The sequence below is a fragment of the Lonchura striata genome, unplaced genomic scaffold, assembly GCF_046129695.1.
Source record: "Lonchura striata isolate bLonStr1 unplaced genomic scaffold, bLonStr1.mat Scaffold_187, whole genome shotgun sequence".
In the NCBI taxonomy this organism is placed as follows: Eukaryota; Metazoa; Chordata; class Aves; order Passeriformes; family Estrildidae; genus Lonchura; species Lonchura striata.
The window spans coordinates 1-222,360 of record NW_027461120.1 but is presented as its reverse complement, the minus strand read 5'-3'; the positions used below and the strand labels follow the sequence as shown (position 1 = coordinate 222,360).

Here is a 222,360-nt window from a genome sequence, read left to right as displayed (position 1 = left end):
CCCTGGGGACACCGGCGGGTCCCTTTGCCTTTCTCCTGCCCCTTTCCAGCCCGAGGCTCCTCTGCCCTCGTCCCACACACAGCACAGGGGCACCGAAGGGGAAAGGCTCCAGAAAACATTTCTGCGATTCCTCAGCAATTCTTTCAATTCCCCGGGGAGAGGAGCGTGAACTCACAGCCACCGAGGCCTGACGGGTTCCTGCAGCGAGAGCTCGGCGCGTGTCCGCAGAGGTGAGTGCGGCACCCGAAAGGAAAAAGCGCGGGAGACAAACGTGATTTCTTTTGCTTCAAAGTTATTGCAAGTTCTTAAAGCCCGACCAACTTTTGCTCTTGCTTTTGGTCGGGTGGAGCAGGAGCAGTGGGCAGAGGTGGTGCCATTGATGCGGACGTGCCCGATGCTTTCTGGGGCAGAAAAGGGAGATTAAGCTCGCCTTACGTCAAGCAGCTATTTAAAAAGATTTATAGCTCTTTAAACGTAGCGCCCTTTAATTACCATAATGTTTCTTCCACGATTTTAACTAATTCTCGGTGTATTTTATAAAACTTAAAATAACACCTCCTCCCCATAAAACAGACTCATCAAGCATTAGACAAAAATTCCTTGTGCCAGTCTCAGGCTTCCACATCTAACAGGAGACCCTCCCCGTAAGCAAACAAAAAAATCAAAATAACGTACCAAAACTAGTCCTTGCTAACATTAAAAATACAGCTCGACCGTATCCAAAAAACCCCCGATTTTATTTCTTCCAAATGCCAAATACTCTTCAAATTCTAAATCAAAAACTCTTAAAAAACAAAAACCATTTGTCCAAGCCCACAAAAAATATAAAACAATCCAATCAATATCCTACATTTAACAAAACCCACTACACAAATTAGTACCATTTGAAATGTAACATAAATAAAAATCTATGACTAAGAAACATATCTCCCAATAAATAAAACCACTCTGTAAAGATATAAGTAATAATCTCAACTCAACAAGCTAAAATTTCTCCAAAACCAAAAGACTTAAAAAACCTTCAATACTTATAAATAACAACATTCAATATGTTAAGTGTTAGTAAAATCAAACAAACTTAAATGTCAATGCATTTAAATAAATACATTAAGTTTCTTTTTATCTATTAAAATTAAGTTTATTATTCCTTACTATCAAAATTCATTCAGTCTAAATTTAAATGTTATGTAATATAACTTACCCTAAATTTTATTAAAAATCACTTCTCTAAACTATACAGTATATGGTTAATTTTATTTAAAAAAAATGAAACTACTCAAATTACAACAACTAAAAGAAAACACTAACAAACACCTATTCAGAAGTTAAAAAAATATAGTGTATTATGTCATCAATTTCATCAAAAATTCTGTTCTTCATTACAATCTCTACTCTTTTTATCTTTCATAAGTAACACCAAAAAATAGCAATTACTATTCATATCATGCTATTTAAGAATTTTACTCTATTTCCTTAATATATATTTTTAAAGTTATCCTAACTTCTTCAAACACTTACTACTAATATACTAATTATATAATAATTTTTATAATAAGCAATATTTATTAAATATTATTATAATATTTACAACCAACTTTCATGTACTTTGTTATCTCTTTATATAATGATCTAAAAAACACATAAAATTTCTAATTCCTACTTTTTTTATTCTCTACTTATACAGCTCTTAAAACAAGTTAACCCTCTAACTAATCTCTACACTAACTCTATAATTTAACCTAATGTTATCTCACAGTTTTAAATATTTTTCAAGACTAAAAAAAAATATATTTTATTAAAAACCTCCTCCAGACTGTTAATCTTATCACTTTCCTCAGTTATTATTACAAAATCACTTCAATGTAAAACCCGACTACAACATTAATTTCTATTTCTAAGTTTCACACTAAGTAATCGCTCTCTCATACATTTTCTCCACCTTCACACTCTCAATATCCAAATCCAAACTCACAATCCTGTCCATAACCACTTTCAAATCTTTAAACAAAAGTTTACTATACTCAAATCTATTCTAAAAACACTTCTAAAAAATCCAATTATTAAATAATGTAATTCATCTTTAATCCTAACATTTTTACTCTTAACTACTATTTTTAGAAACATTATATAAGAATACATTAAGTAACATTCACCAATTAAAATTTAAACTAGAACCTAACCCTAACTCTACCTAAATAAAATAATTAACAAGAAACCCAAATATTTTCTACGTCAAAAATAAAATTCAAATAATTTTAACTTAACAATTTAACTTTATCGATATAACAAATAAACTTATTTTTATTTTAAACTTAAAAAATCATTATCCACACATAATTATTTAACTTGCTACTAATTTAACATTTATCAACTGTTAAAAACTCTAAAATAACGTACCATCTTTTAATACTTACTAATGATATAATTTCACCTATGTTACTAATTATAGATGTTATCTAAGTAATTCCTAATTATTGTCAATTTCTTCTTTACTACGTACATTATTTTATTCTTATATTTCTTCATGCTTATAACTGAAAAATTATAACAACTTATACCATTATCTTGCAAGTCTCTATACAATTTTATAAAACAAAACTTAACAAGACTTATTTCTCATGTCAAAACATAAAGTTTACTTATATCTCAACAAGTACAAAAACCCAAGTCAATTTCAATAAGGACCATAAAACCAGATCACACAAAAAACACACTCGCCACTCCACAAATAAAACACCAATGTAAATACAAAGATACACTACACTATGTAAATACAAATGGTAGATTACGCGAGAATTGCAACATACGCCTGACGTCTTGTACTGCACCCACCAAAATATAGAAACTTTAGGTTTTTTTATAAATATAAAAATCAATATTATAAACATCTTATTTAATAACTTACAAAGTATAAAATTCTATCAAATATTATACTTCTACTCTCTTTACTTTATTTACTTTTAATTATATCACTTTACCAATTAACCAACCTAAAACAAACATTTCAGTAACTTTAACTAAAGTTTCAAGTTTAAATACTTTGTATTTATCTAGCGCTTCTCAAAAAAAATCCATTCTTTACCTACTTACTTAATATACCAATAAAAAACATTACAAGTAATCCATATAATTAAAAAGCCCTTACATTATTAGCTCTTAATATAAAAATAGTTACCAATTTAAAACAAAAAAGTAATTTATCCATCAATAGTAATCAAAATATAAAAGTAATTTTAAGCCTTGAAACTTAAAAATGGTAGGATCACATTTTATACCACCTATTACTTCAACAACACTAAAATAATTAAATCAATTGAAATATTATCTAAATAAACGATCTAATTCTACATCCCTTACACTAAATACCTTTCTAACAAATATAAAATATTAAATACGCAGTTTTACAAAAAATCAACAATAAATTTTCTTTTATTAACACACAAACATAAATATAAAAATTGAATAAAAGTTATAAATGCATCTAATCACATAAAATCTACTTATAAAAGTGTACAACTTTAAGAAATATCAAAAATAAGAATAACTAATATAACAATAAATAAAATTTAACACCATAATTTTAAAATCTTATAACAAAATTATACATTTAAATTATATTATTATAATAATAATAACGATAACACCTTCTTTATGTTAATATATGCAACAAATGCTTAACAAAATCCATTAATAATTTTATTTTTTTTTAATACAGAGGGAGAGGGGAGACGTGGGAACGGGAAAACCAGAAACTCCCACGGACACTGAAAGATTTGATCTGCAGCCTCGGGAGAAGCTGGGATTGATGTGCAAGTACAAGACGCGGGCATTAAGCAGGAAAAGAATGAAATAAAAGGCAATCCCTTCTGTTTCTGTGGCTGTCAGTGAGAGCCTGCCCCGGCTGAGCGAGAGAGAAACCGCGTGGGCACGATGGGGAAGGGCTCGCAGGGCAGGGCTGGGGCTGTGTGGGCTGAACGGAGAGTTTGCACCTTCTGACAGGAGGCGCTGAGCAAAAGTCCCCTCGGTGCAGCGGAGCCGAGCGAAGGCGCTGGGCTGGAAAAGCCAAATAAAGGCCGGGGTCAGAAATTCCGGCTGCCTCGGAACAAAGAGCCGTGAGCGCTCCTGAGCCCCGGCAGCTGCTCGCTCTGTGAACCCCCACGCGCCGGGGCTGGGTTTGCCTGAGCCCCGAGTGCCCCCGGCCCAAGAGCAGCCCCGGCCCTTCCCTGCTGAGCGCGCAGCGATCGCAAAGGAAAAAAGGAAACTCTGGCCGGCAGGGCTCTCTCTGCGTGGGTTAGGGCAGGGCCCTGCGGGGAGCAGGGCGCTCCAGCACGGACAGCCCGGATCCAGAGCAGCTCCAGGGCTGAGCAGCGGGCTGGGGACAGCTGGGGACAGCCGTGAGCAGAGCCCGTCAGCCTCCCTCCGGGGCTGGGACTGCCTCGAGCACACAGCTCCTGCCAGGTGTGGCACCTTCAGACTCCTCGCCACAAACGAGTTCTGATCTCGCTCTCGGGGTGACCTGCACCTCCTCCCCAGAAACCGCAGGAATTAGAATTTCGGGCCGCTTTTACAAACTTTACGTCAGCTTTGCAAATGCAAATCCCAGCGGGTCCCTGCTTCCCAGAGCGCCGGTCCTCAGCCATCTCCACTTCCCTGGAAAACTGCTCCAGCTCCAGGCTGTACCAAGGTGAGCACAAGTCTGGAGAGGTCAGAACCCTCACCTGGACCGCTGCACTCGGAGCGAGATCCAGCTACAAATGGAATTCCAGAAACGGCCTCCAAAATGTTCCATAATCACACCTTTAAAATGGCTCCACAGGGCAACGGCTCCCGTGCCAGAGCGGCACCTGCACGAGTCCTTGTGCCAGCCCTGGCGCCCTGAAAAACACAAGAAACCAACATCACACAGGCCTTGTTTGCAGAATTCCTGATCCAAGCCCTCACCTGTCCTGCCCAGCACCGAGGGAAATCTGACACGGTATTCATAGGTAACCTTTGCTGAGAGCGGCCATCACCCCGGTCCTCCAGCCTGGGCAAGGTTTTGCAGCGAATGGACCCAACTTCTAACCCTGGACCTAAATTTCTGTCAGCTTTTGTTAGAAAGATACTGGAGAGTAAATCCTACAACAGATTTAAAACGTTGCGCAAGGAATAACCGGCCCAGACAAAACCAAACCACCCCCATCTCTGCTCCACCCCATTTCTCCCAATTTTGGGAGAAATACTGATAGAGTTTGTAAAGACTCCCCTTCCCTGCTGCACCGTCCTTCACTGCACGTCCCTGTTGAGAGAGAAATGGAACTGGAAACAAGTTTTAAAGGATGAGTTTGTAAATAAGACTAGATACTTTAGAGAAATAGAACTATGAAAGATGCACTCTAATAAGATTCATGAGGGGTAATTTCAGATGATTGGTTTTAAGGCATAGTGTAGCAAAAGCTAATAGGCCAAGAAACGCTTATAATGTATTGTAATTAGGAAATAGTTGGCTTCTGATTGCGGTGGCATGAATTATAACATCTGTATTGTCTCACCCTTCACGTGAGACTGAAAATGAAATAAAAGTTTTTAAAAACACTTCTCAGTTGCCTTATTTCTGGGTCAGAAAAGGGCATAATCTGATAAACTGGTGCGTTGTGTGAGGAAGATTTATCTCTCTCAATGTCCTATTCCATGGCATTTCTAAGTCAGCGTTTCTTATCTCAAATTTTCCATTCAGATACATACTATGTAAACCTCCTGTCAAACTCTGACAATTTTCTGCAAGTCCATTTCCCACAGCAGAACTGCTCCCTGCCCAGCACAGGAGCTGCGAGTGCTGTTGCAGGGCACAATGCCTGAAGGAACACCGGAGCTGTGACATTAAAACCAGCAAAAGCAATTACTAAGTAAAAGAGATCCTCACCTGCTCCAAGAACTGAACCTCTGTGGCTCATCCTCACGGGGTGAACCTGCTCCAGGGAGGACTCTCCACGCAGCCCCCGAGACCTGGGGTCAGACGCTGCCCTACCAGCAGAAGAACAAGGGGTTAGTGAAGCTTTTTGGACACATTCTGGCCTCAGAGTGGTCTGACAAAACATCCGTCAACGTGGATCTTTAATAAAGGCAGCTGGTACCTATGCTTGCAACAGACTTTCGTGTGTTATTTCCTCGGTCTCTGTTCTAATACATTTTGATATTAAAAGTGTTTAAACAAGATTTAACCTGAGCTCTGCACCCTGCCGTGCTCCAAGCCCTGAGGAAGAGCTGGACATCCTCACACTCGCCCAAGCTGAGGCAGCTCTCACGTAGGGACAGAGCTGCTGCAGCATTTAACAACACTTAGAAATCACCCCTGCCTTGAGGGCGTCCAGAGCTGGGAGAAAGCCCTTCCCACCACCCTCTTGGATTTCCCTCCCTGCCCCTGGCTTTGCTTCCAGCTTGGGAAGGTTTGTCCTGGGGCCATTTCAGCAGCACGAAGGGCTTTTCCAACCTCAGGGGTTCCACGGGAGCCCAGTGACTGACCCAGCTGCGCACCCAGGCACACGGATCGATTATCCTGCCGTGAGCCAGAGCACTCCAGGGCATCCTTGGAACAGCTGCGGAGAGCGGGAAAAAGACACAGCTGCAGCACCGATCCCGCTCCCTGCTTTCCCAGAGGGGCAGGAACACCATTTCCTCCCGAGCCTGAGAGCTCCCAGGGAAATCCCTGTTAGGGTGGCACTGAAGGTGCCACATTTCTGGCACCCTTGCCCTAGAACCACGGCCCAGCAGATTTCTGTGGGAGCGGGGATTGTTGCTGCAGCTCAGAAGCTGCACATCCCTAAAGCATTTCCTTAGGGACACGAAGCTCCCCGCGCGCATGTTGTAGTCCAGTTTGTAATTTCAGCGTCTTTCAAGAGAGTTTAAATCGCAATGAGGCGACTCGGTGCCAGCACAGCATTAGCTACGGGACATCGGGAGACTCACCAGACGACATTCTCGGCAGAGCCTCCATTCTCAGCGCTCCAGCTGCAGCGTTCGCATCTCTCACGGACTCCGAGCTCCGTTTCCAGGGCTCCCATCGGGAAACCGGCGGCCGCTCCCAGATGCAAATGCCCAGGGCACCGCCGATCCCAGCCCCTGCTCCCTCTCCCCCCCGGACCCCCCTTCCTCCAGCCTTTACCCCTTTTAGAGCCACGGCCCCGCCCAGGACACAAACGGAGGCTCCCAGGTGCCTCCTGAGACCCAAATCATTCCAGGGGCATCAGGAAATCAAGAGAAATAAACTTTGTAGCCATGATTTCATGTGTTTTGACTCTTCACATGGATAGTCTTAAGCCGTACTTTGTCATCATTTGGTCAGCTCATGAGGTTTTTTAGTTTTTAAAATTGTGTTTTCTCGAGGCAGAGAAACTGCAACTATCTATCTTTGAGTAGAGGAGCACATACAAAATGTCAGGGTGAAAGATTACTCATACCAGTGTGAAAAAAAACGCTAATCGCTTGGTTTTTAAAATTTTAAAAGTTTAATAATAATAAAATGGCTATAAAAATAATAATATCATTAGAGTACTAAAGCTTAGAGTTAGGACAATTACAAGACAATAAAAAAAGTAAAGAATTACGGACGTCCGGATGTTCTCGGACATTAAGCTACAAAAAGCATGACTTGTGAATAAAGGAATCACCCTTAAACTAATATACTTGTTGCATATTTATATATCCTTTATGGTTATGAATGCATTCTATTTTAAACAAGAAACTCTGTTTGTTGTATGTTAATTGTTTCCTTTAATCCCTTGGTGTCTTCGAGTAAGGCCTGAAGAAATTAGCTTCTTCTGATAAGAAGCCATAAATTCCTCTCCTTTGGAAGATTTAGGTGTTCTTTGAAGTAAGTATCTCATTCCTAAAAAAAAAACTTCCCCACCTACATAGTCTCTATTTTAACATTATGTTAGAACCTAAAACTGTATTTAACACACTACTTAAGCAAATGAACACAGCATAACTTTCTAACATTACACTTATAATATTCATTATAGCCTTTGAGAAAAGCCAATCATAAAATATGCATTTTTCACACCAGCAAGGACAAGGAGGTATTGAAGGAGACTGTTGAAGGAGAGGTAAAGTCTTAAATGCTAAAACTGAAGACAGAGCATCACTAAGTCAAATAAAAGATTTGTCTATTTGCTTTTAAACTGATACAAAGCAAGACAAAGTAAATTATTATAACTACTTCAAATCTAGTTGAAAATGTGCTGAGGTGTGCATTAAGACAAAGGTGGAAGTTTACAAGTTACAAATGCTTAAGACACTTCTTGCTAGGGATAGATAGCATTGCATCCATTCCTGAAAGATTTGCATCTCAAAAAGATATGGCATATGAATTCTTAAATTAGACCAACAATGACATGCACCCAAAAAAGAAAAACATTCTCTCTTCTCCCTTTCTTTTCTGCTTTCTTGTCATAGAGTGTGACTAAGGAGAAACGAAAAGAATCCATGAGTGACAGAGCTGATTCCAATCAATCCTCCCCGATGGAGTGATCAAAGGCCAACTGTAGTGGACCAAACAGGGCTTTCCCCTTGGAAGTGTATTCCATCCCGTCGAGATCAGCACAAACACAAGGGATGAAACCGACTTCCCACGGCTGCCATCCAAGCTATGACACTGTAACTCAGTACCACCTGCACATTTTTTTGCTTGAATCCTTAAAGTAATGATTCTCTCCATCTCCATCCCTTAAAATCCAATTCTGTCAGCTTTTCAGTGTTCAAAAATGAACTAGTTAAGATAGCACTGAGGAAAGAAAGAACACAATAAGCATATTTTATTGTGTAAGTAAGTAGATTTGAGATGGAATTACTAAAAGGTAAGCATACATGGACCCCCCCCCCACACACACAGTTGTCTTTTTGCAGTTGCACTTAAGGATTGTACTTCAAATATGGTTACACAGATATCTTCCCCCCCTCCACATTGACTGCCTCTTAATATTAGAACCGAATCTGCCACAAAATTACATGAAATAAAACAGTGAGAAACATACTTGAGAATGACTGTTGTTTACAAAACAGGTAATTTATAGTATACAATTACTGATAAGGTAGAACAAGAGTTCAAAAACTGGACTGCTTTACAAAGCACTTCTTCAAACATCAATTTTGGATTATTGCTGGAAGGTACTAAATGGTCTGTTATAGACTAATTTACAGACATTCATAGAATAGTGAAAAACGCATGCTTTAGAAACCTGGGACATTTCATGCCTTTGTGCTAGCAGAACATGAAGTGATTGGCATTTTTCAATGTAGGTTAGCAGCATTTAGAGTTTTTATTCTGGTGTACTAACTGATTCTACGTATTTTTTCTCTTTTTTTTCAGGTGATTTTTCATCTTCAGGTTTAGTCCATGGAGGGCTGTGAAACTTCTGTAAAGGTAAAAACATGGTGTATAGAATACATATATACATAAACAGAAATAAAAAAGTCTGTTAAAATTCCATGGCAATGGAATTGTCCCTAGAAAAGGGTCCTGATCTCTAAGAAAGCATCATTAACAACCTTCACAGTGCAAAACCATACAAGTCTGATGCTACATACAGCTTCATATCACTGCATATTTTATGTATATATGTATGAAAACAACCACATAGGTATTTAATATTTAATTATTTTGGATAACTCTCCTTACTCCTGCTTCCAGGGCTATACACATCACACTGTCAAATTAAGTAATTTGACTACTAATTCATTTGACTACCAGCTTTCCAAATATTTCATAGTTTGCAAGTTGTTACCAGCCAGAAATCATTTTGAACAGGTCAATTGCAATCAGACACAGACAAAGTCTGAATTAAGTAGTCTTCTCTTTTGAGACAGAACTTGGTGAAGAATGTGTAAGTATACTTTAAGTAACTGAATCTCATGAGACTTTTTAGTAAAACCCCACAAATTACTCTGGAAGAGAATACCTGAAAGCTTGTCTCTGTTTCTGCTGCTTCCAAACGAGATGTTGAATCATTACGATTCCCCAGACATGTCTTGGCAACCTGTCAATAGAAATGTCAGAGATAACTACTTCATATTTTTTCCAAAAATATTCCGTTAAAAAAAAAAAAAAAAAAAAAACCCAAAAAAAAAACCACCAAAAAAAAACCAAAATACCAAAAAAACCCCAACAACAACAGCAAAAAACCAACCCAATTTGGGTCTTCTTTTAAGCCTACTTAATGAAATGGAACTAAGTTTTCATAGCTAAACTTATCCCAGACTCCCATCATCCCTGTAACAGTCTTCAACAATACAGTCTTGTGACAGCGAGTTTAACAACTTCATACTTACCCAGCTTTTTTTCTTCGTGTTTAAATCTCATCACCAATAGTGAAGTTTACTTCTACAGGTGGTCCTAGGGAACAGAAAATTAATTACAAGTGCCTTTTATGGGTGAGGAAATAGTAACAAACAGTAGAAAATCAGCATTAGTTAGAACTTCTCTATTACTATTCTCTTGGCTATACTCTGGATCTCTTAGGTATAATAATCCCTGAATAGGAATATAAAGTCACTGAATGGAGAAGTCAGGTGACTCTCAAGGCAGAAAATCTTGCTGCATTACTTCCTGTCATTTTATTCAAGAAATAATGTCATATTCTTTGCCAATATGTTTTTTAATATCTGGGAAAGCAGAGTTGCACAGCATAAATAAAATTAATTACAAAGTGGATTTTTGAACTAAGGAGATCTTCAGGTATGAAACCAGAGATTTGCTCAACACTGGAAATTCTACTGTATTTAAATCCAAGTCCCTTCAGGAGTAGGATTAAGGATGCAATAAGAAAAGGAACTGAAAGATTAAATGCAGTCAAATATTCATAATACTTGGTCATTGCTCTAAAATGAGTTCACATTGGAATTTCTCTACTTGTTTTGCTATTAAAAGTGACACATTTAAATGGAGTGAAAACTACAAGGTTTTTTTAAAGTTTTGAGTCAGCAAGACTCTTTCCAGTGTAACAGTGGGAGGGGTTTAGTCATGTTTAAGCTACTGAAGGCAGCCTCTGAGATGATGCAGATGGATTTGATGTGGGGAACTCTTTCTCATATTTTCCCACTCTAGACAGTAGAAATAAAAATTGGATTCATGTAGGGAATAATCAAGGCAGTATTGATTAAAATAAAGTCTATTGATAAAGCACCTACTCCTTTTATGACAAAAAATCAAACATCAAACAAACACGTGGTTTATGTCTTAGATAAAGACTAAAAAGTCAGATGACAGGGTAGCAATTTTTCGTAGTCTTGAAATACTTCAAAACCTTATACGTGTGGTCCTGTCAAAACTTCCATTTAAATTATTTACTCTTAATTTAGATTTAAAAAAAAATATTCCAAGCTGAATTATCCTCAGAAAAAATGAAGATTTAGGTGACTTCTAGGTGTGTGGCTTGAGGACAAAAGATACTCTAGGTCCAACAATCAATAGTATTGCAAAATGTGTAATAAAGAGGATAGAAATAATGCTAATTAAATATGATAATTTACATAGCCAGAATTTTCTCTGACTGTACCTACTAGAACATGAAATCAGGTGACCTATTTCACCAACATCATTTATAGGAGATAGGAAGCAAAAACTATTAATTGCATTAGTAAAGCTAAAGGTCAACTTCTTAAGACATATGCAAAGGAAAAAGAAAAAAACAACCCCGGTCTGCTTTAGAGAAAAGAAAAGTGAACAATAAAACAATGCTGTATGAGTGAGTAGTCTTGCAGTGTCTTCATAGGCCAGACAACAAAGGCTATCTTGATAGGAAAAGAGCAATAAAGATTAAGTCTGTACTATTTCACATTTGTTCACTCAGAGATCTTCTCCTTTTAGTAGCACACCATATGGATCACTGTTGGAGAAAGACAGGGACTTTTTCCTAAGGATGTCTTTATGATGTTAAAGCATAACATATTCATTATTGACTCCTTATCACTGTGAAACATTGTATATCATTACCAAATAAATTACAGCTTGAAAACAACAACAGTTCAATAGCCAGGACTGTAACCAGCTCCTGTGGACGAGGTGCAAACACACACACACACAGAGGGCTGGGTTTAACAGAACATAAACTGAATCCCACACACATATGACCTCAGGCATATATATATATAAATACATACATATACATACACCCCCACCTGTGTGTATTTATGTGTTTTTATATGTCTATATCTACATGCATATATAAACACATAAATATGCAAACACGCATAACACATATATCTTTGTGTCCCTCAGCTAAAGATCAGTGACAGAATATAAACTCAATGAACTAGAATACCTTCCACACCCTTAGGTGACAAAGGAAGCAAAATATTAAACTTCGGCTATTGTTGTTAGTTCCCTCTATGCCAAATAGTGGATTGTTTTGTATGTTTGTCCGTCAGATTTCCTCCCATGAGAGGTACAATCATTACCAATGGACAGAATGAGAGCTCGACATGGCAGAAACTATCAAAAAGCAAAAACTATTTGCTGTGTTGCTTTCCTCAGCTTAGCATGCAGCCCAATTAACAAATTATCTGTGTGTGAAATTATGGCTATAAAATCTGCATATTGATTGGTCACGTACACCAAATTTGGGAAGTTATGGTATTCAATTGTCCTAGTAAACAGCACTGCAAAGCTGGAGAGCTTCACAGCTGGATGTATAAATGACAAAGGTGGATAAACAAAGGGTGCATCTTTATTACTGTGAGAACCCCGGCCTTGCTCTGGGGTCTCATGTGGTGGTGAAATTCCTCCTCCCACCCGTGCTTCCAAAGAAAAACTCCGCAGGCTTTAGCTGTTCGGTCTCAAGGCAGTTTATCGCTAGTTATCTAACAGATTATGTTCTTGGACTGCGGCTGTTTGATCAGCGGCCTGGGTAGAGGCACACACACCCCCTGACATCCTCTCGATCTGCTGCCTTCTTCGTCTCCCTCTCCGCCCAGGGCTGCTGCTATCTTTTATAAGATATATTACGTATAACACGTTTATAATTATTCCCCAATACCTACTACCTACGTTGCCAAGTGTTTTTCTACTCTAAACCAATCTGTGAGTGCCAACATCACCAAGAACATGGAGGTAAGGAAAAAGAAGGAGGAAGAACAGGATCAGCCCACTTTCCTCCATCTTAGAACTTCTGACCCCCATGTACATGCGTTAAAACCCCCCTGTACAATACTAAAAAAATTTCCCCTCTACTTTGTAACTACTTTTACTATACTATCTAACCTTTTGTGATTGCTTGTTCCACCTCCAAAGTTGGCAATTCATTCCATGGCTCAAACTCAAAATCACAGCTGTTTTTCAGCTGTCTGCCAGGGTCTAGAATGCCTCTGACCAAGGCCTGGAACCTCTAAAAATGTCTGAGAGACATTTTGAGTTCCCACATATTAGAAAAATTTTAACACGCCAGTCAGAACTCAGCATGTCCAGTGGCTATTGAATCATGCAACTTTACCTGCGAACAGCTGAACCATGTAAATATAAGTATTTTCTACGGCATCAACTCAGCAAATCAGAACTGGCTTTATGGTCAAAAAAACCATAACAATTTAAGGTCAAATAATCAATTCACAAGTGAACAGGAAATCAAGTTTAAATAAGTGGTATTATAACAGTTTTTGCAGTTAGAAAATCATTCTGCTGCTCCTAAAGAGCATCATCCAGATTTAGTTGACCAGACATTGGAGTTTCAGTGTTCCTGTGCATCACTGCTCCTCTTGGCTTCATAGGGCACAAAAAGCAGATAGGGAGGTTGTTTGTAAAGCACGATGGGGGAGAAAGTACTGGGTTAATTCTGAAGAAAAGAAACCAGATACAGGAGAAAAGAATGGTGCGGTTAGATCAACTGACAAACTAGTTATCTTAGTTGTCAGGTTAGGTTCACAGTTTACTCAAAGACACGTCTTATCAGATTTGCTCATGAATTTGTTACAGATCTGTACTGGGAGCTGCTTTAATCACTGTTTAGAAGAAAGATACAGAACAAGAAGTATGTGAAATGTGCATATACCTTCTCAGAAGACACCTCTGCAGTTTTTCATACGCTTTTCCTGTTTTAGATCAGTGTGCTAAGGGGATGGTTAAACTCAGATGATGTAACTTCTTATGACCTTCCTCTTCCTAGTCCTCATTTACAGAATCAAATTTCCTTTAAGGATTTTATTGGCTTGAAATTTCATTATAAAAATGGTTATTTTTTTCTCTTATTACACCCTTTGGAAAACAATTGGAGAGTGCAATTTGATCAAAGCTCTGAAACAGATTTAAGAAAATAAAGCAAAATGCTGTAGTTGCTTAGAAACGTATACAATTTTGGCTCCAATACAGAATACCCTTTGTCGTTGAATGATTAATGAACATAGAGTGTTTTTTTATTGCAGGAAATTAAGGCAGTAAATAAAAAGCACTACCACTTCTATTTATCAGAGAAGATTCTGTAAGGACAAAGCAAAAAATCTAATAAGAGAACAAAGAATAATTTTATAAGTTCTTTGATGTTGTAGCAATACCAAGCAGGTAGTTAAAAATGAGATGTTATATGCATAAGAATTCTCTGACACGAAAAGGCAATTAAGTAAATTATGGTGTAAAAGCCATAATCCCAAAAGCTTTTGGGAAGACAGAAAAGGGAAGGAATACAGGGGGAAAAGCTCTGCAGAACTCTGGTTCTGCACAGAGACTTTCAGGAGTCAGACATAAGAAAGCATCTCCGGATAAGGCTAAGAAAAAGTAGTACTGACAAGATGCCTCTAATAAAGTACAAATAATAAAAAGAATGGAAACTTTTACAATACCAAAGGTAATTTGGAGGGGGGGTTTTGATGAATTTCAGATGCTGTATCACAGGATATTCTACCTACTTCTGGCTATTGCTGGTCCTATGCCAAATTTCATTACAGATAAATATCAGCAGCGTCTAATTTCCAGATTTGCTACTCTGTATCCCATTTGCCAATAACTTTTCATTTTTTGTATTTCAGTATTTGTTCTAATGTAAATGACACTAATTACTCTGAACAGGCATAAGCCCCATAAATACAAAATTGCAGAAAGATCACAAATTTAAGATAGAGATGCTTAGCCATACAGACTTAAAAATACCAGTTGGAACCAGCAACTAACCATTTTGCTTTATTTTTTGCCTCAGTATCTATAAGGTTGCATGTTCTTCTCTAGTTAGTCTTCACTACCTTAATTCTTTCTAAATAGAAATCACATTTTATTTATCAGAGACACAATAAGAGGACCTTTGTGAAGTTCTGAGAAAGGATTACTGAAATAATAGGTTTCTAAGCAATGCAGTTTCTAGTACATCTTCACAAATATTACTTTGAAATGCTGCATTACAACCTTAACCATCCAGCCTTAATCTTCCTTCATTTGAATGCAAGAAGCTGTAAAAACTTCAGAAAAAATGACACAGTCAAGTAATGAAAAAAACAATTAAAACTCTTCCTAAGTGTTGCATTTTCTCCAAGTGATAGTGTTCACAGGTACAAATGGCAGCTTTGACTTACCAAAGAATTAGGATCCTTTGGGTATAAATTCCTTCCGGTACTTTCAGAACTTAAAGTGGTATTTCTAATGCCACTATATGTAGGCTAATTGTAGAAAGAAGATTTTTATTTCAGTTCTCAAAGCTAATAATTTGAATTCCTTGTGCCTTTCGTCTCTCTAGGTTAATGTGAGATGATGATGATGATGATGAAGAAAAGGTTGCTAACCAATGTCATCACCTGCACTATTTTTATGGCCTGTTAAGATGGACAGGGTGTCTGTCTGCTGATGGACTAAACAGTTAAAAATACAAGCTGTTAGAAGGACAAAAAACAACCACCTAAATAAGTAAACCACCATCTCAATAACTAAAACCTTGATTTTATGGAAAGGTGAATCTTTTAGGTGTCTTTGATTGCAATACTTGATGCAGAAATTAAATACTGGTTTGACTTTTGAAATATATTACCAGTTATTTTCTTTCCCTTTCTCTTTTAATGTATTCACTTCTGTATAAAAGAGCTGTTTAAAATGTTTGATACAAGTATTTAGCCTAAGAGGAAGAAAAAGAGGAGAGAGTGAGGAGGAGAGCGTAAGAGGAAGAAAAAGAGGAGAGAGTGAGGAGGAGAGCGTAAGAGGAAGAGTAAGAGGAGAGAGGGAGGAGGAGAGCGTAAGAGGAAGAAAAAGAGGAGAGAGTGAGAAGAAAGAGGAGAGAGTGAGAAGAAAGAGGAGAGAGTGAGAAGAAAAACTGAGAAGAAAAGGAAGAGGAGAGAGTGAGAAGAAGAAAGACTGAGAAGAAAAGGAAGAGGAGAGAGTGAGAAGAAGAAAGACTGAGAAGAAAAGGAAGAGGAGAGAGTGAGAAGAAGAAAGACTGAGAAGAAAAGGAAGAGGAGAGAGTAAGAAGAAAACAAAGCAAGAAAAAGAAGAGTCAGAGATAAAAAGAAAAACCAAAAAAGTCAGATTAGAAAGAGAAAGGCAGAGAAAGAGGAAAGAAAGGTGGGGTAAAGAGAAAAAGAGTGAAAGACAATCAGAAAAGGAAGCACTTGAAATGAAAGAGAAAAGCAAATAGAGAGACAAGAAAAAGAAGAAATAGAGCTGAAAACCTACAGGAAAACAAATGGAGAGACTGAACACAAGGTAGGGTTCAAGAGAGAAAGAAATAGAGAGTTAGACAAAAAAGTTAAAGTTGGACAGAAAAGGAAAAAGGGTCAGAGACAAAGACAATGATAGCAAGTGTTAGAAAGACAAAGGCTGACAAAGAGAAAAAAAAGAAGAAAACATAGTGAAACCTAGATTGAAAGAGACAAAGAGACATGGGGAAATACATGTAGAGGAATGGAAGAAAATAGACAGGGTGAGAAGGAAATAGGGTTAGAGAAACATAGAGATGTCTTAGAAATGGAAACAAAGGAAAACACAGCCAGAGACAAAGAGTTACACATGGAAGGATAAAGTGAGGAATAGACTAAAGAGGAAAGTAAGAGGCAAAGGGAGAAAAAGGGTGAGAATGATACGACTCAACCACACCAAAGAAAGACAGGAGATGAATGGTGGGCAGGACAGAGGGTAAGAGGCATCATTATTAGGGCTGATTAATCTTTATTCCCTTAATTTAAACTTCAGCAATACACAGGGAAACAATGCATACAAATGCAAGTACAGAGACAAATACAACAAAGAATACATCATACCTAGGCACACAAGTACAAGTCCAATTTACATACAGCAAAATACATCAAAATACAGGAACAACTGCAAAGACAGAACAATATAATGTATTACAAGGAAAATACATATTGACACAATATAACCGTGTCTCCATTTCAGAAAAGTCCACAACACTTTTATTGTTATGACGCACCCGGAACAAAAACGGCGCAAAACGCTCCGCCGACGTGCACGCCCCCTTCGCGTTACGCACAAACTCACATTCACGGCAACTCGCTCCAGAGACTCCCAAAAAATCCTCCTGCCTGATGAAAACCCCCCCTGAAAGGCAAAGGCCATACACACAAGGTTGGAACTGCTCCACACACACACACACACACACACAGCTGCAGACACAAGCACACACAAACTCTCACAGACAGACACAGACAGTCACACTCTCACACATTCTTCTGCTGACACGCTGGCTGCCACCCTTACGTGAAACGCTGCACTGAAGAATATGCTTAAACGCTTCTTCTGACCGCAGGACCTCCATGTCAAATGGTAGATTCCAGGAAATTCTGTAGGGACCCGGGGACCTACGAGACAAGGGGAGGCGGTCAGTGACTGACTATCTGAGAGCTAGGAGCTATACCAACTCTGGGCCCATCAGTGTTGTACCCCAAACCCCGTAGAGAACAGATGAACGGCAAAGCTTTATAACTGCTCTACCTGAGCGTGACTACGTGCCCGGGCAAGGCAGCTCCGATCACAATTGCCACAACAGAGGTGCATACAACATAAGCCATCGTAGGTACATACAGTATAAGCACAAACAACATAAGGCAACGTAGGTACATACAGTATAAGCACAAACAATATAAGACAACATAGGTAGGCGCAACATACGCACATACAATAGAAGCCGACACAGGTAGGTGCAACATAAGTGCATACAATGTAAGCCGACAGAGATACAAGATACAAGAAAACCCGCCCCCAGGACTGGGACTCTCTGCCACTGATTGGAGTTGTCAGCATCTGAAAGGAAGTTAGGACTAGTGTCAAACGGCTGCAGGACAACTTAGCATCACCAAACATGTTATGTCAATCTCCCCATACAATCTAGAGCCCAACTACACCCTGCAAATGACAAATTTCAAGTCCCCAGGACTTGTGCTATTACAGGCTATGCAGCAGGGCAGAGCAGTTGTGGGACAAATACGTGCAGACACCCGTGACACAGGACAGGGAGAGAGAGCTTTTGAGGAGAAGAAAGGACCGAGAGACCCAAAGAACAGAGTGCACCAGAGACAAGTGACAGGACACACACCAGAACTGCTCTGCCCTGAGCACCTCAGCACTGTGATCAAAACAGACACTTTCCCTTTAGCTGATCTAAGGGGACACTTCTTGCACATCCCTGCCCCCAAACCTGATCCTAAAGGCCCTCCCAGCACCCCGCTTTCACCCCCTCTGCGGGCCTTAGCCCTCCACTTATCTCTCTGGCATCTGGGGATGAGAATCCACGTCGCCTGGCAATGGAGGCTGCCTCGCCTGCGGGGAATGTCCTATGGTCACCGGGCTGTGGTCCCGTGCTCAGCTACAATCGAGAACACCAAACATCACTGCATGATCTTAGCTGCACAATGGACAAAACCCAGCAATCCTGCTACTCACCATTCTCCTGAGAACGCTCGGGCCGCACACTTTGGCCAGGCTCAGAGGCTGCCACCGTCATCGCAGGGTCTGCCTGGGTTAAGAAGAGACAAAGAGACTCGGCATTGCTGAAACACGAGTGGACCTTGGCTCCCCCTCCCTACCTCGGCGACTCACCGCAACTCCTCAGCCATTGCCAAAGGCAACTCTGATGCAATCTTGAAATACAAAATTTCAAGGCTTCATCACAGAGTCCTGCAATACTTCCTGAGAGCTCACAAGCACAGGAAATCCAGGCCATCAGCTGTTGGTGACAGGGGCTTGGCATACTCTGAGTGGATTCCCTAAAGCACACAAACAACAATGGATGCTTACAATTACACCAAAACCTGAAACCTGAGCAAGAACAACTGCTTCTGTCCACTGCTCACCTGGCACACAGGGCCTTGACTGCTGCTACCTGCCTGGACCTCCTAAAAATAAAGGCAAAGAACACTGCTGTAACACAGTCACCCTTTAGGCTTCCCCTGCAAATGCAAACAATGACTGACCTGATCATGGCAACACCCTCACCCCAGGACTGGGGCTCTCTGCCACTGACCTGAACTGTCTGTATCTGAAAGGAAGTTAGGACTAGTGTCAAACTGCTGCAGGACAACTTAACAGCACCAAACATGTTATGTCAATCTCCCCATACAATCTAGAGCCCAACTACACCCTGGAAATGACAAATTTCAAGTCCCCAGGACTTGTGCTATTACAGGCTATGCAGCAGGGCAGAGCAGTTGTGGGACAAATACGTGCAGACACCCGTGACACAGGACAGGCAGAGAGAGCTTTTGAGGAGAAGAAAGGACCGAGAGACCCAAAGAACACAGAGTGCACCAGAGACAAGTGACAGGACACACACCAGAACTGCTCTGCCCTGAGCACCTCAGCACTGTGATCAAAACAGACACTTTCCCTTTAGCTGGCCTTAGGAGACACTTCTTGGACATCCCCATCTCCAAAACTGACTCAAATACCCCTCCTGGGGAGTCCCAACCTGGCACCTCTCTTCCATCCCCTCTGTGGGTTGTAGGTCTCCACTTATCTTGCACATATCTGGGGATGCAAATCCCCATCAGGGGCAGAACGAGGCCTCGTGCCTGTCTGGGAAGTTCCAGTTGTCACCAGGCTGTTATTTCTTGCTCTGCCAAGAGAAAGAAAACCAAACGTCAGTGCACCACCTTAACAGCACATGGGCCAGAACCTGACAATTCTGCTACTCACCGTCTCCCAAGAAGTCTTGGGCCACACACCTCAGGCGCGCTTGGATTCTGACACCGTCATCTCAAGGCACACCTAGGTTAAGGGCAGACAAGGTGACATGGCATTGCTGCAACTTGAGGGTACCCTCGCTCCTCTTCCCTGCCTCACCACAACTCCTTGCCCATTCCTGTGGGTTACCAGGAGGGGACCTTGAAATGCAAAATTGGAAGGCTCTGTCACAGGGTCCTGTAATGCTTCTGGCAAGACCACACGTGCATGAAACCTGGTCCATCAGCCAGTTGGAGACAGAGGTATGAGTACACTGAGTGGATTCCCTAAAGCACACAAACAACAGTGGATGCTTACAGTTCCACCAAAAGCTGAGCAAAAACAACTGCTTTGGTCCACTGCTCACCTGGCACACTTGGCCTTGACTGCTGCTATCTGCCTGGACCACCTAAAAATAAAGGCAAAGAACACTGCTGTAACACGGTTACCATTTAGGCTGCTCCTGCAAGTGCAAACAATGACTGACCTGATCATGGGAAAACCCTCCTCCAGAACTGGGGCTCTCTGCCACAGATTCGAACTGTCTTCATGTGAAAGGAAGTTAGGACTAGTGTCAAATGGCTGCAGGACAACTTAGCATCACCAAACATGTTATGTCAATCTCCCCATACAATCTAGAGCCCAACTACACCCTGCAAATGACAAATTTCAAGTCCCCAGGACTTGTGTTATTACAGGCTATGCAGCAGGGCAGAGCAGCTGTGGGACAAATACGTGCAGACACCTGTGACACAGGACAGGATGTGACAAACCAGGGGACAGGACAGGGAGAGAGAGCTCTTGATGAGAAGAATATCTGCAAGGACCGAGAGACCCAAACAACACAGAGTGCACCAGAGACATGTGACAGGACACTCATCGGAACTGCTCTGCCCTGCATGCCTCAGCACTAAGGTCAAAACAGACACTTTTCGCCTTTAGATGGTCTAAGGAGACACTTCTTGGACGTCCCCAATTCCAAACTGACTGAAAAACCCCTCCTGGGGAGTCCCAACCTGGCACCTCGCTTATCACGCCCCTCGGTGGGTCATAACCCTCCACTTATCTTGCACATATCTGGGGATGCAAATCCCTGTTGGGTGCAGAAGAACGCCATCTCCCTGTCTGGTAAGTTCCAGCTGTCACCTCTTGGTCTGCCAAGGGAAAGAAAACTAAACATCAGTGCACAATCTGAACAGCACATCGGCCAAAACCTGGTAAATCTGCTACTCACCATCCTCCTCAGAATGCCCGGGTTCTTGGCCCTCACACTTTGGGCGTGCTTGGATTCTGACACCGTCATCGCAGGGGACACCTAGGTTAAGTGGAGACAAGGCAACATGGCATTGCTGAAACACGAGTGGAATCTCATTCCCCCCCGACTCACCGCAACACTTTGGCCATTCCCTCAGGGCTACCAGGATGGGACCTTGACATGCAGGATTGGAAGGCTCCATCAGAGGGTCCTGTAATGCTTCCAGCGAGATCACAAGGGCATGAAACCTGGTCCATCAGCCAGTTGGTAACGGAGGTATGCGCACTCAGAGTTGATTCCCTAAAGCACAAAATCAAGAATAAATGCTTAGAATTGCACCAAAAATTGAGACCTGAGCAAAACCAACTGTTCCTGTCCACTGCTCACCTTGGACACTCGGCCTTGACTGCTGCTATCTGTCTGGACCACCTAAAAATAAAGGCAAAGAACACTGCTGTAACACGGTCACCCTTTAGGCTGCCCCTGCAAATGCAAACAATGACTGACCTGATCATGGGAAAATCCTCACCCAGGACTGGGACTCTCTGCCACTGATTGGAGTTGTCAGCATCTTGAAAGGAAGTTAGGACTAGTGTCAAATGGCTGCAGGACAACTTAGCATCACCAAACATATTAAGGCAATCCCCTAATACAATCTAGAGCCCAACTACACCCTGCAAATGACAAATTTCAAGTCCCCAGGACTTGTGCTATTACAGGCTATGCAGCAGGGCAGAGCAGTTGTGGGACAAATACGTGCAGACACCCGTGACACAGGACAGGCAGAGAGAGCTTTTGAGGAGAAGAAAGGACCGAGAGACCCAAAGAACACAGAGTGCACCAGAGACAAGTGACAGGACACACACCAGAACTGCTCTGCCCTGAGCACCTCAGCACTGTGATCAAAACAGACACTTTCCCTTTAGCTGGCCTTAGGAGACACTTCTTGGACATCCCCATCTCCAAAATTGACTCAAAAACCCCTCCTGGGGAGTCCCAACCTGGCACCCCTCTTCCATCCCCTCTGTGGGTTGTAGGTCTCCACTTATCTTGCACATATCTGGGGATGCAAATCCCCATCAGGTGCAGAACGAGGCCTCGTGCCTGTCTGGGAAGTTCCAGTTGTCACCAGGCTGTTATCTCTTGCTCTGCCAAGAGAAAGAAAACCAAACGTCAGTGCACTACCTTAACAGCACATGGGCCAGAACCTGACAATTCTGCTACTCACCGTCTCCCAAGAAGTCTTGGGCCACACACCTCAGGCGCGCTTGGATTCTGACACCGTCATCTCAAGGCACACCTAGGTTAAGGGCAGACAAGGTGACATGGCATTGCTGCAACTTGAGGGTACCCTCGCTCCTCTTCCCTGCCTCACCACAACTCCTTGCCCATTCCTGTGGGTTACCAGGAGGGGACCTTGAAATGCAAAATTGGAAGGCTCTGTCACAGGGTCCTGTAATGCTTCTGGCAAGACCACACGTGCATGAAACCCGGTCCATCAGCCAGTTGGAGACAGAGGTATGAGTACACTGAGTGGATTCCCTAAAGCACACAAACAACAGTGGATGCTTACAGTTCCACCAAAAGCTGAGCAAAAACAACTGCTTTGGTCCACTGCTCACCTGGCACACTTGGCCTTGACTGCTGCTATCTGCCTGGACCACCTAAAAATAAAGGCAAAGAACACTGCTGTAACACGGTCACCCTTTAGGCTGCCCCTGCAAATGCAAACAATGACTGACCTGATCATGGCAACACCCTCACTCAGGACTGGGGGCTCTCTGCCACTGATTGGAGTTGTCTTCATGTGAAAGGAAGTTAGGACTAGTGTCAAATGGCTGCAGGACAACTTAGCATCACCAAACATGTTATGTCAATCTCCCCATACAATCTAGAGCCCAACTACACCCTGCAAATGACAAATTTCAAGTCCCCAGGACTTGTGCTATTACAGGCTATGCAGCAGGGCAGAGCAGTTGTGGGACAAATACGTGCAGACACCCGTGACACAGGACAGGCAGAGAGAGCTTTTGAGGAGAAGAAAGGACCGAGAGACCCAAAGAACACAGAGTGCACCAGAGACAAGTGACAGGACACACACCAGAACTGCTCTGCCCTGAGCACCTCAGCACTGTGATCAAAACAGACACTTTCCCTTTAGCTGATCTAAGGGGACACTTCTTGCACATCCCCATCCCCAAAGCTCATTGAAAATGCCCTCCCAGCACCCCGCTTTCACCCCCTCTGCGGGCCTTAGCCCTCCACTTATCTCTCTGGCATCTGGGGATGAGAATCCACGTCGCCTGGCAATGGAGGCTGCCTCGCCTGCGGGGAATGTCCTATGGTCACTGGGCTGTGGTCCCGTGCTCAGCTACAATCGAGAACACCAAACATCACTGCACGATCTCAGCCGCACAGCAGCCACAACTCAGCAATTCTGCTGCTCACCATTATTCTCTTGAGAACGCCGGGCTCCTCGGGCCGCACGCTTCGCCCACGCCCTCCTGGCAGGGTCTGCCTGGCTGAAGAGCAGGCGAGGTGAGGCGGCGTTCCCAAAACTCGAGTGGACCCTGGTCCCCCTCACTAGTAGTTCCCCCACTTACAGCAACTCCTCGGCCGCTCCTGAGGCTCCCTGGTGTCACCTCCAAGTGACAAAGATCAAGGCTTCGTCGCAGAGCCGTGTGCCGCTCCCCGAATTCCCAGGAGAGCGAAGGAGCGGCTCTGCGGCCGCTTGCAGGGGGGACTCGCTGGTACACGAGTGGACTGCCTAACGCACACAAACATGAATGGATACTGAGACTTGCAGCAGAGACACTACAGCTGCAGGCACACAAATTCATAAATAATTAAACTAACAAAACCCCAAAATTCTACCAAAATATTAATTTTTTTTACCCAGTATCCAAATTGCCAAATAGATTAACAGAGACACCCTGTCCTATCCCCTCAATAACGCCTCTAAAATCTATGCCAAACAAATCCTGAAAACTAAGAAAACCCTGCCTGTATTGAAATAAAAACAAAAAAAAGTCTTGTAAACGTTATAAATTCATTAACCTAACACATCAGAACCATAAAAATATTAAACCTTTATGAACACCAGTACGCACGACCCTCGTTTCAACGTATAAAAGTAAAGCTATCCCTACTACTAACCTAACACAAATATCACAAAATATAGCAGTAAGAAAAGAAAAAAAAAATAATCCTCACTATAACTAGAATATAAATTTTTTATTTTAAGCCAAGAAAAATTCATACATTCTAAACAGGAACTTCCTCAAAATCAAGTATTTCAATAAACCCAAAAAACTCTAACATATTTCAAATAACTACAAAAAGGCTAAAAAACATAAAACAATCAAGCAACCCACCACAACTATCTAAAACTATCTACAATAAACCTTCTTTAAAAAAACCCAACAAATACTTCTTACCACCTCAACAATACATCACCAGCAACACCAAACAACTCAAAATACTGTAACTCCCATCCAAAAAATGCTCTATAAACTGAAACACTAAAACTCATCTAAAACACCCACTTACCCTTCAATAACCTCCTCTAACCTACACACAAATCTAAAACCAGTAAGAATTAACTATAAACTATCATACCCTAAAGAACTCCACCATTAAACACTACTGTACCAGACTTACTATAAATCAAAAACCCCAAAACACACCACTGTTAACATCACCAAAACATTTTTCTCCATTCCTCTAACAACCAAATACAAGCCTCGATTTACTTTCACTTGAAAAACATACAATACACCTACAACCAACTGCCCCAAAAATAAAAACACAGTCCTACCATCCAGCATAAATTCATCCAAATGAAACTTCAAAAAAATAAAGCTCCAAAACATCTGTAATAATCCAACATCATTAGATGAAAAGTATAACAAAAATATTTTTTAAATCATCCAAATTCTTCTAAAAGACTATTATACCACAAAAAAGGAAAAAAAAAAAAAAAAAAAAAAAGCAAAATCAAAAAGCATCAAAGTCCCACCAATTTCATCAAAAACAGCCAGAATGGCTCCACGAGCCAACAAAAAAAACCCCAACCTATAAGAAAATGCCAAACCACCTCAGAAACAAACAATAAAACACAGCCCCTCTTACCATGGTATTATTTTAGTACTATGATTAAAATACACATTCTATACAAAAATGTCCTCTACCCTTCCATCAATGCCACATAAAGCAAATAAATTAACTGTTATCATACAGGACATCCATATAAAAAAAAATCTCAATCGCCCTAAAACCTTAAAAATAATTACAAATTAACCCCAAAATGAAAACTTTAACAAAAGAAACCCAAAAACAAACAACAGAAACTAAAAATACACCACCATAGAACTAACTACCAGCAAAAACAACCCCACACTACACTCTTTTCACTAACAGTTGTCAGTGAGACACATCACAAAAATGAAACAAAAATAAAAAACAGCCCTAGAGAAACCCACAAAACAAATCACAAAACCCACTAGAAAAAGAAGTCCAACCAATTTACTAAACTTCAAACCATACAACAGACCCTGAAAGCTGCTAAAAATTAAAACCGTACCTCTACACTAACTCAAAGAGTAACCAGCATTCTGCTAAGTTAGCTTTAAAAACCAAACTAATAAAGGAGATTAACAAAAACCTAAACCACTAGACAATAAAAAGAGAAGCACCCAGATAAATAACTACCTAAAAAAATCCACTGTATAAATACACAAGTTCCTAAAAAAAAACCACTGATAAAAAGCAACCAACAAATAGATCAAACTGAAACAAAAACCCAAATAAATACAGTAACAACAAAAAAAATTATTCCTAACTCAATAAACCCATAATGCCTCAAACCATCAAAATACAAATACCACCTAGAAATAAACACATCACCAAAAGAGAAATGTAACCACAAACAGTAAGTCCCAAATTACCGGTAACAATAAAACGTCCACAACAATAAAACAAACCAAATGAACAAAACCTCTATAGGAAAATTTAAAAAATGCAATTACCAAGATTAAAAAAAAAACCTCACTAATTCACTACAGCACACTACCTCAAGCCCACCAAAACAAACACAATGCACTCGCGCTAATAAAAGCCTCCACAACCGAATTGAAAAACAACCCTCTACATCATGCTACGACCCATAAAAACCAGCGTAAACCTTTAGAAACGCATCCTTAAAAAACATAAGAACCGATCAAAAAGAAATCCAACAACAACACTCAATCCAAAAAAAACCTTGTCACGAGCACCCGAAGCAAGAACCGTAACAACCAAGAAGCGCCCGGGGCCCTTCTCCTACAGCGACGCCGATCAAAAGCCACCGATCCCAGGAGCTCCTCAGGAGCGCCTCAAAAGCAGCGCAGCGAGGGAGGCTGGAAGATGCGGAGCCGCGCTCCCGGCCCCGGGCGCAGCGCGGCTCCGGCAGGAAAGCGGCTCCTCCGGCAGGCAGAGGCGGCGCCGCGCCGGCAGACCCCCGCCCGCTGCCCCCGGCCCGGCGGGGCCGGCACCGGGCCCGGGGGGCCCCGGCGGCGCCCGAGCCCCGCGCCCGGAGCGGACGGAGCGGCGGCACCGGCCGGCACCGGCGCGGCGCCCGCGCCGCCTCCCCCGCCCGCCGGCCCGGCCAAAGCTCCGCTCGGCTCCGCACGGCTCGCACCGGCGCGGCTCCGGCGGGCCCGCGGCAGCCCAGCCGCGCCCAGCTCCCCTTCCGCCCCGGCCAGCCCCGGCACTGCCGGCAGGGCTCCGCGCCGCACCCTTCGCTGCCGGGCCGGGGGCAGAAGAAGCGCCCCGAATGCAGCGGCACAGCCCGATCTCCGCCCTGCCAGCGCTGCCACGGCTGCAGCTCCCTTCCTCTGAAGCCCCGACTCTGACGCCACGCTCCGGCGCTCACCTCACCCCAACGAGGGCACAGAAACGTAGGCTTCCCTTCAATCGCGTCCCCTAGAAGAGAAGAAAAGAAGCGGCTTGCCTCAAACGATGGCAAAAGGGGGCTTTTTACCTCAGTCCAAACCCCTTAAAAGGGGGGACAACAGGACTGCCCCCTCCAATTCAACCTCAGGAGGACGAAGTTTCAAAGGGAAAGGAGAAAAGTCCCGGCTGCAAAGGCGCACCGGCTCACCTGCTGCTTCTCGGCACAAAGGTTTGTCCCTCGGCTCCTCCTCAGAGCAAGGCTCCACGTATCCAGGTGGGTTTCCAGGTGATCCCCCAGACCCTGCCCGAAGCGCCCGCTGTCCTTCCAGGAGACAGCCCCGGGAGCCCCCCATAAACTCCTCTCCTCCAGCAGCTCCGTACAAAAGCATTGCGAGGAAAACCCCCTAAATCAGCTGCCGGAGGAGCCGCGCCCTCCTCATCATCCTCACAGCCCACACCTGGGGCTGCTCTGAGCCCTCCTCATCCTCACAGCTCACACCTGGGGCTGCTCTGAGCCCTCCTCATCCTCACAGCTCACACCTGGGGCTGCTCTGAGCCCTCCTCATCCTCACAGCTCACACCTGGGGCTGCTCTGAGCCCTCCTCATCCTCACAGCTCACACTTGGGGCTGCTCTGAGCCCTCCTCATCCTCACAGCTCACACCGGGGGCTGCTCTGAGCCCTCCTCATCCTCACAGCTCACACCTGCCGCTGTTGCCACTCTCCAACAGCGTCTCTCCGTCTCCAGCACACAGCCCACTTCGCACAGACACAGATCCAACAGAAATCTGCTACGGGTGTCGGCTTTTCTTAATCCGTCTGGGTACACGACTAAAACACATACGTGCATTGATGGTCATTGAGAGAAAGCTTTCCCCTGGAGAAAACAGTCCTTTTGCCGGCACACTTTGATACACCTTCGCAAAAAGCAGAAGCAGTAGCGAGTCCTAAGACCCCTGCCGAAGAACCCAGCCCTGTTTGGGACACCCAAAGCAGCAGACCTCGAAAAAGGACTGGAAAAGTCAAGCTTGGAGGGGAAAAAGAGGATAGAAATACAGCAGCCTTTAAAAATGCCTGCACGGAGCAATAGTGGGAACCAGTCACATTTCTTCTTTCCTTGCTTTCTTTGATGACATAAATAGGAAGTAAGAACACGTTAAACAAAAGGCAGAGCTAGGATTTGACAGGTCTTCATTTTGGCAGGCGCCCCGAGCTCCACGGCTGCGGGGGAAAGAAGCGAAGGGGCGACGGCAAGAGAGGAGGGAGAGCGGGACATGCGAAAGGGCGGGGAGGGAGGTCGGGCTGCGGAGGAAAGCGGTCGGGGAAGGGAAAGGCCGGCAGGGCAGCAAGAGGGACGGGGCACAGAGGAGGGAGAGAGGGGGAATGGAACGGAGCAGCGGGGCAGGGACAGGACAGGACAGGAAGGAGCCGGGTTTGGGGGGGACACGGAAACGGGGGAAAGAGAGGTAACTGAACACGGGCAGGAGCATGGAGCGGGAGAGAGAGGAACAGGAGGGGATCCTCCCGGCGCCCCGGCTCCGCCCCGGCTCAGCCCCGCCCGGGCTGCTGCGCTCGGCAGAGCTCGGCTCCGTTCGGCTGGACTCGCCTCCTCGGCCAGCTTCGGCTACTTTCGGCCACGCTCGGCTATTTCCGGCCGCATTCGCCTCCATTCGCCTCTTCGGCAAAGCTCGGCTCGCCGACACAGAAGGAGGAAGGAAAATGGAAAAGGAATGGGGGAGAGAACAAGAGGGAGAAGGGAGACACAGAGGGAAAGTGTCCTTACACCTGGTGGCACCCTGACTCTGTCTGATTTCCTATCGGCCTTCAGGTCTGGAGAGTTCCTTTGGTTTTGAATTGTATGTTCTAATGAACGCCCCAAAAGCCAGAGCTATATTCTGCATGGACAGCTGCTCTTGCACGAATACAGGGAGATTTCCAGCAGCTCTGCTGGGCTGGGATAGGCTCCCATGGTAAGCTGAGAGGATGGAGACTCGGCCCCCAAGCTACAGCCACCGGGACAACTCTCCATCACGGGGCCAGGGAGCTGTGCAGGGCACAGACTCCCCTCATCCCCAGCACTGCTGTCCCCGGAGAGCCCGCTGGCTCTCTGCTCCTGAGAAACACTCTCTTCTCGCAAAAACCCAACTCCCTCACCACCTGCATCTGCTTCTTCTTCAGTATTGCCCGCAACCTTCATTTCTGCTCTCTCAAAGCACTGTTCATCTCCACCTCTTTTTCATCGCAACATCTTTCAATTGACACCTTTGAAGTGAAGAGGCCACTGAATTCTACCATTACAGAGTAAAACCACTCAGTACTGACAGAGCCTGCTATTAGTTTTAGTCCTCAGTTCTGCATTCCAAGGGATACTTTTGAAAACACACTGAAAACTCATAAAATACGTGGCATTCACTGGAGCCAGGGCTCACTTCTGCACTGTGCCTTGGCACAAACACGCTCCATCACCTGTGACATCTCTCCTGCGTTGACCATTGTTCAAAGCTTTCCTGCAGGGGCCTGACAGAGCAACAGGAGCTTGCTGAGCTTCTGTCAGGGCAGGAGCATAACAGGGTGCAGATCCTGTCCTGACCCCACCAAAGAGGGGTTTTTCCTGCATTCCTTCCTGCTGTGACACTCAATGACAAACATCCTCTGGGCCTCTATGTTACCAAATACAAGGACATGCCAACGTTTAGCGAGGACAATTTCAGCTTTCCCAATCTAAACTTTCCATATGATGCAATGACACGGTCACTTATTTACTGAGAACCCCAGCCCACGTAGCCTAGAGAAGTGTCTGTTGGCTCAGAGCAAGCTTTAGGAGCCTGGAAGAAGCTTGTTTTGATTTAGATGCCAGGCCCAAGACTGCATTTGAACTCCTGTCTCCCCACCAGAGGTTTCTAACCCTTCCCCCGTGTCACATGTGCAACACCAAATACAGCAGAAAAGCACTTCTGGGAGAAGCTTAGGAATGGAGGAAAGTATAGTTATTATACGCGTTTCATATATCTGTATGTAAAGATAGATAAATAGATAGCTAAATATGTACAGACATCTGTACACCCACCTACACCGGTATCTATATGAAGTCCTTTTTAGACCCCTCCCCAAATTTGTAAGTGATTGGTGCTTATAGAGGCAAAAAAAATGAACTTTTAAGTTAAGCCAACTGGGGTGGCTATTTGTGTCACAACAGTCTCTGAAAAAATGATGACAGCACTTAAAAGTCACCAACAGTAGTAATAATAACAACAGTAATAAAGTATTTGGCAGCTTATGCTGCTTCTTGTACTTACTGCTCAATGCCTTGCTATTTCAGTAGTTCACTATGAAGCAATAAAGCAAAAGCCTTAAGGCTGGCTTGCTTAGCTTACAAGAAGCTCTGTTCCAATTTGGAGAAAAAATAAAACTTGGAGCATTATCAGTAAAACAGAGATTCTCCCCATACCTATTAAAAATGCAGTATTTGCTCTGCAGACCTGCAAAAACTTACTTTAAAAGGTTAACTGCGACCTTTCATAAACCCAGTCTCATTTTAGCAGAAGAGTTTCCTGCTTCTCTGTGACTGTGAGATGTATCTATTAAGTTCCTTTCAAAGGCCTTGCCTGACCTATTCATTTTGCAATTGAGAGCCAAAATAGCTCAATATCAAATATCTGCAAGCACCTTAGTACTTTTGGAAGAGTGGAACTGCTCGATCAAATCCTCACGCTGACCACACTGTTTCAAAATGCAACAATGAATTACGTCATTATGTCTCCATTTGGAAAGGATTATAATGTAAAATTAAGACAAGAGCCTGCCCTACTCTGAAGGCATGGGGACAATGGGGATTTGAGTCCCCAGTATGTAACTACTGTTGCAAATGGAAGACATCTATCAAGAACAGAGACGTGCGTTACTGCACGAGATACAGTGCCCAAGTCCCAGACTTCATTAACCTTAATTAAATGGTCTTGAAACCAAAATTTTTCCGTAGCAGTTCAACGGCATTAAAAGGGCCCTCCCTCTCTGTAAACGGTTTTGATACATAAACATGCAAGCACTCCCAGAAGGGCCACATCCTTAAGGACTGCTACTATATATTTACTTTATGAAGACTCTGCCCCATCTGCTGGGTCAGCCACGCACACGGCCCCACTGCTACGCTTGAGTGTGGCACTGGAATAAAACTTTTCTTGTGTTTAGGAACAAAACCCTGTCAGTCAAATCCACAATCATTCCAGCAGCAAGTAGGGATGCACCAAACTGCTCGGGTTTCCATCCCTGTTTATTCTGGAAACTGACCACAAACTCCTACGGAGATTTTGAAGGGCACAAGGGCTTCTTGTGAAAGCACAAAGGAAAGAATAAATGACTAAACTGGTATGTTCAGAAGAATAGGTGGGAGGTTTGTACCTAAGCACATAAGGCCACAGCCTCCTTTTTCAACATGTACAATCGTAGAATCAGAGAATGGTTTGGGTTGGAAGGGACACCAAAGCTTTTCTCATCCCCTGCAGGGACACCTTCCACTAGAGCAGGTTGTTCCAAACCCCATCCAACCTGGCCTTGGACAATTCCAGGGGTGGGGCTGCCTCAGCTTCTCTGGGCAACCTCTGCTAGGGCCTCGTCACCGTAACAGGGAAGAATTTCTTCTGTATGTAGGATTTCTTTAAGCTTTAAAGTCCTAAAGCAGAGGCCACCTCAGGCAGGCATTTACGGATGTAAAGGGTCCTTCTCAAAGGAAACTGTAAAACATGTTCAATGTTCATTAACCTTTCATATGCTGCTCACCAATTACAGAGTGTTTTGAAGAATTTTTTAATGAACGTAAATTTTAACCAAAAATACTGCAAAGCCATTATTAATACTGTATGTAGGCACAGGGTACCTGACTTGTAAAGCTGCCAGAAACCTAAACTCTTCTGATAAGATTTGCCACATTTTTTTCTTTAAATAAATACATTTTTAAAAATCATCAAATGTCCCTGCTTTATTTCACCACGCAACAAAACAGATGGCACAGTCTCAAGTCTGTGCTTCTGTTTCCTATTACATTAATTTCTCCTACCCTGTTCCTCCCTCAAAGCAGTGAACGTGCAGGCAAAGTAATCCTGCCATTGCTCCAGCTCTATGGAGGATACAAACCTGCCTGCAGCCTCTGTCCCTCTGCTACTAGGCAGTCACTGCTGCGCCCAGGCTCTTTATTCACGGTTGTAACAGAAACACTTTCATTTTTTTCTCTTAAAAAGACACCTAACATTTCACCAGATGGTATCAGCACTTCCAAGTGCCTGTAAACCAGACTCCCCAAGCCCAGCCCATTAGCAGCTGCTCTGTGAGTGGCAAAGGAATCCAAAAATTAATTGCCTACCTTACACCGCTTCTCACCTGGTCTTGGCTACTTCCTTTCCTCAGGCTCTGGCAAGAAACCCAGACATGAATCAATTCCCCAACCACAATGACAGCCATGAAAAGCTATTTAGGCTGCTGACAGTTCGGCCCGTATCATTGGGCAGTCTGACTGAATTAGGATAGAGAATTTTAGGCTCCCCACACTCTTCTGAGCAGAGGTAGGGTGCGTTATGTTCCTGTCTTGTGGAAACCTGGCACGTGGCAGAATGGGAGTTGGGTTTGTGCATCCTTTGCTGCTTACTCCTCTCCTTACCCCCAAAAACTGGACGTGGAGCTGCAGACATCCTTTTTACCTTTGTACTGGGGAACAAAGAGGTGGCAGATCCCCACCATTAATAGCCTGTGCAGACAGACCAACAATTAAATACAACTGTACTGGGTTTGCAAGGCAAAGCTTTGGTAGCAGGGTGGGGGGCAGAGCGGCGGCTTCTGCAAGAAGCTGCTGGCAGCTTCCTCCATGTCTGGCAGAGCCAGTCCCTGGCAGCTCCAAAGATGGATGTGCTTCAGGACGAGGCTGAGCCCATGAGAAATGGTGGTGGTGCCTCTGTGATCATGTGTTTCAGAAAAAAGAAAAAAATAAGTTTCTGCACAGTTGTAATTGCAGCCAGAGGAGAGTGGAGTGAGAGTACGTGAAAGGAACAACTCTGCAGACACCGAGGTCAGTGAAGAAGGAGGGGGAGAAGGTGTTCCAGGCACAGGAGCTGGGATTGCTCTGCGACCATGGTGAGGCAGCTGTGCCCCTGCAGCCCATGGAGATCCATGGGGATGCAAAGATCCACCTGCAGCCTGTGGAGGAGACCCATGCCAGAGCAGGGGGATGCCTGTGAGGAGGCTGTGACCCCGTGGGAGGCCTGTGGAAGGAGGAGCCCCTGCTGGAGCAGCTTGTCCCTGAAAGGCTGTACCCGTGGTAGGGTGGCCCACGCTGCAGCAGCCTGAAGGGACTTTCACCCACTGGAGGGACACAGACTGCAGCAGTGTGATGGGGAGTGTTGCCTGTGGGATGGACTCACACTGCAGCAATTCACAGGGATCTGCTGCCTGCGAGACGGACTCATGCTGCAAAAGTTCATGGAGAACTGTCTCCCATGGGAGAGACCCCAAGGAGCAGCAGGGGAGCGACTGCTTTCCCTGATGAACTGATTGTCACCTCCATTGCCTGTGTCCCTGCACAGATGGGGTAGGAGGTAGAGCTGGGAAGGAGGGTGTGGGAAGATGATGTTTTTAAGGTTTTATGTTGTTTCTCATTATCCTGCTCTGACTATTTAGCCATGAATTCAATTAGTATCTCTAATAAGACTCTCTTTCGCCTGTGACAGTATTTGACGAGCGATCTCTCCTGGTCCTTATCTCAACCCTTTTTTGTATTTTCTCTCCTCTGTCCAGCTGTGGCGGCAAGTGATAAGAGAGGCTTTGGTGGGTGCCTTGCATCCAACCCACTACATGGGAGCCTGCTCCTGGATCATGGAGCAGCTCCTGCCCCACTGCTCTGGGAATTACAGCCTATTGGAAAGCACTTGCTAGCACAGCACTATGTAGAACAAAGATGAAATTTTCCTCTTAAGAGTTTCTGATAGCCACCAGCAGAAGAATGGCATATTCACCACCCCATCCTGCCACCTCGAGATGTTGGCAATTGGTGGGTTACACTGATGGAAAAAATATTTACCCTAAAAATCCTGCAATGCACCAGAGCAGAGAACTAAGCACAGAACTCACTCACAATGGCTGGAGACAAAAGTGCTACAGCTAAAGCTATCACAGCCTCTAGTCATCATGCACACCCTAAAGCATGTCTCATCTATGGCAAGAGACCAGAAACAAGCCTGGCTGCTGGCTGCTCTTGCTCCCCAGCTGATTCTCATTGATGTTTGCCTTACATAATTCCACTTCAGGGCCTTAGCTGGATTTCCATCTGGCCATCACTCTCTCATGGCTGATTCCTTCCATTTTAAACTTTTGCTCAATCCCTGTGACATCTGCTGTTTTGTAATAGCCCACACCCATCCCGGGCTCCTCTTTCAGTCTATGGACAAGCCCCCTGTCATCTGCTGAGCTCCTCTGCCACACCTTCACCAGAGGCTGCTTCAGTTCTGGCTGGACAGCTGCACACACATTGCCTCAAGTAGCTCCTCACTCATCTGTGTATGAGTATCATCAGAAACAACTATTAAACACCCAAACTGCTTTTAATTGACCAGCAGTAACTCAGTGTTTCGCTCAGTACTTATAAAAGGTCACAGTTCTGTGTTTTCCAGTTCTGACTGATAGTACCCACCACCTGTAACCCCCAGAAGTGGCAATATTGCTCAGCTGCTTTTCACATCTCTCTTTAGCACATGCTATTAAGAGACCTCATCAATTTACCTCATCAATTACACATTGAAAAGTATCTCTAGTGTCTAAAGGTACTCTAAAAGCTGGATGCAATGGAGGAACTACTTCCTGAAACTTGTGGATGTGCTAAATCAATGACTGGTCACTGATTAAAGGCTGGAGCACTCACCTTGAGCTCTAACACTTCAGCTGATCAGCATGTGCACATGAGTACGTATCGGTGCAAAGGATTGTCTTCTGCTTCAACTGACAAACTGCTGGATAGCTTTTAAATTAAAAAAATCAAAAATAATAAAATAAATAAAATCTGTATTCCTCCAGACCCAGGGGAACAAACAAGCCAGACCTTCCGGACCCAAGCCCCAGGCCCTGCCAGCAACACACACAGCACTAAGGGATGCACAGCACGGCTGGGTGCTTAGGTTACCAACTTCTGAACTCAGGAAAGAAAGGAGGAAAAGGCAAACTTCTGGATTATTTAACAGAGTAATTTCAGCAACGATCACTCTTGGTAACTTAATGGAACAGAGGAGCAAAGTCCTCTGCCCAGAGACAAGAAGTGACTGTGTATGGCTCAGCTCACGGCCACATAACACACTCTGACCTCAGTCTGCTGGAGCATCCTCCATATGGGGACAGCAGGGGCAACCTGGATGGCTGGACTCACGCTTGACTACCAGCAAAATGCTGAAACAGTCCTGACCTGGTGCTGTGCGAAAGGAAACACTGCCAGGAAGCATTGACGGGATCAGTTCTGAAAGCAAAGCGAGGTCCTGGCCTCATGCATTGCCCTGTTTTAACCACACAGGCAAACAGCTAAGAAATGTAACTATTTTCTGCTTAAAAGCCGCAAATTCCTTGGAGAAAAGGAAAACTCAATCTGACAAAAAGAAACACTCGGGCAATGGTGATAATCTGGCACATACCGGATAACAATCATTGGCCAAACGCTCCCAGAGAAAATTGAAATTAAAAGTCACAAGGCAGATGCAGAATAATATCTGTTGTGAAAATACATTATTCAGCCAGCACTGGTGGTGGAGACTTTTGGTGCACTGCAATCTGGACACCGTGGTGACCACATATGCAGCAAGATGTGCTGCTTGGCATAGCCAAAGAGAGAGCAGCAGCCTTGCTTGGGAGGCATTTGGGAACCAGCGCCCTTACAGGTCAGAACTACTTGTTATGCCACTCTCACTGCATCGCAGCCTTCTGGAACTCGAGTAACACAGACCAACCCTGCCTCGGGGCATGCAAGAAATCATATGGGGACAAGCTGCAGACAAATGGGCCACTAGTCCATGCCACATGCATCACCAATGGCACAGCATATGCTCCCGGTTACACTGTGGATCACATTCTGGATGGAGATCTGCAGTCCTCCATCAGCCTTAGAAGAGACAGATGCACACACTCTACAGCCAATCATCCAATTTGCACCGATCTTCAAGACAAAAATCACAGACTGCTCACAGACAAACCTATGGCAGTGAAGTTACATTATGGCTTACTTAGTGGAGAAGAGGCCTCAGGAGTTGTCACCAGCTCTCTACAGCACCGTTTGCTTGTCTGAGCCCACCCAGCACATGCTCTGGACGAGACCACAGTGGTCCTTGGAGCAGCAAGTGCTGCCAGGAGCTGGAGCCTTCCTGTAGCGCAGAGCTGCTCGGGAGCTGCTGCTCTCCCTGCACCACAGAGCCCTGTCCTGAAGCCTCCTGCTCCCGTGCCTCCATCTGCCGTGGCCGTGCCCAGCCCTCGAAGGAAAAGCTCACAGCTCTGGCTCTTACAGCACTGCAGGAACTCGCACACGAGGAGGAGGAAGCACTGGGCTCTCTCACCCCCAGTGCCCGCCTTGTTCCAGCATGTCAGTCCTGCAGGGCAAATGCCCCAGTATTACACGCATTTATACAGCAGTATTAGACTCCATTTGGTAGCAACATCTGGCCTCCATTTACACATGCACACAGTACAAACTGATGAGTAAACTCACCCAAGTATTAATGTGACAATGGATTCTTCTCAGCTTTTGCTAACTTGACACCAAGGACAACGCAATGCAGAGAAACAGCCATGCAGCTTCAGACCTAAAAGTTAACTAAATCCAACATTTTCTTGCTAACAGCGATAGCAGGAGAAATGCACAGGCAAAGAAAGGAAATAGGCCATGCTGAGTGCAGGCTTTCTTGGAGGATATGCTGGTGCTTCTAGCAAACAGGGATGTAAAAACTTGCTGCATGGGACTTTGCAGTAGCCCTAAAGCATAAACAAGCTGTGCTAGAAATGGTTTAACAATCGAGGTGAAGGTTGCCAATAACTGATAAAATAACTAACTTCCAGAAATAAAGAACCAACTCAGCTATTGATTCCTCTGAACAGAGGAGAGGATGGATCTCTGTGGTACTTTTGCAAAGAGCTCTTCTTGTGTGGTTGCAGCTTCCCTATTTAGCAGTTGGGTGAATGCAGTTCTCAATCCTTCTGCTCAGTCACCCTCAAAGACAATGCTTCCTGATGTTCAGAGGACCTCCATTTGCTTCAGTTTGTGACCACTGACACTCAGCACCACTGAGAAGAGTTTGGCTCCATCTTTTTTACATTCTCTCTTCAAGTATTTGTAACTAGACGCCCCCCTGAGACATCTCTTCTCCATGCTGAACAGCCTCAGCTCTCTCAGTCTTTCCTCCTGTCCCTTTACCACCTTCACAGTGCTCTGTCAGACTCTCTCAAGGAGGTCCGTGTCTCTCCTGTCCCGAGGAGCCCAGAGCTGCACACAGCACTCCAGACGTGGCCTCAGCAGCGCAGAGCAGAGGGGCAGGACCACCTCCCTGCCCTGCTGACAATACTTTGTCTAACGCAGCCCAGGAGACCACTGGCCATCCCTGCAGCCAGGGCACACTGTTTGCACAAGTTCTAGTAGCTCCAACGGGGCTCAGCATTTCTGGAGGACTCCACTTGAGAGATTCAAGTCCCATAAAAGTGCTGAATAAACTCACTGCGAGGGATTACGAGAGCAACCGATGCATTGTGGAGAGACAACTGGCTAATGAAATGCCCTGCATCCAAGTAAATGGGAACAAGGGAAAGACTGAGAATTTAATGTACCTGCTCCTGCTTCTAGCCCACTTGTCCATATTTGCCAGGCTTTGTTTGCCTAGAAAACTTTGGGTACTTCCTCCTGGTTTTCCCTGATGACTCATGCTACTTTCATCCCAAGCAAACAACTCTGCCATTTTTTACCCTTTAGGAAATAGATTCAAAACAGAACCAAAACTGCTTCAATAAGGGACTACATTTTGCTTTGATGAAGCCTGTGTTTACTAAGCTAACCTGATCTGCTGCAAGTCTGCATGCCCCCTTCCCATGGGGGTTCCTCTACCACAGTCCAAAGGCAAAATGAGAAAATGTGCCTGGGCTGGGAAGAAACAGAAGCCACACCTTTGCAGCCTGGAACAAGCTTGAAGAATGCAGTTTGCCCTCTGAGAGAGCTCTTTGAGCCCAGTGGAGGGGGCTGAGAATTCACACTGGACTCACTTGCAGTAACCCTCTCAGACTGTATTAGGTGTGTTTGCAAACAGGCATTACCTCATGGCAGAACAAGGTGGGAAAAGCAGGACTGGTACATCACACACTCTTATATACACCAAGTTAGAAAAACCCCTGTTAGGTTAATGTTTTTATACCGGTTTACAACCATGGGAAGCCGTGCCTGATGCATTACATGTTCATCCCTAGGTATTGGTATCCTTTCCGCACATGCTGGACAGATGCACCCCCATCGTTCATGGCTGTACTGTTATGAGCCCTCGAGAGCCTTGCCTCACATTATTTTTTCCTCTCCTCATTTTATCCTAAAGCATTGGCATATTGGTAAAGCCTGTACCTCTTGCTTTTCTTATAGCAACAGCAGTCACTGGAGGGAGAGGCAGAGGAGCTTGCCATTGCCATATTGACAGAAGTCAGCACTTCAGATCCCTGTTACTGCCTCAGAAAGAAAGATCTTGCTCTACTCACTTTCATCTCCAGCAAGTGCCAAATTATGTCAGTGTGAGAAGCTGCTCTGTCTTCTCCTTCCGTTCACTGGTGGCAATGAGGCACAGACAAAAGATAAGGAAGACAAAACACCCAGCCATAGTTTGTGTTCAGCTGGTGAGTTTTTCAAACGCCTTGGCTGCACAAGGATAGGCAGCAATGGGAATTTTCTTTCCAGACAGAACCATACACTAAAACACTAAAAGCAGGCTAGTCTTTGCCTGACCTACAGATATCCAATGACTGATGTTTCTTTAAACTGTCATAAAACATTTTATATGGGACTGCAAAAGAAAAAGCAGAAGGACCAGTGAAAGATATTAAATTATTCAAAGTAAGGAACTTACTCGGAGGCTTTAAATACAGTGCTTAGGATTCTGCAGAAGATGAGCAGCCAGTTCATTCAATAAGACCCAACAAAAATAGCGGTATGCATTTCTTCCTTTTATAGGTTTACGGCTAGAGGTGTCCAATTCCCACCTAAGTGACTCCCCTGGGCATAGGCCAGAGCAGTCTAATAAGCTCCTGTGGCTTTCCAAGAACTGAACAAATGAAACAACACAAAGATGAGTGTACCTCAAGAGCTGTTTATGGAATACATTTGAGCTGGACTTAGTTTATCTGCATCCACAAATGCTTTAGGACTGTCACATTACACTTGCAGGCAAATACACACACGCAGAGAAAGGCATGTGCAGCCCCATGCAGAGATCACCTATGAGCTGCCAAAGAATAAGATGCCATGTTTAATACCCAAGAGTCTTGTGTTTTTTAGGCTGCCTGCTGAAGTTGCTGCTGACCTATACACTTTAGGCTCATCTAACATTGCTGGGGAATTGATGACTTTTAAGTCTGAGCATTCAAGACTTTCACCCAGCCTTGGGTGTTTTCTCATTTATGTTTTAAGAAAGTCCATCTTATATTTATCTTCAGGCAGCTACTCAAAAAGAAAAAAGGAAGGCACAGCCCTCCTTCAGTGCATCCAGACTGTTTTGAAGAGACATCCAAGTAAAGCTTTTGAAGAGCCACAAACATTAACCTGACTGCTGTTACCCACTTGTGAGGATTTCTGACATTGGCTTCCAGGGACACTTCCCTTTGAAATCACTAATGAGCATCCTCCAAGGTGCTGCACCCTTCCAAGGTGACTGAATCTACTCCAAGAATTTTCTCTCCTTTTTTGAAATACACACGAATAGACTGAGCAGACATTAAAGTTTTACTATTTCTGGTAGCAACACCATTTTCATCACCAGTATCCATCCCTGTGAGCCAGAGAGCAGCAGATCACCTGTCTGTCTTGACACTACTCTTGAGGAGGCTGAGCTGCCATGAGTCCCAGAACACGTGAGTTTAGGAATCCAGGACCCTGGAAGCCTGGGCTGGAGGCAGCCCACTTGGCTTGTTGCAAAAGCCTAGAAAACTTTGGGTACTTCCCAAAATTAATTACAAATTACACAGCTGAAAGCAACGCATTCCTACATAACATTTTCATTTCAATAAAAAAGTCTTTGCTAATTCAAAATACTCCGAAAGTAACTGCTTTGATCTAGAGCCAATACCCTTTTTATCAGCAACCCAACGTGTAGAGAAAGCAAAGAAATACTAGCATACAAAATGTGAGTTTATAGCCAGTGCACTCCCCAAACAGAAACAATCTGTGGATTAGCATTAGCCATCAGCAGTGGCTCTGAAGGGCTGACTTTGCCTCATCCATCACCTGACAAGGACATGGCAACTCCACACTCCGGCAAAATTCACAGTGTTCAGAATTCTTACAACAACCATAGACAGCTGCATGCAATGGAACTACTAAAACAAATTTCTTTTTTTCCCCTCAGTGCAGGCTAGTGCTTTAATTTAACCCACATATTATCACATAGCCATGTCCAGGGAGCAAGTCTTCTCCTTGCTTCTCTTTTAAACATTATCTCCATGGCTCTATGTACAACCACGTTCTACAGCTTTTAAGGCAACTATTACCCAATTCCACCTTTATACACAAGGGCTTTAGCAGACCTGCATCAACTTCATACTGCCTGGACATCTGTTCTCATGTGTTCAGAGGAGAAACGAGAGAAATATCTCACTGCTTGTTCCAAGGCTTTCTTCTCTTCAACTGAACAAGGCTCATGAGTGCTACAGAAGGAATGAGGGAAGTATTTTTTTCTTGGAGCCCAACAATCAACCAACAAGACAACAAGGAAGCCCCTCTAGGGGACTTCTGACCACTCAGGTCATCGATATATTATTATTTTAACAGTCATAAAATCACTTTTGTGATATTTCTCTCCTTGTTTCTTGCCATTCCCCATTTGTCCATCCAGATACATCTACTCTCATGTATCAGGCTGCACAATCCGTAGTGCAGAGACCATGCCTTCACTGTGTTTATGCAGTGCTCATGCAGCAAGAGGACTCTTGTCTAGCAATGAGGGAGGCTTAGGGATATCTGGTGTCCAGTAGCACAAGCAGCTGACAGTTCTTAGCTCTTCCTCAAACAAAATTTCATCTGTTGTATGCAACAGCCACTCCAAGTACAACTGCATTTCGCAAAGCGCTTTTCTGACAGATTTCAGCCAGGCTAAATTATGGCTCTTCCTCTTGTCAGAGGAAGTACCCTTGCTTTTTGCTTTGCCTGTGGATCAGAAAAACATCAAAGCACAAGGCTCTGCCTAATGACTTCAAACCAGAGGCCTCTGGATCCACTCTCAAGAGCACGTTCCCTCTCTGGGTACCTGCCTTGTCCCACCACAGCTTCCACCTTCTTCTTGGTGGATGCCCATTCTCAGCCAAAGCACAGCCATGGCCAGCCACTTGGGGATCATGCCAAAGCCATAACTGGGGGCACTGGGCAGAGCTGCCCACACAGCTGGCACAATCTGGCACATCACCGTACCCGTGTGCTACACAAGTTTTGCTGCCACTGCCGTGTAGCTCACTGGTAACAGAAGATTCACAACAGATAATGGTTTAAATCAAATAACGTGATCTGAGCCCTGCTCTACTAACACAATTATCTCTTTACCTTTTCATTGCTTGCAATAATCAGGTAGTGGCAAGTTAATGAATTTCACAGCACGCGTCACATAGCACCTTGTTACATAGCTGTTTCTTCTGCATCTGCAACAAAATGAAGGGTAAGACTGTGAAATTACTGACAGAAGGCAAGTAACAGTGTCTACTCACCACGGGAGAAAAGATGCCTCCAAGAGACTCATTCCATCATTCCCCTCTCTTTGGCAAATTACAAGAAATTAGCCCTTTTTATTTCTGGAAGAAATACACCACAGAGCAGTTGTGCCACCAGTGCACTGTCACCATGCTGCACCCATGGGCAGCTGATTCTGCACTGGAAACCAGAGAGCAGGAGAGTAGAAGCCTGGGGATGGGGGCTTGGTGGTATGCCAGAGAAGGCAGCTCCATACCTTTCACAATTCTTTCCCTTCGCAGTGCACCTGCTGCAGAGAAGGCCAAAGCTAAGACATTTTATACACATTTTTTTGATCACCCTGTTAGCTTAAGCGGAAACTTAAGTCTTCCCAGAACAATAAAATTCTATAGCATGCAGAAAGAAACGGGCAAGCACCGGAACCCCAGGGATCACTCCCAAGGGAAAATTAAATTCAGTTAGGGATGAAAAGAGCCAGAAAGTAACATGAGGGAAGGTAACAGGACCTTGCAGCCAGCAAGAGGATGGGAGAAGAAGCTGTGCTATCAGCAAGTACCAGTGCTGCAAATGCAGGGAGCGCCATGCAGCCCCGTCTCTGCCAGGAAAGGCTCATGGAGCAGAAGAATGAGCACACGGGCTGCCTCTCAATCTCCTGGCAGGAAGCTTCTCTACTCCCCTTGTGCCTGGACACAAAGCTTTGGGCAGTAAAGAAGGGAGAGGCACGGTGGCACCCGTTCAGGGACGAGCCAAGCTACGGCACACCCTGCCCTGGTTCAGTGCTGGGAACCGACGGTGATCTGGCTACAAAAACCACAGGAAAGATCATGTTTGACCCCTTGCAGCTTTTCTCTTAGAAATCACTTTAGACACTCTTCTTGTGACTAGCGCTCAGCGAATCCTACCAGGACAGAATGGGACGTGCTGCAGCAGCAACCCTGACCATGGCATGGCTGTCCCTGCTACCTGCACGGACACAGCTCGGCCACAGAGAGAAAATCTTTTGTGCCAGGAACGTTTACCAGTGCCAGGTGCTGGTAAGCACTGCTCAGGGTGCTGCTGGCACCTGGGATGGCTCAAAGCTCCATGGTTTGTGGCAACAGCCAAAAAGCACGTGCCACCTCCTGAGGACCTCCACCTGTAGTATCCTGGGCAATTCAAAACCCACTATTCCCTTGTGCCTTTGTCTACCTGGAGTCATTCAGGGAAATGAAAATACACTAACTGAATTAAGAAGAGAAATCTGTTAAGATACATTCGTCTTAGGCCTCTGATGGAGAATTGAAGCACCATCAATTGCCTTCCTTCCTGCTCCTTTAATTTGCAGAATGAGTGTCCATACAGACTTCTAATGAGGTTTAGTTCATCTTCCTGAAAAGGTAGCTTAGTATAACTTTCTTCTACTCCTCCTCTAGACAACTTATGAATTACAGTATTTAAGCACCCTGACTCAAAGGATTCTTGCACTGTGGGAACACTTCCTGCTCAGAGTTTTTCAACAGTTAAAATCTCTGTGCTATCTTTTATGCCAGATTTAGTCAACTGGCCCAAATGGGTCCACAAAAGAGATCTGTATGGATGAATGCAATTCGTTAAAATCTTCTCCTACTTTCACTCCACTGCTGGAAATGACACAAAACGTAAGAAAAAACCCAGTACCTGTTCCATTTTCAGACTGAAGCAACAGCATATTCCTGGCTGCTAATGCAGCAGGGACAACAGCACTGCAGAGAACTCTTTGGATAATCACGTCTTCATTTAAAGAGAACTCAATTTCTTGATCTAAGCCATCACTGCCCTCCATCAGAACAGCCAGCATATCCACGACATCTAATAAGCGAAGGAAAAAATGTAAGCAGAGGATCCAGACTAACTGGGAAAACAACAGAGGTAGAATGCAACATTCCAGGAACACAAGGTATCTTTCTAGTTCCCCCCCAAAAAAAAACCCAAAACACAACAAAACAGAAGATAAAACCGAACAAACAAACAAACAACAACAACAAAAAAACCCACCCTTAAATTAGCACGAACAAAATAATTATTCCTACCTCACTAAACCCATAACGCCTCGAACCATTCCAGGGAGGGCGGCAGGAGGGGCGGGCAGAGCCAGGGCCCCGCTCCGCCGCCCCGGCGGCATTTTCCGGCACGCGGCCGCTCCCGGCGTCTGGAGAGGGGCGCGGGGCCGGGAAAGGCGGCGCAGCCCTGCTCCGATGCCGCTCGGCCGCGGCCCGGGAGCGCTGCGACCGCGCCTCCGCCGCCCGCCGGCACCGGCCCCGGCCGCCCTCGGCCCGCGGAGCCGCCTCCAGCCCTCCCCTCACTCACAGACACCGCCCCGCTCGCCGCTCGCTCCCGCCCCTCGCCCCTCCCGCCGCTTCGGCCGGGCTCCGGCTGGGGGGCTGCAGTACCGCCCTGTGCCCACAAGGCGGCAGCACTTGTCCAGAGGGTCCGCCACACGATGGCGGCCCGTGGGGACCTTGACGGAGAGAGGCGTTTTTGCCCATGTACCCCAGAGCGAAGTTGTCCCCGCCACAAACTTGCGCTTCCCTGACAGCCCCAAGGGAGCCCTACAAACTGACGCCAGGAACCCGGGCTGCTGAATTTGCTTTCACCATGTAGATATCCCTCATTTATTCCCAGGGCCCTGCAATCTCCCTGGGCTGCCTGGTCCCAGGTTTCCTTTTCCCAGTCCAAATCTCCCACCCCCAAGTACTCAGGGTTTTTGTTTTTTTTTTCATGCCGAATACATGTTGCAAACTGACAGTACAAAGCTTCGGGCTTGATTTTCTCTGTGCTGGAATTCTCCTCGAGAAATCTGCCACCGTATAACCCTAACCACAACCACCTTGCTTTACTCAGAAATCACAACCTTCAGACCAGCATCATGGCACCTTACCCACTGGCCCTCCACTGGCACCTTCCCCAAGCACTCCAGTAATACTCCACATTTTCAGTGGGCATCCTGTCAGACCCTCATCCTTACCCTAAAAACGCACCAAGGAATCCTAAAATAGCCATTAGGAAGGTATAACAATTCTCTAAAAGTCACCAGAGAAAGCCTTCAAAATTCCCCTAAATATTCCTAATAGCCCTGCAAAAAAAAAAAAAAACAAAAAAAACACTCAAGGAAGCCTGCTCAGCCTCCAAACCCCTTCCTGTTGCTCTCTAGCCCACAGATGTCATCCCTACCTTTTAGCAGCGGGTCCTGTTGTCCTCTGAGGGTTCCGGCGTTGTCCTGGTGCGAGGGTCGCTGCCCTGTCCCACTGGGAGGCTTCCGGTGTGGTCTCGCTGTCAGGCTTGCTGTGCTGTGCTGCTGTTGTTGGGGCTGAAAAGGGAAAAGGCTGCTTAGGGTGAGGTACGGGTGGCATGAGGGGTGCCGCACCTGTACCCTAACTTGCCTCCTAAGATGTACCCTGTAGCCCTGATCTCCACTGGACTGTCCAGCCCTCAAGGCCTCACCCTTTACCCCTGACCCCTCCCTCTGCCCCCCAGCCCTCAGGCTCTGGCTGTCACCCTCGAGCCCCCCCCTGCCCCTCAAGCCCCCTCTCAGCTGCCCCTCAGCTCCTGTGTGCCACCCTTAATCCCTCTCCTCTGCCCCTCAGCCCCCAGCTTCTCTGTGTCACACTCCAGCTGCCCCTGCCCCCCTCAGCATCTCTCTGTGTCAGCCACTGTCCCCCCCCCGTTCCCCCCTGAGGCACAGCCTCTGTCACCCTCAAGGCCCCACAGTGCCCCTCAAGCTGCCCCTCAGCCGCGATGCCATGAAAAGACCCTAAAAACCCATAAAAATGCCCTAAAAAATCCCACATCTTCAAAACGCCTTAAAACTTTCACAACAACATAAAAATAGCCTCTGAACGCCCTTAAAATACAATAAAAATACCCTACTTTAAAACACCCCTAAAAGCCCCCAAAGAACCTTTTAAAAAAAAAAAATCCCTACATATTCCTAAGAGCTCTCCGAATTGCTCCAAAAACCTTAAAACACATCGATAAGACCCTAAAGACCCAGCGCAGCGAGGGAGGCTGGAAGATGCGGAGCCACGCTCCCGGCCCCGGGCGCAGCGCGGCTCCGGCAGGAAAGCGGCTCCTCCGGCAGGCAGAGGCGGCGCCGCGCCGGCAGAGCCCCGCCCGCTGCCCCCGGCCCGGCGGGGCCGGCACCGGGCCCGGGGGGCCCCGGCGGCGCCCGAGCCCCGCGCCCGGAGCGGACGGAGCGGCGGCACCGGCCGGCACCGGCGCGGCGCCCGCGCCGCCTCCCCCGCCCGCCGGCCCGGCCAAAGTTCCGCTCGGCTCCGCACGGCTCGCACCGGCGCGGCTCCGGCGGGCCCGCGGCAGCCCAGCCGCGCCCAGCTCCCCTTCCGCCCCGGCCAGCCCCGGCACTGCCGGCAGGGCTCCGCGCCGCACCCTTCGCTGCCGGGCCGGGGGCAGAAGAAGCGCCCCGAATGCAGCGGCACAGCCCGATCCCCGCCCTGCCAGCGCTGCCACGGCTGCAGCTCCCTTCCTCTGAAGCCCCGACTCTGATGCCACGCTCCAGCGCTCACCTCACCCCAACGAGGGCACAGAAACGTAGGCTTCCCTTCAATCGCGTCCCCTAGACGAGAAGAAAAGAAGCGGCTTGCCTCAAACGATGGCAAAAGGGGGCTTTTTACCTCAGTCCAAACCCCTTAAAAGGGGGGACAACAGGACTGCCCCCTCCAATTCAACCTCAGGAGGACGAAGTTTCAAAGGGAAAGGAGAAAAGTCCCGGCTGCAAAGGCACACTGGCTCACCTGCTGCTTCTCGGCACAAAGGTTTGTCCCTCGGCTCCTCCTTTGAACAATGCTCCACGTATCCAGGTGGCTTTCCAGGTGATCCCCCACACCCTGTCCGAAGCGCCCACCATCCTTCCAGGAGAGAGCCCCGGGAGCCCCCCATAAACTCCTCTCCTCCAGCAGCTCCGTACAAAAGCGATGGGAGGAAAACCCCCTAAATCAGCCGCCGGAGGAGCCGCCCCTTCCTCATCATCCTCACAGCTCACACCGGGGGCTGCTCTGAGCCCTCCTCATCCTCACAGCTCACACCTGGGGCTGCTCTGAGCCCTCCGCAGCCTCACAGCTCACACCTGGGACTGCTCTGAGCCCTCTTCATCCTCACAGCTCACACCGGGGGCTGCTCTGAGCCCTCCTCATCCTCACAGCTCACACCTGCCGCTGTTGCCGCACTCCAACAGCGTCTCTCTGTCTCCAGCACACAGCCCACTTCGCACAGACACAGATCCAACAGAAATCTGCTACGGGTGTCGGCTTTTCTTAATCCGCCTGGGTGCACGGTTAAAACATGTACGTGCATTGATGGTCATTGAGAGAAAGCTTTCCCCCGGAGAAAACAGTCCTTTTAGCTGCTCTCCAGGGCAGTTGGACTCCCCCTGTGCCTTCTTCGGGGGTCAGGAAAAGGGGCTGAAGACTCGGGGCTCTGATGCCATTTGGGGCACCCCAAGGTCCCCAGGAGAGGGACGCACACTGCGGTGGGGGAGCGGGTGGGTGGCGAATGAGGGGAGGGGGCCACGCTGGGTGCCGTCCCGCAGAGTAACCCAAAGCTGCCCCAAAATTCCCTGGGAGGGGTGTGCGTATAACACTAAAACCTGGCAAGTGTTTTGTTTTTACAGCTATTGGTAAAGAATAGGATTCTAAAACTAAACGCATTTGGAAATGAGCCATCTCTCTATCCGTTCATTTGTGTGCAGGAACGTAGGAAGCTGGCTGGGGACGGGCAGTAGTTCTGAAAATCATGCCCTAGCCTTTTTCTCTAGGAACGAACCAAGCAAGTGCCCTGAAACCAGCGGAGCAGCTGCAGAGGCTGAAGGGAACAAAAAGGGCTCCCCGGCACCTTTTCCCTCCGTTCTCTGCCATTCCCCAAAAGGCGTCTCAGTCTCAGAAGAGGCGTTTGTTATGCAGCTTGCCAAAATGAATACCTGTCAAATCCTAACTCTTGCCTTTTGTTTAACGTGTTCTTACTTCCTATTTATGTCATCAAAGAAAGCAAGGAAAGAAGAAATGTGACTGGTTCCCACTATTGCTCCGTGCAGGCATTTTTAAAGGCTGCTGTACTTCTGTCCTCTTTTTCCCCTCCAAGCTTGACTTTCCCCCTCCTTTTTCGAGGTCTGCTGCTTTGGGTGTCCCAAACAGGGCTGGGTTCTTCGGCAGGGGTCTTAGGACTCGCTACTGCTTCTGCTTTTTGCGAAGGTGTATCAAAGTGTGCCAGCAAAAGGACTGTTTTCTCCAGGGGAAAGCTTTCTCTCAATGACCATCAATGCATGTACATGTTTTAACCGTGCACCCAGGCGGATTAAGAAAAGCCGACACCCGTAGCAGATTTCTGTTGGATCTGTGTCTGTGCGAAGTGGGCTGTGTGCTGGAGACAGAGAGACGCTGTTGAAGTGCGGCAACAGCGGCAGGTGTGAGCTGTGAGGATGAGGAGGGCTCAGAGCAGCCCCAGGTGTGAGCTGTGAGGATGAGGAGGGCTCAGAGCAGCCCCAGGTGTGGGCTGTGAGGATGATGAGGAGGGCGCGGCTCCTCCGGCAGCTGATTTAGGGGGTTTTCCTCGCAATGCTTTTGCACGGAGCTGCTGGAGGAGAGGAGTTTATGGGGGGCTCCCGGGGTTGTCTCCTGGAAGGACAGTGGGCGCTTCAGGCAGGGTCTGGGGGATCACCTGGAAACCCACCTGGATACGTGGAGCCTTGCTCTGAGGAGGAGCCGAGGGACAAACCTTTGTGCCGAGAAGCAGCAGGTGAGCCGGTGCGCCTTTGCAGCCGGGACTTTTCTCCTTTCCCTTTGAAACTTCGTCTTCCTGAGGTTGAATTGGAGGGGGCAGTCCTGTTGTCCCCCCTTTTAAGGGGTTTGGACTGAGGTAAAAAGCCCCCTTTTGCCATCGTTTGAGGCAAGCCGCTTCTTTTCTTCTCTTCTAGGGGACGCGATTGAAGGGAAGGCTACGTTTCTGTGCCCTCGTTGGGGTGAGGTGAGCGCCGGAGCGTGGCATCAGAGTCGGGCCTTCAGAGGAAGGGAGCTGCAGCCGTGGCAGCGCTGGCAGGGCGGGGATCGGGCTGTGCCGCTGCATTCGGGGCGCTTCTTCTGCCCCCGGCCCGGCAGCGAAGGGTGCGGCGCGGAGCCCTGCCGGCAGTGCCGGGGCTGGCCGGGGCGGAAGGGGAGCTGGGCGCGGCTGGGCTGCCGCGGGCCCGCCGGAGCCGCGCCGGTGCGAGCCGTGCGGAGCCGAGCGGAGCTTTGGCCGGGCCGGCGGGCGGGGGAGGCGGCGCGGGCGCCGCGCCGGTGCCGGCCGGTGCCGCCGCTCCGTCCGCTCCGGGCGCGGGGCTCGGGCGCCGCCGGGGCCCCCCGGGCCCGGTGCCGGCCCCGCCGGGCCGGGGGCAGCGGGCGGGGGTCTGCCGGCGCGGCGCCGCCTCTGCCTGCCGGAGGAGCCGCTTTCCTGCCGGAGCCGCGCTGCGCCCGGGGCCGGGAGCGCGGCTCCGCATCTTCCAGCCTCCCTCGCTGCGCTGCTTTTGAGGCGCTCCTGAGGAGCTCCTGGGATCGGTGGCTTTTGATCGGCGTCGCTGTAGGAGAAGGGCCCCGGGCGCTTCTTGGTTGTTACGGTTCTTGCTTCGGGTGCTCGTGACAAGGTTTTTTTTGGATTGAGTGTTGTTGTTGGATTTCTTTTTGATCGGTTCTTATGTTTTTTAAGGATGCGTTTCTAAAGGTTTACGCTGGTTTTTATGGGTCGTAGCATGATGTAGAGGGTTGTTTTTCAATTCGGTTGTGGAGGCTTTTATTAGCGCGAGTGCATAGTGTTTGTTTTGGTGGGCTTGAGGGAGTGCCCTGGAGTTAATCGGTGAGGTTTCTTTTAATATTGATGAATGCATTCTTGTTTATTACATTATAGGGGTTTCATTCGTTTGGCTTATTTGATTGCCGTGTATGTTTCATTGTTGCCGAGAACTTGGGAGATATTGTTTGTGGTTACATTTCTCTTTTGGCGACGTGTTTATTTCTAGGTGGTATCTGTGTTTTGATGGTTTGAGGCAATTTTTGTTTCTTGAGTTAAGAATACTTATTTTGTTGTTGTTAATATATATTTTTTTTGTCGTTTGATGTGTTTGGTTGTTGTTTTTATTGGTTTTACTTTTGGGAGCATGGACATTTCCATGGTGGATCTCTTTAGGTGTTTATTTTATCTGGGGGGTGAATTTTTTGTTTCTTCGTGGTTCCCATATTTTTATATCTGTAATTATTTGGTGTTTTTTTTTAGTTAATTTTATAGAGCATGGGGTTCTCTTTATGAGTTAGTGTAGTGGTAGGGTTTTGGTTATTATTTTTTTTACAAACGTTGGGGGTCTCTTGTATGGTTTGGAGTATGGTAAGTTAGTTGGCTCTTTTTTTTTTTTCCTTTATAGTGGTTTTTGTGATTTGCTGTGTGGGTTTCTATAGGGTTTTTTAAAATATTTGTTTCGTTTTTGTGACGCGATAAGAGCTGCTGGTGAAAGGAATGTACTGCGGGTTTTTTTGCTGGTAGTTGGTTGGCTGGTGGAGCCTTTCTGAATTTTTTGGACGGTATTGGTGGGAATTTGATGCTGTTTGTTTTGGCATTTTATATTTAGGAATTAGATTATAACTGCAAAGTTTTAACTATAACTCTAATGAAATAGAACACATGCATAAACATGATAATGGGAATATAAAGCTTCAATTTTAAATGTAAATGGAAAATATATAAATGAAACGTGTAACATAAATAATGCTGTCCGTTACTATTAGGTATAACCTTGTTTGATATGGAGTATTTTATATGTTTATATGCATATAAATATCGATTATAAACATAAATATCCATATAGAAATGTATAATTAATACATGTGGATATATGAATATTACAAAACAATAGGAATCAATACAGTACCTAATGCGTATTTAACTGTATGTGTCTTATTATAACACATTTCATGTCATAAATACTATCTATCGAAATATAGTACCTCAAAATGTTGTGATAGAATAGATAATTACTTATAAAAATCAAAAATAGAAGTATAGAAATATTTAAATATAATTTAGAATAAAGGGGATTTTTATGTTCTATTTGGTATTAGGTAGGGGTTTTATTATTAAAATTATGAATAGAAATAAAGTAAAATTAGAAGTCTTTGTATAGAAATATATCCTAAATACGTTGAGATCGATTTGATAATTCAAAGGTAAGTAAATATAAGTATTAGCAGTGTGTACGAAATAGAGTTTAAAAAATAATTTATCTATCTCGCTACCTTATTATATATATATAAAATATATTTATAAATACATCTATATAAAGTAGAAGTTCAAATGTGACTATAATGATGAAAAAAATATAAGAATATTCGAAAATCGTTTAAAGAAAGGGCTTTTTTCGTTTTTATTTGGTTGGAGGCAGGGTTTTAATGGAAAAGAGATGAATATACATTTTAGTTTGATATCATTCTAAATATGGAAATATATAATCAATGTATACAGGTGTATATATAAAAATATAAAATAGAAATAAAAATGAGTATTAGGAAGAGATAGACTATAAATAGCATCATACATCAATCTACATTTAAAATATACATTTGAATATAAATGCGAGAAATGGAGATACATTTAAATGGAGTTTAAATAAAGGGTTTTTTTAAAAAGATTTTTACTTGGATAGAGGCAGGGTTTTATTTTAAGCAATACAAACCTTTTAGAAACCTAAATCTAACTATAGAAATATGTAAGCAATCTAATAAGATATGTATAAAAAATAAAATGTAATAAAATAGAATAGGAATAAATGTAAGAAGTGATAAAAATACAATTTTCCATCAGTATCCATTACAAATCCGACTGTGAGTATAAATCTGAAAAATATAAAAACAAACCCTGTTGCAATGCAGTTTAAGAGGAAAGCTTTTTTCTTTCGGTTCCTGTCGGGTCGCAGGCAGGCTTTTTGTTCCGTTCTTTCCCGCGCGGACGCTTTGGGGCGTTCGCTGCCGAGGCCGTGCCGGCGGGGACGGCGCGGTGCTGCCGCCGTGTGGGCAGAGAGCGGTACTGCAGCCCGCCGCCCGCGGCCGCCATCTTGGGAGTGGCGTGGCGCGGACTCGCTTGACCTTCTCGAGAGGGCGCGAAAACGAGGACGTTGAAATTCGAGGACCCGTGTCTGTTTTTTACACTGCGTGAATTGCGCGCACCGCCGGCGCCCCCCGACGAGATTTTCCGCGGAGGTTCGGGTGTCGTGCACACGGGCTGTGGGGTCAGCAGCACCGCGAGCGTGCGGGTTTTTGGCGGGAGCCGACAGGCATGGGCAAAAACGCCTCTCTCCGTCAAGGGCCCCACGGGCCGCCATCGTGTCGCGGACCCTCTGGACAAGTGCTGCCGCCTTGTGGGCACAGGGCGGTACTGCAGCCCCCCAGCCGGAGCCCGGCCGAAGCGGCGGGAGGGGCGAGGGGCGGGAGCGAGCGGCGAGCGGGGCGGTGTCTGTGAGTGAGGGGAGGGCTGGAGGCGGCTCCGCGGGCCGAGGGCGGCCGGGGCCGGTGCCGGCCGGTGCCGCCGCTCCGTCCGCTCCGGGCGCGGGGCTCGGGCGCCGCCGGGGCCCCCCGGGCCCGGTGCCGGCCCCGCCGGGCCGGGGGCAGCGGGCGGGGGTCTGCCGGCGCGGCGCCGCCTCTGCCTGCCGGAGGAGCCGCTTTCCTGCCGGAGCCGCGCTGCGCCCGGGGCCGGGAGCGCGGCTTCGCATCTTCCAGCCTCCCTCGCTGCGCTGGTTTTTAGGGTCTTATCGATGTGTTTTAAGGATTATGGAGCTGTTCTAAGAGCTCTTAGGAATATGTAGGGATTTTTTTTTTTTAAAAGGTTCTTTCGGGGCTTTTAGGGGTGTTTTAAAGTAGGGTATTTTTATTTTGTTTTTATTTTATTTTAAGGGCGTTCAGAGGCTATTGTTATGTTGTTGTGAAAGTTTTAAGGCGTTTTGAAGATGAGGGATTTTTTAGGGCATTTTTATGGGTTTTTAGGGTCTTTTCATGGCATCGCGGCTGAGGGGCAGCTTGAGGGGCACTGTGGGGCCTTGAGGGTGACAGAGGCTGTGCTTCAGGGGGGAACGGGGGGGGGACAGTGGCTGACACAGAGAGATGCTGAGGGGGGCAGGGGCAGCTGGAGGGTGACACAGAGAAGCTGGGGGCTGAGGGGCAGAGGAGAGGGATTAAGGGTGGCACACAGGAGCTGAGGGGCAGCTGAGAGGGGGCTTGAGGGGCAGGGGGGGGCTCGAGGGTGACAGCCAGAGCCTGAGGGCTGGGGGGCAGAGGGAGGGGTCAGGGGTAAAGGGTGAGGCCTTGAGGGCTGGACAGTCCAGTGGAGATCAGGGCTACAGGGTACATCTTAGGAGGCAAGTTAGGGTACAGGTGCGGCACCCCTCACGCCACCCGTACCTCACCCTAAGCAGCCTTTTCCCTTTTCAGCCCCAACAACAGCAGCACAGCACAGCAAGCCTGACAGCGAGACCACACCGGAAGCCTCCCAGTGGGACAGGGCAGCGACCCTCGCACCAGGACAACGCCGGAACCCTCAGAGGACAACAGGACCCGCTGCTAAAAGGTAGGGATGACATCTGTGGGCTAGAGAGCAACAGGAAGGGGTTTGGAGGCTGAGCAGGCTTCCTTGAGTGTTTTTTTTTTTTTTTTTTTTTTTGCAGGGCTATTAGGAATATTTAGGGGAATTTTGAAGGCTTTCTCTGGTGACTTTTAGAGAATTGTTATACCTTCCTAATGGCTATTTTAGGATTCCTTGGTGCGTTTTTAGGGTAAGGATGAGGGTCTGACAGGATGCCCACTGAAAATGCAGAGTACTTCTGGAATGTACTGGAGTGCTTGGGGAAGGTGCCAGTGGAGGGCCAGTGGGTAAGGTGCCATGATGCTGGTCTGAAGGTTGTGATTTCTGAGCAAAGCAAGGTGGTTGTGGTTAGGGTTTTATGGTGGCAGATTTCTGGAGGTGAAATACTGCACAGGAAATATCAAGCCCGAAGCTTTGTACTGTCAGTTTGCAACGGGTATTCGGTAAAGAAATAAAAAACCCTGAGTACTTGGGGATGGGAGACTTCGACTGGGAGAAATCCTGTGCTGTTTTGATATTGAGGAGGCAAAAGGAAACTTGGGACCTGACAACCCAGCGGCATCGCAGGGCCCTGTGAAAATATGAGGGATATCTACTTGGTGAAAGCAAATTCACCAGCCCAGGTCCCTGGCGTCAGTTTGTAGGGCTCCCTTGGCACTGTCAGAAAAGCACAAGTTTGGGGGGGGGGGGGGCGGGCAGCTGGGGTCCGAATATATCCTTTAATATTCGGATTATTTCTAGTCAGCCTCACCCTAAGACCCAGGGAGCTCTGCGCACAATCACAGGCCATTTTCCCGTGGAAAGAAAACTCACCAGTCCAGGTTCCTGATGTCAGTTTGTAGGGCTCCCTTGGGTCTATCAGGTCAGCACAAGTTTGAGGTGGGGACAACTTTGGTCTGCGATCCATCCTTTGATATAGGGATTTTTTGCATTAAGGTCCCAGCCCAGGGCCAGGGGCCCCTGGGCACATCCTTTGGCCATTTTCCCTGGAAAAGAAAACTCACCAGTCCAGGTTCCTGATGTCAGTTTGTAGGGCTCCCTTGGGTCTATCAGGGCAGCAGAGGTTTGTGGACGGGACTACTTCAGTTTGGGGACCATCCTTTGATATAAGGATTTTTTGCAGTCAGGCCCCATCCCAGGACCAGGGGCCCCTGGGCACATCCTTTGGCCATTTTCCCTGGAAAAGAAAATTGACCAGTCCAAGTTGCTGATGTCAGTTTGTAGGGCTCCCTTGGGTCTATCAAAGCAGCACAACTTTGAGGTTGGGGACAACTTTGGTCTGGGATCCATCCTTCGATAGAGGGATTCTTTACAGTCAGGTCCCAGCCCAAGGCCTGGGGCCCCTGGGCACATCCTTTGGCCATTTTCCCTGGAAAAGAAAACTCACCAGTCCAGGTTGCTGATGTCAGTTTGTAGGGCTCCCTTGGGTCTCTCAGGGCACCACAAGTTTGAGGAGGGGACAACTTCGGTCTGGAGTCCAGCCTTCGATATAAGGATTTTGTGCCATCAAGTCCCAACCAGGGGCCAGGGGCCCCTGGGCACATCCTTTGGCCATTTTCTCTGGAAAAGAAAACTCACCAGTCCAGGTTGCTGATGTCAGTTTGTAGGGCTCCCTTGGGTCTATCAGGGCAGCAGAAGTTTGAGGAGGGGACAACTTCGGTCTGCGATCCATACTTCGATAAAATGATTTTTTGAAGTCAGGCCCCTGCCCAGTGCCAGGGGCCCCTGGGCACATCCTTTGACCATTTTCTTTGGGAAAGAAAACTCACCAGTCCAGGTTGCTGATGTCAGTTTGTAGGGCTCCCTTGGGTCTATCAGGGCAGCAGAGGTTTGTGGAGGGGACTACTTCAGTTTGGGGACCATCCTTTGATATAAGGATTTTTTGCATTCAGGTCCCATCCCAGGACCAGGGGCCCCTGGGCACATCCTTTGGCCATTTTCCCTGGGAAAGAAAACTCACCAGTCCAGGTTGCTGATGTCAGTTTGTAGGGCTCCCTTGGGTCTATCAGGGCAGCACAACTTGAGGTGGGGACAACTTTGGTCTGCGATCCAGTCTTCGATATAAGGATTCTTTGCATTCAGGTCCCAGTGCTGTGCTTGGGGCCCCTGGGTACAACCTTTGGCAATTTTCCCTGGGAAAGAAAACTCACCAGTCCAGGTTCCTGATGTCAGTTTGTAGGGCTCCCTTGGGTCTATCAGGGCAGCACAAGTTTGAGGTGGGGACAACTTTGGTCTGCGATCCGTCCTTCGATATAGGGATTCTTTACAGTCAGGTCCCAGCCCAGTTCCAGGGGCCCCTGGGCACATCCTTTGGCCATTTTTCCTGGAAAAGAAAACTCACCAGTCCAGGTTCCTGCTGTCAGTTTGTAGGGCTCCCTTGGGTCTATCAGGGCAGCAGAGTTTTGAGGTGGGGACAACTTTGGTCTGCGATCCATCCTTCAATATAAGGATTTTTTGCATTCAGGCCCCAGCCCAGGGCCAGGGGCCCCTGGGCACATCCTTTGGCCATTTTCCCTGGGAAAGAAAACTCAGCAGTCCAGGTTGCTGATGTCAGTTTGTCGGGCTCCCTTGGGTCTATCAGGTCAGCACATGTTTGATTAGGGGACAACTTCGGTCTGCGATCCATCCTTTGATATAGGGATTTTTTGCATTCAGGTCCCAGCCCAGGGCCAGGGGCCCCTGGGCACATCCTTTGGCCATTTTCCCTGGAAAAGAAAACTCACCAGTCCAGGTTCCTGATGTCAGTTTGTAGGGCTCCCTTGGGTCTATCAGGGCAGCAGAGGTTTGTGGAGGGGACTACTTCAGTTTGGGGACCATCCTTTGATATAAGGATTTTTTGCATTCAGGTCCCATCCCAGGACCAGGGGCCCCTGGGCACATCCTTTGGCCATTTTCCCTGGGAAAGAAAATTCACCAGTCCAAGTTGCTGATGTCAGTTTGTAGGGCTCCCTTGGGTCTATCAAAGCAGCACAACTTTGAGGTTGGGGACAACTTTGGTCTGGGATCCATCCTTCGATAGAGGGATTCTTTACAGTCAGGTCCCAGCCCAAGGCCTGGGGCCCCTGGGCACATCCTTTGGCCATTTTCCCTGGAAAAGAAAACTCACCAGTCCAGGTTGCTGATGTCAGTTTGTAGGGCTCCCTTGGGTCTCTCAGGGCACCACAAGTTTGAGGAGGGGACAACTTCGGTCTGGAGTCCAGCCTTCGATATAAGGATTTTGTGCTGTCAGGTCCCAGCCCAGTGCCAGGGGCCCCTGGGCACATCCTTTGGCCATTTTTCCTGGGAAAGAAAACTCATCCAGTCCAGGTTGCTGATGTCAGTTTGTAGGGCTCCCTTGGGTCTATCAGGGCAGCAGAGTTTTGAGGAGGGGACTACTTCAGTTTGTGGACCATCCTTTGATATAAGGATTTTTTGCATTCAGGTCCCATCCCAGGACCAGGGGCCCCTGGGCACATCCTTTGGCCATTTTCCCTGGGAAAGAAAACTCACCAGTCCAGGTACCTGATGTCAGTTTGTAGGGCTCCCTTGGGTCTATCAGGGCAGCACAACTTCAGGTGGGGACAACTTTGGTCTGCGATCCAGTCTTCGATATAAGGATTCTTTGCATTCAGGTCCCAGTGCTGTGCTTGGGGCCCCTGGGTACAACCTTTGGCAATTTTCCCTGGGAAAGAAAACTCACCAGTCCAGGTTCCTGATGTCAGTTTGTAGGGCTCCCTTGGGTCTATCAGGGCAGCACAAGTTTGAGGTGGGGACAACTTTGGTCTGCGATCCGTCCTTCGATATAGGGATTCTTTACAGTCAGGTCCCAGCCCAGTTCCAGGGGCCCCTGGGCACATCCTTTGGCCATTTTTCCTGGGAAAGAAAACTCATCCAGTCCAGGTTGCTGATGTCAGTTTGTAGGGCTCCCTTGGGTCTATCAGGGCAGCAGAGTTTTGAGGAGGGGACTACTTCAGTTTGTGGACCATCCTTTGATATAAGGATTTTTTGCATTCAGGTCCCATCCCAGGACCAGGGGCCCCTGGGCACATCCTTTGGCCATTTTCCCTGGGAAAGAAAACTCACCAGTCCAGGTACCTGATGTCAGTTTGTAGGGCTCCCTTGGGTCTATCAGGGCAGCAGAGGTTTGTGGAGGGGACTACTTCAGTTTGGGGACCATCCTTTGATATAAGGATTTTTTGCATTCAGGTCCCATCCCAGGACCAGGGGCCCCTGGGCACATACTTTGGCCATTTTCCCTGGGAAAGAAATCTCACCAGTCCAGGTTGCTGATGTCAGTTTGTAGGGCTCCCTTGGGTCTATCAGGGCAGCACAACTTCAGGTGGGGACAACTTTGGTCTGCGATCCAGTCTTCGATATAAGGATTCTTTGCATTCAGGTCCCAGTGCTGTGCTTGGGGCCCCTGGGTACAACCTTTGGCAATTTTCCCTGGGAAAGAAAACTCACCAGTCCAGGTTCCTGATGTCAGTTTGTAGGGCTCCCTTGGGTCTATCAGGGCAGCACAAGTTTGAGGTGGGGACAACTTTGGTCTGCGATCCGTCCTTCGATATAGGGATTCTTTACAGTCAGGTCCCAGCCCAGTTCCAGGGGCCCCTGGGCACATCCTTTGGCCATTTTTCCTGGAAAAGAAAACTCACCAGTCCAGGTTCCTGCTGTCAGTTTGTAGGGCTCCCTTGGGTCTATCAGGGCAGCAGAGTTTTGAGGTGGGGACAACTTTGGTCTGCGATCCATCCTTCAATATAAGGATTTTTTGCATTCAGGCCCCAGCCCAGGGCCAGGGGCCCCTGGGCACATCCTTTGGCCATTTTCCCTGGGAAAGAAAACTCAGCAGTCCAGGTTCCTGCTGTCAGTTTGTAGGGCTCCCTTGGGTCTATCAGGGCGGCACAACTTTGGGGAGTGGACAACTTCAGCCTGGGGTCCATCCTTCAATATAAGGATTTTTTGCTTTGAGGTCCTAGCCCAGTGCTAGGGGCCCCTGGGCACATCCTTTGGCCATTTTCCATGGAAAAGAAAATTCACCAGTCCAGGTTCCTGATGTCAGTTTGTAGGGCTCCCTTGGGTCTATCAGGGCAGCTCAAGTTTGAGGTGGGGACAACTTCTGTCTGGAGTCCAGCCTTCGATATAAGGATTTTGTGCAGTCAGGCCCCAGCCCAGTGCCAGGGGCCCCTGGGCACATCCTTTGACCATTTTCTTTGGGAAAGAAAACTCACCACTCCAGGTTCCTCATGTCAGTTTGTACGGCTCCCTTGGGTCTATCAGGGCAGCACAAGTTTGAGGTGGGGACAACTTCGGTCTGCGATCCATCCTTCGATATAATGATTCTTTGAAGTCAGGCCCCAGTCCAGGGCCAGGGGCCCCTGGGCACATCCTTTGGCCATTTTCCCTGGGAAAGAAAACTCACCAGTCCAGGTTCCTGATGTCAGTTTGTAGGGCTCCCTTGTGTCTATCAGGGCAGCACAAGTTGGAGGTGGGGACAACTTTGGTCTGCGATCCATCCTTCGATGTAAGGATTTTTTGCATTCAGGTCCCAGCCCAGGGCCAGGGGCCTCTGGGCACATCCTTTGGCCATGTTCCCTGGAAAAGAAAACACACCAGTCCAGGTACCTGATGTCAGTTTGTAGGGCTCCCTTGGGTCTATCAGGGCAGCACAACTTGAGGTGGGGACAACTTTGGTCTGCGATCCATCCTTCGATATAATGATTCTTTGCAGTCAGGCCCCAGCCCAGGGCCAGGGGCCTCTGGGCACATCCTTGGGCCATTTTCCCTGGAAAAGAAAACTCACCAGTCCAGGTTCCTGATGTCAGTTTGTAGGGCTCCCTTGGGTCTATCAGGGCAGCACAAGTTTGAGGTGGGGACAACTTCGGTCTGCGATCCATCGTTCGATATAAGGATTCTTTGCAGTCAGGTCCCAGCCCAGGGCCAGGGGCCCCTAGGCACATCCTTTGGCCATTTTCCCTGGGAAAGAGAACTCACCAGTCCAGGTTGCTGATGTCAGTTTGTAGGGCTCCCTTGGGTCTATCAGGGCAGCACAAGTTTGAGGTGGGGAGAACTTCGGTCTGGAGTCCAGCCTTCGATATAAGGATTTTGTGCAGTCAGGTCCCAGCCCAGTGCCAGGGGCCCCTGGGCACATCCTTTGGCCATTTTCCCTGGAAAAGAAAATTCACCAGTCCAGGTACCTGATGTCAGTTTGTAGGGCTCCCTTGGGTCTATCAGGGCAGCAGAGTTTTGAGGAGGGGACAATTTCGGTCGGGGGTCCATCCTTCGATATAAGGAATTTTTGCATTCAGGTCCCAGCCCAGGGCCAGGGGCCCCTGGGCACATCCTTTGGCCATTTTCCCTGGGAAAGAAAACTCACCACTCCAGGTTCCTCATGTCAGTTTGTAGGGCTCCCTTGGGTCTATCAGGGCAGCACAAGTTTGTGGAGGGGACAACTTTGGTCTGCGATCCATCCTTCGATAGAGGGATTCTTTGCTGTCAGGCCCCAGCCCAGTGCCAGGGGCGCCTGGGCACATCCTTTTGCCATTTTCCCTGGGAAAGAAAACTCACCAGTCCAGGTTCCTGATGTCAGTTTGTAGGGCTCACTTGGGTCTATCAGGGCAGCACAAGTTTGAGGTGGGGACAACTTTGGTCTGCGATCCATCCTTCGATAGAGGGATTCTTTACAGTCCGGTCCCAGCCCAGTGCCAGGAGCCCCTGGGCACATCCTTTGGCCATTTTCCCTGTAAAAGAAAACTCACCAGTCCAGGTTGCTGATGTCAGTTTGTAGGGCTCCCTTGGGTCTATCAGGGCAGCAGAGGTTTGTGGAGGGGACAACTTTGGTCTGCGATCCATCCTTCGATATAAGGATTCTTTGCAGTCAGGTCCCAGCCCAGGGCCAGGGGCCCCTGGGCACATCCTTTGGCCATTTTCCATGGAAAAGAAAACTCACCAGTCCAGGTTGCTGATGTCAGTTTGTAGGGCTCCCTTGGCTTTATCAGGGCAGCAGAGGTTTGTGGAGGGGACAACTTCAGTTTGGGGACCATCCTTTGATGTAAGGATTCTTTGCAGTCAGGTCCCAGCCCAGGACCACGGGCCCCTGGGCACATCCTTTGGCCATTTCTCCTGGGGAAGAAAATTCACCAGTCCAGGTTGCTGATGTCAGTTTGTAGGGCTCCCTTGGGTCTATCAGGGCAGCAGAAGTTTGAGGAGGGGACAACTTCGGTCTGCGATCCATCCTTCGATAAAATGATTTTTTGAAGTCAGGCCCCTGCCCAGTGCCAGGGGCCCCTGGGCACATCCTTTGACCATTTTCTTTGGGAAAGAAAACTCACCAGTCCAGGTTGCTGATGTCAGTTTGTAGGGCTCCCTTGGGTCTATCAGGGCAGTACAAATTTGAGGAGGGGACAACTTCGGTCTGGAGTCCAGCCTTCGATATAAGGATTTTGTGCAGTCAGGTCCCAGCCCAAGGCCTGGGGCCCCTGGGCACATCCTTTGGCCATTTTCCCTGGGAAAGAAAACTCACCAGTCCAGGTTCCTGATGTCAGTTTGTAGGGCTCCCTTGGGTCTATCAGGGCAGCACAACTTGAGGTGGGGACAACTTTGGTCTGCGATCCATCCTTCGATATAATGATTCTTTGCAGTCAGGCCCCAGCCCAGGGCCAGGGGCCTCTGGGCACATCCTTGGGCCATTTTCCCTGGAAAAGAAAACTCACCAGTCCAGGTTCCTGATGTCAGTTTGTAGGGCTCCCTTGGGTCTATCAGGTCAGCACAAGTTGGAGGTGGGGACAAGTTTGGTCTGCGATCCATCCTTCGATATAGGGATTCTTTACAGTCAGGTCCCAGCCCAGTGCCAGGGGCCCCTGGGCACATCCTTTGGCCATTTTCCCTGGGAAAGAAAACTCACCAGTCCAGGTTGCTGATGTCAGTTTGTAGGGCTCCCTTGGGTCTATCAGGGCAGCACAACTTGAGGTGGGGACAACTTTGGTCTGCGATCCATCCTTCGATATAATGATTCTTTGCAGTCAGGCCCCAGCCCAGGGCCAGGGGCCTCTGGGCACATCCTTGGGCCATTTTCCCTGGAAAAGAAAACTCACCAGTCCAGGTTCCTGATGTCAGTTTGTAGGGCTCCCTTGGGTCTATCAGGGCAGCACAAGTTTGAGGGGGGGACAACTTCGGTCTGCGATCCATCCTTCGATATAAGGATTCTTTGCAGTCAGGTCCCAGCCCAGGGCCAGGGGCCCCTGGGCACATCCTTTGGCCATTTTCCCTGGGAAAGAAAATTCACCAGTCCAAGTTGCTGATGTCAGTTTGTAGGGCTCCCTTGGGTCTATCAAAGCAGCACAACTTTGAGGTTGGGGACAACTTTGGTCTGGGATCCATCCTTCGATAGAGGGATTCTTTGCTGTCAGGCCCCAGCCCAGTGCCAGGGGCGCCTGGGCACATCCTTTTGCCATTTTCCCTGGGAAAGAAAACTCACCAGTCCAGGTTCCTGATGTCAGTTTGTAGGGCTCACTTGGGTCTATCAGGGCAGCACAAGTTTGAGGTGGGGACAACTTTGGTCTGCGATCCATCCTTCGATAGAGGGATTCTTTACAGTCCGGTCCCAGCCCAGTGCCAGGAGCCCCTGGGCACATCCTTTGGCCATTTTCCCTGTAAAAGAAAACTCACCAGTCCAGGTTGCTGATGTCAGTTTGTAGGGCTCCCTTGGGTCTATCAGGGCAGCAGAGGTTTGTGGAGGGGACAACTTTGGTCTGCGATCCATCCTTTGATATAAGGATTCTTTGCAGTCAGGTCCCAGCCCAGGGCCAGGGGCCCCTGGGCACATCCTTTGGCCATTTTCCCTGGGATAGAAAACTCACCAGTCCAGGTACCTGATGTCAGTTTGTAGGGCTCCCTTGGGTCTATCAGGGCAGCAGAGGTTTGTGGAGGGGACAACTTTGGTCTGCGATCCATCCTTTGATATAAGGATTCTTTGCAGTCAGGTCCCAGCCCAGGGCCAGGGGCCCCTGGGCACATCCTTTGGCCATTTTCCATGGAAAAGAAAATTCACCAGTCCAGCTTGCTGATGTCAGTTTGTAGGGCTCCCTTGGGTCTATCAGGGCAGCACAAGTTTGAGGGGGGGACAACTTCGGTCTGCAATCCATCCTTCGATATAAGGATTCTTTGCAGTCAGGCCCTAGCCCAGGGCCAGGGGCACCTGGGCACGTCCTTTGGCCATTTTCCCTGGGAAAGAAAATTCACCAGTCCAGGTTGCTGATGTCAGTTTGTAGGGCTCCCTTGGGTCTATCAGGGCGGCACAACTTTGGGGAGGGGACAACTTCGGTCTGGGGTCCATCCTTCCATATAAGGATTTTTTGCTTTGAGGTCATAGCCCAGTGCTAGGGGCCCCTGGGCACATCCTTTTGCCATTTTCCATGGAAAAGAAAATTCACCAGTCCAGGTTCCTGATGTCAGTTTGTAGGGCTCCCTGGGGACTGTCAGGGCAGCACCTGCTGGAGATGGTGACAACTATGGTCTGGGATATATCCTTCGTTGTATGAATTTTTTGCTGTCAGGTCCCTGCTCAGGAGCAGGGTCCCCTGGGCATGTGCCTCAATTTTGAGGAAGTTTCTGTTTAGAATGTATGATTTTTTTTTGGCTTAAAGTAAAAAATTTATTTTTCATTTTTAGTGAGGTTTATTTTTTTTTATTGCTTATTGCTATATTTTTTTTATATTTGTGGTAGGTTAGTAGTAGGGATAGCTTTACTTTTATACGTTGAAACGAGGGTCGTGCGTACTGGTGTTCATAAAGGTTTAATATTTTTATGGTTCTGATGTGTTAGGTTAATGATTTTATAACGTTTACAAGAATTTTTTTTGTTTTTATTTCAATACAGGCAGGGTTTTCTTAGTTTTAAGGATTTGTTTGGCATAGATTTTAGAGGCGTTATTGAGGGGATAGGACAGGGTGTCTCTGTTAATCTATTTGGCAATTTGGATACTGGGTAAATAAAATTAATATTTTGGTAGAATTTTGGGGTTTTGTTAGTTTAATTATTTATGAATTTGTGTGCCTGCAGCTGTAGTGTCTCTGCTGCAAGTCTCAGTATCCATTCATGTTTGTGTGCGTTAGGCAAGTCCACTCGTGTACCAGCGAGTCCCCCCTGCAAGCGGCCGCAGAGCCGCTCCTTCGCTCTCCTGGGAATTCGGGGAGCGGCACACGGCTCTGCGACGAAGCCTTGATCTTTGTCACTTGGAGGTGGCACCAGGGAGCCTCAGGAGCGGCCGAGGAGTTGCTGTAAGTGGGGGAACTACTAGTGAGGGGGACCAGGGTCCACTCGAGTTTTGGGAACGCCGCCTCACCTCGCCTGCTCTTCAGCCAGGCAGACCCTGCCAGGAGGGCGTGGGCGAAGCGTGCGGCCCGAGGAGCCCGGCGTTCTCAAGAGAATAATGGTGAGCAGCAGAATTGCTGAGTTGTGGCTGCTGTGCGGCTGAGATCGTGCAGTGATGTTTGGTGTTCTCGATTTTAGCTGAGCACAGGACCACAGCCCAGTGACCATAGGACATTCCCCGCAGGCGAGGCAGCCTCCATTGCCAGGCGACGTGGATTCTCATCCCCAGATGCCAGAGAGATAAGTGGAGGGCTAAGGCCCGCAGAGGGGGTGAAAGCGGGGTGCTGGGAGGGCATTTTCAATGAGCTTTGGGGATGGGGATGTGCAAGAAGTGTCCCCTTAGATCAGCTAAAGGGAAAGTGTCTGTTTTGATCACAGTGCTGAGGTGCTCAGGGCAGAGCAGTTCTGGTGTGTGTCCTGTCACTTGTCTCTGGTGCACTCTGTGTTCTTTGGGTCTCTCGGCTCTTTCTTCTCCTCAAAAGCTCTCTCTCCCTGTCCTGTGTCACGGGTGTCTGCACGTATTTGTCCCACAACTGCTCTGCCCTGCTGCATAGCCTGTAATAGCACAAGTCCTGGGGACTTGAAATTTGTCATTTGCAGGGTGTAGTTGGGCTCTAGATTGTATGGGGAGATTGACATAACATGTTTGGTGATGCTAAGTTGTCCTGCAGCCATTTGACACTAGTCCTAACTTCCTTTCAGGTGCTGACAATTCAAATATGTGGCAGAGAGCCCCAGTCCTGGGTGAGGGTGTTGCCATGATCAGGTCAGTCATGGTTTGCATTTGCAGGGGCTGCCTAAATGGTGACCGTGTTACAGCAGTGTTCTTTGCCTTTATTTTTAGGAGGTCCAGGCAGATAGCAGCAGTCAAGGCCGAGTGTGCCAGGTGAGCAGTGGACAGAAGCAGCTGTTGTTGCTCAGGTTTCAAGATTTGGTGCAATTGTAAGCATCCATTGTTGTTTGTGTGCTTTAGGGAATCCACTCAGTGTACTCATACCTCTGTCTCCAACTGGCTGATGGACCAGTTTTCATGCAGATGTGATCTTGTGGGAAGCAATACAGGACCCTGTGACAGATCCTTCCAATTTTCCATTTCAAGGTCCCCTCCTGGTAACCCACAGGAATGGGCAAGGAGTTGTGGTGAGGCAGGGAAGAGGAGCGAGGGTACCCTCAAGTTGCAGCAATGCCATGTCACCTTGTCTGCCCTTAACCTAGGTGTGCCTTGAGATGACGGTGTCAGAATCCAAGCGCGCCTGAGGTGTGTGGCCCAAGACTTCTTGGGAGACGGTGAGTAGCAGAATTGTCAGGTTCTGGCCCATGTGCTGTTAAGGTAGTGCACTGACGTTTGGTTTTCTTTCTCTTGGCAGAGCAAGAGATAACAGCCTGGTGACAACTGGAACTTCCCAGACAGGCACGAGGCCTCGATCTGCACCTGATGGGGATTTGCATCCCCAGATATGTGCAAGATAAGTGCAGGGCTACAATGCACAGAGGGGATGGAAGAGAGGTGCTGGGTTGGGACTCCCCTGGAGGGGTTTTTGAGTCAGTTTTGGAGATGGGGATGTGCAAGAAGTGTCCCCTTAGGCCAGCTAAAGGGAAAGTGTCTGTTTTGATCACAGTGCTGAGGTGCTCAGGGCAGAGCAGTTCTGGTGTGTGTCCTGTCACTTGTCTCTGGTGCACTCTGTGTTCTTTGGGTCTCTCGGCTCTTTCTTCTCCTCAAAAGCTCTCTCTCCCTGTCCTGTGTCACGGGTGTCTGCACGTATTTTTCCCACCGCTGCTCTGCCCTGCTGCATAGCCTGTAATAGCACAAGTCCTGGGGACTTGAAATTTGTCATTTGCAGGGTGTAGTTGGGCTCTAGATTGTATGGGGAGATTGACATAACATGTTTGGTGCTGTTAAATTGTCCTGCAGCTGTTTGACACTAGTCCTAACTTCCTTTCAGATGCAGACAGTTCCGGTCAGTGGCAGAGAGCCCCAGTCCTGGGGTGAGGGTGTTGCCATGATCAGGTCAGTCATTGTTTGCATTTGCAGGGGAAGCCTAAAGGGTGACTGTGTTACAGCAGTGTTCTTTGCCTTTATTTTTAGGAGGTCCAGGCAGATAGCAGCAGTCAAGGCCGAGTGTGCCAGGTGAGCAGTGGACAGAAGCAGCTGTTGTTGCTCAGGTTTCAAGATTTGGTGCAATTGTAAGCATCCATTGTTGTTTGTGTGCTTTAGGGAATCCACTCAGAGTATGCCAAGCCCCTGTCACCAACAGCTGATGGCCTGGATTTCCGTGCTTGTGAGCCCTCTGGAAGGTGTTGCAGGACTCTGTGATGAAGCCTTGAAATTTTGTATTTCAAGATTGCATCAGAGTTGCCTTTGGCAATGGCTGAGGAGTTGCGGTGAGTCGCCGAGGTAGGGAGGGGGAGCCAAGGTCCACTCGTGTTTCAGCAATGCCGAGTCTCTTTGTCTCTTCTTAACCCAGGCAGACCCTGCGATGACGGTGGCAGCCTCTGAGCCTGGCCAAAGTGTGCGGCCCGAGCGTTCTCAGGAGAACGGTGAGTAGCAGGATTGCTGGGTTTTGTCCATTGTGCAGCTAAGATCATGCAGTGATGTTTGGTGTTCTCGATTGTAGCTGAGCACGGGACCACAGCCCGGTGACCATTGGACATTCCCCGCAGGCGAGGCAGCCTCCATTGCCACGCGACGTGGATTCTCATCCCCAGATGCCAGAGAGATAAGTGGAGGGCTAAGGCCCGCAGAGGGGGTGAAAGCGGGGTGCTGGGAGGGCCTTTAGGATCAGGTTTGGGGGCAGGGATGTGCAAGAAGTGTCCCCTTAGGCCAGCTAAAGGGAAAGTGTCTGTTTTGATCACAGTGCTGAGGTGCACAGGGCAGAGCAGTTCTGGTGTGTGTCCTGTCACTTGTCTCTGGTGCACTCTGTGTTCTTTGGGTCTCTCGGTCCTTTCTTCTCCTCAAAAGCTCTCTCTGCCTGTCCTGTGTCACGGGTGTCTGCACGTATTTGTCCCACAGCTGCTCTGCCCTGCTGCATAGCCTGTAATAGCACAAGTCCTGGGGACTTGAAATTTGTCATTTGCAGGGTGTAGTTGGGCTCTAGATTGTATGGGGAGATTGACATAACATGTTTGGTGATGCTAAGTTGTCCTGCAGCCATTTGACACTAGTCCTAACTTCCTTTCAGATGCAGACAGTTCAGGTCAGTGGCAGAGGGCCCCATTCTTGCGTGAGGATTTTCCCATGATCAGGTCAGTCATTGTTTGCATTTGCAGCGGCAGCCTGAATGGTGACCATGTTACAGCAGTGTTCTTTGCCTTTAATTTTAGGAGGTCCCGGCAGTTTGCAGCAGTCAAGGCCCTGTGTGCCAGGTGAGCAGTGGACAGAAGGAGTTGTTCTGGCTCAGGTCTCCATTTCTGGTGCAATTCTAAGCATCCACTCTTAGTTACTTTGTTTTATTTTAGGCAGTCGTCTTGCAAGATATCTCTGGTCCGGATGTCCAAGGCCAGGTGGGTGCAAGCGTAAGGTCTGGGTGGGTGTGCTTTTCAGGGCAGGGGGATGTTGTTTTCACAGAATCTCGGTGTGGGTTTTTTTGCTTTGTTTTTTTGCAGGTGCTGTCGCTGCCCTAGCTGTGTGAAGGAACAGAGGCGAGCGGGTGAGTTGGCATTTTGGCACGGTGACTCACAGGTGACTCTTATGCAGCAGCATGCTAAGTGTGTACCTTTTTGTTTTTCAGGTATCCTCCAGGCAGCCTGTGGAGTCAAATTGAGACTTCAGGTGAGCTGGGGCAGCGGTGTGTCGGAGTTTCAGGGATTCCTCTTTTTGTGGGCACTAGTTGCATTTTCTGTTTTGTCTTAGGTACCCTGAGGAGGAGCGTAGCTGAAGTTTGGAAACGGCAGCACCGAAGCGGATGTACAGAACATCTCGCCGTTCACATCCAACTGACATGGGATTCCATCCGGTTGTCTTGCAAAAGCTAAGTGCTGGGGCCAGTAGGTGGGAGATGGGGGAAAAACCTTCACTATCACAGGAGGCTATTTGATGTTAGCTTGGAGAAGAGGCCCATAGTGGGATGGGCTCCTCGGGAGCAAAGGGAGAGGGTTTCTCCTCAGCCCCCCCAGAGTCTTCGCTGGGCAGGGCAGTTCCGATCCCTCTCCGCGTTCTCGTGACGTTCGCATTGGCGGCCTTCTTTGACTCTTGACGTTGTCGTGGATCTTTTCACCATAGGAGCCCGCCTTCATGTCTGGAGCTATAGCTACAGTCACCCTGTAGTCATTTCTTCCTTCTCTAGGCCTACTGAGCTTCTTAGGCTTTCTCTTAAGTGCTTTGGCACTAACATCTTGAAAGGCGTTGCATGTCATCATCAAGTGCTACTGCCCTAGGGCTTTCTTTTCTTTGGCATCATCAGCCCATGGCTCATCTTGGGCCAGGAATCTTGGGTCCATAAGGTGAAATTGCCAGGCAGTTTCCATGTGTGTCTGTGTCACGTTGTCTGTGTCACGTTGTCTGTGTCCGTGTCACGTTGTCTGTGTCTTAGGCCTTTGTTACATCTCCATGCTTTAGCAACATCATTTTGTGCCGTATCGGCCATATTTTGCTCACGTACCTTCCTGGATATCAGTTATTCTGGCATCTTTACATATTTACTTTTTGGGACCGGACGATGTACATGAGATGTTCTCATCCATCTTCATTCTCAGTTTTGGTAGCCCTTCTCTTGGACTTCCGTACGGATCTTATTAGCCCTTCATCACCTGACCACAGTAGTTCCGTAGCATCTGCCTTCTCAAAGGATATAGGGCTCAAAAATTAGTCTTCTGGAGAATTATATCAAGTCCTCACTTATCTTGTATCTCTGTCGGCTTACATTGTATGCACTTATGTTGCACCTACCTGTGTCGGCTTCTATTGTATGTGCGTATGTTGCGCCTACCTATGTTGGCTTATGTTGTTTGTGCTTATACTGTATGTACCTATGTTGTCTTATATTGTTTGTGCTTATACTGTATGTACCTACGTTGGCTTATGTTGTTTGTGCTTATACTGTATGTACCTATGTTGTCTTATATTGTTTGTGCTTATACTGTATGCACCTACGTTGCCTTATGTTGTTTGTGCTTATACTGTATGTACCTACGATGGCTTATGTTGTTTGTGCTTATACTGTATGCACCTACGTTGCCTTATGTTGTTTGTGCTTATACTGTATGTACCTACGATGGCTTATGTTGTTTGTGCTTATACTGTATGCACCTACGTTGCCTTATGTTGTTTGTGCTTATACTGTATGTACCTACGATGGCTTATGTTGTTTGTGCTTATACTGTATGTACCTACGATGGCTTATGTTGTTTGTGCTTATACTGTATGTACCTACGATGGCTTATGTTGTATGCACCTCTGTTGTGGCAATTGTGATCGGAGCTGCCTTGCCCGGGCACGTAGTCACGCTCAGGTAGAGCAGTTATAAAGCTTTGCCGTTCATCTGTTCTCTACGGGGTTTGGGGTACAACACTGATGGGCCCAGAGTTGGTATAGCTCCTAGCTCTCAGATAGTCAGTCACTGACCGCCTCCCCTTGTCTCGTAGGTCCCCGGGTCCCTACAGAATTTCCTGGAATCTACCATTTGACATGGAGGTCCTGCGGTCAGAAGAAGCGTTTAAGCATATTCTTCAGTGCAGCGTTTCACGTAAGGGTGGCAGCCAGCGTGTCAGCAGAAGAATGTGTGAGAGTGTGACTGTCTGTGTCTGTCTGTGAGAGTTTGTGTGTGCTTGTGTCTGCAGCTGTGTGTGTGTGTGTGTGTGTGGAGCAGTTCCAACCTTGTGTGTATGGCCTTTGCCTTTCAGGGGGGGTTTTCATCAGGCAGGAGGATTTTTTGGGAGTCTCCGGAGCGAGTTGCCGTGAATGTGAGTTTGTGCGTAACGCGAAGGGGGCGTGCACGTCGGCGGAGCGTTTTGCGCCGTTTTTGTTCCGGGTGCGTCATAACAATAAAAGCGTTGTGGACTTTTCTGAAATGGAGACACGGTTATATTGTGTCAATATGTATTTTCCTTGTAATACATTATATTGTTCTGTCTTTGCAGGTGTTCCTGTCTTTTGATGTATTTTGCTGTATGTAAATTGGACTTGTACTTGTGTGCCTAGGTATGATGTATTCTTTGTTGTATTTGTCTCTGTACTTGCATTTGTATACATTGTTTCCCTGTGTATTGCTGAAGTTTAAATTAAAGGAATAAAGATTAATCAGCCCTAATAATGATACCTCTTACCCTCTGCCCCGCCCACCATCCATCTCCTGTCTTTCTTTGGTGTGGTTGAGTCGTATCATTTTCACCCTTTTTCTCCCTTTGCCTCTTACTTTCCTCTTTAGTCTATTCCTCACTTTATCCTTCCGTGTGTAACTCTTTGTCTCTGGCTGTGTTTTCCTTTGTTTCCATTTCTAACACATCTCTATGTTTCTCTAACCCTATTTCCTTCTCACCCTGTCTATTTTCTTCCCTTCCTCTACATGTATTTCCCCATGTCTCTTTGTCTCTTTCAATCTAGGTTTCACTATGTTTTCTTCTTTTTTTTCTCTTTGTCAGCCTTTGTCTTTCTAACACTTGCTATCATTTTCTTTGTCTCTAACCCTTTTTACTTTTCTGTCCAACTTTAATTTTTTGTGTTTCTAACTCTCTATTTCTTTCTCTCTTGAACCCTACCTTGTGTTCAGTCTCTCCATTTGTTTTCCTGTAGGTTTTCAGCTCTATTTCTTCTTTTTCTTGTCTCTCTATTTGCTTTTCTCTTTCATTTCAAGTGCTTCCTTTTCTCTTTGTCTTTCACTCTTTTTCTCTTTACCCCTCCTTTCTTTTGCCTTTCTCTTTCTAATCTGAATTTTTTGGTTTCTCTTTTTATCTCTTTTATTTTTCTTGCTCTGTTTTCTTCATACTCTTTTCTCTTCCTTTTCTTTTTCTCACTCTTTCTTCTCGCTCTCTTCTTCTCACTCTCTCCTCTTCTTCTTCTTCTCACTCTCTCTCCTCTTCTTCTCACACTCTCCTCTTCTTCTCCTCGCTCTCTCCTCTTCTTCTCACTCCTCTTCCTCCTCTCTCCTCTTCCTCTCATCTCTCCTCTTCCTCCTCTCTCCTTCTTCTCGCTCTCTCCTCTTCTTCTCACACTGTCTTCATCTCTCTCTCTCCTTCTCACTTTCTCCTCTTCCTCCTCTTTCTTCTTCCTCTGACTCTCTCCTCTTCTTCTTACTCTCTCCTCTCACTCTCCTCTTCTTCATCTCACTCTCTCCTCTTCTTCTCACACTCTCCTTTTCTTCATCTCACTCTCTCCTTCTCACTCGCTCCTCTTCCTCCTCTCTCCTCTTCTTCCTCCTCTCTCCTCTTCTTCTTCCTCTCTCCTCTTCTTCTTCTCACTCTCTCCTCTTCTTCTCACTCTCTCCTCTTCTTCTTCTTCCTCTCTCCTCTTCTTCTTCTTCCTCTCTCCTCTTCTTCTTCTCACTCCTCTTCTTCACACTCTCTCCTCTCCTCACACTCTCTCCTCACACTCTCTTCTTCATCTCTCTCTCTCCTTTTCTCCTCACTCTCTCCTCTTCCTCCTCTCTCCTCTTATTCCTCTCACTCTCTCCTCTTATTCTTCTCACCTTCTCCTCTTCTTCATCTCACTCTCTCCTTTTCTTCTCACTCTGTCCTCTTCCTCCTTTCTCCTCTTCTTCTCACTTTCTCCTCTTCTTCCTCTCTTCTTCTTCCTCTCTTCTTCTTCCTCTCTTCTTCTTCCTCTCTTCTTCCTCACTCTCTCCACTTCTCACACTCTCTTTCTTCTCACTCTCTCCTTTTCGTCTCACTCTCTCCTCTTCCTCCTCTCTCCTCTTCTTCTCACTTTCTCCTCTTCCTCCTCTTTCTTCTTCCTCTGACTCTCTCCTCTTCTTCTCACACTCTCATCTCACTCTCCTCTTCTTCATCTCTCTCTTCTTCTCACACTCTCCTTTTCATCTCATTCTCTCTGTTTCTTCTCACTCGCTCCTCTTCCTCCTCTCTCCTTTTCTCACTTTCTCCTCTTCCTCCTCTCTTCTTCTTCCTCCTCTCTCCTCTTCTTGTTCTCATTCTCACCTCTTCTTCTCCCACTCTCTTCTTCATCTTTCTCCTTTTCTTCTCACTCTCTTCCTCCTCTCCTCACTTTCTCCTCTTCCTCCTCTCACTTCTTCTTCCTCTCTCCTCGTCTTCTCACTCTCCTGTCTTCTCACTCTCTCCTCTTCTCACACTCTCGTCTTCATCTCTCTCCTTTTCTCCTCACTCTCTCCTCTTCCTCCTCTCTCCTTCTCACTCTCCTCTTCTTCTCTCTCTCATCTTCCTCCTCTCTCTCTCCTTTTCTTCCTCTCACTTACTCCTCTTCCTCCTCTCTTCCTCTTGTCACTCTCTCCTCTCTTCTTCTCACACTCGCTTCATCTCTCTCTCCTTTTCTTTTCACTCTCTCCTCTTTCTCCTCTCTCCTCTTTCTCCTCTCTCCTTCTCACTCTCACCTCTTCTTCTCACTGTTCTCTTCTTCTCACACTCTTCTTCATCTCACTCTCTCCTTTCCTTCTCGCTCTTTTCCTCTTCTCTCCTCTTCTTCACACTCGCTGCTCTTCCTCCTCTCTCCTATTCTTCTCACTCGCTGCTCTTCCTCCTCTCTCCTCTTCCTCCTCTCTCTCCTCTTCCTCCTCTCTCTCCTCTTCTTCCTCTCTCTTCTTCCTCTCACTCTCTTCTCTTCCTCTCACTCTCTCCTCTTCATCTCACTCTTTCCTTTTCTTCTCACTCTCTCCTTTTCCTCCTCTCTCCTCTTCTTCTCACTCTCTCCTCTCTCTCATCTTCCTCCTCTCTCTCTCCTCTTCTTCCTCTCACTTACTCCTCTTCCTCCTCTCTCTTCCTCTTGTCACTCTCTCCTTTCCTTCTCACACTCTCTTCTTCCTCTCACGCTTTCCTCTTCTTCTTGCTCTCTTCTCTCCTTCTCACACTCTTCTTCATCTCTCTCCCTTTCTTCTCACTCCTCTTCCTCCTCTCTCCTCTTTTTCTTCTCACTCTCTCATCTTCCTCCTCTCTCTTTTTCCTTTTCTCGCTCTCTCGTCTTCCTCCTCTCTCCTTTTCTTCTTGTCTCTCCTCTTCTTCTCACTCTCTCCTCTTCTTCTTCTTCTCACTCTCTCCTCCTCTTTCTCTCTTTTTTCCCCTTTCTGTACTTAGAATAAAAAAGCAGGAGTAGAAAATACCGTGCTCCGAGGAAGTAAAAAAAAAGAAAAACAACTTTAAAAATAAAAATTTCTACTCCCTGGGAGCATCAAAGTAAAAATAAAAATTTTTACTCCTTGGTAGCATCAAATTTTCCACTGCTGCGCCTGACAATATTTTTATATTTATATATATATGTATAGGGGGGGTAGGGGAGGGGTCTGTCTGGTAGCCACACCCCCACCCTGAATCCTCCCTCTACCCTAACCCCTTCCCTGACCCACCCTCCACCCCCTCCCCCACACCCTGACCCCACCCCTAACCACGCCCCCAATGCTGACCCCCCTCCCCCAATGCTGACCCCACCCTCTAACCCCCACCCCTGTCCTTACCCCCTCCCCTGGCCCCGCCCCCAGCCACACACCCTCCCCTGACCTCTATTAAGATATCCATTAGGATACGTATAAAAATCTGAAATAAAATATAATAGGAATAAATGTAAGAAATTATGAAAATATAATTTTCCATCAATATCCATTACAAATCCGAATGTGAATATAAATATGAAAAACATAAAAATAAAGCGTGTTGAACTGCAGCTTAAGAGTAAAGCTTTTTTCTTTCAGTTCCTATCGGGTCTCAGGCAGGCTTTTTGTTCCGTTCTTTCCCGCGCGGACGCTTTGGGGCGTTCGCTGCCGAGGCCGTGCCGGCGGGGACGGCGCGGTACTGCCGCCGTGTGGGCAGAGAGCGGTACTGCAACCCGGCCGCCCTCTTGGGAGTGCCTTGGCGCGGACTCGCTTGAAAAGTGCTGCCGCCTTGTGGACACAGGGCGGTACTGCAACCCCGCCGCCCTCTTGGGAGTGCCTTGGCGCAGACTCGCTTGAAAAGTGCTGCCGCCTTGTGGAAAAAGGGCGGTACTGCGGCCCCGCCTCTCGCAGCCGCCCTCTTGGGAGTGCCTTGGCGTGGACTCGCTTGAAAAGTGCTGCCGCCTTGTGGACAAAGGCCGGTACTGCAGCCCGACCGCCCTCTTGGGAGTGCCTTGGCGCGGACTCGCTTGAAAAGTGCTGCCGACTTGTGGACACAAGGCAGTAGTGCAGCCGCTCTGCCCGCAGCCGCACTCTTGGGAGTGCCTTGGCGTGGACTTGCTTGAAAAGTGCTGCCGCCTTGTGGACACAGGGCGGTACTGCGGCCCCGCCGCCCGCAGCTTCCCTCTTAGGAGTGGCTTGGCGCGGACTCGCTTGAAAAGTGCTGCCGCCTTGTGGACACAAGGCAGTAGTGCAGCCGCTCTGCCCGTGGCCGCACTCTTGGAAGTGGCTTGGCGCGGACTCGCTTGAAAAGTGCTGCCGCCTTGTGGAAAAAGGGCAGTACTGCAACCCCGCCGCCCTCTTGGGAGTGGCTTGGCGCGGACTCGCTTGAAAAGTGCTGCCGACTTGTGGGCACAGGGCGGTACTTCAGCCCGGCTGCCCTCTTGGAAGTGGCTTGGCGCGGACTCCCTTGAAAAGTGCTGCCGCCTTGTGGACAAAGGGCGGTACTGCGGCCCCGCCTCTCGCAGCCGCCCTCTTGGGAGTGGCTTTGCGTGGACTCGCTTGAAAAGTGCTGCCGCCTTGTGGACAAAGGCCGGTACTGCAGCCCGACCGCCCTCTTGGGAGTGGCTTGGCGCGGACTCGCTTGAAAAGTGCTGCCGCCTTGTGGACACAAGGCAGTAGTGCAGCCGCTCTACCCGCAGCCGCACTCTTGGAAGTGGCTTGGCGCGGACTCCCTTGAAAAGTGCTGCCGCCTTGTGGGCACAGGGCGGTACTGCAACCCCGCCGCCCACGGCCGCCCTCTTGGGAGTGGCTTGGTGCAGACTCGCTTGGAAAGTGCTGCCGCCCTGTGGACAAAGGGCGGTACTGCAACCCGGCCGCCCTCTTGGGAGTGGCTTGGCGCGGACTCGCTTGAAAAGTGCTGCCGCCTTGTGGACACAAGGCAGTAGTGCAGCCGCTCTGCCCGCAGCCGCACTCTTGGGAGTGCCTTGGCGCGGACTCGCTTGAAAAGTGCTGCCGCCTTGTGGACACAGGGCGGTACTGCGGCCCGACCGCCCTCTTGGGAGTGGCTTGGCGCGGACTCGCTTGAAAAGTGCTGCCGCCTTGTGGACACAGGGCGGTACTTCAGCCCGGCCGCCCTCTTGGAAGTGGCTTGGCGCGGACTCCCTTGAAAAGTGCTGCCGCCTTGTGGACAAAGGGCAGTAGTGCAGCCGCTCTGCCCGCAGCCGCACTCTTGGGAGTGCCTTGGCGCGGACTCCCTTGAAAAGTGCTGCCGCCTTGTGGACAAAGGCCGGTACTGCAGCCCGACCGCCCTCTTGGGAGTGGCTTGGCGCGGACTCGCTTGAAAAGTGCTGCCGCCTTGTGGACACAAGGCAGTAGTGCAGCCGCTCTACCCGCAGCCGCACTCTTGGAAGTGGCTTGGCGCGGACTCCCTTGAAAAGTGCTGCCGCCTTGTGGGCACAGGGCGGTACTGCAACCCCGCCGCCCACGGCCGCCCTCTTGGGAGTGGCTTGGTGCAGACTCGCTTGGAAAGTGCTGCCGCCCTGTGGACAAAGGGCGGTACTGCAACCCGGCCGCCCTCTTGGGAGTGGCTTGGCGCGGACTCGCTTGAAAAGTGCTGCCGCCTTGTGGGCACAGGGCGGTACTGCAGCCCCCCAGCCAGCGCCCGGCAAAATCACCGAGACGGGGCGAGGGGCGGCAGCGAGCGGCGAGCGGGGCGATGTCTGTGAGTGAGGGGAGGGCTGGAGGCGGCTCCGCGGCGGCGCCGGATTAGGATGGCAGCGGCGAGGGAGGCTTTCTGTCCCGTTCCGGCCGCCGTCCGTACCGGAACGCTTTGTGCCTTTCTGTCCCTCGCCGGCCGCCGTCCCCCACGTGTCGGGAGCCCGGCGCCGCCGTGATGGCGGCGGGCGGTGGGACCGGGCTCGGGCGGCTCTGGAGGCGCTGCTGGAGGTGGGATTCGGGGCCCGGCGCGCTGAGGGCGGCGGCACCGGGGGGACAGCGGGGGAGGGCGGGCGGGAGCAGCCGGAGGGGACCCGGCACCGGGAATGGGATTGGGGGGGGGCGGGACACACGGACAGGCCCCGGAGCCCCCGGGACCCCCAAAACGCCACCGAGACCCCCAAAAAACCCCCCGGGACCCCTCAGAACCCTCTGGGACCCCCCAAAAATAACCGGGAGCCCCCCGGTCCCGCAGGGCGAAGGCGCTGGCGCTGACCGGGAACCGGGGAGTGGAGCCGGCCGTGGACTGGTGAGGGGGGACCCCAAGAACACTCCCGGCACCCCCAAAAATACCCGGCGGGATCCCCCAAAAACAGCCCCGGGACCGCCATAAACAGCCTCGGGAACCCAAAAATTCCCTTCAGGACCCCAACCCCCCCCCAGGACCCCCAAAATTCCTCCCAAAAACCCCTTGAAACCTCCAAACTTCTCCCCAGGACTCCAAAGCCCTCCCTGGGACGCCCAAAATTCTCTTTGGGACCCCAAAACTCCCCCTGGGACCTCCAAATTTCCCTTTAGGACCCCTGAAATTCCTCCTGGGACCCCCAAAACCCCCTGAGACCCCAAAAGTCCTCCTGGGATGCCCCAAAGACCTTCCAGAACCCCCCAGAACCCCCTCCAATTTTGGGTCCCCCCCCCGATTCGGGGTTCCCCCCGGTTTTTGGGTCCCCAGGCTGGTGGCTCATGAGGACGACCCCGACTCGGACCCCGAACTCCCCCCGGGTTTGGGGGCGCCGCCCGCGGGCCTGGGGGGGCCCCGGCAGCCGCCGGCCCCCGAGGACGAGACCCAGAAGTGAATTTTGGGGGTCGGGGGGGAATTTGGGGGTTGGGGAGGAAAATTTGGGGTATGAGGAGCTCAGGGATATTTTGGGGTTCAGAGTGGTTAATTTGGGGTTTCAGGGTGTTTATGGGCAGGGTTTTCGGGTATTCTCGGGAGGGCTTTGGGGTATTCTTTGGTGGGTTTTAGGATATTTTTGGGTGGATTTTTTGGGGTATTTTTGGGAGGGTTTTGGGCTGGTTTTGGGGCATTTTATGGTGAGTTTTTTGGATATTTTTAGGAGGGTTTGGGTAGTTTTGGGTGGGTTTTTGGGGGGCATTTAGGACGATTTTGGGGTATTTTTGGGTGGGTTTTGGGCTGAAGGCGGCTCAGCGGCGGCGCTGGAGAAGGATGGCAGCGGCGAGGGGGGCCCGGCGGGGCCCTGCCTTTGCCAGCCCCTCCTGCCGCCCTCCTTGGAATGGTTTGGGGCAGTATGGGGTTATTGAGGTAGGAGTAATTATTTTGTTGTTGTTGATTTAATGTGGGGTTTTTTTGTTTGTTTGTTTGTTGTTGTCGTTTGATGTATTTGGTTTGTAGAGCAGGAACTGTAGACAGAATCCTGCAGAAGTAATATGGAATTTGTCCTCCCAAAACCCGCCCGGCTTCCAACCACTTTCAGCACGTGGTCTTCCTTAGCAGCACATGGTTCCCCCACACTTGGGAGCCGGTGCACTCTACTTTTCTCTCCTCCTTTGCTGACAGATCCTGCTGAGGCTGAGGACAAAGCCCTACCCCTACACGGACAAGGCAGCAGACCTGGTTCGGGAAGCCAGCGTGCTCCAGGCTGCTCCAGGACTCTGATCAAACATCAGCATCCCCGTCTCTCACGTTGATGGTACGTGGTAACCCCTTAAGAACAGAATTCCACCTTTTCTAACCCTAAGCAGCAAACTGGGGACGGATAACTCTAGAAATCCTGTCATGTAAGGACCTCCAGGATTCAGCCCTCCATGTGTCCTTGGTATCAGAGGTTGGAATTGCAGAGTTGCCACTTTACCCCCAGACGTAATTTTTGATGTGGTTGTGCCACTTTAACAGTATTTGAAATCTCTCTTCGTGTTCTTGCAGCAGCATTTTCGAAGCACAATGGAAATCTAGCCCTTCTGCCGGGAGCGGTTCACAGATTCGTGGAATCCCAGAAGGGTTTGGATGGGAAGGCACCTTTTTTTAAAGCTCGTCCCGTTCCAGCCCCTGCCATGGGCAGGGACACCTTCCACCATGCCAGGGTGCTCTAAGCCCTGTCCAGCCTGGCCTTGGACACTTCCAGGGATCCGGGGGCAGCCACAGCTTCTGTGTGCAACCTGTGCTGAGGTGCCCTGAGGAAATGTGTGAGCCGGAGGGAGCCGGGGCCGGGCGGAGGGAGCCGAGCTGTGGGAGTGGGCGAATGGAGGCGGGAGCGGGCGGGACTAGGCGAGCGTGGGCGAAAGCGGCCGAAAGGGGCCGAGGAGGCGAGCGGAGCCGAGCTTTGCCGAGTTCAGCCGAGGCGAGCCGAGCTTTGCCGAAGAGGCGAATGGAGGCGAATGCGGCCGGAAATAGCCGAGCGTGGCCGAAAGTAGCCGAAGCTGGCCGAGGAGGCGAGTCCAGCCGAACGGAGCCGAGCTCTGCCGAGCGCAGCAGCCCGGGCGGGGCTGAGCCGGGGCGGAGCCGGGGCGCCGGGAGGATCCCCTCCTGTCCCTCTCTCTCCCGCTCCATGCTCCTGCCCGTGTTCAGTTACCTCTCTTTCCCCCGTTTCCGTGTCCCCCCCAAACCCGGCTCCTTCCTGTCCTGTCCTGTCCCTGCCCCGCTGCTCCGTTCCATTCCCCCTCTCGGTGGTGTGAGATGAGATTTGAGCCCTTTCTGACACCCACGCGTGCTCTTTGTGTTGTCAAATCCCGCGTGTGAGCCAGAAGCTCTCCCTGCCTATTTTGCAGGTGGATGTGCCATTCAAAGCCCTGGAGGCAGGGCTGAGCACCGGCGAGCCGCGCGTGGCTGCTCTGCACAGGGGGCGTGGCAGGAAACACTCGCTGAGTGCCGGAGGAGCGAACGGGAGCCTTGGCCCTGCCATCCTCTGGGATCTGCGGGGACACTGCAAGCACTGGCAAAGAGCCGAGAGCCATGGGAGCAGCGCTGAGCGAGGCTGTGTCCCAGCCAAGGAGTTCCTCCTGTGTCCCTTAAGAGGATACCCCAGGGCTGGTTTTCTGCATCAAGACTTCTGATCAGACCATCTGTAGACCTCTGGCTTAATGTAAATATTTATTTATATGTTTGTCTCTGACAGCAAAGCACGTATCTCCTGACTTCCCTGCTATTCAGTATCTGCTGAACTGGCTGTGCATTTTTCCTAAGCTAAGGAAAACCCTCCCTCTGATTCTGTAATTTCCAAAGGAGCAGCATTGAGTCACTTATGTTTTTCTTGTCTCCATAACTTTAGCTTGACTCGTGCTCAAGGACAGGAATGACTCAAGAACTGTATGTGGTGAATTGTTAGTTTGGCAGGGGTTTTTGCAAATTCAGGGCTAAAATGTGATGTAAGAAAAGGCTTTTATTGCAGCAGTTAGATTTTTGCAGCATGGCAGATTTTCAAGCCTCTAAGTAAATCACTTCATTCAGATTTAAACTCTCTTGAAATATGCTTGATATGTTTTGGGGTTTTTTTCATTGTTATGCTACTTTTCGTTTTGGTTTGATTTGGCTTTCTTTTTTGCCTGGCGTGGGAAAATTTTACAGCTCTCACTTTTTTCTTCTCCAGTTGAGTATAGTGTTACCTTCTTAATTCAAAAACCATTTGCTGTATGGAAAAAGCACCTTGCCTTTGTGAAGGGCCAGGTGGGAACTGTTTTAATGGCCAGTGGCACAGCCCTGTAGCACACAATTCCCAGGAAGTGGGGAGCCCTCTGCCAGGCAGAGCCACCTGGCCAGGTTCCTGCGGGTGCTGCTGCTGTACCCGGCTGATGAGGTGAGAAGCAGCTTGGCTTTATTGCCAAAATAAAACTCACCCGTTTTCCTATGAATCCCAGCAAAGTGGTCCCAAAGGCTCTGTCACTCAGTCTCTGCTTCCATTGGTGTGGAGAGGCTGGATCCCAGTTATCACCCCAGCAGTGCCCCTGCCTCCCTTTTCCCCACTTTTCTGTTCCAGTCGTGCGAAATATTCAGGCTTTGTTTTCTTCCCCCTGCGGTTCACTGCAGATCCCAGAAAACCCACAGGAGGGAAGATCATTCCTTGTGCTTCCGCCTCCAGGTGAGAGAGGAGATGGTCACATCCTAGGAGCCTGATTTTGGAATGTTTTCTGGAATTGGCCCAGTGGCTTTTACTTCTGGGGTTCCTGGAGTCTGTCCGTGGCAGGTCCAGCCCGTGCTTCAACTGAGAGCCCTCAGTCCGCAGGGAAATGAACCTTTGGGGAAGTTCTTACAGCTCTGCTTAGTGCTTTATGAATGGTGATGATTTTCTGGAAGTAGGCTGTCCATTCTGACCCTTTTTCTTCCCTCTCCCTGCAGACTGTACCTGCTGAGAGGCTGAGGTGAGACCAGGATCTGTAAAATCCCTGACTCTCCGTGTTTTCCCGAGGCTGAAGCCGTGTTTGCTGTCAGTGACGACAGGGTGGGAGATGCTAAACACTGAAAACTTTGGGGTTTTTCCCCTGAACTCCCCAAGACTCTCTGCAGCTGTGCCCTGTCTATCTCTTGAAAGAGTTTCTGGATTTACAAAGGTTTTTACATTCTGCAATATTTATCTATAACTCGATTAAAAAGAATCCTACTGTATCAATGTGGTGTTGATTACTTTGTTTGAGTCGGTTAATTAAAGCGAATTGTTGGTAAGGGGTTTGAGCATCCCTTAGTTGGAGCTGGCAGCTCTTATTTAATTTCTCTTCATTCCTTTAATTTCTTTCAATTATTTCTTAAGCCATTACTGCAATTAGGATGCACGGTAAGGACAAGAGCATTTCTGCCCTGCTGGATTGGGAAATCCGAGCCCAATTCCTTGGAGAGATTGAGGGGATGGGGATCTGTGCCTCAAGCTGGGTTTTGACAGTGGGAATTTGGTGAGGAAGGAAGAGGAGAGATCCCACGGAAAGTGGCTGAGGCCAGTTCCGCTGGCTTTGGGTGCTCCTACCCCCGAGAAAATCATCCTGGCTGAAGGGAGCTGGAAGAAGCCAGGGGGCTGCGCCGGGGGCTGTGCAGGGACCCCAAACCCTGGTCAGGGGCGCTGGGCAGTGCCAGCTGCAGAGGAACGCTGCAGAGGGGCTGCGCTGGAGCCCCTCAGCTTCCATGCAGAGATGCTGGCACTGCGGGGCTTTCGGGACACTGCCGAGAGGCTCCGCTGCCAGAGCCGGGGAGTTCTCCCGTTATTTTCTGTCGTGCTGGGCACCTGGCAAGTCCTTCGAGCCCCGCAGGCTGCCAGTGCCAGCGGAGCAGCTGGAATCACAGACGGTCACACAGAAACCGGGCTGGGAGAGCAAATGAGCTCTTCCATGTTGTTTTTCACAACGCGTTTTGGATTTATACCAGAATCTCTTCTCTCCCCTCAGACCCCGTACCCCTGACTTTTGAGTTTTCTCACAGAAATGTCTCGGCCTGCACCGGGAAAAAGAAAATTCCCTGGCACGGCGGGGAGCGGCGGGGTTTGGGGGTGCTGGGGCGGCACGGGGGTCCCCGCGCCCCGGCCGGTCTCGGTCAGCCCCGGGAAATCGCCGCCGCCGCCGGCTCGGCCCCGGCGCCGCCCCGGTGCTCCGGCCCGAGAGAGACCCCGACCCGCCCGCCGGGGCAGAGGCGGCACCGCCGGGAGCCGAAGCGGCAGCCCCGGGCCCATCCCGGCGGGCCGGGAGCGATGGCCCCGCCTCCATCCCGGGCGGGCCGGAGCCTCAGGGGCGGGGCCGGGCCGGAGCCTCAGGGGCGGGGCCGGCGCTGGCTCAGGTGCGCGGGACCGCGGGGCACCTGCGTGGGGTGGGGCCGAGCTTATTTAAGTGCCGGGAATCGCTGCAGCCGCCATTTGCTCACTCGGAGCGCAGTGAGGGTGGTGGGTTCTGTGCGGGCTCCGCAGCTTCGCCCTTCTCTCCTTCCCCCCCTTTACTCTTCCTTCCTCCTGCTCCCATTCCCCTTCTTTCCCTGCCTTTCCCCCGTTTTCCTCTCCTCCCCAAAGCCGACTGCTTTCGCTCCCCTTTTGTGCCCCCTTCTACTCTTCCTTCCTTCTGCTCCTATTCCCCTTCTTTGTCTTCCTCCTTTTCCTTCTCGTCCCATTTCGGCCTCCCCTCCCGTCCCACCATCTACCCTTCCTTCCTTCTCTCCATATTTCTGTTTTTTCTCCCCTAAACCCACTCTCCCTCCTCCCCCAAATGCGACCCCCCCACTCGTCCCTCACCTGTCCCTGCCCCGCTGCTCCGTTCCATTCCCTCTCTCTTCCCTCCTCTGTCCCGTCCCTCTTTCCCCCTGCCGGCCTTTCCCTTCCCCGCCCGCTTTACTCGCAGCCCGACCTCCCTCCCCACCTTCCCGCATGCTCCGCTCTGCTCCCCTGTTCTCGTTCCCCATTCCCCTTTTCCTTCTTTCCTCGCAGCCGCGGGGCTCGGGGCGCCGCAGAATAAAGCCCAGAGGGCCGGAGCCGGCGCCCCCCGCCCTCGCTGGGGTCCCCACACGGGGCCGGAGCCGCTCTGCGGGTCCCCCCATTGCAGTCTAATACACGGCCCGACACTGCCGGGGTGCGGCTTTCCCGACATCACACTGGGGGTCGGGCTGGGGGTCGGGAGGGGGTCCTGGGGGGAGGAGGGTGGGGGGGTTAGGAAGGGCCCCCTCCGGAGGAGGGGGTCCCGGGGGGGGGGGGGGGCCAGGGTGGGCCCCCTCCGGAGGAGGGGGTCCGGGGGAGGGGGGCGGGGTGGAGGGGGGGCCTTCCCCCCTCCAGCCCCGCCCCCTCTCCGGGACCCCCTTCTCCGGACCGGGACCCGGGGGAGGAGTGGGGTGGGAGGGGGGGGGGGGGGGGGGGGTGGGGGGGGGCGGGTGGGGGGTGGGGGGGGGCGGGGGGGGGGTGGGGTGGGAGGGGGGGTGGGGAGGGAGGTGGGGTGGGGTGGGGGGGGGGTAGCAGAGGGGGTCACGTCACTCTGCGCCGTGAACAGAAATAAAAAAACACACGACCGGCGGTCCCCTCCAACGCCCCCCCCCCCCCCCCCCCCCCCACCCACCCCCCCCCCCACCCCCCCACCCCCCCCACCCCACCCACCCACCCCCCCACCCCCCCACCCCCCCGAACCCACCCCCCACCCACCCCCCCCCACCCCCCACCCCCCCCCCACTCCTCCCCCCGGGTCCCGGTCCGGAGAAGGGGGTCCCGGAGAGGGGGCGGGGCTGGAGGGGGGAAGGCCCCCCCTCCACCCCGCCCCCCTCCCCCGGACCCCCTCCTCCGGAGGGGGCCCACCCTGGCCCCCCCCACCCCCGGGACCCCCTCCTCCGGAGGGGGCCCTTCCTAACCCCCCCACCCTCCTCCCCCCAGGACCCCCTCCCGACCCCCAGCCCGACCCCCAGTGTGATGTCGGGAAAGCCGCACCCCGGCAGTGTCGGGCCGTGTATTAGACTGCAATGGGGGGACCCGCAGAGCGGCTCCGGCCCCGTGTGGGGACCCCAGCGAGGGCGGGGGGCGCCGGCTCCGGCCCTCTGGGCTTTATTCTGCGGCGCCCCGAGCCCCGCGGCTGCGAGGAAAGAAGGAAAAGGGGAATGGGGAACGAGAACAGGGGAGCAGAGCGGCAGTCGAGGGGAAGGGGACGAGGACAGGGGGCCGGTGGGGAGAGGTCGGGGTGTGCAGGGCAGCTGGGGAGGGGCCTGGGGGGAGAGCCGGGTGAAGGAAAAGAAAGATTGAAGGCAGCTTTGGGGAAGGAGGCGGAATGTGTGGAGGGGGAAAGGCATCACGGAAAGGCGGCAGGAGGAACCGGGAGCGCGTGGGGGGAGCAGGGGGAGGGGGCACGGGGGAGCCCGGCTGGGGAGGGAAGGAACAGGGACACGATGGAGGGACAGGATAGTGTAGGGGTGAGTAGGGGAATAGAGAGGGAGGACAAGGAAAGGGGTGTAGGGGGGCCCGCCCGGGAGGGAGGGAGGGGAGGGCTAGGGGGGAGAGGGAGGGGGGGGGGTTTGGGGGGGGGGAGGGTGTAGGGGGTGGGGGAGGGGAGGAAAGGAGGGTAGATAGGAGAGGTACAGAGAAAAAGAAATACAAAAGAAAAGAAACGCGCAAGAAAAGCAAAAGAAACAGAGATATGGAGCCCGACCGGTCGTAACCTCCCGCTCCGAGCGCCCAGCACCAAATGGCTCCGCCGCGCTCGCCCCGCGGTTTAAATACCCGCGGCCCCGCCCCGCGCAGGCGCGCTGGGGCCCCGCGCAACTGTGCGCGCACCTGTGCTGGCCCCGCCCCCGGCCCCGCCCCCCGCCCGTAAATGGCGGCGGCTCCGCGCCCGCCCCGTGTTCTGTGTGGATGCTCGGACGGACTGCGGCGGGACCGGCGCTCGGAGCTCCGTGCGGGGATCGGATCGGGGCAGCTCCCGGCCTGCGCGGCGTCCGAGGCGCTCAGCTGAGATCGGGATCGGGATTTGGGTCCTGGGCCCGCCGGTGTCTGCTGGGGGAGCCGGGCAGAGCCGCTCCTTCCTCGGCGGGCAGGGAGGGGGTGCCGGGGCCGGCGGATCGAGGCGGGATCGCGGCTGGGATCCGGACCGGCAGCGCCGCGGCCGGGAGGAGCCGCTCCGGGACGGGCGCCGCCGCTCCAGCTGCGGCCGGCCCGGGGCTCGGGTCCCGCCGGGGCTCGGGTCCCGTTCTCGCTGTGGCCGCGGGGAGCTGGGGCTGCGTCGGGGCCGGGACCCCATCGGCACCGCCGCTCCCGCAGCGCCGCCTCCGGCCCCGCGGGCGGACACGGAGCCGCCCCGCAGCCCCCGCGGGATGCCGAGCCCCCCCGCCCCGGTAGCCCCGTGGCCACCGCGCTCCCCTGCGAGCAGCAGCGCCCGCCTCCCCCGCCCCGTGTCCGCATCCCCGGGGGAGCCCCGCCGGACGAGCGGGGCTGCGGCGCCGCGGCCGGGAGCGGCCGCTCCGCCGGGGCCGCTGCTCCCGCTCCGGCTGTGCCCGGTGCGGGGCTGGAGGCGCCGGAGCCCCCGAAGGGCAGAGAGCACCTCCTGTCCTTGGCTCTGCGGGGCGGGAGCTGCCGTGCCCTGCCCGTGGCTCGCAGCGTGCCGAACGCACGTCCCGGCACGGGCACCGGCGCACGGGACAGCGCTGGCACGGACACGGCTGAAGGGCTGCCCGCGGCTCCTCGGCCAGGGGCTGCTCCCCACAGGCACGCAGGGATGCTTCAGCCCGGACAGCCGACAGCGACAGCCGACAGGGACCCCAGGGAACGGCTGGCATTACCTGGGAATGGAGGCACGGGCCGTTTGCAGAGGGGCTCTGACGGCAATCCCTGTTGCCGACCTCCCCGAGCTCCCACACAGCTGCCAGGTATGTTCCAGCCACCCCAAATCTCCTCCCTCTTTTCCAGCCTGAGGCCATCATTCACCAGCAGCATTTCAGCCAAGGCAATCTTCCTTCACGGGTACTAAATGCCAAGCAAGAGCCTCGGAGATGCCTTGAAATCAGAGGTTCGAGTGCGATGATGTTCGGAGATTTCCAGGGAGCCAGCTGGAGATGCAGAAGGGATGGAAAACTCTCACAGGTGGGTCCCACTGGAGGTGTGCTGCAGGCAGGGATGTGCATCCCTTTCCTGAGGAAAACGGACATGCCGAGGCTCTGAAAGGAGCTGAGCTTCTGCAGGAGAGATGTTCTGCCTCAGCACAGGCCGGGAGCACATCCAGCCACCGCCTTGTCCTGCTTTAAAACATTAACTGGAGCCTGAGCTCCGGGTGGGGAGGGAGCTGAGAGCCGGAGGGGCAGGAGCAGGGATGGGAGATGAGGCTGCTGGAATGTCACCTGGAGCAGCTGAACATGTTCTGTCCCTGCAGGAGCCAAAGCAGATCCCTCCTGGCCAGGCTGGATGGGAGATGAGGCTGCTGGAATGTCATTGGAGCAGCCAGGAGCCAAAGCAGATCCCTCCTGGCCGGGCTGGATGGGAGATGAGGCTGCTGGAATGTCACCTGGAGCAGCCAGGAGCCAAAGCAGATCCCTCCTGGCCGGGCTGGATGGGAGATGAGGCTGCTGGAGTGTCATTGGAGCAGCCAGGAGCCAAAGCAGATCCCTCCTGGCCGGGCTGGATGGGAGATGAGGCTGCTGGAATGTCACCTGGAGCAGCCAGGAGCCAAAGCAGATCCCTCCTGGCCGGGCTGGATGGGAGATGAGGCTGCTGGAATGTCACCTGGAGCAGCCAGGAGCCAAAGCAGATCCCTCCTGGCCGGGCTGGATGGGAGATGAGGCTGCTGGAATGTCACCTGGAGCAGCCAGGAGCCAAAGCAGATCCCTCCTGGCCGGGCTGGAGGGCAGCTGCTGGATCTGCTGTGGGGGAAAACTCCCTGCCCCTGCCAGGAGCGCTGGCTCTGCTCTTCCTCCAGCTCCTGAGCAGTGTCAGGGCCACCGTGAGGGAGTTCAAACCCAAAAAATCCCCACAGCCCACGGAGTGAATGATCCCAGCAGAGAAACGCAGCATTGAAATAAAAATCTTACAGCTCTGTCAAAAAGGCTGTGACATCGCTGCAACGGGATTGCCAGGAACCTTCTGGTTTGCTCTCGGAATGCTCTTGGTTCTCTTTTGTGTATTTTTAGTCCCTCAGTGGACAGCTTGTAGAATTTATTCTGGGACTTAGAGGTTGAGCAGGGTTGGCTCAGGATTGACCTTCACCTCTGGTGCCGCTTTGCGCAAACACAACGTGGCCGGGCTGGGTGAACTCGTGACCTCAGCTTTCCCCTCCAAAATGTCCCTCGCTTATTTCCCTGGGGTGAGCTGGGATTTTGGCCCAGACTGTCACTCCTCACCTCCCCGTGCCCGCGCGGTGTCCGTTGTGTTCCCCACGGTGCCCTGGGGACACCGGCGGGTCCCTTTGCCTTTCTCCTGCCCCTTTCCAGCCCGAGGCTCCTCTGCCCTCGTCCCACACACAGCACAGGGGCACCGAAGGGGAAAGGCTCCAGAAAACATTTCTGCGATTCCTCAGCAATTCTTTCAATTCCCCGGGGAGAGGAGCGTGAACTCACAGCCACCGAGGCCTGACGGGTTCCTGCAGCGAGAGCTCGGCGCGTGTCCGCAGAGGTGAGTGCGGCACCCGAAAGGAAAAAGCGCGGGAGACAAACGTGATTTCTTTTGCTTCAAAGTTATTGCAAGTTCTTAAAGCCCGACCAACTTTTGCTCTTGCTTTTGGTCGGGTGGAGCAGGAGCAGTGGGCAGAGGTGGTGCCATTGATGCGGACGTGCCCGATGCTTTCTGGGGCAGAAAAGGGAGATTAAGCTCGCCTTACGTCAAGCAGCTATTTAAAAAGATTTATAGCTCTTTAAACGTAGCGCCCTTTAATTACCATAATGTTTCTTCCACGATTTTAACTAATTCTCGGTGTATTTTATAAAACTTAAAATAACACCTCCTCCCCATAAAACAGACTCATCAAGCATTAGACAAAAATTCCTTGTGCCAGTCTCAGGCTTCCACATCTAACAGGAGACCCTCCCCGTAAGCAAACAAAAAAATCAAAATAACGTACCAAAACTAGTCCTTGCTAACATTAAAAATACAGCTCGACCGTATCCAAAAAACCCCCGATTTTATTTCTTCCAAATGCCAAATACTCTTCAAATTCTAAATCAAAAACTCTTAAAAAACAAAAACCATTTGTCCAAGCCCACAAAAAATATAAAACAATCCAATCAATATCCTACATTTAACAAAACCCACTACACAAATTAGTACCATTTGAAATGTAACATAAATAAAAATCTATGACTAAGAAACATATCTCCCAATAAATAAAACCACTCGGTAAAGATATAAGTAATAATCTCAACTCAACAAGCTAAAATTTCTCCAAAACCAAAAGACTTAAAAAACCTTCAATACTTATAAATAACAACATTCAATATGTTAAGTGTTAGTAAAATCAAACAAACTTAAATGTCAATGCATTTAAATAAATACATTAAGTTTCTTTTTATCTATTAAAATTAAGTTTATTATTCCTTACTATCAAAATTCATTCAGTCTAAATTTAAATGTTATGTAATATAACTTACCCTAAATTTTATTAAAAATCACTTCTCTAAACTATACAGTATATGGTTAATTTTATTTAAAAAAAATGAAACTACTCAAATTACAACAACTAAAAGAAAACACTAACAAACACCTATTCAGAAGTTAAAAAAATATAGTGTATTATGTCATCAATTTCATCAAAAATTCTGTTCTTCATTACAATCTCTACTCTTTTTATCTTTCATAAGTAACACCAAAAAATAGCAATTACTATTCATATCATGCTATTTAAGAATTTTACTCTATTTCCTTAATATATATTTTTAAAGTTATCCTAACTTCTTCAAACACTTACTACTAATATACTAATTATATAATAATTTTTATAATAAGCAATATTTATTAAATATTATTATAATATTTACAACCAACTTTCATGTACTTTGTTATCTCTTTATATAATGATCTAAAAAACACATAAAATTTCTAATTCCTACTTTTTTTATTCTCTACTTATACAGCTCTTAAAACAAGTTAACCCTCTAACTAATCTCTACACTAACTCTATAATTTAACCTAATGTTATCTCACAGTTTTAAATATTTTTCAAGACTAAAAAAAAATATATTTTATTAAAAACCTCCTCCAGACTGTTAATCTTATCACTTTCCTCAGTTATTATTACAAAATCACTTCAATGTAAAACCCGACTACAACATTAATTTCTATTTCTAAGTTTCACACTAAGTAATCGCTCTCTCATACATTTTCTCCACCTTCACACTCTCAATATCCAAATCCAAACTCACAATCCTGTCCATAACCACTTTCAAATCTTTAAACAAAAGTTTACTATACTCAAATCTATTCTAAAAACACTTCTAAAAAATCCAATTATTAAATAATGTAATTCATCTTTAATCCTAACATTTTTACTCTTAACTACTATTTTTAGAAACATTATATAAGAATACATTAAGTAACATTCACCAATTAAAATTTAAACTAGAACCTAACCCTAACTCTACCTAAATAAAATAATTAACAAGAAACCCAAATATTTTCTACGTCAAAAATAAAATTCAAATAATTTTAACTTAACAATTTAACTTTATCGATATAACAAATAAACTTATTTTTATTTTAAACTTAAAAAATCATTATCCACACATAATTATTTAACTTGCTACTAATTTAACATTTATCAACTGTTAAAAACTCTAAAATAACGTACCATCTTTTAATACTTACTAATGATATAATTTCACCTATGTTACTAATTATAGATGTTATCTAAGTAATTCCTAATTATTGTCAATTTCTTCTTTACTACGTACATTATTTTATTCTTATATTTCTTCATGCTTATAACTGAAAAATTATAACAACTTATACCATTATCTTGCAAGTCTCTATACAATTTTATAAAACAAAACTTAACAAGACTTATTTCTCATGTCAAAACATAAAGTTTACTTATATCTCAACAAGTACAAAAACCCAAGTCAATTTCAATAAGGACCATAAAACCAGATCACACAAAAAACACACTCGCCACTCCACAAATAAAACACCAATGTAAATACAAAGATACACTACACTATGTAAATACAAATGGTAGATTACGCGAGAATTGCAACATACGCCTGACGTCTTGTACTGCACCCACCAAAATATAGAAACTTTAGGTTTTTTTATAAATATAAAAATCAATATTATAAACATCTTATTTAATAACTTACAAAGTATAAAATTCTATCAAATATTATACTTCTACTCTCTTTACTTTATTTACTTTTAATTATATCACTTTACCAATTAACCAACCTAAAACAAACATTTCAGTAACTTTAACTAAAGTTTCAAGTTTAAATACTTTGTATTTATCTAGCGCTTCTCAAAAAAAATCCATTCTTTACCTACTTACTTAATATACCAATAAAAAACATTACAAGTAATCCATATAATTAAAAAGCCCTTACATTATTAGCTCTTAATATAAAAATAGTTACCAATTTAAAACAAAAAAGTCATTTATCCATCAATAGTAATCAAAATATAAAAGTAATTTTAAGCCTTGAAACTTAAAAATGGTAGGATCACATTTTATACCACCTATTACTTCAACAACACTAAAATAATTAAATCAATTGAAATATTATCTAAATAAACGATCTAATTCTACATCCCTTACACTAAATACCTTTCTAACAAATATAAAATATTAAATACGCAGTTTTACAAAAAATCAACAATAAATTTTCTTTTATTAACACACAAACATAAATATAAAAATTGAATAAAAGTTATAAATGCATCTAATCACATAAAATCTACTTATAAAAGTGTACAACTTTAAGAAATATCAAAAATAAGAATAACTAATATAACAATAAATAAAATTTAACACCATAATTTTAAAATCTTATAACAAAATTATACATTTAAATTATATTATTATAATAATAATAACGATAACACCTTCTTTATGTTAATATATGCAACAAATGCTTAACAAAATCCATTAATAATTTTATTTTTTTTTAATACAGAGGGAGAGGGGAGACGTGGGAACGGGAAAACCAGAAACTCCCACGGACACTGAAAGATTTGATCTGCAGCCTCGGGAGAAGCTGGGATTGATGTGCAAGTACAAGACGCGGGCATTAAGCAGGAAAAGAATGAAATAAAAGGCAATCCCTTCTGTTTCTGTGGCTGTCAGTGAGAGCCTGCCCCGGCTGAGCGAGAGAGAAACCGCGTGGGCACGATGGGGAAGGGCTCGCAGGGCAGGGCTGGGGCTGTGTGGGCTGAACGGAGAGTTTGCACCTTCTGACAGGAGGCGCTGAGCAAAAGTCCCCTCGGTGCAGCGGAGCCGAGCGAAGGCGCTGGGCTGGAAAAGCCAAATAAAGGCCGGGGTCAGAAATTCCGGCTGCCTCGGAACAAAGAGCCGTGAGCGCTCCTGAGCCCCGGCAGCTGCTCGCTCTGTGAACCCCCACGCGCCGGGGCTGGGTTTGCCTGAGCCCCGAGTGCCCCCGGCCCAAGAGCAGCCCCGGCCCTTCCCTGCTGAGCGCGCAGCGATCGCAAAGGAAAAAAGGAAACTCTGGCCGGCAGGGCTCTCTCTGCGTGGGTTAGGGCAGGGCCCTGCGGGGAGCAGGGCGCTCCAGCACGGACAGCCCGGATCCAGAGCAGCTCCAGGGCTGAGCAGCGGGCTGGGGACAGCTGGGGACAGCCGTGAGCAGAGCCCGTCAGCCTCCCTCCGGGGCTGGGACTGCCTCGAGCACACAGCTCCTGCCAGGTGTGGCACCTTCAGACTCCTCGCCACAAACGAGTTCTGATCTCGCTCTCGGGGTGACCTGCACCTCCTCCCCAGAAACCGCAGGAATTAGAATTTCGGGCCGCTTTTACAAACTTTACGTCAGCTTTGCAAATGCAAATCCCAGCGGGTCCCTGCTTCCCAGAGCGCCGGTCCTCAGCCATCTCCACTTCCCTGGAAAACTGCTCCAGCTCCAGGCTGTACCAAGGTGAGCACAAGTCTGGAGAGGTCAGAACCCTCACCTGGACCGCTGCACTCGGAGCGAGATCCAGCTACAAATGGAATTCCAGAAACGGCCTCCAAAATGTTCCATAATCACACCTTTAAAATGGCTCCACAGGGCAACGGCTCCCGTGCCAGAGCGGCACCTGCACGAGTCCTTGTGCCAGCCCTGGCGCCCTGAAAAACACAAGAAACCAACATCACACAGGCCTTGTTTGCAGAATTCCTGATCCAAGCCCTCACCTGTCCTGCCCAGCACCGAGGGAAATCTGACACGGTATTCATAGGTAACCTTTGCTGAGAGCGGCCATCACCCCGGTCCTCCAGCCTGGGCAAGGTTTTGCAGCGAATGGACCCAACTTCTAACCCTGGACCTAAATTTCTGTCAGCTTTTGTTAGAAAGATACTGGAGAGTAAATCCTACAACAGATTTAAAACGTTGCGCAAGGAATAACCGGCCCAGACAAAACCAAACCACCCCCATCTCTGCTCCACCCCATTTCTCCCAATTTTGGGAGAAATACTGATAGAGTTTGTAAAGACTCCCCTTCCCTGCTGCACCGTCCTTCACTGCACGTCCCTGTTGAGAGAGAAATGGAACTGGAAACAAGTTTTAAAGGATGAGTTTGTAAATAAGACTAGATACTTTAGAGAAATAGAACTATGAAAGATGCACTCTAATAAGATTCATGAGGGGTAATTTCAGATGATTGGTTTTAAGGCATAGTGTAGCAAAAGCTAATAGGCCAAGAAACGCTTATAATGTATTGTAATTAGGAAATAGTTGGCTTCTGATTGCGGTGGCATGAATTATAACATCTGTATTGTCTCACCCTTCACGTGAGACTGAAAATGAAATAAAAGTTTTTAAAAACACTTCTCAGTTGCCTTATTTCTGGGTCAGAAAAGGGCATAATCTGATAAACTGGTGCGTTGTGTGAGGAAGATTTATCTCTCTCAATGTCCTATTCCATGGCATTTCTAAGTCAGCGTTTCTTATCTCAAATTTTCCATTCAGATACATACTATGTAAACCTCCTGTCAAACTCTGACAATTTTCTGCAAGTCCATTTCCCACAGCAGAACTGCTCCCTGCCCAGCACAGGAGCTGCGAGTGCTGTTGCAGGGCACAATGCCTGAAGGAACACCGGAGCTGTGACATTAAAACCAGCAAAAGCAATTACTAAGTAAAAGAGATCCTCACCTGCTCCAAGAACTGAACCTCTGTGGCTCATCCTCACGGGGTGAACCTGCTCCAGGGAGGACTCTCCACGCAGCCCCCGAGACCTGGGGTCAGACGCTGCCCTACCAGCAGAAGAACAAGGGGTTAGTGAAGCTTTTTGGACACATTCTGGCCTCAGAGTGGTCTGACAAAACATCCGTCAACGTGGATCTTTAATAAAGGCAGCTGGTACCTATGCTTGCAACAGACTTTCGTGTGTTATTTCCTCGGTCTCTGTTCTAATACATTTTGATATTAAAAGTGTTTAAACAAGATTTAACCTGAGCTCTGCACCCTGCCGTGCTCCAAGCCCTGAGGAAGAGCTGGACATCCTCACACTCGCCCAAGCTGAGGCAGCTCTCACGTAGGGACAGAGCTGCTGCAGCATTTAACAACACTTAGAAATCACCCCTGCCTTGAGGGCGTCCAGAGCTGGGAGAAAGCCCTTCCCACCACCCTCTTGGATTTCCCTCCCTGCCCCTGGCTTTGCTTCCAGCTTGGGAAGGTTTGTCCTGGGGCCATTTCAGCAGCACGAAGGGCTTTTCCAACCTCAGGGGTTCCACGGGAGCCCAGTGACTGACCCAGCTGCGCACCCAGGCACACGGATCGATTATCCTGCCGTGAGCCAGAGCACTCCAGGGCATCCTTGGAACAGCTGCGGAGAGCGGGAAAAAGACACAGCTGCAGCACCGATCCCGCTCCCTGCTTTCCCAGAGGGGCAGGAACACCATTTCCTCCCGAGCCTGAGAGCTCCCAGGGAAATCCCTGTTAGGGTGGCACTGAAGGTGCCACATTTCTGGCACCCTTGCCCTAGAACCACGGCCCAGCAGATTTCTGTGGGAGCGGGGATTGTTGCTGCAGCTCAGAAGCTGCACATCCCTAAAGCATTTCCTTAGGGACACGAAGCTCCCCGCGCGCATGTTGTAGTCCAGTTTGTAATTTCAGCGTCTTTCAAGAGAGTTTAAATAGCAATGAGGCGACTCGGTGCCAGCACAGCATTAGCTACGGGACATCGGGAGACTCACCAGACGACATTCTCGGCAGAGCCTCCATTCTCAGCGCTCCAGCTGCAGCGTTCGCATCTCTCACGGACTCCGAGCTCCGTTTCCAGGGCTCCCATCGGGAAACCGGCGGCCGCTCCCAGATGCAAATGCCCAGGGCACCGCCGATCCCAGCCCCTGCTCCCTCTCCCCCCCGGACCCCCCTTCCTCCAGCCTTTACCCCTTTTAGAGCCACGGCCCCGCCCAGGACACAAACGGAGGCTCCCAGGTGCCTCCTGAGACCCAAATCATTCCAGGGGCATCAGGAAATCAAGAGAAATAAACTTTGTAGCCATGATTTCATGTGTTTTGACTCTTCACATGGATAGTCTTAAGCCGTACTTTGTCATCATTTGGTCAGCTCATGAGGTTTTTTAGTTTTTAAAATTGTGTTTTCTCGAGGCAGAGAAACTGCAACTATCTATCTTTGAGTAGAGGAGCACATACAAAATGTCAGGGTGAAAGATTACTCATACCAGTGTGAAAAAAAACGCTAATCGCTTGGTTTTTAAAATTTTAAAAGTTTAATAATAATAAAATGGCTATAAAAATAATAATATCATTAGAGTACTAAAGCTTAGAGTTAGGACAATTACAAGACAATAAAAAAAGTAAAGAATTACGGACGTCCGGATGTTCTCGGACATTAAGCTACGAAAAGCATGACTTGTGAATAAAGGAATCACCCTTAAACTAATATACTTGTTGCATATTTATATATCCTTTATGGTTATGAATGCATTCTATTTTAAACAAGAAACTCTGTTTGTTGTATGTTAATTGTTTCCTTTAATCCCTTGGTGTCTTCGAGTAAGGCCTGAAGAAATTAGCTTCTTCTGATAAGAAGCCATAAATTCCTCTCCTTTGGAAGATTTAGGTGTTCTTTGAAGTAAGTATCTCATTCCTAAAAAAAAAACTTCCCCACCTACATAGTCTCTATTTTAACATTATGTTAGAACCTAAAACTGTATTTAACACACTACTTAAGCAAATGAACACAGCATAACTTTCTAACATTACACTTATAATATTCATTATAGCCTTTGAGAAAAGCCAATCATAAAATATGCATTTTTCACACCAGCAAGGACAAGGAGGTATTGAAGGAGACTGTTGAAGGAGAGGTAAAGTCTTAAATGCTAAAACTGAAGACAGAGCATCACTAAGTCAAATAAAAGATTTGTCTATTTGCTTTTAAACTGATACAAAGCAAGACAAAGTAAATTATTATAACTACTTCAAATCTAGTTGAAAATGTGCTGAGGTGTGCATTAAGACAAAGGTGGAAGTTTACAAGTTACAAATGCTTAAGACACTTCTTGCTAGGGATAGATAGCATTGCATCCATTCCTGAAAGATTTGCATCTCAAAAAGATATGGCATATGAATTCTTAAATTAGACCAACAATGACATGCACCCAAAAAAGAAAAACATTCTCTCTTCTCCCTTTCTTTTCTGCTTTCTTGTCATAGAGTGTGACTAAGGAGAAACGAAAAGAATCCATGAGTGACAGAGCTGATTCCAATCAATCCTCCCCGATGGAGTGATCAAAGGCCAACTGTAGTGGACCAAACAGGGCTTTCCCCTTGGAAGTGTATTCCATCCCGTCGAGATCAGCACAAACACAAGGGATGAAACCGACTTCCCACGGCTGCCATCCAAGCTATGACACTGTAACTCAGTACCACCTGCACATTTTTTTGCTTGAATCCTTAAAGTAATGATTCTCTCCATCTCCATCCCTTAAAATCCAATTCTGTCAGCTTTTCAGTGTTCAAAAATGAACTAGTTAAGATAGCACTGAGGAAAGAAAGAACACAATAAGCATATTTTATTGTGTAAGTAAGTAGATTTGAGATGGAATTACTAAAAGGTAAGCATACATGGACCCCCCCCCCACACACACAGTTGTCTTTTTGCAGTTGCACTTAAGGATTGTACTTCAAATATGGTTACACAGATATCTTCCCCCCCTCCACATTGACTGCCTCTTAATATTAGAACCGAATCTGCCACAAAATTACATGAAATAAAACAGTGAGAAACATACTTGAGAATGACTGTTGTTTACAAAACAGGTAATTTATAGTATACAATTACTGATAAGGTAGAACAAGAGTTCAAAAACTGGACTGCTTTACAAAGCACTTCTTCAAACATCAATTTTGGATTATTGCTGGAAGGTACTAAATGGTCTGTTATAGACTAATTTACAGACATTCATAGAATAGTGAAAAACGCATGCTTTAGAAACCTGGGACATTTCATGCCTTTGTGCTAGCAGAACATGAAGTGATTGGCATTTTTCAATGTAGGTTAGCAGCATTTAGAGTTTTTATTCTGGTGTACTAACTGATTCTACGTATTTTTTCTCTTTTTTTTCAGGTGATTTTTCATCTTCAGGTTTAGTCCATGGAGGGCTGTGAAACTTCTGTAAAGGTAAAAACATGGTGTATAGAATACATATATACATAAACAGAAATAAAAAAGTCTGTTAAAATTCCATGGCAATGGAATTGTCCCTAGAAAAGGGTCCTGATCTCTAAGAAAGCATCATTAACAACCTTCACAGTGCAAAACCATACAAGTCTGATGCTACATACAGCTTCATATCACTGCATATTTTATGTATATATGTATGAAAACAACCACATAGGTATTTAATATTTAATTATTTTGGATAACTCTCCTTACTCCTGCTTCCAGGGCTATACACATCACACTGTCAAATTAAGTAATTTGACTACTAATTCATTTGACTACCAGCTTTCCAAATATTTCATAGTTTGCAAGTTGTTACCAGCCAGAAATCATTTTGAACAGGTCAATTGCAATCAGACACAGACAAAGTCTGAATTAAGTAGTCTTCTCTTTTGAGACAGAACTTGGTGAAGAATGTGTAAGTATACTTTAAGTAACTGAATCTCATGAGACTTTTTAGTAAAACCCCACAAATTACTCTGGAAGAGAATACCTGAAAGCTTGTCTCTGTTTCTGCTGCTTCCAAACGAGATGTTGAATCATTACGATTCCCCAGACATGTCTTGGCAACCTGTCAATAGAAATGTCAGAGATAACTACTTCATATTTTTTCCAAAAATATTCCGTTAAAAAAAAAAAAAAAAAAAAAAAACCCAAAAAAAAAACCACCAAAAAAAAACCAAAATACCAAAAAAACCCCAACAACAACAGCAAAAAACCAACCCAATTTGGGTCTTCTTTTAAGCCTACTTAATGAAATGGAACTAAGTTTTCATAGCTAAACTTATCCCAGACTCCCATCATCCCTGTAACAGTCTTCAACAATACAGTCTTGTGACAGCGAGTTTAACAACTTCATACTTACCCAGCTTTTTTTCTTCGTGTTTAAATCTCATCACCAATAGTGAAGTTTACTTCTACAGGTGGTCCTAGGGAACAGAAAATTAATTACAAGTGCCTTTTATGGGTGAGGAAATAGTAACAAACAGTAGAAAATCAGCATTAGTTAGAACTTCTCTATTACTATTCTCTTGGCTATACTCTGGATCTCTTAGGTATAATAATCCCTGAATAGGAATATAAAGTCACTGAATGGAGAAGTCAGGTGACTCTCAAGGCAGAAAATCTTGCTGCATTACTTCCTGTCATTTTATTCAAGAAATAATGTCATATTCTTTGCCAATATGTTTTTTAATATCTGGGAAAGCAGAGTTGCACAGCATAAATAAAATTAATTACAAAGTGGATTTTTGAACTAAGGAGATCTTCAGGTATGAAACCAGAGATTTGCTCAACACTGGAAATTCTACTGTATTTAAATCCAAGTCCCTTCAGGAGTAGGATTAAGGATGCAATAAGAAAAGGAACTGAAAGATTAAATGCAGTCAAATATTCATAATACTTGGTCATTGCTCTAAAATGAGTTCACATTGGAATTTCTCTACTTGTTTTGCTATTAAAAGTGACACATTTAAATGGAGTGAAAACTACAAGGTTTTTTTAAAGTTTTGAGTCAGCAAGACTCTTTCCAGTGTAACAGTGGGAGGGGTTTAGTCATGTTTAAGCTACTGAAGGCAGCCTCTGAGATGATGCAGATGGATTTGATGTGGGGAACTCTTTCTCATATTTTCCCACTCTAGACAGTAGAAATAAAAATTGGATTCATGTAGGGAATAATCAAGGCAGTATTGATTAAAATAAAGTCTATTGATAAAGCACCTACTCCTTTTATGACAAAAAATCAAACATCAAACAAACACGTGGTTTATGTCTTAGATAAAGACTAAAAAGTCAGATGACAGGGTAGCAATTTTTCGTAGTCTTGAAATACTTCAAAACCTTATACGTGTGGTCCTGTCAAAACTTCCATTTAAATTATTTACTCTTAATTTAGATTTAAAAAAAAATATTCCAAGCTGAATTATCCTCAGAAAAAATGAAGATTTAGGTGACTTCTAGGTGTGTGGCTTGAGGACAAAAGATACTCTAGGTCCAACAATCAATAGTATTGCAAAATGTGTAATAAAGAGGATAGAAATAATGCTAATTAAATATGATAATTTACATAGCCAGAATTTTCTCTGACTGTACCTACTAGAACATGAAATCAGGTGACCTATTTCACCAACATCATTTATAGGAGATAGGAAGCAAAAACTATTAATTGCATTAGTAAAGCTAAAGGTCAACTTCTTAAGACATATGCAAAGGAAAAAGAAAAAAACAACCCCGGTCTGCTTTAGAGAAAAGAAAAGTGAACAATAAAACAATGCTGTATGAGTGAGTAGTCTTGCAGTGTCTTCATAGGCCAGACAACAAAGGCTATCTTGATAGGAAAAGAGCAATAAAGATTAAGTCTGTACTATTTCACATTTGTTCACTCAGAGATCTTCTCCTTTTAGTAGCACACCATATGGATCACTGTTGGAGAAAGACAGGGACTTTTTCCTAAGGATGTCTTTATGATGTTAAAGCATAACATATTCATTATTGACTCCTTATCACTGTGAAACATTGTATATCATTACCAAATAAATTACAGCTTGAAAACAACAACAGTTCAATAGCCAGGACTGTAACCAGCTCCTGTGGACGAGGTGCAAACACACACACACACAGAGGGCTGGGTTTAACAGAACATAAACTGAATCCCACACACATATGACCTCAGGCATATATATATATAAATACATACATATACATACACCCCCACCTGTGTGTATTTATGTGTTTTTATATGTCTATATCTACATGCATATATAAACACATAAATATGCAAACACGCATAACACATATATCTTTGTGTCCCTCAGCTAAAGATCAGTGACAGAATATAAACTCAATGAACTAGAATACCTTCCACACCCTTAGGTGACAAAGGAAGCAAAATATTAAACTTCGGCTATTGTTGTTAGTTCCCTCTATGCCAAATAGTGGATTGTTTTGTATGTTTGTCCGTCAGATTTCCTCCCATGAGAGGTACAATCATTACCAATGGACAGAATGAGAGCTCGACATGGCAGAAACTATCAAAAAGCAAAAACTATTTGCTGTGTTGCTTTCCTCAGCTTAGCATGCAGCCCAATTAACAAATTATCTGTGTGTGAAATTATGGCTATAAAATCTGCATATTGATTGGTCACGTACACAAAATTTGGGAAGTTATGGTATTCAATTGTCCTAGTAAACAGCACTGCAAAGCTGGAGAGCTTCACAGCTGGATGTATAAATGACAAAGGTGGATAAACAAAGGGTGCATCTTTATTACTGTGAGAACCCCGGCCTTGCTCTGGGGTCTCATGTGGTGGTGAAATTCCTCCTCCCACCCGTGCTTCCAAAGAAAAACTCCGCAGGCTTTAGCTGTTCGGTCTCAAGGCAGTTTATCGCTAGTTATCTAACAGATTATGTTCTTGGACTGCGGCTGTTTGATCAGCGGCCTGGGTAGAGGCACACACACCCCCTGACATCCTCTCGATCTGCTGCCTTCTTCGTCTCCCTCTCCGCCCAGGGCTGCTGCTATCTTTTATAAGATATATTACGTATAACACGTTTATAATTATTCCCCAATACCTACTACCTACGTTGCCAAGTGTTTTTCTACTCTAAACCAATCTGTGAGTGCCAACATCACCAAGAACATGGAGGTAAGGAAAAAGAAGGAGGAAGAACAGGATCAGCCCACTTTCCTCCATCTTAGAACTTCTGACCCCCATGTACATGCGTTAAAACCCCCCTGTACAATACTAAAAAAATTTCCCCTCTACTTTGTAACTACTTTTACTATACTATCTAACCTTTTGTGATTGCTTGTTCCACCTCCAAAGTTGGCAATTCATTCCATGGCTCAAACTCAAAATCACAGCTGTTTTTCAGCTGTCTGCCAGGGTCTAGAATGCCTCTGACCAAGGCCTGGAACCTCTAAAAATGTCTGAGAGACATTTTGAGTTCCCACATATTAGAAAAATTTTAACACGCCAGTCAGAACTCAGCATGTCCAGTGGCTATTGAATCATGCAACTTTACCTGCGAACAGCTGAACCATGTAAATATAAGTATTTTCTACGGCATCAACTCAGCAAATCAGAACTGGCTTTATGGTCAAAAAAACCATAACAATTTAAGGTCAAATAATCAATTCACAAGTGAACAGGAAATCAAGTTTAAATAAGTGGTATTATAACAGTTTTTGCAGTTAGAAAATCATTCTGCTGCTCCTAAAGAGCATCATCCAGATTTAGTTGACCAGACATTGGAGTTTCAGTGTTCCTGTGCATCACTGCTCCTCTTGGCTTCATAGGGCACAAAAAGCAGATAGGGAGGTTGTTTGTAAAGCACGATGGGGGAGAAAGTACTGGGTTAATTCTGAAGAAAAGAAACCAGATACAGGAGAAAAGAATGGTGCGGTTAGATCAACTGACAAACTAGTTATCTTAGTTGTCAGGTTAGGTTCACAGTTTACTCAAAGACACGTCTTATCAGATTTGCTCATGAATTTGTTACAGATCTGTACTGGGAGCTGCTTTAATCACTGTTTAGAAGAAAGATACAGAACAAGAAGTATGTGAAATGTGCATATACCTTCTCAGAAGACACCTCTGCAGTTTTTCATACGCTTTTCCTGTTTTAGATCAGTGTGCTAAGGGGATGGTTAAACTCAGATGATGTAACTTCTTATGACCTTCCTCTTCCTAGTCCTCATTTACAGAATCAAATTTCCTTTAAGGATTTTATTGGCTTGAAATTTCATTATAAAAATGGTTATTTTTTTCTCTTATTACACCCTTTGGAAAACAATTGGAGAGTGCAATTTGATCAAAGCTCTGAAACAGATTTAAGAAAATAAAGCAAAATGCTGTAGTTGCTTAGAAACGTATACAATTTTGGCTCCAATACAGAATACCCTTTGTCGTTGAATGATTAATGAACATAGAGTGTTTTTTTATTGCAGGAAATTAAGGCAGTAAATAAAAAGCACTACCACTTCTATTTATCAGAGAAGATTCTGTAAGGACAAAGCAAAAAATCTAATAAGAGAACAAAGAATAATTTTATAAGTTCTTTGATGTTGTAGCAATACCAAGCAGGTAGTTAAAAATGAGATGTTATATGCATAAGAATTCTCTGACACGAAAAGGCAATTAAGTAAATTATGGTGTAAAAGCCATAATCCCAAAAGCTTTTGGGAAGACAGAAAAGGGAAGGAATACAGGGGGAAAAGCTCTGCAGAACTCTGGTTCTGCACAGAGACTTTCAGGAGTCAGACATAAGAAAGCATCTCCGGATAAGGCTAAGAAAAAGTAGTACTGACAAGATGCCTCTAATAAAGTACAAATAATAAAAAGAATGGAAACTTTTACAATACCAAAGGTAATTTGGAGGGGGGGTTTTGATGAATTTCAGATGCTGTATCACAGGATATTCTACCTACTTCTGGCTATTGCTGGTCCTATGCCAAATTTCATTACAGATAAATATCAGCAGCGTCTAATTTCCAGATTTGCTACTCTGTATCCCATTTGCCAATAACTTTTCATTTTTTGTATTTCAGTATTTGTTCTAATGTAAATGACACTAATTACTCTGAACAGGCATAAGCCCCATAAATACAAAATTGCAGAAAGATCACAAATTTAAGATAGAGATGCTTAGCCATACAGACTTAAAAATACCAGTTGGAACCAGCAACTAACCATTTTGCTTTATTTTTTGCCTCAGTATCTATAAGGTTGCATGTTCTTCTCTAGTTAGTCTTCACTACCTTAATTCTTTCTAAATAGAAATCACATTTTATTTATCAGAGACACAATAAGAGGACCTTTGTGAAGTTCTGAGAAAGGATTACTGAAATAATAGGTTTCTAAGCAATGCAGTTTCTAGTACATCTTCACAAATATTACTTTGAAATGCTGCATTACAACCTTAACCATCCAGCCTTAATCTTCCTTCATTTGAATGCAAGAAGCTGTAAAAACTTCAGAAAAAATGACACAGTCAAGTAATGAAAAAAACAATTAAAACTCTTCCTAAGTGTTGCATTTTCTCCAAGTGATAGTGTTCACAGGTACAAATGGCAGCTTTGACTTACCAAAGAATTAGGATCCTTTGGGTATAAATTCCTTCCGGTACTTTCAGAACTTAAAGTGGTATTTCTAATGCCACTATATGTAGGCTAATTGTAGAAAGAAGATTTTTATTTCAGTTCTCAAAGCTAATAATTTGAATTCCTTGTGCCTTTCGTCTCTCTAGGTTAATGTGAGATGATGATGATGATGATGAAGAAAAGGTTGCTAACCAATGTCATCACCTGCACTATTTTTATGGCCTGTTAAGATGGACAGGGTGTCTGTCTGCTGATGGACTAAACAGTTAAAAATACAAGCTGTTAGAAGGACAAAAAACAACCACCTAAATAAGTAAACCACCATCTCAATAACTAAAACCTTGATTTTATGGAAAGGTGAATCTTTTAGGTGTCTTTGATTGCAATACTTGATGCAGAAATTAAATACTGGTTTGACTTTTGAAATATATTACCAGTTATTTTCTTTCCCTTTCTCTTTTAATGTATTCACTTCTGTATAAAAGAGCTGTTTAAAATGTTTGATACAAGTATTTAGCCTAAGAGGAAGAAAAAGAGGAGAGAGTGAGGAGGAGAGCGTAAGAGGAAGAAAAAGAGGAGAGAGTGAGGAGGAGAGCGTAAGAGGAAGAGTAAGAGGAGAGAGGGAGGAGGAGAGCGTAAGAGGAAGAAAAAGAGGAGAGAGTGAGAAGAAAGAGGAGAGAGTGAGAAGAAAGAGGAGAGAGTGAGAAGAAAAACTGAGAAGAAAAGGAAGAGGAGAGAGTGAGAAGAAGAAAGACTGAGAAGAAAAGGAAGAGGAGAGAGTGAGAAGAAGAAAGACTGAGAAGAAAAGGAAGAGGAGAGAGTGAGAAGAAGAAAGACTGAGAAGAAAAGGAAGAGGAGAGAGTAAGAAGAAAACAAAGCAAGAAAAAGAAGAGTCAGAGATAAAAAGAAAAACCAAAAAAGTCAGATTAGAAAGAGAAAGGCAGAGAAAGAGGAAAGAAAGGTGGGGTAAAGAGAAAAAGAGTGAAAGACAATCAGAAAAGGAAGCACTTGAAATGAAAGAGAAAAGCAAATAGAGAGACAAGAAAAAGAAGAAATAGAGCTGAAAACCTACAGGAAAACAAATGGAGAGACTGAACACAAGGTAGGGTTCAAGAGAGAAAGAAATAGAGAGTTAGACAAAAAAGTTAAAGTTGGACAGAAAAGGAAAAAGGGTCAGAGACAAAGACAATGATAGCAAGTGTTAGAAAGACAAAGGCTGACAAAGAGAAAAAAAAGAAGAAAACATAGTGAAACCTAGATTGAAAGAGACAAAGAGACATGGGGAAATACATGTAGAGGAATGGAAGAAAATAGACAGGGTGAGAAGGAAATAGGGTTAGAGAAACATAGAGATGTCTTAGAAATGGAAACAAAGGAAAACACAGCCAGAGACAAAGAGTTACACATGGAAGGATAAAGTGAGGAATAGACTAAAGAGGAAAGTAAGAGGCAAAGGGAGAAAAAGGGTGAGAATGATACGACTCAACCACACCAAAGAAAGACAGGAGATGAATGGTGGGCAGGACAGAGGGTAAGAGGCATCATTATTAGGGCTGATTAATCTTTATTCCCTTAATTTAAACTTCAGCAATACACAGGGAAACAATGCATACAAATGCAAGTACAGAGACAAATACAACAAAGAATACATCATACCTAGGCACACAAGTACAAGTCCAATTTACATACAGCAAAATACATCAAAATACAGGAACAACTGCAAAGACAGAACAATATAATGTATTACAAGGAAAATACATATTGACACAATATAACCGTGTCTCCATTTCAGAAAAGTCCACAACACTTTTATTGTTATGACGCACCCGGAACAAAAACGGCGCAAAACGCTCCGCCGACGTGCACGCCCCCTTCGCGTTACGCACAAACTCACATTCACGGCAACTCGCTCCAGAGACTCCCAAAAAATCCTCCTGCCTGATGAAAACCCCCCCTGAAAGGCAAAGGCCATACACACAAGGTTGGAACTGCTCCACACACACACACACACACACACACAGCTGCAGACACAAGCACACACAAACTCTCACAGACAGACACAGACAGTCACACTCTCACACATTCTTCTGCTGACACGCTGGCTGCCACCCTTACGTGAAACGCTGCACTGAAGAATATGCTTAAACGCTTCTTCTGACCGCAGGACCTCCATGTCAAATGGTAGATTCCAGGAAATTCTGTAGGGACCCGGGGACCTACGAGACAAGGGGAGGCGGTCAGTGACTGACTATCTGAGAGCTAGGAGCTATACCAACTCTGGGCCCATCAGTGTTGTACCCCAAACCCCGTAGAGAACAGATGAACGGCAAAGCTTTATAACTGCTCTACCTGAGCGTGACTACGTGCCCGGGCAAGGCAGCTCCGATCACAATTGCCACAACAGAGGTGCATACAACATAAGCCATCGTAGGTACATACAGTATAAGCACAAACAACATAAGGCAACGTAGGTACATACAGTATAAGCACAAACAATATAAGACAACATAGGTAGGCGCAACATACACACATACAATAGAAGCCGACACAGGTAGGTGCAACATAAGTGCATACAATGTAAGCCGACAGAGATACAAGATACAAGAAAACCCGCCCCCAGGACTGGGACTCTCTGCCACTGATTGGAGTTGTCAGCATCTGAAAGGAAGTTAGGACTAGTGTCAAACGGCTGCAGGACAACTTAGCATCACCAAACATGTTATGTCAATCTCCCCATACAATCTAGAGCCCAACTACACCCTGCAAATGACAAATTTCAAGTCCCCAGGACTTGTGCTATTACAGGCTATGCAGCAGGGCAGAGCAGTTGTGGGACAAATACGTGCAGACACCCGTGACACAGGACAGGGAGAGAGAGCTTTTGAGGAGAAGAAAGGACCGAGAGACCCAAAGAACAGAGTGCACCAGAGACAAGTGACAGGACACACACCAGAACTGCTCTGCCCTGAGCACCTCAGCACTGTGATCAAAACAGACACTTTCCCTTTAGCTGGCCTAAGGGGACACTTCTTGCACATCCCTGCCCCCAAACCTGATCCTAAAGGCCCTCCCAGCACCCCGCTTTCACCCCCTCTGCGGGCCTTAGCCCTCCACTTATCTCTCTGGCATCTGGGGATGAGAATCCACGTCGCCTGGCAATGGAGGCTGCCTCGCCTGCGGGGAATGTCCTATGGTCACCGGGCTGTGGTCCCGTGCTCAGCTACAATCGAGAACACCAAACATCACTGCATGATCTTAGCTGCACAATGGACAAAACCCAGCAATCCTGCTACTCACCATTCTCCTGAGAACGCTCGGGCCGCACACTTTGGCCAGGCTCAGAGGCTGCCACCGTCATCGCAGGGTCTGCCTGGGTTAAGAAGAGACAAAGAGACTCGGCATTGCTGAAACACGAGTGGACCTTGGCTCCCCCTCCCTACCTCGGCGACTCACCGCAACTCCTCAGCCATTGCCAAAGGCAACTCTGATGCAATCTTGAAATACAAAATTTCAAGGCTTCATCACAGAGTCCTGCAATACTTCCTGAGAGCTCACAAGCACAGGAAATCCAGGCCATCAGCTGTTGGTGACAGGGGCTTGGCATACTCTGAGTGGATTCCCTAAAGCACACAAACAACAATGGATGCTTACAATTACACCAAAACCTGAAACCTGAGCAAGAACAACTGCTTCTGTCCACTGCTCACCTGGCACACAGGGCCTTGACTGCTGCTACCTGCCTGGACCTCCTAAAAATAAAGGCAAAGAACACTGCTGTAACACAGTCACCCTTTAGGCTTCCCCTGCAAATGCAAACAATGACTGACCTGATCATGGCAACACCCTCACCCCAGGACTGGGGCTCTCTGCCACTGACCTGAACTGTCTGCATCTGAAAGGAAGTTAGGACTAGTGTCAAACTGCTGCAGGACAACTTAACAGCACCAAACATGTTATGTCAATCTCCCCATACAATCTAGAGCCCAACTACACCCTGGAAATGACAAATTTCAAGTCCCCAGGACTTGTGCTATTACAGGCTATGCAGCAGGGCAGAGCAGTTGTGGGACAAATACGTGCAGACACCCGTGACACAGGACAGGCAGAGAGAGCTTTTGAGGAGAAGAAAGGACCGAGAGACCCAAAGAACACAGAGTGCACCAGAGACAAGTGACAGGACACACACCAGAACTGCTCTGCCCTGAGCACCTCAGCACTGTGATCAAAACAGACACTTTCCCTTTAGCTGGCCTTAGGAGACACTTCTTGGACATCCCCATCTCCAAAACTGACTCAAATACCCCTCCTGGGGAGTCCCAACCTGGCACCTCTCTTCCATCCCCTCTGTGGGTTGTAGCTCTCCACTTATCTTGCACATATCTGGGGATGCAAATCCCCATCAGGGGCAGAACGAGGCCTCGTGCCTGTCTGGGAAGTTCCAGTTGTCACCAGGCTGTTATTTCTTGCTCTGCCAAGAGAAAGAAAACCAAACGTCAGTGCACCACCTTAACAGCACATGGGCCAGAACCTGACAATTCTGCTACTCACCGTCTCCCAAGAAGTCTTGGGCCACACACCTCAGGCGCGCTTGGATTCTGACACCGTCATCTCAAGGCACACCTAGGTTAAGGGCAGACAAGGTGACATGGCATTGCTGCAACTTGAGGGTACCCTCGCTCCTCTTCCCTGCCTCACCACAACTCCTTGCCCATTCCTGTGGGTTACCAGGAGGGGACCTTGAAATGCAAAATTGGAAGGCTCTGTCACAGGGTCCTGTAATGCTTCTGGCAAGACCACACGTGCATGAAACCTGGTCCATCAGCCAGTTGGAGACAGAGGTATGAGTACACTGAGTGGATTCCCTAAAGCACACAAACAACAGTGGATGCTTACAGTTCCACCAAAAGCTGAGCAAAAACAACTGCTTTGGTCCACTGCTCACCTGGCACACTTGGCCTTGACTGCTGCTATCTGCCTGGACCACCTAAAAATAAAGGCAAAGAACACTGCTGTAACACGGTTACCATTTAGGCTGCTCCTGCAAGTGCAAACAATGACTGACCTGATCATGGGAAAACCCTCCTCCAGAACTGGGGCTCTCTGCCACAGATTCGAACTGTCTTCATGTGAAAGGAAGTTAGGACTAGTGTCAAATGGCTGCAGGACAACTTAGCATCACCAAACATGTTATGTCAATCTCCCCATACAATCTAGAGCCCAACTACACCCTGCAAATGACAAATTTCAAGTCCCCAGGACTTGTGTTATTACAGGCTATGCAGCAGGGCAGAGCAGCTGTGGGACAAATACGTGCAGACACCTGTGACACAGGACAGGATGTGACAAACCAGGGGACAGGACAGGGAGAGAGAGCTCTTGATGAGAAGAATATCTGCAAGGACCGAGAGACCCAAACAACACAGAGTGCACCAGAGACATGTGACAGGACACTCATCGGAACTGCTCTGCCCTGCATGCCTCAGCACTAAGGTCAAAACAGACACTTTTCGCCTTTAGATGGTCTAAGGAGACACTTCTTGGACGTCCCCAATTCCAAACTGACTGAAAAACCCCTCCTGGGGAGTCCCAACCTGGCACCTCGCTTATCACGCCCCTCGGTGGGTCATAACCCTCCACTTATCTTGCACATATCTGGGGATGCAAATCCCTGTTGGGTGCAGAAGAACGCCATCTCCCTGTCTGGTAAGTTCCAGCTGTCACCTCTTGGTCTGCCAAGGGAAAGAAAACTAAACATCAGTGCACAATCTGAACAGCACATCGGCCAAAACCTGGTAAATCTGCTACTCACCATCCTCCTCAGAATGCCCGGGTTCTTGGCCCTCACACTTTGGGCGTGCTTGGATTCTGACACCGTCATCGCAGGGGACACCTAGGTTAAGTGGAGACAAGGCAACATGGCATTGCTGAAACACGAGTGGAATCTCATTCCCCCCCGACTCACCGCAACACTTTGGCCATTCCCTCAGGGCTACCAGGATGGGACCTTGACATGCAGGATTGGAAGGCTCCATCAGAGGGTCCTGTAATGCTTCCAGCGAGATCACAAGGGCATGAAACCTGGTCCATCAGCCAGTTGGTAACGGAGGTATGCGCACTCAGAGTTGATTCCCTAAAGCACAAAATCAAGAATAAATGCTTAGAATTGCACCAAAAATTGAGACCTGAGCAAAACCAACTGTTCCTGTCCACTGCTCACCTTGGACACTCGGCCTTGACTGCTGCTATCTGTCTGGACCACCTAAAAATAAAGGCAAAGAACACTGCTGTAACACGGTCACCCTTTAGGCTGCCCCTGCAAATGCAAACAATGACTGACCTGATCATGGCAACACCCTCACCCAGGACTGGGACTCTCTGCCACTGATTGGAGTTGTCAGCATCTTGAAAGGAAGTTAGGACTAGTGTCAAATGGCTGCAGGACAACTTAGCATCACCAAACATATTAAGGCAATCCCCTAATACAATCTAGAGCCCAACTACACCCTGCAAATGACAAATTTCAAGTCCCCAGGACTTGTGCTATTACAGGCTATGCAGCAGGGCAGAGCAGTTGTGGGACAAATACGTGCAGACACCCGTGACACAGGACAGGCAGAGAGAGCTTTTGAGGAGAAGAAAGGACCGAGAGACCCAAAGAACACAGAGTGCACCAGAGACAAGTGACAGGACACACACCAGAACTGCTCTGCCCTGAGCACCTCAGCACTGTGATCAAAACAGACACTTTCCCTTTAGCTGGCCTTAGGAGACACTTCTTGGACATCCCCATCTCCAAAATTGACTCAAAAACCCCTCCTGGGGAGTCCCAACCTGGCACCCCTCTTCCATCCCCTCTGTGGGTTGTAGGTCTCCACTTATCTTGCACATATCTGGGGATGCAAATCCCCATCAGGTGCAGAACGAGGCCTCGTGCCTGTCTGGGAAGTTCCAGTTGTCACCAGGCTGTTATCTCTTGCTCTGCCAAGAGAAAGAAAACCAAACGTCAGTGCACTACCTTAACAGCACATGGGCCAGAACCTGACAATTCTGCTACTCACCGTCTCCCAAGAAGTCTTGGGCCACACACCTCAGGCGCGCTTGGATTCTGACACCGTCATCTCAAGGCACACCTAGGTTAAGGGCAGACAAGGTGACATGGCATTGCTGCAACTTGAGGGTACCCTCGCTCCTCTTCCCTGCCTCACCACAACTCCTTGCCCATTCCTGTGGGTTACCAGGAGGGGACCTTGAAATGCAAAATTGGAAGGCTCTGTCACAGGGTCCTGTAATGCTTCTGGCAAGACCACACGTGCATGAAACCCGGTCCATCAGCCAGTTGGAGACAGAGGTATGAGTACACTGAGTGGATTCCCTAAAGCACACAAACAACAGTGGATGCTTACAGTTCCACCAAAAGCTGAGCAAAAACAACTGCTTTGGTCCACTGCTCACCTGGCACACTTGGCCTTGACTGCTGCTATCTGCCTGGACCACCTAAAAATAAAGGCAAAGAACACTGCTGTAACACGGTCACCCTTTAGGCTGCCCCTGCAAATGCAAACAATGACTGACCTGATCATGGCAACACCCTCACTCAGGACTGGGGGCTCTCTGCCACTGATTGGAGTTGTCTTCATGTGAAAGGAAGTTAGGACTAGTGTCAAATGGCTGCAGGACAACTTAGCATCACCAAACATGTTATGTCAATCTCCCCATACAATCTAGAGCCCAACTACACCCTGGAAATGACAAATTTCAAGTCCCCAGGACTTGTGCTATTACAGGCTATGCAGCAGGGCAGAGCAGTTGTGGGACAAATACGTGCAGACACCCGTGACACAGGACAGGCAGAGAGAGCTTTTGAGGAGAAGAAAGGACCGAGAGACCCAAAGAACACAGAGTGCACCAGAGACAAGTGACAGGACACACACCAGAACTGCTCTGCCCTGAGCACCTCAGCACTGTGATCAAAACAGACACTTTCCCTTTAGCTGATCTAAGGGGACACTTCTTGCACATCCCCATCCCCAAAGCTCATTGAAAATGCCCTCCCAGCACCCCGCTTTCACCCCCTCTGCGGGCCTTAGCCCTCCACTTATCTCTCTGGCATCTGGGGATGAGAATCCACGTCGCCTGGCAATGGAGGCTGCCTCGCCTGCGGGGAATGTCCTATGGTCACTGGGCTGTGGTCCCGTGCTCAGCTACAATCGAGAACACCAAACATCACTGCACGATCTCAGCCGCACAGCAGCCACAACTCAGCAATTCTGCTGCTCACCATTATTCTCTTGAGAACGCCGGGCTCCTCGGGCCGCACGCTTCGCCCACGCCCTCCTGGCAGGGTCTGCCTGGCTGAAGAGCAGGCGAGGTGAGGCGGCGTTCCCAAAACTCGAGTGGACCCTGGTCCCCCTCACTAGTAGTTCCCCCACTTACAGCAACTCCTCGGCCGCTCCTGAGGCTCCCTGGTGTCACCTCCAAGTGACAAAGATCAAGGCTTCGTCGCAGAGCCGTGTGCCGCTCCCCGAATTCCCAGGAGAGCGAAGGAGCGGCTCTGCGGCCGCTTGCAGGGGGGACTCGCTGGTACACGAGTGGACTGCCTAACGCACACAAACATGAATGGATACTGAGACTTGCAGCAGAGACACTACAGCTGCAGGCACACAAATTCATAAATAATTAAACTAACAAAACCCCAAAATTCTACCAAAATATTAATTTTTTTTACCCAGTATCCAAATTGCCAAATAGATTAACAGAGACACCCTGTCCTATCCCCTCAATAACGCCTCTAAAATCTATGCCAAACAAATCCTGAAAACTAAGAAAACCCTGCCTGTATTGAAATAAAAACAAAAAAAAGTCTTGTAAACGTTATAAATTCATTAACCTAACACATCAGAACCATAAAAATATTAAACCTTTATGAACACCAGTACGCACGACCCTCGTTTCAACGTATAAAAGTAAAGCTATCCCTACTACTAACCTAACACAAATATCACAAAATATAGCAGTAAGAAAAGAAAAAAAAAATAATCCTCACTATAACTAGAATATAAATTTTTTATTTTAAGCCAAGAAAAATTCATACATTCTAAACAGGAACTTCCTCAAAATCAAGTATTTCAATAAACCCAAAAAACTCTAACATATTTCAAATAACTACAAAAAGGCTAAAAAACATAAAACAATCAAGCAACCCACCACAACTATCTAAAACTATCTACAATAAACCTTCTTTAAAAAAACCCAACAAATACTTCTTACCACCTCAACAATACATCACCAGCAACACCAAACAACTCAAAATACTGTAACTCCCATCCAAAAAATGCTCTATAAACTGAAACACTAAAACTCATCTAAAACACCCACTTACCCTTCAATAACCTCCTCTAACCTACACACAAATCTAAAACCAGTAAGAATTAACTATAAACTATCATACCCTAAAGAACTCCACCATTAAACACTACTGTACCAGACTTACTATAAATCAAAAACCCCAAAACACACCACTGTTAACATCACCAAAACATTTTTCTCCATTCCTCTAACAACCAAATACAAGCCTCGATTTACTTTCACTTGAAAAACATACAATACACCTACAACCAACTGCCCCAAAAATAAAAACACAGTCCTACCATCCAGCATAAATTCATCCAAATGAAACTTCAAAAAAATAAAGCTCCAAAACATCTGTAATAATCCAACATCATTAGATGAAAAGTATAACAAAAATATTTTTTAAATCATCCAAATTCTTCTAAAAGACTATTATACCACAAAAAAGGAAAAAAAAAAAAAAAAAAAAAAAGCAAAATCAAAAAGCATCAAAGTCCCACCAATTTCATCAAAAACAGCCAGAATGGCTCCACGAGCCAACAAAAAAAACCCCAACCTATAAGAAAATGCCAAACCACCTCAGAAACAAACAATAAAACACAGCCCCTCTTACCATGGTATTATTTTAGTACTATGATTAAAATACACATTCTATACAAAAATGTCCTCTACCCTTCCATCAATGCCACATAAAGCAAATAAATTAACTGTTATCATACAGGACATCCATATAAAAAAAAATCTCAATCGCCCTAAAACCTTAAAAATAATTACAAATTAACCCCAAAATGAAAACTTTAACAAAAGAAACCCAAAAACAAACAACAGAAACTAAAAATACACCACCATAGAACTAACTACCAGCAAAAACAACCCCACACTACACTCTTTTCACTAACAGTTGTCAGTGAGACACATCACAAAAATGAAACAAAAATAAAAAACAGCCCTAGAGAAACCCACAAAACAAATCACAAAACCCACTAGAAAAAGAAGTCCAACCAATTTACTAAACTTCAAACCATACAACAGACCCTGAAAGCTGCTAAAAATTAAAACCGTACCTCTACACTAACTCAAAGAGTAACCAGCATTCTGCTAAGTTAGCTTTAAAAACCAAACTAATAAAGGAGATTAACAAAAACCTAAACCACTAGACAATAAAAAGAGAAGCACCCAGATAAATAACTACCTAAAAAAATCCACTGTATAAATACACAAGTTCCTAAAAAAAAACCACTGATAAAAAGCAACCAACAAATAGATCAAACTGAAACAAAAACCCAAATAAATACAGTAACAACAAAAAAAATTATTCCTAACTCAATAAACCCATAATGCCTCAAACCATCAAAATACAAATACCACCTAGAAATAAACACATCACCAAAAGAGAAATGTAACCACAAACAGTAAGTCCCAAATTACCGGTAACAATAAAACGTCCACAACAATAAAACAAACCAAATGAACAAAACCTCTATAGGAAAATTTAAAAAATGCAATTACCAAGATTAAAAAAAAAACCTCACTAATTCACTACAGCACACTACCTCAAGCCCACCAAAACAAACACAATGCACTCGCGCTAATAAAAGCCTCCACAACCGAATTGAAAAACAACCCTCTACATCATGCTACGACCCATAAAAACCAGCGTAAACCTTTAGAAACGCATCCTTAAAAAACATAAGAACCGATCAAAAAGAAATCCAACAACAACACTCAATCCAAAAAAAACCTTGTCACGAGCACCCGAAGCAAGAACCGTAACAACCAAGAAGCGCCCGGGGCCCTTCTCCTACAGCGACGCCGATCAAAAGCCACCGATCCCAGGAGCTCCTCAGGAGCGCCTCAAAAGCAGCGCAGCGAGGGAGGCTGGAAGATGCGGAGCCGCGCTCCCGGCCCCGGGCGCAGCGCGGCTCCGGCAGGAAAGCGGCTCCTCCGGCAGGCAGAGGCGGCGCCGCGCCGGCAGACCCCCGCCCGCTGCCCCCGGCCCGGCGGGGCCGGCACCGGGCCCGGGGGGCCCCGGCGGCGCCCGAGCCCCGCGCCCGGAGCGGACGGAGCGGCGGCACCGGCCGGCACCGGCGCGGCGCCCGCGCCGCCTCCCCCGCCCGCCGGCCCGGCCAAAGCTCCGCTCGGCTCCGCACGGCTCGCACCGGCGCGGCTCCGGCGGGCCCGCGGCAGCCCAGCCGCGCCCAGCTCCCCTTCCGCCCCGGCCAGCCCCGGCACTGCCGGCAGGGCTCCGCGCCGCACCCTTCGCTGCCGGGCCGGGGGCAGAAGAAGCGCCCCGAATGCAGCGGCACAGCCCGATCCCCGCCCTGCCAGCGCTGCCACGGCTGCAGCTCCCTTCCTCTGAAGCCCCGACTCTGACGCCACGCTCCGGCGCTCACCTCACCCCAACGAGGGCACAGAAACGTAGGCTTCCCTTCAATCGCGTCCCCTAGAAGAGAAGAAAAGAAGCGGCTTGCCTCAAACGATGGCAAAAGGGGGCTTTTTACCTCAGTCCAAACCCCTTAAAAGGGGGGACAACAGGACTGCCCCCTCCAATTCAACCTCAGGAGGACGAAGTTTCAAAGGGAAAGGAGAAAAGTCCCGGCTGCAAAGGCGCACCGGCTCACCTGCTGCTTCTCGGCACAAAGGTTTGTCCCTCGGCTCCTCCTCAGAGCAAGGCTCCACGTATCCAGGTGGGTTTCCAGGTGATCCCCCAGACCCTGCCCGAAGCGCCCGCTGTCCTTCCAGGAGACAGCCCCGGGAGCCCCCCATAAACTCCTCTCCTCCAGCAGCTCCGTACAAAAGCATTGCGAGGAAAACCCCCTAAATCAGCTGCCGGAGGAGCCGCGCCCTCCTCATCATCCTCACAGCCCACACCTGGGGCTGCTCTGAGCCCTCCTCATCCTCACAGCTCACACCTGGGGCTGCTCTGAGCCCTCCTCATCCTCACAGCTCACACCTGGGGCTGCTCTGAGCCCTCCTCATCCTCACAGCTCACACCTGGGGCTGCTCTGAGCCCTCCTCATCCTCACAGCTCACACTTGGGGCTGCTCTGAGCCCTCCTCATCCTCACAGCTCACACCGGGGGCTGCTCTGAGCCCTCCTCATCCTCACAGCTCACACCTGCCGCTGTTGCCACTCTCCAACAGCGTCTCTCCGTCTCCAGCACACAGCCCACTTCGCACAGACACAGATCCAACAGAAATCTGCTACGGGTGTCGGCTTTTCTTAATCCGTCTGGGTACACGACTAAAACACATACGTGCATTGATGGTCATTGAGAGAAAGCTTTCCCCTGGAGAAAACAGTCCTTTTGCCGGCACACTTTGATACACCTTCGCAAAAAGCAGAAGCAGTAGCGAGTCCTAAGACCCCTGCCGAAGAACCCAGCCCTGTTTGGGACACCCAAAGCAGCAGACCTCGAAAAAGGAGGGGAAAAGTCAAGCTTGGAGGGGAAAAAGAGGATAGAAATACAGCAGCCTTTAAAAATGCCTGCACGGAGCAATAGTGGGAACCAGTCACATTTCTTCTTTCCTTGCTTTCTTTGATGACATAAATAGGAAGTAAGAACACGTTAAACAAAAGGCAGAGCTAGGATTTGACAGGTCTTCATTTTGGCAGGCGCCCCGAGCTCCACGGCTGCGGGGGAAAGAAGCGAAGGGGCGACGGCAAGAGAGGAGGGAGAGCGGGACATGCGAAAGGGCGGGGAGGGAGGTCGGGCTGCGGAGGAAAGCGGTCGGGGAAGGGAAAGGCCGGCAGGGCAGCAAGAGGGACGGGGCACAGAGGAGGGAGAGAGGGGGAATGGAACGGAGCAGCGGGGCAGGGACAGGACAGGACAGGAAGGAGCCGGGTTTGGGGGGGACACGGAAACGGGGGAAAGAGAGGTAACTGAACACGGGCAGGAGCATGGAGCGGGAGAGAGAGGAACAGGAGGGGATCCTCCCGGCGCCCCGGCTCCGCCCCGGCTCAGCCCCGCCCGGGCTGCTGCGCTCGGCAGAGCTCGGCTCCGTTCGGCTGGACTCGCCTCCTCGGCCAGCTTCGGCTACTTTCGGCCACGCTCGGCTATTTCCGGCCGCATTCGCCTCCATTCGCCTCTTCGGCAAAGCTCGGCTCGCCGACACAGAAGGAGGAAGGAAAATGGAAAAGGAATGGGGGAGAGAACAAGAGGGAGAAGGGAGACACAGAGGGAAAGTGTCCTTACACCTGGTGGCACCCTGACTCTGTCTGATTTCCTATCGGCCTTCAGGTCTGGAGAGTTCCTTTGGTTTTGAATTGTATGTTCTAATGAACGCCCCAAAAGCCAGAGCTATATTCTGCATGGACAGCTGCTCTTGCACGAATACAGGGAGATTTCCAGCAGCTCTGCTGGGCTGGGATAGGCTCCCATGGTAAGCTGAGAGGATGGAGACTCGGCCCCCAAGCTACAGCCACCGGGACAACTCTCCATCACGGGGCCAGGGAGCTGTGCAGGGCACAGACTCCCCTCATCCCCAGCACTGCTGTCCCCGGAGAGCCCGCTGGCTCTCTGCTCCTGAGAAACACTCTCTTCTCGCAAAAACCCAACTCCCTCACCACCTGCATCTGCTTCTTCTTCAGTATTGCCCGCAACCTTCATTTCTGCTCTCTCAAAGCACTGTTCATCTCCACCTCTTTTTCATCGCAACATCTTTCAATTGACACCTTTGAAGTGAAGAGGCCACTGAATTCTACCATTACAGAGTAAAACCACTCAGTACTGACAGAGCCTGCTATTAGTTTTAGTCCTCAGTTCTGCATTCCAAGGGATACTTTTGAAAACACACTGAAAACTCATAAAATACGTGGCATTCACTGGAGCCAGGGCTCACTTCTGCACTGTGCCTTGGCACAAACACGCTCCATCACCTGTGACATCTCTCCTGCGTTGACCATTGTTCAAAGCTTTCCTGCAGGGGCCTGACAGAGCAACAGGAGCTTGCTGAGCTTCTGTCAGGGCAGGAGCATAACAGGGTGCAGATCCTGTCCTGACCCCACCAAAGAGGGGTTTTTCCTGCATTCCTTCCTGCTGTGACACTCAATGACAAACATCCTCTGGGCCTCTATGTTACCAAATACAAGGACATGCCAACGTTTAGCGAGGACAATTTCAGCTTTCCCAATCTAAACTTTCCATATGATGCAATGACACGGTCACTTATTTACTGAGAACCCCAGCCCACGTAGCCTAGAGAAGTGTCTGTTGGCTCAGAGCAAGCTTTAGGAGCCTGGAAGAAGCTTGTTTTGATTTAGATGCCAGGCCCAAGACTGCATTTGAACTCCTGTCTCCCCACCAGAGGTTTCTAACCCTTCCCCCGTGTCACATGTGCAACACCAAATACAGCAGAAAAGCACTTCTGGGAGAAGCTTAGGAATGGAGGAAAGTATAGTTATTATACGCGTTTCATATATCTGTATGTAAAGATAGATAAATAGATAGCTAAATATGTACAGACATCTGTACACCCACCTACACCGGTATCTATATGAAGTCCTTTTTAGACCCCTCCCCAAATTTGTAAGTGATTGGTGCTTATAGAGGCAAAAAAAATGAACTTTTAAGTTAAGCCAACTGGGGTGGCTATTTGTGTCACAACAGTCTCTGAAAAAATGATGACAGCACTTAAAAGTCACCAACAGTAGTAATAATAACAACAGTAATAAAGTATTTGGCAGCTTATGCTGCTTCTTGTACTTACTGCTCAATGCCTTGCTATTTCAGTAGTTCACTATGAAGCAATAAAGCAAAAGCCTTAAGGCTGGCTTGCTTAGCTTACAAGAAGCTCTGTTCCAATTTGGAGAAAAAATAAAACTTGGAGCATTATCAGTAAAACAGAGATTCTCCCCATACCTATTAAAAATGCAGTATTTGCTCTGCAGACCTGCAAAAACTTACTTTAAAAGGTTAACTGCGACCTTTCATAAACCCAGTCTCATTTTAGCAGAAGAGTTTCCTGCTTCTCTGTGACTGTGAGATGTATCTATTAAGTTCCTTTCAAAGGCCTTGCCTGACCTATTCATTTTGCAATTGAGAGCCAAAATAGCTCAATATCAAATATCTGCAAGCACCTTAGTACTTTTGGAAGAGTGGAACTGCTCGATCAAATCCTCACGCTGACCACACTGTTTCAAAATGCAACAATGAATTACGTCATTATGTCTCCATTTGGAAAGGATTATAATGTAAAATTAAGACAAGAGCCTGCCCTACTCTGAAGGCATGGGGACAATGGGGATTTGAGTCCCCAGTATGTAACTACTGTTGCAAATGGAAGACATCTATCAAGAACAGAGACGTGCGTTACTGCACGAGATACAGTGCCCAAGTCCCAGACTTCATTAACCTTAATTAAATGGTCTTGAAACCAAAATTTTTCCGTAGCAGTTCAACGGCATTAAAAGGGCCCTCCCTCTCTGTAAACGGTTTTGATACATAAACATGCAAGCACTCCCAGAAGGGCCACATCCTTAAGGACTGCTACTATATATTTACTTTATGAAGACTCTGCCCCATCTGCTGGGTCAGCCACGCACACGGCCCCACTGCTACGCTTGAGTGTGGCACTGGAATAAAACTTTTCTTGTGTTTAGGAACAAAACCCTGTCAGTCAAATCCACAATCATTCCAGCAGCAAGTAGGGATGCACCAAACTGCTCGGGTTTCCATCCCTGTTTATTCTGGAAACTGACCACAAACTCCTACGGAGATTTTGAAGGGCACAAGGGCTTCTTGTGAAAGCACAAAGGAAAGAATAAATGACTAAACTGGTATGTTCAGAAGAATAGGTGGGAGGTTTGTACCTAAGCACATAAGGCCACAGCCTCCTTTTTCAACATGTACAATCGTAGAATCAGAGAATGGTTTGGGTTGGAAGGGACACCAAAGCTTTTCTCATCCCCTGCAGGGACACCTTCCACTAGAGCAGGTTGTTCCAAACCCCATCCAACCTGGCCTTGGACAATTCCAGGGGTGGGGCTGCCTCAGCTTCTCTGGGCAACCTCTGCTAGGGCCTCGTCACCGTAACAGGGAAGAATTTCTTCTGTATGTAGGATTTCTTTAAGCTTTAAAGTCCTAAAGCAGAGGCCACCTCAGGCAGGCATTTACGGATGTAAAGGGTCCTTCTCAAAGGAAACTGTAAAACATGTTCAATGTTCATTAACCTTTCATATGCTGCTCACCAATTACAGAGTGTTTTGAAGAATTTTTTAATGAACGTAAATTTTAACCAAAAATACTGCAAAGCCATTATTAATACTGTATGTAGGCACAGGGTACCTGACTTGTAAAGCTGCCAGAAACCTAAACTCTTCTGATAAGATTTGCCACATTTTTTTCTTTAAATAAATACATTTTTAAAAATCATCAAATGTCCCTGCTTTATTTCACCACGCAACAAAACAGATGGCACAGTCTCAAGTCTGTGCTTCTGTTTCCTATTACATTAATTTCTCCTACCCTGTTCCTCCCTCAAAGCAGTGAACGTGCAGGCAAAGTAATCCTGCCATTGCTCCAGCTCTATGGAGGATACAAACCTGCCTGCAGCCTCTGTCCCTCTGCTACTAGGCAGTCACTGCTGCGCCCAGGCTCTTTATTCACGGTTGTAACAGAAACACTTTCATTTTTTTCTCTTAAAAAGACACCTAACATTTCACCAGATGGTATCAGCACTTCCAAGTGCCTGTAAACCAGACTCCCCAAGCCCAGCCCATTAGCAGCTGCTCTGTGAGTGGCAAAGGAATCCAAAAATTAATTGCCTACCTTACACCGCTTCTCACCTGGTCTTGGCTACTTCCTTTCCTCAGGCTCTGGCAAGAAACCCAGACATGAATCAATTCCCCAACCACAATGACAGCCATGAAAAGCTATTTAGGCTGCTGACAGTTCGGCCCGTATCATTGGGCAGTCTGACTGAATTAGGATAGAGAATTTTAGGCTCCCCACACTCTTCTGAGCAGAGGTAGGGTGCGTTATGTTCCTGTCTTGTGGAAACCTGGCACGTGGCAGAATGGGAGTTGGGTTTGTGCATCCTTTGCTGCTTACTCCTCTCCTTACCCCCAAAAACTGGACGTGGAGCTGCAGACATCCTTTTTACCTTTGTACTGGGGAACAAAGAGGTGGCAGATCCCCACCATTAATAGCCTGTGCAGACAGACCAACAATTAAATACAACTGTACTGGGTTTGCAAGGCAAAGCTTTGGTAGCAGGGTGGGGGGCAGAGCGGCGGCTTCTGCAAGAAGCTGCTGGCAGCTTCCTCCATGTCTGGCAGAGCCAGTCCCTGGCAGCTCCAAAGATGGATGTGCTTCAGGACGAGGCTGAGCCCATGAGAAATGGTGGTGGTGCCTCTGTGATCATGTGTTTCAGAAAAAAGAAAAAAATAAGTTTCTGCACAGTTGTAATTGCAGCCAGAGGAGAGTGGAGTGAGAGTACGTGAAAGGAACAACTCTGCAGACACCGAGGTCAGTGAAGAAGGAGGGGGAGAAGGTGTTCCAGGCACAGGAGCTGGGATTGCTCTGCGACCATGGTGAGGCAGCTGTGCCCCTGCAGCCCATGGAGATCCATGGGGATGCAAAGATCCACCTGCAGCCTGTGGAGGAGACCCATGCCAGAGCAGGGGGATGCCTGTGAGGAGGCTGTGACCCCGTGGGAGGCCTGTGGAAGGAGGAGCCCCTGCTGGAGCAGCTTGTCCCTGAAAGGCTGTACCCGTGGTAGGGTGGCCCACGCTGCAGCAGCCTGAAGGGACTTTCACCCACTGGAGGGACACAGACTGCAGCAGTGTGATGGGGAGTGTTGCCTGTGGGATGGACTCACACTGCAGCAATTCACAGGGATCTGCTGCCTGCGAGACGGACTCATGCTGCAAAAGTTCATGGAGAACTGTCTCCCATGGGAGAGACCCCAAGGAGCAGCAGGGGAGCGACTGCTTTCCCTGATGAACTGATTGTCACCTCCATTGCCTGTGTCCCTGCACAGATGGGGTAGGAGGTAGAGCTGGGAAGGAGGGTGTGGGAAGATGATGTTTTTAAGGTTTTATGTTGTTTCTCATTATCCTGCTCTGACTATTTAGCCATGAATTCAATTAGTATCTCTAATAAGACTCTCTTTCGCCTGTGACAGTATTTGACGAGCGATCTCTCCTGGTCCTTATCTCAACCCTTTTTTGTATTTTCTCTCCTCTGTCCAGCTGTGGCGGCAAGTGATAAGAGAGGCTTTGGTGGGTGCCTTGCATCCAACCCACTACATGGGAGCCTGCTCCTGGATCATGGAGCAGCTCCTGCCCCACTGCTCTGGGAATTACAGCCTATTGGAAAGCACTTGCTAGCACAGCACTATGTAGAACAAAGATGAAATTTTCCTCTTAAGAGTTTCTGATAGCCACCAGCAGAAGAATGGCATATTCACCACCCCATCCTGCCACCTCGAGATGTTGGCAATTGGTGGGTTACACTGATGGAAAAAATATTTACCCTAAAAATCCTGCAATGCACCAGAGCAGAGAACTAAGCACAGAACTCACTCACAATGGCTGGAGACAAAAGTGCTACAGCTAAAGCTATCACAGCCTCTAGTCATCATGCACACCCTAAAGCATGTCTCATCTATGGCAAGAGACCAGAAACAAGCCTGGCTGCTGGCTGCTCTTGCTCCCCAGCTGATTCTCATTGATGTTTGCCTTACATAATTCCACTTCAGGGCCTTAGCTGGATTTCCATCTGGCCATCACTCTCTCATGGCTGATTCCTTCCATTTTAAACTTTTGCTCAATCCCTGTGACATCTGCTGTTTTGTAATAGCCCACACCCATCCCGGGCTCCTCTTTCAGTCTATGGACAAGCCCCCTGTCATCTGCTGAGCTCCTCTGCCACATAAGCCTCTCTGCATTCACCTTCACCAGAGGCTGCTTCAGTTCTGGCTGGACAGCTGCACACACATTGCCTCAAGTAGCTCCTCACTCATCTGTGTATGAGTATCATCAGAAACAACTATTAAACACCCAAACTGCTTTTAATTGACCAGCAGTAACTCAGTGTTTCGCTCAGTACTTATAAAAGGTCACAGTTCTGTGTTTTCCAGTTCTGACTGATAGTACCCACCACCTGTAACCCCCAGAAGTGGCAATATTGCTCAGCTGCTTTTCACATCTCTCTTTAGCACATGCTATTAAGAGACCTCATCAATTTACCTCATCAATTACACATTGAAAAGTATCTCTAGTGTCTAAAGGTACTCTAAAAGCTGGATGCAATGGAGGAACTACTTCCTGAAACTTGTGGATGTGCTAAATCAATGACTGGTCACTGATTAAAGGCTGGAGCACTCACCTTGAGCTCTAACACTTCAGCTGATCAGCATGTGCACATGAGTACGTATCGGTGCAAAGGATTGTCTTCTGCTTCAACTGACAAACTGCTGGATAGCTTTTAAATTAAAAAAATCAAAAATAATAAAATAAATAAAATCTGTATTCCTCCAGACCCAGGGGAACAAACAAGCCAGACCTTCCGGACCCAAGCCCCAGGCCCTGCCAGCAACACACACAGCACTAAGGGATGCACAGCACGGCTGGGTGCTTAGGTTACCAACTTCTGAACTCAGGAAAGAAAGGAGGAAAAGGCAAACTTCTGGATTATTTAACAGAGTAATTTCAGCAACGATCACTCTTGGTAACTTAATGGAACAGAGGAGCAAAGTCCTCTGCCCAGGAAGTGGCTGTGTATGGCTCAGCTCACGGCCACATAACACACTCTGACCTCAGTCTGCTGGAGCATCCTCCATATGGGGACAGCAGGGGCAACCTGGATGGCTGGACTCACGCTTGACTACCAGCAAAATGCTGAAACAGTCCTGACCTGGTGCTGTGCGAAAGGAAACACTGCCAGGAAGCATTGACGGGATCAGTTCTGAAAGCAAAGCGAGGTCCTGGCCTCATGCATTGCCCTGTTTTAACCACACAGGCAAACAGCTAAGAAATGTAACTATTTTCTGCTTAAAAGCCGCAAATTCCTTGGAGAAAAGGAAAACTCAATCTGACAAAAAGAAACACTCGGGCAATGGTGATAATCTGGCACATACCGGATAACAATCATTGGCCAAACGCTCCCAGAGAAAATTGAAATTAAAAGTCACAAGGCAGATGCAGAATAATATCTGTTGTGAAAATACATTATTCAGCCAGCACTGGTGGTGGAGACTTTTGGTGCACTGCAATCTGGACACCGTGGTGACCACATATGCAGCAAGATGTGCTGCTTGGCATAGCCAAAGAGAGAGCAGCAGCCTTGCTTGGGAGGCATTTGGGAACCAGCGCCCTTACAGGTCAGAACTACTTGTTATGCCACTCTCACTGCATCGCAGCCTTCTGGAACTCGAGTAACACAGACCAGCCCTGCCTCGGGGCATGCAAGAAATCATATGGGGACAAGCTGCAGACAAATGGGCCACTAGTCCATGCCACATGCATCACCAATGGCACAGCATATGCTCCCGGTTACACTGTGGATCACATTCTGGATGGAGATCTGCAGTCCTCCATCAGCCTTAGAAGAGACAGATGCACACACTCTACAGCCAATCATCCAATTTGCACCGATCTTCAAGACAAAAATCACAGACTGCTCACAGACAAACCTATGGCAGTGAAGTTACATTATGGCTTACTTAGTGGAGAAGAGGCCTCAGGAGTTGTCACCAGCTCTCTACAGCACCGTTTGCTTGTCTGAGCCCACCCAGCACATGCTCTGGACGAGACCACAGTGGTCCTTGGAGCAGCAAGTGCTGCCAGGAGCTGGAGCCTTCCTGTAGCGCAGAGCTGCTCGGGAGCTGCTGCTCTCCCTGCACCACAGAGCCCTGTCCTGAAGCCTCCTGCTCCCGTGCCTCCATCTGCCGTGGCCTTGCCCAGCCCTCGAAGGAAAAGCTCACAGCTCTGGCTCTTACAGCACTGCAGGAACTCGCACACGAGGAGGAGGAAGCACTGGGCTCTCTCACCCCCAGTGCCCGCCTTGTTCCAGCATGTCAGTCCTGCAGGGCAAATGCCCCAGTATTACACGCATTTATACAGCAGTATTAGACTCCATTTGGTAGCAACATCTGGCCTCCATTTACACATGCACACAGTACAAACTGATGAGTAAACTCACCCAAGTATTAATGTGACAATGGATTCTTCTCAGCTTTTGCTAACTTGACACCAAGGACAACGCAATGCAGAGAAACAGCCATGCAGCTTCAGACCTAAAAGTTAACTAAATCCAACATTTTCTTGCTAACAGCGATAGCAGGAGAAATGCACAGGCAAAGAAAGGAAATAGGCCATGCTGAGTGCAGGCTTTCTTGGAGGATATGCTGGTGCTTCTAGCAAACAGGGATGTAAAAACTTGCTGCATGGGACTTTGCAGTAGCCCTAAAGCATAAACAAGCTGTGCTAGAAATGGTTTAACAATCGAGGTGAAGGTTGCCAATAACTGATAAAATAACTAACTTCCAGAAATAAAGAACCAACTCAGCTATTGATTCCTCTGAACAGAGGAGAGGATGGATCTCTGTGGTACTTTTGCAAAGAGCTCTTCTTGTGTGGTTGCAGCTTCCCTATTTAGCAGTTGGGTGAATGCAGTTCTCAATCCTTCTGCTCAGTCACCCTCAAAGACAATGCTTCCTGATGTTCAGAGGACCTCCATTTGCTTCAGTTTGTGACCACTGACACTCAGCACCACTGAGAAGAGTTTGGCTCCATCTTTTTTACATTCTCTCTTCAAGTATTTGTAACTAGACGCCCCCCTGAGACATCTCTTCTCCATGCTGAACAGCCTCAGCTCTCTCAGTCTTTCCTCCTGTCCCTTTACCACCTTCACAGTGCTCTGTCAGACTCTCTCAAGGAGGTCCGTGTCTCTCCTGTCCCGAGGAGCCCAGAGCTGCACACAGCACTCCAGACGTGGCCTCAGCAGCGCAGAGCAGAGGGGCAGGACCACCTCCCTGCCCTGCTGACAATACTTTGTCTAACGCAGCCCAGGAGACCACTGGCCATCCCTGCAGCCAGGGCACACTGTTTGCACAAGTTCTAGTAGCTCCAACGGGGCTCAGCATTTCTGGAGGACTCCACTTGAGAGATTCAAGTCCCATAAAAGTGCTGAATAAACTCACTGCGAGGGATTACGAGAGCAACCGATGCATTGTGGAGAGACAACTGGCTAATGAAATGCCCTGCATCCAAGTAAATGGGAACAAGGGAAAGACTGAGAATTTAATGTACCTGCTCCTGCTTCTAGCCCACTTGTCCATATTTGCCAGGCTTTGTTTGCCTAGAAAACTTTGGGTACTTCCTCCTGGTTTTCCCTGATGACTCATGCTACTTTCATCCCAAGCAAACAACTCTGCCATTTTTTACCCTTTAGGAAATAGATTCAAAACAGAACCAAAACTGCTTCAATAAGGGACTACATTTTGCTTTGATGAAGCCTGTGTTTACTAAGCTAACCTGATCTGCTGCAAGTCTGCATGCCCCCTTCCCATGGGGGTTCCTCTACCACAGTCCAAAGGCAAAATGAGAAAATGTGCCTGGGCTGGGAAGAAACAGAAGCCACACCTTTGCAGCCTGGAACAAGCTTGAAGAATGCAGTTTGCCCTCTGAGAGAGCTCTTTGAGCCCAGTGGAGGGGGCTGAGAATTCACACTGGACTCACTTGCAGTAACCCTCTCAGACTGTATTAGGTGTGTTTGCAAACAGGCATTACCTCATGGCAGAACAAGGTGGGAAAAGCAGGACTGGTACATCACACACTCTTATATACACCAAGTTAGAAAAACCCCTGTTAGGTTAATGTTTTTATACCGGTTTACAACCATGGGAAGCCGTGCCTGATGCATTACATGTTCATCCCTAGGTATTGGTATCCTTTCCGCACATGCTGGACAGATGCACCCCCATCGTTCATGGCTGTACTGTTATGAGCCCTCGAGAGCCTTGCCTCACATTATTTTTTCCTCTCCTCATTTTATCCTAAAGCATTGGCATATTGGTAAAGCCTGTACCTCTTGCTTTTCTTATAGCAACAGCAGTCACTGGAGGGAGAGGCAGAGGAGCTTGCCATTGCCATATTGACAGAAGTCAGCACTTCAGATCCCTGTTACTGCCTCAGAAAGAAAGATCTTGCTCTACTCACTTTCATCTCCAGCAAGTGCCAAATTATGTCAGTGTGAGAAGCTGCTCTGTCTTCTCCTTCCGTTCACTGGTGGCAATGAGGCACAGACAAAAGATAAGGAAGACAAAACACCCAGCCATAGTTTGTGTTCAGCTGGTGAGTTTTTCAAACGCCTTGGCTGCACAAGGATAGGCAGCAATGGGAATTTTCTTTCCAGACAGAACCATACACTAAAACACTAAAAGCAGGCTAGTCTTTGCCTGACCTACAGATATCCAATGACTGATGTTTCTTTAAACTGTCATAAAACATTTTATATGGGACTGCAAAAGAAAAAGCAGAAGGACCAGTGAAAGATATTAAATTATTCAAAGTAAGGAACTTACTCGGAGGCTTTAAATACAGTGCTTAGGATTCTGCAGAAGATGAGCAGCCAGTTCATTCAATAAGACCCAACAAAAATAGCGGTATGCATTTCTTCCTTTTATAGGTTTACGGCTAGAGGTGTCCAATTCCCACCTAAGTGACTCCCCTGGGCATAGGCCAGAGCAGTCTAATAAGCTCCTGTGGCTTTCCAAGAACTGAACAAATGAAACAACACAAAGATGAGTGTACCTCAAGAGCTGTTTATGGAATACATTTGAGCTGGACTTAGTTTATCTGCATCCACAAATGCTTTAGGACTGTCACATTACACTTGCAGGCAAATACACACACGCAGAGAAAGGCATGTGCAGCCCCATGCAGAGATCACCTATGAGCTGCCAAAGAATAAGATGCCATGTTTAATACCCAAGAGTCTTGTGTTTTTTAGGCTGCCTGCTGAAGTTGCTGCTGACCTATACACTTTAGGCTCATCTAACATTGCTGGGGAATTGATGACTTTTAAGTCTGAGCATTCAAGACTTTCACCCAGCCTTGGGTGTTTTCTCATTTATGTTTTAAGAAAGTCCATCTTATATTTATCTTCAGGCAGCTACTCAAAAAGAAAAAAGGAAGGCACAGCCCTCCTTCAGTGCATCCAGACTGTTTTGAAGAGACATCCAAGTAAAGCTTTTGAAGAGCCACAAACATTAACCTGACTGCTGTTACCCACTTGTGAGGATTTCTGACATTGGCTTCCAGGGACACTTCCCTTTGAAATCACTAATGAGCATCCTCCAAGGTGCTGCACCCTTCCAAGGTGACTGAATCTACTCCAAGAATTTTCTCTCCTTTTTTGAAATACACACGAATAGACTGAGCAGACATTAAAGTTTTACTATTTCTGGTAGCAACACCATTTTCATCACCAGTATCCATCCCTGTGAGCCAGAGAGCAGCAGATCACCTGTCTGTCTTGACACTACTCTTGAGGAGGCTGAGCTGCCATGAGTCCCAGAACACGTGAGTTTAGGAATCCAGGACCCTGGAAGCCTGGGCTGGAGGCAGCCCACTTGGCTTGTTGCAAAAGCCTAGAAAACTTTGGGTACTTCCCAAAATTAATTACAAATTACACAGCTGAAAGCAACGCATTCCTACATAACATTTTCATTTCAATAAAAAAGTCTTTGCTAATTCAAAATACTCCGAAAGTAACTGCTTTGATCTAGAGCCAATACCCTTTTTATCAGCAACCCAACGTGTAGAGAAAGCAAAGAAATACTAGCATACAAAATGTGAGTTTATAGCCAGTGCACTCCCCAAACAGAAACAATCTGTGGATTAGCATTAGCCATCAGCAGTGGCTCTGAAGGGCTGACTTTGCCTCATCCATCACCTGACAAGGACATGGCAACTCCACACTCCGGCAAAATTCACAGTGTTCAGAATTCTTACAACAACCATAGACAGCTGCATGCAATGGAACTACTAAAACAAATTTCTTTTTTTCCCCTCAGTGCAGGCTAGTGCTTTAATTTAACCCACATATTATCACATAGCCATGTCCAGGGAGCAAGTCTTCTCCTTGCTTCTCTTTTAAACATTATCTCCATGGCTCTATGTACAACCACGTTCTACAGCTTTTAAGGCAACTATTACCCAATTCCACCTTTATACACAAGGGCTTTAGCAGACCTGCATCAACTTCATACTGCCTGGACATCTGTTCTCATGTGTTCAGAGGAGAAACGAGAGAAATATCTCACTGCTTGTTCCAAGGCTTTCTTCTCTTCAACTGAACAAGGCTCATGAGTGCTACAGAAGGAATGAGGGAAGTATTTTTTTCTTGGAGCCCAACAATCAACCAACAAGACAACAAGGAAGCCCCTCTAGGGGACTTCTGACCACTCAGGTCATCGATATATTATTATTTTAACAGTCATAAAATCACTTTTGTGATATTTCTCTCCTTGTTTCTTGCCATTCCCCATTTGTCCATCCAGATACATCTACTCTCATGTATCAGGCTGCACAATCCGTAGTGCAGAGACCATGCCTTCACTGTGTTTATGCAGTGCTCATGCAGCAAGAGGACTCTTGTCTAGCAATGAGGGAGGCTTAGGGATATCTGGTGTCCAGTAGCACAAGCAGCTGACAGTTCTTAGCTCTTCCTCAAACAAAATTTCATCTGTTGTATGCAACAGCCACTCCAAGTACAACTGCATTTCGCAAAGCGCTTTTCTGACAGATTTCAGCCAGGCTAAATTATGGCTCTTCCTCTTGTCAGAGGAAGTACCCTTGCTTTTTGCTTTGCCTGTGGATCAGAAAAACATCAAAGCACAAGGCTCTGCCTAATGACTTCAAACCAGAGGCCTCTGGATCCACTCTCAAGAGCACGTTCCCTCTCTGGGTACCTGCCTTGTCCCACCACAGCTTCCACCTTCTTCTTGGTGGATGCCCATTCTCAGCCAAAGCACAGCCATGGCCAGCCACTTGGGGATCATGCCAAAGCCATAACTGGGGGCACTGGGCAGAGCTGCCCACACAGCTGGCACAATCTGGCACATCACCGTACCCGTGTGCTACACAAGTTTTGCTGCCACTGCCGTGTAGCTCACTGGTAACAGAAGATTCACAACAGATAATGGTTTAAATCAAATAACGTGATCTGAGCCCTGCTCTACTAACACAATTATCTCTTTACCTTTTCATTGCTTGCAATAATCAGGTAGTGGCAAGTTAATGAATTTCACAGCACGCGTCACATAGCACCTTGTTACATAGCTGTTTCTTCTGCATCTGCAACAAAATGAAGGGTAAGACTGTGAAATTACTGACAGAAGGCAAGTAACAGTGTCTACTCACCACGGGAGAAAAGATGCCTCCAAGAGACTCATTCCATCATTCCCCTCTCTTTGGCAAATTACAAGAAATTAGCCCTTTTTATTTCTGGAAGAAATACACCACAGAGCAGTTGTGCCACCAGTGCACTGTCACCATGCTGCACCCATGGGCAGCTGATTCTGCACTGGAAACCAGAGAGCAGGAGAGTAGAAGCCTGGGGATGGGGGCTTGGTGGTATGCCAGAGAAGGCAGCTCCATACCTTTCACAATTCTTTCCCTTCGCAGTGCACCTGCTGCAGAGAAGGCCAAAGCTAAGACATTTTATACACATTTTTTTGATCACCCTGTTAGCTTAAGCGGAAACTTAAGTCTTCCCAGAACAATAAAATTCTATAGCATGCAGAAAGAAACGGGCAAGCACCGGAACCCCAGGGATCACTCCCAAGGGAAAATTAAATTCAGTTAGGGATGAAAAGAGCCAGAAAGTAACATGAGGGAAGGTAACAGGACCTTGCAGCCAGCAAGAGGATGGGAGAAGAAGCTGTGCTATCAGCAAGTACCAGTGCTGCAAATGCAGGGAGCGCCATGCAGCCCCGTCTCTGCCAGGAAAGGCTCATGGAGCAGAAGAATGAGCACACGGGCTGCCTCTCAATCTCCTGGCAGGAAGCTTCTCTACTCCCCTTGTGCCTGGACACAAAGCTTTGGGCAGTAAAGAAGGGAGAGGCACGGTGGCACCCGTTCAGGGACGAGCCAAGCTACGGCACACCCTGCCCTGGTTCAGTGCTGGGAACCGACGGTGATCTGGCTACAAAAACCACAGGAAAGATCATGTTTGACCCCTTGCAGCTTTTCTCTTAGAAATCACTTTAGACACTCTTCTTGTGACTAGCGCTCAGCGAATCCTACCAGGACAGAATGGGACGTGCTGCAGCAGCAACCCTGACCATGGCATGGCTGTCCCTGCTACCTGCACGGACACAGCTCGGCCACAGAGAGAAAATCTTTTGTGCCAGGAACGTTTACCAGTGCCAGGTGCTGGTAAGCACTGCTCAGGGTGCTGCTGGCACCTGGGATGGCTCAAAGCTCCATGGTTTGTGGCAACAGCCAAAAAGCACGTGCCACCTCCTGAGGACCTCCACCTGTAGTATCCTGGGCAATTCAAAACCCACTATTCCCTTGTGCCTTTGTCTACCTGGAGTCATTCAGGGAAATGAAAATACACTAACTGAATTAAGAAGAGAAATCTGTTAAGATACATTCGTCTTAGGCCTCTGATGGAGAATTGAAGCACCATCAATTGCCTTCCTTCCTGCTCCTTTAATTTGCAGAATGAGTGTCCATACAGACTTCTAATGAGGTTTAGTTCATCTTCCTGAAAAGGTAGCTTAGTATAACTTTCTTCTACTCCTCCTCTAGACAACTTATGAATTACAGTATTTAAGCACCCTGACTCAAAGGATTCTTGCACTGTGGGAACACTTCCTGCTCAGAGTTTTTCAACAGTTAAAATCTCTGTGCTATCTTTTATGCCAGATTTAGTCAACTGGCCCAAATGGGTCCACAAAAGAGATCTGTATGGATGAATGCAATTCGTTAAAATCTTCTCCTACTTTCACTCCACTGCTGGAAATGACACAAAACGTAAGAAAAAACCCAGTACCTGTTCCATTTTCAGACTGAAGCAACAGCATATTCCTGGCTGCTAATGCAGCAGGGACAACAGCACTGCAGAGAACTCTTTGGATAATCACGTCTTCATTTAAAGAGAACTCAATTTCTTGATCTAAGCCATCACTGCCCTCCATCAGAACAGCCAGCATATCCACGACATCTAATAAGCGAAGGAAAAAATGTAAGCAGAGGATCCAGACTAACTGGGAAAACAACAGAGGTAGAATGCAACATTCCAGGAACACAAGGTATCTTTCTAGTTCCCCCCCAAAAAAAAACCCAAAACACAACAAAACAGAAGATAAAACCGAACAAACAAACAAACAACAACAACAAAAAAACCCACCCTTAAATTAGCACGAACAAAATAATTATTCCTACCTCACTAAACCCATAACGCCTCGAACCATTCCAGGGAGGGCGGCAGGAGGGGCGGGCAGAGCCAGGGCCCCGCTCCGCCGCCCCGGCGGCATTTTCCGGCACGCGGCCGCTCCCGGCGTCTGGAGAGGGGCGCGGGGCCGGGAAAGGCGGCGCAGCCCTGCTCCGATGCCGCTCGGCCGCGGCCCGGGAGCGCTGCGACCGCGCCTCCGCCGCCCGCCGGCACCGGCCCCGGCCGCCCTCGGCCCGCGGAGCCGCCTCCAGCCCTCCCCTCACTCACAGACACCGCCCCGCTCGCCGCTCGCTCCCGCCCCTCGCCCCTCCCGCCGCTTCGGCCGGGCTCCGGCTGGGGGGCTGCAGTACCGCCCTGTGCCCACAAGGCGGCAGCACTTGTCCAGAGGGTCCGCGACACGATGGCGGCCCGTGGGGACCTTGACGGAGAGAGGCGTTTTTGCCCATGTACCCCAGAGCGAAGTTGTCCCCGCCACAAACTTGCGCTTCCCTGACAGCCCCAAGGGAGCCCTACAAACTGACGCCAGGAACCCGGGCTGCTGAATTTGCTTTCACCATGTAGATATCCCTCATTTATTCCCAGGGCCCTGCAATCTCCCTGGGCTGCCTGGTCCCAGGTTTCCTTTTCCCAGTCCAAATCTCCCACCCCCAAGTACTCAGGGTTTTTGTTTTTTTTTTCATGCCGAATACATGTTGCAAACTGACAGTACAAAGCTTCGGGCTTGATTTTCTCTGTGCTGGAATTCTCCTCGAGAAATCTGCCACCGTATAACCCTAACCACAACCACCTTGCTTTGCTCAGAAATCACAACCTTCAGACCAGCATCATGGCACCTTACCCACTGGCCCTCCACTGGCACCTTCCCCAAGCACTCCAGTAATACTCCACATTTTCAGTGGGCATCCTGTCAGACCCTCATCCTTACCCTAAAAACGCACCAAGGAATCCTAAAATAGCCATTAGGAAGGTATAACAATTCTCTAAAAGTCACCAGAGAAAGCCTTCAAAATTCCCCTAAATATTCCTAATAGCCCTGCAAAAAAAAAAAAAAACAAAAAAAACACTCAAGGAAGCCTGCTCAGCCTCCAAACCCCTTCCTGTTGCTCTCTAGCCCACAGATGTCATCCCTACCTTTTAGCAGCGGGTCCTGTTGTCCTCTGAGGGTTCCGGCGTTGTCCTGGTGCGAGGGTCGCTGCCCTGTCCCACTGGGAGGCTTCCGGTGTGGTCTCGCTGTCAGGCTTGCTGTGCTGTGCTGCTGTTGTTGGGGCTGAAAAGGGAAAAGGCTGCTTAGGGTGAGGTACGGGTGGCGTGAGGGGTGCCGCACCTGTACCCTAACTTGCCTCCTAAGATGTACCCTGTAGCCCTGATCTCCACTGGACTGTCCAGCCCTCAAGGCCTCACCCTTTACCCCTGACCCCTCCCTCTGCCCCCCAGCCCTCAGGCTCTGGCTGTCACCCTCGAGCCCCCCCCTGCCCCTCAAGCCCCCTCTCAGCTGCCCCTCAGCTCCTGTGTGCCACCCTTAATCCCTCTCCTCTGCCCCTCAGCCCCCAGCTTCTCTGTGTCACACTCCAGCTGCCCCTGCCCCCCTCAGCATCTCTCTGTGTCACCCACTGTCCCCCCCCCGTTCCCCCCTGAGGCACAGCCTCTGTCACCCTCAAGCCCCCACAGTGCCCCTCAAGCTGCCCCTCAGCCGCGATGCCATGAAAAGACCCTAAAAACCCATAAAAATGCCCTAAAAAATCCCACATCTTCAAAACGCCTTAAAACTTTCACAACAACATAAAAATAGCCTCTGAACGCCCTTAAAATACAATAAAAATACCCTACTTTAAAACACCCCTAAAAGCCCCCAAAGAACCTTTTAAAAAAAAAAAATCCCTACATATTCCTAAGAGCTCTCCGAATTGCTCCAAAAACCTTAAAACACATCGATAAGACCCTAAAGACCCAGCGCAGCGAGGGAGGCTGGAAGATGCGAAGCCACGCTCCCGGCCCCGGGCGCAGCGCGGCTCCGGCAGGAAAGCGGCTCCTCCGGCAGGCAGAGGCGGCGCCGCGCCGGCAGACCCCCACCCGCTGCCCCCGGCCCGGCGGGGCCGGCACCGGGCCCGGGGGGCCCCGGCGGCGCCCGAGCCCCGCGCCCGGAGCGGACGGAGCGGCGGCACCGGCCGGCACCGGCGCGGCGCCCGCGCCGCCTCCCCCGCCCGCCGGCCCGGCCCAAGTTCCGCTCGGCTCCGCACGGCTCGCACCGGCGCGGCTCCGGCGGGCCCGCGGCAGCCCAGCCGCGCCCAGCTCCCCTTCCGCCCCGGCCAGCCCCGGCACTGCCGGCAGGGCTCCGCGCCGCACCCTTCGCTGCCGGGCCGGGGGCAGAAGAAGCGCCCCGAATGCAGCGGCACAGCCCGATCCCCGCCCTGCCAGCGCTGCCACGGCTGCAGCTCCCTTCCTCTGAAGCCCCGACTCTGATGCCACGCTCCGGCGCTCACCTCACCCCAACGAGGGCACAGAAACGTAGCCTTCCCTTCAATCGCGTCCCCTAGAAGAGAAGAAAAGAAGCGGCTTGCCTCAAACGATGGCAAAAGGGGGCTTTTTACCTCAGTCCAAACCCCTTAAAAGGGGGGACAACAGGACTGCCCCCTCCAATTCAACCTCAGGAGGACGAAGTTTCAAAGGGAAAGGAGAAAAGTCCCGGCTGCAAAGGCACACTGGCTCACCTGCTGCTTCTCGGCACAAAGGTTTGTCCCTCGGCTCCTCCTTTGAACAATGCTCCACGTATCCAGGTGGCTTTCCAGGTGATCCCCCACACCCTGTCCGAAGCGCCCACCATCCTTCCAGGAGACAGCCCCGGGAGCCCCCCATAAACTCCTCTCCTCCAGCAGCTCCGTACAAAAGCGATGGGAGGAAAACCCCCTAAATCAGCCGCCGGAGGAGCCGCCCCTTCCTCATCATCCTCACAGCTCACACCGGGGGCTGCTCTGAGCCCTCCTCATCCTCACAGCTCACACCTGGGGCTGCTCTGAGCCCTCATCATCCTCACAGCTCACACCTGGGACTGCTCTGAGCCCTCTTCATCCTCACAGCTCACACCGGGGGCTGCTCTGAGCCCTCCTCATCCTCACAGCTCACACCTGCCGCTGTTGCCGCACTCCAACAGCGTCTCTCTGTCTCCAGCACACAGCCCACTTCTCACAGACACAGATCCAACAGAAATCTGCTACGGGTGTCGGCTTTTCTTAATCCGCCTGGGTGCACGGTTAAAACATGTACGTGCATTGATGGTCATTGAGAGAAAGCTTTCCCCCGGAGAAAACAGTCCTTTTAGCTGCTCTCCAGGGCAGTTGGACTCCCCCTGTGCCTTCTTCGGGGGTCAGGAAAAGGGGCTGAAGACTCGGGGCTCTGATGCCATTTGGGGCACCCCAAGGTCCCCAGGAGAGGGACGCACACTGCGGTGGGGGAGCGGGTGGGTGGCGAATGAGGGGAGGGGGCCACGCTGGGTGCCGTCCCGCAGAGTAACCCAAAGCTGCCCCAAAATTCCCTGGGAGGGGTGTGCGTATAACACTAAAACCTGGCAAGTGTTTTGTTTTTACAGCTATTGGTAAAGAATAGGATTCTAAAACTAAACGCATTTGGAAATGAGCCATCTCTCTATCCGTTCATTTGTGTGCAGGAACGTAGGAAGCTGGCTGGGGACGGGCAGTAGTTCTGAAAATCATGCCCTAGCCTTTTTCTCTAGGAACGAACCAAGCAAGTGCCCTGAAACCAGCGGAGCAGCTGCAGAGGCTGAAGGGAACAAAAAGGGCTCCCCGGCACCTTTTCCCTCCGTTCTCTGCCATTCCCCAAAAGGCATCTCAGTCTCAGAAGAGGCGTTTGTTATGCAGCTTGCCAAAATGAATACCTGTCAAATCCTAACTCTTGCCTTTTGTTTAACGTGTTCTTACTTCCTATTTATGTCATCAAAGAAAGCAAGGAAAGAAGAAATGTGACTGGTTCCCACTATTGCTCCGTGCAGGCATTTTTAAAGGCTGCTGTACTTCTGTCCTCTTTTTCCCCTCCAAGCTTGACTTTCCCCCTCCTTTTTCGAGGTCTGCTGCTTTGGGTGTCCTAAGCAGGGCTGGGTTCCTCGGCAGGGGTCTTAGGACTCGCTACTGCTTCTGCTTTTTGCGAAGGTGTATCAAAGTGTGCCGGCAAAAGGACTGTTTTCTCCGGGGGAAAGCTTTCTCTCAATGACCATCAATGCACGTACATGTTTTAACCGTGCACCCAGGCGGATTAAGAAAAGCCGACACCCGTAGCAGATTTCTGTTGGATCTGTGTCTGTGAGAAGTGGGCTGTGTGCTGGAGACAGAGAGACGCTGTTGAAGTGCGGCAACAGCGGCAGGTGTGAGCTGTGAGGATGAGGAGGGCTCAGAGCAGCCCCCGGTGTGAGCTGTGAGGATGAAGAGGGCTCAGAGCAGTCCCAGGTGTGGGCTGTGAGGATGATGAGGAGGGCGCGGCTCCTCCGGCAGCTGATTTAGGGGGTTTTCCTCGCAATGCTTTTGCACGGAGCTGCTGGAGGAGAGGAGTTTATGGGGGGCTCCCGGGGCTGTCTCCTGGAAGGACAGCGGGCGCTTCGGGCAGGGTCTGGGGGATCACCTGGAAACACACCTGGATACGTGGAGCCTTGCTCTGAGGAGGAGCCGAGGGACAAACCTTTGTGCCGAGAAGCAGCAGGTGAGCCGGTGCGCCTTTGCAGCCGGGACTTTTCTCCTTTCCCTTTGAAACTTCGTCCTCCTGAGGTTGAATTGGAGGGGGCAGTCCTGTTGTCCCCCCTTTTAAGGGGTTTGGACTGAGGTAAAAAGCCCCCTTTTGCCATCGTTTGAGGCAAGCCGCTTCTTTTCTTCTCTTCTAGGGGACGCGATTGAAGGGAAGGCTACGTTTCTGTGCCCTCGTTGGGGTGAGGTGAGCGCCGGAGCGTGGCATCAGAGTCGGGGCTTCAGAGGAAGGGAGCTGCAGCCGTGGCAGCGCTGGCAGGGCGGGGATCGGGCTGTGCCGCTGCATTCGGGGCGCTTCTTCTGCCCCCGGCCCGGCAGCGAAGGGTGCGGCGCGGAGCCCTGCCGGCAGTGCCGGGGCTGGCCGGGGCGGAAGGGGAGCTGGGCGCGGCTGGGCTGCCGCGGGCCCGCCGGAGCCGCGCCGGTGCGAGCCGTGCGGAGCCGAGCGGAGCTTTGGCCGGGCCGGCGGGCGGGGGAGGCGGCGCGGGCGCCGCGCCGGTGCCGGCCGGTGCCGCCGCTCCGTCCGCTCCGGGCGCGGGGCTCGGGCGCCGCCGGGGCCCCCCGGGCCCGGTGCCGGCCCCGCCGGGCCGGGGGCAGCGGGCGGGGGTCTGCCGGCGCGGCGCCGCCTCTGCCTGCCGGAGGAGCCGCTTTCCTGCCGGAGCCGCGCTGCGCCCGGGGCCGGGAGCGCGGCTCCGCATCTTCCAGCCTCCCTCGCTGCGCTGCTTTTGAGGCGCTCCTGAGGAGCTCCTGGGATCGGTGGCTTTTGATCGGCGTCGCTGTAGGAGAAGGGCCCCGGGCGCTTCTTGGTTGTTACGGTTCTTGCTTCGGGTGCTCGTGACAAGGTTTTTTTTGGATTGAGTGTTGTTGTTGGATTTCTTTTTGATCGGTTCTTATGTTTTTTAAGGATGCGTTTCTAAAGGTTTACGCTGGTTTTTATGGGTCGTAGCATGATGTAGAGGGTTGTTTTTCAATTCGGTTGTGGAGGCTTTTATTAGCGCGAGTGCATAGTGTTTGTTTTGGTGGGCTTGAGGGAGTGCCCTGGAGTTAATCGGTGAGGTTTCTTTTAATATTGATGAATGCATTCTTGTTTATTACATTATAGGGGTTTCATTCGTTTGGCTTATTTGATTGCCGTGTATGTTTCATTGTTGCCGAGAACTTGGGAGATATTGTTTGTGGTTACATTTCTCTTTTGGCGACGTGTTTATTTCTAGGTGGTATCTGTGTTTTGATGGTTTGAGGCAATTTTTGTTTCTTGAGTTAAGAATACTTATTTTGTTGTTGTTAATATATATTTTTTTTGTCGTTTGATGTGTTTGGTTGTTGTTTTTATTGGTTTTACTTTTGGGAGCATGGACATTTCCATGGTGGATCTCTTTAGGTGTTTATTTTATCTGGGGGGTGAATTTTTTGTTTCTTCGTGGTTCCCATATTTTTATATCTGTAATTATTTGGTGTTTTTTTTTAGTTAATTTTATAGAGCATGGGGTTCTCTTTATGAGTTAGTGTAGTGGTAGGGTTTTGGTTATTATTTTTTTTACAAACGTTGGGGGTCTCTTGTATGGTTTGGAGTATGGTAAGTTAGTTGGCTCTTTTTTTTTTTTCCTTTATAGTGGTTTTTGTGATTTGCTGTGTGGGTTTCTATAGGGTTTTTTAAAATATTTGTTTCGTTTTTGTGACGCGATAAGAGCTGCTGGTGAAAGGAATGTACTGCGGGTTTTTTTGCTGGTAGTTGGTTGGCTGGTGGAGCCTTTCTGAATTTTTTGGACGGTATTGGTGGGAATTTGATGCTGTTTGTTTTGGCATTTTATATTTAGGAATTAGATTATAACTGCAAAGTTTTAACTATAACTCTAATGAAATAGAACACATGCATAAACATGATAATGGGAATATAAAGCTTCAATTTTAAATGTAAATGGAAAATATATAAATGAAACGTGTAACATAAATAATGCTGTCCGTTACTATTAGGTATAACCTTGTTTGATATGGAGTATTTTATATGTTTATATGCATATAAATATCGATTATAAACATAAATATCCATATAGAAATGTATAATTAATACATGTGGATATATGAATATTACAAAACAATAGGAATCAATACAGTACCTAATGCGTATTTAACTGTATGTGTCTTATTATAACACATTTCATGTCATAAATACTATCTATCGAAATATAGTACCTCAAAATGTTGTGATAGAATAGATAATTACTTATAAAAATCAAAAATAGAAGTATAGAAATATTTAAATATAATTTAGAATAAAGGGGATTTTTATGTTCTATTTGGTATTAGGTAGGGGTTTTATTATTAAAATTATGAATAGAAATAAAGTAAAATTAGAAGTCTTTGTATAGAAATATATCCTAAATACGTTGAGATCGATTTGATAATTCAAAGGTAAGTAAATATAAGTATTAGCAGTGTGTACGAAATAGAGTTTAAAAAATAATTTATCTCTCTCGCTACCTTATTATATATATATAAAATATATTTATAAATACATCTATATAAAGTAGAAGTTCAAATGTGACTATAATGATGAAAAAAATATAAGAATATTCGAAAATCGTTTAAAGAAAGGGCTTTTTTCGTTTTTATTTGGTTGGAGGCAGGGTTTTAATGGAAAAGAGATGAATATACATTTTAGTTTGATATCATTCTAAATATGGAAATATATAATCAATGTATACAGGTGTATATATAAAAATATAAAATAGAAATAAAAATGAGTATTAGGAAGAGATAGACTATAAATAGCATCATACATCAATCTACATTTAAAATATACATTTGAATATAAATGCGAGAAATGGAGATACATTTAAATGGAGTTTAAATAAAGGGTTTTTTTAAAAAGATTTTTACTTGGATAGAGGCAGGGTTTTATTTTAAGCAATACAAACCTTTTAGAAACCTAAATCTAACTATAGAAATATGTAAGCAATCTAATAAGATATGTATAAAAAATAAAATGTAATAAAATAGAATAGGAATAAATGTAAGAAGTGATAAAAATACAATTTTCCATCAGTATCCATTACAAATCCGACTGTGAGTATAAATCTGAAAAATATAAAAACAAACCCTGTTGCAATGCAGTTTAAGAGGAAAGCTTTTTTCTTTCGGTTCCTGTCGGGTCGCAGGCAGGCTTTTTGTTCCGTTCTTTCCCGCGCGGACGCTTTGGGGCGTTCGCTGCCGAGGCCGTGCCGGCGGGGACGGCGCGGTGCTGCCGCCGTGTGGGCAGAGAGCGGTACTGCAGCCCGCCGCCCGCGGCCGCCATCTTGGGAGTGGCGTGGCGCGGACTCGCTTGACCTTCTCGAGAGGGCGCGAAAACGAGGACGTTGAAATTCGAGGACCCGTGTCTGTTTTTTACACTGCGTGAATTGCGCGCACCGCCGGCGCCCCCCGACGAGATTTTCCGCGGAGGTTCGGGTGTCGTGCACACGGGCTGTGGGGTCAGCAGCACCGCGAGCGTGCGGGTTTTTGGCGGGAGCCGACAGGCATGGGCAAAAACGCCTCTCTCCGTCAAGGTCCCCACGGGCCGCCATCGTGTCGCGGACCCTCTGGACAAGTGCTGCCGCCTTGTGGGCACAGGGCGGTACTGCAGCCCCCCAGCCGGAGCCCGGCCGAAGCGGCGGGAGGGGCGAGGGGCGGGAGCGAGCGGCGAGCGGGGCGGTGTCTGTGAGTGAGGGGAGGGCTGGAGGCGGCTCCGCGGGCCGAGGGCGGCCGGGGCCGGTGCCGGCCGGTGCCGCCGCTCCGTCCGCTCCGGGCGCGGGGCTCGGGCGCCGCCGGGGCCCCCCGGGCCCGGTGCCGGCCCCGCCGGGCCGGGGGCAGCGGGCGGGGGTCTGCCGGCGCGGCGCCGCCTCTGCCTGCCGGAGGAGCCGCTTTCCTGCCGGAGCCGCGCTGCGCCCGGGGCCGGGAGCGCGGCTCCGCATCTTCCAGCCTCCCTTGCTGCGCTGTTTTTTAGGGTCTTATCGATGTGTTTTAAGGATTATGGAGCTGTTCTAAGAGCTCTTAGGAATATGTAGGGATTTTTTTTTTTTAAAAGGTTCTTTGGGGGCTTTTAGGGGTGTTTTAAAGTAGGGTATTTTTATTTTGTTTTTATTTTATTTTAAGGGCGTTCAGAGGCTATTGTTATGTTGTGAAAGTTTTAAGGCGTTTTGAAGATGAGGGATTTTTTAGGGCATTTTTATGGGTTTTTAGGGTCTTTTCATGGCATCGCGGCTGAGGGGCAGCTTGAGGGGCACTGTGGGGCCTTGAGGGTGACAGAGGCTGTGCCTCAGGGGGGAACGGGGGGGGGACAGTGGGTGACACAGAGAGATGCTGAGGGGGGCAGGGGCAGCTGGAGGGTGACACAGAGAAGCTGGGGGCTGAGGGGCAGAGGAGAGGGATTAAGGGTGGCACACAGGAGCTGAGGGGCAGCTGAGAGGGGGCTTGAGGGGCAGGGGGGGGCTCGAGGGTGACAGCCAGAGCCTGAGGGCTGGGGGGCAGAGGGAGGGGTCAGGGGTAAAGGGTGAGGCCTTGAGGGCTGGACAGTCCAGTGGAGATCAGGGCTACAGGGTACATCTTAGGAGGCAAGTTAGGGTACAGGTGCGGCACCCCTCACGCCACCCGTACCTCACCCTAAGCAGCCTTTTCCCTTTTCAGCCCCAACAACAGCAGCACAGCACAGCAAGCCTGACAGCGAGACCACACCGGAAGCCTCCCAGTGGGACAGGGCAGCGACCCTCGCACCAGGACAACGCCGGAACCCTCAGAGGACAACAGGACCCGCTGCTAAAAGGTAGGGATGACATCTGTGGGCTAGAGAGCAACAGGAAGGGGTTTGGAGGCTGAGCAGGCTTCCTTGAGTTTTTTTTTTTTTTTTTTTTTTGCAGGGCTATTAGCAATATTTAGGGGAATTTTGAAGGCTTTCTCTGGTGACTTTTAGAGAATTGTTATACCTTCCTAATGGCTATTTTAGGATTCCTTGGTGTGTTTTTAGGGTAAGGATGAGGGTCTGACAGGATGCCCACTGAAAATGCAGAGTACTTCTGGAATGTACTGGAGTGCTTGGGGAAGGTGCCAGTGGAGGGCCAGTGGGTAAGGTGCCATGATGCTGGTCTGAAGGTTGTGATTTCTGAGCAAAGCAAGGTGGTTGTGGTTAGGGTTTTATGGTGGCAGATTTCTGGAGGTGAAATACTGCACAGAAAATATCAAGCCCGAAGCTTTGTACTGTCAGTTTGCAACGGGTATTCGGTAAAGAAATAAAAAACCCTGAGTACTTGGGGATGGGAGACTTCGACTGGGAGAAATCCTGTGCTGTTTTGATATTGAGGAGGCAAAAGGAAACTTGGGACCTGACAACCCAGCGGCATCGCAGGGCCCTGTGAAAATATGAGGGATATCTACTTGGTGAAAGCAAATTCACCAGCCCAGGTCCCTGGCGTCAGTTTGTAGGGCTCCCTTGGCACTGTCAGAAAAGCACAAGTTTGGGGGGGGGGGGGGGCGGGCAGCTGGGGTCTGAATATATCCTTTAATATTCGGATTATTTCTAGTCAGCCTCACCCTAAGACCCAGGGAGCTCTGCGCACAATCACAGGCCATTTTCCCGTGGAAAGAAAACTCACCAGTCCAGGTTCCTGATGTCAGTTTGTAGGGCTCCCTTGGGTCTATCAGGTCAGCACAAGTTTGAGGTGGGGACAACTTTGGTCTGCGATCCATCCTTTGATATAGGGATTTTTTGCATTCAGGTCCCAGCCCAGGGCCAGGAGCCCCTGGGCACATCCTTTGGCCATTTTCCCTGGAAAAGAAAACTCACCAGTCCAGGTTGCTGATGTCAGTTTGTAGGGCTCCCTTGGGTCTATCAGGGCAGCAGAGGTTTGTGGACGGGACTACTTCAGTTTGGGGACCATCCTTTGATATAAGGATTTTTTGCATTCAGGTCCCAGCCCAGGACCAGGGGCCCCTGGGCACATCCTTTGGCCATTTTCCCTGGAAAAGAAAATTCACCAGTCCAAGTTGCTGATGTCAGTTTGTAGGGCTCCCTTGGGTCTATCAAAGCAGCACAACTTTGAGGTTGGGGACAACTTTGGTCTGGGATCCATCCTTCGATAGAGGGATTCTTTACAGTCAGGTCCCAGCCCAAGGCCAGGGGCCCCTGGGCACATCCTTTGGCCATTTTCCCTGGAAAAGAAAACTCACCAGTCCAGGTTGCTGATGTCAGTTTGTAGGGCTCCCTTGGGTCTCTCAGGGCACCACAAGTTTGAGGAGGGGACAACTTCGGTCTGGAGTCCAGCCTTCGATATAAGGATTTTGTGCAGTCAGGTCCCAGCCCAGGACCACGGGCCCCTGGGCACATCCTTTGGCCATTTCTCCTGGGAAAGAAAACTCACCAGTCCAAGTTCCTGATGTCAGTTTGTAGGGCTCCCTTGGGTCTATCAGGGCAGCAGAGGTTTGTGGAGGGGACTACTTCAGTTTGGGGACCATCCTTTGATATAAGGATTTTTTGCATTCAGGTCCCATCCCAGGACCAGGGGCCCCTGGGCACATCCTTTGGCCATTTTCCCTGGGAAAGAAAATTCACCAGTCCAGGTTGCTGATGTCAGTTTGTAGGGCTCTCTTGGGTCTGTCAGAGCAGCAGAGTTTTGAGGAGGGGACAATTTCGGTCGGGGGTCCATCCTTCGATATAAGGATTTTGTGCAGTCAGGTCCCAGCCCAGTGCCAGGGGCCCCTGGGCACATCCTTTGGCCATTTTCCCTGGGAAAGAAAACTCACCAGTCCAGGTTCCTGATGTCAGTTTGTAGGGCTCCCTTGGGTCTATCAGGCCAGCACAAGTTTGAGGTGGGGACAACTTTGGTCTGCGATCCGTCCTTCGATATAGGGATTCTTTACAGTCAGGTCCCAGCCCAGTTCCAGGGGCCCCTGGGCACATCCTTTGGCCATTTTCCCTGGGAAAGAAAACTCACCAGTCCAGGTTCCTGATGTCAGTTTGTAGGGCTCCCTTGGGTCTATCAGGTCAGCACAACTTTGGGGAGGGGACAACTTCGGTCTGGGGTCCATCCTTTGATATAGGGATTTTTTGCATTCAGGTCCCAGCCCAGGGCCAGGGGCCCCTGGGCACATCCTTTGGCCGTTTTCCCTGGGAAAGAAAACTCAGCAGTCCAGGTTCCTGATGTCAGTTTGTAGGGCTCCCTTGGGTCTATCAGGGCGGCACAACTTTGGGGAGGGGACAACTTCGGTCTGGGGTCCATCCTTCAATATAAGGATTTTTTGCTTTGAGGTCATAGCCCAGTGCTAGGGGCCCCTGGGCACTTCCTTTGGCCATTTTCCCTGGGAAAGAAAACTCACCACTCCAGGTTCCTGATGTCAGTTTGTAGGGCTCCCTTGGGTCTATCAGGGCAGCAAAACTTGAGGTGGGGACAACTTTGGTCTGCGATCCATCCTTCGATATAAGGATTCTTTGCAGTCAGGTCCCAGTGCTGTGCTTGGGGCCCCTGGGTACAACCTTTGGCAATTTTCCCTGGGAAAGAAAACTCACCAGTCCAGGTTGCTGATGTCAGTTTGTCGGGCTCCCTTGGGTATATCAGGGCAGCAGAGTTTGAGGAGGGGACAATTTTGGTCTGGGGTCCATCCTTCGATATAAGGATTTTGTGCAGTCAGGTCCCAGTCCAAGGCCAGTGGCCCCTGGGCACATCCTTTGGCCATTTTTCCTGGAAAGGAAAATTCACCAGTCCAGGTTGCTGATGTCAGTTTGTAGGGCTCCCTTGGGTCTATCAGGGCAGCAGAGTTTTGACGAGGGGAAAACTTCGGTCTGGGGTCCATCCTTCGATATAAGGATTTTGTGCCATCAAGTCCCAACCAGGGGCCAGGGGCCCCTGGGCACATCCTTTGGCCATTTTTCCTGGGAAAGAAAACTCACCAGTCCAGGTACCTGATGTCAGTTTGTAGGGCTCCCTTGGGACTATCAGGGCAGCACAAGTTTGAGGAGGGGACAACTTCGGTCTGTGATCCATCCTTCGATGTAAGGATTTTTTGCATTCAGGTCCCATCCCAGGGCCAGGGGCCCCTGGGCACATCCTTTGGCCATGTTCCCTGGAAAAGAAAACACACCAGTCCAGGTACCTGATGTCAGTTTGTAGGGCTCCCTTGTGTCTATCAGGTCAGCACATGTTTGATGAGGGGACAACTTTGGTCTGCGATCCATCCTTCGATATAAGGATTCTTTGCAGTCAGGTGCCAGCCCAGTGCCAGGGGCCCCTGGGCACATCCTTTGGCCATTTTCCATGGAAAAGAAAATTAGCCAGTCCAGGTTGCTGATGTCAGTTTGTAGGGCTCCCTTGGCTTTATCAGGGCAGCAGAGGTTTGTGGAGGGGACAACTTTGGTCTGCGATCCATCCTTCGATATAGGGATTCTTTACAGTCAGGTCCCACCCAGTGCCAGGGGCCCCTGGGCACATCCTTTGGCCATTTTCCCTGGGAAAGAAAACTCACCAGTCCAGGTTGCTGATGTCAGTTTGTAGGGCTCCCTTGGCTTTATCAGGGCAGCAGAGGTTTGTCGAGGGGACAACTTCAGTTTGGGGACCATCCTTTGATATAAGGATTTTTTGCATTCAGGTCCCAGCCCAGGACCAGGGGCCCCTGGGGACATCCTTTGGCCATTTTCCCTGGAAAAGAAAACTCACCAGTCCAGGTTCCTGATGTCAGTTTGTAGGGCTCCCTTGGGTCTATCAGGTCAGCACAAGTTGGAGGTGGGGACAAGTTTGGTCTGCGATCCATCCTTCGATATAGGGATTCTTTACAGTCAGGTCCCACCCAGTGCCAGGGGCCCCTGGGCACATCCTTTGGCCATTTTCCCTGGAAAAGAAAACTCACCAGTCCAGGTTCCTGATGTCAGTTTGTAGGGCTCCCTTGGGTCTATCAGGGCAGCACAAGTTTGAGGTGGGGACAACTTTGGTCTGCGATCCATCCTTCGATATAATGATTCTTTGCAGTCAGGCCCCAGCCCAGGGCCAGGGCCCTCTGGGCACATCCTTTGGCCATTTTCCCTGGAAAAGAAAACTCACCAGTCCAGGTTGCTGATGTCAGTTTGTAGGGCTCCCTTGGGTCTATCAGGGCAGCACAAGTTTGAGGGGGGGACAACTTTGGTCTGCGATCCATCCTTCGATATAAGGATGTTTTTGCATTCAGGTTCCAGCCCAGTGCCAGGGGCCCCTGGGCACATCCTTTGGCCATTTTTCCTGGAAAAGAAAACTCACAAGTACAGGTTGCTAATGTCAGTTTGTAGGGCTCCCTTGGGTCTATCAGGGCAGCAGAGTTTTGAGGAGGGGACTACTTCAGTTTGTGGACCATCCTTTGATATAAGGATTTTTTGCATTCAGGTCCCATCCCAGGACCAGGGGCCCCTGGGCACATCCTTTGGCCATTTTCCCTGGGAAAGAAAACTCACCAGTCCAGGTACCTGATGTCAGTTTGTAGGGCTCCCTTGGGTCTATCAGGGCAGCAGAGGTTTGTGGAGGGGACTACTTCAGTTTGGGGACCATCCTTTGATATAAGGATTTTTTGCATTCAGGTCCCATCCCAGGACCAGGAGCCCCTGGGCACATCCTTTGGCCATTTTCCCTGAAAAAGAAAACTCACCAGTCCAGGTTCCTGATGTCAGTTTGTAGGGCTCCCTTGGGTCTGTCAGAGCAGCAGAGTTTTGAGGAGGGGACAATTTCGGTCGGGGGTCCATCCTTCGATATAAGGATTTTGTGCAGTCAGGTCCCAGCCCAGTGCCAGGGGCCCCTGGGCACATCCTTTGGCCATTTTCCCTGGGAAAGAAAACTCACCAGTCCAGGTTGCTGATGTCAGTTTGTAGGGCTCCCTTGGGTCTATCAGGTCAGCACATGTTTGATTAGGGGACAACTTTGGTCTGCGATCCATCCTTTGATATAGGGATTTTTTGCATTCAGGTCCCAGCCCAGTGCCAGGGGCCCCTGGGCACATCCTTTGGCCATTTTCCCTGGGAAAGAAAACTCACCAGTACAGGTTCCTGATGTCAGTTTGTAGGGCTCCCTTGGGTCTATCAGGGCGGCACAACTTTGGGGAGGGGACAACTTCGGTCTGGGGTCCATCCTTCAATATAAGGATTTTTTGCTTTGAGGTCCTAGCCCAGTGCTAGGGGCCCCTGGGCACATCCTTTGGCCATTTTCCATGGAAAAGAAAATTCACCAGTCCAGGTTCCTGATGTCAGTTTGTAGGGCTCCCTTGGGTCTATCAGGGCAGCAGAGTTTTGAGGTGGGGACAACTTTGGTCTGCGATCCATCCTTCGATATAAGGATTCTTTGCAGTCAGGTCCCAGTGCTGTGCTTGGGGCCCCTGGGTACAACCTTTGGCAATTTTCCCTGGGAAAGAAAACTCACCAGTCCAGGTTGCTGATGTCAGTTTGTCGGGCTCCCTTGGGTATATCAGGGCAGCAGAGTTTTGAGGAGGGGACAATTTTGGTCTGGGGTCCATCCTTCGATATAAGGATTTTGTGCAGTCAGGTCCCAGTCCAAGGCCAGTGGCCCCTGGGCACATCCTTTGGCCATTTTCCCTGGAAAAGAAAACTCACCAGTCCAGGTTCCTGATGTCAGTTTGTAGGGCTCCCTTGGCTTTATCAGGGCAGCAGAGGTTTGTGGAGGGGACAACTTCAGTTTGGGGACCATCCTTCGATATAAGGATTTTTTGCATTCAGGTCCCATCCCAGGACCAGGGGCCCCTGGGGACATCCTTTGGCTATTTTCCCTGGAAAAGAAAACTCACCAGTCCAGGTTCCTGATGTCAGTTTGTAGGGCTCCCTTGGGTCTATCAGGGCAGCAGAGTTTTGAGGTGGGGACAACTTTGGTCTGCGATCCATCCTTTCATATAATGATTCTTTGCAGTCAGGCCCCAGCCCAGGGCCAGGGGCCTCTGGGCACATCCTTTGGCCATTTTCCCTGGAAAAGAAAACTCACCAGTCCAGGTTGCTGATGTCAGTTTGTAGGGCTCCCTTGGGTCTATCAGGGCAGCACAACTTGAGGTGGGGACAACTTTGGTCTGCGATCCATTCTTCGATATAAGGATTCTTTGCATTCAGGTCCCAGTGCTGTGCTTGGGGCCCCAGGGTACAACCTTTGGCAATTTTCCCTGGGAAAGAAAACTCACCAGTCCAGGTTCCTGATGTCAGTTTGTAGGGCTCCCTTGTGTCTATCAGGGCAGCACAAGTTGGAGGTGGGGACAACTTTGGTCTGCGATCCATCCTTCGATAGAGGGACTCTTTACAGTCAGGTCCCAGCCCAGTGCCAGGGGCCCCTGGGCACATCCTTTGGCCATTTTCCCTGGGAAAGAAAACTCACCAGTCCAGGTTGCTGATTTCAGTTTGTAGGGCTCCCTTGGGTCTATCAGGGCAGCAGAGGTTTGTGGAGGGGACAACTTCAGTTTGGGGACCATCCTTTGATATAAGGATTTTTTGCATTCAGGTCCCATCCCAGGACCAGGGGCCCCTGGGCACATCCTTTGGCCATTTTCCCTGGGAAAGAAAACTCACCAGTCCAGGTTCCTGATGTCAGTTTGTAGGGCTCCCTTGTGTCTATCAGGGCAGCACAAGTTGGAGGTGGGGACAACTTTGGTCTGCGATCCATCCTTCGATAGAGGGACTCTTTACAGTCAGGTCCCAGCCCAGTGCCAGGGGCCCCTGGGCACATCCTTTGGCCATTTTCTTTGGGAAAGAAAACTCAGCAGTCCAGGTTCCTCATGTCAGTTTGTAGGGCTCCCTTGGGTCTATCAGGGCAGCGGAGGTTTGAGGTGGGGACAACTTTGGTCTGCGATCCATCCTTCGATATAGGGATTCATTACAGTCAGGTCCCAGCCCAGTGCCAGGGGCCCCTGGGCACATCCTTTGGCCATTTTCCCTGGGAAAGAAAACTCAGCAGTCCAGGTTCCTGATGTCAGTTTGTAGGGCTCCCTTGGGTCTATCAGGTCAGCACATGTTTGATTAGGGGACAACTTTGGTCTGTGATCCATCCTTTGATATAGGGATTTTTTGCATTCAGGTCCCAGCCCAGGGCCAGGGGCCCCTGGGCACATCCTTTGGCCATTTTCCCTGGGAAAGAAAACTCAGCAGTCCAGGTTCCTGATGTCAGTTTGTAGGGCTCCCTTGGGTCTATCAGGGCGGCACAACTTTGGGGAGGGGACAACTTCGGTCTGGAGTCCAGCCTTCGATATAAGGATTTTTTGCATTCAGGCCCCAGCCCAGTGCCAGGGGCCCCTGGGCACATCCTTTGGCCATTTTTCCTGGGAAAGAAAACTCACCAGTCCAGGTACCTGATGTCAGTTTGTAGGGCTCCCTTGGGTCAATCAGGGCAGCAGAAGTTTGAGGAGGGGACAACTTCGGTCTGCGATCCATCCTTCGATAAAATGATTTTTTGAAGTCAGGCCCCTGCCCAGTGCCAGGGGCCCCTGGGCACATCCTTTGACCATTTTCTTTGGGAAAGAAAACTCACCAGTCCAGGTTGCTGATGTCAGTTTGTAGGTCTCCCTTGGGTCTATCAGGGCAGCACAAATTTGAGGAGGGGACAACTTCGGTCTGGAGTCCAGCCTTTGATATAAGGATTTTGTGCAGTCAGGTCCCAGCCCAGGGCCAGGAGCCCCTGGGCACATCCTTTGGCCATTTTCCCTGGGAAAGAAAACTCACCAGTCCAGGTTGCTGATGTCAGTTTGTAGGGCTCCCTTGGGTCTATCAGGGCAGCAGAGGTTTGTGGTGGGGACAACTTCAGTTTGGGGACCATCCTTTGATATAAGTATTTTTTGCATTCAGGCCCCAGCCCAGGACCACGGGCCCCTGGGCACATCCTTTGGCCATTTCTCCTGGGGAAGAAAATTCACCAGTCCAGGTACTTGATGTCAGTTTGTAGGGCTCCATTGGGTCTGTCAGGGCAGCAGAGTTTTGAGGAGGGGACAATTTTGGTCTGGGGTCCATCCTTCGATATAAGGATTTTGTGAAGTCAGGTCCCAGCCCGGAGCCAGTGGCCCCTGGGCACATCCTTTGGCCATTTTCCCTGGAAAAGAAAACTCACCAGTCCAGGTTCCTGATGTCAGTTTGTAGGGCTCCCTTGGGTCTATCAGGGCAGCACAAGTTTGAGGTGGGGACAACTTTGGTCTGCGATCCATTCTTCGATATAAGGATTCTTTGCATTCAGGTCCCAGTGCTGTGCTTGGGGCCCCTGGGTACAACCTTTGGCAATTTTCCCTGGGAAAGAAAACTCACCAGTCCAGGTTCCTGATATCAGTTTGTAGGGCTCCCTTGTGTCTATCAGGGCAGCACAAGTTGGAGGTGGGGACAACTTTGGTCTGCGATCCATCCTTCGATAGAGGGACTCTTTACAGTCAGGTCCCAGCCCAGTGCCAGGGGCCCCTGGGCACATCCTTTGGCCATTTTCCCTGGGAAAGAAAACTCACCAGTCCAGGTACCTGATGTCAGTTTGTAGGGCTCCCTTGGGTCTATCAGGGCAGCACGAGTTTGAGGAGGGGACAACTTCGGTCTGTGATCCATCCTTCGATGTAAGGATTTTTTGCATTCAGGTCCCATCCTAGGGCCAGGGGCCCCTGGGCACATCCTTTGGCCATGTTCCCTGGAAAAGAAAACACACCAGTCCAGGTACCTGATGTCAGTTTGTAGGGCTCCCTTGGGTCTATCAGGGCACCACAAGTTGGAGGTGGGGCCAACTATGGTCTGCGATCCATCCTTCGATAGAGGGATTCTTTATAGTCAGGCCCCAGCCAAGTGCCAGGGGCCCCTGGGCACATCCTTTGGCCATTTTCCCTGGGAAAGAAAACTCACCAGTCCAGGTACCTGATGTCAGTTTGTAGGGCTCCCTTGGGTCTATCAGGTCAGCACATGTTTGATTAGGGGACAACTTTGGTCTGCGATCCATCCTTCGGTATAAGGATTCTTTGCAGTCAGGTCCCAGTGCTGTGCTTGGGGCCCCTGGGTACAACCTTTGGCAATTTTCCCTGGGAAAGAAAACTCAGCAGTCCAGGTTCCTGATGTCAGTTTGTAGGGCTCCCTTGGGTCTATCAGGGCGGCACAACTTTGGGGAGGGGACAATTTTGGTCTGGGGTCCATCCTTCGATATAAGGATTTTGTGCAGTCAGGTCCCAGTCCAAGGCCAGTGGCCCCTGGGCACATCCTTTGGCCATTTTTCCTGGGAAAGAAAACTCACCAGTCCAGGTACCTGATGTCAGTTTGTAGGGCTCCCTTGGGTCAATCAGGGCAGCAGAAGTTTGAGGAGGGGACAACTTTGGTCTGCGATCCATCCTTCGATAAAATGATTTTTTGAAGTCAGGCCCCTGCCCAGTGCCAGGGGCCCCTGGGCACATCCTTTGACCATTTTCTTTGGGAAAGAAAACTCACCAGTCCAGGTTGCTGATGTCAGTTTGTAGGTCTCCCTTGGGTCTATCAGGGCAGCACAAATTTGAGGAGGGGACAACTTCGGTCTGGAGTCCAGCCTTTGATATAAGGATTTTGTGCAGTCAGGTCCCAGCCCAAGGCCTGGGGCCCCTGGGCACATCCTTTGGCCATTTTCCCTGGGAAAGAAAACTCACCAGTCCAGGTTGCTGATGTCAGTTTGTAGGGCTCCCTTGGCTTTATCAGGGCAGCAGAGGTTTGTGGAGGGGACAACTTCAGTTTGGGGACCATCCTTTGATATAAGTATTTTTTGCATTCAGGTCCCAGCCCAGGACCACGGGCCCCTGGGCACATCCTTTGGCCATTTCTCCTGGGGAAGAAAATTCACCACTCCAGGTACCTGATGTCAGTTTGTAGGGCTCCCTTGGGTCTATCAGGGCAGCAGAGTTTTGAGGAGGGGACAATTTTGGTCTGGGGTCCATCCTTCGATATAAGGATTTTGTGAAGTCAGGTCCCAGCCCAGGGCCAGGGGCCCCTGGGCACATCCTTTGGCCATTTTCCCAGGAAAAGGAATCTCACCAGTCCAGGTTGCTGATGTCAGTTTGTAGGGCTCCCTTGGGTCTATCAGGTCAGCACAAGTTGGAGGTGGGGACAAGTTTGGTCTGCGATCCATCCTTCGATATAGGGATTCTTTACAGTCAGGCCCCAGCCCAGTGCCAGGGGCCCCTGGGCACATCCTTTGGCCATTTTCCCTGGGAAAGAAAACTCAGCAGTCCAGGTTCCTGATGTCAGTTTGTAGGGCTCCCTTGGGTCTATCAGGGCAGCACAAGTTTGAGGTGGGGACAACTTTGGTCTGCGATCCATCCTTCGATATAATGATTCTTTGCAGTCAGGCCCCAGCCCAGGGCCAGGGGCCTCTGGGCACATCCTTTGGCCATTTTCCCTGGAAAAGAAAACTCACCAGTCCAGGTTCCTGATGTCAGTTTGTAGGGCTCCCTTGGGTCTATCAGGGCAGCACAAGTTTGAGGTGGGGAGAACTTCGGTCTGGAGTCCAGCCTTCGATATAAGGATTTTGTGCAGTCAGGTCCCAGCCCAGTGCCAGGGGCCCCTGGGCACATCCTTTGGCCATTTTCCCTGGAAAAGAAAACTCACCAGTCCAAGTTCCTGATGTCAGTTTGTAGGGCTACCTTGTGTCTATCAGGGCAGCACAAGTTTGAGGAGGGGACAACTTCGGTCTGCGATCCATCCTTCGATAGAGGGATTCTTTGCAGTCAGGTCCCAGCCCAGGACCAGGGGCCCCTGGGCACATCCTTTGGCCATTTTCCCTGGAAAAGAAAATTCACCAGTCCAGGTACCTGATGTCAGTTTGTAGGGCTCCCTTGGGTCTATCAGGGCAGCAGAGTTTTGAGGAGGGGACAATTTTGGTCTGGGGTCCATCCTTCGATATAAGGATTTTGTGAAGTCAGGTCCCAGCCCAGGACCAGGGGCCCCTGGGCACATCCTTTGGCCATTTTCCCTGGGAAAGAAAACTCACCAGTCCAAGTTCCTGATGTCAGTTTGTAGGGCTCCCTTGGGTCTATCAGGGCAGCAGAGGTTTGTGGAGGGGACTACTTCAGTTTGGGGACCATCCTTTGATATAAGGATTTTTTGCATTCAGGTCCCATCCCAGGACCAGGGGCCCCTGGGCACATCCTTTGGCCATTTTCCCTGGGAAAGAAAATTCACCAGTCCAGGTTGCTGATGTCAGTTTGTAGGGCTCCCTTGGGTCTGTCAGAGCAGCAGAGTTTTGAGGAGGGGACAATTTCGGTCGGGGGTCCATCCTTCGATATAAGGATTTTGTGCAGTCAGGTCCCAGCCCAGTGCCAGGGGCCCCTGGGCACATCCTTTGGCCATTTTCCCTGGGAAAGAAAACTCACCAGTCCAGGTTGCTGATGTCAGTTTGTAGGGCTCCCTTGGGTCTATCAGGTCAGCACATGTTTGATTAGGGGACAACTTTGGTCTGCGATCCATCCTTTGATATAGGGATTTTTTGCATTCAGGTCCCAGCCCAGGGCCAGGGGCCCCTGGGCACATCCTTTGGCCATTTTCCCTGGGAAAGAAAACTCAGCAGTCCAGGTTCCTGATGTCAGTTTGTAGGGCTCCCTTGGGTCTATCAGGGCGGCACAACTTTGGGGAGGGGACAACTTCGGTCTGGGGTCCATCCTTCAATATACGGATTTTTTGCTTTGAGGTCATAGCCCAGTGCTAGGGGCCCCTGGGCACTTCCTTTGGCCATTTTCCCTGGGAAAGAAAACTCACCAGTCCAGGTTCCTGATGTCAGTTTGTAGGGCTCCCTTGGGTCTATCAGGGCAGCAAAACTTGAGGTGGGGACAACTTTGGTCTGCGATCCATCCTTCGATATAAGGATTCTTTGCAGTCAGGTCCCAGTGCTGTGCTTGGGGCCCCTGGGTACAACCTTTGGCAATTTTCCCTGGGAAAGAAAACTCACCAGTCCAGGTTGCTGATGTCAGTTTGTCGGGCTCCCTTGGGTATATCAGGGCAGCAGAGTTTGAGGAGGGGACAATTTTGGTCTGGGGTCCATCCTTCGATATAAGGATTTTGTGCAGTCAGGTCCCAGTCCAAGGCCAGTGGCCCCTGGGCACATCCTTTGGCCATTTTTCCTGGAAAGGAAAATTCACCAGTCCAGGTTGCTGATGTCAGTTTGTAGGGCTCCCTTGGGTCTATCAGGGCAGCAGAGTTTTGACGAGGGGAAAACTTCGGTCTGGGGTCCATCCTTCGATATAAGGATTTTGTGCCATCAAGTCCCAACCAGGGGCCAGGGGCCCCTGGGCACATCCTTTGGCCATTTTTCCTGGGAAAGAAAACTCACCAGTCCAGGTACCTGATGTCAGTTTGTAGGGCTCCCTTGGGTCAATCAGGGCAGCAGAAGTTTGAGGAGGGGACAACTTCGGTCTGCCATCCATCCTTCGATAAAATGATTTTTTGAAGTCAGGCCCCTGCCCAGTGCCAGGGGCCCCTGGGCACATCCTTTGACCATTTTCTTTGGGAAAGAAAACTCACCAGTCCAGGTTGCTGATGTCAGTTTGTAGGTCTCCCTTGGGTCTATCAGGGCAGCACAAATTTGAGGAGGGGACAACTTCGGTCTGGAGTCCAGCCTTCGATATAAGGATTTTGTGCAGTCAGGTCCCAGCCCAAGGCCTGGGGCCCCTGGGCACATCCTTTGGCCATTTTCCCTGGGAAAGAAAACTCACCAGTCCAGGTTGCTGATGTCAGTTTGTAGGGCTCCCTTGGCTTTATCAGGGCAGCAGAGGTTTGTGGAGGGGACAACTTCAGTTTGGGGACCATCCTTTGATATAAGTATTTTTTGCATTCAGGTCCCAGCCCAGGACCACGGGCCCCTGGGCACATCCTTTGGCCATTTCTCCTGGGGAAGAAAATTCACCAGTCCAGGTTGCTGATGTCAGTTTGTAGGGCTCCCTTGGTTCTATCAGGTCAGCACATGTTTGATTAGGGGACAACTTTGGTCTGCGATCCATCCTTTGATATAGGGATTTTTTGCATTCAGGTCCCAGCCCAGGGCCAGGGGCCCCTGGGCACATCCTTTGGCCATTTTCCCTGGGAAAGAAAACTCAGCAGTCCAGGTTCCTGATGTCAGTTTGTAGGGCTCCCTTGGGTCTATCAGGGCGGCACAACTTTGGGGAGGGGACAACTTCGGTCTGGGGTCCATCCTTCAATATAAGGATTTTTTGCTTTGAGGTCATAGCCCAGTGCTAGGGGCCCCTGGGCACTTCCTTTGGCCATTTTCCCTGGGAAAGAAAACTCACCAGTCCAGGTTCCTGATGTCAGTTTGTAGGGCTCCCTTGGGTCTATCAGGGCAGCAAAACTTGAGGTGGGGACAACTTTGGTCTGCGATCCATCCTTCGATATAAGGATTCTTTGCAGTCAGGTCCCAGTGCTGTGCTTGGGGCCCCTGGGTACAACCTTTGGCAATTTTCCCTGGGAAAGAAAACTCACCAGTCCAGGTTGCTGATGTCAGTTTGTCGGGCTCCCTTGGGTATATCAGGGCAGCAGAGTTTTGAGGAGGGGACAATTTTGGTCTGGGGTCCATCCTTCGATATAAGGATTTTGTGCAGTCAGGTCCCAGTCCAAGGCCAGTGGCCCCTGGGCACATCCTTTGGCCATTTTTCCTGGAAAGGAAAATTCACCAGTCCAGGTTGCTGATGTCAGTTTGTAGGGCTCCCTTGGGTCTATCAGGGCAGCAGAGTTTTGAGGAGGGGAAAACTTCGGTCTGGGGTCCATCCTTCGATATAAGGATTTTGTGCCATCAAGTCCCAACCAGGGGCCAGGGGCCCCTGGGCACATCCTTTGGCCATTTTTCCTGGGAAAGAAAACTCACCAGTCCAGGTACCTGATGTCAGTTTGTAGGGCTCCCTTGGGTCAATCAGGGCAGCAGAAGTTTGAGGAGGGGACAACTTCGGTCTGCGATCCATCCTTCGATAAAATGATTTTTTGAAGTCAGGCCCCTGCCCAGTGCCAGGGGCCCCTGGGCACATCCTTTGACCATTTTCTTTGGGAAAGAAAACTCACCAGTCCAGGTTGCTGATGTCAGTTTGTAGGTCTCCCTTGGGTCTAACAGGGCAGCACAAATTTGAGGAGGGGACAACTTCGGTCTGGAGTCCAGCCTTCGATATAGGGATTCTTTACAGTCAGGTCCCAGCCCAGTGCCAGGGGCCCCTGGGCACATCCTTTGGCCATTTTCCCTGGAAAAGAAAACTCACCAGTCCAGGTTGCTGATGTCAGTTTGTAGGGCTCCCTTGGGTCTATCAGGGCAGCAGAGGTTTGTGGAGGGGACAACTTCAGTTTGGGGACCATCCTTTGATATAAGGTTTTTTTGCATTCAGGTCCCATCCCAGGACCAGGGGTCCCTGGGGACATCCTTTGGCCATTTTCCCTGGGAAAGAAAACTCACCAGTCCAGGTTCCTGATGTCAGTTTGTAGGGCTCCCTTGGGTCTATCAGGGCAGCACAAGTTTGAGGTGGGGACAACTTTGGTCTGCGATCCATCCTTCGATATAATGATTCTTTGCAGTCAGGCCCCAGCCCAGGGCCAGGGGCCTCTGGGCACATCCTTTGGCCATTTTCCCTGGAAAAGAAAACTCACCAGTCCAGGTTCCTGATGTCAGTTTGTAGGGCTCCCTTGGGTCTATCAGGGCAGCACAAGTTTGAGGGGGGGACAACTTCGGTCTGCGATCCATCCTTCGATATAATGATTCTTTGAAGTCAGGTCCCAGGCCAGGACCAGGGGAGCCTGGGCACATCCTTTGGCCATTTTCCCTGGAAAAGAAAATTCACCAGTCCAGGTACCTGATGTCAGTTTGTAGGGCTCCCTTGGGTCTATCAGGGCAGCAGAGTTTTGAGGAGGGGACAATTTTGGTCTGGGGTCCATCCTTCGATATAAGGATTTTGTGAAGTCAGGTCCCAGCCCAGGGCCAGGGGCCCCTGGGCACATCCTTTGGCCATTTTCCCTGGAAAAGAAAACTCACCAGTCCAGGTTGCTGATGTCAGTTTGTAGGGCTCCCTTGGGTCTATCAGGGCACCACAAGTTTGAGGTGGGGAGAACTTCGGTCTGGAGTCCAGCCTTCGATATAAGGATTTTGTGCAGTCAGGTCCCAGCCCAGTGCCAGGGGCCCCTGGGCACATCCTTTGGCCATTTTCTTTGGGAAAGAAAACTCACCAGTCCAGGTTGCTGATGTCAGTTTGTAGGGCTCCCTTGGGTCTATCAGGGCAGCAGAGTTTTGAGGAGGGGACAATTTTGGTCGGGGGTCCATCCTTCGATATAAGGATTTTGTGCAGTCCGGTCCCAGCCGAGTGCCAGGGGCCCCTGGGCACATCCTTTGGCCATTTTCCCTGGGAAAGAAAACTCACCAGGCCAGGTTCCTGATGTCAGTTTGTAGGGCTCCCTTGGGTCTATCAGGGCGGCACAACTTTGGGGAGGGGACAACTTCGGTCTGGGGTCCATCCTTCAATATAAGGATTTTTTGCTTTGAGGTCATAGCCCAGTGCTAGGGGCCCCTGGGCACTTCCTTTGGCCATTTTCCCTGGGAAAGAAAACTCACCAGTCCAGGTTCCTGATGTCAGTTTGTAGGGCTCCCTTGGGTCTATCAGGGCAGCAAAACTTGAGGTGGGGACAACTTTGGTCTGCGATCCATCCTTCGATATAGGAATTCTTTGCAGTCCGGCCCCAGCCCAGGGCCAGGGGCCCCTGGGCACATCCTTTGGCCATTTTCCATGGAAAAGAAAATTCACCAGTCCAGGTTGCTGATGTCAGTTTGTAGGGCTCCCTTGGCTTTATCAGGGCAGCAGAGGTTTGTGGAGGGGACAACTTTGGTCTGCGATCCATCCTTCGATATAAGGATTTTTTTGCATTCAGGTTCCAGCCCAGTGCCAGGGGCCCCTGGGCACATCCTTTGGCAATTTTCCCTGGGAAAGAAAACTCACCAGTCCAGGTTGCTGATGTCAGTTTGTAGGGCTCCCTTGGGTCTATCAGGGCAGCAGAGTTTTGAGGAGGGGAAAACTTCGGTCTGGGGTCCATCCTTCGATATAAGGATTTTGTGCCATCAAGTCCCAACCAGGGGCCAGGGGCCCCTGGGCACATCCTTTGGCCATTTTCCCTGGAAAAGAAAACTCACCAGTCCAGGTTGTTGATGTCAGTTTGTAGGGCTACCTTGTGTCTATCAGGGCAGCACAAGTTTGAGGAGGGGACAACTTCGGTCTGCGATCCATCCTTCGATAGAGGGATTCTTTGCATTCAGGTCCCAGCCCAGGACCAGGGGCCCCTGGGCACATCCTTTGGCCATTTTCCCTGGAAAAGAAAATTCACCAGTCCAGGTACCTGATGTCAGTTTGTAGGGCTCCCTTGGGTCTATCAGGGCAGCAGAGTTTTGAGGAGGGGACAATTTTGGTCTGGGGTCCATCCTTCGATATAAGGATTTTGTGAAGTCAGGTCCCAGCCCAGGGCCAGGGGCCCCTGGGCACATCCTTTGGCCATTTTCCCTGGAAAAGAAAATTCACCAGTCCAGGTACCTGATGTCAGTTTGTAGGGCTCCCTTGGGTCTATCAGGGCAGCAGAGTTTTGAGGAGGGGACAATTTTGGTCTGGGGTCCATCCTTCGATATAAGGATTTTGTGAAGTCAGGTCCCAGCCCAGGGCCAGGGGCCCCTGGGCACATCCTTTGGCCATTTTCCCTGGGAAAGAAAACTCACCAGTCCAAGTTCCTGATGTCAGTTTGTAGGGCTCCCTTGGGTCTATCAGGGCAGCAGAGGTTTGTGGAGGGGACTACTTCAGTTTGGGGACCATCCTTTGATATAAGGATTTTTTGCATTCAGGTCCCATCCCAGGACCAGGGGCCCCTGGGCACATCCTTTGGCCATTTTCCCTGGGAAAGAAAATTCACCAGTCCAGGTTGCTGATGTCAGTTTGTAGGGCTCCCTTGGGTCTATCAGGGCGGCACAACTTTGGGGAGGGGACAACTTCGGTCTGGGGTCCATCCTTCAATATAAGGATTTTTTGCTTTGAGGTCATAGCCCAGTGCTAGGGGCCCCTGGGCACTTCCTTTGGCCATTTTCCCTGGGAAAGAAAACTCACCAGTCCAGGTTCCTGATGTCAGTTTGTAGGGCTCCCTTGGGTCTATCAGGGCAGCAGAGTTTTGAGGAGGGGACAATTTTGGTCGGGGGTCCATCCTTCGATATAAGGATTTTGTGCAGTCCGGTCCCAGCCGAGTGCCAGGGGCCCCTGGGCACATCCTTTGGCCATTTTCCCTGGGAAAGAAAACTCACCAGGCCAGGTTCCTGATGTCAGTTTGTAGGGCTCCCTTGGGTCTATCAGGGCGGCACAACTTTGGGGAGGGGACAACTTCGGTCTGGGGTCCATCCTTCAATATAAGGATTTTTTGCTTTGAGGTCATAGCCCAGTGCTAGGGGCCCCTGGGCACTTCCTTTGGCCATTTTCCCTGGGAAAGAAAACTCACCAGTCCAGGTTCCTGATGTCAGTTTGTAGGGCTCCCTTGGGTCTATCAGGGCAGCACAAGTTTGAGGTGGGGACAACTTTGGTCTGCGATCCATCCTTCGATATAATGATTCTTTGCAGTCAGGTCCCAGCCCAGGGCCAGGGGCCCCTGGGCACATCCTTTGGCCATTTTCCATGGAAAAGAAAATTCACCAGTCCAGGTTGCTGATGTCAGTTTGTAGGGCTCCCTTGGCTTTATCAGGGCAGCAGAGGTTTGTGGAGGGGACAACTTTGGTCTGCGATCCATCCTTCGATATAAGGATTTTTTTGCATTCAGGTTCCAGCCCAGTGCCAGGGGCCCCTGGGCACATCCTTTGGCAATTTTCCCTGGAAAAGAAAACTCACCAGTCCAGGTTGCTGATGTCAGTTTGTAGGGCTCCCTTGGGTCTATCAGGGCAGCAGAGTTTTGAGGAGGGGAAAACTTCGGTCTGGGGTCCATCCTTCGATATAAGGATTTTGTGCCATCAAGTCCCAACCAGGGGCCAGGGGCCCCTGGGCACATCCTTTGGCCATTTTCCCTGGAAAAGAAAACTCACCAGTCCAGGTTGTTGATGTCAGTTTGTAGGGCTCCCTTGGGTCTCTCAGGGCAGCACAAGTTTGAGGAGGGGACAACTTCGGTCTGGAGTCCAGCCTTCGATATAAGGATTTTTTGCATTCAGGCCCCAGCCCACTGCCAGGGGCCCCTGGGCACATCCTTTGGCCATTTTTCCTGGGAAAGAAAACTCACCAGTCCAGGTACCTGATGTCAGTTTGTAGGGCTCCCTTGGGTCAATCAGGGCAGCAGAAGTTTGAGGAGGGGACAACTTCGGTCTGCGATCCATCCTTCGATAAAATGATTTTTTGAAGTCAGGCCCCTGCCCAGTGCCAGGGGCCCCTGGGCACATCCTTTGACCATTTTCTTTGGGAAAGAAAACTCACCAGTCCAGGTTGCTGATGTCAGTTTGTAGGGCTCCCTTGGGTCTATCAGGGCAGCAGAGTTTTGAGGAGGGGAAAACTTCGGTCTGGGGTCCATCCTTCGATATAAGGATTTTGTGCCATCAAGTCCCAACCAGGGGCCAGGGGCCCCTGGGCACATCCTTTGGCCATTTTCCCTGGAAAAGAAAACTCACCAGTCCAGGTTGTTGATGTCAGTTTGTAGGGCTCCCTTGGGTCTCTCAGGGCAGCACAAGTTTGAGGAGGGGACAACTTCGGTCTGGAGTCCAGCCTTCGATATAAGGATTTTTTGCATTCAGGCCCCAGCCCAGTGCCAGGGGCCACTGGGCACATCCTTTGGCCATTTTTCCTGGGAAAGAAAACTCACCAGTCCAGGTACCTGATGTCAGTTTGTAGGGCTCCCTTGGGTCAATCAGGGCAGCAGAAGTTTGAGGAGGGGACAACTTCGGTCTGCGATCCATCCTTCGATAAAATGATTTTTTGAAGTCAGGCCCCTGCCCAGTGCCAGGGGCCCCTGGGCACATCCTTTGACCATTTTCTTTGGGAAAGAAAACTCACCAGTCCAGGTTGCTGATGTCAGTTTGTAGGTCTCCCTTGGGTCTATCAGGGCAGCACAAATTTGAGGAGGGGACAACTTCGGTCTGGAGTCCAGCCTTTGATATAAGGATTTTGTGCAGTCAGGTCCCAGCCCAAGGCCTGGGGCCCCTGGGCACATCCTTTGGCCATTTCTCCTGTGGAAGAAAATTCACCACTCCAGGTACCTGATGTCAGTTTGTAGGGCTCCCTTGGGTCTATCAGGGCAGCAGAGTTTTGAGGAGGGGACAATTTTGGTCTGGGGTCCATCCTTCGATATAAGGATTTTGTGAAGTCAGGTCCCAGCCCAGAGCCAGTGGCCCCTGGGCACATCCTTTGGCCATTTTCCCTGGAAAAGAAAACTCACCAGTCCAGGTTGCTGATGTCAGTTTGTAGGGCTCCCTTGGCTTTATCTGGGCAGCAGAGGTTTGTGGAGGGGACAACTTCAGTTTGGGGACCATCCTTTGATATAAGGATTTTTTGCAGTCAGGTCCCATCCCAGGACCAGGGGCCCCTGGGGACATCCTTTGGCCATTTTCCCTGGGAAAGAAAACTCACCAGTCCAGGTTGCTGATGTCAGTTTGTAGGGCTCCCTTGGGTCTATCAGGGCAGCACAAGTTTGAGGTGGGGACAACTTTGGTCTGCGATCCATCCTTCGATATAATGATTCTTTGCAGTCAGGCCCCAGCCCAGGGCCAGGGGCCTCTGGGCACATCCTTTGGCCATTTTCCCTGGAAAAGAAAACTCACCAGTACAGGTTGCTGATGTCAGTTTGTAGGGCTCCCTTGGGTCTATCAGTGCACCACAAGTTTGAGGTGGGGAGAACTTCGGTCTGGAGTCCAGCCTTCGATATAAGGATTTTGTGCAGTCAGGTCCCAGCCCAGTGCCAGGGGCCCCTGGGCACATCCTTTGGCCATTTTCCCTGGAAAAGAAAACTCACCAGTCCAAGTTCCTGATGTCAGTTTGTAGGGCTACCTTGTGTCTATCAGGGCAGCACAAGTTTGAGGAGGGGACAACTTCGGTCTGCGATCCATCCTTCGATAGAGGGATTCTTTGCATTCAGGTCCCAGCCCAGGACCAGGGGCCCCTGGGCACATCCTTTGGCCATTTTCCCTGGAGAAGAAAATTCACCAGTCCAGGTACCTGATGTCAGTTTGTAGGGCTCCCTTGGGTCTATCAGGGCAGCAGAGTTTTGAGGAGGGGACAATTTTGGTCTGGGGTCCATCCTTCGATATAAGGATTTTGTGAAGTCAGGTCCCAGCCCAGGGCCAGGGGCCCCTGGGCACATCCTTTGGCCATTTTCCCTGGGAAAGAAAACTCACCAGTCCAAGTTCCTGATGTCAGTTTGTAGGGCTCCCTTGGGTCTATCAGGGCAGCAGAGGTTTGTGGAGGGGACTACTTCAGTTTGGGGACCATCCTTTGATATAAGGATTTTTTGCATTCAGGTCCCATCCCAGGACCAGGGGCCCCTGGGGACATCCTTTGGCCATTTTCCCTGGGAAAGAAAATTCACCAGTCCAGGTTGCTGATGTCAGTTTGTAGGGCTCCCTTGGGTCTATCAGGGCAGCAGAGTTTTGAGGAGGGGACAATTTCGGTCGGGGGTCCATCCTTCGATATAAGGATTTTGTGCAGTCAGGTCCCAGCCCAGTGCCAGGGGCCCCTGGGCACATCCTTTGGCCATTTTCCCTGGGAAAGAAAACTCACCAGTCCAGGTTCCTGATGTCAGTTTGTAGGGCTCCCTTGGGTCTATCAGGGCGGCACAACTTTGGGGAGGGGACAACTTCGGTCTGGGGTCCATCCTTCAATATAAGGATTTTTTGCTTTGAGGTCATAGCCCAGTGCTAGGGGCCCCTGGGCACTTCCTTTGGCCATTTTCCCTGGGAAAGAAAACTCACCAGTCCAGGTTCCTGATGTCAGTTTGTAGGGCTCCCTTGGGTCTATCAGGGCAGCAAAACTTGAGGTGGGGACAACTTTGGTCTGCGATCCATCCTTCGATATAAGGATTCTTTGCAGTCAGGTCCCAGTGCTGTGCTTGGGGCCCCTGGGTACAACCTTTGGCAATTTTCCCTGGGAAAGAAAACTCACCAGTCCAGGTTGCTGATGTCAGTTTGTCGGGCTCCCTTGGGTATATCAGGGCAGCAGAGTTTTGAGGAGGGGACAATTTTGGTCTGGGGTCCATCCTTCGATATAAGGATTTTGTGCAGTCAGGTCCCAGTCCAAGGCCAGTGGCCCCTGGGCACATCCTTTGGCCATTTTTCCTGGGAAAGAAAACTCACCAGTCCAGGTTGCTGATGTCAGTTTGTAGGGCTCCCTTGGGTCAATCAGGGCAGCAGAAGTTTGAGGAGGGGACAACTTCGGTCTGCGATCCATCCTTCGATAAAATGATTTTTTGAAGTCAGGCCCCTGCCCAGTGCCAGGGGCCCCTGGGCACATCCTTTGACCATTTTCTTTGGGAAAGAAAACTCACCAGTCCAGGTTGCTGATGTCAGTTTGTAGGTCTCCCTTGGGTCTATCAGGGCAGCACAAATTTGAGGAGGGGACAACTTCGGTCTGGAGTCCAGCCTTTGATATAAGGATTTTGTGCAGTCAGGTCCCAGCCCAAGGCCTGGGGCCCCTGGGCACATCCTTTGGCCATTTTCCCTGGGAAAGAAAACTCACCAGTCCAGGTTGCTGATGTCAGTTTGTAGGGCTCCCTTGGCTTTATCAGGGCAGCAGAGGTTTGTGGAGGGGACAACTTCAGTTTGGGGACCATCCTTTGATATAAGTATTTTTTGCATTCAGGCCCCAGCCCAGGACCACGGGCCCCTGGGCACATCCTTTGGCCATTTCTCCTGGGGAAGAAAATTCACCACTCCAGGTACCTGATGTCAGTTTGTAGGGCTCCCTTGGGTCTGTCAGGGCAGCAGAGTTTTGAGGAGGGGACAATTTTGGTCTGGGGTCCATCCTTCGATATAAGGATTTTGTGAAGTCAGGTCCCAGCCCGGAGCCAGTGGCCCCTGGGCACAACCTTTGGCCATTTTCCCTGGAAAAGAAAACTCACCAGTCCAGGTTGCTGATGTCAGTTTGTAGGGCTCCCTTGGGTCTATCAGGTCAGCACAAGTTGGAGGTGGGGACAAGTTTGGTCTGCGATCCATCCTTCGATATAGGGATTCTTTACAGTCAGGTCCCAGCCCAGTGCCAGGGGCCCCTGGGCACATCCTTTGGCCATTTTCCCTGGAAAAGAAAACTCACCAGTCCAGGTTGCTGATGTCAGTTTGTAGGGCTCCCTTGGGTCTATCAGGGCAGCAGAGGTTTGTGGAGGGGACAACTTCAGTTTGGGGACCATCCTTTGATATAAGGTTTTTTTGCATTCAGGTCCCATCCCAGGACCAGGGGCCCCTGGGGACATCCTTTGGCCATTTTCCCTGGAAAAGAAAACTCACCAGTCCAGGTTCCTGATGTCAGTTTGTAGGGCTCCCTTGGGTCTATCAGGGCAGCACAAGTTTGAGGTGGGGACAACTTTGGTCTGCGATCCATCCTTCGATATAATGATTCTTTGCAGTCAGGTCCCAGCCCAGGGCCAGGGGCCTCTGGGCACATCCTTTGGCCATTTTCCCTGGAAAAGAAAACTCACCAGTCCAGGTTCCTGATGTCAGTTTGTAGGGCTCCCTTGGGTCTATCAGGGCAGCAGAAGTTTGAGGTGGGGACAACTTCGGTCTGCGATCCATCCTTCGATATAATGATTCTTTGAAGTCAGGTCCCAGCCCAGGACCAGGGGAGCCTGGGCACATCCTTTGGCCATTTTCCCTGGAAAAGAAAATTCACCAGTCCAGGTACCTGATGTCAGTTTGTAGGGCTCCCTTGGATCTATCAGGGCAGCAGAGTTTTGAGGAGGGGACAATTTTGGTCTGGGGTCCATCCTTCGATATAAGGATTTTGTGAAGTCAGGTCCCAGCCCAGAGCCAGGGGCCCCTGGGCACATCCTTTGGCCATTTTCCCTGGAAAAGAAAACTCACCAGTCCAGGTTGCTGATGTCAGTTTGTAGGGCTCCCTTGGCTTTATCTGGGCAGCAGAGGTTTGTGGAGGGGACAACTTCAGTTTGGGGACCATCCTTTGATATAAGGATTTTTTGCATTCAGGTCCCATCCCAGGACCAGGGGCCCCTGGGCACATCCTTTGGCCATTTTCCCTGGAAAAGAAAACTCACCAGTCCAGGTTCCTGATGTCAGTTTGTAGGGCTCCCTTGGGTCTATCAGGGCAGCACAAGTTTGAGGTGGGGACAACTTTGGTCTGCGATCCATCCTTCGATATAATGATTCTTTGCAGTCAGGTCCCAGCCCAGGGCCAGGGGCCTCTGGGCACATCCTTTGGCCATTTTCCCTGGAAAAGAAAACTCACCAGTCCAGGTTCCTGATGTCAGTTTGTAGGGCTCCCTTGGGTCTATCAGGGCAGCACAAGTTTGAGGTGGGGAGAACTTCGGTCTGGAGTCCAGCCTTCGATATAAGGATTTTGTGCAGTCAGGTCCCAGCCCAGTGCCAGGGGCCCCTGGGCACATCCTTTGGCCATTTTCTTTGGGAAAGAAAACTCACCACTCCAGGTTCCTCATGTCAGTTTGTAGGGCTCCCTTGGGTCTATCAGGGCAGCGCAGGTTTGAGGTGGGGACAACTTTGGTCTGCGATCCATCCTTCGATATAGGGATTCATTACAGTCAGGTCCCAGCCCAGGACCAGGGGCCCCTGGGCACATCCTTTGGCCATTTTCCCTGGAAAAGAAAACTCACCAGTCCAAGTTCCTGATGTCAGTTTGTAGGGCTCCCTTGTGTCTATCAGGGCAGCACAACTTTGGGGAGGGGACAACTTCGGTCTGGGGTCCATCCTTCAATATAAGGATTTTGTGCAGTCAGGTCCCAGTCCAAGGCCAGTGGCCCCTGGGCACATCCTTTGGCCATTTTTCCTGGAAAGGAAAACTCACCAGTCCAGGTTGCTGATGTCAGTTTGTAGGGCTCCCTTGGGTCTGTCAGAGCAGCAGAGTTTTGAGGAGGGGACAACTTCGGTCTGGGATCCATCCTTCGATAAAATGATTTTTTGAAGTCAGGCCCCTGCCCAGTGCCAGGGGCCCCTGGGCACATCCTTTGACCATTTTCTTTGGGAAAGAAAACTCACCAGTCCAGGTTGCTGATGTCAGTTTGTAGGTCTCCCTTGGGTCTATCAGGGCAGCACAAATTTGAGGAGGGGACAATTTTGGTCTGGAGTCCAGCCTTTGATATAAGGATTTTGTGCAGTCAGGTCCCAGCCCAAGGCCTGGGGCCCCTGGGCACATCCTTTGGCCATTTTCCCTGGGAAAGAAAACTCACCAGTCCAGGTTGCTGATGTCAGTTTGTAGGGCTCCCTTGGCTTTATCAGGGCAGCAGAGGTTTGTGGAGGGGACAACTTCAGTTTGGGGACCATCCTTTGATATAAGTATTTTTTGCATTCAGGTCCCAGCCCAGGACCACGGGCCCCTGGGCACATCCTTTGGCCATTTCTCCTGAGGAAGAAAATTCACCACTCCAGGTACCTGATGTCAGTTTGTAGGGCTCCCTTGGGTCTATCAGGGCAGCAGAGTTTTGAGGAGGGGACAATTTTGGTCTGGGGTCCATCCTTCGATATAAGGATTTTGTGAAGTCAGGTCCCAGCCCAGAGCCAGTGGCCCCTGGGCACATCCTTTGGCCATTTTCCCTGGAAAAGAAAACTCACCAGTCCAGGTTGCTGATGTCAGTTTGTAGGGCTCCCTTGGCTTTATCTGGGCAGCAGAGGTTTGTGGAGGGGACAACTTCAGTTTGGGGACCATCCTTTGATATAAGGATTTTTTGCATTCAGGTCCCATCCCAGGACCAGGGGCCCCTGGGGACATCCTTTGGCCATTTTCCCTGGGAAAGAAAACTCACCAGTCCAGGTTGCTGATGTCAGTTTGTAGGGCTCCCTTGGGTCTATCAGGTCAGCACAAGTTGGAGGTGGGGACAAGTTTGGTCTGCGATCCATCCTTCGATATAGGGATTCTTTACAGTCAGGTCCCAGCCCAGTGCCAGGGGCCCCTGGGCACATCCTTTGGCCATTTTCCCTGGGAAAGAAAACTCAGCAGTCCAGGTTCCTGATGTCAGTTTGTAGGGCTCCCTTGGGTCTATCAGGGCACCACAAGTTTGAGGTGGGGAGAACTTCGGTCTGGAGTCCAGCCTTCGATATAAGGATTTTGTGCAGTCAGGTCCCAGTGCTGTGCTTGGGGCCCCTGGGCACATCCTTTGGCCATTTTCCCTGGAAAAGAAAACTCACCAGTCCAAGTTCCTGATGTCAGTTTGTAGGGCTCCCTTGTGTCTATCAGGGCAGCAGAGTTTTGTGGAGGGGACAATTTTGGTCTGGGGTCCATCCTTCGATATAAGGATTTTGTGAAGTCAGGTCCCAGCCCAGGGCCAGGGGCCCCTGGGCACATCCTTTGGCCATTTTCCCTGGGAAAGAAAACTCACCAGTCCAAGTTCCTGATGTCAGTTTGTAGGGCTCCCTTGGGTCTATCAGGGCAGCAGAGGTTTGTGGAGGGGACTACTTCAGTTTGGGGACCATCCTTTGATATAAGGATTTTTTGCATTCAGGTCCCATCCCAGGACCAGGGGCCCCTGGGCACATCCTTTGGCCATTTTCCCTGGGAAAGAAAATTCACCAGTCCAGGTTGCTGATGTCAGTTTGTAGGGCTCCCTTGGGTCTGTCAGAGCAGCAGAGTTTTGAGGGGGGACAATTTCGGTCGGGGGTCCATCCTTCGATATAAGGATTTTGTGCAGTCAGGTCCCAGCCCAGTGCCAGGGGCCCCTGGGCACATCCTTTGGCCATTTTCCCTGGGAAAGAAAACTCACCAGTCCAGGTTCCTGATGTCAGTTTGTAGGGCTCCCTTGGGTCTATCAGGGCGGCACAACTTTGGGGAGGGGACAACTTCGGTCTGGGGTCCATCCTTCAATATAAGGATTTTTTGCTTTGAGGTCATAGCCCAGTGCTAGGGGCCCCTGGGCACTTCCTTTGGCCATTTTCCCTGGGAAAGAAAACTCACCAGTCCAGGTTCCTGATGTCAGTTTGTAGGGCTCCCTTGGGTCTATCAGGGCAGCAAAACTTGAGGTGGGGACAACTTTGGTCTGCGATCCATCCTTCGATATAAGGATTCTTTGCAGTCAGGTCCCAGTGCTGTGCTTGGGGCCCCTGGGTACAACCTTTGGCAATTTTCCCTGGGAAAGAAAACTCACCAGTCCAGGTTGCTGATGTCAGTTTGTCGGGCTCCCTTGGGTATATCAGGGCAGCAGAGTTTTGAGGAGGGGACAATTTTGGTCTGGGGTCCATCCTTCGATATAAGGATTTTGTGCAGTCAGGTCCCAGTCCAAGGCCAGTGGCCCCTGGGCACATCCTTTGGCCATTTTTCCTGGAAAGGAAAATTCACCAGTCCAGGTTGCTGATGTCAGTTTGTAGGGCTCCCTTGGGTCTATCAGGGCAGCAGAAGTTTGAGGTGGGGACAACTTCGGTCTGGAGTCCAGCCTTCGATATAAGGATTTTGTGCAGTCAGGTCCCAGCCCAGTGCCAGGGGCCCCTGGGCACATCCTTTGGCCATTTTCTTTGGGAAAGAAAACTCACCACTCCAGGTTCCTCATGTCAGTTTGTAGGGCTCCCTTGGGTCAATCAGGGCAGCGCAAGTTTGAGGTGGGGACAACTTTGGTCTGCGATCCATCCTTCGATATAGGGATTCATTACAGTCAGGTCCCAGCCCAGTGCCAGGGGCCCCTGGGCACATCCTTTGGCCATTTTCCCTGGGAAAGAAAACTCACCAGTCCAGGTTGCTGATGTCAGTTTGTAGGGCTCCCTTGGGTCTATCAGAGCAGCAGAGTTTTGAGGAGGGGACAATTTTGGTCGGGGGTCCATCCTTCGATATAAGGATTTTGTGCAGTCCGGTCCCAGCCGAGTGCCAGGGGCCCCTGGGCACATCCTTTGGCCATTTTCCCTGGGAAAGAAAACTCACCAGTCCAGGTTCCTGATGTCAGTTTGTAGGGCTCCCTTGTGTCTATCAGGGTAGCACAAGTTGGAGGTGGGGACAACTTTGGTCTGCGATCCGTCCTTCGATAGAGGGATTCTTTGAAGTCAGGTCCCAGCCCAGGGCCAGGGGCCCCTGGGCACATCCTTTGGCCATTTTTCCTGGAAAAGAAAACCCACCAGACCAGGTTCCTGATGTCAGTTTGTCAGGCTCCCTTGGCTTTATCAGGGCTGCAGAGGTGTGTGGAGGGGACAAGTTCAGTTTGGGGACCATCCTTTGATATAAGGATTTTTTGCATTCAGGCCCCAGCCCAGGACCAGGGGACCCTGGGCACATCCTTTGGCCATTTTCCCTGGGAAAGAAAACTCACCAGTCCAGGTTCCTGATGTCAGTTTGTAGGGCTCCCTTGGGTCTATCAGGGCAGCAAAATTTGAGATGGGGACAACTTTGGTCTGCGATCCATCCTTCGATATAGGGATTCTTTGCAATCCGGCCCCAGCCCAGGGCCAGGGGCCCCTGGGCACATCCTTTGGCCCTTTTCCATGGAAAAGAAAATTCACCAGTCCAGGTTGCTGATGTCAGTTTGTAGGGCTCCCTTGGCTTTATCAGGGCAGCAGAGGTTTGTGGAGGGGAAAACTTTGGTCTGCGATCCATCCTTCGATATAAGGATTTTTTTGCATTCAGGTTCCAGCCCAGTGCCAGGGGCCCCTGGGCACATCCTTTGGCAATTTTCCCTGGAAAAGAAAACTCACCAGTCCAGGTTGCTGATGTCAGTTTGTAGGGCTCCCTTGGGTCTATCTGGGCAGCACAAGTATGAGATGGGGACAATTTTGTCTGGGGTCCAGCCTTTGATTTAATGATTCTTTGCAGTCAGGCCCTAGCCCAGGGCCAGGGGCACCTGGGCACGTCCTTTGGCCATTTTCCCTGGGAAAGAAAACTCAGCAGTCCAGGTTCCTGCTGTCAGTTTGTAGGGCTCCCTTGGGTCTATCAGGGCGGCACAACTTTGGGGAGGGGACAACTTCGGTCTGGGGTCCATCCTTCAATATAAGGATTTTTTGCTTTGAGGTCATAGCCCAGTGCTAGGGGCCCCTGGGCACTTCCTTTGGCCATTTTCCATGGAAAAGAAAATTCACCAGTCCAGGTTCCTGATGTCCGTTTGTAGGGCTCCCTGCGGACTGTCAGGGCAGCACCTGCTGGAGATGGTGGCAACTATGGTCTGGGATATATCCTTCGTTGTATGAATTTTTTGCTGTCAGGTCCCTGCTCAGGAGCAGGGTCCCCTGGGCATGTGCCTCAATTTTGAGGAAGTTTCTGTTTAGAATGTATGATTTTTTTTTGGCTTAAAGTAAAAAATTTATTTTTCATTTTTAGTGAGGTTTATTTTTTTTTATTGCTTATTGCTATATTTTTTTGATATTTGTGTTAGGTTAGTAGTAGGGATAGCTTTACTTTTATACGTTGAAACGAGGGTCGTGCGTACTGGTGTTCATAAAGGTTTAATATTTTTATGGTTCTGATGTGTTAGGTTAATGAATTTATAACGTTTACAAGAATTTTTTTTGTTTTTATTTCAATACAGGCAGGGTTTTCTTAGTTTTAAGGATTTGTTTGGCATAGATTTTAGAGGCGTTATTGAGGGGATAGGACAGGGTGTCTCTGTTAATCTATTTGGCAATTTGGATACTGGGTAAAAAAAATTAATATTTTGGTAGAATTTTGGGGTTTTGTTAGTTTAATTATTTATGAATTTGTGTGCCTGCAGCTGTAGTGTCTCTGCTGCAAGTCTCAGTATCCATTCATGTTTGTGTGCGTTAGGCAGTCCACTCGTGTACCAGCGAGTCCCCCCTGCAAGCGGCCGCAGAGCCGCTCCTTCGCTCTCCTGGGAATTCGGGGAGCGGCACACGGCTCTGCGACGAAGCCTTGATCTTTGTCACTTGGAGGTGGCACCAGGGAGCCTCAGGAGCGGCCAAGGAGTTGCTGTAAGTGGGGGAACTACTAGTGAGGGGGACCAGGGTCCACTCGAGTTTTGGGAACGCCGCCTCACCTCGCCTGCTCTTCAGCCAGGCAGACCCTGCCAGGAGGGCGTGGGCGAAGCGTGCGGCCCGAGGAGCCCGGCGTTCTCAAGAGAATAATGGTGAGCAGCAGAATTGCTGAGTTGTGGCTGCTGTGCGGCTGAGATCGTGCAGTGATGTTTGGTGTTCTCGATTGTAGCTGAGCACAGGACCACAGCCCAGTGACCATAGGACATTCCCCGCAGGCGAGGCAGCCTCCATTGCCACGCGACGTGGATTCTCATCCCCAGATGCCAGAGAGATAAGTGGAGGGCTAAGGCCCGCAGAGGGGGTGAAAGCGGGGTGCTGGGAGGGCCTTTAGGATCAGGTTTGGGGGCAGGGATGTGCAAGAAGTGTCCCCTTAGGCCAGCTAAAGGGAAAGTGTCTGTTTTGATCACAGTGCTGAGGTGCTCAGGGCAGAGCAGTTCTGGTGTGTGTCCTGTCACTTGTCTCTGGTGCACTCTGTGTTCTTTGGGTCTCTCAGCTCTTTCTTCTCCTCAAAAGCTCTCTCTCCCTGTCCTGTGTCACGGGTGTCTGCACGTATTTGTCCCACAACTGCTCTGCCCTGCTGCATAGCCTGTAATAGCACAAGTCCTGGGGACTTGAAATTTGTCATTTGCAGGGTGTAGTTGGGCTCTAGATTGTATGGGGAGATTGACATAACATGTTTGGTGATGCTAAGTTGTCCTGCAGCCATTTGACACTAGTCCTAACTTCCTTTCAGGTGCTGACAATTCAAATATGTGGCAGAGAGCCCCAGTCCTGGGTGAGGGTGTTGCCATGATCAGGTCAGTCATGGTTTGCATTTGCAGGGGCTGCCTAAATGGTGACCGTGTTACAGCAGTGTTCTTTGCCTTTATTTTTAGGAGGTCCAGGCAGATAGCAGCAGTCAAGGCCGAGTGTGCCAGGTGAGCAGTGGACAGAAGCAGCTGTTGTTGCTCAGGTTTCAAGATTTGGTGCAATTGTAAGCATCCATTGTTGTTTGTGTGCTTTAGGGAATCCACTCAGTGTACTCATACCTCTGTCTCCAACTGGCTGATGGACCAGTTTTCATGCAGATGTGATCTTGTGGGAAGCAATACAGGACCCTGTGACAGATCCTTCCAATTTTGCATTTCAAGGTCCCCTCCTGGTAACCCACAGGAATGGGCAAGGAGTTGTGGTGAGGCAGAGAAGAGGAGTGAGGGTACCCTCAAGTTGCAGCAATGCCATGTCACCTTGTCTGCCCTTAACCTAGGTGTGCCTTGAGATGACGGTGTCAGAATCCAAGCGCGCCTGAGGTGTGTGGCCCAAGACTTCTTGGGAGACGGTGAGTAGCAGAATTGTCAGGTTCTGGCCCACGTGCTGTTAAGGTAGTGCACTGACGTTTGGTTTTCTTTCTCTTGGCAGAGCAAGAGATAACAGCCTGGTGACAACTGGAACTTCCCAGACAGGCACGAGGCCTCGATCTGCACCTGATGGGGATTTGCATCCCCAGATATGTGCAAGATAAGTGCAGGGCTACAACGCACAGAGGGGATGGAAGAGAGGTGCCAGGTTGGGACTCCCCAGGAGGGGTTTTTGAGTCAGTTTTGGAGATGGGGATGTGCAAGAAGTGTCCCCTTAGGCCAGCTAAAGGGAAAGTGTCTGTTTTGATCACAGTGCTGAGGTGCTCAGGGCAGAGCAGTTCTGGTGTGTGTCCTGTCACTTGTCTCTGGTGCACTCTGTGTTCTTTCGGTCTCTCAGCTCTTTCTTCTCCTCAAAAGCTCTCTCTCCCTGTCCTGTGTCATGGGTGTCTGCACGTATTTTTCCCACCGCTGCTCTGCCCTGCTGCATAGCCTGTAATAGCACAAGTCCTGGGGACTTGAAATTTGTCATTTGCAGGGTGTAGTTGGGCTCTAGATTGTATGGGGAGATTGACATAACATGTTTGGTGCTGTTAAGTTGTCCTGCAGCTGTTTGACACTAGTCCTAACTTCCTTTCAGATGCAGACAGTTCCGGTCAGTGGCAGAGAGCCCCAGTCCTGGGGTGAGGGTGTTGCCATGATCAGGTCAGTCATTGTTTGCATTTGCAGGGGAAGCCTAAAGGGTGACTGTGTTACAGCAGTGTTCTTTGCCTTTATTTTTAGGAGGTCCAGGCAGATAGCAGCAGTCAAGGCCGAGTGTGCCAGGTGAGCAGTGGACAGAAGCAGCTGTTGTTGCTCAGGTTTCAAGATTTGGTGCAATTGTAAGCATCCATTGTTGTTTGTGTGCTTTAGGGAATCCACTCAGAGTATGCCAAGCCCCTGTCACCAACAGCTGATGGCCTGGATTTCCGTGCTTGTGAGCCCTCTGGAAGGTGTTGCAGGACTCTGAGATGAAGCCTTGAAATTTTGTATTTCAAGATTGCATCAGAGTTGCCTTTGGCAATGGCTGAGGAGTTGTGGTGAGTCGCCGAGGTAGGGAGGGGGAGCCAAGGTCCACTCGTGTTTCAGCAATGCCGAGTCTCTTTGTCTCTTCTTAACCCAGGCAGACCCTGCGATGACGGTGGCAGCCTCTGAGCCTGGCCAAAGTGTGCGGCCCGAGCGTTCTCAGGAGAACGGTGAGTAGCAGGATTGCTGGGTTTTGTCCATTGTGCAGCTAAGATCATGCAGTGATGTTTGGTGTTCTCGATTGTAGCTGAGCACGGGACCACAGCCCGGTGACCATTGGACATTCCCCGCAGGCGAGGCAGCCTCCATTGGCACGCGACGTGGATTCTCATGCCCAGATGGCTGAGAGATTAGTGGAGGGCTCAGGCCCACAGTGGGGGTGAAAGCGGGGTGCTGGGAGGGCCTTTAGGATCAGGTTTGGGGGCAGGGATGTGCAAGAAGTGTCCCCTTAGGCCAGCTAAAGGGAAAGTGTCTGTTTTGATCACAGTGCTGAGGTGCACAGGGCAGAGCAGTTCTGGTGTGTGTCCTGTCACTTGTCTCTGGTGCACTCTGTGTTCTTTGGGTCTCTCGGTCCTTTCTTCTCCTCAAAAGCTCTCTCTGCCTGTCCTGTGTCACGGGTGTCTGCACGTATTTGTCCCACAGCTGCTCTGCCCTGCTGCATAGCCTGTAATAGCACAAGTCCTGGGGACTTGAAATTTGTCATTTGCAGGGTGTAGTTGGGCTCTAGATTGTATGGGGAGATTGACATAACATGTTTGGTGATGCTAAGTTGTCCTGCAGCCATTTGACACTAGTCCTAACTTCCTTTCAGATGCAGACAGTTCAGGTCAGTGGCAGAGGGCCCCATTCTTGCGTGAGGATTTTCCCATGATCAGGTCAGTCATTGTTTGCATTTGCAGCGGCAGCCTGAATGGTGACCATGTTACAGCAGTGTTCTTTGCCTTTAATTTTAGGAGGTCCCGGCAGTTTGCAGCAGTCAAGGCCCTGTGTGCCAGGTGAGCAGTGGACAGAAGGAGTTGTTCTGGCTCAGGTCTCCATTTCTGGTGCAATTCTAAGCATCCACTCTTAGTTACTTTGTTTTATTTTAGGCAGTCGTCTTGCAAGATATCTCTGGTCCGGATGTCCAAGGCCAGGTGGGTGCAAGCGTAAGGTCTGGGTGGGTGTGCTTTTCAGGGCAGGGGGATGTTGTTTTCACAGAATCTCGGTGTGGGTTTTTTTGCTTTGTTTTTTTGCAGGTGCTGTCGCTGCCCTAGCTGTGTGAAGGAACAGAGGCGAGCGGGTGAGTTGGCATTTTGGCACGGTGACTCACAGGTGACTCTTATGCAGCAGCATGCTAAGTGTGTACCTTTTTGTTTTTCAGGTATCCTCCAGGCAGCCTGTGGAGTCAAATTGAGACTTCAGGTGAGCTGGGGCAGCGGTGTGTCGGAGTTTCAGGGATTCCTCTTTTCGTGGGCACTAGTTGCATTTTCTGTTTTGTCTTAGGTACCCTGAGGAGGAGCGTAGCTGAAGTTTGGAAACGGCAGCACCGAAGCGGATGTACAGAACATCTCGCCGTTCACATCCAACTGACATGGGATTCCATCCGGTTGTCTTGCAAAAGCTAAGTGCTGGGGCCAGTAGGTGGGAGATGGGGGAAAAACCTTCACTATCACAGGAGGCTATTTGATGTTAGCTTGGAGAAGAGGCCCATAGTGGGATGGGCTCCTCGGGAGCAAAGGGAGAGGGTTTCTCCTCAGCCCCCCCAGAGTCTTCGCTGGGCAGGGCAGTTCCGATCCCTCTCCGCGTTCTCGTGACGTTCGCATTGGCGGCCTTCTTTGACTCTTGACGTTGTCGTGGATCTTTTCACCATAGGAGCCCGCCTTCATGTCTGGAGCTATAGCTACAGTCACCCTGTAGTCATTTCTTCCTTCTCTAGGCCTACTGAGCTTCTTAGGCTTTCTCTTAAGTGCTTTGGCACTAACATCTTGAAAGGCGTTGCATGTCATCATCAAGTGCTACTGCCCTAGGGCTTTCTTTTCTTTGGCATCATCAGCCCATGGCTCATCTTGGGCCAGGAATCTTGGGTCCATAAGGTGAAATTGCCAGGCAGTTTCCATGTGTGTCTGTGTCACGTTGTCTGTGTCCGTGTCACGTTGTCTGTGTCTTAGGCCTTTGTTACATCTCCATGCTTTAGCAACATCATTTTGTGCCGTATCGGCCATATTTTGCTCACGTACCTTCCTGGATATCAGTTATTCTGGCATCTTTACATATTTACTTTTTGGGACCGGACGATGTACATGAGATGTTCTCATCCATCTTCATTCTCAGTTTTGGTAGCCCTTCTCTTGGACTTCCGTACGGATCTTATTAGCCCTTCATCACCTGACCACAGTAGTTCCGTAGCATCTGCCTTCTCAAAGGATATAGGGCTCAAAAATTAGTCTTCTGGAGAATTATATCAAGTCCTCACTTATCTTGTATCTCTGTCGGCTTACATTGTATGCACTTATGTTGCACCTACCTGTGTCGGCTTCTATTGTATGTGCGTATGTTGCGCCTACCTATGTTGGCTTATGTTGTTTGTGCTTATACTGTATGTACCTATGTTGTCTTATATTGTTTGTGCTTATACTGTATGTACCTACGTTGCCTTATGTTGTTTGTGCTTATACTGTATGTACCTACGATGGCTTATGTTGTATGCACCTCTGTTGTGGCAATTGTGATCGGAGCTGCCTTGCCCGGGCACGTAGTCACGCTCAGGTAGAGCAGTTATAAAGCTTTGCCGTTCATCTGTTCTCTACGGGGTTTGGGGTACAACACTGATGGGCCCAGAGTTGGTATAGCTCCTAGCTCTCAGATAGTCAGTCACTGACCGCCTCCCCTTGTCTCGTAGGTCCCCGGGTCCCTACAGAATTTCCTGGAATCTACCATTTGACATGGAGGTCCTGCGGTCAGAAGAAGCGTTTAAGCATATTCTTCAGTGCAGCGTTTCACGTAAGGGTGGCAGCCAGCGTGTCAGCAGAAGAATGTGTGAGAGTGTGACTGTCTGTGTCTGTCTGTGAGAGTTTGTGTGTGCTTGTGTCTGCAGCTGTGTGTGTGTGTGTGTGTGTGGAGCAGTTCCAACCTTGTGTGTATGGCCTTTGCCTTTCAGGGGGGGTTTTCATCAGGCAGGAGGATTTTTTGGGAGTCTCTGGAGCGAGTTGCCGTGAATGTGAGTTTGTGCGTAACGCGAAGGGGGCGTGCACGTCGGCGGAGCGTTTTGCGCCGTTTTTGTTCCGGGTGCGTCATAACAATAAAAGCGTTGTGGACTTTTCTGAAATGGAGACACGGTTATATTGTGTCAATATGTATTTTCCTTGTAATACATTATATTGTTCTGTCTTTGCAGGTGTTCCTGTCTTTTGATGTATTTTGCTGTATGTAAATTGGACTTGTACTTGTGTGCCTAGGTATGATGTATTCTTTGTTGTATTTGTCTCTGTACTTGCGTTTGTATACATTGTTTCCCTGTGTATTGCTGAAGTTTAAATTAAAGGAATAAAGATTAATCAGCCCTAATAATGATACCTCTTACCCTCTGCCCCGCCCACCATCCATCTCCTGTCTTTCTTTGGTGTGGTTGAGTCGTATCATTTTCACCCTTTTTCTCCCTTTGCCTCTTACTTTCCTCTTTAGTCTATTCCTCACTTTATCCTTCCATGTGTAACTCTTTGTCTCTGGCTGTGTTTTCCTTTGTTTCCATTTCTAACACATCTCTATGTTTCTCTAACCCTATTTCCTTCTCACCCTGTCTATTTTCTTCCCTTCCTCTACATGTATTTCCCCATGTCTCTTTGTCTCTTTCAATCTAGGTTTCACTATGTTTTCTTCTTTTTTTTCTCTTTGTCAGCCTTTGTCTTTCTAACACTTGCTATCATTTTCTTTGTCTCTAACCCTTTTTACTTTTCTGTCCAACTTTAATTTTTTGTGTTTCTAACTCTCTATTTCTTTCTCTCTTGAACCCTACCTTGTGTTCAGTCTCTCCATTTGTTTTCCTGTAGGTTTTCAGCTCTATTTCTTCTTTTTCTTGTCTCTCTATTTGCTTTTCTCTTTCATTTCAAGTGCTTCCTTTTCTCTTTGTCTTTCACTCTTTTTCTCTTTACCCCTCCTTTCTTTTGCCTTTCTCTTTCTAATCTGAATTTTTTGGTTTCTCTTTTTATCTCTTTTATTTTTCTTGCTCTGTTTTCTTCATACTCTTTTCTCTTCCTTATCTTTTTCTCACTCTTTCTTCTCGCTCTCTTCTTCTCACTCTCTCCTCTTCTTCTTCTTCTCACTCTCTCTCCTCTTCTTCTCACACTCTCCTCTTCTTCTCCTCGCTCTCTCCTCTTCTTCTCACTCCTCTTCCTCCTCTCTCCTCTTCCTCTCATCTCTCCTCTTCCTCCTCTCTCCTTCTTCTCGCTCTCTCCTCTTCTTCTCACACTGTCTTCATCTCTCTCTCTCCTTCTCACTTTCTCCTCTTCCTCCTCTTTCTTCTTCCTCTGACTCTCTCCTCTTCTTCTTACTCTCTCCTCTCACTCTCCTCTTCTTCATCTCACTCTCTCCTCTTCTTCTCACACTCTCCTTTTCTTCATCTCACTCTCTCCTTCTCACTCGCTCCTCTTCCTCCTCTCTCCTCTTCTTCCTCCTCTCTCCTCTTCTTCTTCCTCTCTCCTCTTCTTCTTCCTCTCTCCTCTTCTTCTTCTCACTCTCTCCTCTTCTTCTTCTCACTCTCTCCTCTTCTTCTTCTCACTCTCTCCTCTTCTTCTTCTCACTCCTCTTCTTCACACTCTCTCCTCTCCTCACACTCTCTCCTCACACTCTCTTCTTCATCTCTCTCTCTCCTTTTCTCCTCACTCTCTCCTCTTCCTCCTCTCTCCTCTTATTCCTCTCACTCTCTCCTCTTATTCTTCTCACCTTCTCCTCTTCTTCATCTCACTCTCTCCTTTTCTTCTCACTCTGTCCTCTTCCTCCTTTCTCCTCTTCTTCTCACTTTCTCCTCTTCTTCCTCTCTTCTTCTTCCTCTCTTCTTCCTCTCTCTTCTTCCTCACTCTCTCCACTTCTCACACTCTCTTTTTCTTCTCACTCTCTCCTTTTCGTCTCACTCTCTCCTCTTCCTCCTCTCTCCTCTTCTTCTCACTTTCTCCTCTTCCTCCTCTTTCTTCTTCCTCTGACTCTCTCCTCTTCTTCTCACACTCTCATCTCACTCTCCTCTTCTTCATCTCTCTCTTCTTCTCACACTCTCCTTTTCATCTCATTCTCTCCGTTTCTTCTCACTCGCTCCTCTTCCTCCTCTCTCCTTTTCTCACTTTCTCCTCTTCCTCCTCTCTTCTTCTTCCTCCTCTCTCCTCTTCTTGTTCTCATTCTCACCTCTTCTTCTCCCACTCTCTTCTTCATCTTTCTCCTTTTCTTCTCACTCTCTTCCTCCTCTCCTCACTTTCTCCTCTTCCTCCTCTCACTTCTTCCTCTCTCCTCGTCTTCTCACTCTCCTGTCTTCTCACTCTCTCCTCTTCTCACACTCTCGTCTTCATCTCTCTCCTTTTCTCCTCACTCTCTCCTCTTCCTCCTCTCTCCTTCTCACTCTCCTCTTCTTCTCTCTCTCATCTTCCTCCTCTCTCTCTCCTTTTCTTCCTCTCACTTACTCCTCTTCCTCCTCTCTTCCTCTTGTCACTCTCTCCTCTCTTCTTCTCACACTCGCTTCATCTCTCTCTCCTTTTCTTTTCACTCTCTCCTCTTTCTCCTCTCTCCTCTTTCTCCTCTCTCCTTCTCACTGTTCTCTTCTTCTCACACTCTTCTTCATCTCACTCTCTCCTTCTCGCTCTTTTCCTCTTCTCTCCTCTTCTTCACACTCTCTCCTCTTCCTCCTCTCTCCTCTTCCTCCTCTCTCTCCTCTTCTTCCTCTCTCTTCTTCCTCTCACTCTCTTCTCTTCCTCTCACTCTCTCCTCTTCATCTCACTCTTTCCTTTTCTTCTCACTCTCTCCTTTTCCTCCTCTCTCCTCTTCTTCTCACTCTCTCCTCTCTCTCATCTTCCTCCTCTCTCTCTCCTCTTCTTCCTCTCACTTACTCCTCTTCCTCCTCTCTCTTCCTCTTGTCACTCTCTCCTTTCCTTCTCACACTCTCTTCTTCCTCTCACGCTTTCCTCTTCTTCTTGCTCTCTTCTCTCCTTCTCACACTCTTCTTCATCTCTCTCCCTTTCTTCTCACTCCTCTTCCTCCTCTCTCCTCTTTTTCTTCTCACTCTCTCATCTTCCTCCTCTCTCTTTTTCCTTTTCTCGCTCTCTCGTCTTCCTCCTCTCTCCTTTTCTTCTTGTCTCTCCTCTTCTTATCACTCTCTCCTCTTCTTCTTCTTCTCACTCTCTCCTCCTCTTTCTCTCTTTTTTCCCCTTTCTGTACTTAGAATAAAAAAGCAGGAGTAGAAAATACCGTGCTCCGAGGAAGTAAAAAAAAAGAAAAACAACTTTAAAAATAAAAATTTCTACTCCCTGGGAGCATCAAAGTAAAAATAAAAATTTTTACTCCTTGGTAGCATCAAATTTTCCACTGCTGCGCCTGACAATATTTTTATATTTATATATATATGTATAGGGGGGGTAGGGGAGGGGTCTGTCTGGTAGCCACACCCCCACCCTGAATCCTCCCTCTACCCTAACCCCTTCCCTGACCCACCCTCCACCCCCTCCCCCACACCCTGACCCCACCCCTAACCACGCCCCCAATGCTGACCCCCCTCCCCCAATGCTGACCCCACCCTCTAACCCCCACCCCTGTCCTTACCCCCTCCCCTGGCCCCGCCCCCAGCCACACACCCTCCCCTGACCTCTATTAAGATATCCATTAGGATACGTATAAAAATCTGAAATAAAATATAATAGGAATAAATGTAAGAAATTATGAAAATATAATTTTCCATCAATATCCATTACAAATCCGAATGTGAATATAAATATGAAAAACATAAAAATAAAGCGTGTTGAACTGCAGCTTAAGAGTAAAGCTTTTTTCTTTCAGTTCCTATCGGGTCTCAGGCAGGCTTTTTGTTCCGTTCTTTCCCGCGCGGACGCTTTGGGGCGTTCGCTGCCGAGGCCGTGCCGGCGGGGACGGCGCGGTACTGCCGCCGTGTGGGCAGAGAGCGGTACTGCAGCCCGCCGCCCTCTTGGGAGTGCCTTGGCGCGGACTCGCTTGAAAAGTGCTGCCGCCTTGTGGGCAGAGAGCGGTACTGCAACCCGGCCGCCCTCTTGGGAGTGCCTTGGCGCGGACTCGCTTGAAAAGTGCTGCCGCCTTGTGGACACAGGGCGGTACTGCAACCCCGCCTCCCTCTTGGGAGTGCCTTGGCGCAGACTCGCTTGAAAAGTGCTGCCGCCTTGTGGAAAAAGGGCGGTACTGCGGCCCCGCCTCTCGCAGCCGCCCTCTTGGGAGTGCCTTGGCGTGGACTCGCTTGAAAAGTGCTGCCGCCTTGTGGACACAGGGCGGTACTGCGGCCCCGCCGCCCGCAGCTGCCCTCTTAGGAGTGGATTGGCGCGGACTCGCTTGAAAAGTGCTGCCGCCTTGTGGACAAAGGCCGGTACTGCGGCCCTGCCGCTCGCAGCCGCCCTCTTGGGAGTGGCTTGGCGTGGACTCGCTTGAAAAGTGCTGCCGCCTTGTGGACACAAGGCAGTAGTGCAGCCGCTCTGCCCGTGGCCGCACTCTTGGAAGTGGCTTGGCGCGGACTCGCTTGAAAAGTGCTGCCGCCTTGTGGAAAAAGGGCGGTACTGCAACCCCGCCGCCCTCTTGGGAGTGGCTTGGCGCGGACTCGCTTGAAAAGTGCTGCCGACTTGTGGGCACAGGGTGGTACTTCAGCCCGGCCGCCCTCTTGGAAGTGGCTTGGCGTGGACTCCCTTGAAAAGTGCTGCCGCATTGTGGACAAAGGGCGGTACTGCGGCCCCGCCTCTCGCAGCCGCCCTCTTGGGAGTGGCTTTGCGTGGACTCGCTTGAAAAGTGCTGCCGCCTTGTGGACAAAGGCCGGTACTGCAGCCCGACCGCCCTCTTGGGAGTGCCTTGGCGCGGACTCGCTTGAAAAGTGCTGCCGCCTTGTGGACACAAGGCAGTAGTGCAGCCGCTCTGCCCGCAGCCGCACTCTTGGGAGTGCCTTGGCGCGGACTCACTTGAAAAGTGCTGCCGCCTTGTGGGCACAGGGCAGTAGTGCAGCCGCTCTGCCCGCAGCCGCACTCTTGGGAGTGCCTTGGCGCGGACTCGCTTGAAAAGTGCTGCCGCCTTGTGGACACAGGGCGGTACTGCGGCCCGACCGCCCTCTTGGGAGTGGCTTGGCGCGGACTCGCTTGAAAAGTGCTGCCGCCTTGTGGACACAGGGCGGTACTTCAGCCCGGCCGCCCTCTTGGAAGTGGCTTGGCGCGGACTCCCTTGAAAAGTGCTGCCGCCTTGTGGACAAAGGGCAGTAGTGCAGCCGCTCTGCCCGCAGCCGCACTCTTGGGAGTGCCTTGGCGCGGACTCCCTTGAAAAGTGCTGCCGCCTTGTGGACAAAGGCCGGTACTGCAGCCCGACCGCCCTCTTGGGAGTGCCTTGGCGCGGACTCGCTTGAAAAGTGCTGCCGCCTTGTGGACACAAGGCAGTAGTGCAGCCGCTCTACCCGCAGCCACACTCTTGGAAGTGGCTTGGCGCGGACTCCCTTGAAAAGTGCTGCCGCCTTGTGGGCACAGGGCGGTACTGCAACCCCGCCGCCCACGGCCGCCCTCTTGGGAGTGGCTTGGTGCAGACTCGCTTGGAAAGTGCTGCCGCCCTGTGGACAAAGGGCGGTACTGCAACCCGGCCGCCCTCTTGGGAGTGGCTTGGCGCGGACTCGCTTGAAAAGTGCTGCCGCCTTGTGGGCACAGGGCGGTACTGCAGCCCCCCAGCCAGCGCCCGGCAAAATCACCGAGACGGGGCGAGGGGCGGCAGCGAGCGGCGAGCGGGGCGATGTCTGTGAGTGAGGGGAGGGCTGGAGGCGGCTCCGCGGCGGCGCCGGATTAGGATGGCAGCGGCGAGGGAGGCTTTCTGTCCCGTTCCGGCCGCCGTCCGTACCGGAACGCTTTGTGCCTTTCTGTCCCTCGCCGGCCGCCGTCCCCCACGTGTCGGGAGCCCGGCGCCGCCGTGATGGCGGCGGGCGGTGGGACCGGGCTCGGGCGGCTCTGGAGGCGCTGCTGGAGGTGGGATTCGGGGCCCGGCGCGCTGAGGGCGGCGGCACCGGGGGGACAGCGGGGGAGGGCGGGCGGGAGCAGCCGGAGGGGACCCGGCACCGGGAATGGGATTGGGGGGGGGCGGGACACACGGACAGGCCCCGGAGCCCCCGGGACCCCCAAAACGCCACCGAGACCCCCAAAAAACCCCCCGGGACCCCTCAGAACCCTCTGGGACCCCCCAAAAATAACCGGGAGCCCCCCGGTCCCGCAGGGCGAAGGCGCTGGCGCTGACCGGGAACCGGGGAGTGGAGCCGGCCGTGGACTGGTGAGGGGGGACCCCAAGAACACTCCCGGCACCCCCAAAAATACCCGGCGGGATCCCCCAAAAACAGCCCCGGGACCGCCATAAACAGCCTCGGGAACCCAAAAATTCCCTTCAGGACCCCAACCCCCCCCCAGGACCCCCAAAATTCCTCCCAAAAACCCCTTGAAACCTCCAAACTTCTCCCCAGGACTCCAAAGCCCTCCCTGGGACGCCCAAAATTCTCTTTGGGACCCCAAAACTCCCCCTGGGACCTCCAAATTTCCCTTTAGGACCCCTGAAATTCCTCCTGGGACCCCCAAAACCCCCTGAGACCCCAAAAGTCCTCCTGGGATGCCCCAAAGACCTTCCAGAACCCCCCAGAACCCCCTCCAATTTTGGGTCCCCCCCCGATTCGGGGTTCCCCCCGGTTTTTGGGTCCCCAGGCTGGTGGCTCATGAGGACGACCCCGACTCGGACCCCGAACTCCCCCCGGGTTTGGGGGCGCCGCCCGCGGGCCTGGGGGGGCCCCGGCAGCCGCCGGCCCCCGAGGACGAGACCCAGAAGTGAATTTTGGGGGTCGGGGGGGAATTTGGGGGTTGGGGAGGAAAATTTGGGGTATGAGGAGCTCAGGGATATTTTGGGGTTCAGAGTGGTTAATTTGGGGTTTCAGGGTGTTTATGGGCAGGGTTTTCGGGTATTCTCGGGAGGGCTTTGGGGTATTCTTTGGTGGGTTTTAGGATATTTTTGGGTGGATTTTTTGGGGTATTTTTGGGAGGGTTTTGGGCTGGTTTTGGGGCATTTTATGGTGAGTTTTTTGGATATTTTTAGGAGGGTTTGGGTAGTTTTGGGTGGGTTTTTGGGGGGCATTTAGGACGATTTTGGGGTATTTTTGGGTGGGTTTTGGGCTGAAGGCGGCTCAGCGGCGGCGCTGGAGAAGGATGGCAGCGGCGAGGGGGGCCCGGCGGGGCCCTGCCTTTGCCAGCCCCTCCTGCCGCCCTCCTTGGAATGGTTTGGGGCAGTATGGGGTTATTGAGGTAGGAGTAATTATTTTGTTGTTGTTGATTTAATGTGGGGTTTTTTTGTTTGTTTGTTTGTTGTTGTCGTTTGATGTATTTGGTTTGTAGAGCAGGAACTGTAGACAGAATCCTGCAGAAGTAATATGGAATTTGTCCTCCCAAAACCCGCCCGGCTTCCAACCACTTTCAGCACGTGGTCTTCCTTAGCAGCACATGGTTCCCCCACACTTGGGAGCCGGTGCACTCTACTTTTCTCTCCTCCTTTGCTGACAGATCCTGCTGAGGCTGAGGACAAAGCCCTACCCCTACACGGACAAGGCAGCAGACCTGGTTCGGGAAGCCAGCGTGCTCCAGGCTGCTCCAGGACTCTGATCAAACATCAGCATCCCCGTCTCTCACGTTGATGGTACGTGGTAACCCCTTAAGAACAGAATTCCACCTTTTCTAACCCTAAGCAGCAAACTGGGGACGGATAACTCTAGAAATCCTGTCATGTAAGGACCTCCAGGATTCAGCCCTCCATGTGTCCTTGGTATCAGAGGTTGGAATTGCAGAGTTGCCACTTTACCCCCAGACGTAATTTTTGATGTGGTTGTGCCACTTTAACAGTATTTGAAATCTCTCTTCGTGTTCTTGCAGCAGCATTTTCGAAGCACAATGGAAATCTAGCCCTTCTGCCGGGAGCGGTTCACAGATTCGTGGAATCCCAGAAGGGTTTGGATGGGAAGGCACCTTTTTTTAAAGCTCGTCCCGTTCCAGCCCCTGCCATGGGCAGGGACACCTTCCACCATGCCAGGGTGCTCTAAGCCCTGTCCAGCCTGGCCTTGGACACTTCCAGGGATCCGGGGGCAGCCACAGCTTCTGTGTGCAACCTGTGCTGAGGTGCCCTGAGGAAATGTGTGAGCCGGAGGGAGCCGGGGCCGGGCGGAGGGAGCCGAGCTGTGGGAGTGGGCGAATGGAGGCGGGAGCGGGCGGGACTAGGCGAGCGTGGGCGAAAGCGGCCGAAAGGGGCCGAGGAGGCGAGCGGAGCCGAGCTTTGCCGAGTTCAGCCGAGGCGAGCCGAGCTTTGCCGAAGAGGCGAATGGAGGCGAATGCGGCCGGAAATAGCCGAGCGTGGCCGAAAGTAGCCGAAGCTGGCCGAGGAGGCGAGTCCAGCCGAACGGAGCCGAGCTCTGCCGAGCGCAGCAGCCCGGGCGGGGCTGAGCCGGGGCGGAGCCGGGGCGCCGGGAGGATCCCCTCCTGTCCCTCTCTCTCCCGCTCCATGCTCCTGCCCGTGTTCAGTTACCTCTCTTTCCCCCGTTTCCGTGTCCCCCCCAAACCCGGCTCCTTCCTGTCCTGTCCTGTCCCTGCCCCGCTGCTCCGTTCCATTCCCCCTCTCGGTGGTGTGAGATGAGATTTGAGCCCTTTCTGACACCCACGCGTGCTCTTTGTGTTGTCAAATCCCGCGTGTGAGCCAGAAGCTCTCCCTGCCTATTTTGCAGGTGGATGTGCCATTCAAAGCCCTGGAGGCAGGGCTGAGCACCGGCGAGCCGCGCGTGGCTGCTCTGCACAGGGGGCGTGGCAGGAAACACTCGCTGAGTGCCGGAGGAGCGAACGGGAGCCTTGGCCCTGCCATCCTCTGGGATCTGCGGGGACACTGCAAGCACTGGCAAAGAGCCGAGAGCCATGGGAGCAGCGCTGAGCGAGGCTGTGTCCCAGCCAAGGAGTTCCTCCTGTGTCCCTTAAGAGGATACCCCAGGGCTGGTTTTCTGCATCAAGACTTCTGATCAGACCATCTGTAGACCTCTGGCTTAATGTAAATATTTATTTATATGTTTGTCTCTGACAGCAAAGCACGTATCTCCTGACTTCCCTGCTATTCAGTATCTGCTGAACTGGCTGTGCATTTTTCCTAAGCTAAGGAAAACCCTCCCTCTGATTCTGTAATTTCCAAAGGAGCAGCATTGAGTCACTTATGTTTTTCTTGTCTCCATAACTTTAGCTTGACTCGTGCTCAAGGACAGGAATGACTCAAGAACTGTATGTGGTGAATTGTTAGTTTGGCAGGGGTTTTTGCAAATTCAGGGCTAAAATGTGATGTAAGAAAAGGCTTTTATTGCAGCAGTTAGATTTTTGCAGCATGGCAGATTTTCAAGCCTCTAAGTAAATCACTTCATTCAGATTTAAACTCTCTTGAAATATGCTTGATATGTTTTGGGGTTTTTTTCATTGTTATGCTACTTTTCGTTTTGGTTTGATTTGGCTTTCTTTTTTGCCTGGCGTGGGAAAATTTTACAGCTCTCACTTTTTTCTTCTCCAGTTGAGTATAGTGTTACCTTCTTAATTCAAAAACCATTTGCTGTATGGAAAAAGCACCTTGCCTTTGTGAAGGGCCAGGTGGGAACTGTTTTAATGGCCAGTGGCACAGCCCTGTAGCACACAATTCCCAGGAAGTGGGGAGCCCTCTGCCAGGCAGAGCCACCTGGCCAGGTTCCTGCGGGTGCTGCTGCTGTACCCGGCTGATGAGGTGAGAAGCAGCTTGGCTTTATTGCCAAAATAAAACTCACCCGTTTTCCTATGAATCCCAGCAAAGTGGTCCCAAAGGCTCTGTCACTCAGTCTCTGCTTCCATTGGTGTGGAGAGGCTGGATCCCAGTTATCACCCCAGCAGTGCCCCTGCCTCCCTTTTCCCCACTTTTCTGTTCCAGTCGTGCGAAATATTCAGGCTTTGTTTTCTTCCCCCTGCGGTTCACTGCAGATCCCAGAAAACCCACAGGAGGGAAGATCATTCCTTGTGCTTCCGCCTCCAGGTGAGAGAGGAGATGGTCACATCCTAGGAGCCTGATTTTGGAATGTTTTCTGGAATTGGCCCAGTGGCTTTTACTTCTGGGGTTCCTGGAGTCTGTCCGTGGCAGGTCCAGCCCGTGCTTCAACTGAGAGCCCTCAGTCCGCAGGGAAATGAACCTTTGGGGAAGTTCTTACAGCTCTGCTTAGTGCTTTATGAATGGTGATGATTTTCTGGAAGTAGGCTGTCCATTCTGACCCTTTTTCTTCCCTCTCCCTGCAGACTGTACCTGCTGAGAGGCTGAGGTGAGACCAGGATCTGTAAAATCCCTGACTCTCCGTGTTTTCCCGAGGCTGAAGCCGTGTTTGCTGTCAGTGACGACAGGGTGGGAGATGCTAAACACTGAAAACTTTGGGGTTTTTCCCCTGAACTCCCCAAGACTCTCTGCAGCTGTGCCCTGTCTATCTCTTGAAAGAGTTTCTGGATTTACAAAGGTTTTTACATTCTGCAATATTTATCTATAACTCGATTAAAAAGAATCCTACTGTATCAATGTGGTGTTGATTACTTTGTTTGAGTCGGTTAATTAAAGCGAATTGTTGGTAAGGGGTTTGAGCATCCCTTAGTTGGAGCTGGCAGCTCTTATTTAATTTCTCTTCATTCCTTTAATTTCTTTCAATTATTTCTTAAGCCATTACTGCAATTAGGATGCACGGTAAGGACAAGAGCATTTCTGCCCTGCTGGATTGGGAAATCCGAGCCCAATTCCTTGGAGAGATTGAGGGGATGGGGATCTGTGCCTCAAGCTGGGTTTTGACAGTGGGAATTTGGTGAGGAAGGAAGAGGAGAGATCCCACGGAAAGTGGCTGAGGCCAGTTCCGCTGGCTTTGGGTGCTCCTACCCCCGAGAAAATCATCCTGGCTGAAGGGAGCTGGAAGAAGCCAGGGGGCTGCGCCGGGGGCTGTGCAGGGACCCCAAACCCTGGTCAGGGGCGCTGGGCAGTGCCAGCTGCAGAGGAACGCTGCAGAGGGGCTGCGCTGGAGCCCCTCAGCTTCCATGCAGAGATGCTGGCACTGCGGGGCTTTCGGGACACTGCCGAGAGGCTCCGCTGCCAGAGCCGGGGAGTTCTCCCGTTCTTTTCTGTCGTGCTGGGCACCTGGCAAGTCCTTCGAGCCCCGCAGGCTGCCAGTGCCAGAGGAGCAGCTGGAATCACAGACGGTCACACAGAAACCGGGCTGGGAGAGCAAATGAGCTCTTCCATGTTGTTTTTCACAACGCGTTTTGGATTTATACCAGAATCTCTTCTCTCCCCTCAGACCCCGTACCCCTGACTTTTGAGTTTTCTCACAGAAATGTCTCGGCCTGCACCGGGAAAAAGAAAATTCCCTGGCACGGCGGGGAGCGGCGGGGTTTGGGGGTGCTGGGGCGGCACGGGGGTCCCCGCGCCCCGGCCGGTCTCGGTCAGCCCCGGGAAATCGCCGCCGCCGCCGGCTCGGCCCCGGCGCCGCCCCGGTGCTCCGGCCCGAGAGAGACCCCGACCCGCCCGCCGGGGCAGAGGCGGCACCGCCGGGAGCCGAAGCGGCAGCCCCGGGCCCATCCCGGCGGGCCGGGAGCGATGGCCCCGCCTCCATCCCGGGCGGGCCGGAGCCTCAGGGGCGGGGCCGGGCCGGAGCCTCAGGGGCGGGGCCGGCGCTGGCTCAGGTGCGCGGGACCGCGGGGCACCTGCGTGGGGTGGGGCCGAGCTTATTTAAGTGCCGGGAATCGCTGCAGCCGCCATTTGCTCACTCGGAGCGCAGTGAGGGTGGTGGGTTCTGTGCGGGCTCCGCAGCTTCGCCCTTCTCTCCTTCCCCCCCTTTACTCTTCCTTCCTCCTGCTCCCATTCCCCTTCTTTCCCTGCCTTTCCCCCGTTTTCCTCTCCTCCCCAAAGCCGACTGCTTTCGCTCCCCTTTTGTGCCCCCTTCTACTCTTCCTTCCTTCTGCTCCTATTCCCCTTCTTTGTCTTCCTCCTTTTCCTTCTCGTCCCATTTCGGCCTCCCCTCCCGTCCCACCATCTACCCTTCCTTCCTTCTCTCCATATTTCTGTTTTTTCTCCCCTAAACCCACTCTCCCTCCTCCCCCAAATGCGACCCCCCCACTCGTCCCTCACCTGTCCCTGCCCCGCTGCTCCGTTCCATTCCCTCTCTCTTCCCTCCTCTGTCCCGTCCCTCTTTCCCCCTGCCGGCCTTTCCCTTCCCCGCCCGCTTTACTCGCAGCCCGACCTCCCTCCCCACCTTCCCGCATGCTCCGCTCTGCTCCCCTGTTCTCGTTCCCCATTCCCCTTTTCCTTCTTTCCTCGCAGCCGCGGGGCTCGGGGCGCCGCAGAATAAAGCCCAGAGGGCCGGAGCCGGCGCCCCCCGCCCTCGCTGGGGTCCCCACACGGGGCCGGAGCCGCTCTGCGGGTCCCCCCATTGCAGTCTAATACACGGCCCGACACTGCCGGGGTGCGGCTTTCCCGACATCACACTGGGGGTCGGGCTGGGGGTCGGGAGGGGGTCCTGGGGGGAGGAGGGTGGGGGGGTTAGGAAGGGCCCCCTCCGGAGGAGGGGGTCCCGGGGGGGGGGGGGGGCCAGGGTGGGCCCCCTCCGGAGGAGGGGGTCCGGGGGAGGGGGGCGGGGTGGAGGGGGGGGCCTTCCCCCCTCCAGCCCCGCCCCCTCTCCGGGACCCCCTTCTCCGGACCGGGACCCGGGGGGAGGAGTGGGGTGGGAGGGGGGGGGGGGGGGGGGGGGGGGTGGGGGGGGGGGGGGGGGGGGGGGTGGGGTGGGGGGGGTGGGGTGGGAGGGGGGGGTGGGGTGGGAGGGGGGGTGGGGTGGGAGGGGGGGTGGGGTGGGGGGGGGGGTAGCAGAGGGGGTCACGTCACTCTGCGCCGTGAACAGAAATAAAAAAACACACGACCGGCGGTCCCCTCCAGCGCCCCCCCCCCCCACCCCCCCCCACCCCACCCACCCCACCCCCACCCCCCCCACCCCCCCACCCCCCCGAACCCACCCCCCCACCCACCCCCCCCCACCCCCACTCCTCCCCCCGGGTCCCGGTCCGGAGAAGGGGGTCCCGGAGAGGGGGCGGGGCTGGAGGGGGGAAGGCCCCCCCTCCACCCCGCCCCCCTCCCCCGGACCCCCTCCTCCGGAGGGGGCCCACCCTGGCCCCCCCCACCCCCGGGACCCCCTCCTCCGGAGGGGGCCCTTCCTAACCCCCCCACCCTCCTCCCCCCAGGACCCCCTCCCGACCCCCAGCCCGACCCCCAGTGTGATGTCGGGAAAGCCGCACCCCGGCAGTGTCGGGCCGTGTATTAGACTGCAATGGGGGGACCCGCAGAGCGGCTCCGGCCCCGTGTGGGGACCCCAGCGAGGGCGGGGGGCGCCGGCTCCGGCCCTCTGGGCTTTATTCTGCGGCGCCCCGAGCCCCGCGGCTGCGAGGAAAGAAGGAAAAGGGGAATGGGGAACGAGAACAGGGGAGCAGAGCGGCAGTCGAGGGGAAGGGGACGAGGACAGGGGGCCGGTGGGGAGAGGTCGGGGTGTGCAGGGCAGCTGGGGAGGGGCCTGGGGGGAGAGCCGGGTGAAGGAAAAGAAAGATTGAAGGCAGCTTTGGGGAAGGAGGCGGAATGTGTGGAGGGGGAAAGGCATCACGGAAAGGCGGCAGGAGGAACCGGGAGCGCGTGGGGGGGAGCAGGGGGAGGGGGCACGGGGGAGCCCGGCTGGGGAGGGAAGGAACAGGGACACGATGGAGGGACAGGATAGTGTAGGGGTGAGTAGGGGAATAGAGAGGGAGGACAAGGAAAGGGGTGTAGGGGGGCCCGCCCGGGAGGGAGGGAGGGGAGGGCTAGGGGGGAGAGGGAGGGGGGGGGGTTTGGGGGGGGGGAGGGTGTAGGGGGTGGGGGAGGGGAGGAAAGGAGGGTAGATAGGAGAGGTACAGAGAAAAAGAAATACAAAAGAAAAGAAACGCGCAAGAAAAGCAAAAGAAACAGAGATATGGAGCCCGACCGGTCGTAACCTCCCGCTCCGAGCGCCCAGCACCAAATGGCTCCGCCGCGCTCGCCCCGCGGTTTAAATACCCGCGGCCCCGCCCCGCGCAGGCGCGCTGGGGCCCCGCGCAACTGTGCGCGCACCTGTGCTGGCCCCGCCCCCGGCCCCGCCCCCCGCCCGTAAATGGCGGCGGCTCCGCGCCCGCCCCGTGTTCTGTGTGGATGCTCGGACGGACTGCGGCGGGACCGGCGCTCGGAGCTCCGTGCGGGGATCGGATCGGGGCAGCTCCCGGCCTGCGCGGCGTCCGAGGCGCTCAGCTGAGATCGGGATCGGGATTTGGGTCCTGGGCCCGCCGGTGTCTGCTGGGGGAGCCGGGCAGAGCCGCTCCTTCCTCGGCGGGCAGGGAGGGGGTGCCGGGGCCGGCGGATCGAGGCGGGATCGCGGCTGGGATCCGGACCGGCAGCGCCGCGGCCGGGAGGAGCCGCTCCGGGACGGGCGCCGCCGCTCCAGCTGCGGCCGGCCCGGGGCTCGGGTCCCGCCGGGGCTCGGGTCCCGTTCTCGCTGTGGCCGCGGGGAGCTGGGGCTGCGTCGGGGCCGGGACCCCATCGGCACCGCCGCTCCCGCAGCGCCGCCTCCGGCCCCGCGGGCGGACACGGAGCCGCCCCGCAGCCCCCGCGGGATGCCGAGCCCCCCCGCCCCGGTAGCCCCGTGGCCACCGCGCTCCCCTGCGAGCAGCAGCGCCCGCCTCCCCCGCCCCGTGTCCGCATCCCCGGGGGAGCCCCGCCGGACGAGCGGGGCTGCGGCGCCGCGGCCGGGAGCGGCCGCTCCGCCGGGGCCGCTGCTCCCGCTCCGGCTGTGCCCGGTGCGGGGCTGGAGGCGCCGGAGCCCCCGAAGGGCAGAGAGCACCTCCTGTCCTTGGCTCTGCGGGGCGGGAGCTGCCGTGCCCTGCCCGTGGCTCGCAGCGTGCCGAACGCACGTCCCGGCACGGGCACCGGCGCACGGGACAGCGCTGGCACGGACACGGCTGAAGGGCTGCCCGCGGCTCCTCGGCCAGGGGCTGCTCCCCACAGGCACGCAGGGATGCTTCAGCCCGGACAGCCGACAGCGACAGCCGACAGGGACCCCAGGGAACGGCTGGCATTACCTGGGAATGGAGGCACGGGCCGTTTGCAGAGGGGCTCTGACGGCAATCCCTGTTGCCGACCTCCCCGAGCTCCCACACAGCTGCCAGGTATGTTCCAGCCACCCCAAATCTCCTCCCTCTTTTCCAGCCTGAGGCCATCATTCACCAGCAGCATTTCAGCCAAGGCAATCTTCCTTCACGGGTACTAAATGCCAAGCAAGAGCCTCGGAGATGCCTTGAAATCAGAGGTTCGAGTGCGATGATGTTCGGAGATTTCCAGGGAGCCAGCTGGAGATGCAGAAGGGATGGAAAACTCTCACAGGTGGGTCCCACTGGAGGTGTGCTGCAGGCAGGGATGTGCATCCCTTTCCTGAGGAAAACGGACATGCCGAGGCTCTGAAAGGAGCTGAGCTTCTGCAGGAGAGATGTTCTGCCTCAGCACAGGCCGGGAGCACATCCAGCCACCGCCTTGTCCTGCTTTAAAACATTAACTGGAGCCTGAGCTCCGGGTGGGGAGGGAGCTGAGAGCCGGAGGGGCAGGAGCAGGGATGGGAGATGAGGCTGCTGGAATGTCACCTGGAGCAGCTGAACATGTTCTGTCCCTGCAGGAGCCAAAGCAGATCCCTCCTGGCCAGGCTGGATGGGAGATGAGGCTGCTGGAATGTCATTGGAGCAGCCAGGAGCCAAAGCAGATCCCTCCTGGCCGGGCTGGATGGGAGATGAGGCTGCTGGAATGTCACCTGGAGCAGCCAGGAGCCAAAGCAGATCCCTCCTGGCCGGGCTGGATGGGAGATGAGGCTGCTGGAGTGTCATTGGAGCAGCCAGGAGCCAAAGCAGATCCCTCCTGGCCGGGCTGGATGGGAGATGAGGCTGCTGGAATGTCACCTGGAGCAGCCAGGAGCCAAAGCAGATCCCTCCTGGCCGGGCTGGATGGGAGATGAGGCTGCTGGAATGTCACCTGGAGCAGCCAGGAGCCAAAGCAGATCCCTCCTGGCCGGGCTGGATGGGAGATGAGGCTGCTGGAATGTCACCTGGAGCAGCCAGGAGCCAAAGCAGATCCCTCCTGGCCGGGCTGGAGGGCAGCTGCTGGATCTGCTGTGGGGGAAAACTCCCTGCCCCTGCCAGGAGCGCTGGCTCTGCTCTTCCTCCAGCTCCTGAGCAGTGTCAGGGCCACCGTGAGGGAGTTCAAACCCAAAAAATCCCCACAGCCCACGGAGTGAATGATCCCAGCAGAGAAACGCAGCATTGAAATAAAAATCTTACAGCTCTGTCAAAAAGGCTGTGACATCGCTGCAACGGGATTGCCAGGAACCTTCTGGTTTGCTCTCGGAATGCTCTTGGTTCTCTTTTGTGTATTTTTAGTCCCTCAGTGGACAGCTTGTAGAATTTATTCTGGGACTTAGAGGTTGAGCAGGGTTGGCTCAGGATTGACCTTCACCTCTGGTGCCGCTTTGCGCAAACACAACGTGGCCGGGCTGGGTGAACTCGTGACCTCAGCTTTCCCCTCCAAAATGTCCCTCGCTTATTTCCCTGGGGTGAGCTGGGATTTTGGCCCAGACTGTCACTCCTCACCTCCCCGTGCCCGCGCGGTGTCCGTTGTGTTCCCCACGGTGCCCTGGGGACACCGGCGGGTCCCTTTGCCTTTCTCCTGCCCCTTTCCAGCCCGAGGCTCCTCTGCCCTCGTCCCACACACAGCACAGGGGCACCGAAGGGGAAAGGCTCCAGAAAACATTTCTGCGATTCCTCAGCAATTCTTTCAATTCCCCGGGGAGAGGAGCGTGAACTCACAGCCACCGAGGCCTGACGGGTTCCTGCAGCGAGAGCTCGGCGCGTGTCCGCAGAGGTGAGTGCGGCACCCGAAAGGAAAAAGCGCGGGAGACAAACGTGATTTCTTTTGCTTCAAAGTTATTGCAAGTTCTTAAAGCCCGACCAACTTTTGCTCTTGCTTTTGGTCGGGTGGAGCAGGAGCAGTGGGCAGAGGTGGTGCCATTGATGCGGACGTGCCCGATGCTTTCTGGGGCAGAAAAGGGAGATTAAGCTCGCCTTACGTCAAGCAGCTATTTAAAAAGATTTATAGCTCTTTAAACGTAGCGCCCTTTAATTACCATAATGTTTCTTCCACGATTTTAACTAATTCTCGGTGTATTTTATAAAACTTAAAATAACACCTCCTCCCCATAAAACAGACTCATCAAGCATTAGACAAAAATTCCTTGTGCCAGTCTCAGGCTTCCACATCTAACAGGAGACCCTCCCCGTAAGCAAACAAAAAAATCAAAATAACGTACCAAAACTAGTCCTTGCTAACATTAAAAATACAGCTCGACCGTATCCAAAAAACCCCCGATTTTATTTCTTCCAAATGCCAAATACTCTTCAAATTCTAAATCAAAAACTCTTAAAAAACAAAAACCATTTGTCCAAGCCCACAAAAAATATAAAACAATCCAATCGATATCCTACATTTAACAAAACCCACTACACAAATTAGTACCATTTGAAATGTAACATAAATAAAAATCTATGACTAAGAAACATATCTCCCAATAAATAAAACCACTCTGTAAAGATATAAGTAATAATCTCAACTCAACAAGCTAAAATTTCTCCAAAACCAAAAGACTTAAAAAACCTTCAATACTTATAAATAACAACATTCAATATGTTAAGTGTTAGTAAAATCAAACAAACTTAAATGTCAATGCATTTAAATAAATACATTAAGTTTCTTTTTATCTATTAAAATTAAGTTTATTATTCCTTACTATCAAAATTCATTCAGTCTAAATTTAAATGTTATGTAATATAACTTACCCTAAATTTTATTAAAAATCACTTCTCTAAACTATACAGTATATGGTTAATTTTATTTAAAAAAAATGAAACTACTCAAATTACAACAACTAAAAGAAAACACTAACAAACACCTATTCAGAAGTTAAAAAAATATAGTGTATTATGTCATCAATTTCATCAAAAATTCTGTTCTTCATTACAATCTCTACTCTTTTTATCTTTCATAAGTAACACCAAAAAATAGCAATTACTATTCATATCATGCTATTTAAGAATTTTACTCTATTTCCTTAATATATATTTTTAAAGTTATCCTAACTTCTTCAAACACTTACTACTAATATACTAATTATATAATAATTTTTATAATAAGCAATATTTATTAAATATTATTATAATATTTACAACCAACTTTCATGTACTTTGTTATCTCTTTATATAATGATCTAAAAAACACATAAAATTTCTAATTCCTACTTTTTTTATTCTCTACTTATACAGCTCTTAAAACAAGTTAACCCTCTAACTAATCTCTACACTAACTCTATAATTTAACCTAATGTTATCTCACAGTTTTAAATATTTTTCAAGACTAAAAAAAAATATATTTTATTAAAAACCTCCTCCAGACTGTTAATCTTATCACTTTCCTCAGTTATTATTACAAAATCACTTCAATGTAAAACCCGACTACAACATTAATTTCTATTTCTAAGTTTCACACTAAGTAATCGCTCTCTCATACATTTTCTCCACCTTCACACTCTCAATATCCAAATCCAAACTCACAATCCTGTCCATAACCACTTTCAAATCTTTAAACAAAAGTTTACTATACTCAAATCTATTCTAAAAACACTTCTAAAAAATCCAATTATTAAATAATGTAATTCATCTTTAATCCTAACATTTTTACTCTTAACTACTATTTTTAGAAACATTATATAAGAATACATTAAGTAACATTCACCAATTAAAATTTAAACTAGAACCTAACCCTAACTCTACCTAAATAAAATAATTAACAAGAAACCCAAATATTTTCTACGTCAAAAATAAAATTCAAATAATTTTAACTTAACAATTTAACTTTATCGATATAACAAATAAACTTATTTTTATTTTAAACTTAAAAAATCATTATCCACACATAATTATTTAACTTGCTACTAATTTAACATTTATCAACTGTTAAAAACTCTAAAATAACGTACCATCTTTTAATACTTACTAATGATATAATTTCACCTATGTTACTAATTATAGATGTTATCTAAGTAATTCCTAATTATTGTCAATTTCTTCTTTACTACGTACATTATTTTATTCTTATATTTCTTCATGCTTATAACTGAAAAATTATAACAACTTATACCATTATCTTGCAAGTCTCTATACAATTTTATAAAACAAAACTTAACAAGACTTATTTCTCATGTCAAAACATAAAGTTTACTTATATCTCAACAAGTACAAAAACCCAAGTCAATTTCAATAAGGACCATAAAACCAGATCACACAAAAAACACACTCGCCACTCCACAAATAAAACACCAATGTAAATACAAAGATACACTACACTATGTAAATACAAATGGTAGATTACGCGAGAATTGCAACATACGCCTGACGTCTTGTACTGCACCCACCAAAATATAGAAACTTTAGGTTTTTTTATAAATATAAAAATCAATATTATAAACATCTTATTTAATAACTTACAAAGTATAAAATTCTATCAAATATTATACTTCTACTCTCTTTACTTTATTTACTTTTAATTATATCACTTTACCAATTAACCAACCTAAAACAAACATTTCAGTAACTTTAACTAAAGTTTCAAGTTTAAATACTTTGTATTTATCTAGCGCTTCTCAAAAAAAATCCATTCTTTACCTACTTACTTAATATACCAATAAAAAACATTACAAGTAATCCATATAATTAAAAAGCCCTTACATTATTAGCTCTTAATATAAAAATAGTTACCAATTTAAAACAAAAAAGTAATTTATCCATCAATAGTAATCAAAATATAAAAGTAATTTTAAGCCTTGAAACTTAAAAATGGTAGGATCACATTTTATACCACCTATTACTTCAACAACACTAAAATAATTAAATCAATTGAAATATTATCTAAATAAACGATCTAATTCTACATCCCTTACACTAAATACCTTTCTAACAAATATAAAATATTAAATACGCAGTTTTACAAAAAATCAACAATAAATTTTCTTTTATTAACACACAAACATAAATATAAAAATTGAATAAAAGTTATAAATGCATCTAATCACATAAAATCTACTTATAAAAGTGTACAACTTTAAGAAATATCAAAAATAAGAATAACTAATATAACAATAAATAAAATTTAACACCATAATTTTAAAATCTTATAACAAAATTATACATTTAAATTATATTATTATAATAATAATAACGATAACACCTTCTTTATGTTAATATATGCAACAAATGCTTAACAAAATCCATTAATAATTTTATTTTTTTTTAATACAGAGGGAGAGGGGAGACGTGGGAACGGGAAAACCAGAAACTCCCACGGACACTGAAAGATTTGATCTGCAGCCTCGGGAGAAGCTGGGATTGATGTGCAAGTACAAGACGCGGGCATTAAGCAGGAAAAGAATGAAATAAAAGGCAATCCCTTCTGTTTCTGTGGCTGTCAGTGAGAGCCTGCCCCGGCTGAGCGAGAGAGAAACCGCGTGGGCACGATGGGGAAGGGCTCGCAGGGCAGGGCTGGGGCTGTGTGGGCTGAACGGAGAGTTTGCACCTTCTGACAGGAGGCGCTGAGCAAAAGTCCCCTCGGTGCAGCGGAGCCGAGCGAAGGCGCTGGGCTGGAAAAGCCAAATAAAGGCCGGGGTCAGAAATTCCGGCTGCCTCGGAACAAAGAGCCGTGAGCGCTCCTGAGCCCCGGCAGCTGCTCGCTCTGTGAACCCCCACGCGCCGGGGCTGGGTTTGCCTGAGCCCCGAGTGCCCCCGGCCCAAGAGCAGCCCCGGCCCTTCCCTGCTGAGCGCGCAGCGATCGCAAAGGAAAAAAGGAAACTCTGGCCGGCAGGGCTCTCTCTGCGTGGGTTAGGGCAGGGCCCTGCGGGGAGCAGGGCGCTCCAGCACGGACAGCCCGGATCCAGAGCAGCTCCAGGGCTGAGCAGCGGGCTGGGGACAGCTGGGGACAGCCGTGAGCAGAGCCCGTCAGCCTCCCTCCGGGGCTGGGACTGCCTCGAGCACACAGCTCCTGCCAGGTGTGGCACCTTCAGACTCCTCGCCACAAACGAGTTCTGATCTCGCTCTCGGGGTGACCTGCACCTCCTCCCCAGAAACCGCAGGAATTAGAATTTCGGGCCGCTTTTACAAACTTTACGTCAGCTTTGCAAATGCAAATCCCAGCGGGTCCCTGCTTCCCAGAGCGCCGGTCCTCAGCCATCTCCACTTCCCTGGAAAACTGCTCCAGCTCCAGGCTGTACCAAGGTGAGCACAAGTCTGGAGAGGTCAGAACCCTCACCTGGACCGCTGCACTCGGAGCGAGATCCAGCTACAAATGGAATTCCAGAAACGGCCTCCAAAATGTTCCATAATCACACCTTTAAAATGGCTCCACAGGGCAACGGCTCCCGTGCCAGAGCGGCACCTGCACGAGTCCTTGTGCCAGCCCTGGCGCCCTGAAAAACACAAGAAACCAACATCACACAGGCCTTGTTTGCAGAATTCCTGATCCAAGCCCTCACCTGTCCTGCCCAGCACCGAGGGAAATCTGACACGGTATTCATAGGTAACCTTTGCTGAGAGCGGCCATCACCCCGGTCCTCCAGCCTGGGCAAGGTTTTGCAGCGAATGGACCCAACTTCTAACCCTGGACCTAAATTTCTGTCAGCTTTTGTTAGAAAGATACTGGAGAGTAAATCCTACAACAGATTTAAAACGTTGCGCAAGGAATAACCGGCCCAGACAAAACCAAACCACCCCCATCTCTGCTCCACCCCATTTCTCCCAATTTTGGGAGAAATACTGATAGAGTTTGTAAAGACTCCCCTTCCCTGCTGCACCGTCCTTCACTGCACGTCCCTGTTGAGAGAGAAATGGAACTGGAAACAAGTTTTAAAGGATGAGTTTGTAAATAAGACTAGATACTTTAGAGAAATAGAACTATGAAAGATGCACTCTAATAAGATTCATGAGGGGTAATTTCAGATGATTGGTTTTAAGGCATAGTGTAGCAAAAGCTAATAGGCCAAGAAACGCTTATAATGTATTGTAATTAGGAAATAGTTGGCTTCTGATTGCGGTGGCATGAATTATAACATCTGTATTGTCTCACCCTTCACGTGAGACTGAAAATGAAATAAAAGTTTTTAAAAACACTTCTCAGTTGCCTTATTTCTGGGTCAGAAAAGGGCATAATCTGATAAACTGGTGCGTTGTGTGAGGAAGATTTATCTCTCTCAATGTCCTATTCCATGGCATTTCTAAGTCAGCGTTTCTTATCTCAAATTTTCCATTCAGATACATACTATGTAAACCTCCTGTCAAACTCTGACAATTTTCTGCAAGTCCATTTCCCACAGCAGAACTGCTCCCTGCCCAGCACAGGAGCTGCGAGTGCTGTTGCAGGGCACAATGCCTGAAGGAACACCGGAGCTGTGACATTAAAACCAGCAAAAGCAATTACTAAGTAAAAGAGATCCTCACCTGCTCCAAGAACTGAACCTCTGTGGCTCATCCTCACGGGGTGAACCTGCTCCAGGGAGGACTCTCCACGCAGCCCCCGAGACCTGGGGTCAGACGCTGCCCTACCAGCAGAAGAACAAGGGGTTAGTGAAGCTTTTTGGACACATTCTGGCCTCAGAGTGGTCTGACAAAACATCCGTCAACGTGGATCTTTAATAAAGGCAGCTGGTACCTATGCTTGCAACAGACTTTCGTGTGTTATTTCCTCGGTCTCTGTTCTAATACATTTTGATATTAAAAGTGTTTAAACAAGATTTAACCTGAGCTCTGCACCCTGCCGTGCTCCAAGCCCTGAGGAAGAGCTGGACATCCTCACACTCGCCCAAGCTGAGGCAGCTCTCACGTAGGGACAGAGCTGCTGCAGCATTTAACAACACTTAGAAATCACCCCTGCCTTGAGGGCGTCCAGAGCTGGGAGAAAGCCCTTCCCACCACCCTCTTGGATTTCCCTCCCTGCCCCTGGCTTTGCTTCCAGCTTGGGAAGGTTTGTCCTGGGGCCATTTCAGCAGCACGAAGGGCTTTTCCAACCTCAGGGGTTCCACGGGAGCCCAGTGACTGACCCAGCTGCGCACCCAGGCACACGGATCGATTATCCTGCCGTGAGCCAGAGCACTCCAGGGCATCCTTGGAACAGCTGCGGAGAGCGGGAAAAAGACACAGCTGCAGCACCGATCCCGCTCCCTGCTTTCCCAGAGGGGCAGGAACACCATTTCCTCCCGAGCCTGAGAGCTCCCAGGGAAATCCCTGTTAGGGTGGCACTGAAGGTGCCACATTTCTGGCACCCTTGCCCTAGAACCACGGCCCAGCAGATTTCTGTGGGAGCGGGGATTGTTGCTGCAGCTCAGAAGCTGCACATCCCTAAAGCATTTCCTTAGGGACACGAAGCTCCCCGCGCGCATGTTGTAGTCCAGTTTGTAATTTCAGCGTCTTTCAAGAGAGTTTAAATAGCAATGAGGCGACTCGGTGCCAGCACAGCATTAGCTACGGGACATCGGGAGACTCACCAGACGACATTCTCGGCAGAGCCTCCATTCTCAGCGCTCCAGCTGCAGCGTTCGCATCTCTCACGGACTCCGAGCTCCGTTTCCAGGGCTCCCATCGGGAAACCGGCGGCCGCTCCCAGATGCAAATGCCCAGGGCACCGCCGATCCCAGCCCCTGCTCCCTCTCCCCCCCGGACCCCCCTTCCTCCAGCCTTTACCCCTTTTAGAGCCACGGCCCCGCCCAGGACACAAACGGAGGCTCCCAGGTGCCTCCTGAGACCCAAATCATTCCAGGGGCATCAGGAAATCAAGAGAAATAAACTTTGTAGCCATGATTTCATGTGTTTTGACTCTTCACATGGATAGTCTTAAGCCGTACTTTGTCATCATTTGGTCAGCTCATGAGGTTTTTTAGTTTTTAAAATTGTGTTTTCTCGAGGCAGAGAAACTGCAACTATCTATCTTTGAGTAGAGGAGCACATACAAAATGTCAGGGTGAAAGATTACTCATACCAGTGTGAAAAAAAACGCTAATCGCTTGGTTTTTAAAATTTTAAAAGTTTAATAATAATAAAATGGCTATAAAAATAATAATATCATTAGAGTACTAAAGCTTAGAGTTAGGACAATTACAAGACAATAAAAAAAGTAAAGAATTACGGACGTCCGGATGTTCTCGGACATTAAGCTACAAAAAGCATGACTTGTGAATAAAGGAATCACCCTTAAACTAATATACTTGTTGCATATTTATATATCCTTTATGGTTATGAATGCATTCTATTTTAAACAAGAAACTCTGTTTGTTGTATGTTAATTGTTTCCTTTAATCCCTTGGTGTCTTCGAGTAAGGCCTGAAGAAATTAGCTTCTTCTGATAAGAAGCCATAAATTCCTCTCCTTTGGAAGATTTAGGTGTTCTTTGAAGTAAGTATCTCATTCCTAAAAAAAAAACTTCCCCACCTACATAGTCTCTATTTTAACATTATGTTAGAACCTAAAACTGTATTTAACACACTACTTAAGCAAATGAACACAGCATAACTTTCTAACATTACACTTATAATATTCATTATAGCCTTTGAGAAAAGCCAATCATAAAATATGCATTTTTCACACCAGCAAGGACAAGGAGGTATTGAAGGAGACTGTTGAAGGAGAGGTAAAGTCTTAAATGCTAAAACTGAAGACAGAGCATCACTAAGTCAAATAAAAGATTTGTCTATTTGCTTTTAAACTGATACAAAGCAAGACAAAGTAAATTATTATAACTACTTCAAATCTAGTTGAAAATGTGCTGAGGTGTGCATTAAGACAAAGGTGGAAGTTTACAAGTTACAAATGCTTAAGACACTTCTTGCTAGGGATAGATAGCATTGCATCCATTCCTGAAAGATTTGCATCTCAAAAAGATATGGCATATGAATTCTTAAATTAGACCAACAATGACATGCACCCAAAAAAGAAAAACATTCTCTCTTCTCCCTTTCTTTTCTGCTTTCTTGTCATAGAGTGTGACTAAGGAGAAACGAAAAGAATCCATGAGTGACAGAGCTGATTCCAATCAATCCTCCCCGATGGAGTGATCAAAGGCCAACTGTAGTGGACCAAACAGGGCTTTCCCCTTGGAAGTGTATTCCATCCCGTCGAGATCAGCACAAACACAAGGGATGAAACCGACTTCCCACGGCTGCCATCCAAGCTATGACACTGTAACTCAGTACCACCTGCACATTTTTTTGCTTGAATCCTTAAAGTAATGATTCTCTCCATCTCCATCCCTTAAAATCCAATTCTGTCAGCTTTTCAGTGTTCAAAAATGAACTAGTTAAGATAGCACTGAGGAAAGAAAGAACACAATAAGCATATTTTATTGTGTAAGTAAGTAGATTTGAGATGGAATTACTAAAAGGTAAGCATACATGGACCCCCCCCCCCCCACACACAGTTGTCTTTTTGCAGTTGCACTTAAGGATTGTACTTCAAATATGGTTACACAGATATCTTCCCCCCCTCCACATTGACTGCCTCTTAATATTAGAACCGAATCTGCCACAAAATTACATGAAATAAAACAGTGAGAAACATACTTGAGAATGACTGTTGTTTACAAAACAGGTAATTTATAGTATACAATTACTGATAAGGTAGAACAAGAGTTCAAAAACTGGACTGCTTTACAAAGCACTTCTTCAAACATCAATTTTGGATTATTGCTGGAAGGTACTAAATGGTCTGTTATAGACTAATTTACAGACATTCATAGAATAGTGAAAAACGCATGCTTTAGAAACCTGGGACATTTCATGCCTTTGTGCTAGCAGAACATGAAGTGATTGGCATTTTTCAATGTAGGTTAGCAGCATTTAGAGTTTTTATTCTGGTGTACTAACTGATTCTACGTATTTTTTCTCTTTTTTTTCAGGTGATTTTTCATCTTCAGGTTTAGTCCATGGAGGGCTGTGAAACTTCTGTAAAGGTAAAAACATGGTGTATAGAATACATATATACATAAACAGAAATAAAAAAGTCTGTTAAAATTCCATGGCAATGGAATTGTCCCTAGAAAAGGGTCCTGATCTCTAAGAAAGCATCATTAACAACCTTCACAGTGCAAAACCATACAAGTCTGATGCTACATACAGCTTCATATCACTGCATATTTTATGTATATATGTATGAAAACAACCACATAGGTATTTAATATTTAATTATTTTGGATAACTCTCCTTACTCCTGCTTCCAGGGCTATACACATCACACTGTCAAATTAAGTAATTTGACTACTAATTCATTTGACTACCAGCTTTCCAAATATTTCATAGTTTGCAAGTTGTTACCAGCCAGAAATCATTTTGAACAGGTCAATTGCAATCAGACACAGACAAAGTCTGAATTAAGTAGTCTTCTCTTTTGAGACAGAACTTGGTGAAGAATGTGTAAGTATACTTTAAGTAACTGAATCTCATGAGACTTTTTAGTAAAACCCCACAAATTACTCTGGAAGAGAATACCTGAAAGCTTGTCTCTGTTTCTGCTGCTTCCAAACGAGATGTTGAATCATTACGATTCCCCAGACATGTCTTGGCAACCTGTCAATAGAAATGTCAGAGATAACTACTTCATATTTTTTCCAAAAATATTCCGTTTAAAAAAAAAAAAAACAAAAAAAAACCCAAAAAAAAACCACCAAAAAAAAACCAAAATACCAAAAAAACCCCAACAACAACAGCAAAAAACCAACCCAATTTGGGTCTTCTTTTAAGCCTACTTAATGAAATGGAACTAAGTTTTCATAGCTAAACTTATCCCAGACTCCCATCATCCCTGTAACAGTCTTCAACAATACAGTCTTGTGACAGCGAGTTTAACAACTTCATACTTACCCAGCTTTTTTTCTTCGTGTTTAAATCTCATCACCAATAGTGAAGTTTACTTCTACAGGTGGTCCTAGGGAACAGAAAATTAATTACAAGTGCCTTTTATGGGTGAGGAAATAGTAACAAACAGTAGAAAATCAGCATTAGTTAGAACTTCTCTATTACTATTCTCTTGGCTATACTCTGGATCTCTTAGGTATAATAATCCCTGAATAGGAATATAAAGTCACTGAATGGAGAAGTCAGGTGACTCTCAAGGCAGAAAATCTTGCTGCATTACTTCCTGTCATTTTATTCAAGAAATAATGTCATATTCTTTGCCAATATGTTTTTTAATATCTGGGAAAGCAGAGTTGCACAGCATAAATAAAATTAATTACAAAGTGGATTTTTGAACTAAGGAGATCTTCAGGTATGAAACCAGAGATTTGCTCAACACTGGAAATTCTACTGTATTTAAATCCAAGTCCCTTCAGGAGTAGGATTAAGGATGCAATAAGAAAAGGAACTGAAAGATTAAATGCAGTCAAATATTCATAATACTTGGTCATTGCTCTAAAATGAGTTCACATTGGAATTTCTCTACTTGTTTTGCTATTAAAAGTGACACATTTAAATGGAGTGAAAACTACAAGGTTTTTTTAAAGTTTTGAGTCAGCAAGACTCTTTCCAGTGTAACAGTGGGAGGGGTTTAGTCATGTTTAAGCTACTGAAGGCAGCCTCTGAGATGATGCAGATGGATTTGATGTGGGGAACTCTTTCTCATATTTTCCCACTCTAGACAGTAGAAATAAAAATTGGATTCATGTAGGGAATAATCAAGGCAGTATTGATTAAAATAAAGTCTATTGATAAAGCACCTACTCCTTTTATGACAAAAAATCAAACATCAAACAAACACGTGGTTTATGTCTTAGATAAAGACTAAAAAGTCAGATGACAGGGTAGCAATTTTTCGTAGTCTTGAAATACTTCAAAACCTTATACGTGTGGTCCTGTCAAAACTTCCATTTAAATTATTTACTCTTAATCTAGATTTAAAAAAAAATATTCCAAGCTGAATTATCCTCAGAAAAAATGAAGATTTAGGTGACTTCTAGGTGTGTGGCTTGAGGACAAAAGATACTCTAGGTCCAACAATCAATAGTATTGCAAAATGTGTAATAAAGAGGATAGAAATAATGCTAATTAAATATGATAATTTACATAGCCAGAATTTTCTCTGACTGTACCTACTAGAACATGAAATCAGGTGACCTATTTCACCAACATCATTTATAGGAGATAGGAAGCAAAAACTATTAATTGCATTAGTAAAGCTAAAGGTCAACTTCTTAAGACATATGCAAAGGAAAAAGAAAAAAACAACCCCGGTCTGCTTTAGAGAAAATAAAAGTGAACAATAAAACAATGCTGTATGAGTGAGTAGTCTTGCAGTGTCTTCATAGGCCAGACAACAAAGGCTATCTTGATAGGAAAAGAGCAATAAAGATTAAGTCTGTACTATTTCACATTTGTTCACTCAGAGATCTTCTCCTTTTAGTAGCACACCATATGGATCACTGTTGGAGAAAGACAGGGACTTTTTCCTAAGGATGTCTTTATGATGTTAAAGCATAACATATTCATTATTGACTCCTTATCACTGTGAAACATTGTATATCATTACCAAATAAATTACAGCTTGAAAACAACAACAGTTCAATAGCCAGGACTGTAACCAGCTCCTGTGGACGAGGTGCAAACACACACACACACAGAGGGCTGGGTTTAACAGAACACAAACTGAATCCCACACACATATGACCTCAGGCATATATATATAAATACATACATATACATACACCCCCACCTGTGTGTATTTATGTGTTTTTATATGTCTATATCTACATGCATATATAAACACATAAATATGCAAACACGCATAACACATATATCTTTGTGTCCCTCAGCTAAAGATCAGTGACAGAATATAAACTCAATGAACTAGAATACCTTCCACACCCTTAGGTGACAAAGGAAGCAAAATATTAAACTTCGGCTATTGTTGTTAGTTCCCTCTATGCCAAATAGTGGATTGTTTTGTATGTTTGTCCGTCAGATTTCCTCCCATGAGAGGTACAATCATTACCAATGGACAGAATGAGAGCTCGACATGGCAGAAACTATCAAAAAGCAAAAACTATTTGCTGTGTTGCTTTCCTCAGCTTAGCATGCAGCCCAATTAACAAATTATCTGTGTGTGAAATTATGGCTATAAAATCTGCATATTGATTGGTCACGTACACCAAATTTGGGAAGTTATGGTATTCAATTGTCCTAGTAAACAGCACTGCAAAGCTGGAGAGCTTCACAGCTGGATGTATAAATGACAAAGGTGGATAAACAAAGGGTGCATCTTTATTACTGTGAGAACCCCGGCCTTGCTCTGGGGTCTCATGTGGTGGTGAAATTCCTCCTCCCACCCGTGCTTCCAAAGAAAAACTCCGCAGGCTTTAGCTGTTCGGTCTCAAGGCAGTTTATCGCTAGTTATCTAACAGATTATGTTCTTGGACTGCGGCTGTTTGATCAGCGGCCTGGGTAGAGGCACACACAGCCCCTGACATCCTCTCGATCTGCTGCCTTCTTCGTCTCCCTCTCCGCCCAGGGCTGCTGCTATCTTTTATAAGATATATTACGTATAACACGTTTATAATTATTCCCCAATACCTACTACCTACGTTGCCAAGTGTTTTTCTACTATAAACCAATCTGTGAGTGCCAACATCACCAAGAACATGGAGGTAAGGAAAAAGAAGGAGGAAGAACAGGATCAGCCCACTTTCCTCCATCTTAGAACTTCTGACCCCCATGTACATGCGTTAAAACCCCCCTGTACAATACTAAAAAAATTTCCCCTCTACTTTGTAACTACTTTTACTATACTATCTAACCTTTTGTGATTGCTTGTTCCACCTCCAAAGTTGGCAATTCATTCCATGGCTCAAACTCAAAATCACAGCTGTTTTTCAGCTGTCTGCCAGGGTCTAGAATGCCTCTGACCAAGGCCTGGAACCTCTAAAAATGTCTGAGAGACATTTTGAGTTCCCACATATTAGAAAAATTTTAACACGCCAGTCAGAACTCAGCATGTCCAGTGGCTATTGAATCATGCAACTTTACCTGCGAACAGCTGAACCATGTAAATATAAGTATTTTCTACGGCATCAACTCAGCAAATCAGAACTGGCTTTATGGTCAAAAAAACCATAACAATTTAAGGTCAAATAATCAATTCACAAGTGAACAGGAAATCAAGTTTAAATAAGTGGTATTATAACAGTTTTTGCAGTTAGAAAATCATTCTGCTGCTCCTAAAGAGCATCATCCAGATTTAGTTGACCAGACATTGGAGTTTCAGTGTTCCTGTGCATCACTGCTCCTCTTGGCTTCATAGGGCACAAAAAGCAGATAGGGAGGTTGTTTGTAAAGCACGATGGGGGAGAAAGTACTGGGTTAATTCTGAAGAAAAGAAACCAGATACAGGAGAAAAGAATGGTGCGGTTAGATCAACTGACAAACTAGTTATCTTAGTTGTCAGGTTAGGTTCACAGTTTACTCAAAGACACGTCTTATCAGATTTGCTCATGAATTTGTTACAGATCTGTACTGGGAGCTGCTTTAATCACTGTTTAGAAGAAAGATACAGAACAAGAAGTATGTGAAATGTGCATATACCTTCTCAGAAGACACCTCTGCAGTTTTTCATACGCTTTTCCTGTTTTAGATCAGTGTGCTAAGGGGATGGTTAAACTCAGATGATGTAACTTCTTATGACCTTCCTCTTCCTAGTCCTCATTTACAGAATCAAATTTCCTTTAAGGATTTTATTGGCTTGAAATTTCGTTATAAAAATGGTTATTTTTTTCTCTTATTACACCCTTTGGAAAACAATTGGAGAGTGCAATTTGATCAAAGCTCTGAAACAGATTTAAGAAAATAAAGCAAAATGCTGTAGTTGCTTAGAAACTTATACAATTTTGGCTCCAATACAGAATACCCTTTGTCGTTGAATGATTAATGAACATAGAGTGTTTTTTTATTGCAGGAAATTAAGGCAGTAAATAAAAAGCACTACCACTTCTATTTATCAGAGAAGATTCTGTAAGGACAAAGCAAAAAATCTAATAAGAGAACAAAGAATAATTTTATAAGTTCTTTGATGTTGTAGCAATACCAAGCAGGTAGTTAAAAATGAGATGTTATATGCATAAGAATTCTCTGACACGAAAAGGCAATTAAGTAAATTATGGTGTAAAAGCCATAATCCCAAAAGCTTTTGGGAAGACAGAAAAGGGAAGGAATACAGGGGGAAAAGCTCTGCAGAACTCTGGTTCTGCACAGAGACTTTCAGGAGTCAGACATAAGAAAGCATCTCCGGATAAGGCTAAGAAAAAGTAGTACTGACAAGATGCCTCTAATAAAGTACAAATAATAAAAAGAATGGAAACTTTTACAATACCAAAGGTAATTTGGAGGGGGGGTTTTGATGAATTTCAGATGCTGTATCACAGGATATTCTACCTACTTCTGGCTATTGCTGGTCCTATGCCAAATTTCATTACAGATAAATATCAGCAGCGTCTAATTTCCAGATTTGCTACTCTGTATCCCATTTGCCAATAACTTTTCATTTTTTGTATTTCAGTATTTGTTCTAATGTAAATGACACTAATTACTCTGAACAGGCATAAGCCCCATAAATACAAAATTGCAGAAAGATCACAAATTTAAGATAGAGATGCTTAGCCATACAGACTTAAAAATACCAGTTGGAACCAGCAACTAACCATTTTGCTTTATTTTTTGCCTCAGTATCTATAAGGTTGCATGTTCTTCTCTAGTTAGTCTTCACTACCTTAATTCTTTCTAAATAGAAATCACATTTTATTTATCAGAGACACAATAAGAGGACCTTTGTGAAGTTCTGAGAAAGGATTACTGAAATAATAGGTTTCTAAGCAATGCAGTTTCTAGTACATCTTCACAAATATTACTTTGAAATGCTGCATTACAACCTTAACCATCCAGCCTTAATCTTCCTTCATTTGAATGCAAGAAGCTGTAAAAACTTCAGAAAAAATGACACAGTCAAGTAATGAAAAAAACAATTAAAACTCTTCCTAAGTGTTGCATTTTCTCCAAGTGATAGTGTTCACAGGTACAAATGGCAGCTTTGACTTACCAAAGAATTAGGATCCTTTGGGTATAAATTCCTTCCGGTACTTTCAGAACTTAAAGTGGTATTTCTAATGCCACTATATGTAGGCTAATTGTAGAAAGAAGATTTTTATTTCAGTTCTCAAAGCTAATAATTTGAATTCCTTGTGCCTTTCGTCTCTCTAGGTTAATGTGAGATGATGATGATGATGATGAAGAAAAGGTTGCTAACCAATGTCATCACCTGCACTATTTTTATGGCCTGTTAAGATGGACAGGGTGTCTGTCTGCTGATGGACTAAACAGTTAAAAATACAAGCTGTTAGAAGGACAAAAAACAACCACCTAAATAAGTAAACCACCATCTCAATAACTAAAACCTTGATTTTATGGAAAGGTGAATCTTTTAGGTGTCTTTGATTGCAATACTTGATGCAGAAATTAAATACTGGTTTGACTTTTGAAATATATTACCAGTTATTTTCTTTCCCTTTCTCTTTTAATGTATTCACTTCTGTATAAAAGAGCTGTTTAAAATGTTTGATACAAGTATTTAGCCTAAGAGGAAGAAAAAGAGGAGAGAGTGAGGAGGAGAGCGTAAGAGGAAGAAAAAGAGGAGAGAGTGAGGAGGAGAGCGTAAGAGGAAGAGTAAGAGGAGAGAGGGAGGAGGAGAGCGTAAGAGGAAGAAAAAGAGGAGAGAGTGAGAAGAAAGAGGAGAGAGTGAGAAGAAAGAGGAGAGAGTGAGAAGAAAGAGGAGAGAGTGAGAAGAAAAACTGAGAAGAAAAGGAAGAGGAGAGAGTGAGAAGAAGAAAGACTGAGAAGAAAAGGAAGAGGAGAGAGTGAGAAGAAGAAAGACTGAGAAGAAAAGGAAGAGGAGAGAGTGAGAAGAAGAAAGACTGAGAAGAAAAGGAAGAGGAGAGAGTAAGAAGAAAACAAAGCAAGAAAAATAAGAGTCAGAGATAAAAAGAAAAACCAAAAAAGTCAGATTAGAAAGAGAAAGGCAGAGAAAGAGGAAAGAAAGGTGGGGTAAAGAGAAAAAGAGTGAAAGACAATCAGAAAAGGAAGCACTTGAAATGAAAGAGAAAAGCAAATAGAGAGACAAGAAAAAGAAGAAATAGAGCTGAAAACCTACAGGAAAACAAATGGAGAGACTGAACACAAGGTAGGGTTCAAGAGAGAAAGAAATAGAGAGTTAGACAAAAAAGTTAAAGTTGGACAGAAAAGGAAAAAGGGTCAGAGACAAAGACAATGATAGCAAGTGTTAGAAAGACAAAGGCTGACAAAGAGAAAAAAAAGAAGAAAACATAGTGAAACCTAGATTGAAAGAGACAAAGAGACATGGGGAAATACATGTAGAGGAATGGAAGAAAATAGACAGGGTGAGAAGGAAATAGGGTTAGAGAAACATAGAGATGTCTTAGAAATGGAAACAAAGGAAAACACAGCCAGAGACAAAGAGTTACACACGGAAGGATAAAGTGAGGAATAGACTAAAGAGGAAAGTAAGAGGCAAAGGGAGAAAAAGGGTGAGAATGATACGACTCAACCACACCAAAGAAAGACAGGAGATGAATGGTGGGCAGGACAGAGGGTAAGAGGCATCATTATTAGGGCTGATTAATCTTTATTCCCTTAATTTAAACTTCAGCAATACACAGGGAAACAATGCATACAAATGCAAGTACAGAGACAAATACAACAAAGAATACATCATACCTAGGCACACAAGTACAAGTCCAATTTACATATAGCAAAATACATCAAAATACAGGAACAACTGCAAAGACAGAACAATATAATGTATTACAAGGAAAATACATATTGACACAATATAACCGTGTCTCCATTTCAGAAAAGTCCACAACGCTTTTATTGTTATGACGCACCCGGAACAAAAACGGCGCAAAACGCTCCGCCGACGTGCACGCCCCCTTCGCGTTACGCACAAACTCACATTCACGGCAACTCGCTCCAGAGACTCCCAAAAAATCCTCCTGCCTGATGAAAACCCCCCCTGAAAGGCAAAGGCCATACACACAAGGTTGGAACTGCTCCACACACACACACACACACACACACAGCTGCAGACACAAGCACACACAAACTCTCACAGACAGACACAGACAGTCACACTCTCACACATTCTTCTGCTGACACGCTGGCTGCCACCCTTACGTGAAACGCTGCACTGAAGAATATGCTTAAACGCTTCTTCTGACCGCAGGACCTCCATGTCAAATGGTAGATTCCAGGAAATTCTGTAGGGACCCGGGGACCTACGAGACAAGGGGAGGCGGTCAGTGACTGACTATCTGAGAGCTAGGAGCTATACCAACTCTGGGCCCATCAGTGTTGTACCCCAAACCCCGTAGAGAACAGATGAACGGCAAAGCTTTATAACTGCTCTACCTGAGCGTGACTACGTGCCCGGGCAAGGCAGCTCCAATCGCAATTGCCACAACAGAGGTGCATACAACATAAGCCATCGTAGGTACATACAGTATAAGCACAAACAACATAAGGCAACGTAGGTACATACAGTATAAGCACAAACAATATAAGACAACATAGGTAGGCGCAACATACACACATACAATAGAAGCCGACACAGGTAGGTGCAACATAAGTGCATACAATGTAAGCCGACAGAGATACAAGATACAAGAAAACCCGCCCCCAGGACTGGGACTCTCTGCCACTGATTGGAGTTGTCAGCATCTGAAAGGAAGTTAGGACTAGTGTCAAACGGCTGCAAGACAACTTAGCATCACCAAACATGTTATGTCAATCTCCCCATACAATCTAGAGCCCAACTACACCCTGCAAATGACAAATTTCAAGTCCCCAGGACTTGTGCTATTACAGGCTATGCAGCAGGGCAGAGCAGTTGTGGGACAAATACGTGCAGACACCCGTGACACAGGACAGGGAGAGAGAGCTTTTGAGGAGAAGAAAGAGCTGAGAGACCCAAAGAACACAGAGTGCACCAGAGACAAGTGACAGGACACACACCAGAACTGCTCTGCCCTGAGCACCTCAGCACTGTGATCAAAACAGACACTTTCCCTTTAGCTGGCCTAAGGGGACACTTCTTGCACATCCCTGCCCCCAAACCTGATCCTAAAGGCCCTCCCAGCACCCCGCTTTCACCCCCTTGCGGGCCTTAGCCCTCCACTAATCTCTCTGGCATCTGGGGATGAGAATCCACGTCGCCTGGCAATGGAGGCTGCCTCGCCTGCGGGGAATGTCCTATGGTCACCGGGCTGTGGTCCCGTGCTCAGCTACAATCGAGAACACCAAACATCACTGCATGATCTTAGCTGCACAATGGACAAAACCCAGCAATCCTGCTACTCACCGTTCTCCTGAGAACGCTCGGGCCGCACACTTTGGCCAGGCTCAGAGGCTGCCACCGTCATCGCAGGGTCTGCCTGGGTTAAGAAGAGACAAAGAGACTCGGCATTGCTGAAACACGAGTGGACCTTGGCTCCCCCTCCCTACCTCGGCGACTCACCGCAACTCCTCAGCCATTGCCAAAGGCAACTCTGATGCAATCTTGAAATACAAAATTTCAAGGCTTCATCACAGAGTCCTGCAATACTTCCTGAGAGCTCACAAGCACAGGAAATCCAGGCCATCAGCTGTTGGTGACAGGGGCTTGGCATACTCTGAGTGGATTCCCTAAAGCACACAAACAACAATGGATGCTTACAATTGCACCAAAACCTGAAACCTGAGCAAGAACAACTGCTTCTGTCCACTGCTCACCTGGCACACAGGGCCTTGACTGCTGCTACCTGCCTGGACCTCCTAAAAATAAAGGCAAAGAACACTGCTGTAACACAGTCACCCTTTAGGCTTCCCCTGCAAACGCAAACAATGACTGACCTGATCATGGCAACACCCTCACCCCAGGACTGGGGCTCTCTGCCACTGACCTGAACTGTCTGTATCTGAAAGGAAGTTAGGACTAGTGTCAAATGGCTGCAGGACAACTTAACAGCACCAAACATGTTATGTCAATCTCCCCATACAATCTAGAGCCCAACTACACCCTGCAAATGACAAATTTCAAGTCCCCAGGACTTGTGCTATTACAGGCTATGCAGCAGGGCAGAGCAGTTGTGGGACAAATACGTGCAGACACCCGTGACACAGGACAGGCAGAGAGAGCTTTTGAGGAGAAGAAAGGACCGAGAGACCCAAAGAACACAGAGTGCACCAGAGACAAGTGACAGGACACACACCAGAACTGCTCTGCCCTGAGCACCTCAGCACTGTGATCAAAACAGACACTTTCCCTTTAGCTGGCCTTAGGAGACACTTCTTGGACATCCCCATCTCCAAAACTGACTCAAAAACCCCTCCTGGGGAGTCCCAACCTGGCACCCCTCTTCCATCCCCTCTGTGGGTTGTAGCTCTCCACTTATCTTGCACATATCTGGGGATGCAAATCCCCATCAGGGGCAGAACGAGGCCTCGTGCCTGTCTGGGAAGTTCCAGTTGTCACCAGGCTGTTATTTCTTGCTCTGCCAAGAGAAAGAAAACCAAACGTCAGTGCACTACCTTAACAGCACATGGGCCAGAACCTGACAATTCTGCTACTCACCATCTCCCAAGAAGTCTTGGGCCACACACCTCAGGCGCGCTTGGATTCTGACACCGTCATCTCAAGGCACACCTAGGTTAAGGGCAGACAAGGTGACATGGCATTGCTGCAACTTGAGGGTACCCTCGCTCCTCTTCCCTGCCTCACCACAACTCCTTGCCCATTCCTGTGGGTTACCAGGAGGGGACCTTGAAATGCAAAATTGGAAGGCTCTGTCACAGGGTCCTGTAATGCTTCTGGCAAGACCACACGTGCATGAAACCTGGTCCATCAGCCAGTTGGAGACAGAGGTATGAGTACACTGAGTGGATTCCCTAAAGCACACAAACAACAGTGGATGCTTACAGTTCCACCAAAAGCTGAGCAAAAACAACTGCTTTGGTCCACTGCTCACCTGGCACACTTGGCCTTGACTGCTGCTATCTGCCTGGACCACCTAAAAATAAAGGCAAAGAACACTGCTGTAACACGGTTACCATTTAGGCTGCTCCTGCAAGTGCAAACAATGACTGACCTGATCATGGGAAAACCCTCCTCCAGAACTGGGGCTCTCTGCCACAGATTCGAACTGTCTTCATGTGAAAGGAAGTTAGGACTAGTGTCAAATGGCTGCAGGACAACTTAGCATCACCAAACATGTTATGTCAATCTCCCCATACAATCTAGAGCCCAACTACACCCTGCAAATGACAAATTTCAAGTCCCCAGGACTTGTGTTATTACAGGCTATGCAGCAGGGCAGAGCAGCTGTGGGACAAATACGTGCAGACACCTGTGACACAGGACAGGATGTGACAAACCAGGGGACAGGACAGGGAGAGAGAGCTCTTGATGAGAAGAATATCTGCAAGGACCGAGAGACCCAAACAACACAGAGTGCACCAGAGACATGTGACAGGACACTCATCGGAACTGCTCTGCCCTGCATGCCTCAGCACTAAGGTCACAACAGACACATTTCGCCTTTAGATGGTCTAAGGAGACACTTCTTGGACGTCCCCAATTCCAAACTGACTGAAAAACCCCTCCTGGGGAGTCCCAACCTGGCACCTCGCTTATCACGCCCCTCGGTGGGTCATAACCCTCCACTTATCTTGCACATATCTGGGGATGCAAATCCCTGTTGGGTGCAGAAGAACGCCATCTCCCTGTCTGGTAAGTTCCAGCTGTCACCTCTTCGTCTGCCAAGGGAAAGAAAACTAAACATCAGTGCACAATCTGAACAGCACATCGGCCAAAACCTGGTAAATCTGCTACTCACCATCCTCCTCAGAATGCCCGGGTTCTTGGCCCTCACACTTTGGGCGTGCTTGGATTCTGACATCGTCATCGCAGGGGACACCTAGGTTAAGTGGAGACAAGGCAACATGGCATTGCTGAAACACGAGTGGAATCTCATTCCCCCCCGACTCACCGCAACACTTTGGCCATTCCCTCAGGGCTACCAGGATGGGACCTTGACATGCAGGATTGGAAGGCTCCATCAGAGGGTCCTGTAATGCTTCCAGCGAGATCACAAGGGCATGAAACCTGGTCCATCAGCCAGTTGGTAACGGAGGTATGCGCACTCAGAGTTGATTCCCTAAAGCACAAAATCAAGAATAAATGCTTAGAATTGCACCAAAAATTGAGACCTGAGCAAAACCAACTGTTCCTGTCCACTGCTCACCTTGGACACTCGGCCTTGACTGCTGCTATCTGTCTGGACCACCTAAAAATAAAGGCAAAGAACACTGCTGTAACACGGTCACCCTTTAGGCTGCCCCTGCAAATGCAAACAATGACTGACCTGATCATGGCAACACCCTCACCCAGGACTGGGGCTCTCTGCCACTGATTGGAGTTGTCAGCATCTTGAAAGGAAGTTAGGACTAGTGTCAAATGGCTGCAGGACAACTTAGCATCACCAAACATATTAAGGCAATCCCCTAATACAATCTAGAGCCCAACTACACCCTGCAAATGACAAATTTCAAGTCCCCAGGACTTGTGCTATTACAGGCTATGCAGCAGGGCAGAGCAGTTGTGGGACAAATACGTGCAGACACCCGTGACACAGGACAGGCAGAGAGAGCTTTTGAGGAGAAGAAAGGACCGAGAGACCCAAAGAACACAGAGTGCACCAGAGACAAGTGACAGGACACACACCAGAACTGCTCTGCCCTGAGCACCTCAGCACTGTGATCAAAACAGACACTTTCCCTTTAGCTGGCCTTAGGAGACACTTCTTGGACATCCCCATCTCCAAAACTGACTCAAAAACCCCTCCTGGGGAGTCCCAACCTGGCACCCCTCTTCCATCCCCTCTGTGGGTTGTAGGTCTCCACTTATCTTGCACATATCTGGGGATGCAAATCCCCATCAGGTGCAGAACGAGGCCTCGTGCCTGTCTGGGAAGTTCCAGTTGTCACCAGGCTGTTATCTCTTGCTCTGCCAAGAGAAAGAAAACCAAACGTCAGTGCACTACCTTAACAGCACATGGGCCAGAACCTGACAATTCTGCTACTCACCGTCTCCCAAGAAGTCTTGGGCCACACACCTCAGGCGCGCTTGGATTCTGACACCGTCATCTCAAGGCACACCTAGGTTAAGGGCAGACAAGGTGACATGGCATTGCTGCAACTTGAGGGTACCCTCGCTCCTCTTCCCTGCCTCACCACAACTCCTTGCCCATTCCTGTGGGTTACCAGGAGGGGACCTTGAAATGCAAAATTGGAAGGCTCTGTCACAGGGTCCTGTAATGCTTCTGGCAAGACCACACGTGCATGAAACCCGGTCCATCAGCCAGTTGGAGACAGAGGTATGAGTACACTGAGTGGATTCCCTAAAGCACACAAACAACAGTGGATGCTTACAGTTCCACCAAAAACTAAAACCTGAGCAAAAACAACTGCTTTGGTCCACTGCTCACCTGGCACACTTGGCCTTGACTACTGCTATCTGCCTGGACCACCTAAAAATAAAGGCAAAGAACACTGCTGTAACACGGTCACCCTTTAGGCTGCCCCTGCAAATGCAAACAATGACTGACCTGATCATGGCAACACCCTCACTCAGGACTGGGGGCTCTCTGCCACTGATTGGAGTTGTCAGCATCTGAAAGGAAGTTAGGACTAGTATCAAATGGCTGCAGGACAACTTAGCATCACCAAACATGTTATGTCAATCTCCCCATACAATCTAGAGCCCAACTACACCCTGCAAATGACAAATTTCAAGTCCCCAGGACTTGTGCTATTACAGGCTATGCAGCAGGGCAGAGCAGTTGTGGGACAAATACGTGCAGACACCCGTGACACAGGACAGGCAGAGAGAGCTTTTGAGGAGAAGAAAGGACCGAGAGACCCAAAGAACACAGAGTGCACCAGAGACAAGTGACAGGACACACACCAGAACTGCTCTGCCCTGAGCACCTCAGCACTGTGATCAAAACAGACACTTTCCCTTTAGCTGGCCTAAGGGGACACTTCTTGCACATCCCTGCCCCCAAACCTGATCCTAAAGGCCCTCCCAGCACCCCGCTTTCACCCCCTCTGCGGGCCTTAGCCCTCCACTTATCTCTCTGGCATCTGGGGATGAGAATCCACGTCGCCTGGCAATGGAGGCTGCCTCGCCTGCGGGGAATGTCCTATGGTCACTGGGCTGTGGTCCCGTGCTCAGCTACAATCGAGAACACCAAACATCACTGCACGATCTCAGCCGCACAGCAGCCACAACTCAGCAATTCTGCTGCTCACCATTATTCTCTTGAGAACGCCGGGCTCCTCGGGCCGCACGCTTCGCCCACGCCCTCCTGGCAGGGTCTGCCTGGCTGAAGAGCAGGCGAGGTGAGGCGGCGTTCCCAAAACTCGAGTGGACCCTGGTCCCCCTCACTAGTAGTTCCCCCACTTACAGCAACTCCTCGGCCGCTCCTGAGGCTCCCTGGTGTCACCTCCAAGTGACAAAGATCAAGGCTTCGTCGCAGAGCCGTGTGCCGCTCCCCGAATTCCCAGGAGAGCGAAGGAGCGGCTCTGCGGCCGCTTGCAGGGGGGACTCGCTGGTACACGAGTGGACTGCCTAACGCACACAAACATGAATGGATACTGAGACTTGCAGCAGAGACACTACAGCTGCAGGCACACAAATTCATAAATAATTAAACTAACAAAACCCCAAAATTCTACCAAAATATTAATTTTATTTACCCAGTATCCAAATTGCCAAATAGATTAACAGAGACACCCTGTCCTATCCCCTCAATAACGCCTCTAAAATCTATGCCAAACAAATCCTGAAAACTAAGAAAACCCTGCCTGTATTGAAATAAAAACAAAAAAAAGTCTTGTAAACGTTATAAATTCATTAACCTAACACATCAGAACCATAAAAATATTAAACCTTTATGAACACCAGTACGCACTACCCTCGTTTCAACGTATAAAAGTAAAGCTATCCCTACTACTAACCTAACACAAATATCACAAAATATAGCAGTAAGAAAAGAAAAAAAAATAATCCTCACTATAACTAGAATATAAATTTTTTATTTTAAGCCAAGAAAAATTCATACATTCTAAACAGGAACTTCCTCAAAATCAAGTATTTCAATAAACCCAAAAAACTCTAACATATTTCAAATAACTACAAAAAGGCTAAAAAACATAAAACAATCAAGCAACCCACCACAACTATCTAAAACTATCTACAATAAACCTTCTTTAAAAAAACCCAACAAATACTTCTTACCACCTCAACAATACATCACCAGCGACACCAAACAACTCAAAATACTGTAACTCCCATCCAAAAAATGCTCTATAAACTGAAACACTAAAACTCATCTAAAACACCCACTTACCCTTCAATAACCTCCTCTAACCTACACACAAATCTAAAACCAGTAAGAATTAACTATAAACTATCATACCCTAAAGAACTCCACCATTAAACACTACTGTACCAGACTTACTATAAATCAAAAACCCCAAAACACACCACTGTTAACATCACCAAAACATTTTTCTCCATTCCTCTAACAACCAAATACAAGCCTCGATTTACTTTCACTTGAAAAACATACAATACACCTACAACCAACTGCCCCAAAAATAAAAACACAGTCCTACCATCCAGCATAAATTCATCCAAATGAAACTTCAAAAAAATAAAGCTCCAAAACATCTGTAATAATCCAACATCATTAGATGAAAAGTATAACAAAAATATTTTTTAAATCATCCAAATTCTTCTAAAAGACTATTATACCACAAAAAAGGAAAAAAAAAAAAAAAAAAAAAGCAAAATCAAAAAGCATCAAAGTCCCACCAATTTCATCAAAAACAGCCAGAATGGCTCCACGAGCCAACAAAAAAAACCCCAACCTATAAGAAAATGCCAAACCACCTCAGAAACAAACAATAAAACACAGCCCCTCTTACCATGGTATTATTTTAGTACTATGATTAAAATACACATTCTATACAAAAATGTCCTCTACCCTTCCATCAATGCCACATAAAGCAAATAAATTAACTGTTATCATACAGGACATCCATATAAAAAAAAATCTCAATCGCCCTAAAACCTTAAAAATAATTACAAATTAACCCCAAAATGAAAACTTTAACAAAAGAAACCCAAAAACAAACAACAGAAACTAAAAATACACCACCATAGAACTAACTACCAGCAAAAACAACCCCACACTACACTCTTTTCACTAACAGTTGTCAGTGAGACACATCACAAAAATGAAACAAAAATAAAAAACAGCCCTAGAGAAACCCACAAAACAAATCACAAAACCCACTAGAAAAAGAAGTCCAACCAATTTACTAAACTTCAAACCATACAACAGACCCTGAAAGCTGCTAAAAATTAAAACCGTACCTCTACACTAACTCAAAGAGTAACCAGCATTCTGCTAAGTTAGCTTTAAAAACCAAACTAATAAAGGAGATTAACAAAAACCTAAACCACTAGACAATAAAAAGAGAAGCACCCAGATAAATAACTACCTAAAAAAATCCACTGTATAAATACACAAGTTCCTAAAAAAAAACCACTGATAAAAAGCAACCAACAAATAGATCAAACTGAAACAAAAACCCAAATAAATACAGTAACAACAAAAAAAATTATTCCTAACTCAATAAACCCATAATGCCTCAAACCATCAAAATACAAATACCACCTAGAAATAAACACATCACCAAAAGAGAAATGTAACCACAAACAGTAAGTCCCAAATTACCGGTAACAATAAAACGTCCACAACAATAAAACAAACCAAATGAACAAAACCTCTATAGGAAAATTTAAAAAATGCAATTACCAAGATTAAAAAAAAAACCTCACTAATTCACTACAGCACACTACCTCAAGCCCACCAAAACAAACACAATGCACTCGCGCTAATAAAAGCCTCCACAACCGAATTGAAAAACAACCCTCTACATCATGCTACGACCCATAAAAACCAGCGTAAACCTTTAGAAACGCATCCTTAAAAAACATAAGAACCGATCAAAAAGAAATCCAACAACAACACTCAATCCAAAAAAAACCTTGTCACGAGCACCCGAAGCAAGAACCGTAACAACCAAGAAGCGCCCGGGGCCCTTCTCCTACAGCGACGCCGATCAAAAGCCACCGATCCCAGGAGCTCCTCAGGAGCGCCTCAAAAGCAGCGCAGCGAGGGAGGCTGGAAGATGCGGAGCCGCGCTCCCGGCCCCGGGCGCAGCGCGGCTCCGGCAGGAAAGCGGCTCCTCCGGCAGGCAGAGGCGGCGCCGCGCCGGCAGACCCCCGCCCGCTGCCCCCGGCCCGGCGGGGCCGGCACCGGGCCCGGGGGGCCCCGGCGGCGCCCGAGCCCCGCGCCCGGAGCGGACGGAGCGGCGGCACCGGCCGGCACCGGCGCGGCGCCCGCGCCGCCTCCCCCGCCCGCCGGCCCGGCCAAAGCTCCGCTCGGCTCCGCACGGCTCGCACCGGCGCGGCTCCGGCGGGCCCGCGGCAGCCCAGCCGCGCCCAGCTCCCCTTCCGCCCCGGCCAGCCCCGGCACTGCCGGCAGGGCTCCGCGCCGCACCCTTCGCTGCCGGGCCGGGGGCAGAAGAAGCGCCCCGAATGCAGCGGCACAGCCCGATCTCCGCCCTGCCAGCGCTGCCACGGCTGCAGCTCCCTTCCTCTGAAGCCCCGACTCTGACGCCACGCTCCGGCGCTCACCTCACCCCAACGAGGGCACAGAAACGTAGGCTTCCCTTCAATCGCGTCCCCTAGAAGAGAAGAAAAGAAGCGGCTTGCCTCAAACGATGGCAAAAGGGGGCTTTTTACCTCAGTCCAAACCCCTTAAAAGGGGGGACAACAGGACTGCCCCCTCCAATTCAACCTCAGGAGGACGAAGTTTCAAAGGGAAAGGAGAAAAGTCCCGGCTGCAAAGGCGCACCGGCTCACCTGCTGCTTCTCGGCACAAAGGTTTGTCCCTCGGCTCCTCCTCAGAGCAAGGCTCCACGTATCCAGGTGGGTTTCCAGGTGATCCCCCAGACCCTGCCCGAAGCGCCCGCTGTCCTTCCAGGAGACAGCCCCGGGAGCCCCCCATAAACTCCTCTCCTCCAGCAGCTCCGTGCAAAAGCATTGCGAGGAAAACCCCCTAAATCAGCCGCCGGAGGAGCCGCGCCCTCCTCATCATCCTCACAGCCCACACCTGGGGCTGCTCTGAGCCCTCCTCATCCTCACAGCTCACACCTGGGGCTGCTCTGAGCCCTCCTCATCCTCACAGCTCACACCTGGGGCTGCTCTGAGCCCTCCTCATCCTCACAGCTCACACCTGGGGCTGCTCTGAGCCCTCCTCATCCTCACAGCTCACACCTGCCGCTGTTGCCACTCTCCAACAGCGTCTCTCCGTCTCCAGCACACAGCCCACTTCGCACAGACACAGATCCAACAGAAATCTGCTACGGGTGTCGGCTTTTCTTAATCCGTCTGGGTACACGACTAAAACACATACGTGCATTGATGGTCATTGAGAGAAAGCTTTCCCCTGGAGAAAACAGTCCTTTTGCCGGCACACTTTGATACACCTTCGCAAAAAGCAGAAGCAGTAGCGAGTCCTAAGACCCCTGCCGAAGAACCCAGCCCTGTTTGGGACACCCAAAGCAGCAGACCTCGAAAAAGGAGGGGAAAAGTCAAGCTTGGAGGGGAAAAAGAGGATAGAAATACAGCAGCCTTTAAAAATGCCTGCACGGAGCAATAGTGGGAACCAGTCACATTTCTTCTTTCCTTGCTTTCTGTGATGACATAAATAGGAAGTAAGAACACGTTAAACAAAAGGCAGAGCTAGGATTTGACAGGTCTTCATTTTGGCAGGCGCCCCGAGCTCCACGGCTGCGGGGGAAAGAAGCGAAGGGGCGACGGCAAGAGAGGAGGGAGAGCGGGACATGCGAAAGGGCGGGGAGGGAGGTCGGGCTGCGGAGGAAAGCGGTCGGGGAAGGGAAAGGCCGGCAGGGCAGCAAGAGGGACGGGGCACAGAGGAGGGAGAGAGGGGGAATGGAACGGAGCAGCGGGGCAGGGACAGGACAGGACAGGAAGGAGCCGGGTTTGGGGGGGACACGGAAACGGGGGAAAGAGAGGTAACTGAACACGGGCAGGAGCATGGAGCGGGAGAGAGAGGAACAGGAGGGGATCCTCCCGGCGCCCCGGCTCCGCCCCGGCTCAGCCCCGCCCGGGCTGCTGCGCTCGGCAGAGCTCGGCTCCGTTCGGCTGGACTCGCCTCCTCGGCCAGCTTCGGCTACTTTCGGCCACGCTCGGCTATTTCCGGCCGCATTCGCCTCCATTCGCCTCTTCGGCAAAGCTCGGCTCGCCGACACAGAAGGAGGAAGGAAAATGGAAAAGGAATGGGGGAGAGAACAAGAGGGAGAAGGGAGACACAGAGGGAAAGTGTCCTTACACCTGGTGGCACCCTGACTCTGTCTGATTTCCTATCGGCCTTCAGGTCTGGAGAGTTCCTTTGGTTTTGAATTGTATGTTCTAATGAACGCCCCAAAAGCCAGAGCTATATTCTGCATGGACAGCTGCTCTTGCACGAATACAGGGAGATTTCCAGCAGCTCTGCTGGGCTGGGATAGGCTCCCATGGTAAGCTGAGAGGATGGAGACTCGGCCCCCAAGCTACAGCCACCGGGACAACTCTCCATCACGGGGCCAGGGAGCTGTGCAGGGCACAGACTCCCCTCATCCCCAGCACTGCTGTCCCCGGAGAGCCCGCTGGCTCTCTGCTCCTGAGAAACACTCTCTTCTCGCAAAAACCCAACTCCCTCACCACCTGCATCTGCTTCTTCTTCAGTATTGCCCGCAACCTTCATTTCTGCTCTCTCAAAGCACTGTTCATCTCCACCTCTTTTTCATCGCAACATCTTTCAATTGACACCTTTGAAGTGAAGAGGCCACTGAATTCTACCATTACAGAGTAAAACCACTCAGTACTGACAGAGCCTGCTATTAGTTTTAGTCCTCAGTTCTGCATTCCAAGGGATACTTTTGAAAACACACTGAAAACTCATAAAATACGTGGCATTCACTGGAGCCAGGGCTCACTTCTGCACTGTGCCTTGGCACAAACACGCTCCATCACCTGTGACATCTCTCCTGCGTTGACCATTGTTCAAAGCTTTCCTGCAGGGGCCTGACAGAGCAACA

At 48.7% G+C, this 222,360-nt stretch overlaps 9 long non-coding RNA genes across 17 annotated transcripts; 5 read left to right on the top strand and 4 right to left on the bottom strand.

The window, feature by feature from the left end:
• The first annotated feature begins 8 nt into the window (after positions 1-8).
• LOC144248582 (uncharacterized) lies at positions 9-3,869 on the top strand. The gene is made up of 2 exons (XR_013341868.1): positions 9-230; positions 3,716-3,869. It is a non-coding gene; the product is annotated as an uncharacterized LOC144248582 (long non-coding RNA).
• A 3,592-nt stretch (positions 3,870-7,461) lies between these two features.
• On the bottom strand, positions 7,462-17,953 carry LOC144248580 (uncharacterized). 2 transcript variants are annotated; one of them, XR_013341865.1, is made up of 5 exons: positions 17,654-17,953; positions 10,306-10,369; positions 9,936-10,013; positions 9,216-9,392; positions 7,462-8,761 (listed from the first exon to the last, which is right to left on the bottom strand). It is a non-coding gene; the product is annotated as an uncharacterized LOC144248580 (long non-coding RNA). The 2 variants fall into 2 exon arrangements; XR_013341864.1 differs by lacking the exon at positions 7,462-8,761 and having other exon boundaries at positions 8,763-9,392; positions 17,654-17,951.
• A 5,688-nt stretch (positions 17,954-23,641) lies between these two features.
• Positions 23,642-131,555, bottom strand: LOC144248584 (uncharacterized). 3 transcript variants are annotated; one of them, XR_013341872.1, is made up of 6 exons: positions 131,046-131,555; positions 129,246-129,340; positions 114,430-114,479; positions 45,417-45,552; positions 23,972-24,135; positions 23,642-23,890 (listed from the first exon to the last, which is right to left on the bottom strand). It is a non-coding gene; the product is annotated as an uncharacterized LOC144248584 (long non-coding RNA). The 3 variants fall into 3 exon arrangements; XR_013341871.1 differs by having other exon boundaries at positions 23,663-23,890; positions 129,246-131,216; positions 131,438-131,555; XR_013341870.1 differs by having other exon boundaries at positions 129,246-131,555.
• Positions 78,339-80,946, top strand: LOC144248575 (uncharacterized). Its single transcript, XR_013341855.1, has 2 exons — positions 78,339-79,429; positions 80,680-80,946. It is a non-coding gene; the product is annotated as an uncharacterized LOC144248575 (long non-coding RNA).
• Positions 86,811-91,015, top strand: LOC144248583 (uncharacterized). The gene is made up of 2 exons (XR_013341869.1): positions 86,811-87,376; positions 90,862-91,015. It is a non-coding gene; the product is annotated as an uncharacterized LOC144248583 (long non-coding RNA).
• LOC144248577 (uncharacterized) lies at positions 94,608-105,103 on the bottom strand. Of its 3 annotated transcripts, none has more exons than XR_013341858.1 (5): positions 104,804-105,103; positions 97,454-97,517; positions 97,082-97,159; positions 96,362-96,538; positions 94,608-95,907 (listed from the first exon to the last, which is right to left on the bottom strand). It is a non-coding gene; the product is annotated as an uncharacterized LOC144248577 (long non-coding RNA). The 3 variants fall into 3 exon arrangements; XR_013341859.1 differs by having other exon boundaries at positions 96,461-96,538; positions 104,804-105,102; XR_013341857.1 differs by having other exon boundaries at positions 94,608-96,538; positions 104,804-105,101.
• A 52,237-nt stretch (positions 131,556-183,792) lies between the features above and the next one.
• LOC144248576 (uncharacterized) lies at positions 183,793-186,400 on the top strand. Its single transcript, XR_013341856.1, has 2 exons — positions 183,793-184,883; positions 186,134-186,400. It is a non-coding gene; the product is annotated as an uncharacterized LOC144248576 (long non-coding RNA).
• A 5,849-nt stretch (positions 186,401-192,249) lies between these two features.
• On the top strand, positions 192,250-196,454 carry LOC144248581 (uncharacterized). Its single transcript, XR_013341866.1, has 2 exons — positions 192,250-192,815; positions 196,301-196,454. It is a non-coding gene; the product is annotated as an uncharacterized LOC144248581 (long non-coding RNA).
• A 3,592-nt stretch (positions 196,455-200,046) lies between these two features.
• Positions 200,047-210,519, bottom strand: LOC144248579 (uncharacterized). Of its 4 annotated transcripts, none has more exons than XR_013341861.1 (5): positions 210,262-210,519; positions 202,894-202,957; positions 202,522-202,599; positions 201,802-201,978; positions 200,047-201,346 (listed from the first exon to the last, which is right to left on the bottom strand). It is a non-coding gene; the product is annotated as an uncharacterized LOC144248579 (long non-coding RNA). The 4 variants fall into 4 exon arrangements; XR_013341863.1 differs by having other exon boundaries at positions 201,901-201,978; XR_013341860.1 differs by lacking the exon at positions 200,047-201,346 and having other exon boundaries at positions 201,348-201,978.
• Positions 210,520-222,360: the final 11,841 nt, after the last annotated feature.